The 288,358-nt window shown below is 44.7% G+C and overlaps 5 protein-coding genes across 23 annotated transcripts; 1 reads left to right on the forward strand and 4 right to left on the reverse strand.

Annotated features, from left to right (window-relative positions):
• Window positions 1–81,627: 81,627 nt before the first annotated feature.
• LOC139374702 (GRB2-associated-binding protein 1-like) lies at window positions 81,628–149,804 on the reverse strand. 19 transcript variants are annotated; one of them, XM_071115782.1, is made up of 15 exons: window positions 149,542–149,778; window positions 149,413–149,460; window positions 149,176–149,305; window positions 99,854–99,982; window positions 99,402–99,567; window positions 96,042–96,258; window positions 94,639–94,722; window positions 93,453–94,117; window positions 92,214–92,308; window positions 91,646–91,991; window positions 89,165–89,254; window positions 87,981–88,074; window positions 87,483–87,600; window positions 83,835–83,963; window positions 81,628–83,734 (listed from the first exon to the last, which is right to left on the reverse strand). In XM_071115782.1, exons 3-15 carry the CDS (start codon window positions 149,245–149,247, stop codon window positions 83,576–83,578), a joined length of 2,364 nt encoding a protein of 787 aa, XP_070971883.1. In that variant the 5' UTR covers window positions 149,248–149,305; window positions 149,413–149,460; window positions 149,542–149,778; the 3' UTR covers window positions 81,628–83,575. The 19 variants fall into 19 exon arrangements, with proteins under 19 accessions (XP_070971883.1, XP_070971885.1, XP_070971887.1 ...); XM_071115784.1 differs by having other exon boundaries at window positions 91,646–91,958; window positions 149,413–149,798; XM_071115786.1 differs by lacking the exon at window positions 87,483–87,600 and adding an exon at window positions 84,328–84,403 and having other exon boundaries at window positions 81,628–83,731; window positions 149,413–149,798.
• A 4,603-nt stretch (window positions 149,805–154,407) lies between these two features.
• Window positions 154,408–163,946, reverse strand: LOC139374701 (ubiquitin carboxyl-terminal hydrolase 38-like). The gene is made up of 11 exons (XM_071115778.1): window positions 163,723–163,946; window positions 162,451–163,186; window positions 161,652–161,787; window positions 161,365–161,494; window positions 160,604–160,705; window positions 159,826–159,984; window positions 159,437–159,630; window positions 159,147–159,246; window positions 158,912–159,018; window positions 156,946–158,326; window positions 154,408–155,388 (listed from the first exon to the last, which is right to left on the reverse strand). The coding sequence occupies exons 2-11, from the start codon at window positions 163,130–163,132 to the stop codon at window positions 155,227–155,229; spliced, it is 3,153 nt and encodes a 1,050-aa protein (XP_070971879.1). The 5' UTR covers window positions 163,133–163,186; window positions 163,723–163,946; the 3' UTR covers window positions 154,408–155,226.
• A 266-nt stretch (window positions 163,947–164,212) lies between these two features.
• Window positions 164,213–174,249, forward strand: LOC139374703 (SWI/SNF-related matrix-associated actin-dependent regulator of chromatin subfamily A member 5-like). The gene is made up of 23 exons (XM_071115801.1): window positions 164,213–164,504; window positions 165,355–165,465; window positions 165,550–165,716; window positions 165,856–165,956; window positions 166,431–166,531; window positions 166,748–166,927; window positions 167,317–167,472; window positions 167,629–167,760; window positions 167,970–168,038; window positions 168,354–168,463; window positions 168,571–168,797; window positions 169,025–169,146; window positions 169,360–169,512; window positions 169,759–169,891; window positions 170,012–170,160; window positions 170,359–170,586; window positions 170,875–170,988; window positions 171,280–171,402; window positions 171,585–171,717; window positions 171,903–172,021; window positions 172,792–173,004; window positions 173,173–173,286; window positions 173,521–174,249. Exons 1-23 carry the CDS (start codon window positions 164,430–164,432, stop codon window positions 173,587–173,589), a joined length of 3,099 nt encoding a protein of 1,032 aa, XP_070971902.1. The 5' UTR covers window positions 164,213–164,429; the 3' UTR covers window positions 173,590–174,249.
• Window positions 174,250–174,366: 117 nt separating this feature from the next.
• On the reverse strand, window positions 174,367–226,690 carry LOC139374704 (FRAS1-related extracellular matrix protein 2-like). Its single transcript, XM_071115802.1, has 24 exons — window positions 221,458–226,690; window positions 221,012–221,101; window positions 199,129–199,275; window positions 197,304–197,534; window positions 196,806–196,931; window positions 195,026–195,277; window positions 189,118–189,267; window positions 187,021–187,230; window positions 185,531–185,728; window positions 184,892–185,056; window positions 184,507–184,689; window positions 183,305–183,435; window positions 182,085–182,243; window positions 181,363–181,666; window positions 181,069–181,200; window positions 180,522–180,853; window positions 180,003–180,195; window positions 179,584–179,688; window positions 179,140–179,267; window positions 178,638–178,772; window positions 178,290–178,416; window positions 177,276–177,463; window positions 176,660–176,806; window positions 174,367–176,424 (listed from the first exon to the last, which is right to left on the reverse strand). The coding sequence occupies exons 1-24, from the start codon at window positions 226,493–226,495 to the stop codon at window positions 175,822–175,824; spliced, it is 9,474 nt and encodes a 3,157-aa protein (XP_070971903.1). The 5' UTR covers window positions 226,496–226,690; the 3' UTR covers window positions 174,367–175,821.
• A 16,531-nt stretch (window positions 226,691–243,221) lies between these two features.
• On the reverse strand, window positions 243,222–273,014 carry LOC139374121 (rho GTPase-activating protein gacJ-like). The gene is made up of 10 exons (XM_071115119.1): window positions 272,788–273,014; window positions 271,302–271,553; window positions 270,965–271,084; window positions 270,810–270,863; window positions 270,543–270,622; window positions 270,264–270,357; window positions 269,767–269,838; window positions 261,588–261,806; window positions 259,564–259,655; window positions 243,222–244,821 (listed from the first exon to the last, which is right to left on the reverse strand). The coding sequence occupies exons 1-9, from the start codon at window positions 272,831–272,833 to the stop codon at window positions 259,603–259,605; spliced, it is 990 nt and encodes a 329-aa protein (XP_070971220.1). The 5' UTR covers window positions 272,834–273,014; the 3' UTR covers window positions 243,222–244,821; window positions 259,564–259,602.
• Between the last annotated feature and the right edge of the window lie 15,344 nt (window positions 273,015–288,358).

The raw sequence follows: 288,358 nt of genomic DNA on the forward strand, positions 1-288,358 counted from the left end.
TGGAGCCCCAGATCGAGGGAAATTATCAGTGGTCTTGTATGTCTTCCATTTCCTAATAATTGATCCCACAGTTGATTTCTTCAAACCAAGCTGCTTACCTATTGCAGATTCAGTCTTCCCAGCCTGGTGCAGGTCTACAATTTTGTTTCTGGTGTCCTTTGACAGCTCTTTGGTCTTGGCCATAGTGGAGTTTGGAGTGTGACTGTTTGAGGTTGTGGACAGGTGTCTTTTATACTGATAACAAGTTCAAACAGGTGCCATTAATACAGGTAACGAGTGGAGGACAGAGGAGCCTCTTAAAGTAGAAGTTACAGGTCTGTGAGAGCCAGAAATCTTGCTTGTTTGTAGGTGACCAAATACTTTTTTTCCACCATAATTTGCAAATAAATTCATAAAAAATCCTACAATGTGATTTTCTGGATTTTCTTTCTCATTTTGTCTGTCATAGTTGAAGTGTACCTATGATGAAAATTACAGGCCTCTCATCTTTTTAAGTGGGAGAACTTGCACAATTGGTGGCTGACTAAATACTTTTTTGCCACAGTCTCTCTCTTCTTCTGCATGTTTATGCTGTTACATAGTTAGGATGCAAATTCTGACATTATTAGTGCTGTCTATTCATGTTCTTCAGTCTAGCCAATTCTGGAAATTAAGTTCTTCAGGGAGGGAAGCAGGATACATAGCTACACTATGTCCCAAAACTATTTAATTAGCAGTTTTCGACCTGCCTCAAAACTAGTGTAGAAAATACACAATTTGGTTATACAGTAGACAGTGTTTGCCGTACATACCTACACGTACGCTACGGTCACAAGACACAGGCCTCCTAATTGTCCCTAGAATTTCTAAGCATACAGCTGAGGCAGGACTTTCTCCTATATAGCTACATTTTTATGGAATGGTCTGCCTATCCATGTGAGAGACGCAGACTCGGTCTCAACCTTTAAGTCTTTACTGAAGACTCATCTCTTCAGTGGGTCATATGATTGAGTGTAGTCTGGCCCAGGAGTGTGAAGGGGAACGGAAAGGCCCTGGAGCAACGAACCGCCCTTGCTGTCTCTGCCTGGCCGGTTCCCCTCTTTCCACTGGGATTCTCTGCCTCTAACCCTATTACAGGGGCTGAGTCACTGATGTGATCTTCCTGTCTGGGTTGGCGACCCCCCCTTGGGTTGTGCTGTGGCGGAGATCTTTGTGGGCTATACTCGGCCTTGTCTCAGGATGATAAGTTGGTGGTTGAAGCTATCCCTCTAGTGGTGTGGGGGCTGTGCTTTGGCAAAGTGGGTGGGGTTATATCCTTCCTGTTTGGCCCTGTCCGGGGATATCATCGGATGGGGCCACAGTGTCTCCTGACCCCTCCTGTCTCAGCCTCCAGTATTTATGCTGTAGTAGTTTATGTGTCGGGGGGCTAGGGTCAGTTTGTTATATCTGGAGTACTTCTCCTGTCTTATCCAGTGTCCTGTGTGAATTTAAGTATGTTCTCTCTAATTCTCTCTTTCTTTCTCTCTTTCGGAGGACCTGAGCCCTAGGACCATGCCTCAGGAATACCTGGCATGATGACGCCTTGCTGTCCCCAGTCCACCTGGCCGTGCTGCTGCTCCAGTTTCAACTGTTCTGTCTGCCGCTATGGAATCCTGACCTGTTCACCAGACGTTCTACCTGTCCCAGACCTGCTGTTTTCAAATCTCTAGAGACAGCAGGAGTGGTAGAGATACTCTTAATGATTGGCTATGAAAAGCCAACTGACATTTACTCCTGAGGTGCTGACTTGCTGCACCCTCGACAACTCTGTGATTATTATTATTTGACCATACTGGTCATTTATGAACATTTGAACATCTTGGCCATGTTCTGTTATAATCTCCACCCGGTACAGCCAGAAGAGGACTGGCCACCCCTCATAGCTTGGTTCCTCTCTAGGTTTCTTCCTAGGTTCTGGCCTTTCTAGGGAGTTTTTCCTAGCCATCATGCTTCTACACCTGCATTGCTTCCTGTTTGGGGTTTTAGGCTGGGTTTCTGTACAGCACTTTGAGATATCAGCTGATGTACGAAGAGCTATATAAATACATTTGATTTGATTTGATATAAGCAATTTACCCCGAGTAGAGGGAGTCATCAGGCCTGAGTTCAAAGCAGTCACTGCTATGGCATTATGGGCAATAACATCACCAATCCACATTCAGCCACTAGAACCCCTAGGACTGGAGGCAGTGCTGAAGAACGTTCCCAACAATGGGCTTTAATACATTCAAGTCTATTTTTGGAACACGCATGCCCCCCTAATTGCCCACTGAAGCCCATGAAATTCTTCTATTAAATTTCTCCAGGTACACTTTACAGGATAGGAAGCGTGTGTGTGTGTGTGGGGGGGGGGGGGGGGGGGGGGGGGGGGGGGTGTTTACATGGCGTGACTGTAAGACAGAGAAAGTAGCACTATCCTTCCAACAAACCCAAACGTATGTATTCCCAGTATTCCCATTGAGAGATAAAAAGCAGCCACTTGAATGTCTCATTCCATCCCTCTCAAATCATCCCTCCCTTCCCTCCATAGGCTATCCAACCCCGTGGTGAACTCTGACTGATAAAATATTTAAGATGCACCATGATTAAAGTGCAGCTTCACCTTGACAGAGAAATCCATTGACGGAGACAGAATCAATCACATTGATTCCAATGATAGGGGCTGAAAAGGACAGATGTGTGAGGAAGGGAAGGAGCGAACGACTGAGGGAGGGTGGAGAGGGAGGGTGGAGAGAGCGGAGAAGGGAGGAATGGAAGGAGGGAAGGACTGAGGGTGGGGGGAGAAGGAGAAGGGAGAGAGCGGAGAAGGGAGGAATGGAAGGAGGGAAGGACTGAGGGTGGGGGGATAAGGAGAAGGGAGAGAGCGGAGAAGGGAGGAATGGAAGGAGGGAAGGACTGAGGGTGGGGGGATAAGGAGAAGGGAGAGAGCGGAGAAGGGAGGAATGGAAGGAGGGAAGGACTGAGGGAGGGGGGAGAGGTAGAGGGGAGAGAGCGGAAAAGGGATTAATGGAAGGAGTGAGCGAGAGGCGGAAGATGGAAGAGGGGGAGGAAGGGGAAGTAAAGGAAGAAGGGGGAAGTTTTGGCTCGCGAGTCAAGCTCCTGTGGCTGGATTAAAAATGCATGTGACAACAGTCAACAACACAATTATTTGCATGGCTCAGAGAGTAGGAACCAAAGTACTGATAAACATTGTGGCACATGAGTTTGGGTGTTCCAGTAAGCATCAATTTGTTGCCTTCATTAGCCTACTTTATTGTGAAAAATGTATCAGCAACTCTGCCAAGCCTACAAGCAAGAAACTGACGATAAAACAACGCAACAAATACATTGATCATCTCAACAAGGTTTTACCCGTGGTCATGGAGCTGGTGGGAAGTGCAACTGAAATGTAGCTGAGTTGTCGCTGAAATAAACATCTGCATTTTGAAATTATTTTTTATCGTTATTTTATTAATGAAAGCAGAAAGATGTTGTTGAACAGATACTGTGTAAAACTTTAGCATCGAATACATTGCAAGTAGGGGGGATTTTCACACTTGCAGTAGCCGGGCTATAAAACAAATAGTTGGATAACAGATGGGCTCTCGGAATGCATTAACACGCGTTACTTTGTGTGTCGATATGGTGTGTCGATTCTCTCTCTCTGTGTATGAGTATGTCTGACTATACAGAGAAGAAAGCACATTGAAATATGTTTTAATCCAGTGCTGTCGGAGTGTAACAATAAAAGTCAGGTCCGCTCAGCTCTCTCGAGGGTTTGACTGCTAGCCTTTACTTAGCCCTGAGAGAAGCACCAGAGATACCTGTCATGTTACAATCTAACCCTTTACTTAGCCCTGAGAGAAGCACCAGAATTACCTGTCATGTTACAATCTAACCCTTTACTTAGCCCTGAGAGAAGGACCAGAGATACCTGTCATGTTACAATCTAACCCTTTACTTAGCCCTGAGAGAAGCACCAGAGATACCTGTCATGTTACAATCTAACCCTTTACTTAGCCCTGAGAGGAGCACCAGATATACCTATCATGTTGCAATCTAACCCTTTACTTAGCCCTGAGAGGAGCACCAGAGATACCTATCATGTTGCAATCTAACCCTTTACTTAGGCCTGAGAGGAGCACCAGAGATACCTATCATGTTGCAATCTAACCCTTAAATTAGCCCTGAGAGAAGGACCAGAGATACCTATCATGTTGCAATCTAACCCTTTACGTAGCCCTGAGAGAAGGACCAGAGATACCTATCATGTTGCAATCTAACCCTAACCCTTTTATTATCCCTGAGAGAAGCCTCAGAGATACCTGTCATGTTGCAATCTAACCCTAAACCCTTTAATTACCCCTGAGAGAAGCCTCAGAGATACCTGTCATGTTGCAATCTAACCCTAAACCCTTTAATTACCCCTGAGAGAAGCCTCAGAGATACCTGTCATGTTGCAATCTCTTCTAGGACACCTCTATACCTCATGAAAAGCCAATTCACTCATTGCAGTGTGTATGTCTCTCCCACCCACTACACTAAAGCCTACCTCATCTCACCCAATCTTCCACTCTATTAATCCCTTAGCCTACAATATCTGCGCCACAGCAGAAATCTAATTAACATAATCAAAAACATCCCGTCTTTTTTTTTTGCACGGGCTGCGTCTCAATCCACCCCATCTGCCAATATCGCCCTTCCGCATCTGCGGTGAAAGGTGGCGGAGTTTGTCAGACCATGAGTGAAGAGGGCGTCTCACAAAAAAAAAACATCTTTAGCGTCCAAACTGTTTTTGACGAGACTCCCACGAACACGATGGCGTTCTCCATTTCCCTCTAGGACTCCGACAAGCCGCACAAGACTCGTCCGAAGTCGGTACAGCCTCTTCCTCCAACTTCTGTCTGTAGCGTCCAAACGGTTTGGGCTGCACACTAAACACAATAAATATGTTTCCTGATCTTTTTAATCACTCTCTGATATCGGACAGACACTTCAGAACAAACTTCCTTTAGGTATTTTGTTGGCCTATCTGTTGTTCCATGTAGCGAATCTGTTATTCAGTGGGTTTCTATTGGCTTATAGCAGTAATGCCAAATTCATGTTTCATCCAATATTTTTTGATACCTTAAGGGGTCTTCAAACTCAAAATCAAATAGCTAAATGATCAAATTAAATCAAATTAAATAAAACGTTATTCGTCACATGCGCCGAATACAACCTTACCATGAAATGCTTACTGACAAGCCCTTAAACCAACAATACAGTTCAAGAAGAGTTAAGAAAATATTTATCAAATAAACTAAAGTAAAAAGTAATAAATAGTAACACAATAAAATAACAATAACAAGGCTATATACAGGTTGGTACCGAGTCAATATGTGGGGGTACAGGTTAGTCGAGGTCATTTGAACATGTAGGTAGGGGTAAAGTGATCCTTAGCATGACCATCCTTGGTATGACCCCCCCCCCCACCCAAGTCTGACATCATCACCTAGACAATGCCTAATGCAGTGCCGTCCACAGTAAACCATTCACAGGGGCCAAAAGCAAAGGATAAGAAAAAGACGAGGAACAAAACATACTGTATTTAATTGTTGTTCTAACCGTGTCCATCCGTGACTGATATAGTTGGCTTGAGAACCTGAAGAGAGCTTAATAGTTTTGCTTAATTTAGTTACACATCATTGTCGCGAGTGTTAAAAAAACAAAAACATCTTGGCCGTATGTTAAGATTCCTAGCAGGCAGATTAGCTAACCTTTTACTAGCAGGGCTGAAACGTCCGCGGTCGTTTAATTGCTTTGTTAGAAGAAAATAAATTAAATATCTTTAAAAGGTCAGGACTTGATATTTCCAATTATGAAGCACTTCTAATCAGCTGTGGGAGATAGAACAGCTATGACATTGGCCCGGAGGTGGGTGTGGCCCTTAACGGAGCTGTGTCCTGCCAATGCATCTTAATCAGAGCACACTATCATACACACACATTCCCATACACACAAGGATGCAGAAGCGCGCGCGCGCACACACGCACACGCACACGCACACACACACACACACACACACACACACACACACACACACAGTCTTGTATAACTCATCTTGTGGGGACACACAATTCTGTCACACCCTGATCTGTTTCATCTGTCTTTGTGCTTGTCTCCACCCCCCTCCAGGTGTCGCCCATTATCCCCAGTGTATATATACCTGTGTTCTCTGTTTGTCTGTTGACAGTTCATTTTGTTCGTCAAGCCCACCAGGTGTTCCCCTTGCTCCTGTCTGTTTCTAGTTCCTGTTTTCTAGTTTTCCCGGTTTTGACCATGAGCCTGCCTGCCATTTCTGTATGTTGTCACACCACCTTGGATTACTGACCTCTGCCTGTCGTTTTTGCCTGCCCCCTGTTCTAGTAATAAACTTTTGTTATTTCGGCATTGTCTCCATGTGGGTCTTCCTTGAAACGTGATAAATTCAGTCCCATTCAAAATCCTATTCTCCCTAAACCCTAACCCTAACCTGAAAATCTAATCTTAACCCTAAACCTAGCTCCTAACCCTGACCCTAAACCTAATAGCATTTGACCTTGTGGGGACCAACAACATGTTCCCAGTTGGTCAAATTTCTGTTAATTGACTATTCTTGTTGGGACTTCTGGTCCCCAGTATAGTTAAACACGTCCACCAGGGGTAGTTCTATTCTGCCATGATTTCTTCCTCAAAGTCCTGAACCAGACAACATTGTATCTATCGCTGTCAAGGTGTTCCAGCAGTGATATTACATCATACCAAAATATTCACCTGTCCTTGTAAAGAAACACCTCCTCTCATCATCTCAAGCCTTCAAGGGTGGATGGCTTCCCACAGTGTGACAAACGGACACACACACACAGAGAGAATGTGGGTAGGACATGGCAAATCTGTATGCAATCCAAGTCAATCCAACCTCGTGATCAAAAACAACTTATTCTCTTCCCAGTTCTGCTCTTCATGACTGAATCTCCCTCCATAAGCTAGCAGCATCGGGACACTCTGGTCCCCAGTGTAGAGCTCTTGATCTTGGACAGGGGTCTCTCCTGACTGCCATAGATCCATCCCTCAATAGAAGAGCACAGGCCTGGCTATTAAGAAAGTCTTTCTCTCTCGTATTTCTATTCACCCACTATTACACCTGACTGCCATAGATCCATCCCTCAATAGAAGAGCACAGGCCTGGCTATTAAGATATATATATATACACACACCCACTATTACGCCAGTCAGAGACAAGCCAGGGTGAAAGGCCTGTACAGACTAGAGGTCTTTAAAATATAATAAGATACATTTTATTTGGGGGGGGTAATTCTTCCCTTTATCTCCTCAATTTAGTGAAACATTACCCGCCAAGCCGCTCTTCTTAACACCCGCCGGCTTAACCCGGAAGCCAGCTGCACCAATGTGTCGGAGGAAACACCGTTCAACTGACGACCACAGTCAGCTTGCAGGCATCCGGCCTGCCACAAGGAGTTGCTAGAGAGCGATGAGCCAAGTAACCCCCCCCCCCCCCCCCGGTCAAACGCTCCCCGAACCCGGACGACTCTGGGCCAATTGTGCGCCGCCCTATGGGACTCCCGGTCGCCTGGGATCGAACCCCAGGCTGTAGTGAAGCTGCAACACTGGGATGCAGTGCCTTAGACCGCTTGTTGACTTATGGAAAGGCCTAACCAACATCTAGAGATCTATTTGTTAAACAGAAGATCTACTTGGCTGAAAAACATGAACGTTTTGTCACTCGGGTCCAATCGGTTCTGGCCTATAGCCAGACCCATTAGGGTACGGGTTGGGTCTAGGTCTCGTTGTCATTGGGTCCATTCGGGTTAGGGTCAGATTGTTCTCTGGTCCGTTCAGAATAGATTCATCTTATTAGCGTAAAATAAATATGCTATAGGTAATTCAAAGCCTCTCCCCTTCTCGTCTTAGCTTGCATCATCAAAGCCCCACAGTAATGAGTGGTTGCAAATGAATGATAAGGCGCAAGGGCGGTACCTTTCAGGGGATCTTCAAGTATCCTCGTTTGGCCTCTCGTTGGAAGGAAGACCTTAAGAACTTGTTGAGCTCTAACTCAGAAATAGCACTTTGCTGTTAGCGGTAATATGGAGAAAGTAGCGGACCACACTACATTCTAATCAAGGTAGATCAGCATCCGTTAGTAGCCGCTAGTTCAGACGACAAACTACAACCACACATACACTGACTATGTGTATGTGTATGTACATACTGTAGTTCATTAGGACCAAACATAACCGCTAATTGGCTAGGCTATTTTATTTCCAGCGCGACATTTTTCTGTACACAGTAGAAGTTTGATTTCTCATTAAAAATGAATAAAAAGTCATTCGTAAACCAAACTGCACTCTATGGGCAAAGGATATGGACATTTCCTCATGTCTGGCCATAATAGGAAAGTAACCTTAATTAAAAGAGAGAATGTGCCCTGACAATGTCTTGAAGAAAAAGTAAATTGGATATGATTCTTTAGTTCCAGGCGTGGTGCAATTTATAAATTGCCTCTATTAACTCCATCTGTAATGCTTTTGCTGTTTTAATATAGTTCAGTTAACTCAATACCAGCAGTCTCTGAGTATAGCTATAGCTTTAACTGCAAGGTAACTGTAAAGGAACACTAGAAAGGAACACTAGAAAGGAACACTAGAAAGGAACACTAGAAAGGAACACTAGAAAGGAACACTAGAAAGGAACACTAGAAAGGAACACTGTAAAGGAACACTGTAAAGGAACACTAGAAAGGAACACTAGAAAGGAACACTAGAAAGGAACACTAGAAAGGAACACTAAAAAGGAACACTGTAAAGGAACACTGTAAAGGAACACTGTAAAGGAACACTGTAAAGGAACACTGTAAAGGAACACTAGAAAGGAACACTAGAAAGGAACACTGTAAAGGAACGCTGTAAAGGAACACTAGAAAGGAACACTAGAAAGGAACACTGTAAAGGAACACTGTAAAGGAACACTGTAGAGTATGTCATCGAAGAACATTGGAATAATCATTGGAGAACTGATGTACAACATATTACGGTATTAAAGACACACACGTCAATTGTGAGAACTTCAATGCAAGTCCTGCACTCATGACCTAACATATGCTTGGAAGCACCAGGGCTCAATTAGTACTTAAAATGACTTTTATACAAATGCATCAACCAATACGGCCTTTGCCCTCTAATTGTCTGCTAAGCTACAACGAGGGATAAAAGCCTTCGGAGATAAAAGGGGAAGCCATTAAGCTTTACACCGCTTCCACCAATCATCATTAAGCTTCCAACACTTCCACCAATCACTATCAGTTAAATCTTGCACAGCGACAGACAAGTAAGGCTCCTCATAGGGCAACGAAAGACAAGCTAGGCGAGATAGCGTTAAGGCTAATGATGACGTTCGTCCCGCGTCAGGCCCATCCAGAATGAAGTGAAACACATGGGTTATAAAGAGGCTAAGGAGGCCTAAAGCGGTGTCATGGGAATACTACTGATGAACAGGCTAATTATGCAGGTTAAAAGCCTTCTATCTTAGGACCATGGAGGACGGTGGCCCGGATGTTTCCCACAAATTTATTCAAAGAGATTTTTCCCATCGAGATTCTTCTTATTTCCCAGTGTTGACTTTGTGTTGACGGCTTGGAGGAGACGATGGATGCTTGAAGGGCTTTCTTTCCAAGCGAAAGCGCTTCCTCAGAAATGCTTAGAATCGGCAGAGTGTTTGTTAATGGCCCCAATTCGTCGCTGTGGGGCACTTTATCACTCTGGCAACTGGACTGTATATGCATAGCAGATTTTCATAAAGCAATCTTCTGGGAATAATATAGAAATGAAAATCTCTTTATAGATCAAGAATCTCATGTGACGGTTTAATGACTGTTTTCATAATGTCACACAGAGATAATCGACCTCCCACAATGCAACAGGCCCATTGGAAGAGGGTTCTCTCTCTCTAAGGAACTGTATCATTTCAATCTACCGGCTCCCGAACTCCCATCACCCATATTGGATTAACAACGTTGATTTACGACGCTGTCACATTCCACACAGAGAGATGTGTGTGTGTGTGTGTGTGTGTGTGTGTGTTGCCGTGATTTACAACATGCATCTCAATATATCACGCACATTTGGACCGTTTCTTTAATGACTGTTTATCGTCTTCAATTGCGCTCAATTGCATCGGCTCATCTCAAACTGAATCACAAATGGGGCATTGGGATTTCCCAAACAAGGAAAGCCTGCACAAGAAACATAATTAGTCTAAAACAAAGGATCAATCATCAACTACTGTCTGTGTGGAATTTCTCCTTATGAAAGAGAATGTGTCAAGTTTTCATTTAAGATTAAACAACGAATCAGAGAGCAAATCAGAAAATAATGGCATTGAATCAGATATAACTTTCTGAATATCAAATCAACTCATTGTTGTGTTCTTTAGTAACTGCCTTCATGTTCCCTGCGGTCTAGATTGGAGTTCATTAAAAGCTAGGTGGAGGACAGGTTTTTTTCTCCCATTCAAAGGTAGGCCTTCAAAAGCGGTGTGGTTGGTATCAAAACCATGGGGGTCTTTTTGTCTGAATTAAAATGTTTTTCACACAGAAAGAGCTGACAAGACCTTATCACAGTGGTTAATATGACATCCATTTGTCATCACATACAATGGATTCAAAGACAAGTCCACCCGAACACAAATCTTGAAACCGCAAACTCACAACGAGGACCTTGATCTTGAGATTGTGCCACTATTCCATCACAGACGCACCACGAAACAAGAGCAGCATCGCTGGTTCTATTTGACAGCTGCTACATAGACTGAAGAAACCCAGAGAAAATGCCTGCCAAAGAGTCCATCATCTCAATTATAATGAGGCTGTATACGTTCCATTACCATCACATGCTTAGTGAACCTTACAGGAAGTCATCCAGAGGGGGTCACATCTTATTCCGTCACATCACATTCCAGATACTCCCGCCTTGTTGCTACTTCTCCGTGTTGCAGGTAGCCTAGCGGTTACGAGTGTTGGGCCAGTAACTGAAAGGTTGCTGGATCGAATCCCCGAGCCGACTAACTGAAAAATCTGTTGACGTCCTCTTGAGCAAGGCACTTAACCCTAAATGCTCCTGTAAGTCGCTCTGGATAAGAGCGTCTGCTAAAGGACTACAATGTAAATGTACCCATCGGAGAGGCACTACTGAACTACCTAACAGCTATGGAGTTAATTCCTGCTTACATCAGACACACACACAGTTTGCCTTGTTTCAGCTGAAGGGAGAGGCTCACCCCGATATGTCATCTCTGGTTCTGATGAGGCTTTGATCACTCGGTCTCATACAGCAGCCCAGTCTCTCTCACACAGCAGCCCAGTCTCTCACTCACACACACAACACACCACACACACACACACACACACACACACACACACACACACACACACAATGATCCCTGACAGATAGCAGAGCTCCCTTCACAGCAGGAAGGGTTGGAGTTGGGGTGAGGACAAACCTGGGGCAGAAACCGCTTCTTTAAGGTTGGTTACAGCCGGAGAATTGTTCCACCACAACATCATACCAGTCATCCAACAGTCTCCCATTCAGATCGACACACAGCATGGTCAATGTCCTGCTCAAAGGCATGTTGACCGATCTACCACCAGGACAAAACATGTGAACCTGAACCCTCCATGACCCCTCCCACAGTCTCCCCCAGGAAGAAAAATATAAAAAATACAATTCATTCCATTCCCCCAAGAACCCCCCAATGCACCAACAACCAAGAGAAGGAACTAAAGAGAAAAAAAGAAAACAGCAAACAACATTTTTAAAAATAATACATTTAAAACAAAGGACATCGAGGACAACTAAAATCATAACAGCAATGCCAACTGTATATGTTTGTGTGCATGTCTGGTACTATTACATGTATGTGTGTGTTCTTGTATGTGTCTATTTGAATGAGAGTGTGTGTATATGCATGTGTACAAACACCTGCATGGCATCAGCCTCAGGAAAACCGGCATTAGTTGTGAAAACACTACCACTTAGTGTTATTCAAATGTTCTTTTTATTATGTTTTATTTGGACTTTTTACATTTTTTACATTCTATCTCCCGCCCAGCAACTCCACTCCCACTTCTACGCAACACATATCCTTCAACTATGCTCTGATGTTTAACGTAGAATTTCAATCTATCTAATCGAATAGAATCCACAGATTGTGAGTTGAAGATAAATACTTTTACTAAGAATATTAGTATATTAGTATATTAGTATATTCTTAGTAAAAGATCTGAGATCTGGTCTCTCCAGATCTCCTAATACTATTTCTAGGGTCAATTTTAGATCAATGCTATGCATTTTCAGCCATTCCTGAACCTGAGACCAGAAACAGGCTACCTGAGGGCAGTACCAAAATAAATGGTCTATTGATTCTGTATCCTCACAACAAAATCTGCAGAGCTTCGATGATTTTATGCCCCAAATATTCAACATTTTGTTGGTGGCAAGAATTCTATATAATCATTTTAGAAAAGCATGAAGTCTTGAATCTTGCGTTGTTTTATATATCAACTCGTACACCCTGTACCATGGAAGCGGTACATCAAAAATCTCTTCCCAACTATTTTGCAATCTGTATGGCATAGTTGTCAACATCCTGGTCCTCAAATGAAACTGGGTTTGCCAGTTTTGATCCTTTATATTGGGCAGACAGACCAGTTCCCTACCTCCTCCCGCTGCCACCTGCCTCCTCCAGTATTGATCCTTTATATTGGGCAGACAGACAAGTTCCCTACCTCCTCCCGCTGCCACCTGCCTCCTCCAGTTTTGATCCTTTATATTGGGCAGACAGACCAGTTCCCTACCTCCTCCCGCTGCCACCTGCCTCTTCCAGTTTTGATCCTTTACATTGGGCAGACAGACCAGTTCCCTACCTCCTCCCGCTGCCACCTGCCTCCTCCAGTTTTGATCCTTTATATTGGGCAGACAGACCAGTTCCCTACCTCGTCCCGCTGCCACTCACCTCCTCCATTTTTAGGGCAATGCTGTAATCAGTTGGTTGTACTCTTGGATTGAGCAGACCTTCCCGTACAATTCTGATAACTCCATGAAGGACATAACTCTCCCATTCCAATTTACAATATCACTTAAGAACAAAATACCTTTTTCAAACATCTTTCCCATAAATACAGGTATTTTATCAACCAACACATTTGAGTTCAGCCATAATATTTGTTGTAACATTTGTTCTATCTTTTCAAGGGGGATGAAATTGAAATTGTAGCCAGCTCTGCAATGCTTGTTTGAAAAAGAGAGACCACAACAACTGTTCTTAAACTATGATCAATGTACCTGATGCTAATTGCTGTATTATTCTAGTAATTTTGACTAAAAGAAACATTTGACCTGATAACTATATGAAGTTACAGCAGGGATTTAGTCACAGGCACATTTTACTGGCGAGAATCAGTAATGAGGAAAAATGCCAAAAATATTATTATTAATATTTTATGCACACAGATACTTCAAAGGGAAGCCCAAAATCTCATTACAGTAACTTGCCTCATCGGGTCCTTGACCCGATGTATCCTCTGTAGCTCACTACCCACCACCCACAAGGCTGAAGGGTTGATGCTGTGCATGACTGACACCACCATTCCCCACCATTAGGAGCTAGATTTCCCTTCGCTTTCATAAGATCAAACAGATCTCCACAAGCACCAGCTTCAACAGGCAGAACCACTATGAGGTCACGGTTGCCAACAGAGCCGGCAGAAATCCTCGTTGACTCCTTTCTTGATCTGTGGTGGAGACCCATTCTGAAGATGGGCTACGAAAAAATCGAGTGCTTGACAATTGTAGTGTGGGCTTTCGCTGCGATTACTTCAGGCACCAAATTATGACACAAGTACCGTCATTTTAATTCTATAGGTGACATCTTCTCTGCTAAATGGCAGTGAGAACACAACCAAATGGTCCATAATACTCATAGTACAATCCTTTTAGAGGGACTAGAAAAAGAAACAGTGCACACTGTAACTGATGATACAGATAGACTCATGAGCCTGCGTTTAAATAATTGTTACGGCTCTCGCTTGTGGAATGACCGGACCAAGGTGCAGCGTACATCGCTCTTTTTTACTGATGACACCAAAAAGCAAAATAACAACGACAAAAATGAAAGGGCACAGTTCTGTAAGGCAAAATAAACTATACAGAAAACAAGATCCCACAAAACCCAAAAGGAAAATTACAACCTATATATGATCCCGGATCAGAGACAACGATAGACAGCTGCCTCTGATTGGGAACCATACTCATACTCAACCATACCCAGTCACACCCTGACCTAACCAAACATAGAGAATAATAAGGATCTCTAAGGTCAGGGCGTGACAATAATAACCACTGTACATCTAACTTAATCGGCCTCATTGACTCAAACAATGTCATCTAATTCATGTAATTACTTCCGCACATAAAAGCCAAAAGAGACTCCTGTTAATTGAATAATAACGACTCTTGGGGTTTGTTGTGGCACCGTTAACCTCCGCAACCTGAGTTAATGAGAGCAGTGGGTCATGGGACGGCGGCGTGCGACGCTATCAGCGAGCCAATCTACTACTTCCTGCTTCGATAGCTCCAGTAACTCTGTAAACTCCGACCGACACGCCACCTCTACCAGCAGCGGCCTCAACATCCATTATTGATGCCACACGTGGGGCTACTGACTGTCCAAGAGAATAATTCACAATGTTTCTCAGTGTATCTCAACTTTCATTTCCGTGCCGTGCCGTCTCCGGTGTCAAGGGTTGTTTTTTTTATCACGGTGCACAGGGGCAAATGTGGTCATCAATAATTACGACTGCCACGTAGCACAAAAACACCATCAACAGCAGATTGTAAAGGAAGAGCGTTCAGGCATAGGTAGTGTACACGGGGGCAAGTCAGCCGAAGACAGTTGACGCACACACCACTAAGATGTTGAGTCCCATAGCAGCAGGGTTATTAAGGGGAAAGCATGTTCTCGACAGAGCATCGCTGCAGCAACATACACACTAGAGAGAAGTTGATCAGATGTCTCCAACCGCTGGTTCCTCTCGCGATCCCCAATCCCGTTTTGAGCTCTGTTGTAATTGACTCTCGGCACGTGGTTGTTTTCGACGCAACATCTTAAAAGGTTTGTGTGTCTCTGTGTGTGTGCATGCCTGCCAGTGATATTGTGTGTGGAGTGGGATTCGGGTGTCTCACCACCACATTATCTCACACCTGAAAAGCAAGCAGCATGCGGAAAGGAGGAGGGATAGAAGCGATTCCTCGAGGCAGTGGATCATCTCAGAGGACCCCTGGGCCCAAAGGGAGAATGGGTATATAATCATCCTAATACCTTCTGGCTCTATTCCTGTTATCCGCTTACAGGCATTGTTATGTTACACATAACTGCATTTCACACTTGTTGATAATGTTGTCATTCCAAAGGTGTGTCCAGTATATGGAGGAGTAAAGCCCTATAAAAAGACAGGGAGTAAAGCCCTACATGAAGACAGGGAGCTAACACATGCCTGTCTGTCATTAGTAAAGCCCTATAAGAAGACAGGGAGTAAAGCCCTACATGAAGACAGTGAGCTAACACACGCCTGTCTGTCATTAGTAAAGCCCTATATGAAGACAGGGAGTAAAGCCCTACATGAAGACAGGGAGCTAACACACGCCTGTCTGTCATTAGTAAAGCCCTATATGAAGACAGGGAGTAAAGCCCTACATGAAGACAGGGAGCTAACACACGTCTCTCCGTCATTAGTAAAGCCCTACATCAGGGGTGTCAAAGTCAAATGGACGGAGGGCCAAATAAAAAAATCAGCTACAAGACGAGGGCCGGACTGTTCGAATGTTCATTGAAACATTTTTAAATGACGCATATAGTCTAGTGAACCTAATTGAACCTACTGAAAACCTAACAAATATATTACAATATGATCAGATAAATAAAGCAATATTTTCTTATGGCTCTGTCAGTAATCTTTAATTTTCAACAGACACAAAAGACAAATTTCCTTTATATAAATATCCCCATAACATGAACATTAAATGAAAGAAACCGGTATTCAAGGCACCATCAGTAGACTATATTTTCTATTTTAGCAAAAGTGGGCTAAATTTACTTCAAAGAAAAAACAATAATAGCAATTTTCTATCATCCACTCAACTGAAATATTTTTTAAAATATAATTGGATTGAAATACAAAAAAATAAAGTGCAAAAATCTATTAATCAAAAACAACACTTTGTTTAAGGAGAAGTAACATGCAGTGAAAACAAATATTAAATTTTAACTTTTAAACTTGAACTGAGTAAAAACTCTAAATATGTGATTGCACAGTAATGTTCACTTGTTTGAGGTTGAGGGTGATACTTGGTGGTGTCCCATCTTTTCCACAAGTTCATCAATGTTCGGGGTAAGGCTCTGAGCTGAAGAAATCCTCAGAATTGAGTGGAGGTGTTCAGCAGTAAGTCGACTTCTGTGTGATGTTTTGTTCAGGTTCATCAAAGAAAACAGTTGTTCACACAGGTATGTGCTGCCAAACATAGACAACGTTTGAGCAGCCTGGATGCGCAGCTGGGGCATTGTGCCGGGGAGGAAACGGGCAAACTCCGCAGCACCCACTGCCGCATATTTTTCCCTCAGTGCATCATTGCATTGGAGGTCAATCAACTCCATTTGGAGGTTTGGTGGTGAGCTTTCCACGTCAACAGCAAATGGGTTACCGAGCAGTTCCAACCTGCTTTTTTGTGCTTCAAAGTCAGCAAATCGGCGTCGAAAGTCAGCGGTAAGCATACCTATTTTATCAGCCAACTGTGTGCTCGGGAACGCACTGGTAGAGAGCTTCTCTTTCATGGTCTGGCAGCTGGGAAAGTGGCTCAAATTTTCTTTCCGCATCTGCGTCTCCCACAGAGTCAGTTTGGTTTTAAATGCCTTCACTGTACTGTACATATCAGAGATGACACGATCCCGACCCTGCAGCTGCAAGTTTATTGCATTCAGATGACTCGTAATGTCACACAGAAAAGCCATTTCACACAGAAACATTTCGTCTCGGAGTTGTGTTGTGTCTTTCCCTTTGCTGTCCAAGAATAGACAAATCTCCTCACGAAGCTCGAAACATCTTTGAAGCACCTTTCCCTGGCTTAGCCATCGCACCTCTGTGTGATAAGGCAAATCACCATGCTCCGTTTCTAACTCCGTCAGAAATGCCTTGAACTGGCGGTGATTCAAACCTTTGGCTCTGATAAAGTTAACTGTGCGCGTGATGATGCTCATTACATGCTCCATTTTCAAGGCTTTACCGCACAACGCTTCCTGGTGTATGATACAATGATAAGCTGTCAGCTCACCTGTCGCGTTTTCCTCTTGCATCTTTTCCCGTATCTTCGCCACCAGTCCGCTCCTGTGTCCACACATCGCAGGTGCTCCGTCGGTTGTCAAACCCACGAGTTTTTCCCAAGGCAGCTCCATCTCATTTACACATCTTGACACCTCTTCATACAAATCATGCCCCGTAGTTGTGCCATGCATAGGACGTAAAGCCAAAAACTCCTCTGTCACGCTTAGGCTGGAGTCCACTCCGCGGATGAAAATTGACAACTGGGCAATGTCAGAAATGTCGGTGCTCTCATCCACAGCCAAGGAATATGCAATAAAATCTTTTCCCTTTTTCACAAGCTGCTCTTTTAGATTGATGGACAACTGGTCTACTCTCTCGGCAATGGTGTTTCTGCTCAGACTCACATTTAAAAAGAGTTGCCTTTTTTCTGGGCAAACTTCGTCACAAACTTTAATCATGCAGTTTTTGATGAAATCCCCCTCCGTAAATGGCCGGGCTGATTTAGCGATCTCTTCTGCCAAAATAAAACTGGCCTTGACAGCAGCCTGGCCTTGTGATTTGGCTTTTTTGAACAGAGCCTGTCGAGATTTGAGGCCTCGTTTTAATTCCTCTGCCTTTTGTAGCCTTTGTTCCATGTCCATATTCTTGTTTTTGTCCGCGTGTTTCGTTTCATAATGTCGTCTCAGATTATACTCTTTCAGTACCGCCACACTTTCTCCACACAGAAGACACACAGGTTTTCCAGCTACCTTCGTGAACATATACTCCGACTCCCACCTTGTTTGAAACCCCCGGTTCTCAGTATCCACCTTCCGTTTTGCCATTTTTGATGGGTATCTGAAAGTTAATTTTACTGTGATGCTGACGACTGCTGTGCCAATAAATATTGAAATGAAGCAGCCTACTGCTCGGTGCGTCACCTTTGCATTGTGGGAAATGTAGTATTGGTGCGTGTAAAAGATCTGCGGGCTGCCGGCTTGCTGCGGGCCGGTTCTAATAATAAATCAAGATCATCCCAGGGGCCGTAAAAAACCTTCTTGCGGGCCGGATGTGGCCCGCGGGCCTTGACTCTGACATATGTGCCCTACATGAAGACAGGGAGCTAACACACGTCTCTCCGTCATTAGTAAAGCCCTACATGAAGACAGGGAGCTAACACACGTCTCTCTGTCATTAGTAAAGCCCTTATATGAAGACAGGGAGCTAACACACCTCTCTCTGTCATTAGTAAAGCCCTTATATGAAGACAGGGAGTAAAGCCCTATAAGAAGACAGGGAGTAAAGCCCTACATGAAGACAGGGAGCTAACACACGCCTGTCTGTCATTAGTAAAGCCCTATAAGAAGACAGAGAGTAAAGCCCTATATATAGACAGGGAGCTAACACATGCCTGTCTGTCATTAGTAAAGCCCTACATAAAGACAGGGAGTAAAGCCCTATATGAAGACAGGGAGCTAACACACGCCTGTCTGTCATTAGTAAAGCCCTATATGAAGACAGGGAGCTAACACACGTCTCTCTGTCATTAGTAAAGCCCTACATCAAGACAGGGAGTAAAGCCCTATATGAAGACAGGGAGCTAACACACGCCTGTCTGTCATTAGTAAAGGCCTATATGAAGACAGGGAGCTAACACACGTCTCTCTGTCATTAGTAAAGCCCTATATGAAGACAGGGAGCTAACACACGTCTCTCTGTCATTAGTAAAGCCCTATATGAAGACAGGGAGCTAACACACGTCTCTCTGTCATTAGTAAAGCCCTATATGAAGACAGGGAGTAAAGCCCTATATGAAGACAGGGAGTAAAGCCCTATTTGAAGACAGGGAGCTAACACACGTCTCTCCGTCATTAGTAAAGCCCTATATGAAGACAGGGAGCTAACACACGTCTCTCTGTCATTAGTAAAGCCCTATACCTGTGGGATCTAACTCACTAAGTGAGGAGGATTGAACTCATTTAGAATGGCTGGCTGTACAAAAACACGGTTAAAAAAAATCTGTATATATAATTACCAAGCCCGCGTGCGTGTGCGTGTGTGTGTGTGTGTGTGTGCGTGTGCGTGTGTGTGCGTAGAATCCCTAATCGGTAGACACTGTGGGGGTTCAGGAGCCTGAGTGTAGTCACACTGTTTCCACTGCAGCAAGCTGTTACCGCAGGGCAAACATACACCTACACTAACATCTCACTCTGCTAATTGAAATCAACAGTCATTATAGTAAAGTTAACTGAAGCCAATGCACTGTATGGAGAGAGACCATCGTAGCACAGTAATAACCTTCAAATGTTCCTTACATGGAAAACACAGGCCATTTCCTGTTACTTTAAGTGGCACACTGTATAGATGGAACGGAAGTCATAGTTACCTTTGAATGTACTTGGGACACAGACGACTTACTATGTGATTGGCGTCTATGTGTGGTAGATATTTTCTCTGTTGGAAGTATAGTTACCAGCTAAATGAACAGCAATCATTAACCAACTCAGAGGGCATTTTTGAAAGGCTTCCATGCATGGCCACAAGATCTAGATATAAAAAGGTGTTTCTGATTGAGGTTTGTTGACTGAATTGTACACCCTCCAACAGATATGGCGGCTCCTTCAAGCGACCACAACATTCTCGCTCCAATGTCCAGAATACAAAAAATCCTCAAAGTGGCTGTACTGCCGAGCCACTTTCAGAGGAAACCTTCCTCCCTGATCAACCGTCAGCCACAGCGCACCTCCCTCACGGACGATAGTGTGTGTTCTTCCTCTCACCCTGGCAGTGGTTGACAGCAAATCTCTCCACTGATCCACGTGACACAATCTGTGTTCTCTCCGCTGTTGATCCTTTCCGTGTCCAAAGCCCAGTGTCCTCCCTCTTTATCTGCCACCTGCCCACCTCTCACTATCCCTCCTTTCCTCTCCCTCCTTCACCGTCTCGCTCGGTCTCCCCCCTCCCTCTCTCCCTCCTTTTCTCTCCCTCCTTCACCGTCTCTCTCGGTCTCCCCCCTCCCTCTCTCCCTCCTTTTCTCTCCCTCCTTCACCGTCTCTCTCGGTCTCCCCCCTCCCTCTCTCCCTCCGTTTCTCTCCCTCCTTCACCGTCTCTCTCGGTCTCCCCCCTCCCTCTCTCCCTCCTTTTCTCTCCCTCCTTCACCGTCTCTCTCGGTCTCCCCCCTCCCTCTCTCCCTCCGTTTCTCTCCCTCCTTCACCGTCTCTCTCGGTCTCCCCCCTCCCTCTCTCCCTCCTTTTCTCTCCCTCCTTCACCGTCTCTCTCGGTCTCCCCCCTCCCTCTCTCCCTCCTTCCCTCTCGCAGCTCCATTATTCAACAGGACTTCTATGGAGGACTTTGTTTTGGGAGAAAGCGAAATAGAGAGAGAGAGCGAGACAGCAACAGCCTCGGCTTCTGTATATTCAAATCGTAAAGATACACAGGGTACATCCCAAATAGCACCCTATTCCCTATATAGTACACTACTTTCGACCAGAGCCCTATGGACCCTGGTCAAAAGTAGTGCACTGTGAAGGGAATAGGTTGCTATTTGGGATGCAGAACAGGGTCGTAACACATCATGGAGAAGGGAAGAGGCAGCCTTCATCTCATGATCTGCGTATGTCAGAAACATGGTAACACACACACACACACACACACACACACACACACACACACACACACACACACACATGCCTAAATATGAATGCACACTCACTCACTCTAGAGGAGTTGGCTTTACTTCATCATTTTATGAGTTATGCCTGCATGTGATTTACAGTTTACAGCAAAATAGCACCCGTGTATCATTTAACAGACCTACCATTCATCTCATCCAGTAGCAGATAGATTTCACATCACTGAGATATATCTTTCTAATTCAGGAACAAACGTGCATATGTGTCATTTATACTGTAGTAAACATCATAATGTGATGAATGTGGAATGACATCTTCGTGTTATGTTAACAGGCATATGATTGACAAGCATGCACTCTGTTACAGCACTGCACAGTAAATGCATGCTGTGTTTAAGATGCTTAGAGGAGACTGTAAAGTCGTTGATATGATTCAGTCAAAGTGTGGTTCATTCATTTATTCAACTCATGGCAAAATGAAAACAAGTAGCTATTCTCACTGAGCACCTACCGTGAGTCACATGTTACTGCTGATAGAACACAAAGCAGACGAAGGCTGACCCCATTCTGGGATGATAACATGGATCAGAAATGGTTAACGTATTGGCCGCTTTGCCTAAACACAGTTCGGAGTAGTCATGTGACGTCGTGGCACCTCTACAGGACTCCAATTACCCTAGACCACGCCCCTTCCCTCACTCCTCTGTTTCCCACATAAGTAGTATGCTTCTTCCTACACGGTTCATGGTTAGTGCTCCCGTGTGGCGCAGCGGTCAAAGGCACTGCATCTCAGTTCAAGAGGCGGCACTACAGTCCCTGGTTCCAGGCTGAATCACATCCGGCCGTGATTGAGAGTCCCATAGGGCGGCGCACGATTGGCCCAGCATCGTCTGGGTTTGGCCGGGGTAGGCCGTCATTGTAAATAAGAATTTGTTCTTAACTGACTTGCCTAGTTAAATAAAGGATTCAAAAATGAAGCGGACATTTTCCTTCCTTCATTTGTGCGTGATATGAGAAAGAAGGTGTGTCACGTTGTTGAAAATAAGTAAAGACCATGTCTATGACGCTGCCTTTAACTTCCCTGTTATATCTCTTTCTGTATCCATGTCCTCAGTTTGACAATCCCCCCCTTGGTTATGTTTAGTCCTGGCAGCCTCCTTAGTTTGTAGTTCTTTGCTAAGCCCATTCCCTGTAACAGTCACCCGGCACAACTTTGTGACGTGTGAACCTTTATGTTCCGTGTCCCTGATGAACACCCCATCCAACCCACGTCCAATCGCATCTCCAAGGCTTTACAAGCCACACCCTAACGTTCCATCCTTAAATCATCCTCAACCTTATCATCCATCCTCGGTGTGTTTTCATGGACACACCACCAGGACAGACTCAAGTCAAACCCTGACATCTAGATACAGTCCTTTCCCCACCTCAACTCTGAGCAGTGTTTACAGCACTACTTCAAATGTTATTTGTCACATGCGCCGAATACAGCAGTTGTAGTAGACCTTACAGTCAAATGCTTACTGACAAGCCCTTAACCAACAATGCCGTTTTAAGACAAAATAAGTGTTAAAAAGTATTTTCTAAATAAACTGAAGTAAACAATAAATAAATACAAATCAAAATAAATCAAAATCAAAACACACACACACACACACGCACACACACACACACACACACTCATACAACTCAAGTGAAAATGTTTCGTAATTTGCCGCTTTTGAAAAGTAAAGTGTAGTTCATAAAAAAAACTCTTAAACGGCTGGTTGACCGTAAGGTTATGAGATTACCTTATGAACACCACTCAAACCATTATCCCAGAGACTGTTACCCTGTTTCTTCCCCTGCTTTGTCAGACAAAATCTTTCCCTCTCAAACTGAATCTGCCTCACCAATAGAAAGCCAATGTCTCTACAGTATTTATGTCTATGAAGCTGTTAAATGTAACAGCATCTGCTTCCAAAGCAGTACAGAGACTGACACACAGGCAGGTGGACATTTCATCACACTCAAATTGAACAACGGGAAAAACGTCTAACTGTCAAACAACACACGGAGCGAAGGGAACTAGGAACACAAAGAAGGGGAGTATGCACGGCTCTACCTTTAGGGAAGTTATCTACTGCTTCTACAGCAAACAACACATGGAGCGAAGGGAACTAGGAACACAAAGAAGGAGAGTATGCACGGCTCTACCTTTAGGGAAGTTATCTACTGCTTCTACAGCAAATAACACATGGAGCGAAGGGAACTAGGAACACAAAGAAGGGGAGTATGCACGGCTCTACCTTTAGGGAAGTTATCTACTGCTTCTACAGCAAACAACACATGGAGCGAAGGGAACTAGGAACACAAAGAAGGAGAGTATGCACGGCTCTACCTTTAGGGAAGTTATCTACTGCTTCTACAGCAAACAACACACAGGGCGAAGGGAACTAGGAACACAAAGAAGGAGAGTATGCACGGCTCTACCTTTAGGGAAGTTATCTACTGCTTCTACAGAAAATAACAGACGCTTATCAGACGAACCCGAATGATTTCTTTAGATAATGCAGCAAATTCTGACTCAGCATGAAACCATATAACACTATCTGAAATTGGCTCCCAAGCAAACACTGTAAGATCCTACAGAGATTCCCTCCAGAGTGCTCCAAGTCTACACTCTGCAAGGTGAGGCAGACACACACACACCCTCTCACCCTAAACACCCTCTCCTTACCTCCATCTCTCTCTTCCTCCATCTCTCCATCTCTCTCTTCCTCCATCTCTCCTTCCCTCCCTCCATCTCTCTCTTCCTCCATCTCTCCCTCTTTCTCATCTCTCTCTCCCTCCATCTCTCCTTCCCTCCCTCCATCTCTCCTTCCCTCCCTCCATATCTCTCTCCCTCCATCTCTCTCTCCCTCCATCTCTCCATATCTATCTCCCTCCATCTCTCCATCTCTCTCTCCCTCCATCTCTTCCTACATCTCTCTCTTCCTCCATCTCTCCTTCCCTCCCTCCATCTCTCTCTCTCCCTCCATCTCTCCATCTCTCTCACTCCATCTCTCTCACTCCATCTCTCCATCTCTCTCCCTCCATCTCTCTCTCCCTCCATCTCTCCATATCTATCTCCCTCCATCTCTCCATCTCTCTCTCCCTCCATCTCTTCCTACATCTCTCTCTTCCTCCATCTCTCCTTCCCTCCCTCCATCTCTCTCTCTCTCTCTCTCCATCTCTCTCTCCCTCCATCTCTCTCACTCCATCTCTCCATCTCTCTCCCTCCATCTCTCTCTCCCTCCATCTCTCCATCTCTATCTCCCTCCATCTCTCCATCTCTCTCTCCCTCCATCCCTCTCTCTCTCAATCTCTCTCCCTCCATCCCTCTCTCTCCATCTCTCTCCCTCCATCCCTCTCCCTCCATCTCTCTCCCTCCATCCCTCTCTCTCCATCTCTCTCTCCATCTCTCTCTCTCCATCTCTCTCTCTCCATCTCTCTCCCTCCATCCCTCTCTCCATCTCTCCATCCCTCTCTCCATCCCTCTCTCCATCTCTCCATCCCTCTCTCTCTCTCTCCATCTCTCCATCTCTCTCTCTCTCCATCTCTCTCTCTCTCTCTCTCTTCATATCTCTCTCTCTCTCTCTCCATCTCTCTCTCTCTCTCCATCTCTCTCTCTCTCCATCTCTCTCTCTCTCCATCTCTCTCTCTCTCCATCTCTCTCTCTCTCCATCTCTCTCTCTCTCTCTCTCTTCATATCTCTCTCTCTCTCTCTCCATCTCTCTCTCTCTCTCCATCTCTCTCTCTCTCCATCTCTGCCCCTCTCTGATTGAGCGCTGCTGGATTCATTAGATGTTATCAGGGCTCAGACTGAGTCAATGCTGAAACTGGAGGCAGGAGGTAGGCCTGTGAAGCTGATTGGGCCAGAAAGAGACAGGCTGGAGAGAGACTGGTTTAGCTGCACCCACACCCCCACACACACACACACACACGTTTCGCTTTACCACCACAAGGCCTGGGGCAGAGGGAGAGGATGGAGGGGAGGGCAGGGAGATTGTTCTAGATTGACTTAGATATTGAATGTCTATCCATGGCCTAGGGAGGTCAGGAAATGCCTTCAAAACCATGAACGTCTAGTTTTGCAGTGAGACTGTGAGAGCTTGTTGAGGAGGGACCAGTGGATCATGGGCAAAGGGGACCAGGGGTTATTACAACATCATAACAGGGACGAGAGATAAATGACAGGTGGTGATTCGCTAACCCAGTCAAAAGAGAGACTGGTGTAGCTGCAGGGAGAGGACAGAGGAGAGTAGGGAGAGGAGATGAACCAGTGGATCAAGGGCAAAGGGAATAGTAACCAGGACCAAGGGTAATCACAACAGCATGTCAGGGATTGAACCCTCTCAATAAGAGGTGGTGATGTGCCAACCCATAAGGGTCTAATGTAGAGATGGAAAGTGGTCTGGATGGGCAGATGTAAAGGTGATGCAAGGGTGGAGGTCGTGGTTATGAACCGGGCATTTAACTGTCGCATTGTGCAAATGTATGCTCACACAGACACTGATAGACAAAGACACGCACACACACACACACACACACACACACACACACACACACACACACACACACACACACACACACACACACACACACACACACACACACACACACACACACACACACACACACACACACACACACACACACACACACACACACACACACACACACACACACACACAGATCATGCCCTATTTATGGGCTATAACAGACAGGCAGGGTGCTCCTCAAAGCTCCTTCTAATGCCTTTGAAGAGGATTGATTCCCAGTCAGACATTTTTATTCGTCTTACACAGACGGGGCTTTGCTCCCTGTGCAAATTCATTTAGAATAGAAATATGTACGCCACCTTTGTGGCCTCAACAAGCTATCCTATTCTATGATCCAATAACTCAAAAAGACTGAGCTGAAAATGTTGTAAGGGGGCTATATAACCTGAAATGAATTTAATGAAGACAATGGTTTGGCCCATTTATCATTTAAATTAAAAAAGTGACCATCTGATCCAATGCTCCAGGTTTTATTCTGCAGGTAGGCTTATTGATTCCCTATCGCCTCTGGCACATTACTCTGAATCATTTCACTCCACGATTTATTACATGCGAGGCTGTAGCTCAAATAAATGTTATTTAATCAATAGCAAAATATAGTGGGTCATGAAAATCTTAACGTCCTCACATACATTTTACCCTAAATCATTGTTCCCTGTGTTCATCAATATTTTCTTCCGATAGGGAGACTGCTCTTTCCCAAGTATGTGAATCAAGTGTGTGTGTGCGTGTGTGTTTGCAAGCTTTAGGAAGTGTGTGTCTGCATATACTGTAAGTGTGTACGCCTCTCATACCTTTCACACAGTTGCTGTGTGTCCCAGAGTCTCTGCACACACACGTGGGGTGTGAGTGGCCTGATAAGGCAGTGAGTGATTGAGCGGCAGCCTTGGACCCTGTACCTCCAGAGAGAGAAAGTGACTGAAAGACAGACAGAGATAAGAGATAGAGGCAGAAAGAGAGAGAGAGAGAGGTAGGGCGAGAGAGAGAGAGAGGTAGGGCGAGAGAGAGAGAGAGGTAGGGCGAGAGAGAGAGAGAGAGAGAGAGAGAGAGAGAGAGAGAGAGAGAGAGAGAGAGAGAGAGAGAGAGAGAGAGAGGGGGGAGAGAGGAGAGAGAGAGAGAGAGAGAGAGAGAGAGAAAAGCGTGCCAGAGAGAGCCAGTGCCGGTGGAGCGGTGCCTTCCCCAGGAGACAGCCCATATGATTGATGGCTAACCGTGGCTATTTAAAGAATGGGATTTCTACCTGACAATCAATCACTTAGCTAGCTCACTGTCCGACCACCACCGCAAATGACACTACTGCTACTTAGAGGGATTTTTTTGGGGCGAGGAGAGGGAGGAGGAGGAGGGAGAAGTCACCCTCAGGTAATGGTACAGTACTGGCGGACGAAAGCCAAGCTCCTATAATGACCTTCCCTGTAGATACGCTTGACACACACACACACACACACACACACACACACACACACACACACACACACACACACACACGATATCTACTGCATATATGAGTGTGCACTATATATTCCTGATGGTATGGAGAAGGGTCACAGGGCTGATTTAAACATGACATCCAATAACAACCAGGTAGCCGCAAACCACATTTGCATTATTACCCATCATGCACCAACAGCGGAGAGTCTATAGATGCATTTTGATTGGCTGTTGTCAGTCACTGCCACGGCATAGTCTGTCTGCTGTTCCTTAGAGTCAATAACATCCTCATTCACACACACACACACACACACACACACACACACACACACACACACACACACACACACACACACACACACACAGCACGCTGGCAGCAATCTCGTGTGACATTATCCCCCATGCGCAGGAAGGGGCCAAACTGCATCCATTCTGAACCAGCTGATGATATTATCCTCTTCTTTTTTTCTCTCCTGGACAATAACGGCAGCGGGAGCTAAAGCACTAGGGGCCATTTTGGCATTTGTGCGTATGTGTACGTGCGTCTCGCAGCTAACCAGGTTCCAAAACAGCACAGCTTGTTTTTCCTTCGTCTTAAAAAGGTCTCAATTAGTTTGCCCGAGAATTGCTTTTGAAACAATGTAATCGTATTAAAGCAAATTAGAGACGCGGCCTCGCCAACGCGTGGAGACCCTAAATTACGGATGACATTTTGCATGTAACTGGATTTTGTGTCGTCGGTCTTGTTTGGCGACTTGGGGAGCAGGGAATTAGCCATTAAAAAAAGATGTATCTCTGGGATGTGGTAATTGCTTCTTCTTTTATTAGTGCACACAAAGCCGTGTAGCTATAAACCGCACCTCTCTGACATCATTATGCCCCCCCCCCCCCCCCCCCCCCCCACACACGCACAGAGGGCTGAGGGAGAAGTGGACTATCGAATAGGTGTTGCACTGCGTACCGTTTGCCGAGTCATACCTTGTGGCTGGCAGCTGGGTTGAAAACATACAGTCGCGGTGGGGTTGTTGCATGTCTAGGAAAAAGGCATTTGGACAATTAAAAACGATGCGTGCAGTTTGTAGTCATTGTAACAGTGGGTGTGTGCCAAACGGAACCATATACCCTGTACAGTAGGGGGTAGAGGGATGAAAAATAATGATAATAATTTGTACACTACAAATTGACCACAACTAAACTCAAAAAGAGATTGTTTGAAAATAACAATAATTTCATACCTGCTTTACATTGAAACACTATCACATCTCTTTCCATTCCTGGGAAGACATGGGAACAGATTTCGTAAATTAAACTTATTTTTTGTTGAATTCCTGTTGAATAACGTTTTTTAAAATTTGTTTACGGAAAACTTTTTTTTGGGGGGGGGTCAAAATAAATCAATCATAGAGCTCTGGTAAAAAAGTAGTGCACTATATATGGAATAGGGTGCTTGAGGAGTAATTGAAGCAATAAAATCCAGCTTCACACCAAAGTGAACAAGAACATTGCCTACTCTGGTGAAAGTTTACCTGCAGTTTATGACAGAAAGTCCCACTCATCACTTAGGGTTAGGCACATTTGCATTACAATGAAAAACAATGTCACGGTTTCTCTGTGCGTGTGTGTATGTCTGTACGTACAAAAACGAATAACACTCAAACAGCACTGAAGCCCCTGAGTACAACGTAATACTCCCCTGACTCAGAAATACAGTACATTCACATTCCTGATCAAATACATCAGAGACATTGGGAATGGTCAAGTACCGCTGCTGTAGGTCCCATTGTTTTAATAAAACACACTACTAGATTAAATACCAGATGCTTTACATATAGCCCTTTACACTCCTACCTGTATACGGGTTGAGAATGGCAGATTTGGACACGGATAAGCCCCTAAATTGGAACACAAGCCCCTAAATTGGCTGTATAGCAGCATGCTATACATGACGTCAGAGCTCTGGCTCTGCGCTTCACAGCGCTGGATGGGTTTTGACTGACAGCCGTTCTGGACCTGAGCACCGCGCGCAACAAGAAGTTGCCCTCCATCGCTCCCGCTGATTGGGTAACTTTTTGTTGTCTGAGTGAGGGAAATGCTGTAAATAAAGAGGACTCACTTTTGAAAGACGAGGTGATTAGGATTATAATAAATATACCGCCTTGATGTCAAACACCAGTTGGTCCAAATGTGTACTTCACATTTCCATATCATGAAACTCATGTCTTATACAGTGTCAACGGTTATGATCACTAAGCTTGATGTACAGTTACAAGATGACATGGCGTCATACCCTGGGTTGTTCTGAGCAGAATGAACCCGTTTGTCTGTTGTGAAGAGAATTTGCAACACGCATGACTTCTTTCTCTAAGCAGCAAAATTGCAATCTGTTTATGTGAATTGCCCATGTGAAAGCCTAACTCTGTGAGATCGTATTTTATATGTTGGCAATAGAACACACTTTCAAATGATGCCCACTTGACCCAGATTGAGGTTCCATTTTTGGAATGTGTAAACAACAGTAATTGTGTGATGCCGAGGATACAGGGCTGTGTTCAACACAACTACAAGTCTGCTTGCTCTAGTTCCTCAACAGCAGCTAGGAGGGCTGAAAAAACAAACACCTTATAGGTAAAGACTCTTCTTTGAGTCATAAAAGTGCATTGAAATGATTTAGGAAGTGTGTACACTTTGGAGAGGGGTGTGGGCGCTTGGAGACACCAGTTAGTCCTTTCTCTCAAAGCCTTGTCATTTTGTTTCTTATGTTGCACCTACCCCACATTGTCCAGGAATATTCTTATCATGTTACTGAATGTATCCAGAGTATGTTTCTATTTCGTTATCAACAAATGCGACGAAAAGTACAGTAAATGTAAAATGCTCATCAAATCAACACTGCAATGTTTGGATTCAGTCTCGTGTCGGGAAGAACTGTTGTGTCCTCAACTTTTGGTCTAATCATTTTCCCATGATCTTCAAACTGTCCCTTTTGATTGCTACCATGCTTATGCATTTCATATGTCTTCTATAAGAAACATTTAAATGTAGCCCTATCCATATAGGCCAATTCCCACGAGAGTAAAGGGTTAATGGAATCCACTATCATTAAAGTAAAAAAAAATCAAAAAAAAATCCACTATCATTAAAGAAGAAGAGAATATATGTTTTAAAGAAAGCCAATACCATTTACTCCATTTGAAAAAGCGAGAGTCTTTTTACAGAGCTTGTAGAGAAGCTACAAGAGAGGTGTGGATAATTAGTGGAAGGAAACAGTGGTTGGCCGTCTACAAAGCCCCCCGTGAGCTCTACATTCAGAATGAGTCCCAAATGGCATCCTAAATTCCCTACATGGTGCACTACCAGCTCTGGTCAACAGAAGTGCACTACATGTAGGGAATAGGGTGCCATTTAGGATCCAGCCCTATAGCAACCATTGACAGCCTCTATTTTAGTTTTAACAAAGTGGAGGAGAAAATGAGGAGATTAATAGAAAACATAACAGAGGGATGGAGGATTTTTTTTTTTTTTACTCTCTGGTGAGCTGTGGGGATTGAGTCAGAGTGTGGAGAGAGAGAGAGGGAGATCGAGGGAGAGTGAGAGAGGTAGAACGAGAGTGAGAGAGGGAGAGAGGGCAAGAGAGAGAGCGAGAGAGAGAACGAGAGAGAGCGTGCGGGAGAGATAGCGAGGGCGAGAGAGGACGAGAGAGAGCGAGAGATAGCGACCACGTTATAAGCTCTTGATTAGGCAGCTTGATTGCAGCACAGATGCATCGCTGTGGCAACATCACGCTGAGACAGCCGTTTTACGTCCCAAATTGCAACCTATTCCCTACAATCGGGGGTAGGGGGTGATCTCTCATTGTTTTGAAAAGTGCAAGTCCTTACCATGTTACCTATTTGTATATCTAAGACTTAATATGATACAGTATCTGGACTGTGTTCAATTCCATTTCAATTCAGTCATTTCAGGAAGACTGTATTGAAATGGAATTGGCCCAAACCCTGTCTTTCTTTGCCTGGATAGTACTGTTGAAGATTTTCTGCAACATAACCAAGATGATATTACTTGTCCGTTGTTTCATATTTAAGGTGTTCTCAAAAGCCCAGAGACTGAAGGTCCTTGACTTACATTTTTGATGTGCTTTGATTTAAAAAAAGACGGAGGAATCGAGACCTAGAACCGTCTCTTTGCGTGATCCGGACGATGTAAACACGCTCAGGTAACTGAAAAACAAACAGACAATGTGTTTCACGGTTGAGGACGCCACACAAGTGCATTGTGTGTCCCCGAAGTGGTGCCTTTTTCTCAGAAGAAAAACAACATAATAATATGACAATATAATTGGGTTTTTTATGGACATCCTTTTTTTTTTTATGAATACAAACAAACAAGCCTTTGATCAGAGGGCTTCTGAAGACATTTTTATGAATAAGGGGACATACATGCATAGAAAAGAGTCATATGTTTTACCTTGTATACAAATCCAATTAAATAATTTAAAACCCTGCACATTGTGGAAGTAAATATGTCAAGGTAAGCATCCAGAAAAGATTTGCCCAAATAAAAGCTGATGCCTGTATGCAGATGGTGACTCCACAGGAGTTTATCCTTTAAGACAGGTGCAATGAAATTGAGCTTTGTCAAGAATTAGTCACGATAATATGAGTACAAAATCATGAATAGCTTATTTTCAAGTGTCAAATTATAACTATGCTGTGTGACAAGGTTGCCACTCTCCTCAGCTACCTCTAAATTATCAATGAGACAAAAAAGGACATTCAAGTTTTAATAGAATTCAAGGTGATATGGTTCACAGAAAAAGGTTTCAGCTTAACTGGTAGCTTGTCACGAGTTACTAAGCTAGCACTATTCTATCATGGCTAACCAGTTGTTGATCCAATTCACATCTTAAATGGCAGATTTTCTAAAGATAACGGACGATGAAAAATGGGCTTCTCGAGAAAGTGGCATTTGGCTGCTTGTGTGTCCACTGAGTTTTGCCTCAGAGAGTGGTGACCAGAGATCCGCTCATCTGTGAGGAGGGATATGGAGGCTGTGAGAAGGGGCGGCAGGTAGCCTAGTGGTTAGAGCGTTGGGCCAGTAACCGAAAGGTTGCTAGATCGAATCGCCGAGCCGACAAGGTAAAAATCTGTCGTTCTGCCCCTGAACGAAGCAGTTAACCCACTGTTCCTAGGCTGTCATTGTAAATAAGAATTTTTTCTTAACTGACTGCTTGGTTAAATGAAAAAATAGAAGGCAACCAGCCACGACACGGTGAGGAGGGCTGTGACATGGTAGAACACAGTTGCAGTGCTGTTGGAGTGGAGCATATTCACATTTAAGCGGTTGTACCCTGGTTGGTGACACACCTGTGATAGGGGAGCACTGACAGGTAATCCTAATGTCACTCCCACCTCTATCTCCTCCTTAGGAATGTGAGAGCCCCCCCCCCCCCCTTCCCCTGGGAATCAAAAGGTGTGGATAGAGGAGGTGACGGGAAGAGATGGGTGCAACTGGTTTCTCTCCCTGCCTCTCTCTAACTATCTCTATCAGTCACACCTGCACTGCATCAAACCAGTACCCCAGAGAGAGTGAATGGGTCAGGGCTGTCAAGCTGCAGTGGGGACTGTGGAGGGAGTGCCTGGAATTAGCTTTGGATGTTTCTCAGCTGGGCCGGCTACCCGTCAAACCAATTCATTACCATTCGTAACAAGAGATAACTACACATTTGAATGGGACCCCATAGTGGCTCAACAGCCCTCCAGTTTCCCTCTAACACACCAGCTATGAGGCAACTGGGCTGCATAACTGAAATACACACGGGGCATCTAGTGCCTCTAGTACTGCATCTCAATGAGAGTTGAGCCTAACCCAGTATAATTATCAATGATAATCATCCATCAAAGAGATTAAAAACCCAATTAGTGATTGTGTCATGTGTTTATTGCCTATGTGTTTACGGATGCTTGGTATCATACAGTAATCCCATCACCTTTGCAGTCGGTGGCTTTATACATCAATTAACGTTATTAGCCAGCAAGCACAACTTGGTTCTTCATCACGGAGATGAAAGATTGCACCGTGGTACTTCATCAAAGATGGTTCCACTGAACTGACCAGACCGCTAATAGGAGTTCATGGCTTAAAATATACGTGTGATGGGCAATAAAATGTCAAACTCATGCCGTTTTGAAATATGTAATGTTCTCTGTTCTATATTACCTGAATACTGAGGACCTCAGATTGCCTGTTATTGTCATGAGTCTTGTCCTGGAAGCAGCACTGAGCGATATTCCCTTAGATAGGCCAGCTGCAAAGTCAAAAACTCCTTTTTGGTCTTGATTTAAGGTTAAGGTTAGGCATTATGGCTAGCAGTATGGTTAAGGTTAGGCTTAAGGTTAGATTTCAAATCAGATTGTATGACTTTGTGTCAGATAGTGACCACTCCCAGAACAAGATTCATAACGAAAAACGCTAACCTGCTCTTGGGCATGTAAGACACATTTTACAGTTTTATTTTGGTGTTGTTATTTATTCTGATGATAAAGACGCGCTTATATCCTTGATGTCTTAAATTTGAACATAAATGTAGGTTTGTGGCAAAATAAGCTGCTTGGTATTGAGTTGAGATTTTTCCAATAGTAGTTGACAGTCTGATTTGTACAATCTAATTTGGAACTGTTGACATTATATTAGCATATGGAGATGAAGCATGACCAGGTGTGTGTGTGTGTGTGTGTGTGTGTGTGTGTGTGTGTGTGTGTGTGTGTGTGTTTGGCCATGGGTGTGTGTGTACAGTGGGAACGAGGAAAGTCAAAGTCGAATTTGTCTTTTGTTGGACTGTCAGTCCATTATGGGTCAATTACCTCAACCTTTATCTGGCTCAGAGACAAAAACAGTAATGAAGTTACTGAAGCAGTTGTCATGGAGACGACTCCTTCAATGACGGAAGCTGCCAGCTCCAGTGTCAGGCCCACACAACCTAATTATCAAACATACAGTGAGTGTACAAAACATTAGGAACACCTGCTCTTTCCATGACACAGACTGACCAGGTGAATCCAGGTGAAAGCTATGATCTCTTACTGATGTCACTTGTTAAATCCACTTCAATCAGTGTAGATGAAGTGGAGGAGACAGGTTAAAGAAGGATTTTTAAGCCTTGAGACATGGATTGTGTATGTGTGCCGTTCAGAGGGTGAATGGGCAAGACAAAAGATTTAAGTGCCTTTGAACGGGGTATGGTAGTAGGTGCCAGGCGCACCGGTTTGTGTGTCAAGAACTGTGACGCTGCTCAACAGTTTCCTGTGTATATCAATGATGGTCCACAACCCAAAACACATCCAGCCAGCTTGACTGTGGGAAGCATTGGAGTCAACATGGGCCAGCATTCCTGTGGACCGATTTCTCAGCGCCTTGTAGAGTAAATGCCTCAACGGGAGAGGGGCAGGGGGAGATGGTGCAAATGAACATGAACATTATGGTGTTCATAAAATGTTTTGTACAGTCAGTGTTTTGATACCTCTGATCTAAACCTGAAAAAAAAAACACTATTCAGTTGAAGGAGAAAGAGAGTGAGAGAGCGATAACAGAGTTAGAAAGAGAGAGAGAGAGAGAGAGAAAGAAATGAAACAATTAATTCCGCCTTGTGAGAAAAGTCTGTTTTCAGTCAGTAGAAAAGCAACACTATTCTGTCAGAGACTCGCCTCTCACTCCACCTTCTCTATTCTCCTCGGTCAAACACACACAGAAGCAGTGAGTCTACTTCTACTGGGAACCCTAATACTTCTGAAACCACCTCAGTGGCAGCAAATGAGAGTCCGGCCGGAGCCAATGATTGGCTGTGACAACTGGCACAGCTAGCTAGGAAGCCATAGAGTCACTCTGCTGGGCAGTTTGAGTGTCGGGGGACTTTTTGGGGGCACGGCACCGGGTCATTCAAAGGAAAAATGAATAGCTAGGTGTCTCTTACAAAATAGATTTCTTTTAAAATCTCAATAAGACTATCCTGTATAAATAAAGATTGAATGGAAAAATGTGTCAGGAATTTATTGGGTGGGACACCAGGTTATTGAAGGGCAAATAATGTATGGGGACGTTTTTGGGTGCGACACAAAGTTATTGGAAAGTCAAAAGGATGTCACATTATCGGAAAAGCCGGCAAAGTAATTACAGTACAAGGCCATTCAAACTGGGCTTGATACAAACTCTACTTATTGTCATTCCTTGTGGCATTAACTGTTAGGTAAGGCAGTTAAGTACTTAATTAATTGTGTCCAACACAGAAAGCAATAAGAGAGATAACTACGTTGGAATAATTACTTTTGAATTAAACACTGAGGAAAGGGTTTATCTCTAACTTAACCACCTCAAGCTGTCCTGTACTGACTGAAGAGAGGAGAAGTGGAACACACTGAAATACTCTTCCATGAAGGACTAATGAAGAAACAGTGAGAAAGACCCGGTTTTATCTCACTACACTTACCCTCTCTATACCCAATCTCCCTCCTTCCTTTTCCATTCTCCCTCCTTTGACTCATATACCTGTGCCTTTCCCTTCAATCAATTCCATTCTCTCCCCTTCTCTTTCCCCATGCTGGACCCTGTCAGTGGGGTGTCCCCATACGGGCCAGACTAGCTCTGCCTGACAGCCCGGGGACTTGGTGGCCATGGTGACAAAGTGCAGCTGCCCCGCTCTGTAATCACTCCCCAATCACGGGGGGGCAGAGGGGAGGGAGAGAAAGGAAGGAGAGGAGAGGGAGAGAGGGAGTGATTGAGAGAGATGGGGAAAGAGAGAGAGAGAGAGGAACATGGTGCGTGAAGAGTGGAGCATTGGAGCATCACTTAGCCTTATATTCCTCTCAGACCTGACATCCACACAGAGTGACAGTGGTCCTTTAAAAAGGGGAATAATCACAGAAATCATCAAAACCTGAAAAGCTTCACACACTCAGAATCCCACAGAGTTTGAGTGGTTCAGCCATCAGGGGGCAAAGTACTGTATACGTACGTGTGCGCGCGCATACATACACACACACACAGCCCTCACCTACCCACGCACATATCCTTCAGCTATTATTTGACCATTAAGCAAGAGTAGACATAGCCTAATTAATTAAATATACCAATTTAATAACATTCTCCATTAGTCCTCTTACATGTTTTATCAACTGCTGTACAGTTGCAACAGGGCCACACACACACACACACACACACACACACACACACACACACACACACACACACACACACACACACACACACACACACACACACACACGAGCAGCTTTCCATCCATTAGGCCAATACTGTAACTGTCCTATTGATCTGCTGTACGTGGCTTCATCAGAAGCCTCTCTGTCCACATCAATACCTTTTGTACCTCAGTCTGAGTTTCCTAACACTTTGTCTATACTTCCCCAGAGCTGATATAAAAAGCCCATCCTGCTCATCTCTGCATGCTGGCTTCATCAGGATCAATTAGGAGAGAAATTAGAGGGAAGATCTGTGTCCCAAATGGCACGACAGTATATAGGGCCCATGTGGCTCTGGTCAAAAGAAGAGCACTTTATAGGGATTAGGGGGTAATTTGGGACCCATACACTTCCAGAGAGGCTGGCAGGTCCATTTGGAGGAGTGTATGGTTGGTGGGAATGTTCAAGATGGTTCACTAAGACATGCAGACCCCATTAGCTCTCTCTCCGAACTAGGGTTTTTACTTATTAATGAAGCTGTTGTGGATATTGCAGGTTGTGTACACACACACACACACACACACACACCAAGAGCAGCTGGAAGAAGTATTTTCCCAATTAAAATCCGTTTGCTGAGTAAACACATTCTCCACACAAAAGCCTGAGTCTTCCCATCTCTGCATCGTTTAATATGCAATCTCGCCGCGGCTCTCCGATTCTCTAACTCTGTAATTGTAAACATTATTTCAGAGGGTTCACAAGACGACACCACTGGAACCCCTAGTATTACCCCCTGCATTTCTCCCCTTCAAAACTGAAACATCTCTGCTGCTGTATGGACCTCCTGAGACACCGTACTCATTCAAAACATGGTATGTGACTTTATACAGGGTTGTTTGGTACTGTAATATTCTTTGTTTAGTCTACCTAGAGATCATTTAACACCAATTTTCCATTGGTTGTGAATGACGTGCAGGGGAGTTGGTGTCCTTACAAGGTAAGGCAATACAGGGATTGATTTCACTTGGAAAATCACTACACTTCCAATTCATTAGTACTGTATTATTCTAGTGTTTCTTTGGTGTTAAAGGAGGTTTTTAGGTAAAGGTTCATCCAAGTCCTCTCTGTTTCCAAAGCAATTTCCAACCGTCAAGAGGTACCGAAAAATGCAAAGGAAGGAATTGGGATTTGACTTGGGAGTTAAGCGAGGCAATGAAAGCCTCTCAGATTAGGAGTGCTGATCTAGGATCTGTCCATACAATCTTATTCATTATGAAATAAAAGGCTATATCAGCACTCCCACTTTGAGGTGCTTTGTGGATACGGGCTCTGCTTTCAATTTTGAAACATAAATAGAAAATATCCTCAGCAGTCCTCGAACATCTCTACCTGATTCAGACCCAGACGAAGATTAAACATCCTTCCCTCCATTGAGGTTCCCTCCCTCGTTCAGGGGAGAAGAAAACGAGAGGGAAATGGAGAATTCTCGTATCCACTATTACTGGGAGCGAGGGATGAAGACACAAAGAGAAGGAAAGAAAACTACACAAAGAAGAGTTTCTCCTCCTTTTTGGGGGGGGGTAGTTGGCAGAGTAATTTCTCCTGCTGGCTAAATGATTAGGACACACGAGACAGAGAGGAGATGAGGACAGAACAGAAGACGTAGAAAAACACACTAGTAGTAGTGGTACACAAGAGCTCCAAGGTGACCTGCCTAAATGACTAACACCCTGTAGCGCTCACATCTGTAGTTATGAAGCGCTTTGAGGAGGTTGGTCATGACACACATCAACACCATCTACCCAGACACCCTGGACCCCCTCCAATTCGCATACTGCCCCCAACAGACCCACAGATGACGCAATTTCAAATGCGTTTCACACTGCCCTCTCTCAAGAGGGGAAATAAATGCTTGAGAATGCTGTTCATAGATTACACCAGAGCTCATCACCAAGCCAGGGATCCTGGAACTGAATACCTTCCTTTGCAACTGGGTCCAGCATACAGGGAGGAGGTCAGAGACCTGCCAGTGTGGTGCCAGAACAACAACCTCTCCCTCGACGTCAGCAAGACCAAGGAGCTGAACGTGGACTACAGGAGAAAGGGGGAGAGCACGCCCCCCTCCATGTCGACAGGGCTGTAGTGGAGCGGATTGAGAGCTTCAACTTCCTTGGTGTCCACATCACTAAGAACTTAACATGGTCCACACACACCCTCACAGTCATGAAGGGGGCACGGCAGCGCCTCTTCCCCCTCAGGAGACTGAAAAGATTTGTCATGGTGTCCTCAGATTCTCAAAACGTTCTACAGCTACACCATCGAGAGCATCTTGACTGGCTGCAACATCGCTTGGTATGGCAAATGCACTGCCCCCGACTACAAAGCTCTACAGAAGGTGGTGTGGACAGCCCAGTCCATCACTGGGTCCGAGCTCTCTGCCATCCAGGACCTCTATACCAGGCGGTGTCAGTGGAAGACCCCAAAAATGTCCAAAGACTCTTAGTTAATTAATGGTTACCCAGACTATCTGCACTGACCCTACGCACACTCACCCACCCACCATACACACACGCACACCTACATACACACACTTTTACACTCATCTTTTGCTGCTGCTACTCTGTTATTTATTTTATTCTTATTATTATCTATCTTGATGCCAAGTCACTTTACCCTGCGTTCATGTACATAACATTGTGTGTTTTATTCCTTGTGATACATTTAAAAAATATATTTTATTATTAACTGCATTGTTGGGAAAGGCTCGTAAGCAAGCACTGTAAAGTCTACACCTGTTGTATTCAGTGATTGTGACAAATAAAATTAGATTTTTTTAATTAAACATGATAAATTGTTAGCAAACAGCTCAATTAGCTGGCGCCTCAGTGGACATCGAATTAGGTTTTTATACCATCATGTTTCATTCTCCTGTACCAAGATACTGTCGGCCATTGTTTTTCTACATGTCATGATAGACAACAACACTATTGTATCTAACGTTTTATCAGTGAAAGGGGATGACTCTGGCCTGCAGAGGGGGCCCCTGGGTGCCTTTTGAAACTAAGATGGAGGCCCTGAGTCAACCCACATCATCTTTAAAATGGGGCTCTCCAGTCTGGGAAGAGGAGAAAGGAGGGATTGAGAAAGCACGAGAAAAGAAGATAAAGGACTGGGGAGACGAGGAGAAAAGATGGAGGGAAGAGTAGAAAGGATGTAAAAAAAGAGGAGAAGGGATGGGGGACTGTGGGGAGAAAAGATGGAGGGAAGAGTAGAAAGGATGTAAAAAAAGAGGAGAAGGGATGGGGGACTGTGGGGAGAAAAGTGTGGTGTGTTGTCCTCATATGTCATGTAATTAACCTTTGCTGTCTGACTGTGCGGCGCTTTGTTCGGTTTAAAGCTCTACTGACCTTCAGTTAGCATTCTTAACCCACTTTACAAAACACACACACACACAATGGCGAGCTGCATTGTCGCGTGGAAGACGCGTAGACGCGTTCTGGTGTGTGCGTGAGCAATCAAGGTGTCATATTTACAGTGAGAGGCTCTGTTTTGTCTTGTTTATGAGCATGGGTGTTTGTTTTAAGGCTATACGCACAATGTATTGCCGTACGTCTGTTGAGGAAATACTGCATAGACGAGCCATTCTACTCTGAGCCATGCCCTGCGTTGCGCTGACTGCTCCATGACATTTATAGACCCAATCAGATGGTGTAATATTACGGGGCTGCTTTCACGTCACACACTGTGGGGGTGAGTTATTGCACCCTTGGGAAATACACTCTAATGAATCATTACACAGATAGCGGTAGGAGACGGGAATTGGACTTCTAATTCTGTCTGCAGGATAGCCGCTTTAAATTAACAGAGTATACATCCCAAATGGCACCCTATTCCCTGCAGGAATCTCGGGTCTAAAGTAGTGCACTATAAAGGGAATAGGGTACCACTGGGGATGCAACCCACAGTTTTAGCGTAGCATGCTAAGTAGAATAACAATATTGGCGCATATTGCAAACGAAATGTCTGGGGTATACCTGCCATTGCAAATTACACTTAAATCGATCACACACAGAAGACAATATTGGCACCGTTTAATGCCATTACAGCGGGGACATTTAGAAAAGAGAGATGAATTGTTGGGAGGAGCAGACATTGTTATGCAGTAGCGCGGTGTGACGGCTAATAGGTGCGTTCAGGAAGGAGTTTGTGTTTGCTCAGTATATCAAAAGATCAATAGTTCTGAATCAATGTGTGCAAGATATAGAACGAGTAAAGTACTACTGTACATGCGGTGAATGAAACCACAGTTTAAGTGGTGAAAAAGAAGAGGTGAAATAACGACCAGAGAGCGAGGGGTGTGAAGGCACTGCGTACACTCCGTCCATCCATCCAGTGAGTATTTCATCTACAACTGCAGTGGACCAAAAAAAAGATACGTGGCCATTCAATAGCCATTTAACTTGTTTCCAGTTTATCTCATGGCTGCAAACCAGACGAGGTGAGTCCCCATCGTTTCCGTGATCCCAGACGTACCATAACAGCAGGGGAGAGGAGAGACATTTTGAGCACAAAATCTCTTTAGCCTGTCATTACTACAGGCTACACACACACACACGAAGACGAGTGTTCTGTTTTTCAAGACACTAATTGGGAAACAGTAAAAAGCTAATAGCGATGGAGGTTAAGCATTTTTGCCTATATTGCTGGGTCAAACACACACACACACACCCTTGCTTGAAACCCTGCCAAACTACGCTACATGACCAGAAGTATGTGGACACCTACTCGTCGAATATCACAAAATCATGGGCATTAATATGGAGTTGGTCCCCCCTTTCCTGCTATAACAGCCTCCACTCTTCTGGGAAGGCTTTCCACTAGATCTTGGAACATTGCTGTCAGAACTTGCTTCCACTCAGCCACAAGAACGTTAGCGAGGTTGCGCACCGATGTTGGGCGATTAGGCCTGGCTTGCAGTCGGCATTCCAATTCATCCCAAAGGTGTTTGATGGGGTTTAGGTCAGGGCTCTGTACAGGCCAGTCAAGTTCTTCCACATCAATCTCAACAAACCATTTCTGTAAGGGCCTCGCTTTGTGCACGGGGGAATTGTCATGCTGAAACAGGAAAGGGCCTTCCACAAACTGTTGCCACAAAATTGGAAGCACAGAATCGTCTAGAACTGAGGTGGACAACTCCAGTCCTCGAGGGCCTGATGCTGTCACAGTTTTGCCCCAGTTAACACACCTGACTCCAAAAATCACCTAATCGTGATCTTCAGTTTGGAATGGAGTTTGATTAATCAGCTGTGCTTGCTAGGGATGGAGAAGAAGTGTGACACCAAATCAGACCCCTGAGGTCTGGAGTTTCCCACCCTTGGTCTAGAATGTCGTTGTATGCTGTAGCGTTAAGATTTCCCTTCACTGGAACTAAGGGGCCTAGCCCAAACCATGAAAAACAGCCCCAGACCATTATTCCTCGTCCACCAAACTTTACATTTGGCACTATGCATTCTCCTTGTATCCTCCAAATCCAGATTTGTCCGTCAGACTGCCAGATGGTGAAGCGTGATTCATCACTCCAGAGAAAATGAGTCCAATGGCGGCGAGCTTTACACCACTCCAGCCGACGCTTGGCATTATGCATGGTGATTTTAGACTTGTGTTCAGCTGCTTGGCCATGGAAGCCATTTCATGAAGCTCCCGACAAACAGTTCTTGTGCTGATGCGGCTTCCAGAGGTAGTTTGGAACTCGGCAATGAGTATTGCAACCGAGGACAGACTATTTTTTACGCGCTACGCGCTTCAGCACTCGGTGGTTCCATTTTGTGAGCTTGTGTGGCCTACCACTTCGCAGATGAGCAATTGTTTTTCCTAAATGTTACAACTTCAAAATAACGGCACTTACAGTTGATCGGGGCAGCTCTAGCAGGGCAGAAATTTGACGAACTGACTTGTTGGAAAGGTGAGATCCTATGAAGATGGCATCCTATCACTGAGCTCTTCAGTAAAGCCATTCTACTGCCAATGTTTGTCTGTGGAGAGTTTATACACCTGTCAGCAATGGGCTTGGCTGAAATAGCCAAATCCGCTAATTTGAAGGGGTGTCCACATACTTGTGTGTACAGTGCATTCGTACAGTATTCACACCCTTCACTTTTTCCAATTTTATTTACGTTACAGCCTTGTTCAAAAATGTATTAAAGTTATCTATTTTCCTCATCAATCTACACACAATACCCCATAATGACAAAAGCGAAAACAGGGTCAATTTTTTTTGTGCATATTTATGAATAATCTAAAACTGAAATACCTTATTTACATAAGTATTCAGACCCTTTGCTATGAAACTCAAAATTGAGCTCCTTAAGATGTTTCTACAACCACGTGGTAAATTCAATTGTTTGGCCATGATTTGGAAAAATCACACACCTGTCTATATAAGGTCCCACAGTTGACAATGCATGTCAGAGCAAAACCAAGCCTTGAGGTCAAAGGAATTATCCGTAGAACACAAACGTAGATCTGGGGAAGGGTTCCAAAACATTCTGCAGCATTGAAGGTCCCCAAGAACACAGTGGCCTCCATCATTCTTAAATGGAAGATGTTTGGAACCACCAAGACTCTTCCTAGAGCTGGCCGCCCAGCCAAACTGAGCAATCGGGGGAGAAGGGCCTTGGTCAGGAAGGTTCCACAGAGTACCTCTGTGGAGATGGGAGAACCTTCCAGAAGAACAACCATCTCCGAAGCACCACCAAGCTTGTAGCATCATACTCAAGAAGACTTGTGGCTGTAATTGCTGCCAAAGCTTCAACAAACTACTGAGTAAAAGGTCTGAATACTTATGCAAATGTAAAAATATAAAAATATTTCTATTTTTTACTGTTAATACATTTGCAAAACTTTCTAAAAGTTTAGATTGATTAGGAAAAAAAAGGCTGTAGTGTAACAAAATGTGGAAAAGGTCAAGGGGTCTGAATACTTTCTGAATGCACTGTATAGTGTACAGCATGTATATATGTGTGTACTCATGAGTTTACAAGTACAAAGTGTGTGTAGTTGTGTGTGTGGATTCAAAGTGTGTGTGCTGCGTATACCACAAAGTGTGTGTGGTGTGTATTTTACTACATGCATGTTGAACTACTGACAAAGAAGAAATAACAACAGACTTATCTGCCAGGGAGAGAGGTTTAAACACACACACGCACACGCACACACGCACACGCACACACACACACGCACACACACACGCACACACACACGCACGCACACGCACACATGAAGCAAAGCCTCATAATTCTTCATGACTTCTAAGGTCAACAGATGGAACAATCTCCCCGACCATCCATCTTACTGCAGCAGCCTTCAGAGAGAAATGTTCCATGTACAAACAAGACTGTCCTGAAAGCTCTGCATTTATCCTCATCACGCTAGAGGACACAAATATATCTCTTTCTGGTTTCACCGTAAACCTATTAGCTTAGGTCGAGAAACAAAGGTAGATCTTTTAGTTGGAGGCCAGATTTGAGTGGGCCTGACCTCAAAGTCACTTTCCATACGTTACTGTACAGTACTAGGTCTTTGAAGTGCACACAACTGCAGTGTTTCAAACGGGGCCCTGTAGCTTTCTGACTGTCTGTTAATGGGACTGTCAGACAGGTAAGAGGAGGAGGGACGTGGGCTTTTTAAAGAGCGGCATGTCATCTCTGGGGTCCCACAGACCTGGAACAGTCACATCTCGTCAGGTTAGAGGTGTCGATATCGTCAGAACCCAGCTGAGGTGAAAGAGAGAAGGAGACCAACTGCCATGATGGGGGGGGGGGGGTTTCATCAAGGCATTAACTCTACATGCACGGATGCACACACACATACACAAAGCGCGCGCACACACACACACACACACACACACACACACACACCCCTTACGGTGCCTGGGGGGTGGGGTAGTGCTGCCAGCCTGGCCAATTGCTTTGAATTTAATGTCGGCGTTTGTACTGGGCCTTGTAAGCTTCCCTTTATGCACCGGTAACTTTCATACTGATGTCAGCATCGGCGACGTGTCCAATTGGCTCGGGGAATATACACTTCCCCTAAAGTAAATTGAATACCAATCTGCCAAAATGTGCTATATAATTACTCGTGCCTACACAGAAATAAATCAAATCATTCACCATACTACACCAGAGAGCATGATTTGGCCACAGAGGATCATTGGCTTCTTTTAAAAATGTGCTGTGGATTGTTTTAAGCATGCAATTTGGGCAGCGAGGGCAGAAAATGGCCTACCAAATAGCTGATTGTTGAGTAGGAAAACCATTTAGAAAACAAATTCCTATTGCTGAAAAGAGAAGACAAAGAAAATGCTAATCTGTCTCTAATTATCAAACTTCTCGACTCCCAACTGAGCGAACAGTAGCCTATCTTTTTTATTTTGTTTTATTTGACCTTTATTCACACAGGTCTTTCTCATTGAAATAACATCTCTTTTCCACGAGAGACCTGGCATCTTACTATCTTAACGGCACCAGCAGAACACATCAGCAGTACCACAGGCGAGGGCATCCACATTCACTGTCTTTATGGTTGGATCAGAACCACTGGAAAGGTTCTTCTGGGGGACAGTAACTCCCTCCTCCAGGCTAGATGGACGCCTTATTGCACAGTTTGTGTCTCTCCTTTTCCTAGGCCTAGATTAGATGGTTGAATTCAAGACAAGGACGTTTGCACAGGTCGGTTTGTAAGTGTTGGCAGGGTAGGCTAGTCATTTCTAAAAAAAGACGTCGCTAGTGTCTCCAGTCATATAAAGTGTAGTAGAATTGCATAAAATGAGTTCATAAACCTCCACATTTTTCCCGCACAAATAAGAAACGTCTCAGACTATGTCATGTGTTGTTCAGAATTGTCTATTTTGCGAACAGTGATATTATGAACCTAAATGATGACGATTCAATCAACTCATCACATTAGGTCTTACATTAGCCTGCAAAGGCGAGGACAGATGCTCGCAGTCCTTTATTATAAAGGTGAACTTTATAAAGGCAATTTATGGTGAAAAAATGGTTTCCTCAAACTTGAAACTTATGGATGTGGCCCATAAGGGCTGTGTGAGTTTCAAGTTTGAGGAACACTGGACGTCGGCCTGGTTGTGACTTGATAGTGTGTATTATGCATCTATTCCATGTTGCACTGTGTGCGCAGTTCCACAAGTAAATTAGTCAATTTAGGATGAGGTTGTAGTGGTTGACACTGTATATGCCGTGCCGTTCCACAGACTTTAAACCTAATACTGCGGTGATAATTCATGGCTGGGATCTTCTTCTTTTTTTGCCATTCTCCAAATAGTATTTTGGTGTTTTTAAATTGTGTTGAAGTGTAGTAAATTAACTTCAAATTCCAACAAATGTCCCACTTTGCCATATTTTAGGTTTAGCTGAGAGAGAGAGACAGCGGGGACGGGTAACAACACCCGGTGACTCATCATTGATTCTGATGTCGCCATGGCACCCACACAGTGAGACAGAACAAGCTCCAAAACAAAGAGAGTAAAGAAAGGGGGGACAGTGGAACGTAAAGAAGAAAGAGAGAGAGACACTGTTGTTGCTGCATTGTTACAGTACTTCACCCCCCAGGTCCTTCTCTCTTTCTCTTTCTGTTACCCCCCCCCCCTTCCCTCCCTCTGTTTTCCCCCTCTTCCAAAACACGGCTCCTACACTACGAGCTAAAGCTCATGGGCTCAAGGCATCCCATGCTACAAAATCAGACGCTACATTTCCTGCACTTGAAGAGGGTGCTCCTGGGTATTACTCTGCTGAGCCCATTGTCAGCCTCTAACACACCGTGGGGGGACTTCTGTGCTGATTTGATAAAGAGCGTATGAACACAGAGGAAGAACTGCGCCGTGCACAGCCATAGATGTTTTAATAGAGGCCGACGCTGTAGATCTAAGCATGGCGAAGCGGGCTGCTCACGACTCCAGTAGGATGTCCTTGGATCTCTAATTCATCTGTGTGTCCACAGAAAAGAGAAACAAAAACACAGCTCTCATTCAGAGCTGCTGGTATGTCAGGATCTAACTTACGAATGATTTCACCATTTCAACCTCGTTATTGTGGCGGTATTGCCTCCTCGTGGGAGCAACCACACAAAGGGGACTGCACGTTGTCCTTGAAGACGTGCACAACAAGGGTGGCCTTGCCTTGCTTGAACTCGGCGCCCAATGAGCAGTTTAGGGAGTTAAGTTTCTGGCTCAAGGAAACATCGGTGGTAAGAGGCACCTGAGATATTGATGCCAACAAACCTACGGTTGCCGGCTCACTCTCAGCTAGATTTATGGTAGAGGTGGTAGAGAGGTGAAGAGTGGCCCAGGTGGGAGGCCTGCAGAGCGGGTTACATCTGAGCCCCACTGGCCTCTTCTGGAAGCCCTGGTCCATTAATAATTTGACCGCTGCTACCTTGTACAGTACCTACATTAGAATTGCCTCTGAAGGTACTTAAGTTGTTCTGTGATTAATAGTTTGGTGGCTAAAAATAGTTAGTCCAACCTCTGAGTTTTTGGTCCTATATGCTATTTAATTATGAAATTTAAGAGCAGACTACGGAATTCCCTTGACATGTTTTTGCAGAGAGGGGAGAGAGAGAGAGAGAGAGAGAGAGTTAGAGAGAGAGATGAAGATAAAGAGACACTTCATTGCGCGGGTCACATTTGGGGTGACCCAATCTGCGAGGTACTTACAAGTAAAGACAACCAAAACGAACGGCGTCACACCCGCTGGTTCTCTCTCTTACACAAAGTGAGGGTTTATTAGCCAAGGAGTTCATTACTAGAAAACTCCCACATTGTCTTAGAGCTCTATCTGCCTAATAGTATTGTTGGTCTGTTTCTAGTTCTTTGCACTCTGGGAGAAGTCACGTACCCACCACGTGACTTCTACTGTTGTCTTCTCTCACACAGATCTGCAGAAACCACACAGATCTGCAGAAACCACACAGATCTGCTAAATAGCGTTTCAATCGGTGACGTCACTTGCTCTGAGACCTTGAAGTAGTAGTTCCCCTTGCTCTGCAAGGGCCGTGGCTTTTGTGGAGCGATGGGTAACGATGCTTTGTGGGTCACTGTTGTTGATGTGTGCAGAGGGTCCCTGGTTCGCGCCCGGGTATGGGCGAGGGGACGGTCTAAAATTATACTGTTACACTCACATGGACACAATCGCGCACACATGCGTGCATGCACACTCACTCTCTCTCCTCTCTCCTTCCCTTATCCCACTCCTCCTAAGCATCACCCCTCATCATTCTCTCTCTCCTTCCCTCATCATAAGCATCACCCCTCATCATTCTCTCTCTCCTCTCTCCTTCCCTTATCCCCCTCCTCATAAGCATCGCCCCTCATCATTCTTTTATAAATCCTTTCTGAGGAACCTCCCCATGCAGGACTGGACCGCCCCAATCCTAGTCCCAGTCCTGCCCTGGACAGACCGCCCCAATCCTAGTCCCATTCCTGTCCTGGACAGACCGGCTCAATCTTAGTCCCAGTCCGCTCCTGGACAGAGCCCAGAGGAAAAATAACCATTACACTTGAGGAAAGAGAGAGAGAGGAGAAGCCAAGAAAAAGGGGGAGAGAGAGAGGGAGGGAGGGAGAGAGAGGGTGGAGAATGGGAGAAGAGACTAAAACATGACAATACATTTGTTAATAGAGGCGGGGAGAGAAGGATTGGGAGGAAGAAGATAAAGGGAGGAAGAGAGGCAAAGGAGAGAGAATGACCTGATGCAGGGCTTTACCTGTGCACTGGTTGATTTATGGAAGAGGTGGTGGAGAGGTGAGGAGTGGCCCGGGTGGGAGGCCTGCAGAGCGGGTTACGTCAGAGCCCCACTGGCCTCTTCTGGAAGCCCTGGTCCATTAATAACTGTTTTAAATGGACTGGAATGAAACTACATGCCAAAGTTCAGCCGCTGCTACCCTGTACGGTATACAGTATGCCTCTGAACATCCTCAAATCACTTAAATTGTTCTGTGATTAATAGTTCGGTAGCTAAAAAGTTAGTCCAACCCTTGAGTTTTTGCTCCAATATGCAATTTAAGAGAAGACTACGGAATTCCCTTGACATGTTTTTGCAGTGAGAGAGAGAGAAACAAAGAAAGTGAGACTTCACACTTCATTGCGCAGGTCACATTTGGGGTGACCCAATCTGCGAGGTACTTTGAAATAATTACAAGAGAAGTCACAAACGAAATGAACGCCGTCACACCCGCTGGTTTTCTCTCTTACACAAAGTGAAGGTTTATTAGCCAAGGAGTTCATTACTAGAAAACTCCCACATTGTCTTAGAGCTCTATCTGCCTAATAGTATTGTTGGTTTGTTTCTAGTTCTTTGCACTCTGGGAGAAGTCACGTACCCACCACGTGACTGCTACTGTTGTCTTCTCTCACTGTCTACCACATCACAGACACTACAATGGCTCTCGGTGGTGCCTAAATGATTTCCCCTCACCCTCCTGTCTACCACATCACAGACACTACAATGGCTCTCGGTGGTGCCTAAATGATTTCCCCTCACCCTCCTGTCTACCACATCACAGACACTACAATGGCTCTCGGTGGTGCCTAAATGATTTCCACTCCCCCTCTCTTTCTTTCTATGCAGCGGGAGCTTTTGTCTTTTCCTTCCCCACCATTGCATCACAATAATGTTCTTCAATTATTATTTTATTGCTGAGGGTTGAAGACTTTTCAAAGAACTGTCAGGGGGGGGAGGGGCTGTTGGCAAAGTGAGAAATCAAGAAGAATAAGAACAAATCTAACAATCACAGTTTTTGGACAGACAGACAGAAGTGAAGGAGTGTATGACTGCTGAGAGTGTTGAAGATGTGTGTTGCGTGCCTGGAGAGATGTTGGTGTGCTTTGGTTGTTACACTCTATTTGAACCCACTGTTTGGTACTATTAGAGTTAAGTTTATATTGAAAACAGAGTATTGTTACTAGGTAGGCTTTCTGATGTGTGTCACGTTGATGTGTAACGCAGACTCTGGGAGTTCGAGAAGCAAGCACAGGGGGTGAATTTAATAAAACAATAAACATGGAGCAATATAAAACAAGAGTACCGTCTGGACATGGAAACAAAGCTAATACTGCCTGGGGAATGAACCAAAGGGAAGTGACAGATATAGGGGAGGTAATCATAGAAGTGATGGAGTCCAGGTGAGTCTAATGAGGCGCAGGTGCGCGTAATGACGGTAGCAGGTGTGTGTAATGATAAGTATGATGTGTTCGGTTGGGTTGTCGTCACAGTAAAAGCGTTAACAGTTTAAAGGTAGAATTGGTAGTGAGGCGATGACTAGTGTGGTTTAGGTGTGAGGAAGTAGCACATAGGCTAGTCTTCCTATAGTGCTCTAGTGTCTGAGATATTTCCACTCGTCTTTATCATACACCAACTGAATATTAAACTAGTGTAGCCTTGGAAACAAGAGATTGTAAGAGAAATTATGCCAAATAAACGCACATGCATATCCAAACACACACTTTCTAAATGTATTGTATTTCTCAACACATTGTAACTAGAGTGACAGAGCCTGGCAGAGTTGGATAAAGGAATATGACATGGCCGGTTGGCAAAGCCATGAATTGCTTGATAGTTTCTATGTTACTTTCCAGCGAAATTGACTATTTGACATGAAGCGTCCAGCAAAATGCCAGCGCTCTGACAGCAAATTACTGGGATGCTGCAACATCAGACTCCAATTAATAATTTCAAAAGCTACGCTGCCTGCCGGGTGATGTCTGTCAGTCTAAACGCAGACTAGAGATGATTATTATTACAAATAACCACCTCTTAAGGCGTAGAAATCTCTGTGAAATGGGCCGTCTTAGGGAAAATATTGAAATCGTGGGGATGGAGAGAAAAGAGAGGGAGAGAAAAAAAAGAGGGAGATAGAGATTCGACATTAAATAGTATTTCAGCTGAAAGCAAAAGAAGGTTCCTGTCTTTTTTTCCCTCTCCCAATTTTTCCCATGCAGTTTCTCCTCTCTACGCCATTTGATGTAACTCGAGCCTAAATGAGATAAAACAAGCTGACGTGACATGTTTATTTCAACCTATCGCTCCCATCTCCCAGGCCCTTAGTCTACGCCTATACCCAATCACTAAAACACGACCAAATTGCCTTTGATATGCTTAATTTCTTGGCTTGGGTTCCATTATTCTGAATTTTCCTTTAAAGTCTGAGAAGACGAAGGCCTTTACAATAAGAGGAAAAAGCAAAATGGCTGCCACGTGTTGTGATTATAATATACAAAGTTCTCCTCACTGCATTGAAGCAGAGAAAGTTTTTTTGAACTCGACCATGTAAATGTTGCTTTCTCCACACGTACTTTTTCCATAACCCATTCCCAACCAGGGTTCTAAAGAGGTAGCTAGCATGGTTTATATGAGACATTACTAGCATTCAATTAGCATATCATGTAAATACACAGCAAACAAAGAATTGAGAGGTCAAAGTATTATTCAAATTGACTGTTTCATAGCACGGATGCTAAACATGCAATGATCCCTTTGGGTTTGATAATTACTTAATGAATGATGCAAAAATGAAGGTCTCTCGTCACGAGAAACCCTCCCCCCCAATGCAATTACTTCAAGGTTGCTAATTGCTAATTGATGTCGTAGCTCATTGACTTTTCATTGAAACTCATGACCAAGTAAAACAACGTGTGTGGCGGATTCCTAAATGTCTTTTCCGTTATGGTTAGAAGCCTGTGAGTTATGGAGGCTAGATAATGATTTAGGAGATGCCGGGAGACAAATTGACTGACGAGCAAAATGGGAGCACTGGCCCTCCACTTCAATCCCTCCCCCCTTCCCAGTGTGTGTGTGTCTCTATGTGTGTGTGTCTCTGTGTGTCTCTGCGCGCGTGTCCAACCCTTCAAGGATGTGTTAATCACTTGCGTTTAAAGGCAGTCCAATGAAGAGGGCCTTTCTCACAGGCTAATGCATCTCATTTAACACAATGACATCTTAATGGCCGTTTGATGACAGTGTGGTGCGAGAGAGCAGTCGCCGAGATCAACGGTCGCCATGGGAGCGGCGGCCGTGGCGACGCCATATCTTTTAGAGGACACGATCAAACCCCCTTCAGATCTGTGTCAGACTTGGAAATTGGTCCACCTCACAGGGGTGCTGCCCTAATCCCCCTCCCCTCCTTACTGCACTTTCATCCCAAACTCTCCCCTCCTGAAAAAGTCCTTTGAAGATCCTCAGCGCCCCAAAATCAAAAGGAGACATCCTTCAACTTGAGCACGTGGGGATCATCATTAATGCCCTATCCACACAACCATTACCTTCATTCTCAACCTCTCCTCTAATAAATGCAGCAAATGACCTACAGCCTTTTATTAACACTCCACTGTCTAACATGCAGGTGTTCAAAACGCAACAACCAAAGGGCTTTCTTGGACCGGATAATGAAAAGGCCCAGGTCTGCCAGTGAGATCTCACAGGCGATTGGCCCCCACCGACCAAGTCAAGATGAAAAACAGAAGAGGGCTTAAACTTCACAGGGTATGAGATTGACAAGACTGGTGGGTGGCCCATTACCCCATCCATCTCGCTCTCTTTCTCTATCCTTCTTTCCATCCCTTCCTCTCTCTCTTTTCTCCTCTCTCACCCTCTCTCTCTCTCACCCTCTCTCTCAGACAGTGGAAAGAGGCCTCTTATTTTCACGTGCTGTCAAAGGGGCCACCCAGACTCCCAGTGTTTCAGCAGAGATCTCTCCAGCCCGATTGGGTTTCCTGAGACAAACCGAAACAGAGGCCGGCTACTACAAAACACCATGATGGAAGACTGTGGTGCTGTGTGTCTATGTGTGTTTTACTCTTTTTTTTTCCAAGCCAAGCGTCATTTTAGGACACACTATCTGAAGTGCCTGCAGGCGATTGGCCCCCCGTCCCAGACCTGATGAAAAACATAAGGGCGCTTAAATTTCACAGGGGATGAGATTAAGAAAACCGGTGGGGTGGCCCATTACCCCTTCCATCTCCCTTTCTTTCTCCATCACTCCTTCCTTCCATCCTTTCCTTTCTCCCGCTCGATCCTCTCTCTCTCTCAGACAGAAGAAAGAGGACCCTCATTTCTCATGCTATCAAAGCGGCCTCCTAGAGTGTTACAGCGGAGAGCTCTCCAGTCTGATTGGGTTTCCTGAGACCTGCTTCTACTGATTGGTGTGTGTTGGGGGGGGGGGGGGGGTTTGAAGCCCAACAGTCATTTTGGGACACACTACTTGTGGAACGAAAAGACACACAACTAGTCCCAAAACAAACAACAAAAGACATTCTCTCTTTCTGTCCGTCTCTCCCCCTTTCTGTCCGTCTCTCCCCCTTTCTGTCCGCCTCTCCCCCTTTCTGTCCGCCTCTCCCCCTTTCTGTCCGCCTCTCCCCCTTTCTGTCCGTCTCTCCCCTTTGTCCGTCTCTCTCCCTCTTTCTGTCCGTCTCTCTCCCTCTTTCTGTCCGTCTCTCCCCCTTTCTGTCAGTCTCTCCCCCTTTCTGTCCGTCTCTCCCCCTTTCTGTCCGTCTCTCTCCCCCTTTCTGTCCGTCTCTCTCCCCCTTTCTGTCCGTCTCTCTCCCCCTTTCTGTCCGTCTCTCTCCCCCTTTCTGTCTGTCTCTCTCCCCCTTTCTGTCCGTCTCTCCCCCTTTCTGTCCATCTCTCCCCCTTTCTGTCCGTCTCTCCCCCTTTCTGTCCGTCTCTCCCCCTTTCTGTCCGTCTCTCCCCCTTTCTGTCCGTCTCTCCCCCTTTCTGTCCGTCTCTCCCTCTTTCTGTCCGTCTCTCCGTCTTTCTGTCCGTCTTCCATCTTTCTGTCCGTCTCTCCCCCTTTATGTCCGTCTCTCCCTCACTCCCTCCCTCTATGTGTGTATCTCTCTGTGTGAACTCAGTGTGCTCAACAGGTAAATATTAGAAGGTGTTTGAGGGCTCTGCTGTTGAGTCTGTTGTGTCTGTCTTCTAAGCTCCTCAGCCAAAGGGATGATGCATGACAGGCAGCTCCTCAGCCAAAGGGTCGATGGATGACAGGCAGCTCCTTAGCCAAAGGGTCGATGGATGACAGGCAGCTCCTCAGCCAAAGGGTCGATGGATGACAGGCAGCTCCTCAGCCAAAGGGTCGATGGATGACAGGCAGCTCCTCAGCCAAAGGGTCGATGGATGACAGGCAGCTCCTCAGCCAAAGGGATGATGGATGACAGGCAGCTCTGTGTGTTTTCTTTACAGCTCATGAATAAGATGAAATTAGACCTTCGTTGTAACCCAATGGGTTGTTGTTGTTTCACCAATGTTTTGATCGTCCACTTTTAGGACTATTTATCTTATTGTTGCATAATACATGTCAGATTAGTAAGCATTCAGGAGTTAAGTTAGGCCTGCAGATATTATAAATGTACTCTTAGAAGGTTGAGGTGCTTCCCTGATTCAAATCCAACAGAATCAAATTAAACTTGTTAGAAGATTAGCCAGGGCTACAGGACACGAATGACTTATTAATAAGTACGTGTGATACTTAAACACATCTGAAGAAGCATGAATGCTAAAACCAAAGAGGAGTTGCAAAATAGTTTAGACTTTTACAGCAAAACGGTTCCTTTTATGATTAAAGAAAATGTTGGAATTTTTTATTTTGGTTCATATCCGTTCTGACTTCAAAAACAACATTTGCTTTGGTAACAAACAGTCAAGTTTTCACAGCACTACCAGAGACCCTGGTCCCACACTAAAGACTGAAATAAGAACAAATCATGTTTTTATTACAATCATGCCTTTTAATGTCCTATCAATTGATCATCTGGTCGGGATAAACAAGTGGATCATTTTGCTTTTCATGTATTTCATGTAGTTTAACCCCCAACTAAAGAATTTGAATGTGTATGTTTTGAAAACTGCATGAGTATAGACCTGAACACAAGGCCCCAAAAGTTTTCCACAGGGACACTTGATGGAAGGTCAGTCCCATAAGAAGGTCAGTCCCATATGAAGATCAGTCCCATAAGAAGGTCAGTCCCATAAGAAGGTCAGTCCCATAAGAAGGTCAGTCCCATAAGAAGGTCAGTCCCATATGAAGGTCAGTCCCATATGAAGATCAGTCCCATATGAAAATCAGTCCCATAAGAAGGTCAGTCCCATAAGAAGGTCAGTCCCATAAGAAGGTCAGTCCCATAAGAAGGTCAGTCCCATAAGAAGGGAAGCCCAACTGCTTCTCTAGTCTCCATCAACACAACCATCATGTCACAAAACCTTTCATTACGTGACTTAGGAGTTCAAAAAACGAAGACTCCAATGTATATCAAACTATTTGAAATCTTTGAAATCTATTAAGACCGATCCATTAAGAAGGTCAATCAAGCACAGGTAGCCTACATTACATGAAACAACTGAATAACGCAGGTTTAATGTGTTTACTGCAGACGACACATCCACTACATATGCACTAAACTCACAACTCCTCCTCAGAGAATTAGCGAGTGACACACAGTATGGAGGGGTTGGAAAACACATTCCTAGTACAGGATTTGCTATCAAAACTTAGGAGGATTGAGTAGCTTCCGCTCGGCCCCAAAACTGCTTAGTCGCCGGTATTTGCTGAGTATATGCTAATCAACCGTCTCTCTCTCTCGCCCAGTCAGTTCTCACTAAGCTTTAATCCATGACGGTTCTTTCCAAACATGAGCTAATATTAGTATCATGCCCCGGGCCTATATAGCTGGAGGGTACGCCCTGCTCCCTTTGTAGTGCACACATTTTGACCAGGGCTCCAAAGTAGTGCACTGTATAGGGAGTAGGGTCCCATTTTTACCCTGACAGCGTCGTACATTACAGAGGATATTTCACCTTGCTTTGAACTTCTCTCTCCTGCATGCTGTATTTTCTCTGCTGGACTCTTAGCGGTCTCGTTCTCTTCCTGGTGAAATGCTACAACCACTAGCATTCCCTTAACGATCACTAAGGTCTGAGATGCATGTCTCGCTTTAGGGCATTTAAAAAAAAAATGTTTTACCTTTATTTAACCAGGCAAGTCAGTTAAGAACAAATTCTTATTTTCAATGACGGCCTAGGAACAGTGGGTTAACTGCCTGTTCAGGGGCAGAACGACAGATTTGTACCTTGTCAGCTCGGGGTTTGAACTTACAACCTTCCGGTTACTAGTCCAACGCTCTAACCACTAGGCTACCCTGGACTACGCTTCATTTGATAGTCCCGTGTTTATCAGATATTCACCTAGTAATAACACGGTGAAAGGGTAATTAGGTATTTCGCTGAATTCTTTGCAGGTAATACCAGAGTGCACGTTGTTAGATAAGTACCAACAGGACTGATGATATGCAAAGCTTGGGTTGCAGAAGAAGCTTCTACCAAGCTTTGAACTTGTACTGAGATCCAATGAGCTCTAAACCATCATTACGCCCCATTACTCACACCCTCTAAACAGGAGTTTGAACCTGTCAGGAGTCTGTTGAGACAGAGACAGTCGTGAACCAACAGCCTACAGTGGCCTGTTAGGCCGTGACACGCTGAGACCGGCAGATGTGCTTTAATATTCGCAAACACGCTGCTTTTCCAGGTTGGAAGAGAGACATCCTGAATCAGCCGCCACAGCAGGTTACCGAGAGCAGAGAATAACGTTCAGGGCCACTGCAAGGTAAACACCAGTCATGCCTCCCCTGCTACACTTAATCAACAGCCCCAAGCATCAACACTGGGGGTTGCATCCCAAATAGCACCCTATTCCCTACATAGTGCGCTACTTTTGACCAGGACCCATAGGCTTCCCAAAGGGCTGTGGTCAAACGTAGTGCACTATGTAGGGAATAGGGTACCATTTGGGATGAAGCCTGGCTCTGTCAGCCTCCCCAGCATGAGGCTCCTGACTGCTGCCCGTCTGGTTGGCGCCACCTCGGGGCACTTCTCTCTCGCACTGATGGGATTATTTCTTATTTCATCTTTTAAAAAACGCTGAGGTACTGTACCGTCCCCTTCCATGAGTAAGCACTTGAAAAGCAAATAAGGAAATGGATTTTCTCTGGATAACAGAAGGCTGGGGGAAGGTATTTGTTTTATTTCGAATGTGTTTGTGGAGTGCTGTGTGTGAGAGGTGGGTTTCAAACAGGTCGTTTTACCTTGCTTCTACAATTTCTACAATATGGACACATTCTGACCGTTCTGACTGATCCCAGAAACCGATGGGTTTGGCCAGAGCCTGCCTCCATCACATTATCAACTTTGACACTCTGATTGGTTAGATTTGTTAGAGATGATCCAATCACTGATGAATTTGTCTTGTACAACGCCCCTCATTTTGTGGAACTGCATTCAGGGTGAGTTGTCAGGCAAGAGAATGACAGGGTCTGGTCTCATGTACGTTGTCTAACTCCAATGTCCCCACTTCCTGCTAGGCCCACTCATCCCACCTGTGTGGTGTGTATTGCTGACTACAAAGCCAGTGCCAAAGCCACCCTAAGGGGAGGGAAGGAGCCCAGAGACAGCGGTTAGACGGAGATAAGGCTTCTCCTTCCCAGTGTCCACTAATAGCATTTCTCCCTTCCCTGGCATCCCCCCTCGCCGTGGCTCTAAATCAAAACGCAGTCCTTATTAATGGCTTGTCAGGCGACTTAACATTTATTTCATGTGAATTCATCTGAACGGGATTTTACAAATGGCTCAAGCGCCACGGCGTTGCTCCTGAACCTCCTTGTTGAAACAACGGGCCTTGTCCCCCCCCCCCCCCACCCCCCCGTGAATTTCAATGACGAAACGTCATGGAGTGGCCGTTACCGCTGTAGCCGGCGTTTGTTATTGTGCCCAGGGTAAAAGGAACATGAGGAATGGCTATATTTAGGGTGGTCAGAAATATCCCAGCGTGAGGTCGTTTGTTAAAAACGATAGGCATTGTCAGGGGACATTGAGGCAGATGTCCCGGGTAGACATAGTCAATTAATCTCTTGGCATAATGCGGTGAGGAGAGAAATGCTTTCTGCACACAGACACACACACGTCCAAGCCAAACCAAGCCAATTTGACACTCACAGGTCACCATTAAAGCACACAGACACACACACACACACACACACACACATCCAATCAAAGTAAAAATGCTCAGCCAACGCTCCTACATCCTGTCCATTGCCTTAAATAACTCTTCCTCATCAAGCCATTCAGGGTAACACTTTGAAGATGGAGGAGTGAGAGAGGGGGAAGAGAGCCAGACTGAAGGAGCATGCCAACAGGAGATGCTAACAAGATGCATCTGTAGAAGAGATCTCCCCTAAACCTAAGTGAAGCCGACAGGGTCTCTCTCGGCAGGATTTACGGTCACCCATTATTTCATTTTGTGAATACCAAGTGTTCCCCTGCATTGGCACTTCCAGAAAGAAGGCCTGGTGTGCTGACACAAATTGATTTTGGGAGCCAGGAGACAATCTATTTCCCTCTAAGCTGATAGGGGGGGAGGAGGATGAGGAGGGGGGGGGGGGGAGGAGAGAGAGAGAGAGAGAGAGAGAGAGAGAGAGAGAGAGAGAGAGAGAGAGAGAGAGAGAGAGAGAGAGAGAGAGAGAGAGAGAGAGAGAGAGAGAGAGAGAGAGAGAGAGAGAGAGAGAGAGAGAGAGAGAGAGAGAGAGAGAGAGAGAGAGAGAGAGAGAGAGAGAGAGAGAGAGAGAGAGAGAGCGAGCGAGAGAGAGAGAGAGAGGGAGGGAAAGATAGAGCGGGAGAGCAAGAAAGAGAGATAGCGAGAAAGACAGAGTGAGAGAGAGAGGTGGGATGGAGAGAGTGACGAGGAAGGGCTAGATAGAGGGTTCTAGGAAGGCTGATGGAGGTGGCTTGGCAGCTACTTCCCATCTCCAAAGACTAACACTGTTGCAGATCCCATCTGTGATAACAGAATTTAAATCTGTATGTATATATGTATGTATGTATGTATGCATGTATGTATGTATGTATGTATGTATGTACACTTTGCATTCTCTTTATATAACTGCAGAGCTACCCACACATTGAGGAGATGCGCCAGGCAGCAGAATATGATCAACTTTGCATTAATGCGAATTAATTAGTGATATGTAGTCGGCGCGAGAAGAGCATCCTTCCTTCCTGAGTCCTCGGTACAAAGCTAGTTCTTTTTTTGTTTGTTGGTTAATTAGAATACAGCTCCTGCGGTTTGGATTCCAAATCATCATGGAGGGAACTGCCAAAGTTATCGTACATTCATCCCTTTAATTTAGATAGCAAACACGTTAGCAAACACCCTCATAATTGTAAGACTTCACTTTGATTTGACGCTAAATATCAATTCACTTCTTTAAAATGTATTGCTGTTTTAAAAGGGACGGACAGAAAAGTGATCATCTCTCTCTCTGGTAAATCCACATGACCCAGTAGGTAAAACAAGACAGACAATACATTTGTCCTTCAGTTTGGACAGCCCCGTCTTACTAATGAGGTATTTAGTGCCAGTGCGTTCTCAAAATTAGTCCCACGGGGAGGCCCTTCTGGGTTTGGAGAAGAAGAGTGCCTAGAGACCGAGAGGTGCGGCAATACTTCATATTGACAGGGAGAATTAATAGTGAGAGAATGTCCATGATTTCCATTGAGGTTGTTTTAACAGAGGAACTAATCTCTTCAGCTTCTCTGTCTCCCTCCGTTCTTCCCAAAGGGAAGATAGTGTGCCTGGTCCGTCACCCACGGAGCCTGCGGCAAACTCCAACTTTTACAATGAACGACTTAGGTAATACATGATTTATTGCCTGGACTTGGCTGTGGAAACCTGTCAAAATGACTGGCGGCCACTTTCTAGGCAGAATCATGTGGGTGTTTTTGTTTTCTCTTCTAAAATACGTCTGCCAACACTAATGGAATCTAAAAAGGAAACGCTGGAAAAGGGGATTTGACAGAAACTAAGAAAAATGAGTCTAGAGTTATTTTTTGCCATTCGTCAATGTGTTCCGGACTGCCTCCTTTCCTTGCCTACCGTTTAATGCCAACTTGTCTTCTCGAGCGGATATTTCATACAGAGGCTTGAGCGAGGCTCGCTTCTCCACATAACTCCCCAAAGACTAGCACCCCTGTCATCATCCAAACACACACCTGGTAAATGTAGGATCCATGATAACAGAGCCTTTTTGGATCATCTCATTAAGACTTGTGAATATTCATAAGTGGGGGTGACGGTAATCTCCTGTGAGGACCAATCTGTGATCAACAGCTTCTGTCTGTCAATGTCAATGACAACAGGATGCTCTGGGGACATAGTTAGCATTCCATTGTGAGACATGAGTTGCATTCCAAAGCTCAACAATCAATCCAGACAAAGCCACAGTCCTATTGAGAAGAATTCAAAATTACCTCTTTCAATATGGCAAGTTTTCTTCTTTGCCAGCCTTGCCGAAAAAGAAGTCATCCGGCATCTCCTATTTACCAAGTTTATTCAATTTAAGAAGTTCATGTTAGAACTATGAAAACACTTTGGATAAACAATGTAGTATCCCACAATATTTCCGTCATCTTCCCAAACCAACCTTCCAAGTCAGTGAGCTTCCGTTAACTGCCAAAACAGAATGCTCGAAAAAGATTGAGACTTGTACACTGTAAAAAGTAATTAGTTCGGGCCTCCGAGTGGTGCAGCGGTCTAAGGCACTGTATCGCAGTGCTAAAGGCATCACTACAGACCTGGGTTCGATCCCAGGCTGTATCACAACTGGCTGTGATTGGGAGTCCCATAGGGTGGTGCACAATTAACCCAGCGTCATCCGGGTTAGGGGAGGGTTTGGCCGGGGGGGTCTTTACGTGTCTCATCGTGCTCTAGCGACTCCTTGTGGCGGGCCGGGCGCCTGCAGGCTGGCCTCGGTCGTCAGTTGAACAGTGTTTCCTCCGACACATTGGTGCAGCTGGCTTCCGGTTTAAGCAGGCGGGTGTTAAGAAGTGCAGTTTGGCGGGTCATATCTCGGACGCATGACTCGACCTTTGCCACCCGAGCCCCTTGCAGCGATGAGATGATCGAAACAGGAGGTAAAATAAAAAATACAAAAAAACATTTAGTTCAACTAACAAAAAACTATTTGTGGAAACTTCGTTGCCTAGAACTATTTGAGTTACCCAACTCCAAGTTTTCCAACTCCAAGTATCCCAACTCCAAGTATCCCAACTCCAAGTATTCCAACTCCAAGTATTCCAACTCCAAGTATTCCAACTCCAAGTATTCCAACTCCAAGTATTCCAACTCCAAGTATTCCAACTCCAAGTATTCCAGTGTCCAAGAAATAATATAATAAAGTGACATCGTCACTGTCACGATCGTTATAAGGAGTGGACCAAGATGCAGCGTGGTATGTTTCCATCCTCTATTTTTGGAATAGAAAACTTTAAAGAACAAAAGAACAAAAGGATCAAACGAAACATGAAGCTAATATAATGATCACAGGCAACTAACTATACATAGACAAGATCCCACAAAGCACAATGGGAAAATACCTAAATATGATCCCCAATCAGAGACAACGATAAACAGCAGCCTCTGATTGGGAACCATACTAGGCCAACATAGAAATATAATTCACCTAGATAACCCACCCTTAAATCTCACCCGACCTAACCAACATAGAGAATAAAAGCTCTCTATGGTCAAGGCGTGACAGTCACCCATATGGTTATCTTTTCAAAGTTGTAAATACTTAACTGTTTTGTGTTCTATGAACTTTTCTTACACTAAATTGCATTATGTATTCTGAACCATATCCATTGAAGTTAATTGAACATGAATATTTGATGAAGTGAACATAAAATTGAAGGGTCCCTTCTACTTAAATGTTTTAACCTTTAATACTATACTATACTATTTTGCCATGAAGGACCTCCGTGCCACCTTCCTGTTCAAGTGAGCACAGCACAACAAGGTGAGTCCAAAAATGTATTGTATTCTGCTGCATAAATTATGTAATATGCTTGGGAGATATGTATACTGTAGCTAAGAAAGCGTGTATGTTGTATGTTGTGTAGTAAGCTGTTAGTAGCCAATGTGCCTCACTCTAATAGTTTGGTCTATTTTCACCTCTTATTTTCACCTACTGTTCTGACTTGGTGGTTCACATGTAGCCTATAACCTGTTTTTGAGAAATGTAATCATTGAAAATTGTAAGAGCTTTCATTGTTTGCTTATATGCCCCCTTTATTTATCCAATGGTTCTGAATTGGTGTACAGGGAGAACACTGTAAGAACAGCCCATGTTTTGAATTCTGTCGCTGTACATTTCAAAAGTGCTGAACAAATAGTTATATTGACTACTTCTGTCCTAGCTCGCTCATTGATGTCTTAATCAAAATCACACATTACCCACAATCCTCTAAAAACAGACCCAAATGACACTGTTAAGTATTCAGAACTTGCAAAAACATTAGAATTCTATCTCAGCACTACACAGATAGTGTTTTTTACTCAAATATCAGTGTCTGACTACTACTTTATTTTAAGTAAAGACGTAAAATGTGATAAAATCAAGTAAGAACAACTTATTTAATAAATGTTAGATTGACTTTAAAATATGAAATAATCCTAACTTGTAATAACTCAACTTTAGATTTGCAGAACAAATAAATAAAGTTAACTCAATAACTTAAAACTTGTTAACAGTTCTCAAAAACGTTAAGCGATAAGAGATCTTATTGAGATAGTTAGTACCACTTATATGGTTTGAGTTCACCTGACCGTTGGAGATGTTTGAGTAGCCACTACTCAATTTCTTTAATGAATTAGGCAGTTACTTTTCACAGTGCATTCTACTGTGTTTGAGTTCACCTGACCGTTGGAGATGTTTGAGTAGCCACTACTCAATTTCTTTAATGAATTAGGCAGTTACTTTTCACAGTGCATTCTACTGTGATGAACTCAAAGGACTTTTATGCATGAGCAACGATTACATATAAATAGGCTGTCAGTCACATTAGAATTAAGTCATAAATGTTTATTAATGAGCGCATAAAAGTCTGTCAGGCTTTTATGCATCAGACCTTATTTTCAAGTGATTCTTAACGAAGCAGGCTTTTGCCGCAGTGTTTAATACAGAGTCGTAAAGTTACAAATGGTGGCCAGATCATCACTCTGAACAGAACTAGAACAAAACACTGCTAGAGAAAGAAAAGATAGCTGCCGCACCTTGTTTGTGGTCGAGGCTAATGTTCGACACAAAGGTACACCTTGCATTCTAAACCTGCCTCGGGAAACAGGAGAAAGCATTTAATTTAGCCCAATCCCCTTTACAACATATTCAAACATTTAATTAAGACCACATACTGTGCCTCGGGCTCGCTGAAAGTTCATGACAGCAGACCTAGCTGTCATGTGTCTCTCTGTGTAGCTTCATGTGAATTTTGTATCTGAGGATAAATTCTAGGCTATGTAGGTATGATGTACTAGTAGAGCATCTGTATACTATTCTCCACCAACACTACATCTGTGGCTCTATGACAAGAGAGGGACATAGTGGTTTGGTTTAGTTATGAGGTTAACAACCCTGGGGAGATGGAGGTGATGCTGTGACTAGAATAAGGTCACACAATACAACGGATATGAGATAGTAGGGGAGTGGGGGGGAGTTAAATGAAGAGATGGAGAAAGAGAGAGAGAGGGAGAGAGCCAGAGAGCCAGAGAAAGAGCTAGAGAGGGAGGGAGGGAGGGAGGGAGGGAGGGAGGGAGGGAGGGAGGGAGGGAGGGAGGGAGGGAGGGAGGGAGGGAGGGAGGGAGGGAGGGAGGGATGGAGGGAGGGAGGGAGGGAGGGACAATTTGCCTCAGAAACCAATGAAGTCGGCCAGTAACAGCTTGAAGATTTGGTAAAGAATTAAATAGAAACTTCAGAAGGGGGAATTTGACAACTCAATAGCGTTCCCTCCTTAATGATTTGATGATAAGGCCATCTGTTTTATCTGTAATGAATAAACCAGGACAAGCAGTGCTGTAGCGCTCCATAAAAATGTACATAATGCAACATAGTTTAGAAAGACACTAAAGGATGTAAAAAGAAAGACATTTGTATGTAAAACAACAGAATGCTATCTAACAGCATGAGAGACAGTGTACACACAGTAGCCTTTGGCAACAATGATCACGCCATTAAAATACAGCATGCCATGTTCACGGTCTCTGCCATTGGGTCCAAATGGGATAACACAATTCATCTGACTAAGATAGTGCATACGAGAAAGTAGACGAGTGGTTGGGAGTTAGAGAGAGAGTTAGAGAGAGAGAGTTAGAGAGAGTTAGAGAGAGAGAGTTAGAGAGAGAGAGTTAGAGAGAGAGAGTTAGAGAGAGAGAGAGCGAGAGATGCTTTGCCTCAGAAACCATTGAAGTCCACCAGTAACAGCTTGAAGATTTCTTAAAGTATTAAATAGAAACTTGAGGAAGAGGGAATGTGAAAACTCAATAGTTTTCCCTCCTTAACAATTCCCAATGCAGCCATTTTTATATCAATATCAAATCATTTGAGGGTACAAGTGAGCACCTTACTGTAATAGATTTCCATTGAAACGGGCAAAAATAGCTTTTAGGCAAAAAAAAAAAAAAAGATTTGTCAAGAAAGGATTTTGCTAGGACTGTCTGGGAGTGGTCTGAGTGGGGAGGGGGAGACTGAAAACAAACTATTGGCAGAGAGGTTTGGAACTCTCTTTGTTATTGGTCTAATAACTCATTTACTTCATGGTGATGTCACCATGGAAAGCCGAAACTCTCGCCCATGCAAACCTGCCGATTAGAAGGTCCTGTGTAGATTATATTTTCAACCAGGAAATAACTATCAGAAAATAACACCGATCACATTTTTTCCCACACTTCTACAGTGTTAGTTTCATCAGCTGTTGTACAACATGATACACAACGAAGGGTAAACAGAATGTTGATTGCACCGGGCCTTTAATGATTTGATGATAAGACATCTGTTTTGTCTGTAATGAATCAACCATGGCAAGCACTGCTGTTGCGCTACGATAACATTAACATAATGTAACATTGGGCTTTAGAAAGATAATAGATTATGTAGGAAGAAATCCGTCTCATGTATAAGAAATACAGGAAAACATGTTGTGTACAGATGGTAAAGTAGCCCTTAAAACAACAGCACGTCATGACTCATGAGTGTTCCAGGATCTCTGCAGTTGTTTTCCAAATGGGATAACCCACTTTATCTGGCTGAGAGAGATACAACATGGAAACAAGATATGTCAAGCCACCTGAGCCAGCGCTCAGGAAAACAGTATCCTACCACACGTGACATATTATTAATAACGACATAAGACAACGGGGCATCTCTTCAGTCAGAGCGGTCTCCCTTTAAATCTCACAGTCCCACCTCTATCTCCCATCCAATACGTGAAACTGCTTTGGTTAAAAACGTTCCCCACCCTTTGATAACGAGCTGCCACACCGCAAATTGCGCCACCCGCAATTAAGCTCCGACACGACAAAGACGTTAACATCCAGACTGTGCAGCACGTGTACTTCCTGTCAGTATGATTAAACCTCTGGTTTACCGAACGCTGCGTCTTCCACTGGCTCGCTATCGAGGCCCGTTGATTAACCAGAGGACCTGGGTTTTATTTGGAATGGGCCCACTTGTCTTTCTCTACCCCATGTGCTCAAGAACTATTCACTGCAGGGGCAATTAATTAAACACCAGTCAACTGTGAATAATACATTAACCGTCATGATATCCCTCCTGAATAACCCGTAATTTATGTGGCGGCCGTGGCTTTTTAAAAAAATAAAGAAGCCCGGGCAGGGATGAAAAGAAAGAGCGGATGGAAACTGGAAAGGAGGAGAAGAGGTGGAGAAACAGACGCCAGCATGCAAATGTTCTCATCCATCTTGCCGGGGAACACTGAGTGCGGGTTTATCTGATCCTAGTAAAGCAGTCCATCTCTGTCGACAGACTACACTTAGACAACCTGCTAGCTATAAACCGGGATGCTAATGGCACTGGCTACCAAATGCTAAGGGGAAAACTCACTCATCCGAGTGGGTTAGCATCTTGCGCACTCTTACAACCCACGGCTTAATCCCCATTGCCACTGTCCCACTGTATCATTGAGTCAGTCTGAGTGAGTTAGTGGTGCAAGGGATTATGAGGTAAAGGACCTCGGGTGACCGCTGTACCGGCCAGGGGGCAAAAGGAATCCAGAGACGTTCTTACAACCTGCTTCTGCACTTGCGGTTGCCGTTGGAGGGTACTGGAGAATACAAGCCACTTAAATGTGGGTTCCAGAACCCACCACAACATCAGAACACTGCACTGGTGGCCTGACCACTGTCTAGGTCAGAACACTTTCATTACATGTAGAAACTGAAAATCTGGAAATGACTAGAGCACATCGGAGAGTGGAATGACATGGCAGAATGGAAGTACTGACACTGTTGTTGGGAACACTCCAAACCAGGGAAGATGACCAGGGACTGAGTTGAGGCAGGATTTGGATAGAGCCAGGGACATGTAAGACAATTCATTTTGCATCTTACCAGCAACAAATGAAGCCACTACTGCACAACTGAACTCACCTTGCAACTCTATGTAAAAGGTATAACCGTCTTTATACAAAGGACGATGGTTGCAGCAGTGTAGCTGACTTTTTCAATGTTTTCCGATGCAGGAAATATCACACAAACACTGGCACAGTAATGCACATCTGCATGCTGATAGGTCCGTGCACTTCCACATAGAAATGTACACACGCCCCTCACGTCGGCTTCAAATTCTGCCACAAGATTCACCAACACACTGTCACCATCACACACGCTCAGCAAATTCACGAAATAAACTTCTCCTACCTGGTGTCGAAGGATGTCTCCAGGAAGACAAAAAGCTTGCGTCTGTCCCTCTGCGTGTGTGTCCGGCCTCTCGGTCTTGTCGATGTGTTATTGATGGAGAGGAGGACACGGAGGTAAACAGACAGCCTCACACAGAGCACCTCTAAGCACTGCACTAGTTACTCTACAGATCTATGTTGCTGTGTTTACAGTACAGACAGAGATTCTGAGAACAATGTCAACAGCAGCAGCAAGAGCAGCTGTCCTATAGCCTGGCTGGCTGACTGGACAGAACCACCCGCTTGGAGCGGAGAAACACACTGCCTGGGAAAGGTCAGGGGAGAGACCGGAGGGAGGGGGGAGGGAGGAAGCGAGGGAGAGACAGAGGAGAGAGGAGGGGAAAGGGGGATTGTTAACGATTGGTGCCCTGGCAGTGGCGCGGCGGCGAGGGAGCAAGGGGACTATTGGGGTTGGACCGGCAGGCGTGCAGCTGAACACCAGAGAGGTTCCCAGATGGCTGTGTGGGTTCGCTGCAGCTCTGGCAATGTGGTGACTGCAGCACAAACTAACTTTATTTTCATTGGCTCCTGCTGCCTCTGTCCAGAGTAGAGATAGATGGCCCCTTCTTGAGCAAGGGAGTGTGTGTGTGTGAGAGAGAGAGGAGGGAAGGGGGTGGTTGACATGCTGCTCTTGTAGAGGGCACCACACTAGGGAATGCTTATGTCTGTGTGTGTGTGTGTGTGTGTGTGTGTGTGTGTGTGTGTGTGTGTGTGTGTAATAGTGCACAGCTATGTAAAATTCATAAGCTCTCCTTGGGCAGCGGCAAAGGAATCAGTAAAGATGGAGCACGCACACACACACACACACACACACACAGACACACAGACACACAGACACACAGACACACACACACAGATTATTTTTCAAGTGTTGCTTGTTGAAAATGTCTTTAAACATTTCCTGTCTGTAACCCTTTTAGAGAGGCAGAACTAGAAATGGAATCCATAGACGTGTTATCACATATGGGAGAAGTGATGTTTGCCAACCAGATGGGAATCAGGACGGAATCATTTGGAGTATTCCACTGACCACAGCTTTCTCACTGTGCTCTGCCTGCTCTGCATTCAACCAAGTATTTCTACCCAATCTATTTCTATGCAGATGATGCAACTGTACTTGGAGGGGCAATGTGTCCTGGGAGAGACATCACCATACCCACCTCTCTCTGCGTCATTTCCCAAACAAAGTGCTTAAGAAGCAAACAAATCCCGTCGGACCCCCTCCTACCCCTTCGCTTCCTTTTCCTAATAAATCAGCATCATTGACCACTGGACAGACTCCAGCTTTAAAATGCGTTTTTACCACAGGCAGCTAAGGACGCATAAAATGTATCACTCAAAGTTCCTCAGCCCGGGCGTTTCACAGATACTTTGCCAGGCCAAGTGTTTAACTGCTTTTGTTGTGGGGCGGCCATAACTGGAGAATATGCGCTCAATACCTCATGGATATGATTTATATGTATACTATAAAGTCATATAGATTGCTCTCTTTCTGTTCCAGATGTTGTTGTTTTTTGAGGACCTGCAGTGTCTGGAGAGATGCCTAGACAGAAATACATGGATTCATGTACACACAAGCAGGTGTGTATGCAGATACATACAACGAATGCACGCACACAAATGCACATACACTGACACCAGGTTGCACACACACACAGACATGTGTCCACACACACACACACAGACATGTGTCCACACACACACACACAGACATGTGTCCACACACACACACACACAGACATGTGTCCACACACACACACACACAGACATGTGTCCACACACACACACACACAGACATGTGTCCACACACACACACACAGACATGTGTCCACACACACACACACAGACATGTGTCCACACACACACACAGACATGTGTCCACACACACACACAGACATGTGTCCACACACACACACAGACATGTGTCCACACACACAGACATGTGTCCACACACACACAGACATGTGTCCACACACACACAGACATGTGTCCACACACACACAGACATGTGTCCACACACACACAGACATGTGTCCACACACACACAGACATGTGTCCACACACACACACACACGTGTCCACACACACACACACAGACATGTGTCCACACACACACACACAGACATGTGTCCACACACACACACACACACACACAGACATGTGTCCACACACACACAGACATGTGTCCACACACACACAGACACGTGTCCACACACACACACACACGTGTCCACACACACACACACAGACATGTGTCCACACACACACACACAGACATGTGTCCACACACACACACACACACACACAGACATGTGTCCACACACACACACAGACATGTGTCCACACACACACACAGACATGTGTCCACACACACACACACAGACATGTGTCCACACACACACACAGACATGTGGACACACACACACACAGACATGTGTCCACACACACACACAGACATGTGTCCACACACACACACAGACATGTGTCCACACACACAACCGTGTTGCATTAGAATGTTTTGATTATCATTTTTGATTTATCGAATATTAAAACATACAATCGACCTGCAGTGAAGCCACTCAACATTTACATTACATTCAGTCTTCTAACATACTCCCATCCAGAGCCACACACAGGAGCAACCAGGGTCAACGCCATGCTCAAGGGCACCTCGACAGAACTCCCACTAAGTCAAAACGGGGACCCGAACCAGTGTCCTATCGGTCACCGGCCCAAGCTCCCAACCACCAGGCCACCAACCATCCAAGATCCCCCCCCCCCCCCCCCCCAAAAAACTTCTCCTTACATTCCCCCCCCACCCAAGCCACAGTCCCACAATGCACCAACAAAAAGAACAAAAGAAGAATAGAAATTTAAAAAAGAAATCAACAATGCAAAAAATAAAAAGGACAACGAAAGCAAAACAGCAAGACCAGCTCAATACGCTTGAGTACTATTTACATGTGTGTATGCACGTGTGTGCGTTTGAATGCGAGTGTGTGTATATGCATGTGTAGACGCGTACAAGCACCTGCGCGGCATCGGCCTCAGGCAAACAGGCACTGGATGTAACAACGTTGCCCCTCTCTGTTGCATTAGGAGTTACTCTTGCTTGTCATGTCCTGGCAGTCTAGGAGTGAAGACTGTGAAGTGGATGGCAGCGGTTCAAAAGTGTGTGGAGAATGACTGAGCATGTTTCTCTCCCTCTATCTGCCGCCCTGATTAGATTAAACCATTCCTCAATTGATTGTAACGGGACTGTCAAAAGAAAATATCTTCCATAACTGTCTACCGGGTGAAATATACGTGTAGAACGTGTTAGTGAGATAAAGCAGAAAATCAAATCAGCAAAGTGTCACAAAGTTATCTTGTTGTATTGTACAGTACTCTTAGTCCAAATAGATGATGCAATAATGATATCAGTAGTTCCATCTTTAACCGAAGGACAACGCGGCTTTAAAATATCTCACTTATGTCTCTCTCGCTCTCTCTGAGACAAACAATTATTGCCTCCAGAATTTTTACAACAACAACTCCCAGCACTTCTTCCAAGGCCGGCGAAAAGCCAAGTAAACATGCATCAAAGCTTGAAAAGTACAATTTTAAGAACATGTCTGAGTAGTAGGCTTCTGGTTGCTGCAGCCAAGACTGGTGATTACATTGAGGATTGAGAATTAATAGGAGAGACAGGCAGAGCCTCGGAGAACACACACACACACACACACACACACACAGAGAAACGAATAAGTGATGTCTTAATGTAATGACTGTGTAATGATGATTAGACTGAATTACCACCTTTTACAAAGTCCTTCACTCGTGGTTGGCCATTCTGGGTTGGCTGTCTTGTTCCTCATAACATAAGCCCCTCTGCCAACCCCACACTGCTGAACACAGAACCAGACAGACATCCCATGTCTTGTTTGAGGGGGAGTGGGTGGGTTGTCTGGGTTGCATGAGGGCAGGCTTCTTCATCTTACAGACATCTTAATCTTTTGTTTTACCCTTATTTTACCAGGTAAGTTGACTGAGGACACATTCTCATTTACAGCAACGACCTGGGGAATAGTTACAGGGGAGAGGAGGGAGATTAATGAGACAATTGTACATTTGGGATGATTAGGTGACCGTGAAGGTATGAGGGCCAGATTGGGAATTTAGCCAGGACACCAGGGTTAACACACCTACTCTCTGTGGTCTTTAGTGACCACAGAGAGTCATGACATCCGTTTAACATCGCACCCGAAAGACCGCACCCTACACAGGGCAATGTCCCCAATCACTGCCCTGGGGCTTTGGGATAAAAAAAAATTAGACCAGAGGAAAGAGTGCCTCCTACTGACCCTCCAACACCACTTCCAGCAACATCTGGTCTCCCATCCAGGACCAACCCTGCTTAGCTGCTTAGCTTCAGAAGCAAGCCAGCAGTGGGATATAGGGTGGTATCCTGCTGGCATACCATTCGACTAACAGAGGTGGAAAGCGTGTGCGCACACAGGCGTGTGTGTGTGTGTGTGTGTGTGTGTGTGTGTGTGTGTGTGTGTGTGTGTGTGTGTGAGAAAGTGAGAAGAAGAATGATCAAGAGATAAGACAGGGATTGCAGCATTGAGTCTCTTCACCCCAAGCACAACAAGGATCTATTTTGAAAAGAAACTAACCACAGAGAAAAAGGTCCCTATACCGCTGATGGGCTGTGGCGGCCCAATTATACATGTCATCCATTTACATAAGGCTTCAAGAAGAGCAGAAAACTAATTCAATTATTAATTCATTCCGCTTCCATTTGTTGGTAAATAACCAATGCGGTTGAGGAGAGGAGAGAGGAGCGAACAAATGGTACAGATTAAACGTAGAAAAACCTGGCCTGACAACAGTGACAGAATGAGAATGGGACAGGAAGGAAGTCACACACTGACAAAAATAAAATCGTTCCGCATCAACAGCGTTTTTAGAGAGCCCTCAATGGGGCTTTCACAGCTGATCAGCCTCTCGTTTCGGGAAAGAACGCGCCCCGCTCAAAGTGAACTGCTGATCCACTTTAAAATTTTGACAAGCCCTATTACACAGACGGATGGGTATTTGCTGCGGAGCCCGAGCTGCGATCACCAGCCGCCTGTCTCCTACCGCTGTGCACCGGGCTGCGTTCACCAGCCGTCTGTCTCCTATGTTCACAGACACTCATGGGCTGCTAAAAGCAGCTCCAGTCAACTCCTATCTGATGTGTCTGCTTTATCAACACAAGTTGCTGTGCTGTAAAGTGGCGCCCACACCCCCTCCCGAGCATTAATAATCAATAATGCAGCTGGAGCTGTCATTCACTAGGACAATGCTGCACTACTCAGACAAAATGGCCGCCACTGGGCCACAACATTCTCTCACTGGGGGAAGAAAGATGCACTGATATGGGACTTATCTTTCTGTTTATTCACATGAAGATGATTTGAATAAAGGGAGGGTAATGTATTTGAAAATAACCTGCGCTCAGCAGTACTCAGCCAAGATGGCCACCTTCAGGGCAACATTCTCTCACTGGGGAAGATAAGTGCACTGATATGGGACTTATCTTTCTGTTCATTCACATGAAGATGATTTGAATAAAGGAGTTGGACATTTGGAAAAGGATCTGCACTTAGCTAAAATGGCCGTCACCGGGAGACAACATTTTCTCAGTAGGGAAGATAGATGAACAGAAATGGACTTGCCTTATCTAGCTATGTATTAACATAAACATCATTTGATTTAGGGCCCAGGGGTATTCCCTTGTAAATAGTTTGGTTCTTAGGATGGTAGAGTAGTTAAAGATTTTAGACCCATCCCTCTGCATTAAAAGGAAAAATCCACTGCGTTCTGCATCATCATGATGGTGGTGTAACAGTATAAGTTTAGACGTCCCCTCGCCCATACCCGGGCGTGAACCAGGGACCTTCTGCACACATCAACAGTCACCCTCGAAGCATCGTTACCCATCGCTCCACAAAAGCCGCGGCAACTACTACTTCAAGGTCTCAGAGCAAGTGACGTCACCGATTGAAACGCTATTTAGCGCACACTGCTAACTAAGCTAGCCGTTTCACATCCGTTACACTCACCCCCCTTTTGACCTTCCTCCTTTTTCCGCAGCAACCAGTGATCCGGGTCAACAGCATCAATGTAACAGTATAATTTTAAACCGTCCCCTCGCCCATACCCGGGCGCGAACCAGGGACCCTCTGCACACATCAACAACTGACACCTACGAAGCGTCGTTACCCATCGCTCCACAAAAGCCGCGGCCCTTGCAGAGCAAGGGGAACTACTACTTCAAGGTCTCAGAGCAAGTGACGTCACCGATTGAAACGCTATTTAGCGCACACTGCTAACTAAGCTAGCCGTTTCACATCCGTTACAGTGGCAAGTGACAATTTGCTTCTTGAAAGTTCAATATCTTGAAAACTTGATTTCTGACATGCAAAACACTTTGGCACTGTATCAACAGTGAACTAAGGAAAAATGAAAAAATATATATATATTATATATTTTTGAGTGGACAATTCCTTTAAGCTCAAAACTACTGACCCTCTCAGGTACAATGGACGTTCAGTGACATGTACATTTTCCCTGACCCTGGAGTTGCCATTTCCTGGTAGGAGGCATGTGACAATACACTGTCTGAACGGTCCGAATGTCCAAAATGCTGTGCATGGCTTCTAGCTACAATACAGTGTATTCGGAAAGTATTCAGACCCCTTGGCTTTTTCCACATTTTGTTACATTACAGCCTTGTTCTAAAATTGATTAAATACTTTTTCTCCCTCATCAATCAATCCACACACACACACACACGCACACGCACACGCACGCACACACACATAATGACAAAGCAAAAACAGATTTTAGAAATGTTTGCAAATGTATTAATGTATTAAAAATACAAATAATTTACATAAGTATTCAGACCCTTTGCTATGAGACTATACATAGGCTTAGCTGACACAAGCAAACAAACTAACCCAGAAAACTCTCTCCATATATACAGTACCAGTACCATTTGCTATTTTCAACATTGCAGAATAATAGTGAAGATATCAAAACTATGGAATCATTTAGTAACCAAAAAAGTGTTAAACAAATCAAATATATTATAGATTTTAGATTCGCAAAGTACCCACCCTTTGCCTTGAGGACAGCTTTGCCCACTCTTGGCATTTTCTCAACCAGCTTCACCTGGAATGCTATTCCAACAGTCTTGAAGGAGTTCCCACATATAAGTACTTGTTGGATGCTTTTCCTTCACTCTGCGGTCCAACTCATCCCAAACCATCTCAATTGGGTTGAGGTCAGGTGATTGTGGAGGCTAGGTCATCTGATACAGCACTCCATCATTCTTCTTCTTGGTGAAATAGCCCTTACACAGCCTGGAGATGTGTTGGGTCATTGTCCTGTTGAAAAACAAATGATAGTCCCACTATGCCCATACCAGATGGGATGGCGTATCGCTACAGAATGCTATGATAGCCATGCTGTATAAGTGTGCCTTGAATTCTAAATAAATCACTGACAGTTTCACCAGCAAAGCACCCACACACCATTACACCCCTCCTCCATGTTTCATGGTGGGAACCATACATGCGGAGATCATCCGTTCACCTACTCTGTGTCTCACAAAGACACAGCGGTTGGAACCAAAAATCTCAAATTCGGACTCATCAAACCAAAGGATAGATTTCCACTTGCTCCCAGCAAGTCTCTTCTTATTATTGGTGTCCTTTAGTAGTGGTTTCTTTGCAGCAATTCGACCATGAAGGCCTGATTCACGCAGACTCTTCTGAACAGTTAAAGTTGAGATGTGTCTGTTCCTTGAACTCTGTGAAGCATTTATTTGGCCTGCAATTTCTGAGGCTGGTTACTCTAATGAACTTACCAGCCGCAGCAGAGGTAACTCTGGGTCTTCCTTTCCTGTGGTGGTCCTCATGAGTGCCAGTTTCACCATAGCGCTTGATGGTTTTTGAGACTGCACTTGAAGAAGCTCTAAAAGTTATTGAAATGTTCCGTATTGGCTGACATTCATGTCTTAAAATTAATGATGGACTGTCTTTTTGCTGATTTGAGCTGATCTTGCCATAATATGGACTTGGTATTTTATCAAATAGGGCTATATTCTGTATACCACCCCTACCTTGTCACAACACAACTGATTGGCTCAAATACATTAAGAAGGAAAGAACTTCCACAAATTAACTTAAGAAGGCCCACCTGTTAATTTAAATGCATTCCAGGTGACTACCTCATGAAGCTGGTTGAGAGAATGCCAATATTATGCAATGCTGTCATCAAGGCAAAGGGTGGCTACTGAAAATAAAATATATTTTGATTTGTTCAACACTTTGTTGGTTACTACATGATTCCATGTGTTGTTTCATAGTTTTCATGTCTTTACTATTATGCTACAATGTAGAAAATAGTATAAATAAAGAAAAACCCTTGAATGAGTAGGTGTCCAAACTTTTGACAGGCACTGTGTATATATATATATATATCCACTTCTGAGTACAGTCCTGCTGTAGGCTAGATGACATACTGATTGTAGAGTAGATATGTGAATCAGTTTCTGAGAGGGACTGGATACTTTAGTGCGTGGTCTGGAAACAGAGAAGATATCCCGTCACACAGAGATCATGCAGCTGAGCAATTAGAGACAAATCCATCTGCACACATCACAGATCCCTCACTCTTCACCCGCAATTAACACTCCTCCTCACTGTAGACGAAGGAGAATGAATGAGCACACGTGGCATGTCTATTTCTCTTCTCTGCAATCAATGGAATACTAACAGTTGATCTCATCTGTCAATATGTCACGCTCTTTGATGCCCATTTGTCACTGAATGTTGGTGAAATCAGTCAACAAATAATGTAGCTTTCATCCAGTTCAATTGAACATGAGTGAAGCTGTGCTCGGCTCATGTTTCAGTACCAATTCACTTCTTAACTAATTGGTGCAAACGTGTCTTCTCAACCAATCATTGATCACGTACCGAAAAGTTAGTCCTACTTTACATGAGGAAGTAATGCAATCATCGTAACTGCTGAACGACAACTACTGGCATTCTAGAAGAGAAAGAAGCGGATAGTTTTACAATGATAGAGTCGTTATATACTAATTGCGTTGCGCTTAAGACACAGCAGATACACTTTTTCCTCAAACCAATTTCCTCAAACCACAGCAGTTCCAGCTCAATGACTCAGCATAACCTGGTTCAATGGGCCTAAAAAACAACATATAATAACTGCAGTAAAAATTGCAGAGTGGATAATAACTCAAATCATTGTTCTCATAACTTGAACTATGAATCCTCATTCAATCCCACACTTTAAATACTATTATTACCATTTAGAATATACTAATGTCTTTCCTCTCCAAAGCTCTGATTATATTCCAGTCCCACACAACGCGGTCCTTGATCCTCCCTAAATCTCATTACAACCAGCCTATATGTGAGAGAGTGGAACAGAACAATCCGCATCCCCTGGGCCCTGTTTTTCAAAAGTTATCTATCCGGATTTCACTTATTGGAGAGGATTAAATGCATAGAAATAGAATGAATAGAATGGACTAACAAGAACTAACTTGTTTCCAGGAAGTTGAGGAATTGAGGCGATGATGTGAAGTGTAGTTGACAGGCTAGGAGGGAGAGTTGTGCCTGAGGAGGGTTTTGGCTTGGTGAAGTGAGCCAGGAGGGGGAGGTTGCCTACATAGTGCACTATTTCTGACAAGAGCCCTATTGAAAGAAGTAAGTAGGCGTAGGGTGCCATTTGGGAGACACATGAATGGATCGATTCTGTCTGACTGGAGGCCCACAACATTGATGACGCATCTGGAAGTGTTTGAGATTCACCCCAACACTGTTCGGGTCTTAATGGGATTCAAACATTTTAGATGCAGAGAGGGAGACGGCTGGGTGGGAGTCTGGAGGGAGAGAGGGAGACGGCTGGATGGGAGTCTGGAGGGAGACAGCTGGGTGGGAGTCTGGAGGGAGAGAGGGAGACGGCTGGGTGGGAGTCTGGAGGGAGAGTGGGAGACGGATGGGTGGGAGTCTGGAGGGAGAGAGGGAGACGGCTGGGTGGGAGTCTGGAGGGAGAGAGGGAGACGGCTGGGTGGGAGTCTGGAGGGAGAGAGGGAGATGGCTGGGTGGGAGTCTGGAGGGAGAGAGGGAGACGGCTGGGTGGGAGTCTGGAGGGAGAGAGGGAGACGGCTGGGTGGGAGTCTGGTGGGAGAGAGGGAGACGGCTGGGTGGGAGTCTGGAGGGAGAGAGGGAGACGGCTGGGTGGGAGTCTGGAGGGAGAGTGGAAGACAGCTGGGTGGGAGACTGGAGGGAGAGAGGGAGGCGGCTGGGTGGGAGTCTGGAGGGAGAGAGGGAGACGGCTGGGTGGGAGTCTGGTGGGAGAGAGGGAGACGGCTGGGTGGGAGTCTGGAGGGAGAGAGGGAGACGGCTGGGTGGGAGTCTGGAGGGAGAGTGGAAGACAGCTGGGTGGGAGTCTGGAGGGAGATAGGGAGGCGGCTGGGTGGGAGTCTGGAGGGAGAGTGGAAGACAGCTGGGTGGGAGTCTGGAGGGAGATAGGGAGGCGGCTGGGTGGGAGTCTGGAGGGAGAGTGGGAGACGGCTGGGTGGGAGTCTGGAGGGAGAGAGGGAGACGGCTGAGTGGGAGTCTGTTGGGAGAAAGGGAGACGGCTGGGTGGGAGTCTGGAGGGAGAGTGGGAGACGGCTGAGTGGGAGTCTGGTGGGAGAGAGGGAGACGGCTGGGTGGGAGTCTGGAGGGAGAGTGGGAGACGGCTGGGTGGGAGTCTGGAGGGAGAGAGGGAGACGGCTGGGTGGGAGTCTGGAGAAAGAGAGAGAGGGAGACGGCTGGGTGGGAGTCTGGAGGGAGAGAGGGAAGCAGACAGACAGGCAGAATGAAAGAGCGCTAGAGAGGTAGACAGACAGGCAGGCTGCCAGTGAGACACATGGACACGCACAAGGACATACAGGTGGCCACATAGACACTGATAAGCTAGACAGACAGACTGACAGGATAATACACCCAATACAGATAGACACACTCCCCCAATCAGGCAAACAGCAGGCAAACAGTCAGACTTAGAGAAGAGGCTGGCAGACAGACAGACAGACCCACAGCCAGAGACATGCTGGCAGGGTTGTGCAGCCCAAGCGAGTCTCGGGCTCAGTTATTGACAGCTCCCATCAGTCCAGGCAGAGGTCCAGCAGGACAGTCAGGCAGGCAGGCCCGGAGCTCACAGCTCACCCAGGAGCAGCTCTCACCCTCCCCCAGCCTCCCAGCCAGGCTCATCATTATTCTCTTGGCCCTGTTTGGAACCGAGGGACTGTTCCATTACTCACACACTGTCAAAGATACGGCAGAGAGAGCCTCACATCCCAATCTGCATGGAGAAGCATACACACACACACACAGACAGGAACACACTCCCTCCTCCTCCGTCTTTCTCTCTCCTTCTCCCAAAAATATGCACACAGTCTCTCTCCATCTCTCAAACAGTGTCAAAAACACACACTCACACTCCCTCTACTGCCCGCTCTTTCTCCCAAAAATGCACCCACATCCTGTCTCTATATCTTTCTCAACATGAACACATTGTCAAACACACACACACTAGGGCCGGGACCATACCAGTATGGTGATACTCGTTAGTATGGGGGTAAGGGAACACAACACATGGCGGGTTGAACTTGTTTATAAATCAGCTCTAATGTTGGAAACAAACATCATGATGTCATCCAGAGTCACATGTATTTATTTTCTAAGCTGTAGTACAATATGTTACATACAGCAGGTTTTTAAAGGACCAAAGAGATTGGTCTGCTTCGTGTTTTCATTTTTAGCATGAAAAAAAATATATTTCGATACTGGTATCGTCACAGCCTTAACACACACACACACACACACACACACACAGTGGCTTCTCAACATCCCAGGCTGGTTTGATATCTAACATCTCTACATTAAAATGCTTGTCAGCAACCTAAAACAAAACACCTTTATCCTTCATCTCTATTGACTACAAAGTGTTTGAAGTCAGAATAACACTGATCAAGGAACGCTAAATGGGTTCTACATTCTCCAAATAAATGTATGCCATTATTCTTATCATAACGAGGCATATCAGTACCTCGCACATTCAGCACCACAGAGAATGTGCGGTAAAAAAAAGGTCACAGACACCAGCTCGTATACTGTAATCTATGGAAATGTGTATTATGTTTTAGTACAACTAAAAAAAACACGGTCATGAGCATCGAGTAGCAGAGTGACAGTCAACAGGCGTAGTCACCTATTGGACAAAAGCAGGGAAATTAAAGGGGCCATCTGTGACTCAAACAACAAAGTGGACAGCACGTCACTTTTCGTGGTAAACACCTGAGACAAACATAACATTTGGGTATATGATGTTACAGCAACATGAATGCTTGCATACAGTAGCCCTGGTAGAGACAACCCAGGTAATGTAGCTAACCCAGTAGCAATATCACAGCTTCCCGCTCTTTCCCACTACACCACAGTGTCAAACTCATTCCATGGAGGCCGAGTGTCTGTGGGTGTACGCTTCTCCCTTTGAACTTGATTGATTAATTAAGGTCAGTAATTAGTAAGGAACGCCCCTCACCTGGTTGTCTAGGTCCTCATTGAAAGGAAAACCCTAAAACCAGCAGACACTAGGCCCCCATGGAATGAGTTTGACACCCATGCACTACAGTCAATCACAACTAATTTACTTCAATTAGGGTCTTTACTCAGCAATCAGAGTCTTAATGCAGTACAGCAAAACACAGACATCTGTGACTGTAGCCAAGGAGTAAATCTATCATCAGATGTGGAGTAGTAGTGATTTATAGGATTAAAGATGGCCGCCCAACAGTAGCTATCCTAGCGCCATTTGCTCTAGCACTTCTGTATTTGAGGAATAAATGGGAGACTGGTTTCAACGGCATAAATCTGTATGACGGGGGTTAGAGGAAGGACTCCCAGATTTATGTTGAGGTGTTGCCGAATGTCTTTGGGACTGGGAAAAGGGGAGAATTCTGTCGTGATATACTGTACTAGTGGACTATGTTGTGATATAGTATGTATGCCCTTTGCAAAGTTACTTTGATGTTATATGTGGCTAAAAGTAAAAGTGTGAGATTTAAGAGGGTGTCTTGGGTTATTGTCCACCTACAGGACTTGGGTTGAATAACAATGTGGATTCATTGAAGTGGTGCCAGTTGTTTCATCATAACCACTGGAGTAGAACCTATCAAATTCAACCTTTACCTGATCCTGCAGCTTCCAATGTGCCTAGTCCTCCACTAAAAACACTTCCAGTTGAGATTCTACATTAAGGACACTTTTTAGTCAAGGTTTAATCTGTGTCTAGGATACTGGTCCTGAAGGTGTTTCTACCATTCCCATGTATATCAAGTCCAATAAAAAAATAACTATTTTCTGATGTGTATGTGATAAGTTAAGGCTACATATCATTCATTACTCATCCTCCATAATAACATAGTTGAACATTCAACTCGGGTGAGTGTTGTTGTCAAGAAAGAAACAACGTCCATCAATCTTTCTCAGAATGTACTGCAGCACCCTGTCGCGCACAACGTGATGCCCAATGTGTCCCGTCAACTTCTTCACTGGTTTATCAAGCAACCATGCCCCCTAGTGGTGTAATTGATCAACACCAAGGGCAAGACTGACATTGATAAATTACTAGTTTACGTTTCCTACCCATTGTTTTACAAGGTGGTTCCTCTTTCTAACCATTATTTTTCAACCAGAGGAACAGTGAGACAAAATAGAACAAAACAACTTTAGACATCCAAGAACAATACCATGCTCATAATTTATGGAATACACCCAATTTAAAGATCCCGACAGTAGAAGTAAATAAATTGGGAACTATGGAAAACACAGACATAAAAATAAGAATGTGTTGAGGATGAATCATAATAGAAACCGGAGTACTTCAGGCCATCTCCACCTGCCACATTTCCACTGCTCCTCAACAAGTTCAATTTGAAACGAATTATGATTACGGTCCTCTGCTGATTTCCATTTAAAATGTGTCAAACATGACATGAAAGGCTCATTTATTATGAGTGCGTGCGTAAGAAGTCTCTCTACAAGCTACTGTGGCAAACAGTGACAAGAAAAGTGAAGTAGAGGCTTGAAGGCTGCGTTTACACAGGTAGCTCAATTCTCATCTTTTTTTTTTAACACTAATTGGTCTTTTGACCAATCACATCAGATCTTTTCACATCAGATTGAGCACAACCAAGTGTGTAGCATGCTAAGGTGACAACAATGCCTGCCATGGTTATTTGCCAGTTGCTCCGAATGTTCAAAATCAGTGTTAAAATGCTTTTAAAGCCTCGAAGGATAAGATGATCCAACTTTCAAAACCCGTATTTTTTGGCAAGCCACAGCAATCAAGTAGCTACCTAGGTAAAGAAAATTGGATCAGACGCATAAAGAAATTATAAAAAATAAGAATGTGTTGAAGATTAATCATAGAAGGAACTGGAATTACTTCAGGCCATCTCCACCAGTCACATTTACAATGCTCCTCAAGTACATTTTTTGACTAAATATGATTAGTCCTTTTATAATAATTGGATTCCCATTTAAGTGTCAAAATGACAGGAACATGCTAATGAATTAGTGCACATACGTCTCTGCAAGCTACTGTGTCAAACAGTGACAAGAGGAGTAAAGGCTAGAAGGTTGCGTTTACAGAGGCATCCCAATTCTGAATTTTCAATACTAATTAGACTTTTGACCAATCACATCAGATGTTTTTCAGAGCTGATCTTTTTGGTCAAAAGACCAATTAGTGAAGAAAAAAAAAATCAGAATTGGGTTGGCTGTCTTAACGCAGCCAATGTAGTACAAAAACCCAAAGTGCAATCATTTCTCTCATCTTTCTACTGACACTTACCCACTCAGTCCAAGCACACTTCCCATACATTGACAACTGTCCCCCTTTTCATCCAGATTACATGTTGCTCCAAATCTTCAAGGGAAATTACTGAAATGTGAGAGATTAGATTTGTATGTAAATTACTGCATGCTGAAGATTTTTTTTCCTTGGTGGCTAAATGGAGAGCTATCAAATTAAAATGAAATGAGAGAATAGTGAACAGGTGAGGTAATCATTGATTGGGGAAGTGGTAGGCATTTGGACACTTCCTGAAACAGAATGGCACAATTTAGTACAGCACATCACTTTGTGCGTGCATTTCTCATTCCTCTATAGAAATGTCTGTGGTCCAGAGGAGGCTGGTGTGAGGAGCTACAGGAGGACGGGCTCATTGTAATGGCTGGAATGGAATAGATGGTCAAACACAGTCATTATAATGAGCATGTCCTCCAGCTCCTCCCACCAGCCTCAGTGGGTGGGACTTCCTGGCCTTTGTTCTTTTCTCTGTCATTGTTTTTCTCCCTATAGTACGCCAACATTTTTTTTAACATAGGTGACATACTATAGGGTGTCGGTGACAAACAGACTCAAAAAAGGTTGTTTTATTTAGTTTACTTTCAAATGGAAATGTTTCTCTTTTGATTCATTAAAGAAAAGAAAGCATCAACGTTTTGCAGTTGGTCTCGAGACAAGACAACCCTGCAACGGGATGGTGAGAATTAAGTAGTATGGAAATGACAGTACAGGCACAGTTTTTCAATTCAAATGATACATGCTGGAATAGTTGGTGCAAATATATACAGCAAAGACTAATTTCCTGGTAAAACATGCTTAGGACTTTGAGAGAGAAATGGGCCTGTATTCATGAAGAATCTCAGCGTAAGAATGCTGATCTAGAATCAGTTGTTTGCCTTTTACAATGACTAAGATTACATCGACAGTGGAGACCTGATCCTAAACCAGGGCCGGGTTCCCAAAACTATCTCAAGGCTAAGTTCATCATTAGAACCGTAGGATCCTATGGTTCTAACAATGCATTTAGCCTTAAGATGCTTTCGGGAAAGCGGCTTCTGCACTCCTACTCAAGACACTGAATAGGGTCCCTGGAAAGTTAGTAAAGCCAATAGTCATGACAAAAAAACACTACGATTCTGAAGTATTTTCTTTTTAGGTAAAACATCACAATTTCTCACTATTTACAAAGACATATCAAGTAAAGTAGATCGTAAGGCATACATACATCAGACCCCAGAAGGTGTGCGTGTAAATCCTTTTGAAATAAATTAAAACCTAAGAGAGAATGAAATCGACACACCATCACAATAATAATTGACTGGCGCTCGTTGAGAAGGCATTTTCAACAGCACTTTGCTCTATAGCATCAAATCTGTCCGTTTATAGATTACTTGGACATCTATCGTTGAGATAACTCAAAATAAATTAGAAATGGAAATAGCTGTTATTAGTATTTGAATGAGTACCTGATTTCTCTCTCTCCTATAAACCTACGTCTGACACCTTTGCATAACACACAGAAAGTGTCGGGGAGCTTCCCGTTAAAAGCCGTCACAGTTGATTCTGTCATTTCATATCACATGTCCCGATACCATCTCGGAGAGTGTATAGAATTCCACCCTGCAGAATTACCACACACCGTATATAGTGTTGAATAAAGGACACTTTGTTTATATACATAACACTTTGTACAACTCTTTTTGTTTTGCAAATGTCAAGCCGTTTCCTCTTCCACTAAAAACTAAAACGAGGAAGAGAATCATTTCAGTCGATTAAATGACGTTTCAGTGAATCCAAACCTTTGATTGAGCACTTGGTCAGTTGCGTTTCGGAAAAAAGTTACTTGTTTTCTATTTTCTTGCATTCACAACAAGTTTTTCACTAAGAAAACCTGGTTCTCTCTTACAATGTTTTGGATAATATTAGACCTGTACAAGAGAAAAATGGCCCAATTTCCTACCAGCAAAACTAGGCAACCTTGGCAGTAAAGTATTAAGTAGACACTAAGCATTCTGAAAGAGAGATGACTCATTCTCTCCCAAAACAGACTCCAGACAGTGTCCCACAGTGTTGTGATTTAGTCATAAAGGAAATGTCTTTAAGTTGTCTCCTGGTCATTCTCCAACCAACTAGAGGAAAAATCTAAACTGAAATCCACCATAAGTGGCAGTAAGTGTTCCAGACTCCAAGTCTTTGTGGATGTGGTAATGTCTTTACATAGTCCCCATATCAGGCAGGTGAGGACTGATACATCAATCAAACCTACTTGCATCCAAACTGCATTCAGCTTATTCCTGGCACATACCCCCTGTCTGCCACAGAGGGGCGCTGTGCTGTCGCTGTTCTGTCCTCAGACTGACTGATGGCAGTGTAAACTAAAGACAGTTCAGCGGCCCTGGAGGTCCGCCGGCCCCGGAGGTCCGCCGGCCCCTTCACTTCGACACTAGGAGTCTGGAGGAGATGAAGGCCGGGGCCCGAGCCAGGGCTTGGAGTAATGTCTGCGGCCCAGCAGCGTGGGGTGAGCTGGGGGTCACTTGGGCCCTTTGGTAGAGGTGTCTGTCTCTGTGGACTGGCGTCCATCGTTCCAGGCCTCCCGGGTGCTCTTGAGGGCCTGCGTCCGCTGCTGGTCCACCACCACGTAGTCCACCCGCTCATCTGACACCGCCAGACCAATCCCATTACTCTTCTTCTGGAGAGGAAGAAACACGGGTCAGTTTCAATAGTGTGTGTGTGTTATATATATATATATCTATCTGTCTGTCTGTGTGTGAGAGAGAGATATGTCTCACCTTCCGTGGTGGGGTAGACTTGCCGGGGTCCAGGTCTAGGTCCAGGTACTCCACCTGCTTGTCTCCCTTGGGCTTCACCATTGGGCTGCTCCCCCCGTCCGCCGTCATGGACGCACCCAGCTTCATGTTCTAAACAAGGGAGATACCATGTTACAGTGGAGATAGGGGGATGATGACACTCACAGAGCATGATTAAATGTTAGTGCTACACTCTAGGAGTGGGCAAGAGGAGTGGTAGTACAGCTACAATGGAGACAGTTCTAGAACAGTCTACTACTAAACACTACATTGAGTTATTACGCAAACCTCAAGTCACGTCAGCATGTACACTACCACTGCAGACGGTGTCTGAAATCTTAGTGGGTTTTGGGGGGGAAATTACACCACAACCCACGCCATGCAGTGAGAGCATAGGCTCTATGGGCATCTCCGGTTAGGCTCCAAACTGGCAACCCAGGCAGCTTGTCTAACCACACTTGGCAACCCGTCTCACCTCCTCTACGGTGTCAAGGCCCTCCATCTCCCTCTTAACAGGGGTGATGGGGACAGTGCAGTAGAAGGACTCCTCTCTACAGAGACAGCAGGGAAAGGTCAGAGGTCAAACAACACAGGCTGTACTGAGAGGGGGAGGAGGAAGAGGGGGACTAGGTAAAAATGTAAATGAGTGAAAAAAGCTACAGGAAGTAAACATTAGGTAAAGGCGGAGAAACGATAAGGGAAAACATATCAATAAAAAGGTCATAAAGACCTGGAAAACAAACAATCAAGCAGACATACTATACAGGAAATGACCCATGTTGTTGTTGGTGAAGTTAACCAGTCAATTTAGTATAGTTAAGTTAATTTCCTTTAGGAGAGAACGGAACAACGTTAAACAGTGATTGTGCTGTTAAATTTATTGACACCCACCGGGAAAATATATATTCATATATATATATATATATATACACTTAAAAAAAATATTTAGGCCATTTTTGCTGTATTCAGACAGATTAGAAACAGCGGTGAGACAAATTGGGAGACAAAGTGGGAAAGGTGGAGACCCCTGGTTGTGTTCACGTGCCTACACCACCAGATCATGGAGTCTGAGCCAGGGAAAATAATTTTTATCTGACCAGTCAACAAAAAGGGTCCTTGAGAACTGATGGAAGAAAAACAAGAATAGAAGAAGCAAAAAAGAAAATGTCCACCAGATGGACTGAATACCTGCAGGGGGAAGGAGATGTTCACCAGATGGACTGAATACCTGCAAGGGGAAGGAGATGTTCACCAGATGGACTGAATACCTGCAGGGGGAAGGAGATGTCCACCAGATGGACTGAATACCTGCAGGGGGAAGGAGATGTTCACCAGATGGACTGAATACCTGCAAGGGGGAAGGAGATGTCCACCAGGTGGACTGAATACCTGCAAGGGGAAGGAGATGTCCACCAGATGGACTGAATACCTGCAGGGGGAAGGAGATGTCCACCAGATGGACTGAATACCTGCAGGGGGAAGGAGATGTCCACCAGATGGACTGAATACCTGCAAGGGGGAAGGAGATGTCCACCAGGTGGACTGAATACCTGCAGGGGGAAGGAGATGTCCACCAGATGGACTGAATACCTGCAGGGGGAAGGAGATGTCCACCAGATGGACTGAATACCTGCAGGGGGAAGGAGATGTCCACCAGATGGACTGAATACCTGCAGGGGGAAGGAGATGTCCACCAGATGGACTGAATACCTGCAAGGGGGAAGGAGATGTCCACCAGATGGACTGAATACCTGCAGGGGGAAGGAGATGTCCACCAGATGGACTGAATACCTGCAGGGGGAAGGAGATGTCCACCAGATGGACTGAATACCTGCAGGGGGAAGGAGATGTCCACCAGATGGACTGAATACCTGCAGGGGGAAAAGAGTGAAAGCGCAAACGAAAAAGACATAAAAAGCAGGATGACAAGTGATGAAGAGGGAAAGAAGAGGAAGAAAATAGAAGTGTTGAAGAGGAGTCCTTCTGTGGCAACCATCTCTTTCTCAATAAAATATGAGGTTTGGGAGGCCGAGGAGGATGATAACGGACTATGATTTTTACTAGGTATACTATACTAACATGGAAAATTAGAAACAAGAAACGTGGACTCATCATTTCAATGTCATCACACAAACAAAAAACAGTAGTATGTTTTGAAGTGAAGTCAGACTACACTATATAGACACAAAAGTATGTGGACACCTCTTCAAATTAGTGGATTTGGCTATTTCAGCCACACCCGTTACTGACAGGTGTATAAAATCAAGCATACAGCCACGCTATCGCCATAGACAAACATTGGCAGCAGAATGGCCTGACTGACGAGCTCTGTGACTTTCAACATGATACCATCATAGGATGCAACCTTTCCAACAAGTCAGTTCATAAAATGTCTGCCCCGGTCAACTTTAAGTGCTGTTAATGTGAAGTGGAAACGTCTAGGAGCACCAACGGCTCAGCCGCGAAGTGGTAGGCAACACAAGCTCACAGAACGGGACCGCTGAGTGCTGAAGCATGTAGGACGTAAAAAACGTCTGTCCTCGATTGCCACACTCACTGAGTTCCAAACTGCCTCTGGGAACAAGGTCAGCACAATAACTGTTCACCGGGAGCTTTATGAAATGGGTTTCCATGGCCGTGCAGCCACATGCACAATGCCAAACGTGGGCTGGAGTGGTGTAAAGCTTGCCGCCATTGGACTCTGGAGCAGTGGAAACGCATTCTCTGGAGTGATGAATCACGCTTCACCATCTGGCAGTCCAATGGACAAATCTGGGTTTGGCGGAAGCCAGGAGAACGCTACCTGCCCCAGTACATAGTGCCAACTGTAAAGTTTGGTGGAGGAGGAATAATGGTCTGGGGCTGTTTGTCATGGTTCCCAGCTAGGCCCATTAGTTCCAGTGATGGAAATCTTAATGCTAAAGCATACAATGAAATTCTAGATGATTCTGTACTTTCAACTTTGTGGCAACAGTTTGGGGAAGGCCCTTTCCTGTTTCAGCATGGCAATGCCCCGTGCACAAAGCGAGGTCCATACAGAAATGGTTTGTCGAGATCTGTGTGGAAGACTTTGACTGGCCTGCACAGAGCCCTGACCTCAACCCCATCGAACACCTTTCGGATTAATTGGAATGCCGACTGCAAGCTAGGCATAATCGTCCAATATCAGTGCCCGACCTAACCAATGCTTGTAGCTGAATGGAAGCAGGTCCCCACAGCAATGTTCCAACATCTAGTGGAAAGCCTTCCTAGAAGAGTGGAGGCTGTGACAGCAGCAAAGGGGGACCAACTCCATATTAATGCCCATGATTTTGGAATGAGACGTTGGAAGAGCAGGTGTCCACATACCTTTGGTCATGTAGTGTATTTAAATTCTTCTGCATACTGATGCTCTATGGATATTCAGCCCACTAAGATATGCCATCAGACAAATTACATTGCAAATGGTGCACTTTACCATGAATAAAAAAAATACATAATTTAATTGCAATACATTCATTGGCTACTGACTATGTGGAACATTAGCTTATTAATGTGACAAGTTTTTTTTTTTTGAAAATGTACATAAATCATTGTATGATTTAACATGAATATTTTAGAAGAGAGTAGTTGAGGACGTGTGTTACATACGAGTTCGTCTGCCTTAGAGACCATGGCTACATAATTCTCATCACAGTCCTCGGAGTCGGTGCTGGAGGCGGTGCTATGCACCGAGGGAGGCCTGGGGGGCATGGGGAACCTGGAGGGACTGAGCAGCATCACACACACTGTTTAACACACCGTCGGTACACACACACACAAATTGCAGCAGTGCCTGCAGAGTTCCCTGCAGAGAAAAAATGACTCACTGGATAAATACAAAAAGCTATTTTCTAAGACATGACTACTTTGACATGTTATGAGGTGACTAAAGTCATGCGTGGAGGGTTAGTGTTCTGATAGAATACCAAACCTATAGTCACATGCAGTAGAAAGGAATTCAACTAAGTTGACGCTGACCTAAGGTCAGCTTTACGTTTTACACCCAAATGGTTAGCGGTGAGCGACAATAATCCTAGATGTGTGTCTAAGGGCTACTTTGACCCTGAGCTGCTGTAGAGGTGAAAGGTCAAAGGGTAAAACACTTACTCCCGAGCAAAAGACCTGGTGACAGGCGAGCGGACGGGTGCCGATGACTCCTCCCACTCAGGTAGGGGCTTGATCTCCAAAGGGGCGGGCTTGGCTGTAGAGGGGAGGGGCAAACACCCCCGTCAATCTCTCTCATCACGTACCATCATTGCAACACAATACATTCCATTCCACCATACAAAAGGTGGTGGGGATGTAGGCTTTCATTTGTCCAACAGAGGTCCCTAAATGCCACAATACCTCCTTGCAAGACTATAACTGTAGGCTAGATTCCAATATGAGAAGTTGAGTGTAATACAAAAATGTAATCAATTGGTTATAGGTTTATAGAGCACGTCCACATTGAGTGTCCACAGCCAACTGCTCCCGCATGGTTAACGTAACAGAGCCCAATCTGGCAACCCGGGTGCTATAGAAACACATTCAGCATAGCTCCCTCAGCCTGGCTAGAAAACACCATCTGGTGCTGCAGTCTACGGGACAGCAGCACTAACAGTTCTCAGCCTACAGTACAGCACTAAACACCCTTCATGCAAACCAGAGAGATATATATACACACACATATCTGAACAGAACATAAAGGGAAAATATCATTCATCGTAACTGAGCAATAAACTTTCTTCCGTTACAAATACAATAGAGCACATGATAGAATTACATGTTGAAACAGGAGCATGCCGAACGAACAGTGTTAAAAATACAAGAGGTAGTTGGTTAGAACAGTCCATCACTGGTGTGTTTGTGTGTGTCACTAACCTAAGAATCAATTACTGTACTGGTGTAAATCATTAATGCTATTGATTGCTTTGAATATGTGGGCTTGAGATTTGGTTGTTGGTGCGGTACACTAGTACACTGACAACGTTCTCCTACGTACTGGAGATCTTCCACCCGGAGATATGATCTTTCCACCATTTCCTGAAGAAGCCTAGAGGATAACATCTCTAGGGTGTTGGTGAGGTTCAAAAACGTGTTATGAGAACAAAATGTGGAATCAGAAAGGACAACTGAACAGAAGAGGGTCCCCGCTGGTCCAGGAGTTAGTTGATTGAATGAGACAGGATACCATGGTGATGTCACAGGAGAACATTCAGAAGCATGCGTTGAGTTCAGACACGTTCGGAGAGAATGAGAGATGAGTATTCAGAACCAAGTTTCAGGCGTCGTTGTTTGGTAGTACCTACCCTTGCGTCGTCTTGGGAACTCCCCTACGGTCTGAGAGTCGGTTCGCTCTAAACCAACCCCCTTTGCTCTTATTATTTTAGGACTCTGACCTGATTGGTTAAAAAAAGAAGACTTTTCACATTACCATCATTGATAAAACGATGACATCATTGTAACCCCTATTTTAATAAAATCCTGCCATGCAAAGCCAACAGATCAACAGACTTTGTTGAGAGACAACTCACTATTTCCACCCTGCCATTGCTTCGTCCCTATTGGTGTATATAGTGTAAAGACAGGACCATCACCATGGCAACAGCAGACGCTAACATTTCCCATCATGCACCTCACTCCACGCAACATGGTTGTGACTAGAGGGAGTACAGCTATGACCGGAAGTGACTTTTCATAGCAGGTTAGGAGAACATTTTCCTAACTTTAACCTATGTCTCCTAACCTGCTGGGTCAATTCTCCTAACCAGCTATGAAAAAGTAACTTCCGGTCGTAGCTGTACTCCCTCTAGTCAGAACCCTGTAACATGGCTGTCCTCAGAGACCTGACAGGACAACAACATGCACCAGTATGAGTGTGGAAGATAATTTTGAGTGCAACAACACATCCACAACAGCAGACAATAAAAGCGCACATTTATCTGTACACCAGCAGACCGACGTTATAACCTCACGTATAACCCTCACTATAGCCAGAGAACACAGCGCACTCCAGATAAAACCATGGCAGACATTTAGAACAAAGCCATAAGGAAAGTGAATGATGCTACTTGTTGGCATCGACCACAGATGCTTCAGCCTCACAAGACCTCGCCTACAGAACCAAACCAAGCAAGAGAGGCCCAATCCCAAATGGACCCCTGGACCCTATTGTGGAAATCTGAGAGGAATTGATTTGTTAAAGCAATATGGTCAAACTTCCACCAAGTTCATAGGGTCTAGCGGTCGATTTGATTTGGGATTTGTACCAGAGTCAGCGAGCCAGAGGGAAGGCTCGAGAGATTAACCCTGAAGCCAACAGAACACAACAACCCTACAAGAACACACAGGCTGGACAACAGAGGTCCCAAACTCAGCAGGTGGATAGCAGTGGTGGATAGGTGAGGACAGAGATTGCATTGAGATGGAAGTTCACGGTGATGGCCCATGGTTATGAAAAACTCAAGTAACTGTATGCCGATCCCTTTGTCGCCGTAATAAGGAGCCCCTGACTACAGTAACGTTCCAGTCTAACATGTCCTTGCACCGAACCACTCACATCCAGCACCCCATGATGACACTGGAATGAAAATAACCAAGAGTCAGTGACCTGAAAGTTAAAGCTCTAAGCCGTGAACAGAGAGGGACTGACTTCAGGATTTCTAACATATTCCCCCTTTCTTCTCTACCATTGACAGTGACTGGTAATGACCTCTGCTTTGGGTCTGCCTCCCCCGTGGGATATTCAAATCCTTCCCGCTCTAGATTGAAATGTCCCCTGGTGGGTCAGGAGGGGGTTGTTGCTCCATCAAAGAGGCCCTTTCAGAGGGGGGGGGGGGCACGACAATGGGGATAGAGGTGACCGCTCTGGGCGCTCCATGGTGATGGTGGCCCAGGCCGGTCACCCCCCCAAAGCCCCGGAGAGGGCCCCCTGAACTCAGGGACAAAGGTCCCTTTGAATGGGGTGAGGGGGATAGAAAATGAGGAGAGCAGGCTAAGCTAAAAGAGAAGGCTGAGAGGAGGGTGGATGAGGTGAGAGGGAGAGGGAGAGGATAGGCTAGTGGGCTAAGCTAAAAGAGAAGGCTGAGAGGAGGGTGGATGAGGTGAGAGGGAGAGGATAGGCTAGTGGGCTAAGCTAAAAGAGAAGGCTGAGAGAAGGGTGGATGAGGTGAGAGGGAGAGGATAGGCTAGTGGGCTAAACTAAAAGAGAAGGCTGAGAGGAAGTGAAAGGGAGAGGATAGGCTAGTGGGCTATCCTAGAAAGAGGTCTAGAACACTGCCTACATTGAGGAGAGGAGCAAAGGGTGAGCCTCAACAAGCTGCACTCCTGTCTGATGCCATACAGGAATTGTATAATGACACATTCTGAAGTGTTCTACTTAAGCAATAAGGCACCTCTGGGGCACCTAAGGGCTGTTCTTAAGCACGACGCAATGCAGAGTGCCTGGATACAGTCCTTAGCCGTGGTATACGGTCTGATATACCACGGCTTTTAGCCAATCAGTATTCAGGGCTCGAACCACCCAGTTTATAATTCAAAATAATGCAATGGTAATCTGCCTTTCATAACCATGAGCCAGCACATGTAAATGTGCGTGAGTTAGAGTTGAATGCCAGGATGTGGAGAGACGAGCAGTTGTGAAAACGTTGATGCAACAGCAGATAAAGACAAACGTACCAAGATTCTCTCTCATTCAAAGACACACCCCTTTACACCCCCATTCCCATTCCCCTTCACAGACACACCTCTTCACCCCCCAGCCATCCACCCATCCTCCCTGCCCCCCTCACCTTTGCGGTCCGGTTTGAGGTTGCGGTCCACGGGCGGGGGCTGACAATCGCTGATGAGCATGGGCCTGCGGGGTGGGGTATTGGGGCTTGAGCGAAACCCCATGTGGGCCGGCGGGGGAACCTGCTTGCCCAGGGAGAACTCTAAGGTGCCCGGGCCCGGGGTCATGGGGACATAGTTGGGTTCCATGATGGGTTCACAGCCCGACAGGCTGCCGGAGCGGTGGTGGGACGGGGAGTTGGCGCTCATGGGTACGTAGTTCTGGTCAACTTCCTCCATGGACTGGCTGCCCACTGGCATCATGCCTTTGTTTTTCTGGAGGGGAGGGGGGGCAGAGAGGGAGGCAGGCTACATGAGGGCATAGACAAAAAGAACGTACACACACACACACAGACAAAAGAAAAGTAGTAAGAGCATACAAGCTTCCCTTATCTTAATCTGCACCTTAGTTCACTTCAAAACTCAATAGTCATAATAGTCCAATACTTGGAAGGATCAGTATCAATGTGAGAGGTCCTTTACGTTGATCGTTTTAAACTGATTTCAGGAGCATGTCGTGTAAAGACTGACCAAGTAGCTGTTGAAGCTTTCGTTGAAGTCAAACGAGCAGCTCTTGTCAGAGGGAAACGTCCGAGGGATATCGTAACAGTCCTGGGAGCCCAAATCTGCAACAAACATGACAGAACATTTAAAACCAGTGTAAACACAACATAACCTACAGTATAGTAGTCTAGGTAGGGCTTACAGCAGTATGAATCAAAACGGAGTTAAATACTAAATAAAAAGGGAATACAAATGCACCATTGGAATCACAGTAAGTGTTGAACAGGGAAGTCTGTCACCTCGGCACTAAGGCAGCTGGACTATAGTTGCCGTTCTTACTCTGGTCATCATGTGTAACTTCACACTAATGGATTTCAGACAAACAGGATGATACGACTTGGAAGGCCGCCAGACTCTAAAGCCAAGGCAAGCAAAGCCTACTCTGGTACACAACGGACTAGACAAACGGGGAATCCCGGGACATTTGCAAAATGTCTTTGTGTTAGTTTAACAGACCCGTTTCATGTTAAATGATAGGAACAGACTTGGACCGGATGTAGCTGGGCATAATGTTTTATCTTGAACTTTAACCTCTGATGCTTTTTTGGTTGTGTAAATGATTGTACTTCAACAAGTAAAATATTATCTAAACATTTTATTTTTTTTGGGGGGGGGGGGGGGTTATTACCAGAGACCCCCACCAGAGGGGGTGATGAGGAGGGCCTTAGTGTTGTTTCTCTATTGCTAGTCGAGAAAATGGGTTGGGAGCATCGACTGTACATAGAGGTTGGGACTGAGGCACCAAACTGCTTTCTCCTAAACTCTGAGGTACGTGTTGTCTGTCTGCATGGTAACCGAACACCACTAATACTGCTACACCAGATGTCCTTGGAGGCAAGGCAGCCTTCAGCTGTGAAAAAGTATTTGTAATTAGCCATTCAAAAACACATCTGTCGCGTCAAGATAATTATCCTGGAGGATTAGACACTTGCTTTGCGCTGCAGATGATAGTGTTGGTTGACAACAGCACACACCAGCCATGTGTCGTTATGAATATCCTGCCGATGCTAGCTAGCGTATTTAGCCTTTATAATGATGCACATATATCACTTAGCCTCATGATTAGTGAAAGGATGTGGTACCCTGTCACTTAGCAAAAAGTGAGAGTGAAATGGAATGCTTGTGATCAATTATATATGTTTCTCAACTATTTGACAGGACTAATAAATCAGGAACAATGAATCAAGATCAATCAATGAGCCATACCTTTCCTGAGGCGTGATGAGTCCATGGTGCCGATGGTGTTGCTCCTCAGGGCCTTGTTCCCGGCGCTGGTGGGCACGCAGTAGTTCCCGTCCGTCTCTGACATGGAGCGCGGCACGCAGTACGTGTCCGTGGGCGAGCGCTCCGCGGGGGGCGGCGGGTGCCCCGGGGTCAGGGAGCTGAGGGAAGGCTTGGGGGGCCGGGGCGGAGGCATCCCATCCCCACCCTCAGACCCACCACTCGCTGGACCTCGAGGCACCTGATAGGTACAGTTACTGCCTGGTGTGGGAGGAATATCGTAGCTAACCGACAGGTTCCTCATCTGAGTCTCCATGGAGGGCTTCCGCGAGGGCGTGTTGAAGACATAGAGCTCCGGGGCGTCGCCGTCAACCGGGACGGGGGGCGAGGAGGCGGACTTGGGAAGGAGCACAGTGTCCTGGGAGTAGGAGCGGGGGAGGTGGTAGAGGCTGGAGGAGAGGTCGCCTCCACGGGAAGGCGGAGAGTCATAGATGGAGGAGGCAGAGGAGGGGTGAGGGGGCAGGACAGAGGAGAAGAAGCCGTTGGCGTGCTTAGAGGAGGAGCTAGTGGAGGTTGGCGTGCGGTGGGCGGGGACGTTGTCGTTCAGGTCCGTCTCTGACGAGGTTGACTTGGAACACTCGGCGTGGGCTCTATGGCAACGGCACAGATATATAAACATCAGAAGGCTGAATGGTGTGTGAACAATTCACACACACTTCAACATAGATTAGTGATATGGGTTACAGCAACAGAACCACCAATAACTCCTATTGAGGTCCACTGGATATGTTGTTGAGCAGATCTTATTGAGTTGTAGGTTCAGTATAATGATCCATGTTTCATCCTGTGGATCGTTTCAAAACATGCAGGGTCAAACACTGCACTGTCCTTTGCCAAAGGTCTATTTACATATTAAGCCATTCTGGATCATTCCTCACTTCCCTGTGAGAACAGCCAGGTGCTGCATTTTGGATTCATGATCACTTCTCAAACACATCAATCCCAGAGGTTAAGTGCTGGGTTAGTTTTGTGTGTATTTACAATGTGTGTGTATGTGTGTGTCTACATGTATATGTGCATGTTTATGAACCTGAGTGACTTTGTGCACAAGTGTGTGTGTTTGCATGCATGCGTGTGTCACTCCACACTAGACAGGCTGCTCCAGACTCACTGATTAACCTGGGGAGGCGAAGGAGCCCCTTTGCTCTCACACTCCTCCAGGAGGAGGTACTCCTGGGGGAGAGGAGTCACAGAGCTACACCACCACACACAGAGGAGGAGGAGAACCACATCAACAAGAGAGAAGAGGCACTGAAATATGGACAACATATAGAGACAATACAAGAGACCTACTAAAGCACACAACCTACTAAAGCACACAAGATGGCGGGTGAGGAGCGCGCGAGAGAGGGCGGGTGAGGAGCGCGCGAGAGGGCGGGTGAGGAGCGCGCGAGAGGGCGGGTGAGGAGCGCGCGAGAGGGCGGGGGAGGAGCGCGCGAGAGGGCGGGGGAGGAGCGCGCGAGAGGGCGGGGGAGGAGCGCGCGAGAGGGCGGGGGAGGAGCGCGCGAGAGGGCGGGGGAGGAGCGCGAGAGAGGGCGGGGGAGGAGCGCGAGAGAGGGCGGGGGAGGAGCGCGAGAGAGGGCGGGGAGGAGCGCGAGAGAGGGCGGGGGAGGAGCGCGAGAGAGGGCGGGGGAGGAGCGCGCGAGAGGGCGGGGGAGGAGCGCGCGAGAGGGCGGGGGAGGAGCGCGCGAGAGGGCGGGGGAGGAGCGCGCGAGAGGGCGGGGGAGGAGCGCGCGAGAGGGCGGGGGAGGAGCGCGCGAGAGGGCGGGGGAGGAGCGCGCGAGAGGGCGGGGGAGGAGCGCGCGAGAGGGCGGGGGAGGAGCGCGCGAGAGGGCGGGGGAGGAGCGCGCGAGAGGGCGGGGGAGGAGCGCGCGAGAGGGCGGGGGAGGAGCGCGCGAGAGGGCGGGGGAGGAGCGCGCGAGAGGGCGGGGGAGGAGCGCGCGAGAGGGCGGGGGAGGAGCGCGCGAGAGGGCGGGGGAGGAGCGCGCGAGAGGGCGGGGGAGGAGCGCGCGAGAGGGCGGGGGAGGAGCGCGCGAGAGGGCGGGGGAGGAGCGCGCGAGAGGGCGGGGGAGGAGCGCGAGAGGGCGGGGGAGGAGCGCGAGAGGGCGGGGGAGGAGCGCGAGAGGGCGGGGAGGAGCGCGAGAGGGCGGGGGAGGAGCGCGAGAGGGCGGGGGAGGAGCGCGAGAGGGCGGGGGAGGAGCGCGAGAGGGCGGGGGAGGAGCGCGAGAGGGCGGGGGAGGAGCGCGAGAGAGGGCGGGGGAGGAGCGCGAGAGAGGGCGGGGGAGGAGCGCGAGAGAGGGCGGGGGAGGAGAGCGAGAGAGGGCGGGGGAGGAGCAGTGCAGGGTGAGGCTAAAGACACCATACTTCATATTTTTTTTTAAACGAGAGTGACAAACCTAAAGTACATTCTAACAGGAGACAGATGGAGATGAGATGTGAGGGAAATATCACAACACCTCTCCACTCTGTACTGATGGCAGCGCTGCCGTGTCACATCATGGACCCCACACCCACCTGTTGGGCTCTGGCTTCTTGCTCTCACAGTTGACCAGCCACAGGTAGTCCTGGGGTTCGTCCAGGCTGGACTCCGAGTCCAGGTGGCGCACGCTGACCGGCTGGTAGGGAGGGGGCACGTTGGTCAGCATGGCCGGAGGACCCCCCAGGCCAGGGTGAGGGGGCGTGTCCACCACAGAGCCACCGCTGGCCGCCTGGTGGGCAGCCTTTGCCGCTTCTGTGGGGAAGAAAGAGGGGGAGGGAGGGGAGACCGTCAGAACATCTGTGCATTGTACACCGGAGTTAGGACAATGATGTTGAGAATGCTGCCATGCACAACAGTTATTTCAGAAACGTACATGTTCTGTTGTGATATTATAGGTGTTTGTATGGTTAGATTTCTGACTTGTTTGTGTACAGAAAGCAGTATAACGTTCTATAAAAGCACTACAGAGTAGTGGGAATTGTATACCGAACACATGACTGAGATACCGCAATATACATCAGTACAAAACAGGTGATGAGTCAGACTTAAAGGACACATTGTACGTACACAGGCATGCATAAGCACTCTCTCTCACACACACACGTATGTGAACCACGCAAACACCGACTTTCACTAGACTGATGGAATCTACTGAGGAAAATATAACAAACCCAAATGCTTCCTTTCTTCCTACAGCTGTTGTATCTGCCAATGTTATTCACACCATTAATACTCAGCTGTATTTTTATCCAAATCTATGTTTTGCCTTTTGAATCCCAACCATGGCCAGACAGCATTTCCTCAAGGTCTGTGTGGAGACGACTGTGCTTGGTTGGGCTCTATTCATTACGTATTCTCTGCCTTGTCCTTCTCCATGTAGGTCTGTGTGGAGACGACTGTGCTTGGTTGGGCTCTATTCATAACGTATTCTCTGCCTTGTCTTTCTCCATGTAGGTCTGTGTGGAGACGACTGTGCTTGGTTGGGCTCTATTCATAACGTATTCTCTGCCTTGTCCTTCTCCATGTAGGTCTGTGTGGAGACGACTGTGCTTGGTTGGGCTCTATTCATAACGTATTCTCTGCCTTGTCCTTCTCCATGTAGGTCTGTGTGGAGACAACTGTGCTTGGTTGGGCTCTATTCATAACGTATTCTCTGCCTGCATTACTCCCCACCTACACTTCTCAGTGTACGCACACGTACACCGTCTTTGAGTGGCTCCCGAAGTGCTCAAGCTCAAGGATGCGCACCCTGAGATGACAGCTGCTCTCTGAATCTTTACTCTCTCCCTCTCGTCCCATCCCGCTCTTCCTCTCCTCCACTGTTTTCTCTTGTACACCCTCTCCCTCAATCGCACCCCAATCAGTCACTATTCTCCTGCTTTATCCTGTGCATTCTCCTTCTCCCTCAATCACTCCCTATACATTGCATCCCTTCATCTCTTCTCCCCATTCCCCTCTTCAGTTCTCTCCCTCCCTCTCTCCCCTCCTACTCTCACTACTATACTGCTTTATACACTATCACTCACACCCTCCATCCCCTTGTTTGTCTGTCTTATGTGCTGATTCACCCAGGCAGCAGGAAAATCCCTTTCCTCCTTAATCTCCCCCTCCCACACTGCTGGGCTACAGCCCTGCTGCTCCAGCCCCCTCCACTCGCTGACATTTCCCCAGACACGGTGCACCCTCGCCTGGGCGCGGGAGTGGGCTGAACTGTCCCCTCTTTGTTTGTGCTGTATGATCAGCGAGCGAGACTTCGCGAGGCACAGAGAGCAGTAGCCAAGGCAATATGAGAGCCACACCACTCCACCACAGAAGTCTGCACGGGTATTAAGACAAACTTGCTGCTGGAAACCATAATAAACTCAACATTCCAAAATGGCCCCATAGATACGTGATACGTTGTGGTTGAAGTTACACTAGAACAGGGAGGGTAGGATACAGCCACAACACAGAGGAAGGAGTGAAACTGACCTTGTTGGATACATGGTCTCCCCGTTGTCATAGATGTAGTGGGTACTGCTGATATCATAGTCCAGGACATTTCTCCTCGACTAGGGCCTCTAAAATGGTTCCCTAACATTCTGATTAAACCCACATGCATTACAATAGTGAGTTTAGATTATAGGGTCCATTTCTGCAACTCAACCACGGCCTAAAATTAACACGCACCAGCTGCAAAATGCAGGTCGATTTTGGCATTGGTTTTGTTTCCTAGCTGGTAAATGAATCGCGCAAAGTCAAAGAACTACGAATCATATATAGCCTATACCACCTCTGCTGCAACACTGCCTGGGCTGGAGGCTGTGCGCACCTGAAGAGTGAAAGATTCATTTTTAGAAGCGCTACGCACAGGCATAAACAGTCTAATTTACAGAAAAATGTCAGTCTACTGATGTGAGACTTTGTCCTTGTGTTTCTTGGCCATTTACATTGTTTTGTTCACAAGCTAGGTTGTTTTTCTATGTTTGGGTTTCAACAGCTAGAGAGGACAAGACACTCTTACTAGTCAGACTCAATCTCACAGGCACAAACATGAAGACTGGATTCGCGTTACCACGGTAACCCCCGTTCTTAAAGGGACAGGTGAACATCTGTCTCATCTGTGATATTTTTATTTAAAAAGTAATTACATTTACCACATTACTTCTTACTAGTAATAAATGTATTGTTTTAGAAACATTACAAAGCATGCTCATCCGTTTTGAGTGGCTGGTAGATTTTTCCATATAAAAAAATAGAGGTAATTTTAGGCCCTGAACTCGACAGTACCTCCCATGTCAGCTGAGAGGGAAGTTCAGGTCCGGAGGCACCTGTATGTGACCCCACTGATGACGGTGGGAATGGACGTAGAAAGAGGAACTCTAAATAAACCACAATTCTGGTTTGGTGGGCCCCACTTACTCGCTTTTCCCTGAGTAAACGCGCGCGTGCAAACGAAGTAACAAATGTGAGAGAACAAATGAGAGGGAGAACATAGGACTGACAGAAAGACCGCGAGAGAAAACAAATGAGAGCAAATGAGAAAGGGGGAACAATAAAGGTAGAGAAGGAGAGAAAGTGGCAGTGGGGCTCAGCTTAGGGAGGGGGGGGCACACAATGCTTTGATTATACAGTACAGGGAAACATGTGGTAACGTGAACCCACCTGAAGACACGGCTCATTAGGCCTCATTAAGCCTGTGCTGGAAACAAAGGCTGCTTGGCACACAGTGTCCAAACCTACACTACACCAGGATATGATCATTATGTGTGAATAATACGTGTGGGGAAAGACTACCGTTTCCTCATGCATATCACTGTTATGTTGCATTTCTGCCTTTCTCTCACTATATAGACACATCTCAGAGTTCCTCTCGTGTGTGCGTGCCTGCGCAGGGATGTGTGTAGCATCATTACCGTCGTCCGTGGGGTTGAAGCCGCAGATGTCACAGATGTAGCGGACCCACTTGTTCATGTCGTCCTCCGTGTCGGCCACCAGGTAGAAGACGCGGTCGATGGTCTTGATGTCGAAGATGAAGCTGTGCTCCAGGTCCTTCTTGTTGAACGTGAGCCCTGCGTCCACCTGTGGGGGGCATGTAGCTGTAGCATTACCAACCACATAACAGTAGGGCTTAGCATTAGCACATAGCATAACAAACAATAGGGGTAACAATATCCGTTGTAGCCACAGTAGCAATAAGCCACTTAATGTCATTACTGTTATAACTGCCTTTTAGCAGTATTAGCTAGTGGTACTGTAGCATTACTAGGACCATTAGTTTTCCCTGATCACATGACCTGACAAAAAAACGTTTAAAACGATTAACAACTCCGGGCCCTAATCAGCCATAACATAAGTAGTGTTTCACCTGTTCACACAGGTTGAGGTCGATCACGCGGATGGGCTTCTTGGCGTGATCATTCTTGTAGTACTCCAGCACGTCTGGGTCGCCCGAGAGACGGCCGCTGCGGAGAACAAACCACCGCTTCTTCCATGCCTGCAGAGAGACGGGAGACATTTTAATGTTGATGATCTGTTCACATATCATCCCTTACTTAAGAATTCCACAGTACACCCCTAAAACCTCCCACACTCCCTCTTGAAAAGCTTAACAAACCCCTGAAGACTTCACAACCACCCACATTTTTGGGCATGGCCTTGTCCTAGAGTGGCTCAGGGGACTAGAGAAAAGCGCGAGAGAGAGAAAGGTCACTGTTCGCTCATACGGCTTCATTCCTGGCTGACCAAAGGCTGGACAGGGGCTTTGTTTTTCCACCCTGGCCTCTCTGTGTGCTTCTTTCTAACTCTCCCTCTAGCTATCCCTCCCTCTCTATCGCTCTTTCCTCTGGTCCTGTAAGCCACACAAGGACAGGCCTGTGTTCAAAATTCACCCACTCTCCCCCTCTTCTTATATCCCAATCCATCCCTCTACAACCTCTCCATCTCTCTCCTCTGAGCCCCACTAGGACAGACATGCCAGAACTGTGTGTCTGGAACACCCAGAGCCAACAGTCACCACAGACAGACAGTTTGGTCTGGTTAGGTCTAGTAGCCCGACTGCGGAAGAGCACAACCAACCACTCTAAAAAGGGCCACAGGCAATTAGGATTTTACAATAGGATTCGTCTATGAGACACAGGTTCCGTCTGAAATGGCACCCTATTCCCTATATAGTGCCAAACTTTTAACCAGGGCCTATAGGGAATAGGGTTCCATTTGGTACACAACCACAGAGCTTCCAAGGCAGATAGGGTGTAAACACAGGGCACAAGACCCAGACAATGGGATATAGCATAGAAAAGCTATCTAAATAGAAACCCATTCTATTTCTATGGCAGACTTAAGACTGTGGGATGGATAGGGTTGACAATGTGGAGTGGTTTAGTTTTAGTTGCACAAAGGCACTAAGAATAAACCCCGGGTGTCAGTGACCGTCAGGCACTACCATCTGAAAGTCAGGCAGAGGAGGGAATGAGACAGAACCAAGTGAGATGCCTAAACAGGAGTCTGCTCACTAATGCTTTTATTTTTACAAATGAGGCCCGGCCCATCTAGATGTCTTTTCACCGAAACTGTGTAGCTTAAACTTATAAAGGTGGTTAACTTGTTCAATGAAACCTGCTCCCTGAACTAGGAGAAGCTAAAAAGCACATGAAAACAAACTGTGGCTAATTGCTATGAGCCACCAACTCTGATTCGCTGAGTCACTTATGCTAAGCTTGAGTTTTTTGGAAGGATTCATTCCCGGATTGCAGCTTTAATTGTGCTTAATCACTCCGCTTCAGGTTGAGCAATATCGTGGAGCAAAATAGACTCTGCCTATCAATGGACACTTGATAGAGGTATTGAATATTGAACAGTGAAATTGGATACAAAAGATGACATAACAGAAAACAAATGCTATTCATGGAATTTCAAACAAGGAGGGGAAACCACACCAGTAGAAAAACAACTCCCCTTGGAGATCAGAGCCCTGGCCTCACCCGAGCACAGCCAGCAACGGCCTGTGAGGAATGCAAACTAAAAGCTTTGTTGTTGTTTTTTCGGGTTAAGATTTTAACCGGATTAACAATGCTGTGTGGTTTTTTTCACCCTCCCTTCAATTGTTTTTCCATCCACAGAGTTCCCTTTGTTAGCGGGCCAAGCTCCGGGTAGGGACGAACAGCCAGGAGGAGAGGAGAGAGAACTCCGGGTGGGAAGAGCATCGTCCTGCTGTCCTACTCTGTCAACAGGAGAGTCGACCCTGGAGAAATAAACAGGCCGGCTGAAGGAGGAACTTTACATGGGCGAGCGGGCACGCGCACACACACACGTTTGCAGCCTTGCACGGCAGAAACGCAAACAGAGAAATGCACATTCACACACACACTTCAAAATTCTAATAGACCTACATTCATGGCACAACCCTGCAAAAAACCCTAACACTCCTTACAGTCATGAAGTAAACATGCCGGCGCAGGGTTCAAGAGGTCTGCTTGACCCCGCCCCACTCCCACACAGTATGCTCCGCCCTAAAATATCAACATTTAATAATCACTGTTTATTCAACCATAAAACATGAACAACCAAAAACAGCCTCTAGATAACAATACACAGAGCAATAAACTCCGTCTGTGTACAACTGGTCCTGTCCAGCATGAACAGCAACCTAACCCAAGCAGCACACATTAGCATGTTGTTGTTGCGCTGCTCTGTTGCGTTCAGACAAAAGGAGGGCGACCCCTCTCTCTGGTACATGACAAAGCACTCTGGGCTCAGGTTACCCTGTGGGGACACAGACAGGGCCATGGGGTGAGGTTACACTGGGGGGAGAGAAAGACCGAGAGGTTAGGCCAGGCCTGGGTCGTGTTCATTTTTGCTAAGCGTTTCTTATTGGACAAGCTCAGGTAGTTCCTTCCCGTTTCAGTGCTTTTTCTACCGTTTGGTGCCTAATGAAAACAACCCTGGTTTAAACAGACATGGGAACATTTGACAGATGCTCTTATCCAGAGCAACTTACAGGAGCAATTATGGTTAAGTGCCTTGCTCAAAGGCAGGTCGACAGATTTTTCACCTAGTTGGCTTGGGGATTCGAACCAGAGACCTTTCAGTTACGAGCCCAACGCTCTTAGCCACTAGGCTACCTGCCACTCTGCTGCTGTCCATAGTAACAGCTGGTCTGACTAGTTTCAATGGTGCTGGTTAAGAGCTTGTTGAAGAAGCGTTGTTTGAGTGGTGCTTCATTGCAGCTTGAGTTTTGCAAGCCTACTTGATGGGTGCTTTTCCCATATTAGCATGGTAGCAGACAGTGTGTAGGGGTGGGAGGAAAACGGTCAGGGATGGAGAGCTGTGTGAGAACATGCGCAATGAGAATCACTCTCAAAAGCTCTTTCTCCACTGACCCACGCACCCCATGTGGCCATTCCATTCATCACACCTCGACTCTAGTTAAAACTTAGCTGAATTGGTCCCTGTAGACCCCTGCCAGGTTCCTATCCAGTGAAACTGCACGCAACCAGAAATGCCATTGGTGTCTCCAGCCAGACAGCCAATGGCATCTCGCTGACACATACTTTCTATTGTCAGTGGAAAACAGTCCAAAAAGCTCTTCACAACAACCACACATGACAGTGAGTGATGCACTCAGTAGCTGAATAGCAGCACTGTTAGACAGTAACTCTGTCCACAGACCTAGCCTGGTTCCAGATCAGTTTGTGTCGTCTTGCCAACTCTCATGGCCCTTGTGACAATTACCATAAAAGATGGCAAGACAGCAAACAGATTTGGAACCAGGCCAGCACAGACCTACCTTGTGCTATCGATCCTGAAAAGGCCAGCAGGGGCAATGAGGACTCTAGCAGTGCTGAACCCCTGTTACTGTCCTCTCCTCCATTGTAGTCAATGAGGCACAGAACAGTCGATAATCCAATAGTCCCCAAACTGATCTGAGAGCAGTCGTTACTGATCACAGAACACAGCTAATCCAGGTTGATCTACTTCACAATTCCCAAGACGATAGAGTAGATCTCAACTGACCACAAATCAGTCCTTACATACAACCAACCAAACAATCCAAGTAGTAACCAAGTGTGTGTTGACTCTTCACTGTCCGGGGGAGTGGAGTGGGACGGGGTGTGACAAGACAGAGGAGCCCCTGGTGCAGCAGCTGTCCCCCCCCTCCTCCCTCGACCCAAGCGCCCTCTCCTGCCCTCTGATAGGGTGTGATGCAGGAAGAGACCCCTGTGCCCGCTCCAGCCTCCAGCCAGACAGAGACACCATTGAGGGGATGACCGGGAGGGCTGGATGGGGGAATGCCATCCGAGTGCAGTCACACTGTTGCCATCAGGGCCCCACTGACCCAGAGACAAAGACAGAGAGGAGAGGGGGGAGAAGGGGAGAGAGATGGAGTGTCTGAGAGGGAGATGGATGAACAGTATAGAGAGAAGAGAGAGGTAAAGGAGGAAGACAAGAGTTAGTGAGAATGAAGGAAAGAGGGAGCGAGAAAGCTAATACAATATACTTAAAGCACTTTACCACATTGGGGGTTTCTCCCCCGTGGAAGACTGGTTATGGGGTGTGGTGGGTGAATCAGAGTGACAGGGACAGACGTTAGGGAAGGGGGTAACAGTGGGTGGGGCACGGGGCCCTCAACTGCCACATTCCTGGCTATGGCCTTGGTCCTGCCCTCGGCCCTGGCCTCCTATCCAGAGAACAGTGGCCTTTGTTGGGCTTGACTTTATCAAGCTGCCCCCTGGAATATCTGGAGCTCCAGGGCTTGAACCTTCTGCCTGATAGATAGGGGCCAAAAGGGGCCCAGAGTTTTAGAGATTCCCAACTACTCAATCGTCTGCCCATTCATATGCATTTACATACTGGATGGAGTCTTGACATATCTACTGCTGTACATATGATGTAGTAGATCTTGTGTAAATTCATGCAGTGCTATTTGGTTGTTAATTGGATTCGTGCTGATATTTCATGATTTCCAGTGTAAAAAAAAACAATTGTTTACTATGACATTTTACTGCATTGTTAGGAGCTAATAAACAATTCTCTGCATCTGCTACATCAGCTAAATTGTGTACGTGACCAGTAATCAATTGATTTGATTACTGTACCAACACTGACATACTGGGAAGTTGAAAACAATACCAACCCATCATACAGCATGATGTAGCCTAGCGTCTGGTTTATTATAGTGATCCACACAGATCCAGATTAAAATCAAACACCAACCCATCATACATGTAGCCTAGCGTCTGGTTTATTATAGTGAAACACAGACCCAGATTAAAACCAAACACCAACCCATCATACAGCATGATGTAGCCTAGCGTCTGGTTTATTATAGTGAAACACAGACCCAGATTAAAACCAAACACCAACCCATCATACATCATGATGTAGCCTAGCGTCTGGTTTATTATAGTGATCCACACAGATCCAGATTAAAACCAAACACCAACCCATCATACAGCATGATGTAGCCTAGCGTCTGGTTTATTATAGTGAAACACACGGACCCCGATTAAAACCACTCCTGTGCTTAGTGTTTATAATGGAGAATCGTCTTTGAAAGCTATTTAAAGTAGTCCAGGCGTGGGCTTAATCTCTGTGCAACCGCCCTCGACTGTTCTAACATACTAACATCTATTACATAGTATAACTGTGGCACCTCTCATAATAAACAACCAAATGATGTAATAGTGAAAGTGAACATTCCAGAAGGATAAGCGCACCAGCTGGTTGGGGAGTTCCACCGGGCTCTAATCCTAATCAAAGAATGTTCTGGAAAGGGAAGAGACTAGAAGAATGGGACATTATGCCGCCATTGAGGACAGTGATTAATGACAAGCTCCGGTACTGTAGCTAGAAACGAGGCCAGACAGCTGGAGGAGCTGGCTGGTGTTTAACAACCGTGAGACGGCAGCACCTTGGAGTAGGACTGCTGCCGATCTAGGATCAGTTTCACCTTTTAGATAGATCTTAATGAATATGATTACATAGACAGGCCAGACCTGGATCCTCGATCAGCGTTCCTACTTTGAGATACTATGTGAATATGGGCCCAGCAACATAATATTCAATATATTCTTTATCATTGCTAACTACATGGTAGCTTCTTCCTGCACTTATGAGGGCTAATTCTACTGCAATTAAAACGGTAGCTAATGCACCTGAAGAGCCTTTAAGAGCACAGATGGCTACGCATGGTCCTCCAGGGTAGATAAATGGCACACTTAAGCACATCCATATACTTGACATATCTGATGGCTTGAGAGTTAAAGCTAGAATCCTTAATTGCGCTACAATCATTTTTGGTCTTATAAATTAATGATATATACCCATTAACTTAGTTCAACTGTCATAACCCATCAGCACCCAAAATATCAGCTTGTTTTACTCCAATGTTTGTTAACTAAGTAAATGTAAACAAACAAGCCTCAAAACATGGTTAAAACTATCATTTTGATATCATGGCTGGTCGGTCTATGAATGAGACTGGTTCTATTTCTTTAGGTCCATTCCTTAACAAAACAGAGGCAGGTGGAGGCTTTATTGTTTCAAACAAATAGTTAAACTTTAAGCAAGGCAGGCCTTGGGCTTTTTGGGATGCCTGCCACAGTAGCATTTGGAGCAAAAGAGAGAACCGTCAATTGAACATATAGGACGGTGTTGTTCCTAGGATACCAGCGCCAGCGACTGACTAGCAGGCGAAAGGTGTCGCTGAAGTCATTTGTAAGTGTGAAATGGGCCCTGGCTCGTGTGCCAACAAGGGCTAATGTGGCACAGCGTGTGCCCTGCTGGACCAATGGGCTGGAACAGCGGAGTACAGTCCGTTTGGAGCAACAACAGGAGCCACTAACCACATAGCCACTGCTAACCATAAGCTCTTGGGTTGGTCCTAATAGTGGAAACTGACAGTGTTGGTTGGACATGTCAGGGATTTAGCCATGGTGCTAGTCTTGCGGGGGAAATTAGCCATCTATTATATAGCTGTTACAGCCAACTTTAGCTTGGTTGCTTCTTCATTAAAGGGCCTACCTGCACATTGAACAGATATTCCCGCATTGAGCCAGGTGGGGTGGTGAATGGTTCAGGGGGTGTGTTACTATGTCAGCAGCTCAACAAGGAGTACCACAGATTGGCCTCGTAATCAACTGACTCACCCAGGCATGAGCCAAGAACAGGAGATACACACAAAGAAGACCGAAAACAAACTTGGCACTGGAATCGGATATGCACTACAGTAAACCAGGAAATTAACTTGAAGGGTTTAATCTGTCTTGATAAGTGTAGCGAACCAACGTAACACCACGAGACGAATCATAACCCACTGACTGACTGGGTTGCATAACTGATCACAGAGGTTACTGGGGCTGTTTGTGTAGGAATTTGTGACCAGAGCCCAGCTGTCCCAACTACATATATAAACACACACAGCTGCTACCTTTGAGAGGAAAGACTAAGCCAGGCACGCTGGCTTGTGTTCAGTGTGTGTCAAACATGTCAGGGCAGAGTCCCGGGCCACCACCCCTCGTGCTGCTGGCACTGCCACCAACACAGGGTTACAGTGTCTGTCAGCTGCAGCAGTCTGCCTAATGACAACACAGTCAGACAGTCACCTTCGCTGACAACAACCACCTCTCACCTCCTGCTCCATTATGTTTAACACTGCAGGCCTATGCTGCCTAGTGACATGTGAAAGCATGTGGGTTGGTACAATATACAATAAGTAAGTTTACATTCTTTTAAATGTTTTTGTCATTTAGCAGACACTCATACAGAGCGACTTACTGTACATTCAAGTCTCGTAAAAAGTAGATAAGTGTTTTAAGGAAATACGGTTGCAATTTACAAAGGCAATTGACTGAAAACGTTGCCTCACCTCTCAAAGTACATCAATTAAATGCATCGTAATGGCTGAGACTCAGTTTCTGCAGGGGAGTGATGTCACTCACTATTGACGCTATGGTAAACACTAACCAACTCACTAACCTCAACCACATCAAAATACACTTTCCTCATTTCCCCATCTAGTCATTACCAGATGGATTGGGATTCCCTTCCTTCCCAGTGCTCCAAGGGCTAGAATAGGTCATACTGCATCTTCCTAGACGATACTCCGGGAGGTGGAAACTGCATGAGGTCTAAAGGCACACGCCCTGTGGTTAGCTCTGAGGCTATTATGTCTGAGCGGCCGGGCTAATGGGTTAAGCAAGTGTCGTAGTGGAGAGTCAACCATTACCCCTCTGGTCCAGTGTTCTCTCCCTCTCTATCCGTTTCTCTGGTTCAAAACAAGAGCATTTGTTAGCTTCTCCATCCATTTAAAGTTACCTTTTTACGGTCTCTCTCCTACACTCAAGACAGCAGGTGCCTCATGAAATATCCCTTTCTCTCAGTCCCCCTTTCTTCTTTCGGACATTGTGTGTGCTTAGTAAGGGGTGAGGTGAGGTCAGATTATTCAGGTCAAGACCGGAAAATAATGATACAATTGTAAACCATCTTCTCTCTTAAGAGTTTCAAAGGGAGAGGCTGACAAAATAGTAGCGTATTAAAGTCTGTTGATTTATGAAAGGAAACGTCTGGATGATAGTGTCCTGAACCCTTTGCTCCCATGACTGAGTCAGTATTACTCTGGAACTATCCCTTACTCCGATTAGCATTAGCATAGAACGCCGCTTAAAATCAGACCTGTGGAATGCAATAGATTTATTCTGTTTTTCTATGTTTGGTATTAGCAAAAGCATGGGGCTAACAGCGATTACGCATTTGTAGCATAGCATTGGCACAACTCACTTTGCACATGTTTTAGCATTATAATAGCCTAGCTCCCTCAGTGACTGGTGTGGTTGTTAGCAGTATAAGCCTAGCATAGCTCCCTCAGTGGCTTTGGGTGTGTTAGCATTTAGCGCTGGGCCCAGCAAAAGCAATCTTGGCGGGAGGTGGGATGGAGAAAGAGGGAGAGAGGGCGCCGGGGGAGTGACCTGCAGCTCCAGCTGCACTGACTCATCCCCGGCTGGGAACAGCCTCTCCGTTTGTTCCTCTGAAAACAGCTTCTCTCCAAGCCCAGAGAGAGAGAGAAACAGAGGAGAGAGGGGGAAAGAACCCGAGAGAGACAGGACAGAACCAGAGAGGAGGCAGGAGTGAGCATGGAGGAGGAGAGAGGGAGAGGAAAGGAGTGGAGAGGGGAGAAGAGGTTAGGGTATCGATGATGCCATAACAAATAACAAGATTGCTTGGTGACACTAACAAAAAAAACGGGGTTACATATTTTCAGGCCGGCCAGTGACTGATTTTCTTCCAGACTAGGTCACGTACAACCAAACCCTGTCATATGGACTACATAGCCTAACCTAAGCCATAAAGAAACAATGAGCAGTCAGTCGTCCAAGGGGAAAAGACCAGGCAGAGACCCAACCCAGAGAGGTACAGTTGAAGTCAGAAGTTTACATACACCTTAGCCAAATACATTTAAACTCAGTTTCACAATTCCTGACATTTAATCCTAGTAAAAATTCCCTGTCTTAGGTCAGTTAGGATCACCACTTTATTTTAAGAATGTAAAATGTCAGAATAATAGTAGAGAGAATGATTCATTTCAGCTCGTATTTCTTTCATCACATTCCCAGTTGGTCAGAAGTTTACATACACTCAATTAGAATTTGGTAGCATTGCCTTTAAATTGTTTAACTTGGGTCAAAACGCGTCGGGTAGCCTTCCACAAGCTTCCCACAATAATTTTAGCCCATTCCTCCTGACAGAGCTGGTGTAGGTTTGTAGTCCTCCTTGCTTGCACACGCTTTTTCAGTTCTGCCCACAAATGTTCTATAGTATTGAAGTCAGGGCTTTGTGATGGCCACTCCAATAGCTTGAATTTGTTGTCCTTAAGCCATTTTGCAACAACTTTGGAAGTATGCTTGAGGTCATTGTCCATTTGGAAGACCCATTTGCGACCAAGCTTTAACTTCCTGACTGAGGTCTTGAGATGTTACTTCAATATATCCACATAATTTTCCTGACTCATGATGCCATCTATTTTGTGAAGTGCACCAGTCCCTCCTGCAGCAAAGCACCCCCACAACATGATGCTGCCACTCCCGTTCTTCACGATTGGGATGGTGTTCTTCGGCTTGCAAGCCTCCCCCTTTTTCCTCCAAACATAAATGGTCATTATGGCCAAACAGTTCTATTTTTGTTTCATGAGACCAGAGGGAATTTCTCCAAAAAGTACAATCTTTGTAACCATGTGCAGTTGCAAACGTAGTCTTTTTTCATGGCAGTTTTGGAGCAGAGGCTTCTTCCTTGCTGAGCAGCCTTTCTAGTTGTCGATATAGGACTCATTTTGTTGTGGATAGATACTTTATTACCCGTTTCCTCCAGCATCTTCACAAGGTCCATTGCTGTTGTTCTGGGGTTGATTTGCACTTTTCGCACCAAAATACGTTCATCTCGAACCTCTTTTGAAATGATCTGCTTCTGTTCCACAAGCTGAAGAAAAACCGCAAAAAATTCCGGTGCCGGGTCGACACGACAGTGTTGCCCTGTCAAAATGCTCGCCCGGTTGTCACGGTTTAGGCCTGCCTTGGCCTGTTTTCGCACAAATCCGGCGTTTGGGGCTCGGTTCGTATCGCAATCTCCACCCTCGGGTGCTGCTGGTTCGGCCACTGTATCGGATTTACAGCCCTCACGTGCCACGGAAAGTCATGGACACGCAGAGGTCAGCGCGTTCGAGAAGAATCAAGATTATCATGGGTTCTCTCAGGATCCTGTCGTTGACGAGTGGAACATGAGGATGGCCTTCTTCTTTGGTATCTCCATGGCTTTGTGGTTGGGGGTACCTTCATCCACTATTTACCAGACCATGGTATGAGGCAGTGGGCCAGGAGGGAAGCAGAAAGGTTGATCACACAGAGGGAGGCTGCAGGTCTTCTTATGGAGGAGAACTACTATGACCCAAGCAAGATTGTGCTACCAGGAGCCGGAGAGGAGTAGGATGTACTATAAGAAGCTGTTCACTGAATGTTTATTTTTAACTTTTTTCTTGACAGTAAAATGTAATAAATGTCATCCACACCAAAAAAGAAATAACAAAAAAAATCTGTTAATCTCTAGGAGACAGAACACGTCTCCTTCCTGAGCGGTATGACGGCTACGTGGTCCCATGGTGTTTATACTTGCGCACTATTGTCTGTACAGATGAACGTGGTACCTTCAGGTGTTTGGAAATTGCTTCCAAGGATGAACCAGACGTGGAGGTTTACAAAAAGAATTATAAGAGTTAGCTGATTTATTTTTATTTTCCCATGATGTGAAGCAAAGAGGCATTGAGTATGAAGGTAGGCCTTGAAATACATCCACAGGTACACCTCCAATTGCCTCAATTATGTCATTTAGCCTATCAGGAGCTTCTAAAGCCATGACATCATTTTCTGGAATGTTCCAAGCTGTTTAAAGGCACAGTCAACTTAGTGTATGTAAACTTCTAACCCACTGTAATTGTGATAGTGAATTATAAGTGAAATAATCTAATTACTTGTGTCATGCACAAAGTAGATGTCCTAACTGACTTGCCAAAACTATAGTTTGTTAACAAGACATTTGTGGAGTGGTTAAAAAATGAGTTTTAATGACTCCAATGTAAACTTCTAACTTCGACTACATCTCTAGCCCTGACTAACAGTAGCAGCCTCTGTTCATGTGTTGTGGTGAATAGAGTGGAGTCTTGCGGCAGCCAGGGAGAAAGGAGCAGGGAGCTAGTTGACCAGTCAGGTGCGGTAACCCGAGAACCAAGCGTTCAGCTGCCATCCCCCATTCGACAACAACCTCCACTCAGCTCTGCCTGTAAACCAAACTACCAACTTGTTCCTCTCTCCCTCCTGCTCTCCATCTTGCTCCCTCTACCTTGAACAAACAGGTCTGTTTGTTCTCAAGTCAGGTTCCGCTCGAGCACCAGGATAGAACAAGATGAGGAAAACCCACAGAACACGTCCACAGTGTACGCGCATCATTGGCCCTTCTTATTAAAAACCAAACAGCGATGATACGTTGCAGTCATCTCTCACACGTTGGTGGGTTTGCCTTTGATTACGCTTTGCTTTTCCAGACTGTGAACACATGAAGTGTGTTTTGAACGGTCCCACAAACAAAGACGGTGCAAACGCAGGTCATTTCAACAGAATATCCCTCGTTGAGATCTTGTTTGCCCAGCAAGCATGTGTTCTAATCAAGTGCGTTTCAGAGCATATGTAGCCTAGATTCTATGGGGCATGCTGGGTAGTGGAGCATTTGTTGTTTTTCTTGTAGATCTGCTCATGCAGGCAGGCAGGCCGCAGGGCTGTGTTTGTGCAACAGTGCTGGGAAAAGGGAGAGACAGTGGGAGGAGCCATTCTGGAACCTTTCCTGTTCCATGTTCATGACAGATGCGAGACGCATTCAGTTGCAATACTATTGGCTCTGGCAGTCATCATAATGCTGTCCTCTTTAAAAGCTCAGTGTTGCAACAGGTATACAAGTCAAGCTTTCCAGTAATGACTTGGGAGAAGCCAATAAAGACACAGACCTGCTGGAAATAGTATTAGAAGAACTAGACGGGAAAGCACTAGTGAGAATCAACCCCCACCACCAGATAAGGATAAACTTTTTTCATTTATTTTTATTTATTTATTTTTATTGTGAAATAGCTCTCTGCCTACTCAAAAATGTCCTGAAACCAACCACACATTCTGAATGACGCCGCAGTCCAACGTCAGGGCTTATAAACAAATGCAATCGCGTACACCGTTGTGGTACGCCAAGCCAATCAGCAAGGACCCCAAGGCCGTCCCAAACAATGCCCGTTCTTAAAGTAGAGTATTAGAGAGCGTCAGAGGTTTTGGCGCTCGCGGCCTTGGTGATGAGGTCTGCAGAGAGAGGGAGGTTGGGGGCACAAAAGCCTCTCTATGCTTAGCCCAGCAGCTTGCATAAATCAGTCTTTGTTTTCTGGGCATGTCTAAGATTCTTGCTGCTAAACAGCTATTTTTACATCCTCATAGGCCACAAGAGATAATATGGCGGTCAGCGAAGGCCAGTTGACACTCGAGCAGTGTGTATGCCCTTTGGCTGAGTGTCTGTCCAGGCGTCATCCCCCTCCCCGCTGGAGGGAAAGGGGACTTCCATCTGCAGGCAGGCAGGCCTGAGGTCCAGCTGCCTGGAGACTGGTGGTCAGTGGTCAGTCCCTTCTTCTGTTATTCACTGCCATCAACATGTGACCTGGGATCAGCTTTGCCTGCCAGCAACTGTCACTTTAACCACTAGCAACATAACAGGTCCTGGATCTGCTTTTAAAGGCAAATTATGCACACAAAGACATGAGTATGGCACCTCTAGAGGTTTGGGGAAACAAAACAGAGTGATGATACTGGTGCTGATACATTGAACAGTGTTTTCACACAGTCGTCTACCAGAGAAGGTAACGGTCAGTGTGTCGAAAGGCCATTGACAAACCACCCAACTGCCACAATGTGAGTTTATTCAAGGTTCCTCTGAAGTGAGAAAAGGCCTCCCTTGTTTCTGTTCTAATCAGTGGGAGTCGGTATGTGTCCTAACAATCCTCCCTGGCCAGACAGGAAACCCAGGGAGAGAGAAGAGAGACAGAGGTACAGGGTGCGGGCCAGCCGCCCCTGCAGACAGACACACAGAGCCAGAGAATGAGAGAGAGAAAGAAAGAGGGAAAGAGCCACGCAGGGGCAGGAAATGAGGGCTGGGAGCTGGAGGAGCAATGGCAGTTTTCCCGCGAGTGAGCGGGAGAGAGACCGAACAGAGAGAAAATGGTCTCTGTGATAGTCAGCATCTGGCTCTGTCCAACCTGGCACCGTCGTTAGGGGAATTCAAAACCCATCTAAACCACTGGTACAGTTCATGTCATAAACGGACATAGGAAGCCCAAATAAAATAGTTAAACAGAAAAGGTGGCAAGTGTTTCAGTTCACAGCTATTGTAAAGCCATTGGTTTTCAATCAGTAATAAAATACTGAGCTAACACCTCAAGCATGAGTGGATTTAATAGTACTCCCTCCAACAACTGAATAGAACAAACATCTGGATCTATTTGTTCAGTAAAAGTAGTGTATGGCTGCCTGGTTCTCCTTACGCCAGCCTCTCACGTCGCCCAAAGTCAACGAGACAGCAGGAGCAGAACAGAAGCTCCTGTTACGTTGAGAGAGATCAAGCCAAAAAGGAGACCGCAAAACACCTCGACCCCTCTGTGACCCCGTTCTTCCACCCCAAACGCCTTCCACCACAGATGAGTGAGAGTTTCAGCCCATGCTGCTCCACTAAAACACACACACCACAGGTGAGTTTGTCATCTCACCTGGCCTCTCCCAGCAACCCTCTTGGCAGCTTTAATCCCCTTGCACGCGCACACAATCTCTAAGTATTTGATATTACCTCCCCTGGCTGACACACTGTCCAAACAAACACAGGAGACCGAGCGTTCCCTTCACTGTACCTTACGAGTGCTGCACGCAGGGTTTTGAAGAGTCTCCTTGAGCGTCTGGTTAAATTGTGAGAGTGTTGTTGTCTGCTCTCCTCCTGTTTTTATGGAGATGTGCAGTGTGTTGCGCGGGGCTGCAGTGTGACCTCTCCCTCTGACTTCCTGTGTAGTGTAATCAGGTGGTCCCAGACCTTCTTAACTGCCAGCAGCACACAGCAGAAAGCAGCAGCCACTAGCCACCAACCCACCACTAAATCAGAGGGGGAGGGCCAGACAGGCAGGGGTGGAGTGTGTGTGTTAAAAAAATTAAAACGCACCCCAATACACACATATATTTGGAAAGATAGTGAAACGATTACCCAAGAGCATCTCTGAAAAGCAAACACACACACACACGTTCCCATTCCACTAAAAAAGTTGATCATGTTTTATTTCACTGACATTGATGGATAACGGACTTCAGCAGTCATGAGTCTTCCTCTAATATTGGCACTCTTTTCCAACTCTTTGAGAACGAGGATATGGTCATCGTTTCACACACGCACAACTTATCAGAACCACAACATTTTCAAAATTACCCTCAGCACTAACAGTAACTAAAAGACAAACTAAAAGACAAAAACATTGCTTCCGGCCAGTAACCGAAATATCGGCAGTTAACCCCCAACAACAACTGCTCCCCGGGCGATTCAGAAGGGTTGAGTTAGACGCGTTAGACATTTCGGTTGAACGCATTCAGTTGTGCAACTGACTAGGTATCCACTTCCCTTTTCAGTAAGACACGTTTACATGTCCCTAATAATCCTGTTGTGGACATCAGGCTACCTCATGGGACTTGAATAAATGTAGAAAAATCAACATTCTACTACAGTGACCATGTTATATTTGCAAAGAATATTCGGATTCGCAGTTCAGAATATGTTTGTATGTGACAACTAGAGATAGATTTTGTACCCTGTTATGACTTACACCAAATATGTTGTCTTCTCACACTATTCAAACCCCTCAAATCAATAAACAGCTTATGAAGCTCTGAGCCTATACTATAGATCACATATGGCCAACAAATAATCTTGAACTAAAAACCTGTCGGCATTTTTCTGCAAACTCACACGTTCTCTTTGTTGTGGTACCAAAGTGAGAGGTTATGGTAGGGTAAACAGTATCGCTGTGGTGTGGGAGCCTTGGGAGCTCTGTTCACATTTCCCCCCAAAAAAGGGAACCGGACCTCGTAATTCAAGTGAACCGAACTCAGGCCACCTCTCAAAATGGAGTGCTCACACCGCACAACAAATTAAGCTATCAATGTGCTGGCACATGCAGAGTTGGCAAAAATTGGCTGAAAGTGACCAAGTGTGAATCCTTTCAGTTCTTCCGAACACACTTCATATGAGGTTTGCGCTACCGGTGCTGGCACATACACAGAACAAATAGACAGCTGGAACACCAAAAAAGCTGTTTACATATCCTAATAATTCAAAAGATTGTTTAGGACCTTAACCCAATTAAGACAAGCAGATAAATGTGTTTACGTGACTAATGCCATAATCAGTGTGATATCGAAATATTAATGTGCATGTAAACATGCTCAGTGTCACTTCTTGAGACTTTTACCGATTTCCTGAATCCTGGGCCAGCTAAGAGTCTTACTTCCTGTGCTCGGTTAGATTCCTCCTGGGCCTGGTTGCCACAATTACTGTATAATCGCGTAATGAACAACTGACTGAAGAGGGGACGGCCGGGCATTCATGCGGTTCAGGCCATTTCCACCGAAACATGACCTCTAAACATGATATAACTTTGTTGCTCCTTGCTGAAACAAGCAAGATGTTGCGGCAAACGAGAAGAATTTGGTTTGCCTATGCAACGCCCCCCCCCCCCCAAAAAAAAAACTCTTCCAATTTTTTGTTAGTGAGTGCGGTCAATTCATTAACCTTCACAGGCCTCATCACAACCACAAAAAACATCTCAGCACCACCAGTGACTAAAAGACCTAAACTGAAAGACAAAGACTTTTGCTTCTCAGTAAGACAGCCACATTCCTTGCAGACAAAGAAGCAGGATTTGATTATTTTTCCAGACAGTGTCACATCTTCAGACTTCAACCAATCTCCTGAATCCTGAGCCAGTGAAGTCTTCCTTCCTGTGCAGTTTATGGTCCTGTTCCTGCACGGTCAATAAAAGAGGTTGGAGACGGCACGGTCTGCGTGGTCAGTTTCCTCCCGGGCCTGGTCGCCTAACACTCCCCATTAACAGAGCACAGCGCCCTCTTACACTGAACAAAAATATAAACCCAACATGTAAAGTGCTGGTCCCATGTTTCATGAGCTGAAATAAAAGATCTCCGAAATGTTTAATATGCACAAAGAGATTATTTCTCTAAAATATTTGTTTATATCCCTGTTAGTGAGCATTTCTCATTTGCCAAAATTATCCATCCACATGACAGGTGTGGCATATCAAGAAGCTGATTAAACAGCATAATCATAACACAGGTGCACTTTGTGCTGGGGACAATAAAAGGCCACCAAAATGTGCAGTTGTGTCACAAGACACAATGCCACAGATGTCCCAAGTTTTGAGGGAGCGTGCAATTGGCATGATGACTGCAGGAATGTCCACCAGAGCTTGGTGTTTGGTGGATGTATTATCGTGTCTTTTATTTCAGTCAAGTAACATGAGACCAACACATTACATGTTGTTTATATTTTTGTTCAGCGTATTTGCACATTGTTACAACACTGTATATACCCATAATGACATTTGAAACTTGAGAGTAATGTTTATTGTTAATTTCTTACTGTTTATTACCTATTTCACTTACTTTGGCAAATGTAAACATATGTTTCCCATGACAAAGAGAGAGACCGTGAGACTTATTTATGCTGCAGCTCTTTGCTTTTCACGAGAGTGGTGAGCGTAGCTTCTTGTTGGCCAATCACAAGTCAAAGTGGCAATAGGGTAGTCAGAGCCTCCATGTGGGGCAAAAATTAGGAAATTAAATTAGGAGATATATTGGAATTATAAATTAAAAAGGAGAGAAGGTTAGGCTACAATGACCAAGTACAACAGTAGGCTGCTACGTTTATATTCTAAATGGAGTTGTTTGTAACTGTGTAGGACTCACGCTATACTATTAGTCTACTATAGAACACGTCTGATTGGTTGGTTGCTCGTCTCTCCCTCCTCACTGTTCATGTCACTCGCTCACACACACACACACACACACACACACACACACACACACACACACGGCCCCTGCTAGAGCGTCACCTCGTTACCTCTTTATCAGCTCCGTTGCCAACTGAAAATTGACACTTCCTCATTGCGCTGTTTATTTCTGATTGTTTTCTAAAACAATGAAGATGTCCAGTGAAAGCAGGATGTGCAATTTGTTGACATTACAACACATTAAAGACTTGGATACATATTATCCTGAATGTTAATTATTAAAAACATGTTAAATTCACTGCTCTGTTTTGCTTGTTTACAGCGGGTCATTTCATAGCCAATTGTCAGAGGCACTCTAGTAACGTTACGTCACCAAAACTCTTACTGAGGGGAGTTACTGGGGCGGACTGTGGTCCTCTCAAGTCCACTAGTGTCGACTGACTGGTATGAAATGGCCTAGCATGAACTGAACAAAGAGTTCATATTTAAAACCAAACAGACACTTTGGTGATAATTGATTGAAACAGGGGGCTGGGTAAGAGAGGGGTTGATACGAAGGCTTTGCCTGCCTTTAACAGAATATTCTATGGGCACAAAGTCTACGTGCTCATTTAGAACACATACGGTGGGGGAAGGGGATTTTTGTCCAAATAGAATAAGAGTGGCCCTCTAAAAACAAAAAGGCACACAGCGAGTGACGTTGCCGAGCACCCAGGGAGAGGTCACGCATGACAGTCTAGACTGCAGCTCTGTGCATACTGACTAAGGTGCTTGCTTTTTATACCTTCTCACTTTCTTTCCATCACTGCATAAATTGCTCTGTTTAACTGGCTAATTTGAGGCATTACAATGAAACAGGAAAAATAAATATATTCGGCCAACCCATCGTGATTAACTTGACATAAGGTCAGTTACAAAACTTCAGTTCAAACTAATTTTGCTTCCAATAAAAAAACTACTCTCCCACATCACAAGCAGGAGAAAAGAAAACCGTATTTGAAAACCACAAATGGGGGACTCCCACATCCAGTCTGAGGTCATTAAGTAACGCTGTCTCCAAGAAAACCACCATAGGACCATATATTGATTGCCCCATAGCCCTAACACAACCCCTCTACAGAGAGTCAGTCCCTAGTTCCTATCCCCAGCACCTGAGCTGATATGTGAGCCAGCAGCAGGCTTGATGGAGACACAGGGCTGAGGAGGCCACACACTTCCATTACACAGCCCTTGGCTAATATGAATCATGGAGAATCCCCCTCAATTCCTGTGTGTGTTTAAGCAAAATAGAGAGGGAAAAAGGAGAGAGAAAAATAAAGTCAAACTGGTAAGGAAAGATACGTAGGAGGAGGAGTGGGCTGAGGAGCACCTGTGACCTATTACAGCGACCTTGTAAACAACATGCCAGGTGTAGGCTAACACCAGAGGGGTATACTACCAAGCAAGATCAATGAGTTAGCCAGCAAACTTTGATAAACAACCAGAAATACGTTTATTTTCTCTCTCTGTGGTGAGGGGGGGAGAGAGCTCATCCTGCTGTGGAATAGGACTACAAAACTAAGATCACATCCAACTCCTCTCTCTGTGCTCTATTAATTTCTTCCTACACTAGTCAGTAACACAACAGAGATGTACAAATAGCCAGGAGACAAGATTTGACTCTGGATGGGCTCTTCTGAATAAGGGCCAACATCCAAAAGGAAAAACAGTGGCCAGTCCACCTAATGTCGTCATCATGTACTGTGACCTTTAACACTTTCCTCCCCCTGGAAATACACTGGCAGGGACCTACATCTGCCGTGTAACATAAGGACGGTCCTCTCTCTCCTCCTCTCTGTAAGGGAAAGGCCAGCTGTAAAAATAGCCTACAGTTTATGCAGAGCACTGCTAACATCAACAGAAAAAGGCATGGAATCAGCATAAGTCTTCATACACGAGGCCGCAATAACAACGGAGGAGACGAGACTGGAGATTATGGCGACCCAAACCCCCCGACGCAGAGTTCACAAAACGTTTGCTTTGCTGAGACTAAGACTGACTAATGATGAGTTCTGCATGGTTGCGAGAGCAGAATAAAAATAATAATAAAAACTAAAAAAAAGGAGCTCCACTTCTCTCATCTTGTTTTCATATGACGCTAACAATGAAGTGACCCAACAGCCAAGGTACAGTATTCTACCAAAAAGCCCTACACCCACAAACAGCAAGAGAAACATCCTCACCTTACAATTCTATGTCCTGTTGAGAGGATATATCCTAAGTGAGGATGCATAGAGAGCATCCCATCTACATAGCCTTCCAGTATGGTGCTGTAGCTGTATGCATCAGACCCTGAGCTGCACTGGCTGTCTGTGATCACTGTATTGATCTACCATGATGAACAAAACAAGCCTCCCTCTTTCCGCCGTCCCACAGTCCCGCTCTTTGATGTGCAGCTGTGAAATTCACACCCAGCGAGACGCCGTCACCGTCAGACCTCAAATCCCCCAACCGCCCTCTACACTGACAGTCCAAAGAACACACATCCATGTTGGATAGCCCTGCTATCCAGCCAAACAGTACACACACACACTTCTTCAAAGGCTTTCCTGTAGTCTTGGGACCACAAATGTGCAATACTGGAACAACACCTTCTGCTTCTTCCCAGTTGAGATAACTGAGGTGCTTTAGTTCTTACCGGTCTGTGGGAGTGTTGGTCAGCTGGGAGGTGTTATCCAAAGAGGCACAGTTAGAGGCAGTTCCCCTGTCCACCAGATCCTTCTATCCCAATGTCCCATCTCTGCTGCTGTCCCTCTGTCATACTGTCACCCAACGCCGTACTACTGCTGCTGTGACGGCTAGGTTAGTACTGTGTGACTGACTCTTAAGGCGGAGACAAGGGGAGCTCTCAGTCAGGGGTCAGGCCACAATCATTCATTAGGAAAGGCAGAGAAAGAAAAAGGGGGAGAGAGAGAATGAGAGGGGGGCGAGAGAGAACAAGGGAGGGTGGGAGATCAATAGCACTGAACAGTAACAGTGGTCCCGTGGGAATGGCCTGGTTTTAGAAACCGAGGACCGTTTTCATCTCCCTCTTCAACTGGTTCTGTTTTCTCCACCAGCTGCAACCCGAAACCCCCAGCGACAGACAGGGTTGATGGTTGCCAGAGTGGAGAAATCCTCCCTCCCCACCACATCCCCCAGTACGTACAGCTCCAGTCAGCCCAGGTTAGGCTGCAGAGGCCTAAGGCGGGTAAAGCATTAACTATGAGTGAGTGGGCTTAAACATTAACGTGTTGGTTGATTTCCCATCGTTCATGGCTGAGAGAGCATGGTTAAGTAACAGTTCTCACACAGCGACTGAACACACAAACACAACCACCGACTGAACAGTAGGTACCAATCCATTCCTCGAACGCCAAACCAAATAACCCCCGCCCTCTCAATGTTTACCAGGAAACAGGGTCTTTTAGAAGAGAAAAACACGAGAGCGAGAGAGGAGAGAGACAAACACACAAGGAAAAACCATCCCTTGCTGCTGGAAGTTTCCACTTTGTTGGCATTTTTCTCATCTTTTTATTTTATTTTTTATCTTCCTGGTCATCTGTTCCGGACACACACACACACAGGGCAAAAATACTTCCTGTTTTGCTTCCATTGTCACGCGGCAGGGGGTTCATTGGTCAGGGCTAACTATAGCTATATAACTGTTGGGCTTGGTCCCATGGGAGGAGGGAATCCTTTAGGAGAGGGGCACTGTCCTGAGTGTGAGGGGGAACTGGGGATGTCCTGTCTGTCCATGCATCCATCCAATCAATGTCCCCTTGGGCCCCCACAACTCCACAAATGTGTCATTTGGTTGTCTCAATGCAATACGGAGCGGAAAGGATTCACACACTGATTACACAGGTTAGATAATATACTGTATAGTGCAGGTTACAAACTCAATACCCCTATTGACATGGACATGCAAGTAAACCTAAATGAGATTTAGCTCCCCTGAAAAAGGTCTACTGTTTATCCCAATGCTACCAGACAGAAAGGCTCTTATTGAGAGTGTTATTACCTGGTGTTATTACCACAGGTACTGCCCAGCTTCCTCTCCTCGTCTTCAAATAATACCCGTCGCCTACAACGGCCGTCCTGGAGGAGGCTTCACCTTACATAAGAGTGAGGGCGGATGGCACACTTCCACCGCCCACTTCCTGTCTCCCGCGTTACTGGGTTTTTAGCTGAGGCGTCAAACACTGTCCACACGCAACGGATAAACAAACAAGCTGCGGACAGACGGATCTACAACGTCTGACTTGAAAGAAAGAGGCACCATAGACGCCGAGTGAGGGTAGGTGTTACCCGCCAGACGTGTGGTTCGAACATAATTTCCCCAACAACAAGTAAAAAAACTGCATAGCAACCAGAGGAAAACATGGCTACCACTAGTATGCCAACGAAATCAGGGGGCAATGTTTTACCTGGTGGTGCCGATTCGGAGTGGAGACGGGTATAGGGAAGCGAAGACAGGAGCGTGGTAGCTAGCCATCCAAGCTGCTTGCCAGCCAGCCAGCGTTGAGCCGACCAAGTCTGGTTCCTTTCCTCCCCACCTCCGTCAAGCCTAACACCCTGCTCCAATAACCACTGGCCCACAGGAAGTAGACACAATGGACTGAAAATAACAGAGGCCACCTCCCCTCCACCCACCACCTCCTATTCCCTGCTCAGCTACGACAGGCTGTTTCCACCGAGAGGAGAGGGGCCTACACTAGCAAGGCCAGTGGTACAGCGGCGAGGCAGGACAGAAAACACCCTCACCGTCCGCCCCTCGCCAGGCTGTGGCCAAATGGAGTCAGGACCTTAGTTCTCCTTATGTCTGGCCCAAAAGGCCTGCTGACAACCTGTTGCGTCCGTTCCAACCTGATGTCATACGTCGAAATTGCAAAGTTCATGATCCTACTAACAGATGGTCAAAAGATGATCATATGCCTAATAAGTCAGAGCTTCACCACTACCCATGAAGGACAGGTTAACTTTGACACAACCACAGTATGTTGATGAAGCTGATGGAACCACAGAGAGACAGCACTAATCAGTAGAGCTTCCACACTACAGCAGCAGGCTGTGGGTGGTGGAGAAGCCAGCCAGACAGACACATGACTAGACCTTCTCACTGCCCACTGAGGGTGTGTGTGTGTGTGTGTGTACGTGCATGCCTGTGTCATGTGGGTTTGCGTGCTTGAGTGTGAATGCTAGGGCTGTGACGATTACATGATTTTGGGTAACGATTCATTCTCATGCAAATGACAGTCATGGTAATTTTTTATTTGTAAAAAAATGTGAGCTTCTAATGAATCTTCAAAATTGAGCTATGACATACTTTCTTAAAGATTTCACTCCCGACCATGTGGTTCTGCTCGTAAAATAATTACCAACCTTAACCATTTCCATTTTTCCGTGAAGAGGGTAAAGTTCAAATCCCCCTCTTCCTAAAATGAATATATTGTGACGATGACAAAATATATACAAGTTTACTGTCCATAATTGTCAGTTACACACAGGGTAGCCTAGTGGTTAGAGCGTTGGACTAGTAACCGGAAGGTTGCAAGTTCAAACCCCTGAGCTGACAAGGTACAAAAATGTCATTCTGCCCCTGAACAGGCAGTTAACCCACTGTTCTTAGGCCGTCATTGAAAATAAGAATTTGTTCTTAACTGACTTGCCTAGTTAAATAAAGGTAAAATAAAATAAAAATTCATACGATTACTGTGGCAGCCATAGTGAATGAATGTGTGCATAAGAGTGTATGCATCTAACGAGGAATCCCTGGCCGGTATAAACACACTCTCCCTCTCTCTCCTGGGTCCCATCCTGAGTGTCTGAAGACAGTGACCAGCAGACGACACAGACCGTCTCTAATCCAATCAGAGAGCAGAGATAACCCAGACTAAATCACATTTACTGCCCTGGGCTGCGTTGATTCAACCATAATCCAATTCCTCTGCTCTATGACATAGGAGGGAAAGGAAATGTGCCTGAAGTCGCACTGACTATATTTAAAGATAAAGGAAATGGAACGAACTCAACGGACAGTCGCAGGCATGTGGTTTGTGGATGTGCTTGATGTCGCAAGGGACATCACGTTAGTGTTTCCTCACCAAACCATTAGAGTACACCGTGTACAAAACATTAACACCTTCCTAATAGTGAGTTGCACCATTTTTGCCCTCAGAACAGCCTCAATTCATCGCAGCTTAGACTACAAGGTGTCGAAAGCGTTCCACGGGGATGCTGGCCCATGTTGACTCCAGTGCTTCCCACAGTTGTGTCAAGATGGCTGGAGGTCCTTTGTGTGGTGGACCATTCTTGACAAACTATTGAGAGTGGAAAAACCTAGCAGCGTTGCAGTTCTTGGCACATATTGTGCCTGGCACCTACTACTATACCCCGTTGAAAGGCACTTACATGTTTTTTGTCTTGCCCTTTCACCCTCTGAATGGCACACACACAATCCATGTCTCAATTGTCTCAAGGCTTAAAAATCCTTAATTAACCCGTCTCCTCCCCTTCATCTACACTGAATGAAGTGGATTTAACAAGTGACATCAATAAGGGATCATAGCTTTCACCTGGATTGACCTGGTCAGTCTATGTCATGGAAAGAGCAGGTGTTTTGTACACTCAGTGTAAAATGAGTATTTACAAATGATTTGGTTAAAAAATATATATATAGCGACCAACACGACTGCAATTACTTGACCTTCTATAATCAAACACTCCTTATGGGGGCTAAAAGCTTGCAAATGTGAACACTTCAACAAGTGAGTGAGAAGCAGTTAATTTTAAATCAGGTTATACCACACCTGTCTCCTCCTACAAGTGCAGGTACATCCCTTTGAGGATCATAATCCTGCACTTTCTATAGTGACTCCAGTCACATGACGTTCCTGTGTGTTTCTCCTCTAAGAAGCATTAAAAGGTGTTGGGCCTGTTGAGGCACGTTGTTCAGACAGCAAGGAGAGAGACACCTCCCCCTCTCCTCCAGTCCCAAGGAACCCTGCTCACTGGCCCAGATTATCACACCGATACCGTGCTTCACTTTCGATTGTCTGTGAGCGCGTGCATAGTGTGTCTGTGATTGGAGCCGCGAGGCAGCAGAGGAGAAATATGAACCATTTCCCAAGTCAGGCCTAACGCAAGCAGCCCCAAAACAATGTCAGCAATTTCTCAAATAGTTCTCTAGATGTTTTTTGGCCCTTTTTTTTTCTAATTTTTTTGTTTTTTACAGAGGACAGGGGTTGACTCAGGCCCAGGAGGCTTGTACACATGGGGGTGTGACTAAGTACTATGACGTGTGCAACGAGTTAGGTTATCAATTGTGAGAAAGGACCCATAAATAAGCATTTCACTGTTAGTCTACGCCTACACAAGCATGTGACAAATCAAATTCTCTCTCTGTCTGTGGTGTAAGTGTTCCTGACTGGGATGCGCGTGAGTGTTCCTGACTGGGATGCGCGTTCCTGACTGGGATGCGCCCGTCTGTCAGTGTGCGTGTGTATGCGTTCCTGAGAATTGTGTCATGATGCGTCTCTCCTGTTAAACTCTGCACACCACAGCTGAGAACCTGCAGGGGGTTTCAGTTCCTTAATGGGGTAAACACCACTGTGTTCATGGAAAGAACAGCAACCACCCCACTTCCTACTCCTGAAGCAGTTCTCTGAAACTATGAGCAGTGGGCTATTGACATGCTACTCTGTTAACACCAGTGGTGCAGCATTCAGGAGTGCAACCGTTCATAACACTGCAGAGGTGAGAAACTATGGGCACAACTGAAATGCATGAGGTCAGCACTGTTTTACATGGAACGATAACTTTTCCAAGCATAATGTATCTGACAGTGGTGGAGCGCAACAGTTCACTGTAGATTCAAGACACAACTAGGACTCTAGGGGTATCCGAAGAACCTCATGGAGCAGACAGTGACTAACAGAGCAAAGACACCTTGATGGACAATGAGAAGACAGGAGTAGAGAACTGTGCGGCTGTCTATGTGGTTTACAGTAGTCAAGACAGACAGCATAACAGTTTGCTTACACTGCTGCTGGAGACAAGACTCTCCGGACTAACCAATCCAAATGGGATTTTGTATTTTTTCTGTCTGCGTCTCCTCTCCAGTGATCCGTCAAGAAAACCCCACTACCACCGCCCACCCCTCCATGACCACAGCAACCCTCCCTCCTCCTATCTAACTCCACCAAACCACTACTAAAATGTCTCCACCCCGCTACACAACAGAGCCAGCCAGTCTCTCGTTCTCTTAACGGCATAAGCCATAGCAGCAGCACCACCAAATAAAGCAGCGGCCCAGCCCCAGGCCTTCACTCCCTCCATAACATTACTCTGACAGTTTTGGCCCACAGGACAGAGGGTTTCCGTGAACCCAGTGGACATAAACTTTAATAATCTAAAATAATGAAAGCCAATGGCCCGTAGGCTGGGAGTCTGCTGTGTATGTGTTCCCATAGATAGAACAAGACTAGTCTAAATGACAGCATACTGTGTTACAGCAGCAATTTCCCCCAAGCCACTGGAATGTCTTACTACGCACTATATTACGCTCTGCCACATAACAATGGGCTGGTTTTTGCGTTCTAAATGACCGTGTTAACATTAGTATTGTGACAGAAATGTGTTGTTTACATTTGTTTGCATCTGGGAGGAATTGTAGGGAAGTGAGAGTGGAGGCAAATAAACACACTCGTGTGCACGCGCACACACACAAAGAGCCAATAAGCCTGGTGGCCTAGTCTTCTCAATTAGTGCCTTCAGAAAGTATTCTTACCCCTTGACTTATTCCACATTTTGTAGTGTTACAGCCTGAATTCAAAATTAATTTGAAAAAATCCACTCATCTACACACAATACCACATAATGACAAAAGTGAAAAATATATTTTCTTACATTTTTGCAAATATTGAAAATGAAGTACTTAATTTACATAAGTATTCACACCCCTGAGCAAATATTTTGTATAAGCACCTTTGGCAGTGATTACAGCTTTCCACACCTGGATTGTACAACATTTTACCCATTATTATTTTCAAAACTCTTCAAGCTGTGTCAAATTGGTTGTTGATCATTGCTAGACAACCATTTTTAGGTCTTGCCATAGATTTTAAAGTAGATTTAAGTCAAAACTAACTTGGCCTCTCAGGAACATTCACTGTCTTCTTGGTAAGCAATTACAGTGTAGACTTGGTCTTGCATTTTAGGTTATTGTCCAGCTGAATGGGAGATTAATTCACCAGTGTCTAGTAGAAAGTAGACAACCAGGTTTTCCTCTAGGATTTTGCCTGTGCTTAGCCCCATTACGTTGTTATTTTTTTTATCCTGAAAAATTCCTGTCATTAAAAATTACACGAATACCCGTAATATGATGCAACCAACACTATGCTTGAAATATGGAGTGTGGTACTCAATGTTGTATTTGCCCCAAACATAACACTTTATTCAGGACAAAAAGTTATTGCAGTATTAATTTAGTGAGTGCCTTGTTGAACACAGAAAGCATGTTTTGGAATATTTTTATTCTGTACAGGCTTCCTTTTCACTCTCAATTAGGTTAGCATTGTGGAGTAACTACAATCCTCAGTTTTTCCTCCTATCACAACCATTAAACTCTGTTTTAAAAAGTCCCCATCAGCCTCATTGTGAAATCCCTGAGCGGTTTCCTTCCTCTCCGGCAACTAAGAAGAAGGATGCCTGTATCTTTAGGGAGGTCAGAGACCTGGCAGCGTGGTGCCAGGACAACAACCTCTCCCTCAACGTGAGCAAGACAAAGGATATGATCGTGGACTACAGGAAAAGGAGGACCGAACCCATTCACATTGACGGGGCGGTAGCGGGTTCATGAGTTTCAAGTTCCTTAGTGTCCACATCACAAAAACTATCATGGTCCAAACTAGGGTTGCACATTTTGGGGAATATTCGAAAGTTGGAATCTTTCCATAGGAATTTACATAAATATATGCAAATTAATATTAATACCATTTAAATGTAGATGTTTTTTGCATTGGATATATTTACCATATCATATGGTAAAGACAGAAACAAACGTTTTACCTTATAAGTAGACATAATTGCAAATTATTAAATCCTTCCAATAGAAGAAATTTTTTTGTTAAAAATTGAACTATAATTAAATGCGTTGACTCTTCACATGGGATGATTTCACTGAACAAAAAGGGAATATTGAATGATCCCAAAGATCCATTGCATCTCCCAAAAACATTTAACATAAATCTGTAAAATGATAGTCTAGAAACTAAAGCTTTGCTCGTCTTTCTCTCAGGCTTCCATGTCTTCTCCCTGGATTACATCAATGTCCAGCTCTTGAACATCAGACTGAGGCCTCGTCTTCAATGTCACTTTCCAACCTTGTTGATGATGGCTCGTCAGGCTCAAAAAGTCTCAAATTTGCCCGGATGGCAACCAATTTCAACCCTTGTATTGGTCAGCCTGTTGCGTGCTTTGGTGTGTGTGTTCCCAAATAAGGACCAGTTGCGCTCTGAGGTGGCTGATGTTGGTGGGATTTGGAGAATGGAGGCAACAGGGGAAATAGCCACAGATCCATAAAGTCCCTTCCACCAGGTGGCTGATGAGATATGTTGGCACGACTGCCATATTTCGTCTCCATCCCAAAGCCCTTGCTTGAAAGTGTACTTCGACAGACTGCCAAGAACCTTGTCCTCATCCAGGCCAAGGTGGAGAGACATGGTAGTAATGACACCATAGGCCTTGTTGATCTCTGCACCAGACAGGATGCTCTTGCCAGCATACTTGAGGTCCAACATGTACGCTGCAGCGTGTATGGGCTTCAGGCAGAAGTCTTCACGCTTTTTTTATGTATTTCAGAACTGCAGTTACCTCTGCTTGGAGCAACAGTGAAGTGGGCAGGGCAATACAGATGTATTCTCTTATATCTGCAAGCAGTCTGAACATCAGACAGGATGGCATTGTCTCTCTCAATCCGTGCAATGGCAGCTGCTATAGGTTTCAGGAGTTTCAGGCTGCTTACCACTTTCTCCCAAAATACATCATACAGGAGGATCCTGATGGGGCTGTCCATATCAACAGACTGATACGGCCATTTCTCAAACATGATGACAATATCACCCCAACGAGTGTTGCTGGGCAGCTTCAATGTGGTGCTCTTATTCTTCTCACTTTGCTTGGTGAGGTAGATTGCTGCTATAACTTGATGACCCTTCACATACCTAACCATTTCCTTGGCTCTCTTGTAGAGTGTGTCCATTGTTTTCAGTGCCATGATGTCCTTGAGGAGCAGATTCAATGCATGAGCAGCACAGCCAATGGGTGTGATGTGAGGGTAGGACTCCTCCACTTTAGACCAAGCCGCCTTCATGTTTTCAGCACTGTCTGTCACCAGTGTAAATACCTTCTGTTTTTCCAAGGTCGTTGATGACTGCCTTCAGCTCATCTGCAATGTAGAGACCGGTGTGTCTGTTGTCCCTTGTGTCTGTGCTCTTGTAGAGTACAGGTTGAGGGGTGGACATGACGTAGTTAATTATTCCTTGCCCACGAACATTCGACCACCCATCAGAGATGATTGCAATATGGTCTGCTTTCTCTATGATTTGCTTGACCTTCACCTGAACTCTGCATCCAGCAAATGAGTAGATAAAGCATGTCTGGTTGGAGGGGTGTATGCTGGGCAAAGAACATTCAGAAATCTCTTCCAATACACATTGCCTGTGAGCATCAGAGGTAAACCAGTTGATTTACACAGCTCGAGCAAGACATTCATCAGCATTTCTCTGACTATGTTCCTCCATTGTGTCAAAAACATGTCTGATTCCAGGAGGACCATGAGCTGTTGCCATCGATAAGGTGTCTGATTCACCATTTTCACCTCGAATATAAGTAGATGGACTTTTGTCAGGGGTTGCATTTCGTGAGCGGTGAGGAAACTTTATGCACTTGGCCAGATGATTCTGCGTCTTTGTTGCATTCTTCACATATGATTTGGCACAGTATTTGCAAATGTACACAGCTTTTCCTTCTACATTAGCTGCAATGAAATGTCAGATAGTGCCCGTGGCATTTTCCTGTAAAGATTAGGAAAAAAATGAGTAAAAAAATAAATGCAATTCCACATACAGATAAATAGTTAAGCAGTTAGATTAAACTCCTCCTTTGTAAGATAAATGTTTTAAAATGTAACATGTATGGAGACAGGTGAATTAACACTCCTCAGTTAGCAGGCTCAAGCAACCTAAAACCCACATGGTAGCAAAAACTAACTAGAAGAAATGGTTAACAAGTATGAAATGATCTAAAACACTGCTGTAGGCTACTATTACCTAGTTAAAAAAAAAAAACATGTAATAGAAAATATATTCACCCCACCCAGTATCGTAATCAAAACTTACCCGAAAGCATGTAGTGTGGGCTCAATAGCATCTCATTAGTGTGCAAGATCTTGAGAATCAGCTGAACATGTGATGGAAGAATGCACTTTGCATGCAGAGGGTTGCAATTCAATTGGGGATAGTTTAACCAAAATATGCCTTGTGTATCCCACAAAAAAAGGTTCACTTTTAAGCTAACTTTTTAAAATTAATTTAAGCAAAATTTCAGGGCTTAACTTCCAATGGAACATTTTCTGGCAAGTTTCCGACACTTTTCAACCCTAGTCCAAACACACCAAGACAGTCGAGAAGAGGGTACAACACCTTTTCCCCCTCAGGAGACTGAAAAGATTTGGTATGGGTCACCAGATCCTCAAAAAGTTCAACAGCTGCACCATCAAGTGCATCCTGACCAGTTGCATCACCGCCTGGTATGGCAACTGCTCAGCATTAGACCATAAGGCGCTACAGAGGGTAGTGCATATGGTCCAGTAGATCATTGTGGCCAAGCTTCCTGCTATTCAGGACCAACAGTTGAAGTCGGAAATTTACATACACCTTAGCCAAATATATTTAAACTCAGTTACACAATTCCTGACATTTAATCCTAGTAAAAAATCCCTGTTTTAGGTCAGTTAGGATCACCACTTTATTTTAAATTGAAAAGTCAGAATAATAGAGAGAGAATGATTTATTTCAGCTTTTATTTCTTTCATCACATTCCCAGTGGGTCAGAAGTTTACATATACTAATTGAGTGTTTGGTAGCATTGCCTTTAAATTGTTTAACTTGGGTCAAACGTGTCGGGTAGCCTTCCACAAGCTTCCCACAATACGTTAGGTGAATTTTCTTTCGATTTTCCCATGATGTCAAGCAAAGATGGCACTGAGTTTGAAGGTAGGCCTTGAAATACATCCACAGGTAAACATCCAATTGTCTCAAATGATGTCATTTAGCCTATCTTCTAAAGCCATGACATAATTTCTGGAATTTTCCAAGCCGTTTAATGACACAGTCAACTTACTGTATGTAAACTTCTGACCCACTGGAATTGTGATGCAGTGAATGAATCTGTCTGTAAACAATTGTTGGAAACATTACTTGTGTCATGCACAAAGTAGATGTCCTAACTGACTTGCCGAAACAAACTATAGTTTGTTAACAAGAAATTTGTGGAGTGGTTGAAAAATGACTCCAACCGAAGTGTATGTAAACTTCTGACTTCAACTGTATATACTAGGCGGTGTCAGAGGAAGGTCCCAAAAAAATTCAAAGGCTCCAGTCACCCAAGTCATAGACTGTTCTCTCTGCAAGTGGTAACGGATCACCAAGTCTAGGTACAAAAGGCTCCTTCACTTCTCTAGGGTAGGGAGCAGCATTTGGAATTTTGGATGAAAAGCGTGCCCAAATTAAACTGCCTTCTACTCAGGCCCAGAAGATAGTATATGCATATAATTAGTCGATTTGGATAGAAAACTCTGAAGTTTCCAAAACTGTTAACCTCTCTGCGCACCGAACCCGTTAGCGGGATTAAATTCGACAACATACGGTGATCGCTACATAAATAGTCATATTAAACATTCATGAAAATACAAGTGTCTCACATGTTTCGAAAGCCTAGAATCTTGCTAATTTAATGGCATTGTCAGATGTAAAAAAGGATTTACTGCGAAATAATACGATGCTATTATCTGAGGATAGAGCCCAATAAAAACAATTTAAAAACGATTTCAACCAGCACAGGCGTAACAAAATCACAAACTGCAATAAAATAAATAGTTTACCTTTGACAATCTTCCTCTGTTTGCAATCCCAATGCTCATTGATACACAATGAATGGTCTTTTGTTTGATCAAATCCATTTTTATAGCTGAACACGAAACATTTTGTGAACCGCTTGTGTCATGAATTCCGTCTCATTCAATTTGACGACGACACAGTCGATGTAAATACACACACTAAACGTGACTTTTCCGGTCATGTTTAGTTTCATTGCAATCAACTGGTTTGTTTGTAACACAACCAAACGTGATGGGTCATTTCGCGGGACGTATTGACTGAAAGAAACCGATTTGAAGACAAGTAATGACATCATTGTGCACCAATGATATGACCTCTGTTTCGTTGATTGACTGTATTTTAACCCAATGACCACTGATTGTCTTGAAATCTAGCTGGGTAGATAGCCAATGAGCTGAGGTAAACGGCAATATTTAATGGTTGTGTTGGAAGACCAACCCATGTAGTAAACTCCGGCGTAAAGAGTTACGCACAGCACTTTGGTAAAGCGCATCTTCAGCTGTTTATATATCAATCAGTATGGCGACTAAGTCAGGGAAAGCTAAATCTATATACAGATGTACACACAATTTTAGAAGAAATTGATCGGGAAAGTGAGACAGATTGTTGGAGGACGATTCATTTAGCTAACATAGCTAAATATTTTTTGAACAGAGAGGACATCGTTTTGGACTGGTAAGTTATTGTCATGCTAATGCCGTTGTTTGAAATTAATAACATAAAATATTATTTGTGATTTTTTAACATTTTAGTAGCAATATATAAAAATGTAATGAAATGTGTAAAGTACACGTTGGTTATACATTGTGGGTGGGGGTTTGTTTGTATGTATGTGTATGACCCATAGCCTATGTTTGTGTGTGTATATATACACATACATGTTGTGAATTAGAGGGAGCATGGCCGAGATGCGTGTGTCTGCCGCTCCACCCCACCCCCACATGAAATAGCCTATTTGAGGCTGTTGAGTGGCGGGCAGGCCCACAACAATGGCCAAAGTGAAATGGAGACAGTAGATACAGCTGGTCTGTTATAATATAATAAAGACAATAGATCTAGCTGGTCTGTCAAAATATAATAAAGACAATAGATCTAGCTGGTCTGTCATAATATAATAGAGACAGTATATCTAGCTGAAATGTCAATATAAAATAGACAGTAGATCTAGCTGGTCTGTCATAATATAAATGAGACAGAAGATCTAGCAGGTCTATAATAATATTTTCAACCTTACTCCGAATGGGAGCCACCAGTGCCAAGGTGTCCATCCCCCACTGAAGCTGGTTCATCCAGCCGGACACCTGTTGTCCATGCCCCAGTAGCGCTAAGACTGCAAAAAATGTCCCCATTCCAACTGCAATAAAGGACTACAACAAGAACATGGGAGGTGTGGACCTGTCAGATGCGCTGATAGGCTATTACAATGTTCTCCATAAGACAATGAAATGGTACAAGACCTTCTATCATTTCATTGCCATTGCTGTGGTGAATGCATTCATCCTACACAAGGAAATGGCTAAGAGCTGTGGAAAGCCCCCCATCTCACAGCTAGCCTTCAGAAAGCTGCTCATGGAGGAGCTTATGGCTACAGCACCATGTTCTGGCCCCTCTACCTCTGTCCCTTCTGCTCCTGCCACAAGTGGTGTTCATCTGCCCAAATGTATTTCTGCAGGCATGGATGTGCCTCAGGGCCAAAAGGGCACAGCATGGAGGCGTTGCTGTGTTCTTTGAAAAATGAAGTCCCCCATCATATGCATCACATGCTTGGTGACCCTCTGCTTTACAGCAGAAAGAGACTGCTATGGCACCTGGCATCAGCAGCACAATATTGTGTAGAGGACTGAGGGTCTTCCAAATATTGAAAGTGTTATTTTGTAAATGTATATATCTTTTTCTTTTTTTGGGGGGGGTGTTAGAATACCATTTTGGTATTTTGTATATAGTTATTCCATTCAAAATGTATAACTTCACCAATTTGGCCACTTGGGTACATTTGGGCTACTTGTTTGGGACACCTGGGTGACTTCATGATAAATGTCATGTAGCACAGTCATTTTGGAAGTTATCATTCTGAAACTTTGCACAAGTACTGTTGCCCTCTTATGTTTTTCCCATCATCCTATCTGAATGTTTGTTTTGTCTTGTTCATTTTAAAGATACAACAATAAAAAATAAAAAAAAACACATGATTTTCATTGTATCATCTAAACCAGATCTATTGTGTTATATTCTCCTACATTCAATTCACATTAACACAAACTTCAGAGTGTTTTCTTTCAAATGAAACCAAGAATATGCATATCCTTGGTTCTGGGCCTGAGCTACAGACAGTTAGATTTTGGTATGTCTTCAGGCGGAAATTGAAAAATCGTTTGACATGTTTCTATTAACTTTACGGATACAATTTTGATTGTCTGCCTGTTGTGACTGCGTTTGAGCCTGTAGATTACTGAAGAAAACGCGAACAAAACTGAGGTTGAATAAATGAATGTCTTCTGAGTGCACCTATATGAAAATCAAAGGTAAGTGATTTATTCATTCCCCCCCCCCCCCCCCCCCCCCCAGAGCAATTCATCAAATGGCCACTGGGGCTATTTACATTGACACCCCCCCTCTGTTTTTACACTGCTGTTACGCGCTGTTTATTATCTATGCATTGTCACTTTACCCCTACCTACATGTACAAATGACCTAACCTGTACCCCCCGCACATTGACTCGGTACCACCTATATTTGGCGTCGGTATTGTTATTTTATTGTGTTACTTTAGTTTATTTAGTAAATATTTTCTTACCTATTTATTGAACTGCATTGTTGGTTAAGGGCTTGTAAGTAAGCATTTCACACTACACCTGTTGCATCCAACACAGTCAAATCAAATGTTATTTGTCACCTGAGGGACCTTACAGATAATTGTATATGGGGAGTACAGAGGTGAGGTAGTCATTCAAAAATCACGTTAAACACTAGTATTGCACACAGTGAGTCCATGCAACGTGTGGTAAGTACACGATGGCCGCCATGTTCATGCACTTTCGCTATTGGCTGGTGAAGCTGTATAGATGTTGGTTTGTGGTAGAGGGATGGAGCAACAGAAACCAAAGTTCAATAGCTATTATCACCAGTGCTTGACTTGGACTGAAATAGGTTCAAGTACTCGTTTTGGGGGCCAGTACTGTTTATATTTATGTGCAGGAGCTCCACAATACTTTTGAGCTAATATTCTATAAGAGGAGCAGGAGCTCAAGCAGTAGAAAATCTGATGTGCCAGTACTCAGCTCCGGTGAGCTCCTGCCAAAGTTAAGCACTGATTAGCCCAATGGAGAACACGACACCCACTGGCTTCTATCTAACTGACAACTGAACAGAGGTGGAGTCCATGTGTTCTCTTGATGCGTGTTTGTAGGGAAAGCACAGAAATAGAGTCATCTATTGTATATGTATGGGAGAATACTTCAACTACGTGAAAGGAGTCCATTTGTGGTGTAGGCCTACGGCCTTGTTGCTATACAGCAGCCTATTCAATTCTTGCAGGAAAGTATTCAGTTAGGGGGATTGTTTTTAGTGGAACTGGCAACCGATTAGCTGTGAGAACTGATGGGGGACAGGACATAAGGGCTCGGACTAGGTCATCTGACTATAGCAGTACAGGGCACAACAATGTGGAAGGCTCAGATATAAATATATTACGTGGAACAAACATGCGCTCTCTGTAGGTTCTACTCGTGACATTTCTAGCTGTGCTGGCATGGTGGAGGTAGGTGGCAGAGACATCCCTCCCCTTCTACATCTCCTCTTTGCCTGATATTCAAGTTGGTTCTCATCAATAACATCTGAACAAAGGTTGAGGATCAAAACATGTACAGCAGCCCCCCCCCCCCCCCCCAAGTCACATGTGTTTGTCAAAACTGCATCGTTAGGAATTCAACACATTCCATTAGCAGGGCTGGGCCATTCACATGATCAGTGTTTCTTGGCTGCAGAGAGCGAGTAGCCAGGCTGAGGGGAAGACCAGCGGCCCAGACAATTCCCCTCTTAGTTCTGCCGTGGTTTGTCTCGGCCTGCGAGTGCGTGTCTGGTCTGTACACACAAGAGGATGACTGAGCGCATAACTCGACAAGCCAAACGGCTATCAGAGTAGTGGTCCAAACCACACACTGGCATAGTGGAGCTGAACACGCAAAACAGACCAAGACAATGCTGTGTTATGTTATATGTTAAGGAAGTATGACAATGAATGCATGGCCAATGCCAGACCTTTGACTTTTTTTTTTTAACTAGGCAAGTCAGTTAAGAGCAAATTCTTATTTACAATGACGGCCAGCCCCGGCCAAACCCAGACGACGCTGGGCCAATTGTGCGCCGCCCTATGGGACTCCCAATCATGGCTGAATGTGATGCAGCCTGGATTCGAACCAGGGACTGTAGTGATGCCTCTTGCACTGAGATGCAGTGTCTTAGACCGCTGCGCCACTCGGGAGCCACACATAACCACATGCATGGGCTTAACACTGATCAACATAATGGCCTGTTGATCGATACTGCTCTTTCATCTAGAATGTATCTGGCTGAGGCGTATCTACTGTAAACAACAAATCCCTTCCAGACAACCAGCATGTCAGAATACATTGTGGAATGTTGTCATTACTTTACAAATAAACTATGAGGAAGGATCTTTTCTTTTTGGGAGGATCGTTGTTCAGCTCAAAACCACATCACTTTCACTGACCCAACACTTAGAGGCTCTTGTCACAGGCTGTATGGTTTCTGAATAGGGGAAGCTGAGTTGATGTATGTTGAAGTAGCAGGTAAGAGCTAAGCTCCAACGGCGCTTGAGTTGTGTGAACACCTGCAGCTCGTCAGTCCACCTGGGAACCATAAAGTCAGGGTCTATAGTTGGAAATCCCCAAAATGTCCAGATAAGCAGCACTAAACTCAATAGAATTCCCTCAACAATAAATACAACAAAAATGCTTACATTCTGCATAGTAGTACTGACCTGGAACTCAATGCCTGATCGACCAGTACAGTCGCCTAGCCAAACGCCATTGGTATACCAGAGCGAGAGACGAAGTCGGCCCTACAAAATGTTGACGGGTCGAGCACTCAAGCTATTCCACAGGGTTCCGAGATGTACCCGAGAGATATACGGAAATAACGTTGGGAGAGTTCACAGGAATACTGAGAGAGAAGGTGGGAGTTCACCGTCTCTCAGCCACCAATCAGAGGGAGTGTAAACTAGCCCGCTCTCTCAACAGGGTCTTCACAGGGAGTGGGGGGGGAGGTGTCTCATCCCCTTCCTCTGGCTGGTAGCCAGGCCGGAGATATCGAGCAGCACCAGAGCAGAGCTCTATAATGCAATCAGGCTGCCCGCAGGACACTCATTGGGGACAGGCTAAGAAAGGACTGGCCTGCCCCTCTCGCCATCTCCCTCTTGACTAGCCACATCTCATATCTCTGGTATAAACGCATTTCGATAATGATTTTAAAAAAAGAGAAAGAACAAGACGAAAAGAGAAAAATAGAGAGAAAGAGAGCGATAGAGGTAGGGAGGAGTGTGTGGTCTGTCCGTATGGGCCGGCCGACTCACAGTAACCCGAGAAATTACACGGGGCGGCGGTGGGCATTTCACAGCTTGTCTCCAGGGTGCCCCCTCCCCCCCATCACACAAACACACATAGGAATCCTCAAAAGGGGAGATTGGTCCACACAAAGAGGGGCTGGGCCACATCAGCAGTGGGTCTAGAGGCTGTACGAAGGCCCTGCAGAAGCACAGGTGTCCATGTGGCAGAGACGACAGGTGAGCCGCCACAAGGGGGGGGGGGGGGCTGCATACGCACACGTTTGACAATCCATGCCAAACCGTAAAATGAGTGACATACTGAAACATGCGCATAATATTAGTTATGTAATGAGGTAAAGCCACTTACACACGGCCCCTTGTGGTCGACTTTCAACAGTAGACCACTCACGTGGATTGATAAGAGTCAAACAGTCCAGATCTCTAGATCAAACAGTAAAGTCACTAAACACTGAAATGTGAAGGGCACACCTTTTTCTCTCAACGACCATGAATTACAGCGGCTGTAAAATGTATGAGGTCTGGATATCAAAATGTAGCATTACAGGCTTTATGGCCCAGTTATGCTCATCTAGTTCATGTCTGCGTCCCAAAAATGGGACGTGGCCAAGGCATGCAGAAGGAGGGGGGGAAGATGATTTAATGGTAGTTTCTAATGAAGTATGTCTTTTCCATGAGAGAGGATCTGGGAAGAGGCTCAACTATAAGCTGACTAAGAGGACTAAGACAGACAGGCAGAGTTAACCTCTACTGGGTTAAACAGCCCACAGCAGCAGCTCACACCCTGATCCACAGTTTGTGGGTGTGTGATTAGGTTAGAGCCAGAGAAAGGACAGAGCGACCCAGAGAGGAGTTGTCAGAGTGACCGAGCGACCCAGAGAGGAGTTGTCAAAGAGTAGAGGTAGCGCACCCCGCTAACTAGCTAGCCATTTCACATCGGTTACACCAGCCTCATCTTGGGAGTTGATAGGCTTGAAGTCATAAACAGCACAATGCTTGAAGCACAGCGATGAGCTGCTGGCAAAACGCACAAAAGTGCTGTTTGAAGGAATGCTTACGAATGCTAGCTAGCAACTTACCTTGGCAATTTACCTTGGTAACAGGCAGGCTCCTCGTGGAGTGCAATGTAAAGCAGGTAGTTAGAGTGTTGGACTAGTTAACCGTAAGGTTGCAAGATTGAATCCCTGAGCTGACAAGGTAAAAAAAATCTGTCGTTCTGCCCCTGAACAAGGCAGTTAACCCACCGTTCCTAGGCCGTCATTATAAATAAGAATGTGTTCTTAACTGACTTGCCTTGTTAAATAAAGATTAAATAAAAAGGTGTAACCAATTGTAAAATAATAATAATAATTTCAAATGTAAATCGGCGTCCAAAAATAACGATTTCCGATTGTTATGAAAACTTGAAATCGGCCCTAATTAAAATCAGCCATTCCGATTAATCCGTCGATCTCTATCAGAGAGTGACCGAGCGACCCAGAGAGGAGTTGTCAGAGAGTGACCGAGAGGGAGTGACCGAGAGGAGAAAAAAAAAAAAAAAAAAAAAAGAGGTAGCACGAAAGTGAAACAGAACGAAAAGCACTAGACACCAGCGTGGTAGACCACTATTCTCTCTTCCTTCCAGACATCTGGTAGCCATCAGCACCGCACACAGGAAGCGGCCGCCATGCCGTGCTGGGGCGCCAGGGAGCTGCGCCTTTTTCCTCCGTCAGACTCAGCGCTGCGCTCAGCAGAAACAACAAATCAGGCAGAAGCACAGAAGAGGCTCACATTCCTACTGCCACAGCCTGCCAAGAGGAGCCCTGAGCAGGGAGAGGGACAGAGAGTAGGCTGACTGAGGCTTGGCTAATGGTGTGGGTTTGAGGCTAGCTCGGTGCATCTTTTAGTTTCCTTCCTTTCTCTCCCTCCCACTCTCTCTGCCTACTGATGGCCTATGAGGAGGTGGAGTGGATTATTGATTGACATTCTGGAATATCCCAAAATGCACACACCAAACACATGCACACACACCTTGCTCACTTAGCCTCGGAACTGGTTCTGAACTCCTTCCAGGACGATTTCACATGTGCTTATACACAGGCTCCATACACTCTCAGCTTTAGAGACTTGTTCCCATGACTGCACAAACAATCCAGTGGTCTGGACCATAGAAACAGGATCACTAGAAAAAGCATCCCCATTCAAGTCAATGTTCTGTGATGGGTGGATGGCCTACAGGTCATATTTGTATTTCTATGGTCTGGTCCCGTGAGCTGCTGGAAGGGGAAGCCAGCTCTGCCCGAAAGGCCAAAGCAAAGGGACCATCTTTGGACATCTGTGTGCTCCTGGGTCCCTGCAGCAGCCCCCTCTCTCTGGAGCAGCAGTAGGACTCAAAGTTGGGGCTGGAAATAACCTCTCTCTCTGTCATAAGGTCTATTTTTACTAGCCCGATGACTCCAACTGAATTCTAGCGCTGCTCTGTTTGCTACATAATTCAGTCTGAGACCGCAAGAAACTACTTCAACGATGGCAACGTCAAGATAAGGGGTGTTGTACAGAACAAAGTAATCAGCGATTGGATCATCTCTAACCAATCAGAGTATCAAAGCCAATGACAAATGTTATAAAAAAAATTTTTAAAAAGGCACTTTACCCACGAGTGTCCCAGCCCAACCTGGCGGTTTCTGAGACCAATCAGAACGGTTAGAATGTTTGCGTCGGGGAGGTAGTAGGTACTCATAAATTGCAGAGAAGAAACTAGCATCCGTGGTCGTGGCGTAGCGTTTGGGTAGCCAGGTAATATCTTTACAGCCAGACGTCACTGGACGGGCTTAACATGGAACAATAAATAACGATTTCTAAAGTTGAACTCTGAACACGTTCATGTTATATCGTACTGCAAGTTGCATTTATGTAGCCTGCATTGTATAAATCTGTCTTCATTGTCTGCCCTGGATACAGGCATTTCAACCTATCCAGCCAAGAGTCTGGAGAAGTGTCTTATCTGTGCTTCATAAGAACTGGGTCTGGATAGTGTTAAGAGTTGGCGTATTCAACCATAACGCAATGTGACTGTGGAGCTCTACAACAACCACAGGAGAGTTTCCACACAAAAAAAAAAACAGAAAGTGTGTATACACACACCGAGTGTGCAAAACATTAAGGACACCTGCTGTTTCCATGACAGACTGACCAGGTAAAATCCAGGTAAAAGCTTGTTAAATCCACTTCAATCAGTGTAGATTAAGGGGAGGAGACAGGTTGAAGAATTCTCAAGCCTTGAGATAATTGAGACATGGATTGTGTATGTGTGCCAATCAGAGGGTGAATGGGCAAGACAAACAATTTAATTGCCTTTCAATTGGGGTATGGTAGTAGGTGCCAGGTGTACTGGTTTGTGTCAAGAACTGCAAAGCTGTAGGGTCTCTCAAACAACAGTTTCCTGTGTGTATCAAGAATGGTCCAACATCAAAGGACATCCAGCCAACTTGACAACTGTGGGAAGCATTGGAGTCAACATGGGCCAGCATCCCTGTGGAACGCTCGACACCTTTTAGTCCATGCCCTGACGACTTGAGGATGTTGAGGGGAGTGCAACTCAATATTAGGAAGGTTGAGATTGAGTATTTTATCTATGACAGTATAAACAGCAAGAGCCAGCTAATAAAGGAACACATCTGTTTACAGACTGCATCAAGCGAGGCCAGCAGCCCAGCCACCAAGCAACATGAAAGCAAACAGTGTTGTTTAAAGGGGGGGGGGGGGGGTTAACTTCCAACTAGTTGCTATTTTCCCCAGGAGGAGCAGTAAGGAGAGAGGGAGAGAAAAATAGGGGGGTGGGTGGTGGTGGCGTTATTAGCAGTGTTTGTCAGCGGAGCACGTTGGGGGTTATAACAGGCGGACTTTGGAAAGACGACATGGGCCTAGAACGCCACATGACCACCACCGCAGTTGACGAGAATAGCCACAGAAACAGAGAACTGGTCACCAGGACTGTCCACACAGTGGTAGTGAGTGACGCAAGGAAATTGTTACATATGGGGAAGGATGGGGTCTGTGCTGGTGGGCTTTCCCACTCCACAACACTAATAGGACAAGTCAGACCACGAGGAAATACAAATAAATGTTTAAATAGTTATAACTTAAAAGTTAAAAGGATCTTATGCCTGTTATATCATCACTGCAGTCCACACTGTCAGACAGTGTGCCTCATCTGACCGGCTACACGTGCCTGCTGTAGCACTAAGCCCGTGGGTTTTTGGCCGTGGGTCAACTCCAGACCTATTCTTGGTCCCTGAGTCCCAGACAGACTATCAGGCAGAAAGTGTGCATAGATTAACTGTCTAGTGTCTGTTATAAAAGACCTATGGCTTTCATCACTGGATTGCTAACTACACCAATAAAACCAAATCAGGCGAACCGTTGCCGCACATACACACCTGAGTGAAAAACAAGCCGCTGAAATACACCACAGCTCATGTTAAATCAGGCTTCCTCGATGTTGAAAAACACTGCCCGAGGTTTTCACCCATGTGTGTGTGTGTCCCTGTAAAATAACCTAAACTTTATTCATAGGGCTTAGCTTTAATTGGCTGCTGTGTTATTGTGGTTATGAGCATTGTTTATCTTGTCGTGATTGGGTTTCAAGCGGCCCCCGCTGCGTAAACAAGCAAATGAAAACTTAAGACAACCGAAAAGCGCCTTGGGTCGTCTGGCGATACTGGTGGAGCTCTGGGTACATAAACACTAGTCAGGTGGTCGTTTTCTTTTTGGGAGAATCATTCAAATACAAACAATGAATGGGTCTGAGACAGTTAATCTGTTTGGAAAATATTTCAGTCTTTCGAAACGACTGAAAGGAGGGATAAACAGGGTGTATGTGGTATATAACAGCATTGTAATTGCTGTGTCAACAAGATATCACCCCGCATTAATGTTGTATGCCTTTCTTTTTTCTTTACATTTCTAATGGACATTTAAATAATTGATGGCCGATGCAATCCATTATTTTCTGGGCATGACTGCTCCCACACAACAGCAGCAGTCTGTTCCGTTGTCGTGGTAGCCAGGAGGACATACTCGGCATCCCAAATGGGAACCAAATGGGAACCTGTTCCCTATACAGTACACTACTTATTGGTCAAAAGCAGTGCAATACATATTGAATAGTGCTGTTTGGGACACACTGGCTCTCCAAACCTGTTCCTGGAGAGCTACCGTACTGTTGGTTTTCACTCCAACCCTAATCTACCGCTCCTGATTCTAATAAATATCTGGTTGATAAACTCAATCAGGTTAGTTACAACTGGGGTTGGAGTGAAAACCTACAGGAGGGTAGCTGTCCAGGAACAGGGTTGGAGTTTAAACCTACAGGAAGGTATCTCTCCAGGAACAGGGTTGGAGAGCCCTGGTCTTCAACAATAATGTATGCTGGCTAGGAATAGCCTCTTACGCTAACGCCACACAAGCGCTTCTCTGTTCCACTTGCTGAGCAAATGAATCCTGTACTCAGAAAAGCTATTCCTTTGTTTCGTTTGACCACTCCACTGATTCCCATCTGTCTATCCGTCCGCTCTGTTTGTTCAGAAGTTGCAGAATTTCCTCCTTGGTTGGTCGCAAATCAAAAATGTTAAATTAGGCTTGAGCACGAGTAATGGCTTATAGGTCGCTGCAGCGAGCTACATACAGTAAGTGGTTCAGGTCAGGAGACAGACTCCCTCAAGCTGCTAACTGGTGAAGAGACATTTACAGAAGTGGAAGGATATTTTCTGAGCCGGCTAGAGGATGTCCTCAGTAAGTTTACTGCCAACACCCTATGGGTTCGTCCCAAAGGCACCATATTCCCTATTTAGTGCACTACTTTCAATCAGGGCTCATTTGGGACAGAGAGAGAGAGAGACACTCAAAACAGGGACCTTTAGGGTTCAACATTTTCCCCCTCAGCTCGTTGTGTCAGCCTGTCTCTGGAGTATTGTTGTTCAAACACTGAGGCCCTGTGAGGGAAAGGATGGGAAAAGCACAGCATGAATAACCCCTCTGAATGCTTTGGATGGGACCAACCAATTGAGCTTCCTATGAGGAGAGGAGAGGAGCGATCCATGTCGCCATATGGGGAGGGGACACCGAGAGCGATTCCCCCTGCTGCCTCAACTGTCTCCGCACATTAAGTGGAGCTGACGAAGTAACAACCAACTTTTATCCCCTTTAATTTCCTTGGGTAGTTTAGAAAACACAGCGCAGATGTCTCAAGACACACAACCTGCAGGGCTCTCTCTTTGATGAAAGCTTTACAAGTGGGACCTCCATAAATTCCCAGATTGCGAGAGAGGCGAGAAACGAAAGAGGAAGTCTAAAAATGAAAGATGGAAAGTGCAATGTCAATGAAATAAAAACCTAACAGAGTTGCATGTTCAGAACAAACGTTTACATTTCTGCGGCTGGGAAAAAAAAAAAAAATCAGACTGGAGTGGTTGTGGTAGGTTTCCTCATACCATCTGACCAAGACAAGAAAGGAGAACGCAACGGTTCTAAAGGTGACCTTACATTAATACATCCTATAGGCCAGGGGTATTCAACGCCTACTCTACGAGGTCTGGAGCCTGCTGGTTCTCTCTTCTACCTGATAATGAATTACACCCACCTGGTGTCCCAGGTCGAAATCAGCACCTGATTAGAGGGAAACAATGACAAAAGCAGCGGAACTGGCTTTGAGGTCCAGAGTTGAATTTGATGGCTATAGTATATCAAATTGAAAAAAATACCCATCCTGTGTATGGATAAACCTGTGACAGACTAAACACCCACAACACTGTGGTCCATGAAGTTTATATGCCAGTGTATGGCCCCTAGATGGGACAGAGACCCCTTTCTCTGGGGCCCTGCACTGTCATGGTTACGCTCCTACTATATATGCTGTCTGTGTGCCTACATGTCTCCACAAAATAGAAAAAAGGCCTTAGTGTGCACTTTGAGCTGCCCAGTGCTCTGCCTGCCGGTAAACAGGGCGGTGCTGCAGACACAGGCAGGCCGCTGAACAGTTTAACCCTTGATCTCGTCCAATCAGGGGCTGAGCTGGCCAGCTGGGGACAAACTTTGCCCAGAGTGGTTAACCTCCCGGCAGCCGGCAGGGCTACGTGTCTGGCCTGGAGCTACTGTGGAGAGTAGAGGCTGAATGCTCAGACAGTCTATGGATGACCCGTCTCCCTGACAAAAGCAGCAGAACCACCTCTCTGACCCCCCCTCTCAGTCAACGCCTCCACACACACACACAACCGAAATACCCATCCCTGTATCTGTCACCTTTACATTCAGAACCCTTGCCAGAGGTAGACCTACACTACCGTTCAAAAGTTCGGGGTCAATTAGAAACCTCCTTGTTTTTTTTGTTTTTTTTGTTAATTTTACCCCTTTTTCTCCCCAATTTTGTAGTATCCAATTGTTGTAGTAGCTACTATCTTGTCTCATCGCTACAACTCCCGTACGGGCTCGGGAGAGACGAAGGTTGAAAGTCATGCGTCCTCCGATACACAACCAACCAAGCTGCTGCTTCTTTAACACAGCGCACATCCAACCCGGAAGCCAGCCGCACCAATGCGCCGGAGGAAACACCGTGCACCTGGCCACCTTGGCTAGCGTACACTGCGCCCAGCCCGCCACAGGAGTCGCTGGTGCGCGATGAGACAAGGACACCCCTACCGACCAAGCCCTCCCTAACCCGGGCGACGCTAGGCCAATTGTGCGTCGCCCCACGGACCTCCCGGTCGCGGCCGGTTACGACAGAGCCTGGGCGCGAACCCAGGACAAGGAAGTTTCAGGGCCTCCCGGGTGGCGCAGTGGTTAAGGGCGCTGCACTGCGCCACCCGGGAGGCCCTGAAACTTCCTTGTTTTTGAAAGAAAAGCACTTTTTTTGTCCAATAAAATAACATCAAATTGATCAGAAATACAGTGTAGACATTATTAATGTTGTAAATGACTATTGTAGCTGGAAACAGCTGATTTTTTTAATGGAATATCTACATAGGTGTACCGATGCCCATTATCAGCAACCATCACTCCTGTGCTCCAATTGCATGGTGTGTTTGATAAAACTTGGATTAGCTCGTACAATGCTGTGTACTACTCCCGTCACAGAACAGCGCAAACTGTCTCTGGAATAGAAAAAAGGAGTGGGAGGCTCCGGTGCACAACTGAGCAAGAGGACAAGTACATTAGTGTCTAGTTTGTGAAAGACGCCTAGAAGGCCAGCATCCCCGAGTCGCCTCTTCACTGTTGACGTTGAGACCTGGTGTTTTGCTGGTACTATTTAATGAAGCTGCCAGTTGAGGACTTGTGAGGCGTCTGTTTCTCAGACTAGACACTAATGTACTTGTCCACTTGCTAAGTTGTGCACCAGGGCCTCCCACTCTTTCTATTTTGGTTAGAGACGGTTTGCGCTGTTCTGTGAAGGGAGTAGTACACAGCTTTGTACGAGATCTTCAGTTTCTTGGCCATTTCTCGCATGGAATAACCTTCATTTCGCAGAACAAGAATAGACTGATGAGTTTCAGAAGAAAGTTTTTTTGTTTCTGGCCATTTTGAGCCTGTAATCAAACCCACAAAGGCTGATACTCCACTAGTCTAACGGCCAGTTTTACTGCTTCTTTGATCAGAACAACAGTTTTCAACAGTGCTAACATAATTTCAAAAGGGTTTTCTAATAATCAATTAGCCTTTTAAAATGATAAACTTGGATTAGCTAACATAACGTGCCATTGGAACACAGGAGTGACAGTTGCTAATAATGGGCCTCTGTATGCCTATGTAGATATTCCATTAAAACAATTTTTTAAAGCAGCCATTTCCAGCTACAACAGTCATGTAAAATTTTAACAATGTCTACACTGTATTTCTGATCAATTTGATGTTATTTTAAAATGGACGAAAAAACTTTAAAAAGTCCTTTACTTTCAAAAAAAGGAAGTTTCTAAGTGACCCCAAACTTTTGAACGGTAGTGTATATTAGAAGGTTGGCCTATAATCTGGATGGGCACCTGAAACCGGGTCATGGTGTCGTGGTTACGGCGTAATCCTGAGGACCCGTAGGCTGTATTAAGCATACTGGGTTCGGTTATTCAGAGTCCCAGGCTGTCCTGAGAGGGCTCAGGTGAGGTCGCCTCCACCCACAACCGCTGCTGTCGTTAGCCACTGCCACACACACACCGGCAAGTCTCACACACTCAGCGAGTGGATCGCACACACCTGGCCCAGTGTAACTCAGTGGGGGCTCCAGCTAACAGCTTCAACCAGAAACAACAATTCGCCAGTGATCAGTGTTCCTTCTCATACTGCATGCAGGGCTTCATCTACACCACACAGATCCTATTAACACTGGAGGGTCAAAATACAACCATTCGTATTGTCGAACACCATTAAGGACACACACACAGTTCCAAAACTTACACACACAAAAGGTCACAAAAGCGATGTTTAAACAGACGCCGCCAGGCTTTGTCAGAAGTGTGAATCAGATGAATTGGGTCAAAGAGTTGGTCAGAGACAGCAGTAGAACAGGCTGTTCCTACAGGGCCACAAAGAGGCAGCAGCAGAACAGGCTGTTATAGGGGCACAATGAAGCCATTTAGGCCAGAATGGACATGTACCAAATCATACAAATAGATTAACACATTCTTAGGGCCGAATGAATGTAGGGTGAGATAAATACACACTAGTCTATAGACCTGAGGGTAGTGAAGTAGTAGGCTACAGTGCAATCAGGTCACAATCAGTTTTCTCAGGGGCCTGGTGAAATGCAACACACTGCATTTACCCATTGGATTATGCCCTTAACAAAATGTCCACTTTTTAAGGGAGTAGACCGTTCTCAGTGCTCCATTCACATAAGGATAAGTGTTCCCAGTCTGTCACTTCAGAGTGAGATGCTGTAAGTAAGATGGACTTGATGAATGAACACCTCGGGGTGTTGCAGTCCACCAAGTTAGCAGTTACACAACCTCAGTGTGTACAGCAGCTGGGCTGGCTCCCTACACTACCCTTCAGTTAAAATGTCACACACACACACACACACACACACACACACACACACACACACACACACACACACACACACACACACACACACACACACACACACACACACAGTCTTGGTCACATGTGATCAGAGTCTCCTGTCTCATCTGTTCCTGCTGTGGGAGGGCATTGTTACTTACTGTATCACCATGGTTACTGTGTCACCACCACTAACCACTCTATAGTAACTGTCAGTGACTGACTGTCATACTTCACAATGACAGAGGGAGTGTTGAGCTCCAGGTGCCGATTGATCATGACTAGGGGCTGGACTTCTTATCCTGACCATGTGACCTGAACAGGAAACGCTCTGGGACCTCAATACAGGTTCTAACTTTGGGGCGGCAGGTAGCCTAGTGGTTAGAGCGTCCGAAAGGTTTCTGGGTCGAATCCCCATTCTGGCCTTGAACAAGGCAGTTAACACACTGCTCCACTGTAGGCTGTCATTGTAAATAAGAATTTGTTCTTAACTGACTTGTCTAGTTAAATAATGGTTAAATAAAATAAAAAAACAGGCTCTAAGTAGGGCTGCAGTCAGGAAAAACTCCTGTTCTAGGCATGTAGTTACAAGGAGAACAATGAACTGAGTTCTGTGCAGATTCAGATTGATCATAACATCAGTGGAGGGAGGACAGAAGGAATGGTATTTGGCAGGCAATGCCTTGGTTCAGCATGGCCAACCAGAGACATTGGGAGAATCTCAACTGCATACTCCTCACATCCTCCTCTTGCCCCGCCTCCTTCTCAAAACCCGTTGGCTGAGAAAGCCAGAGGTCCTTCGCCTCCAGTGGGTTTTGAGGACGCGAGGGGTATACAATCGAGATTCTCTCGGAGAGATCGGTTGAGGAGAACTGTGGTTGCTGCGAAAACATGTACAGCGCAGGGCTGTCCAGTTCCTAATGCAAACATCAAGAGAGATATCCAATAAGCCACAAATACAACACTTAACAGCCTTTTGGACACAGCAAGACTTTTATAAAATGGCCATTTGTGTCTCAGAGTTGTGGCGTGCAGTCTCTTTAATACACCATCTTTGTAGATTAGGAGCAAATACAACTGATAGAGGGCCCACGAATACAATGGCGATAGATGTTCTTTGGATAGATAACAGATCCAATATCATGGGAACTAATATACAGCCAACTGATTCGCCCACTGATTCACACAGTAAAGAAAGGGGACATATACAGGGTGGCAATTTCATTATGGGTGTGAGAATGTTAACACTTTTCCGGTAAAAAAACAAAACAAAGGTCATGTAAGACTATCAACAATGACATCCAGCTTCCAAAGAAGTGTGTGATTCATAGAGAGACAACCATTACTTTGCATAACTGTTCTAGCTCTGCAACTGTGATTGAAATGTATTTTCATATCATTTCAATACTGTACTGATTTATATGGGCATACCTCCCTGTCTCGTAAGTAGGCCGAGTCTCGAGTCTACATGGGACACTCTTCACGCCACTTTGATACAAAGTGATTGTCGTTGCAGGTTAGCAGAGCATTTTTGGTAACCTTAACCAGTCTCCTAACCTGCTGCGTAAGTTCTCCTAACCTGCTACAAAAAAAGTAACTTCGGTATCGAGGTGGCGTGAGTCTACATAGACTAGACTATGAAGACTGAACATTCTTATTTCCTGTGACAACCAGAAACTGCTTTCAAAAACATTACTTTTAAGAACACAAGTCAATTGGAATTCTTTCACGACATTGTGAGAGTTGTCAACGTGATCTGTTTGTTAGATCCGTGCATTAGTCAAACCTACACTTAGGATTTTGACATTAAAGCATGTGCTCATAAACTATTATGCTATGACTAGACAGATGAGCATTTCAGTTGCCTTGCCGTGGAATGCGAATGTTGCACAGTATGGGACCATTTTCATGAATGCTTTGAAATAGGCCCACTGTTGGAATTTGCATCAAATCACTGAAAAGCTCAACAGCATGCAGGCTGTCATCATAACAAGATGTAGCCTAGGAGGCCATTGTCATTTGACAATACTACAATCGGATTTTAAATCCACTTCTTGCTATTCATGAATTTTCGATAGTTTTGTTGTAGCAAACAAAGATTCGAGATGCTGCATAAACTTTGTGCAGCTGGGGGAGGTGATTAGCGAGGCAACGTACGCAAATCGAAATAATCGAAAGTGTTACATTTGCATAGCTACACTGTATCCGCTCTGTGGTAAGGATCCAAAGCAAGATATGAATATGATCAAGCTCAGACTTACGTAACGTCTCAACTTTTTTTCTGGAGGAGATTTTCTTAACCAGCCCGAGCACACCACATCTCCCCCGCTCATCTTTCCTCCTTTCTTCCTCGCCGTCTGGATGTTTGGGCCGAGATTGTTTTGAGTGAACCTGCAAATATTGACAGGGAGCGGTCAATGGAAGAAAATAATATGAAAAAAATGACGTCGCATTGGTTGAGATGTTATGAGTTGGGTAAGCGATAAATACCGTCACACCTCCTAGTCTGCGCTGCGAGTCACCAACAGCGACTTTAAGACAGTCCTCTGAAATGTATCAACCACTTTTGTCAAGAAGTGTGTTAAATAGCCAAATTAAATCCCAAAGTGTCGTGCGTCCGTGGTTACCTTCTTCTGGATATGTTTCGTACTCCAAGCAGAATAGTTGCATGCAAGTGAAACTCGCCGAGTTTGGCTTTCAGTGAACGCGCTTTTATGCAATTCCTTCCAAAGTAGATCAAATATTTTTAAGCACACTAGGATACTTATTTCCCTCTCCTTTCCGAAGCATAATTGTTTCACGGAAAGTACAATGCCTTTTCACCCAAAAACGTAGCGTTTCACCGACCTTCCTCCCAGTTTCACTCCCTGTGGTTGCTAATTATGATTGACAGATCGGCAGGCTCTGTGTTTTCCCTGAACTCAGCCTGACAGCCTCCTTTGGAACACGCAGGCAGAGGGAGAGGCGGCGTGCAGGAAAAATTAACCAACACACCATGGGACATGTAGTTCTCAATTGTTTGGCGTTTCTCGCCCTAAAACAAATAACCGCATTTTGATAAATTATTTTTTTGCATATGGTTAGTATAGATTTACACCCATCTCACTGAATACCGGGGGAAAATATGGCTTTCTTATGACTGAACGGAATAACAAAGAACCTGCATTCCAGTGTTCAATGTAGGACCTCTCCTACCATGTGCACGTGGAAACTACACTTACCACAATGCGCGCCATTTGTGCGCTCGAAGTCATGCAACCTCGAAGACAGTGAAGAAATGACCGTACAATTAGAAAGTTGGCGATTGCCATTACGTTATCTATGTGTGTAAGTGTGAGCACCAAAACCAGAAACAACAAAACTCGAGTAGGAATATTATAATTTCAGCAACAATAAATAAAACATATCTCTTCATCATATGTTTTACATTTATTTAACTAGGCAAGTCAGTTAAGAAAACATTTTTATTTACAATGTTGGCCAACGCTGGGCCAATTCTGCGGGTGCCCTATGGGACTCCGAATCACTGCCGGTTGTGATACTGAGACACAGTGCCTTAGACCCCTGCACCACGCAGGAGCCCAAATGAATGAAATGTCTTTGTTCCTTCATTGCAAGAGTAGGCTATCCATCCCTTGAAGACTAGTAGTGTTGTTCTTGTAGACCCAGAGCCTGACCATTGTCAATTTGACAGAGATGAGTTCCCATGAGGGTTAAAGTATCTGTGGAATCCTGGAATGTTATTGTAATGGTAAAAAGCTTTTAGTTTTTTGGCTATTAACCTGTATTTGTAAGTGCATCTATAATGTTTGACTGCCAATTTCTAATGGGTTTGAGCATAGTATACATGAAGGTCAATATTGTGATTAACAAATTGTCAACTGATGTACCAAAACAAATATTAACTTTTCATATAACTTACTAATACAAATTAATAACTATTATTGTGCACAACAGCCATCACAGGGCGGCAGGGATCCAAGTGGTTAGAGCATTGGACTAGTAACCGGCAGGTTGCTGGATCGAATCCCCGAGCTGACAAGGTAGAAATCTGTTGTTCCACCCCTGAACAAGGCAGTTAACCCACTGTTCCTAGGCTGTTGTTGTAATTGATAATTTGTTCTTAATTGACTTTCCTAGTTAAAAAAAAACATTTCAATGTATGACTCAAGCAACACAATAACATTCAAACAATGTATTAATCATATGCAGATTCACAACTAAGTACAGTCATAACCCACCCAGTTGTGAGTGAGACTTTACATTCTAATATTAATCAATTTAAACATTCACATAGCCATTAAAGATATTTGTCACAGCATAGCTCCATACAGCAGGCAAGCCCAACCATTTGTCAGTCTACCATCCATAATACTATTGATCCTACTTGTCAATGTCTTCCAAAATACTATTCAGCCTGGGAGATCATTTTTCCTTTTTACTGTGTGCTCCTCAAGATGGGTCTATGACACCATAGAGCTGAAAGAAAGATATTGCTGTGGTAAAAGTTGCTATAGTCACTGGCATTTTGCTGAGCCATGCTAGTCACTGGGGAACTTAACAGGAGCATAAATCCCAACTTCATGGTCCCCAATAGAATGAAATGGAAAAAGAGAGAGGAAGGGAGGGAGACAGAGAAGGCATTATGTTTATTAAATTACATTTTAAATGAGTGGTTCCAGAGTTCATGCTTTTGCAAGGGACTTAAACTTTTATGAGAAAGGCATTAAAACAAATTGCATTTGACGTGTCGTGGGTGGAGACCAACCACAGAAAAATAAAAACATTCAAAACAGGGATCAAACAATATGCATTTGTGATTTGTGTGGGGATGTTAGCTGCTCATCAATTCATCCCACGTTGGTTTTTGCCTTCATTGTTATCACATTGAAATCTCTGCAATAATAGGGGTTATAGCATCCATTTTAAAGCCCACCGCCACAATAATAGTATTTCATAACTTCAATTGAATTGTAATGTACTTCATATGTTCCCAGAGGGAAGTTGTTTTGCCACCATGGCAGTAAATACAATAGACTGAAAAAGTTGCTCCTAAAAAGTGCAGCCAGGCAAATCTACATACAATACTGAAAAATGTATAAATGCAACAATTTTACTGAGTTAGTTATAAGGAATATATAAGGAAATCAGTCAATTTAAATACATTAATTAGGCCCTAATCAAGCCATGGGTGGGCATAGGCCCACCCACTTGGGAGCCAGGCCCAGTCAACAAGAATTAGTTTCCCCCCACAAATGGGCTTTATTAAAGACAGAAAAACTCCTCAGCTGTCCGGGTCGCTGGTCTCAGACGATCCTGCAGGTGAAGAAGCTGGATGTGGAGGTCCTGGACTGGCGTGGTTACACTTGTTCCGCAGTAGTGAGGCCGGTTGGACGCACTGCCAAATTGCCTAAAATTACATTGAAGGCAGCTTATGGTAAGGAAATTAACATTCAATTATATGGCAACAGCTCTGGTAGAGATTCCTTCAGTCAGCATGCCAATTGCACACTCCCTCAAAACTTGGGACATTTATGGCATTGCAAAACTGCGCATTTTAGAGTGACTTTTATTTGCCCCCAGCACAAGATGCACCTGTGTAATGATCATGCTGTTTAATCAGCTTCTTGATATGCCACACCTGTCAGGTGGATGGATGATCTTGGCAAAGGAGAAATGCTCACTAACACAGGGATGTAAACAAATTTGTGCACAAAATTTGAGAGAAATAAGCTTTTTGTGAGTATGGAACATTTCTGGGATCTTTTATTTCAGCTCATGAAACATGTGACCAACACTACATGTTGCATTTATATTTTTGTTCAGTATATTTGGGCATTCTGAACCTGCTGATGAAGCTGCTCTGGTGCCATTAAAAAAAGGCCACACTTGATATCATACAACACTGAGTTGTGTAACTTACAGGGAATGCCATTGCGCAATAAAACTTTTGATGTGTCCTTACAAAACTGTACAAGTGAAACGCAAATGGATCGGTCAATTAATAATTGAGTGCCATTGATTTTTTCCCCAAATGCTTTTTGAGGCGATTACAGTGCTACTACTACAGTGTGTTGTAAACCTAATGGCAGGGATACCGAATAGCACAGAAATGACCCATGTGAAAACCACAAGCTTGCATTGCTACATTACACATATTGGCTATGCCATTAGCAACAGCAAGTGTGCTGATAGGGTCAACCGTTGCATACCATTTCCTATTCATGTAGTGCCACTATTGCAAGTCTGGCACTACTGTTTTAAGACCCATTACATAAAGATGCTTCTCAATCTCCTTTTGGAGAGGGTAAGGGTTCTATAACATGTCGGGCCCCGTCTAAGAGGTTTTGGGTCAGTTTCCACTGGGTAAAGAAACCTATCCTGGCTGGTAACTTGAATGATGAGGCTTTCCCATGGGAGGTCTGTCTGACATCACCGTGAACTCTCCCTTCTGTTACTCCTATAATCTCTCTACTGGGTCATGTTCATTAGGGTACACCGTAACAAAACATTTCAAAATGTGGTGCAACGTAAAACAAAAAATGAGCTTTTTTTTGTTTAGACATTTTCAGATAGTACCTCCCCGTTTCAGGATGTTTTCCTCCGTTTGGTGCCTAATGAACACGACCCGTGGTATTATACAAGATTGTCAAGGAGGACGGATTTATTTCCTTCTTCCTGGACACTCCTTCAGTCTTACTCAAACATATTCACCTATGGGCTTAGAAGAGCACCGGTAATTGACCTTATGCCGGGACTGTGCATGAGAAACATTGAGACGCCACAGCAGTGATAAACACACCACACCTGAAGCAGGCGGTCTTGGCTACAGCTTCAAAGCCACTCTGCTCCATCTTTGATCTAGGGAAAGGGGATACCTAGGTAGCTGCACAACTGAATGCATTCAACTGAAACGTGTCTTCCGCATTTAACCCAACCCCTCTAGGTTCTCTGAAGAAATCACATCCACACTGGCAGAGGAAATGTTACCGCAACTTAGCATGCCGTTCATCTGTATCACAGCAACATACTTCATTAAATGGGAACACCGCCCAAAGGTAAATGTCTGGACATTCAATCATTAACAGTGCCTCAAAACCAGTCTTAACATTCACTCAAACATCAAGTGTCCAATTGGAAACCTAAGAACCATAGCCAGTACATGCAATGTTCAGTATGACTACAGCGGAGGAATGCCATGAAAAGATAAACAATACAAGTAGCAACCCTAACCTACAATATTTTAATGTTGAATAAGACAAAAGGTAGGAGGCATTGATTGTGTGTGGGCAGACTGGGCACTGACAACACATGAAGCTGAACACAGCCATGCATTCATACGGCCGATAGCTAGCTACTGCAGTGTGTTCAGAGAAGCCAATAATACAAGAGCATCTAAATGACACTTGTGGGAGAATGTGAAACGTGAAGGTGTAAAACTCACCAGGGGGGCTTGTGGGTAACGCTAGATGGACAGAGCAGGCAGACACAAACAAGACCCTTTCATCTTTAATATTGGGGAAAATCATGTATTGTACATAACTTTAAAACACTGTACAGCAAGGCTGAGGTTTGTGTCTTTCCAGTCAAATTCTTTTTGTAAATTCAGGTTTAATAATATCTAACAAAAGGCACAAAATCTGCAACAAAAGAAAAGTATCCCTGAATGAATAACTTAATTATAAGAGTCTATGTTAGGAACCACAACCCCACCTTAAGAAAGTTGTCAAACGTTCAGCATGCAATTAACACACACATTTTGTATTAAAAGATGAATCGCATCTAAAACTTTTTGTATACAGTATTCATGGCATTAGTTGATCATATTCCATGTTTATTGAATACTTTCACACCCATATCTGTACATTTTATTGCATATGAAAATGTCTTATGACAAGTACACATCAATGAATCTCCTTATCAAAAATCAAACCCACCGCTTGAAAAAGAGAAATGCATGCAAACCAGAGAAGGTTATGAGGTCCAGCTTGTCCCGAGGCAGAAAGTTGTGAGTTATGGACGATAATAAAACGACAGAGCCAGACATGAGAGGTAAGACCCTCACTGTGAGGTTGAGTCCAGTATTGTGTGTTGGATTTAAGTCCATGTGGGCGTGTACATTATGCGCTGTATTCAAGTGCTCCCTCCAAGATATTCAGCGCTCTCTCTCTTTACGTTCATATGTGCTTCACCTTCCACTGGATGAGTAGCCAACCAGACTTCTCTGTGCATGTCTCTCATATATAGAGTCCAGTGGTCTTTCAGTGCTATATTTACTTGTCTCTCACTCACTCTTCCCAGTCCCTCCTCCATCAGAAGACTAGTCTATTGACAGTGTTGAACCCCCCACCTCCTCCTCCCCCCGAGGGACCACAGCTGCCCGGGGGTTCGTTGTCATCTGGTCCATTGGGCCTGAACGAGCAGGAGGCAGAGGCCGCCTGGAGAGCTCGGGTCCGTGCGTTCAACTCCTGTTCCTATTGGACAAAAGAGTTCGGGACCATTAAACACTGTTCAGAGGGTCGTTCATTAGGGACCAAATGGAAAAAAATACAAACAGGCAGGGACTACCTGGAGTTTAATTTTCCAATGCAGAACGGTTTGCAGAACCGGTCCTAATGAACATGACCCAGGAGTTTGGTTATTCTGTCTGAGCAAGAAAATGCAGCTCTGCTGTCCTCTTGTGGTTACTGCAAATGTGTGGTTGAAGTCTTGTTTTTTTGAGAGATTAACGACTCATGAAATTTCACTTGACTAATTGCATCTTGAAAGCACAAGGGAAATGTGTAACATGTGTATGGTTTGCTTTCTGAATACTTGCAACATGTTTTGATCAAAGCTTGTTCAGAACTACTTTAATCCCATCAATGGATACATGGAAAACAGGGTCCTGTTAAATTTTGAACATGGGCACAAATTGAAAGGACAAATTCCAAAAACAAGTCCAAAAGAGAAGAGCAAAGAATGACATTACCAGAAATACCCTGAAGAATATGGAAACGTGTCTGACATTCCGATGCCATCCCCACAAAAAAACACCTATTTTCCCCACAATCACTGATAACCAGGGGCGAAACTTTGGTTTTAGAAGTGGCGGGGGCATCAAAAAAATAAAAGAAATATTATCCAGTCAGGTAAACACACCAAACAGGACCGCATGGTCCTAAAGCACACTGTTGCCTTGTTTTGTATCACATTCCAATGATAAAACTGGGGGGGGACAAAAATGCAATTTCAGAGTGTGCGTGGGGGGAGGCATGCCCCCCCCCCCCCCCCCCCATCCCCAGTGAAAGTTGCACCCCTGCTGAGTACTACTTTGTTGAGGGAAAATGTAGTTATACGATTATGATATGTTGTCTCACCTAGCTATCTTAAGATGAATGCATTAATTGTAAGTTGCTCAGGAGAAGAGCTAAATGACTAAAATGTAAATACGCATGCACCTCAGCGTCCCATGCTAATCAAGCAATTAGAGGAAGGTTATTGGAGGCTTGCGTGATCATAAGTGAACACAGTCCACTTCCCTGGGCCAATACATTAGCATAGCCTGATGCATCATTTAGGTCAGGATCACACTAAACGATTATGCTAATGGCTGCGTCACCCCTCCTTGGCCTGTATTTAGTGACAGAAATGACAGGCGCCGACACAGGAGGGCTTTTTATGTAGAGATAATTGGTTGGAGTGAATCGGATTTTCACCCTTCTGCTACTCTGTTATCTAAAACTGGTCATTGAGAGAGAGATGAAAGTAGATTATTATAATATGAGTTGTTGCCCTCGTGGTTAAGAGGGTGGGGGTCAAAGGTGAGGCTTGTCCTACTTGTAAAGCCAATGGAAGAGGCTGCTTACACGTCACCAATTTAAGAGTATTCGATGAAACAAAAAATGGCTCTGATAACTAAAGAGACGATTTCCTTAAGGTTTCAAACCAAAAATGAACATACTGTAAATGAAATTGAGTAGAGCCCTTGGATAAACACGAGCAAACAGAAAACGCCTCATTCACTATACTGTAACACCCCCTTCTCTCACCTGTAAAAAGAGCTTGTTGTCCTTGGTGACGGCGTCCATCAGTTCTTTCTGCAGCGGAGGTTCAGAGCCCAGTCTCATGCCATTGGCTGTCACTCCCCCGGTACTGTTTTGCCCCCCCGTAACGTCCTGTTTCCGGTAGATTAGCACGTAGGCCGTGTCCTTGGGGAAACGGTTGGTGACGTTCTGAACCGACCCCAACGAAGTGAACGTTACCCTGCTGTCGTTGAACAGCAGCCAATCCCCGGCCGCCTGGCCTCCGCACATCTCTTCCACTTCCTGTTTGGGATGAGTCGCCCCAGAGCAAGTGAGTGCGATGGGCTCAGTCTGCCCGTTGCCAGGATCCTCCCCCAGGGCGAGGGGATTGGCTAGGTGGTGTTGGGCTCCGTCGGCCCCATTGAGGTTGCGGCCGTAGGAGTAGTAATGGCCACTCTCCGACGACATCCCAGAATGCATCACTACAGAGCTGAGGATGTAGGGAACGAACCGGGCCGCCGGCCACACCCCTACCTCACTTTCTCCTCCTGCCATCCCGTTGTCGCCCTCTAGCCCAGTCTCCTCCTCCTCCTCCTCTCTCTGCGACGGCTTCAGTTTCTTGGCCAGGTTTTCGCTGCTCTCGGGTGAGTCCACTTGGAGTGGAGAGGATGGTGGCAAGGAAGAGAACGAAGAGTGTTTGGGTGGAGGGGCGTGCACGGGCAGTCTCATGAGCGGCGGGATGGTGACGTTGTCCAGAATCTTGCGGCGCACGTGGCACTTGGCGTCGTAGGAGAACCTCAGCAGCGTGAGGATGAGGTACTCGGGCGCCGCCACCACCCTCATCCCCCGCTCTGCCCGCTGCAGCGAGCCACACTTCTGGCAGAAGTAGGCGTTCTCCTTGTCCAGGATCTCTGGCGCCAGGAAGTAGTCCACCAGGTCAGGAACAGACAGCGGTGGCTCGCTGGACCCGGGAACAAAATGGACGCCAGTGGTGGAGGCCGTGACGGGTTTGGGAGAAGGGCCTATTTCGGGAGCCTCGCTGCCCCCGTTGACAGCCCCCTGGCAGGGGCCCCGGGGTTCCTCTGAGGGGCCCTCGGTCTGAAGAGGACTGGAGGTGGTGGAGGGACAGAAGGCCAGGGATAGGTCAGTGAAAGGTTCTTCTTTCTCCGAGACGCTGTTGCATGTCATACAGCGGATACCCGTGCTCAGCCTGCCTCCAAACATCCTCTCAATGAGCGTCCTCTCGTCATTAACCTCAGACTTCCCCTCCACAGGGGCCACGGGTGACACTCCGGCATCCTCCGCAGAGGTTTCACCTCCGGTGACGTTGCTCGGTCCGTTGCCAGGGGAGACAACATTTGGCTTGGCTGACATGAGAACCTGGATGGTTTTCTCCTCTTCGTGTAATCTTGGCAACAGAACACAAGGAGACAAGAGAAAGTTCAACCAAAAATACAACATGCAAATGAATGTAACAGCATAATAAACGGAGCTGTCCTTTTCAATAACACCCATTCGAGTGAACATGAAATCTTAAAATCCTTCTCTCAAAACACTAGATTTATACATACATTCTTTCCATCTATACCTGGAGTCATACAGGTTTTAGGAGCTGTAGGGTGCTCCAGCAGTCTACTAGATGGTGTACTACCTGTCCAGGAGGAAGGAGCTGTAGGGTGCTCCAGCAGTCTACTAGATGGTGTACTACCTGTCCAGGAGGAAGGAGCTGTAGGGTGCTCCAGCAGTCTACTAGATGGTGTACTACCTGTCCAGGAGGAAGGAGCTGTAGGGTGCTCCAGCAGTCTACTAGATGGTGTACTACCTGTCCAGGAGGAAGGAGCTGTAGGGTGCTCTAGCAGTCTACTAGATGGTGTACTACCTGTCCAGGAGGAAGGAGCTGTAGGGTGCTCTAGCAGTCTACTAGATGGTGTACTACCTGTCCAGGAGGAAGGAGCTGTAGGGTGCTCCAGCAGTCTACTAGATGGTGTACTACCTGTCCAGGAGGAAGCGGAGGTACTCAGAACAGTCCTGCTGGGATCCTGCATTGAACCAGGGGGGCCGAGACGCCTCAAAGAAGACTCTGGGGGCGTACGCTGCCCTCTGCAGGAGAGACACACAAACTGAATGACCACTCACCGAATACACACACCAAGTGAAACGTCAGGGATGGATCCATAGTCATTTCCATTGAAAAACCCGATGGCCACTAACAGCAGCGGGAGACAAACCTGGGTGTGTGAGAGGAAGGTGAAGAGGAGCTGCAGTTTCTTCATCAGTGTGTTGGCAGTGGCATCATTCAGACGTAACGATAAGACAAGCCTCCTGAAACTGGGACAGGACCATAGAAAGGTTTGTGCAGAACATTTCATAAGAACTTCCTACATAAATATTGCAGCATTATATAATTATATTGTGAGAGGATTCAAGTCAGAATGTATATAGACAGCTTTGTTAACCATGCGGTCAACTCAATATAAATGCAACGTGTAGTTGTGTGTGTACTAAATCCACTACTCACTCTGTGGCTGAGAAGAGTGTCTGTATGATACTGTTCATGTAGCAGGTGTTTCCCAGGTTGATGAGGCCAGTCTTGCCCGTCTCAGACTTGCCCGGCAGCCTCAGCAGGCCTGAGGCAAACGAGTTGGACTGGGACGTCCAGGCACTTTGGTTCAGAACCAGCTTGATCTTCTCCTCACCGGGCCCAGGTAGCTCCTAGAGGGGAGGGAGACAGCTTTCAGACACTACATACACCACATTTACTACACGAGCTGCATAGTATTGTACACTGTCCGAATTTTGAAGGTCCATCCTTCAATAATGACATTATTCACGACGCCACAAACACTCAGTTGGTCACATAAATAACGTAAACAACTCGTGTGGTCACTCATTGTCAAGGTGTCTTACTTTGATGGCCTCCAGGATGTCGTCGTAGAGGTCAGGGAAGCCAGAGTACTGGTACATCATACAGTGGACGAGCTCTGTGAAGTGCAGCAGGAAAGCCTTACTGGTGGGCAGGCCGTCCTGCTTCAGACTCTGAACCAGGTTCACTATGTGTGGCACGACCTGGGGAAAACACATTGAATGAACGTATTGTAGACAAACATTTACAGTAAAGTCGTTTAGCAGTCGTACAGTTAGCGCATTCATCCTAAGATAGCTAGGTGAGACAACCAACATATCACAGTCGTGGTACGTCAACTTATCCTCATCAGCAAAGTCAGTGCTGGTACACATGATGTTCTTGGTCATGTGCACATCACATCTGTTCTAATCTGTTACAAGGTGGAAAGGTGCAGTGTAGGAAACTAGGCACTACATATAGCAGTAGAATAGCACTAAACACACTGATGTAGTGACTGGTAAAAACATCAACCTTCACATGCTACATTAAACCTCCCTTTTTGTCATTGGGGGGAGGGGGGGTCACACTGACTTAAATGTAATCAACCTTTAAAAATGAATTGACAATCATGGCAGATGAAACCACCACCAGTCAACTAAAGGACCATCTTGGTGCTTTAAACACTTTACACCTCATTAGTGGAAGAGCCCTGCTGAGAGGAGAGTGCATCTGGGAAATGGAGTTTAATGGAGCCTGAAGGTATTTCAGTTAAATAGGGGGAATGAGGGAGGGAAAGACATGCGGTGTGCAATAGAACGAGTTGTATTGTGTGTTTCTTACCAAGTGGAAGGCCTCAGGAGAGTGTTGGAAACTCAGCAGCATATGGGAAAGAACCACTAGGGCCCCCTGTCGCACGATGGGGTACCACAGACGGTTGAACACCTACACACAAAGATAAAACATATAGCATATGTATTGTACACACACTGACACAGAAACACACAATTCAGAAGTGATACAGCTGGACACCATAATGACCAAACTACAGGAACACATTTTCGTTCATGTGATCATCTATTCATCAATTCTAACTGAAGTTAATATGTAGTTATAGATGCCATCACCACAGAGTTTCTAAACCCAGAGGCGCAACATCGCAAGACTTCCGGGAACGCTTGCGAAACAGATCAGGCCGGGGTTTGTGAGTCAATGAGAGAAGTGAAAAATTGTTCCTTAGTTGTAACTTGTCTCAAAATCTAAAGTCACAGCCTAGATTCCAACCAGTTGTTGAACATGTTATTACTCCAACCTTGTGAAAGTGACAAACTGACACGTTTGCATTTTTGTCAAATACTACTTTATATCGAAGGAGTGCCTAGACGACTGTTCGACACGATGACATGTTTCTGAGCATGGGCTTAGCTAGCCAACGTCGCCAAGACATCACCTACAGCGTCATCAGGGATTTCTATTGGAGAAGCAGTTTCTGCCCATCTTCATATAGAGTACTGTATTTGCTATTACCATGTGTAACTACCATCTTAGCTCATTGGTGCATTGACACACCCTGCTGAGGTAATAGTGGTCAGTACACAACCCACCAGTTCAATCTTAAGCAGGGTGACATCTATGAGGATGGTGAACTTCTGCACCGCAGCCAGCCCCTTCAGCAGGGCAATGACCCACATCTCCACATGGTGGGCTAGAGGCCAAGACAACCAGTCAATCATCCTGAGGAAGGAAAGAGAGAGATGGAGAGAACGGTAAATAAGGGCAGAAAAGCGCTATTAAAATCACTACATCCCATCTAGTATACACACTGCAAATACAACGGATTAATTTATTCAGTTTAGCGAATGAAAAAACACAGTAAAAGGCACCCAGTGACCTGCAGAGTGCTTGAGTCATGCTGGTGTCTTTGACGTTCTGGTCGGTGGTAAGGCTCTTGATGAGAACTGTGATCATCTGGAGAGGTATGTGCTGGACCAGGCTGGCTAGGGCAATGGAGGGGTCGAAGGAGGGGTCTGTGCAGAACACATAAAAAGTTGAGTATAATTGACTGATGTTTTTTGAGGGGGGGGGTCACAGCTTATGAAATATGCCCCAATTGTATTAAAATGTCTTGTTTCCAACCTCTACCCTAACCAAGTGACCCAATTCAAGTCTGATATTGAGCAGTGCATGAACTCTCCACCACCCTGGATCATTAAAATGACAAAGAAGTTACTGTTCCAAGTCTCAAGCATGTGCTAACAAGCCTGACATTCCTAGTTTTTCCACAGGTGGGCGAAGGTGGAGGTAAATTAGTGGCTGCATTAGAAAATACTATAGTGTACTTTACTTTACTTCTGATATTGTATTTTAAACTGCTCATTTTGTACAAATTATTTATAAAACTTTATTTAATTAACTAGGCAAGTCAGTTAAGAGCAAATTCTTATTTACAATGACGGCCTACCTGGGAACAGTGGGTTAACTGCCTTGTTCAGGGGCAGAACGACAGATTTCTACCTTGTCAGTTCAGGGATTCGATGTAGCAACCTTTCGGTTACTGGCCCAAAGCTCTAACCACTAGGCTACCTGCCGCCCCAACTTGTATGGGACATTGATGCATAGACACATACAGTGAAAGTTGTGCGTTTGTGCTCATCTGTGACTGTGTGTGGTGCTCCCTCCCTCAGTCTCACCAGTGGAGGAGATTATAGAGAACACCTCCTGCAGAGATGGCAGCAGTGTGACCGGCTCCGCCTTCCAGATGTTCTGCAGCAACATGCTGACCTTGGTCACCTGGTCCACGTACTCCCTCAGCTCCCGCTCCTGGCTGGCAGGACAGTGGAAGTACCCAATGGTCCTCACCAACTGCTGGCAGAACAAAATGGCCGTCTTCTCCCGGGGGATGCACTGTATGAAGTCTGAGAGCATGGTGGCGAGACGGGCGCACAGGGCTGGCTCAGGCCGTTCACACACCATCCTTAGGATTTCTGTCTGGATGATAGAGAAGATATCCAGCACCGAGGGGCAGCTGATCAGCAGCCGCAGGCAGCCATGGATGTAGTCAACCACGGCCGGGTCCTTGCGGTCCAGGGGGCCGTAGCCCTGCTGTAACAGGCCCAGGACAAAGTCTTTGCTGAAGAAGAGCTCAAAATCAGCACGGTGGTAGCGGGCATAGGCCTCCAGCACCTGGAAGCCCACCTGTTTCTGGAAGGCGTCTTCACCCAAGAAGATGAGGCGAGTGGTGAGGGTGTACAGGGCCTGACATTGCTCCGCCGTGACCTCTTTCTCTGCGGCTTCGACTACTTTCTTCACGATGGCCTTCTTCACTGGGACTGAGTGAGAGGAGCTAACCAGCGCCTCTAGAATCTTATCCATGATGGCAGGCGATCTATATAGCTGTGAGGGGAAAGATCAGGGAGCAGTCCACACCTAAAGACGAGAGCGAGCAGGACATCAACCACCATTAGTGACCAGTTACTTATTCTGGCTAGCTTTCCATTTCTTCATGGCATGTCCACCACAGCTAGCTAGCTAGACGTATGATTCGGTCAACAACTTGTAAATAACAAACTGTAATCGTTTTTACCATTGCTGCAAAGTTGTACAAGCATAGCAATATCCCACGGCTATGAAGCTAGCCACAGGTAAACAAAAACAACACAGCATCATGCTTTGCCTTATCATCACAAAGCTAGCTAACTTAGCTAGCTAAACAAGTTAACACATTGAGCTAGTTACAGTACCCACAATCGGCATGTTATCGAATTCAAATTAACTGAGATTAAAGGCATTGATGCACAAATAAAACAGGTGTGGATAACAAACTGTTTTTCGTAATTTAGCTAGTTAACGTTCTTTAACAAACTAGCTAGCATGACGTTAGCTGTGTATGGTATTGCAACAGAGCAGGCCGGAGATGTCACTAACTTAGCTAGCAGAAATGTATCTTCCCAAACATCACGTACCAATATAATTCATAACACCAGCATCCGATGAAAATATAATAAAATGCCAGTTGACATTAGTCGCCGGTTAACAGCTCATTCATCTCTTATTTTGACATTATAAAATAATATTTTTAAAGCTAATTTAAAAGCCCTGCAGAAACGTCATTCCGATGGACCACGAATTTTTCTAGGAGTCTTCTGCTGCTGACGATCTCATTGCCTGTTTAATAAAGAACGAAAATGGCGACTATAAAATCAAATATATAAACTTTTTGTGAATTACAGGTTTGTTTAAATACAAATATAAACATACTGACAATGGTTTGTAATGACTTAAAACTAAATGTATTATTCCACGGACTTCTTTTACGCACTAACTGAGCTCATAGCCATTGGATAGGCATAGTATTTAGACTGGTAGATGTAGCAGATGGGTTATAACTTGTAAATGTGTGCAGATTTTGCATTTCGGGGGTAAAACACGCAGCCACGCTACGAAAGTCTCGCGAGACAAAGCGGAACCTTTGAGAACGCGGGTAGCGGGGAAAGGAAGCTAGCGAATGAATCACTTGTAGCCAGCCAGTCTCTTTCATAATAAACAGTAGGACTATAGCAGCGTATTTTCTGAAATAAAGTTTTTGAAAACCATATCTGCCATTTATAGGCGGACGAAGTAATCGAATAAACAGACGATCGATTTAAATCGAGGAAGAAATTCGGTAGCAATGTCCGAGACTGGAAACGGCGTGGAGCTGCGGGAAGAGCGAGCAGTTGAACTTGAAGAAACCGGAGGAGTGGAGGTGAGCCTGAACAAAATAATAATAATACAAATTCTGAGCCCATCATTAGAAAAAATGGCTCAACAACTTTTAGATTATGCTAAAATCAACCATATGTCCTTTGTCACTTCCAACGCGAGCCATCTCAAACTTTGTCTTTGCTAGCTCGAGTTGTTTAGCTAGCTAGCATTAGCGTCGTTAGCTAACGTTAATCAACAGCTCCGACCCATCTTCCCGGAGAGTGTGTCTCGCAGTACTGTATAGTAGAGAGCTATCAGCTAGCCTGTTTAATAAACACTCATCTAACTATGCTAGCTAACGTTACACCTAATACACTTGATTTGAATACGCATCAAGGGTTTCAATAAAATTGTAGCAGTTGTTTACATCTGTTTGACGCTGCATTCGATCCTCTGTATACTTGTGCAGCTTATCTCACATTAAGACAACTGGGAAGTCCCAGTCAAATCGTGACGTCAGTGATCTTCAGGTTGGGAAGTCGGAGCTCTAGAGCAGTTTTTCCCGAACCTGGTCCTCGTGTACCCCCAACAGATTCGTTGTTGTAGCCCCTTGACAAACACACCTCATCCAACTCATTTAGGGCTTGTTGACAAGTTGAACCAGGTATGCTTGTCCAGGGTTACAATAAAAAGTTGTACTGTTGGGGGTACTCGAGGACCAGGGTTGGGAAAAACTGCCCTAGAAAGATGCCCAAGTTTCCAACTTGGAATTCAAAATATTTTTCCCAGTCGGAAATGTTTTTTTTCTTCTTTTTTTTGAGTTCCCCAATCTTGAAGGCACTTGGGTCGGAAGTCTGAGATTTCTGAGTTCCCAGTTGTTTTGAAAGTGGCGTTGCATTCCTCTTTTCCAGGAAAAGGATGATGCGTCAGAGGCCAGCAAGGAGGAGTCTTCTGAAGCCGGACAGGATGCCCAAGATGAGGACCCCTCTTCATCTACAGCGCCAGCCTATGAGGAGAAAGTGGTAATGGCACACTGCTAGATGTTCAGTTACAGTTTTAATATGTAATTTGTTGCTCACAAAGTTTCATTGCTTTTCTGTGTGTAGGCATCAGACCGGACCAACAGATTTGAGTACCTACTGAAGCAGACAGAGGTGTTTGCCCATTTCATTCAACCTGCGGCCCAGAAGACCCCCACCTCCCCGCTCAAGATGAAGCCAGGACGTCCTCGTGTCAAGAAGGACGAGAAACAGAATCTCCTCTCGGTCGGAGAGTGAGTATACAACACAACACGCAGAACAACTTGACCTGATGATTCGTCAGTCTTCCGTGGGAGTACATTGGGTGTACGTGTGGGGCATTTGATATGCTGTCTCTGATGAATTGCGGGTACCCCTTTCTCTCTTTGACAGTAACCGTCATCGTCGCACAGAGCAGGAAGAGGATGAAGAACTGCTGAGCGAAAGCAGCAAGACCACCAACGTCTGCACCCGCTTCGACGAATCTCCCTCCTGTAAGCAGTCACATGGTTTTACTCATTAGAGCTACAATATATCACTTCTTGGGCGACCCGACCAAATTCTCATAGAAATGTGTGTTATAGATCTGTCCTTCTCATTGAAAGCAAGTCTAAGATGCGGTATATCTGTTCTAGGTTCTCATTTTCTATGCTATCCGTGGTTAAGTTTAGCATCTTTTACTTTCGGTTTTGTACACCAGCTGAAAATACAAAATGTTTTAGTTATGGAAAATACATTTCACAATGGTTTAGATGGTACAAAGATTCTCTACACTAAACTTGCTTGTTTTGTCACTGACTGAAATTAGGTGAACTATTAGAATTTTAGCAAACAGGAAATGGCTTCTGCGTAGTGCATCTTTAATGTAGCAAAGTTCTGACCGGGACTACTATAGTCCATATCTGAATGGGAAGTATGTCAAACTTGTGCAGTACTGAGTATGTTGTGCTGTATCTATCTCCCAACAGTTGTAAAAGGGGGTACAATGAGAGACTACCAGGTCCGTGGTCTGAACTGGCTCATCTCTCTGTACGAGAACGGAATCAATGGGATTCTTGCTGATGAAATGGTAGGTTCTTGTTTCAAACTAAAGTGAAAAATATTTTGGTATTCCGGAAGTTCTACATGCATATCTCTTGGTGTGTGTGTGTGTGTGTGACTCATGAAGATTACTCCTGGACTACAGCAGTAACAGCATCCAAATACCCATTCATGCTAAAAATCGGTATTCAAATTATTGTGTTTTATTTTTATATATACTCTCACCTTGCCTGTTGTCCTTCAGGGTTTGGGTAAGACCCTGCAGACCATCTCTCTGCTGGGGTACATGAAGCACTACAGGAGCATCCCCGGGCCCCACATGGTGCTGGTGCCCAAGTCCACCCTGTACAATTGGATGAACGAGTTCAAACGTTGGGTCCCCTCCCTCAAAGCAGTCTGCCTCATCGGAGACCGAGAGCAGAGGGTGAGCTATGAGCAGCAGCAGACCACATGAATTCTCTGATGTAAAATGAACAGGGCATGTTGATTGCGGTAGATCAGCTGGAAAGCATTGGGTGGTGACTGTGGGACAGTGTTGAGGCTTGTGTGTTTTCCAATGTTCCATATGGGAAGAAATGTTGTCATGGAAATAGTCAGTTCATCTCTATCTCCTTCTGCAACTGAAAGCGTAACACATAGATTTCCTGCAACATAAGACGACTAATGGATATTCTGCATAATGCAATCCAATGCAAGTTAGTCATTTTTCAATAACTTGTACTACAGCACTACAGAAGTTAGACTGGTGATGTTGCTGAGGCTTTGGTCTTGTGCCCCACCGATAACCCTTTATCCCCCCCCCCCCCCCCCCAGAATGCCCTGATCAGAGATGTGCTGCTGCCAGGTGAGTGGGATGTGTGTGTCACCTCTTACGAGATGCTCATCATAGAGAAGGCCGTGTTCAAGAAGTTTAACTGGAGGTACCTGGTCATCGACGAGGCCCACAGGATCAAGAACGAGAAGTCAAAGGTTCGGGAGCTTCTAAAGTTGACACACTGTATACATATTTGATTACATGTAAATATGTGATTTCAAATGTGTATATACACTAACGAAACGTCAATGGGCTCAACTCACAAAAGACTCTTAGATGGTTTGTCTGACCCGTGTATGTTTGTGCTGTAGCTGTCAGAGATAGTGCGTGAATTCAAGACCACCAACCGTCTGCTGCTAACCGGCACCCCGCTGCAGAACAACCTCCACGAGCTCTGGGCCCTGCTCAACTTCCTGCTGCCAGACGTCTTCAACTCCTCAGAGGTAAGAGGCAGATAAAACAGGATGAACTTTAATGTACCCGGGGGGAACAAATTGTTGAACACACAGGCAATTTCCCTCCATTAATACTACAGTTTAGGAATTTAGGCTTAATAACACTTAGTGAAAATAACAATATTCTCTATTTTTCACTTATTTAAAGGGCCCCGAAAAAATATGGATTGATTTAACTTTTTGTTTTTCTCTCGAAGGACTTTGACTCATGGTTTGACACCAACAACTGCCTGGGGGATCAGAAGTTGGTGGAACGTCTTCACACTGTAAGTATCTGAAACACTTCCTTACATTTCACTGTACTGTATGAATGTGTACTGTGTATATATGAATAGTGAGTAAATAGTATTTTTGTCTCTTGGTGCCTTGACAATGTATTACTTTCGATTTTAATGTAGTAACATCTTATGTTGTTCTTGTCTAGAACTGTTTTTTTGTGGTTCCAGGAAGTGTATCTGCTGCATGTTCAACAGCTAATGGGAATCCTAATGAACATGTATTCATGTAGGTTTTTATCAAATAGTGTTATGGGGCCTTCCCTTACCTTTCATTGGTTGTTCTCTCTCTGTACGTGTGTGTAGGTACTGCGTCCTTTCCTTCTGCGTCGTATCAAAAATGAGGTGGAGAAGTCTCTGCTGCCTAAGAAAGAGATCAAGATGTACGTGGGGCTGAGTAAGATGCAGAGAGAATGGTAAGTAGCCCACATACAGTCAACGTATGCCCTTTCCCTGCCAAACAAATTCTTCAACCCCGTGCACTATAATGTGTATTTGAAAACAGTGTCCCGTCTCTCCTCAGGTACACCAAGATCCTGATGAAGGACATAGACATCCTGAACTCTGCAGGGAAGATGGACAAAATGCGCCTGCTCAACGTCTTGATGCAGCTGAGGAAGTGCTGCAACCACCCGTACCTGTTTGACGGGGCCGAGCCCGGCCCGCCTTACACCACCGACTTGCACCTGGCCGTCAACAGCGGCAAGATGGCCGTCCTTGACAAGCTGCTGCCCAAGATGAAGGCTCAGGGTGGGTGGACGAAAGGCTCCCCTCTAAGACCGGTTACAAAATTGGTGTTTTTATGGCCTGTTTGATGGCCCTGTGGCCCTTTCAACTTTAAAGTTGATATGGAGACGGTGTTGTGTAAAGGCTATTTCAGACCTTTTGTGATTCAAACTACTATGTTAAAGTTGCAGCAGTGTAGGCATGGTGGATGATTGATTGGCGGCCATTTTGAACTCCCCTTCCTCTCCCAGGCTCCCGTGTGCTGATCTTCAGCCAGATGACCAGGATGCTGGACATCTTGGAGGACTACTGCATGTGGCGCAACTTCGGCTACTGTCGCCTGGACGGACAGACGCCCCACGAGGAGAGACAGGTACGACTATGACTCCCACTCCTGGATCTCATTAACGGCACTGGCTTATTACCCTGGTCCCAGATCTGTTTGTGCTGCCTTGGTATGACATTGACCATAGTAGTTGGCAGGGCAGAACACGCAGATCTGGGACCAGGCTAATAAATGGCTTGTAAATTCAAACAATTTAACTTGTCGCAGTTTGAACACACTTCATTTCCCATGTTTCTCTAGATCTCCATCAACGCGTACAATGAGGAGAACAGCCCTAAGTTCATCTTCATGTTGAGCACCAGGGCCGGAGGGCTGGGTATTAACCTGGCCACAGCTGACGTGGTCATCCTCTACGACTCAGACTGGAACCCTCAGGTCGACCTACAGGCCATGGTCAGTACCTCTCATTCACCCACGTTCGTGGACTAATTAATCAGTCTTTTATATGACATTTTACTATTACTTTAATTGGAATTTGCCCTACAGATTTAACATGTTCAATTCCCCCTAGTTTGAATCATATCACAACAAGTGAGCTTACATTCAATAGAATCTCTCAGTAACTTAATTGATCAAGATGCTTCTACCTGGTAACTGTTAGACACTTACTTGATTGGTTCATTTAACTTTTCTTCTCAGGACCGAGCTCACAGGATTGGTCAAAAGAAGCAGGTGCGCGTGTTCCGTTTCATCACGGAAAACACAGTAGAGGAGAGGATCGTGGAGCGAGCCGAGATGAAGCTCCAACTGGACTCCATCGTCATCCAGCAAGGTACTGCACCGGTGGCCATTTTGGATCTCCTCTTCCCAGTTTCAAACCTACACTATTGAAGTCAATGCCTTGGTAATGCAACTGGCTGACTTGTCTGTGTTTACTGTGTCTGTTCTACAGGAAGGCTAGTGGATCCCAATGCCAACAAGCTGGGGAAGGACGAGATGCTGTCTATCATCCGGCACGGCGCCACGCACGTCTTCGCCTCCAAGGAGAGCGACATCACCGACGATGACATCGACGAGATCCTGGAGCGAGGCGAGAAGAAGGTCAAAACACAGACGGACAAGGGCCTAGCGCTAGCATTGGGCCTAGCATTAGCGTTTATCTGCACTCAGATAATTTATATAATATGTGATAGCATTAGCATTGCTATATGTGGGTTGATATGGCAGTATCTAGAGGCCAAACGCATTAGCAATGTGTAGCTAGATGCTAACGCTTTGCTGTGTGTTTGTATCTGACAGACCATGGAGTTGAAGGAGAAGATGAACACCATGGGCGAGAGCTCCCTGAGGAACTTCACCATGGAGTCCGACAACAGTGTGTACACCTTCGAAGGAGAGGACTACAGGGAGAAGAAGAAGGTGGTCACCAACTGGATCGAGCCACCCAAGAGAGAGAGGAAGGCCAACTACGCAGTGGATGCCTACTTCAGAGAGGCCCTGCGTGTCAGCGAGCCCAAAGCACCCAAGGTAAGCCTCGCTACCGCCGGCCTCTGGCTATGTATACGCACGCCACTGGGAATAGCTGTGTGGAATGAATCAGACCATCTTTCTCCATGACTAAAACTCCTGTTCTCCTCTTCCAGACCATCTTTCTCCATGACTAAAACTGCTGTTCTCCTCTTCCAGACCATCTTTCTCCATGACTAAAACTGCTGTTCTCCTCTTCCAGACCATCTTTCTCCCCGACTAAAACTGCTGTTCTCCTCTTCCAGACCATCTTTCTCCCCGACTAAAACTGCTGTTCTCCTCTTCCAGGCTCCTCGTCCACCTAAGCAGCCCAATGTGCAGGACTTCCAGTTCTTCCCCCCAAGGCTGTTTGAACTGCTGGAGAAAGAAATCCTATTCTACAGGAAGACTATCGGCTACAAGGTATACAACATGTACTGTGATGTATACAAGTGTCAGTGATGGCAGGTGCCACTTAAAATCGAATGACGGGCTCAAACTAATGGCTGGAATGGTGTATATGTGTTTGAGCCATCCTCCCCTCAGCCTCCTCTCTGGTCAATTATGATGCCATCAGTGTGATAATGTTCCATCAGACGGCGGACATTTTGGATCTCCTCTGTGCAGTTTCAAACCAACACAGTCGGTTTGGTTTAGAATGGGATGTATCTGTTGAGAGTTTAAGTGTATATGTGTTATCCATTATCTCTCCAGGTTCCTCGTAACCCAGAACTGCCCAACTCGTCCCAGCACCAGAAGGAGGAGCAGGCCAAGATTGACGAGGCCGAAGGCCTATCAGAGGAGGAGCTGGAGGAGAAGGAGAACCTCCTCTCGCAGGTAATTGGCTGAAACAAGACCTCCAACTTAAACACTAGACATTCATCATAGTGCCATGTCATATTTATAGAACTACATGTAGTTCAGTTGAGATACTCTTTAATGGCTTCAACTACAAACTAGAGACAAATGTTAGCATTTGTGGCTTGTGTCGTTACAAACTGTCATCGATCTCTCCACAGGGCTTCACCATCTGGAACAAGCGTGACTTTAACCAGTTCATCAAAGCCAATGAGAAGTGGGGGAGAGACGACATCGAGAACATCGCCAGAGAGGTGGAGGGCAAAACCCCAGAGGAAGTCATGGAATATTCCGGTAAGAAAAGAACAAAAGAAAAAAAATCCTTATTTTTCTTTTCAAATTGCGGAAATGTATCTGAATCTACTTCTTATATAGCTAGTGGACATTACTCCCAAGTGTATGACCGAGATCTAGAGTATTATGATCTAAACGTGTGTGTGTGTGTGTGTGTGTGTGTGTGTGTGTGTGTACACACACAGCTGTGTTCTGGGAGCGTTGCAACGAGCTGCAGGACATTGAGAAGATCATGGCTCAGATCGAGAGGGGAGAGGCCCGCATCCAGAGGAGGATCAGCATCAAGAAAGCACTGGACACAAAGGTAAGCCATTTCAGTGAGGTCATCATTAACAAGAACAACATTGGGGAGCCAAGACATTTTTTATTTTGATCAGATGATCGATACAGTTGTGAAAACCTCTGGCCACTCCCAACCCTTATGAAGGTATGTGTCTGGGCCCTCCCAACCCTTATGAAGGTATGTGTCTGGGCCCTCCCAACCCTTATGAAGGTATGTGTCTGGGCCCTCCCAACCCTTATGAAGGTATGTGTCTGGGCCCTCCCAACCCTTATGAAGGTATGTGTCTGGGCCCTCCCAACCCTTATGAAGGTATGTGTCTGGGCCCTCCCAACCCTTATGAAGGTATGTGTCTGGGCCCTCCCAACCCTTATGAAGGTATGTGTCTGGGCCCTCCCAACCCGTATGAAGGTATGTGTCTTGGCCCTCCCAACCCTTATGAAGGTATGTGTCGGGGTACTCCCAACCCGTATGAAGGTATGTATCTTGGCACTCCCAACCCTTATGAAAGTATGTGTCGGGGTACTCCCAACCCTTATGAAGGTATGTGTCTTGGCACTCCCAACCCTTATGAAAGTATGTGTCGGGGTACTCCCAACCCGTATGAAGGTATGTGTCTTGGCACTCCCAACCCTTATGAAAGTATGTGTCGGGGTACTCCCAACCCTTATGAAGGTATGTGTCTTGGCACTCCCAACCCTTATGAAGGTATGTGTCTGGAGCTGGTGTCTGATCATGTCTACCAGAGGCTTACCATACACCCTGAAGGACATCTTTTCTCTCCCTCGTTGTAGATTGGTCGCTACAAGGCGCCGTTCCACCAGTTGAGGATCTCGTACGGCACCAACAAGGGGAAGAACTACACGGAGGAGGAGGACCGCTTCCTCATTTGCATGCTGCACAAGTTGGGCTTCGAAAAGGAGTCGGTCTACGACGAGCTGCGCCAGTGCATCCGCAACTCGCCCCAGTTTCGCTTCGACTGGTTCCTCAAGTCCAGGACCGCCATGGTGAGTGGAGTGGCCCCGGGCCGACAGTGGAATTAAGTACAACTTTGTTGTAGAATTAATAGAGTACAACCTGTAGATAGAAATGTGTCTTTACTTCTTCAGTGATTTGAATGATAACCATTCATTCAAAACATTACACATGTTGTGGTTGTATACTTGTGTGTGTAGGAGCTCCAGAGGCGATGCAACACCCTGATCACCCTGATTGAACGAGAGAACATGGAGCTGGAGGAGAGGGAGAAGGCAGAGAAGAAGAAGAAAGGACCACGGAGTCAGTCTTCTGTAAGATCACAACGCTCCACTTCCTGTCCATCACTGAATTCTCTGGTCATGCAGTCCTCTATCACTGTGCAGGAAGACACACACGACACTAACAATATCACACAATGTTCTTTTCCACTATATAGTCTTGTCTAAACCAATATATCATTGTAAGCAGACGTTATTGTATTATTTTTATGATCATTTGAGCTGACACTCCGTTTCTGTCTTCCTCTTCATCCCACACTTCCTCAGGCTCAGAAGCGTAAGGGAGACGGGACCCCAGACCCGCGAGGAGGCCGCAGGAAAAAACTAAAGCTGTGAGGCGGTGGTGGTCAGAATGAGGGCAGCGGCAGGCAGCAGTATAGTAGTCGTAGCGTCTGTTATGTTTTGTACGGGTTACCGTGGTGATACATGATGATGATGATTTACTGTATAAAACCCAAAAGGACTGAACTTTTCTTCACTATAGCGTGTTGTTCTATCTAGAAGATTCCAGGAGGGAACCTAGGTTCTTAGTGTCGATTTAAGGCAGCCCCGCGCACCTCTCTGATTCAGAGGGGTTGGGTTAAATGCGGAAGACACATTTCAGTTATACAACTGACTAGGTATCCCCCTTTCCCTATTGTATTCCTTCTATTCACAGGCCTGCTAGTAGGGACTAACTGACATACTGAGGCTGCGCTGATTTAGTTGAATTTTCTTTTTGTTGTTTTAGTTTTCTACACTTTTTTTACTAGTTCGTGAGGTGACGAGAGATTAATTTATGCCTGTTGGTTATGTTATCACATTCCATTGATTGTACCGATACCTGTATGTACCCGATACCTGTATCTACCGGTATCTACCGATACCTGTATGTACCGATACCTGTATGTACCGATACCTGTATCTATCCCCCCTCCCACTCTGTTATGTTACCGACCTACATTGTAGAAAATGTATTTTTGGAACGTGTCACTAATAAATTTCCCCTTTTTTAAATAAGTCTATTCTTATGCAAAAAAATATATACTTCTGTTGAATATTTGTGCAAAGCTTTTCACACAAAGAGCAGTGGACGTTCACAAGCAGTCTGAGTGAAGACTAGGACCAAAATCATTCAGAAAAGTACATTTGTATTTGGCAGTTAAAGTTGGAGGACATCAAACAATTGATTGAAATTATCACAAAATTGATAAGTCACCAATTTGATCTAAATTGGTCGGAGACACATTTCTATACCGTAACTAGTTGGCAACTATTGACTTATACTGTCACTTGCATAAGATCAAGATAGTCACATTCTTCAGTTGAGAAACAGCATCAAATGTGGGGTTAACATATTCTTCAAGTTGCACCAGGGTTTAGTAATTAATACCTTTTCTTGTTTGCATTGTCCTGTGTTGACTTTGAACATCCTATACATGCAGGTATGTACACAGACTTATAAGAGTTAATAATATACACACGTGATTTTTTTAATTTTTTAAACCTCACCTGAAACAAATGTATAAAAACATTCTGAATGAATAGTTTAAGCACTTGAATGACTAAAATGGACAACGTCACAATCCCATTGAATAGCACCATGTCTGTGCTCTGCTGCAGTGGGCTCACCTGCTGACTACAGAGGGCTTTGTAAAGCATAGCAGTGCATCAATCAATATTAGAAAATACACACATTTACCACGTTTGATACAGCCAGCCTCGACCGGACTGACAACCCAACATTCAACCCACTTGGCTCTCTAACTCGCACTCAAAAAATCAAATATTAGTGGACACGGATTGAACGACCGACAACAAAAATAACATGATAGGCTAGTTCTCTTAAGAAAAACAGGACAGAATAGTCTCAAAGCTGCTCTGCACTATCAAGGGTGACGTTTAGTTGCTTTTACCTTCTGTAGATGCAATTACTGTTTTTAAGATTTAATTGGGATGTTCAGCTATGGCAGTTAGCATAGTTGGAAGGGGTATTCTCCACAACATCAGCCCTCGGGGACTCCTAATATTTTACACATGAACTAAAGCACATCTGAATGGAGTTCTGACAATTGGGTTGTTGAGGGGGACTAAAACCCATGTTGTACCACAGGAAAAGGGGTGAAAACACTTCATTGAGGGTTCATGGATCCTCACATGACTTTCTCTCCAGGCTTGGCCAGCCATGCATGCATTCATACTCTGGTTATAGGCCCACAACACACATCAACTGACGTCAACTGTCCCAAGAATTGGCTGTGCTGTCTTCAGTGCTAGCAGAAGGCAGGGTTAGCCCTGTTTTAGGGCTCTATTCAATCCGTATTGCTGAAGTTCAAGTGTTACAGCGCGATTGAAATTGAAAGCCAGTGTTCCCGAGTTAGCGGAGACCGTATTCACGGTAAACTTGAATGTCGGCTCAATCGGAAATGACCTTTGCATTTCTATAACGCTTCAGCGGTAAGGATTGGATAGAGCCTTTAGACGGCACCGCAGTGGTAGAGGGTGGAACCGTTGACAACTGTCAATGTCTTATCAGAAGGCCACGGGGACGGGATGGTGTTGGTAGGAGGGCTGTCTCTAGTCATGAGCCTAGACCTCAGAGCTGTCCAAGCTGCTGCTCCCAGTACCCATCATGCCCTCTCTGCTGTTGCCACTCCCCCCGCTGTAGGCCGAGCACGACGAGGTGGAGTAGGGAGGGAACTGGCTCTTCTTCTGGTTCTTCCTCTTGCGCCGCACCAGCAGAATAACCACCATGGCCACCAGGCAGGTGAGAAGGATCAACCCGGCCAGGCCTACCAGCATGGGCAGGGTGGAGGTGTCCACAGGCTCCCTGCCGGAGCTCTCCAGGAGGGGGCGCTCCAGGAAGGGTGAGCTGCGGTCCGACCCAGCCCGGTCACGTCCACCCCATGGCTGGCGCTGGCTCACCACCAGGCGGTCCGTGCGGTCCAGAGCGATGTGCTGGATGTTGGTTCCCCGATTGTTGTCGGTGCCGATGTCCTGGGCCAGGTCCGGAGCGGGGGCGGCACGACGGTAGCGACCCCGGGACGAGATGTGCAGGTCGGGCTGAGGGTCGGCCACGGAGGACAGGCTGTGGTGGTACTCCAGGCTGCGCTTGCCGATGCCACGGTTGGCGTTGTCTCGGGAGCGGACGGTGTAGATGGTGTGGATGAACCACTCCCGACCTGCAGCCACCTGGAACATCCAGACACAGTGGAGCTTGAGGTTAGTGATAAAGACCTTGGCCTATACCTTTCAGTGTGTGATTTCAAACAAAATGTGTGTGTTTTTGTGTGCAAGTAATCAAACTCAGATTTCAGAAACCAGATTTAATTCAACCATACAGAGACTATTTTCCCATTGTTATCCAGTTTACAGACCATATTAGGTACGATTAGGGGGGGGGGGGGGCGTGCGCATTTCAGCTGACCTGGAAGAGAGGCGAGGAGGACAGGGCGAATCCGTCTGAACCAGGCTGCCTGACCAGAGGCAGGCCTCCAGGAGTGTCCAGGGCCAGAGTGGCACCAAACAACACATCTCCAAACGCTGTGGCCTGGGTCTCTGGCTGAGCCTTGTCCTGAGGAGGAAAACACACACACAGGTTAGACCACTGAAATCATTACAGATAGAACTTAGAAATATTGTATAGGATGTCTATGGATTAGAGGTAGGTAGCTTAGCAGTTAGCATTGGGCCAGTAATCAAAAGGTAACTGGTTCGAATACGGTGGCCGACTAGGTGAAAAATCTGTCGACGTGCCCTTGAGCAAGGCACTTAACCATAATAGCTCCTGTAAGTCCCTCTGGATAAGATCGTCTGCTAAATGACTGAAACGTCAACAGCCTAACACCAGCATGACTCACCTGTACTGAGATGTCAAGAACACAAATGGTTGTAGATGGTTGAAGCAAGAAATTACTTGTGAATGAATGAATGAATAAATATAGCAAAACTGACCAAACTGCATTCAAAGTGACCATAACAAAACTCCAGAGGAATCTCTCCCTGACTGGAGGCATCATGTGTTAAGTGATTGCCGTACGCACCAGGATCTTGAATCTGTAGAGCAGTGAAGGTGCGTCGGCCAGGCAGCCATACTCCTTGTTGGTGGGGTTGTACTTGGGGACGTAACCGTCAGCTCCTGTACACAGGAACACCTTCTCTATACTGCAGGAGAAGGAGTCACCCAGGTTCTGGACTGGGTCCACCATCACACGGCCGTAGATAGAGGAGCCTGGAGAGGGGGATGGAGGGAGAGATTAGAGGGTGGTGTCAATTGCTCTGTGACACTTCAACAAGCACTGAAAGCTTCATTAAATGGTTATTAGACTGTTAAATATGATCTTTACATTCAAACTCAGAAAGCAGTTAGACAGAAAGCTGTGTGAGTTCTATAAGCAGCTAATAATGTACACTGAGTGGACAAAACATTAGGAACACCTTTCTAATATTGAGTTGCACCTCATTTTGCTCTCAGAACAAACTCAATTTGTTGGGTTATGGACTCTACAAGGTGTCCAAAGGGTTCCACAGGGAAGCTGGCCCATGTTCACTCCAATGCTTCACACAGTTGTGTCAAGTTGGCTGGATGTCCTTTTGGTGGTGGACCATTCTTGATGCACAAACTATTGAGCGTGAAAAATCCCAGCAGTGTTGCAGTTGTTGACACACAAACCGGTGCGCCTGGCACCTAATACCATCTCCCATTCAAAGGCACTTCAATCTTGTGTCTTGCCCATTCACCCTCTGAATGGCACACATCCACAATCCATGTATCAATTATCTCAATGCTTAAAAATCCTTCTTTAACCGGTCTCCTCTCCTTCATCTACACTGATTGAAGTGGATTTAACAAGTGACATCAACAAGGGATCATAGCTTTCACCTGATCAGTCTAAGTCAGTCTATGTCATTAAAGAGCATGTATGTTGACTAGTGGTGTATCTATCTATATGTTGACTAGTGGTGTATCTATCTATATGTTGACTAGTGGTGTATCTATCTATATGTTGACTAGTGGTTCCTAGAGTGTCCACTAGGGGTCAGTAGTAGTCCAGTACCCTCTGAGAAGGCTGTGTCGGTGCTCTCTCCGAAGCCCATGGATCCGTCTGACAGCCACAGCTCCCTCTTGGACAGCAGGAACATCTGGGTGTTCAGACTGAACTCAGCCGCCACCGGGTCACTCACCTGGGGTGGTCAGAGGGCAAAGGTCAAACACAGGAGAGTTGATAAGATTTATACGATTGGTTCAATGCATTTAATCAACAAGTATCTGCTACTACTTGTTTTTAGCCTCATACAACACCAAGACAAATCAGCATTGGTGAATGACAAAGTTTCCTCTTGATTCTAGCGTCTTGGGTATGCTAGTCTGCCAGAGACTGTGGGTATGCAGTGGTGGTGGTGACCTGCTGGAAGCGGATGTCCATGTGGAAGGTGAGGGGTTCTCGTGGGTGACACACAGGGGGAATGCTGAACTCCCCATTGGGAGAGGCACTGCAGGGGATCATCTTCACTGTGTACGTGCCAGAGTAGTCCCGCACCTACAGACAACAACATTACAACATCATTAAAACAACTTTAAAACACACCAATCATTTAAGGTAGTTACTGCTGGTCTTGTATCCATACTGTACGTGCTGCTAAAGCTAACCCTAGTCTTCTGTCATTACCATCTACCAGTTGGCTTCAGCACAAACACTAAGAATACAAAGTTAAAGGTAGACTCAGCGATATGACGTAGGTCCACAAAGTAAACAGCATAGTGGGTCCATTTCCTCAACAACTAAGAGCGCTGTGCTGTTTTGGTCCTGCACCTACCACGCTCTGACAGCGTGAAGCGAACCGGTGCACATACTCATATTGCTGAGTCTACCTCTAAGACAGACAATGATCAAGATGGCAGCTCACAGCGAAGTCAGAGACGAAGCTCCACTGCTGCATGGGCTGGTTGTAGGTGGGCTCAGTCCTGATCAGGGCCAGGGTGAAGGTCAGGCCAGAGAGGTCAGCACACATCACCATGGACGACAGAGTGGTTCCTGGAAACACACAGTCAATCCTCTCTTTAGTCTCACACGCACACTTCTGTTGAGCGTTTCTTTGCTTGATGTGTCTGACAAAGGGCATACATGAACACAACATCTTAAGACTGGCGTTGTACTGAACGCACCTCCTTGTAAGGTATACACATTTTACATTGTTGACGGTAGTTTTATTCTTACTGAAAAGGGTAAAGGGTAATGTCATGTTGACATTTGGCAGAACAACCCCTTAGACGGTTCCATTCTAATAGCGGTACAGGATCTGGGTAATAGTGCAACACAATAGGAGAGATAGCGCGTGCGTGTGCAATACCTGGGTGGGACATGACAAACTGTCCCCTGAAGCGGGCCTCAGTCTTGAAGTTGACCACCAGACGTCCCTCCTCGTTGATCCTCATGCTGGTGGGGTACATGGATCCTATAGGGACACAGTTACATCAAACCAGGGTTATTGTCCACCTCTGTCATTTACTGGTGAAATAATGCATAAGACATTATTTACATTTTAGTCATTTAGCAGACACTCTTATCCAGAGTGACTTACAGGAGCAATTAGGGGTAAGTGCCTTGCTCAAGGGCAGATCGACAGATTTTACACCTCGTCAGCTCGGAGATTCTAATCAAATGTGCCTGCAGACTATTAATTATACAGGTATTAACAGAGTAATACTGCAAGCCATCCACCTCACTGTAGTACTTAAAATAGCCAACAGTGGGCCGAATTGGCTGTACCTTGTAGTTCAGCCTCCGGCGGGCTGCCGATTCCGTCCTGCCACAAGATGGCGGTGTCGTACACAAAGGTGAGCTTGAGCTCTGACTGCAGGTCAAAGTGCTGCCATCCTCCCACGGCGACGGGGGAGTGGAAGACATAGGACACATAGAGAGGCACGCGCAGAGTCACATAGGACTGGACCAGGTTCAGCACCTAGAGGAAGAGATACATAGTCAGGGTCACCTTCAACTGTACCTGGATCAGCATATACCACAGTACAAAACAGAAGGATAGGAACACTTCAGAGCATTCAAGCATGAAAGGTAACATAGAGGGACTTTAACACCAAGGGAATTTAACACAGAGGGAATTTAACACAGAGGGAATTTCAAAATGTCTACTTTCAACTTGACAGATTACTGAAAAAACAACGAGAGCAGACTGAGTAATCGAGAGCTGCACACAGAGAACAGCCAGCGTGTCAGTTTGTGTGTGTTTGCATCAGTGCATATGTGTATATGTCTCTCTCTCTCCAGTACCTGTCCATCCGTCCCGATAGAACCTCCACAGGTGGTGAGCAGCTCGGACATGTCGTAGTAACTATTAAACTCCCACAGACAAGCCTCCAGATTCAGGTTCCTGTAGAATCTCAGGCTGTTGGTGGAGCGCATGTCGGCACTGTACTGGTAGGGAGATGTCTCGCCGATGATCTCAGGGTTCTTGGTGGCGTCGGTGATGAAGCCGTGGCCCGTCTGGATCTCGTTGAAGTCCAGTAGGTTAGAGCAGCGGTGGTTGCCCACGCGCGTGCCGTCCGGAGACAGGGTCAGCTCGAAGTTGGACAGGGGCCGCGTAGAGATGACCGGTAACATGCCTGAGGAGAAGAGGGGTGAGAGAGAGACGGTTTCAATACATCATCAATCCATTGCGTTATTAATAAATATTTTAATGACCTGGTAACTTTTTACCCTTGTCAACTGATCTTGAATCAGTTCTTTCTACCTCAGTCCAATTGTCATCGATCGTTAGCTAAACAATCAAACTGACTCTAGACCAGTAAGTAAGGACATGACAGAGCCTGTTACTCACCGTCCATGTGCGGCATGTTGACAGTGAGTTTGATGAGGTTTGGGAAGTCAGGGTCGTCAGGGCCGGTATAGCGGATCTTAGCAGAGAAGGGCTCAGCTCCCACCGTGCCAGAGATACGTGGTTGACACAGACCTACACAGACATATTATTGTCGGATAGACAATCATCCTTGAACTCTCCATCACAAGGCCTACGTAACTCTGTCCTAATAAGGACATATAACAGATGTCATGAAGGTTGATGTCACTGAACTCTGAAGTCACCCCCCCCCCCCCCCCCCCAGTCTTCACTCACCCTCCTCCCTGCTGACCACCATGATGGGACTGGACAGCTCCAGACCAGCATCCCCGTTCGTATTGAACGCCCGGGCAGCACACTGGACTCTCGACCCAGCCTGGAAGTAGATGGAGTCCAGGGTGATGGACTTAGTGTTGGTGAAGAAGGTGTTGGTGTCCACCTCTCTCAGGGGCGAGGTGACCCCGTCTGACCCGCTGGGGGCGCTGACCAGCCAGCGGTACTGGGTCAGGGTGTCGTTGATGCTCTCCGCCGTGCAGATGGAGCCCGTCTTGTCAAAGTCGTGGTATTTGGGGTTGCAGGCCTGCAGGTGAGGGAGGGGCCACAGATACGTGAGATTATGGCATATGTAATAGGATGATACACAGTCGTCTTGTAAACCGTGCTTTACGAGGCTATATGCAATGGTATATCGGTAATATGTATTTGAGAATACACGTGTACATTTGTTATGCCGGTGAAAGGGTCTCATGTTTAGGATTTAGTCAGAACTGGAGAAAGCATTTTGATTTTCCACTTAAACAACAGGTATTGAAACTATGAAACACAAAGACCTTCAGTTTGAAGCCTCGGCTTTCTGGACTGGATGAAAGTATTCCGACCTTGTCGCTAGCTTAGCTTTACATGTTTAAACACCTGGATATAAGGTCTGTGTGTGTCTGTGTGTCTAGGGGGTTGCATTCTGCGTGTGTGTGTGTCTAGGCCCAGTGGCCACCACTCACCGTCACACAGACGATGGGGTAGCCAGTAGAGGGGTGAGGGTTGTCCCTGGCGCGGGCCGTGTCATCGTACATTAGCAGGGACACCACAGTAGGCACAGCCGGGAAGGTGACGTCTGCCACGCTGTCCATCTCCTCAATGTACACAATTGCCTTACTCATCTGATGAACGGGAGAGAGAGATTCAAAACACCATTCCGTGGGTATAGTACACTTTATGGTGTTCTACATTGTAAACTTGGACGTTTGAGAAGGTGGAGTCCACCTTAGAACAGCATATTTGTAATACCAAAGGAGAAAAGTGAGTTAAAGTGAGCGTACACTTCTAGCATTATTTGTGTCAGGTTAGTGGTATGGTACAGTACATGTCTGGGATGCCACATAGCTGTGTTTGTAGGTCACACTGCTCTGTGGGTTGACTTGAGGGACATTCTCATAGCATGGACTCAACCAGGAAGTATTTTTATAATAGCTGGTGATTTGGGTGCCGGGGCTGCTGACAGTGGCAGCTGCTGCCTGGCTATTTGTGTGTTCAAGTGTGTATGTGCATGCCCTGAGACCTGCTGAGGGTATTTATATGGTGTGTGTGTGTCTCGGTGGGTGATCTAGGTGGGTGTCAGCAGCATACCACCCTGCATCTCACTGCTGGCTTGCCTCTGAAGCTAAGCAGTTAAGCAGGGTTAGTCCTGGATGGGAGACCAGATGCTGCTGGAAGTGGTGTTGGAGGGCCAGTAGGAGGCACTTTTTCCTCTGGTCTAAAATAAAGAAGATTCCAATGCCCCAGGGCAGTGATTGGGGACATTGCCCTGTGTAGGGTGCCATCTTTCGGATGGGACGTTAAACAGTGTCCTGACTCTCTGTGGTCACTAAAGATCCCATGGCACTTATTCTAAGAGTAGGGGTGTTAACCCTGGTGTCCTGGCTAAATTCCAAATCTGGCCCTCATACCATCATGGTCACCTAATCATCCCCAGCTTCCAATTGGCACATTCATCTCACCTGTAACTATTCCCCAGGTCGTTGCTGTAAATGAGAATGTGTTCTCAGTCAACTGACCTGGTAAAATAAGGGTTAAATAAATGCATAAAGTGTGTGTGTGTGTGTGCGTGTGTGCGTGTGTGCGTGTGTGCTTGTGTGCGTATGTGCGTGTGTGCGTGTGTGCGTCGTGCGAGGGTGCGTGTGTGCGTGCGTGCGTGCGTGTGATCCCATGCCCTCAGTCTTACCTGCATCTCTGCGACCATGTACTCATCAGGTTTCATGTGGACGACGAAGGCTTCTCTCATCTCTCTCTGGCCGTCATACAGGATCTGCACCTCCACAAAGTGTTCTGTCTCACCCTCCTTGAACTCCACATCTTGAGAGACACACACAAGGTTAAACAAGAGCTTAATAAGGATCTCTGTTAAAAATGTATCACATCGTTTTAGGTGTGAATGGGTTATACACGACAGTGCCCAACACAGTATGACAACAATGGCTGTATATTCTCCGGTAACAGAATAATGCTGAGAATTTAAAATGTATGTCAAACAAGAAAAATATCATTGCAAACTTAAACAAACCATACAACTCTCTGACAAAACTACTTTTAACAACTGACACTGAAAATTTTACATAACAACTCATTTACTTGAAGAACAGTGCAGATGCAAAGTTTGGTAACAGAATGACGGTATGTGCTGTTTCTTCAACTAAATGTGTTTTTGTAAAATGTTCAGTGGACATTGTTAAAAGTCGTCCTTGTGCATAGAGTCGTATGGTTTATTTAACTTTGCAATCATTGTTTTTTCTTTGACATCTATTTTAAAGTGTCAAATCTCATATGGTTCTGTTCTAACGCCCATATTAACATCCCACTTAGAATGAAGCAATATTTTGGACAATCTAAGAAGGATGCTAGAGTGGATAATGGAACATAGACTACAGTTCCTGTATGTGTACTCACCCTCCGACAGCAGGTTGTAGTCCTCTCCGGACGTTAGGGTTAGTTATGTCTGTGTTACATGGTTAAACTATATGATAACTTAATGGTAGGACTCACCCTCCGACAGCGGGTTGTAGTCCTCTCTGGACGTTAGGGTTAGTTATGTCTGTGTTACATGATTGAATTATATGATAACTTAATGGTAGGACTCACCCTCCGACAGCAGGTTGTAGTCCTCTCTGGACGTTAGGGTTAGTTATGTCTGTGTTACATGATTAAACTATATGATAACTCAATGGTAGGACTCACCCTCCGACAGCAGGTTGTAGTCCTCTCCGGATGTTAGGGTTAGTTATGTCTGTGTTACATGATTAAACTATATGATAACTTAATGGTAGGACTCACCCTCCGACAGCAGGTTGTAGTCCTCTCTGGACGTTAGGGTTAGTTATGTCTGTGTTACATTATTAAACTATATGATAACTTAATGGTAGGACTCACCCTCCGACAGCGGGTTGTAGTCCTCTCCGGAGGTGGCCGACCCATCCTTGGTGTGGACCCTGACCAGGGAGACCTTGGAGGTGTCTCCTAGCCTCAGGATAGGGATATTCACCACGGCTGTCTCCCCCTGGATCTGGGGCTCCCGTACACTGTACTTTATCTCACTGAAACGGATGACGGGCTCTGAGGAGAGAGAATCCGGTTAGACTCCTGATACAAAACAGAACAAACTACTGACTCTAACTCTCTAGAGACTGAATCAAATCATTCATAAAACAGAGTGTTTTGGCATTTAATTTGTAATACTTTGTTAGATAGATCAATACAATGTAGCCCGATGTTCGGTGTGGTAGATATCTCTCCGTGTTCCTTGGGTAAAGCTTACTGTCTTTCTCGTCAGTAATGGTGACCACCGCCTCGCTCTGTTCCCCTGTGGAGGCTCCGAAGGGTGACTTGCTCTTGGGCGTTCCCAGGACCAGACGGAACTCCTCGTCCTCCTCGTACAGGTTATCATCCACCAGGTTCACCACACACTCCTTCTCACTCTCCCCTGTGGGACAGACGGACAGGGGGAACACAACGTTAACACATAGAAATATGAGGATATGGGGGGTTGGCATATAAAAAGACATTGAGAGAGAGAAGGGGTAGAGCTAGGGAAGGAGGGAGAGAGATAGAGGGAGTGAGAGGGAGGGAGGAAGAGGGAGAGAGAGAGATAGGGAGTGAGAGGGAGGGAGGGAGGAAGAGGGAGAGAGAGAGTAAGAGAAGGGGTAGAGCTAGGGAAGGAGAGAGAGGGAGTGAGAGGGAGGGAGGGAGGAAGAGGGAGATAGAGAGATAGGGAGTGGGAGGGAGGGAGGAAGAGGGAGAGAGAGAGTAAGAGAAGGGGGAGAGAGAGAGAGGGGTGAAGAGGGAGGAAATGAGAAGGAGAGCGAAAGAGAGAGGAGAAGAGGGAGGAAGGGAGAGACAGAGAAAGGGAGGGAGATGGAGAGAGAGAGAAACAGAGAGAGAGAGAGACTGGGGTTACCTGGGAAGAAGGTGATGAGTGACCCGTCCGTGTTGGGCCTCTCATCATAATCCATCATGACCTGAGCAGAGCCCTGGCGGGTGTAGCAGCGCACCGTAGACCTGTGACTGATGTCTCCACTACGATACACTACGGCCTTCATCTCCCCGTCCGCCTCATCCACCTTATAGGCAGCATTCTTGAACTGAACCTTAGGCACTGGAATGATAAGTAGATTTGAATTAGGCCCTGAAGAGAACAGAATACTACTACTGCTCAATATTCTTTTCATGGCTTCTGCATAGGAAGTTAGTTTAATTTTTTGTTTAATTTCTCATTGCTCACCGACTAAATGTGCCTTAGACAATCATCTCAAAGCTACTTTTATATGGATAACAAAACACAAACAATTCATACAAAGAGAAAAGCTAAAACAGTGGTTATGTTAGCGCTAAAACAGTGGTTATGTTAGTGCTAAAACAGTGGTTAATGCTAAAACAGTGGTTATGTTAGAGCTAAAAAAGTGGTTATGCTAGTGCTAAAACAGTGGTTATGCTAGTGCTAAAACAGTGGTTATGTTAGAGCTAAAACAGTGGTTATGTTAGCGCTAAAACAGTGGTTATGTTAGCGCTAAAACAGTGGTTATGTTAGCGCTAAAACAGTGGTTATGTTAGCGCTAAAACAGTGGTTATGTTAGTGCTAAAACAGTGGTTATGTTAGTGCTAAAACAGTGGTTATGTTAGTGCTAAAACAGTGGTTATGTTAGTGCTAAAACAGTGGTTATGTTAGTTCTAAAACAGTGGTTATGTTAGAGCTAAAACAGTGGTTATGCTAGTGCTAAAACAGTGGTTATGTTAGCGCTAAAACAGTGGTTATGTTAGCGCTAAAACAGTGGTTATGTTAGCGCTAAAACAGTGGTTATGTGAGTGCTAAAACAGTGGTTATGTTAGCGCTAAAACAGTGGTTATGTTAGCGCTAAAACAGTGGTTATGTTAGAGCTAAAACAGTGGTTAATGCTAAAACAGTGGTTATGTTACAGCTAAAACAGTGGTTATGTTACAGCTAAAACAGTGGTTATGTTAGCGCTAAAACAGTGGTTATGTTAGTGCTAAAACAGTGGTTATGTTAGAGCTAAAACAGTGGTTAACACTAAAACAGTGGTTATGTTAGAGCTAAAACAGTGGTTAACACTAAAACAGTGGTTATGTTAGAGCTAAAACAGTGGTTATGTTAGCGCTAAAACAGTGGTTATGTTAGTGCTAAAACAGTGGTTATGTTAGTGCTAAAACAGTGGTTATATTAGAGCTAAAACAGTGGTTATGTTAGTGCTAAAACAGTGGCTATGTTAGAGCTAAAACAGTGCTTATGTTAACACTAAAACAATGTGTGAAAAAGTGTGTGTGTCTGTATAATTCATGGTCAGTGACAGTATCATTAACCGGGATGGTGGCCTTGCTGGGGGCAATATATCTACATGTGTGGGGATGTGTTACAGAGTGTGTATAACTCACGGTCAGTAACAGTATCATTAATAGTGATGATGGTCTTGCTGGGCTCTCCCAGCACAGCGTTCATGGGCATCCTCAGCACCAGGTCAAAGGTTTCCGGCCCCTCCAGCTCCGGCTGACCCAGGTCATCCAGGATGGTCACTCTGAATGTCTGCATGGTCACCCCGGGGGCAAAGTCCAGGTTACGGCTGATGCCCACGTAGTCCAGGCCGGCTGGCAGGGGGACACGGGGAACATAGAAATAGTACATTACACATGTATCTTTATGGAGAGAGAGCCAGTAAGGGCATTGGAATACTACTATAACAGAGAAAGAGATGACAACGGAATGTTTGAGAAATATTAGGAACGATTGGGAATTCTGTGTAATTACACTGATAGAGAGATTGTGAATAATGTGAAAACAGAGATTGAGGGGCTCCAGGGGAATTGTAAATACTTTGACACATACAGTGGCTTGCGAAAGAATTTACCCCCCTTGCCATTTTTCCTATTTTGTTGCCTTACAACCTAGAATTAAAATAGATTTTTTTGGGGGGGTTGTATCATTTGATTTACACAACATGCCTACCACTTTGAAGATACAAAATATGTTTTATTATGAAACAAACAAGAAATAAGACAAAAAAACTGAAAACTTGAGTGTGCATAACTATTCACCCCCCCAAAGTTAATACTTTGTAGAGCCACCTTTTGCAGCAATTACAGCTGCAAGTCTCTTGGGGTATGTCTCGATAAGCTTGGCACATCTAGCCACTGGGATTTTGCCCATTCTTCAAGGCAAAACTGCTCCAGCTCCTTCAAGTTACATGGGTTCCGCAATCTTTAAGTCATACCACAGATTCTCAATTGGATTGAGGTCTGGGCTTTGACTAGGCCATTCTAAGACATTTCAATGTTTCCCCTTAAACCACTCAAGTGTTGCTTTAGCAGTATGCTTATGGTCATCGTCCTGCTGGAAGGTGAACCTCCGTCCCAGTCTCAAATCTCTGGAAGACTGAAACAGGTTTCCCTCAAGAATTTCCCTGTATTTAGCGCCATCCATCATTCCTTCAATTTTGACCAGTTTCCCAGTCCCTGTCGATGAAAAACATTCCCAAAGCATGATGCTGCCACCACCATGCTTCACTGTGGGGATGGTGTTCTCTGGGTTATGAGAGGTGTTGGGTTTGCGCTAGACATAGCGTTTTCCTTGATGGCCAAAACGTGAAATTTTATTCTCATCTGACCAGAGTACCTTCTTCCATATGTTTGGGGAGTCTCCCACATACCTTTTGGCGAACACCAAACGTGTTTGCTTATTTATTTCTTTAAGCAATGGCTTTTTTCTGGCCACTCTTCCGTAAAGCCCAGCTCTGTGGAGTGTACGGCTTGAAGTGGACAGATACTCCAATCTCCGCTGTGGAGCTTTGCAGCTCCTTCAGGGTTATCTTTGGTCTCTTTGTTGCCTCTCTGATTAATGCACACCTTGCCTGGTCCGTGAGTTTTGGTGGACGGCCTTCTCTTGGCAGGTTTGTTGTTGTGCCATATTCTTTCCATTTTTGAATAATGGATTTAATGGTGCTCCGTGGATGTTCAAAGTTTCTGATATTTTTTTATAACCCAACCCTGATCTGTACTTCTCCACAACTTTATCCCTGACCTGTTTGGTTAGCTCCTTGGTCTTAATGGTGATGCTTGCTTGGTGGTGCTACAGACTCTGGGGCCTGCAACACCACTAAGAACAGGTGTATATATACTGAGATCATGTGACACTTAGATTGTACACAGGTGGCCTTTATTTAACTAATTATGTGACTTCTGAAGGTAATTGGTTGCACCAGATCTTCTTCAGGGGCTTCGTAGCAAAGGGGGTGAATATACAGTATATATTCTTTTTTTGCGTTTTTTGAAACAAGTTATTTTTTTCATTTCATTTCACCAATTTGGACTATTTTGTGTATGTCCATTACATTACATTTAAATTACAGGTTGTAATGCAACAAAATAGGAAAAACGCTAGGGGGGGATGAATACTTTTGCAAGGCACTGTATTCTGGAAACGCTACACCACAAAGAGAATAGGAATAATAGATCTAACATTCACGTTCTTCTTCTGACCTTCAGCAGAGACGGGGTCACTCTTCCTGGAGCGGACAGTCACTGTGGCCGTCTTGGAGAGGTCAGTGCCAGTCCTCCAGACCCTGACCTCCACATAGCCTGAACTCTCATCCACAATGTAATCTAGTTCTCCGAAATACAGAGAGGGCTCTGTGGGTTAAAGGGAGAAAGAGAGAGATGGGGGAGGGAGGAGAGAGAGAGAGAGGTCAGGTCAGTATATTATCATCAACATCTTACAGATATGAACATAAAGTTACAAAAATGTGGTTTTGATTAAGGATGTCTTTGGGGAAGAATCTCTCATGGGATAATCCACATTTCTGGTCTGAACTCGGCTTGTCAGATACAGTTGGTATGGCTGACGGGGTCATCCCCCTCTTTCCAGGAAGAGACCTGTCACCCCACTCATCCCTTCATCATCCTCCCCTCATCGAGGCCAGACAGTGTCGTCTGAACTCAGTGCCAGAGGTCTACAGTGCACACCTGAAAAGCCAGGTAGAAATGGGGGATAAGTGAAAGGGGGATGAGTTGGGGGGAGAAGAGGGATGGGATGTCCACCTTGTCTGATGACAGTAGCACTGATAAGAGGGAGGAGACGGGGAGGCAGCACAGACAGGAGGATCTCTCTACCTCTCCCTCTCTGAGTAATAGACTAGAGGGAAGGAATGCATATCTTTGGAACACACAGCGGATTAATCTCTCTACACCCCTCTATAACAGCCAGACTGATCATCACTGACAAGCTACTGCTGTCTACTGTACACCCCTCTATAACAGCCAGAATCATCATCACTGACAAGCTACTGCTGTCTACTGTACACCCCTCTATAACAGCCAGACTCATCATCACTGACAAGCTACCGCTGTCTACTGTCCACCCCTCTATAACAGCCAGAATCATCATCACTGACAAGCTACTGCTGTCTACTGTACACCCCTCTATAACAGCCAGACTCATCATCACTGACAAGCTACCACTGTCTACTGTACACCCCTCTATAACAGCCAGAATCATCATCACTGACAAGCTACTGCTGTCTACTGTACACCCCTCTATAACAGCCAGACTCATCATCACTGACAAGCTACCACTGTCTACTGTACACCCCTCAATAACAGCCAGACTGATCATCACTGACAAGCTACTGCTGTCTACTGTACACCCCTCTATAACAGCCAGAATCATCATCACTGACAAGCTACTGCTGTCTACTGTACACCCCTCTATAACAGCCAGACTCATCATCACTGACAAGCTACCGCTGTCTACTGTACACCCCTCTATAACAGCCAGACTCATCATCACTGACAAGCTACTGTTGTCTACTGTCCACCCCTCTATAACAGCCAGACTCATCATCACTGACAAGCTACTGCTGTCTACTGTCCACCCCTCTATAACAGCCAGACTCATCATCACTGACAAGCTACTGCTGTCTACTGTACATCCACTAATGAGGTTGATCTATAATTGAGCTTTCTGCCATTTCTATAAGGGGCAGATACAATATTGTGACACTCGTGATTATTTAGTCTATAGCTGGATAAAATAGTAAAAGTAAGACATGGAGAATAGGAAGTATGTACACATTTAACTGACTGTTAGGTGAAGAGGATTTTAAGAGGTGGTCGAGATGTACTGCCGCATTCAGAAAACCACCGCTGACCCGCTGAAACTTGGCTTACTCTCAATGCCTCTCAATCACCAGAGATACTGTTTAGTACCAGGGGCGGCTGGTTAGGGGGAAGGAGACATGGCAATCCCTAAAGGATCACTGAGAAGGAAGAGCCAGACTAATAACAATGAAGCCTAATGCTGGCCGGGGTCCCAATCACAGGTTTACTCAGCCAGGAAGATGAGTTTACACACACACACACACACACACGCACACGCACACACACATACACACATACACACACACACACACACACACGCACGCACGCACGCACACACACACACACACACACACACACACACACACACACACACAGTGTTGTCACTTTAGATTTCAGGACCCACCAAGAAGTTTGTGGCACAATGGAGGAATGGATCTTTACATTGAGAAGACATCTCCTCTTGTCGCCTGGAGATCATGTCTGGGAATGCACGCTGATTACTTAGACATAACGTTTCCATTGTACTCCAAATTACAGGGGAGGAAGTGGGGAGTGTAGCCCTGACTGTGAGTGTGTCTGTCATTAGAACAAACCAGTTAGTGAAATGAATGAGCTCTGAAGGGTGGGAGAGAGGAAGGAGAGGAGGAGGAGGAGGAGGAGAGAAGTGCAGAGGAGAGGAAGAGGAATGGCTCAGAGAGACAACTAAAGAGAGATAAATGACTCATTCAGTCAGAGTGGATGGGGAGGACTGGAGTGGCCTCAGATTCAGAAAGTAAATCACTTGAACACTAAGGGGCAGTTTCCCAGACATAGCTTAAAGGCTGATTTTTGTGATTTTCCTGTGTTTTATATATATTTCCACACTTTGCATTTGGAATAATACTGTGAAATAGCTGTTCGTGTAAGAGCTGTTTGAAAATTTCAGCCTGTTTTGGCCTTCCATGGTGACATCACCATGTGGTAATAAGAAAGAGATTTCTAAACCTCTCTAGCAGTAATGGCTCATTTTCAGTTTTCCCCTTCCCACTCAGACCACTCCCAGACATCCCTAGAAAAGTTCTTGCTTGAGAAATTACCCTTTGCTAAGAAGCTATTTCTGTGTATTTTTGTCCATTTTAATTTAAAACAATCACGGTGAGGTAATTCATTCTTTCCCAGTAATGATTTGATATTGAGATAAAAACGTCTGCATTGGACCTTTAAGACTGGTCCTGGATTAACAATCATTATCAATGGAAAATCTCCATTGAACGTGCACTGCACTGCAGCGCCAGCTGTGCCATCAGAGTCCCTGGGTTCGCGCCCAGGCTCTGTCGTAACCGGCAGCGGCCGGGAGGTCCGTGGGGCGACGCACAATTGGCCTAGCGTCGCCCGGGTTAGGGAGGGCTTGGTCGGTAGGGGTGTCCTTGTCTCATCGCGCACCAGCGACTCCTGTGGCGGGCTGGGCGGCGTGTACGCTAGCCAAGGTGGCCGGGTGCACGGTGTTTCCTCCGGCGCATTGGTGCGGCTGGCTTCCGGGTTGGATGTGCGCTGTGTTAAGAAGCAGTGCGGCTTGGTTGGGTTGTGTATCGGAGGACGCATGACTTTCAACCTTCGTCTCTCCCGAGCCCGTACGGGAGTTGTAGCGATGAGACAAGATAGTAGCTACTACAACAATTGGATACCACGAAATTGGGGAGAAAAAGGGGTAAAATAAAAAAATAAAAAAATAAAAAATAAAAAAACACATCTCCTCTTTCTCATCTAAAGCCTACAGGTGATATTTAACCTACATGCAAACGAAAAGAGGGAACATTCATGTCGATATGATATCCTAATATGTTGTTTTTTTTACTTCCAGAGCGTTCTTGAAGTTGTAAACAAACCATCTCCCCCATCTCAGATAACAGCTACACAAATAAAACAAAAATGGAGGCTGAAAACCACCAAACAGGAGCCGGAGGAAAAACATGCCTGTCATTTGACATTCCTCTCCCACAAATCCCTGTTTTCCCCCTGTTTCCCCACCTGCCTCTTGGCCCCTGCAACACAAAGGGAAGCCCTCTGTTTTCCCCCAGCTCCACTGAACAGTGGAGTTGGAGGAGTGTCTCAGAACAAAACCCGTTCAGAGAGCTGTTTTATGTGTCATGACAGAGGGTTGTCCAGTGTAGTTAAGACTGGAGTTTCTATTCTATTCTATTTTCTCTCTTCCCAGTTCTACCACCTGTTACTAGAAGTATAGGATAGAACAGATGGAGTGTGTAGTCAGGGGTAGAGCGAGAGGAGGGAGGAGGGGAAAGACCCGGCAAAGAGAGGGGAGTCAAGACAAACATGTGGGGAGAGGTGCTTTTGTCTTGGGTTGAGTGTGTTTGTGTGCCACTGTCTGTCTGTGTGTGGCTTTGGGGAATGGTACCATCCATGAGTGGACCTGTAGTGGAATAGATTACAGGTTACAGTAAAGAAGGGCATCACCCGGGCTGGAGGATCCCCAGCACCCGGCCTCTGAGTTATGGTGTTGATGATGGCTGGAGGATCCTCAGCACCCGGCCTCTGAGTTATGGTGTTGATGGTGGCTGGAGGATCCTCGGCACCCGGCCTCTGAGTTATGGTGTTGATGATGGCTGGAGGATCCCCAGCACCCGGCCTCTGAGTTATGGTGTTGATGATGGCTGGAGGATCCTCATCACCAGGCCTCTGAGTTATGGTGTGGATGGTGGCTGGAGGATCCTCAGCACCCGGCCTCTGAGTTATGGTGTTGATGATGGCTGGAGGATCCTCAGCACCCGGCCTCTGAGTTATGCTGTTGATGATGGCTGGAGGATCCTCAGCACCCGGCCTCTGAGTTATGGTGTTGATGGTGGCTGGAGGATCCTCAGCACCTGGCCTCTGAGTTATGGTGTTGATGGTGGCTGGAGAATCCTCAGCACCTGGCCTCTGAGTTATGGTGTTGATGATGGCTGGAGGATCCTCAGCACCCGGCCTCTGAGTTATGGTGTTGATGGTAACACTCTCACCAAAGAGGCTTCACTAGGCTTTGTACAGTCCTACAGTCTACATGCTCTCACAAGCCCTACTGTAGTTCCTATGTGGCTCAGTTGTTTTTTGTTGTTGATAAACCAACTTCTAACCACATCTTTCCTGCCTCTCCTCTCTCCTTTCATCTACTGTTTGGCACCAGCTCTCTCTCTCTTTCAGTCTCCTGTCTTTCCTCTTTACCTTAGTGCTTTTGGCATGGCTGCATCAATTGTTCCTTTATTCTACCTCACTAACAGGAGAACAAAGAGTGAGGCAAAGTAATGCTATTGATACGCGTTTATCATCAGTGAAAAGTAATGACCCTGTTATCAGTTCAATAGTGTTGTATCTAGTTGCACGACTCGGTGTTTTCAGCGACTGTGTTGAATATTAGACAACTGCTGGGAGATCAAATGATCATAAATCAATGTGGATGAAAGGGTTTGGTTGCAAAGGCATTGCAGGTGCACACTGACACACAACACACAGCACAGACAGAGACTGACACACAAAAACCCAGAGACAAAGACACACACACCTGTACACTTGTAAATTGTAACTGGGCACATCAAAGTGTCTCGGGCAACAGTTAAGCTCCCATAACAAACATAGAGGAAGTCATATCATTAGGAGTGGCCCATAGGAAGTCCCAGGAAGTCATATCATTAGGAGTGGCCCATAGGAGGCCCCAGGAAGTCATATGATTAGGAGTGGCCCATAGGAAGACCCAGGAAGTCATATGATTAAGAGTGGCCCATAGGAAGTCCCAAGAAATCATGGAGAAAAGCTGAAAGGAGCCCCTTTGAAACACTTAATTTGTTTATCTTTTAAAACAGGGTTCATAAAGGGTTATTCTGCTGGCCCCATAGGATAAACCTTTTTTGGTTCTAGGTAGAACCCGCTGTGGAAGGGTTCTACATGGAACCCAAAAGAGTTCTACCCGGAACCAAACTTTTTTTATTGAAGGGTTATCCCCATAGCCCTTTTAGGTTCTAGATCACACTTTTTTTTAAAGAGTGTACTCCTGGTCACTGAACCCAAGAGACTGGAGGGTCGAATAGGAAGTAATTCTGATACTGGTAGAGTTTCCTTTATAGTCAATATAGTAAAGGGTCAGGAATCATTGAGTCTGTTGCCATTGACGAGTAGCACTCAAGTTGACTTGAACCTGTGTGTTGAACTATTTGAACTAGGGTTTCAAGTTTCAAGTAGGGTTTCATGACAATTGAGTGACCTCTGTATTCAACAGGTGACTATAGATGCCACCACCCACCATACGCCCAACAAACCCACTCACCGTCGTCGCTGTCGGCCAGGATGGTGACCTTCGCACTGGGGAAGGTGGCTCCCACCTGGCCCCCCATGGGCATGCTGAGGGTTACGTTGAAGCTCTCTTCCTCCTCGTAGAGCGAATCGTCGATGATGATGATGCGGCAGGGCTTCTCCCTCTGGTCCTTGTCGAAGCGGAGCACGCTGGTGTGATCCTCGGGACGCGTGATGTAGTCGCTGTAGGAGAGGACCGTGCTGGGGATGGTGCCCGTCGCACTGGCTGTTGGGAAAAGGAGTTCAGGGGTCAATGGTTAAAGGTCAATAGAAGAATGACAGGCAGTTGTGGGGGAAGGAGAGTAGTTTTATGTTACAATATATCTACAGTGCATTTGGAAAGTATTCAGACCCCTTGACTTTTTACACATTTTGTTATGTTACAGCCTTATTCTAAAATGGATTAAATCATTTTTTCCCCTCATCAATCTACACACAATACCCCATAATGACAAAGCAAAAACTGAAATATTACATTTACATAAGTTTTCTTACCCTTTACTCAGTACTTTGTTGAAGCACCTTTACAGCATTGAGTCTTCTTGGGTATGATGCTACAAGTTTGGCACACCTATATTAAGGGAGTTTGTCCCATTCTTCTCTGCAGATCCTCTCAAGCTCTGTCTGGTTGGATGGGGAGCGTCGCTGCACAGCTATTTTCAGATCTCTCCAGAGATGTTCGATCGGGTTCAAGTTCGGGCTCTGGCTGGGCCATTCAAGGACATTCAGAGACTTTGCCCAAAGCCACTCCTGCGTTGTCTTGGCTGTGTGCTTAGGTCGTTGTCTTGTTGGAAGGGGAACCTTCGCCCCAGTCTGAGGTCCTGAGTGCTCTGTACTTTGCTCCGTTCATCTTTCTCTCGATCCTGACTAATCTCCCAGTCCCTGCCGCTGAAAAACATCCCCACAGCATGATGCTGCCACCACCATGCTTCACCATAGGGATGGTGCCAGGTCTCTTCCAGAGGGGACACTTGGCATTCAGGCCAAAGAGTTCACTCTTGGTTTCATCAGACCAGAGAATATTTTTTCTCATGGTCTGAGAGTTCTTTAGGCGCCTTGTGGCAAACTCCAAGAGGGCTGTCATGTATGTGCCTTTTACTGAGGAGTGGCTTCCGTCTGGCCACTCTACCATAAAGGCCTGATTGGTGGAGTGCTGCAGAGATGGTTGTCCTTCTGGAACTCTGTCAGAGTGACCATTGGGTTCTGACCAAGGCCCTTCTCCCCAGATTGCTCAGTCTTGGTGGTTACAAACTTCTTCCATTTAAGAATGATGGAGGCCACTGTGTTCTTGGGTTCCCTTCCACAGCTCTGTGCTTTGACACAATCCTGTCTCGGAGCTCTACGGACAATTCCTTCAACCTCATGGCTTGGGTTTTGATTTGAGATGCACTGTCTTCTGTGGGAACTTATATTGACAGGTGTGCGCCTTTCCAAATCAATGGAAACAGGATGCACTTGAGCTCAATTTCGAGTCTCATAGCAAAGGGTCTGAATACTTATGTAAATAAGGTATTTCTGTTTCTTATTTTTTACAATTCTAAAAATATGTTTTTGCTTTGTCATTACGGGGTATTGGGTGTTGGATTGACGAGATTATTAATATTTTTGATCCATTTTAGAATAAGGTTGTAACTTAACAAAATGTGGAAAAAGGGAAGGGGTCTGAATGCACTGTATATCTATGTGTATTTTATTCATGCATTTAATCTTTGTAAAAACCCATGTATTTGAATGATATATTTGACTGTATTCACCTTGCTGGGTGTAGCAGACGACCATGAGTTCCTGGCTGAGGTCTCCAGAGCGGCGAACAGGCACCAGCAGCTCCCCAATGTCCTCCTCTATCTTATACTCTGCCTGGGGGATGAACACCGTGGACTCTGCAGAGGAAAGAGGGAGAAACCATAGAATTCAGAATTAGAATAGTCATTTAATAGGATCTCTATGTGAGAAACACAGAGGATAGGCCATAGAGAACAAGAGAATAAGAGTTTACAAGCCCAGGTGAGTCTGTACTTATTTGATGCATGCATATTTGCTGCTGCCATCAAATTGCCCAACAATGGAACAATAAACATGATCTGATTCAGGGATCTTAAATGAAGGATACAATTATATTTTTTTATATGTCAATCCATGTAAATGAATGTAGCCTTTCCAATTGACTTAAAGCCTGTCTACTATTCATAAAGGATTTCATGTCGGAGGGCAAGTCAAACAGACAATCTGCAGATAAGGCCGTTCATTCTTACCATCACCAGGGTCCACTATCTCCACAGTGGCTGTATCGGGGTACTCCAGCACGGCCATGACAGGCTCCGACAGCTGGATCTCAAAGGTCTCGCTGGTCTCAAACTCCTGGTCTGTGAAGATCTTCACCCTCCAGGTGGCCACTGTCTGGCCTGGGTTGAACTGGACCTGCTTCTGGGCCTTGCCCCGGAAGTCCTTGTCCTTCTCCGCAGTGCCATCCTTGGTGGTGATGCCTGAATAGAACCATATCGAACTGAACTAAATAGAACCTAATTTAATTACATTTAATTGTAATTTAGCTGAGGTAAGCTGAGCTGAACTGAATTGAGTTGAATTGAACCTAATTGAACTGAATAGCTTTATAAGAATGGTGCGTAGCACTGTGTAGTTTGTAGGGCCTCAGAGGACGTGAGATGACTGTAGGTTGACTGTGATTTACAGACTGTAGTTGCCTGGTTAGCTCTCATTGTCTGTCTTTGTTCATATTTGCCCACTACTGTGTCGTCAAAGACAACTGTAAATATAGAAGCCTATGTATAAAAGCTTGTGTGTTGGATGTAGCCAAACAGACAAGCATGTTGACATTACCTGGTGACCTCTATGAGGAAGGGCTACCTCAATCAAACTAGGTTTTTCACCAGCGAGACAGGAAATGGGTCATCAGTCAAACAGGAACACACACAGGGCAGCTTTATAACCAGGGGGTCTGTTTTATTCTTAGGCTTCTTCTAATGGCAGGGTAATAACAGACAAATTACACTCCATGAAGACCCTTAAAGGGCCAATCAGTCTTTTAACACAATGACAGTTTAATAGGTCCTGCTTTCTGAATAGTCTCTCCACTGACATTTGCATTTTTTCGAAGTACCCCTAGTCAGAGTTGATGGTGGTGGGTGATTTAAATATTTACACCCCATTAGGGATAAAATAGTGGCAATTTAAAACTACCTTTTCTGAATGGCAAGCAGAGAAAACAATGGGAGAAATGTACTAACTCAGATATATCACTTGGGGGATGAACCAACAAAGTGCAAACCAGTTCCAACAGGATCTACCATGGTACACTCTTAGAAAAAGGGTTCCAAAAGGGTTCTTCAGCTGTCCCTATAAGAGAACCAAAAGGGTTCTTTCTACCTGGCACCAAAAGGGTTTTCTACCTGCAATAAAAAGGGTTGGGACAGCCGAATAACCCTTTATGGTTCTAGATAGCACCTTTTTTCAAAGAGTGTATGCCCTTGGCATCGGCTAATGGGGATCCTAATAAATCCAAAATCAAACCAAAATACTATAGATCTGATGTAAATCCTGTTCAAGACATTCAGTACCATAGACATAGAACCTCCATGTCAGCCATATTGAGTGTACCCATTAGTATTCTGTAAAATGACTGAGGAGCCTTGTACCCATTGTATTCATTCTATTTCTATGTTAGAGGTAAACACTGCTAATGGGTCCCCATTCTAGTCATTCTATATCTATGTTCCCTTACATAAAAACCACATGGTTTCACATGTGGAAAATCACAATTTCACGTAAAATTTCACACGTGAAATCATGTGAAAACATTTTTTTTGGAACACTTCACATGTCCCATTCTAGTCATTGTATTTCTAGGTCAAGAAGTAAATACTGCTATAGGGTCAATTTTTGTCATTTTATATCTATGTTTAGAGTTAAATACTCCTATAGGACCCATTCTAGTAATTCTATATCTATGTCTAGAGGTGAATATTGCTATGGGTCCCATTTTAGTCATTGTATTTATCTGTTTAGGTAAAGGCTGCTGTAGTTCTGTGGTAAATACTGTGTAAGACTTCCAATACTCACTGACGAAGGATGTCTCTCCCAGGTATCCCCTGCGTCTGAGCGTCACCTCCAGGAATTTGGCGTCCTCATCCACCAGATAGTACTCCTTCTCCAGGCTGATCCACGACCAGTTGAGCCGGAATGGCTGCGGCTTCAGCTTGTTTCCACCTGGAAGACAAAACTTTGACATCAGTTTTTGTAAACTCATTGAGCCCTATGACAAAAGACACAGATATTTTAAATTGTGAAGGGTAACTTGATAACTTAATGTCAGGGCTTACCCTCAAATCCTCCATCACAGGAGTCTTGAGTGATGCCTTGTTTCTAATTTCCTCTCTCACTCCATTGTTCTCCCCCCCCCCCCCCCACTCTCAGTCAATGCCTGGCTAGGGTTTCTCACCTCCTCACCCAGATATGTGTGTCCGTTTCCTGGCTCCTTTGGCAGGGTTGCCTGCCCCTGGCTAGACTCTTACCTTCTTACCAGTCTCGGGGAATGGGCCAAAACAGGACAGAGAGAGAGAGACCAGTTTTTAATGGATCACTTGCTGACAGTGATTCAGATAGATACTGTAAGTGACAGTCTGTTCAAGGGAATCCCTGTCTCTTTGTCTGTCTGTCTGTCTCTTTCTCTCTCTATTTCTCTCTCTCTCTCTCTCTCTCTCTCTCTCTCTCTCACTCTCTGTCACCTCTGACCCAAACCAGACAGTATTAGCAGAGGGGTTAAAGGTGAGGTGCAGAGAGAGGCTCCATTACTTCTGGTGACTCACTGACATGGCAGCCCCAGCCATATCCTTTCAGCATCAGCCCTATCCCTTTAAGCACCAGTGGTATCCCTTTCAGCATCAGCCCTATCCTTTTAAGCACCAGCGGTATCCCTTTAAGCACCAGCCCTATCCCTTTAAGCACCAGCGGTATCCCTTTAAGCACCAGCCCTATCCCTTTAAGCACCAGCGGTATCCCTTTAAGCACCAGCCCTATCCCTTTAAGCACCAGCGGTATCCCTTTAAGCATCAGCGGTATCCCTTTAAGCACCAGCGGTATCCCTTTAAGCACCAGCGGTATCCCTTTAAGAACCAGCCCTATCCCTTTAAGCATCAGCCCTATCCCTTTAAGCACCAGCGGTATCCCTTTAAGCACCAGCCCTATCTCTTTAAGCACCGGCGGTATCCCTTTAAGCACCAGCGGTATCCCTTTAAGCACCAGCCCTATCTCTTTAAGCACCGGCGGTATCCCTTTCAGCATCAGCCCTATCCCTTTAAGCACCAGCGGTATCCCTTTAAGCACCAGCGGTATCCCTTTAAGCACCAGCGGTATCCCTTTAAGCACCAGCCCTATCCCTTTAAGCATCAGCCCTATCCCTTTAAGCACCAGCGGTATCCCTTTAAGCACCAGCCCTATCCCTTTAAGCATCAGCCCTATCCCTTTAAGCATCAGTCCTATCCCTTTAAGCACCAGCGGTATCCCTTTAAGCACCAGCCCTATCCCTTTAAGCATCAGCCCTATCCCTTTAAGCACCAGCGGTATCCCTTTAAGCACCAGCCCTATCCCTTTAAGCATCAGCCCTATCCCTTTAAGCATCAGCCCTATCCCTTTAAGCACCAGCGGTATCCCTTTAAGCATCAGCCCTATCCCTTTAAGCACCAGCGGTATCCCTTTAAGCACCAGCCCTATCCCTTTAAGCACCAGCGGTATCCCTTTAAGCACCAGCGGTATCCCTTTAAGCACCAGCCCTATCCCTTTAAGCATCAGCCCTATCCCTTTAAGCACCAGCGGTATCCCTTTAAGCACCAGCGGTATCCCTTTAAGCACCAGCGGTATCCCTTTAAGCACCAGCGGTATCCCTTTAAGCATCAGCCCTATCCCTTTAAGCACCAGCGGTATCCCTTTAAGCACCAGCGGTATCCCTTTAAGCACCAGCGGTATCCCTTTAAGCACCAGCGGTATCCCTTTAAGCACCAGCGGTATCCCTTTAAGCACCAGCCCTATCCCTTTAAGCACCAGCCCTATCCCTTTAAGCACCAGCGGTATCCCTTTAAGCACCAGCGGTATCCCTTTAAGCACCAGCGGTATCCCTTTAAGCATCAGCCCTATCCCTTTAAGCACCAGCTGTATCCCATTAAGCATCAGCTCTATCCCTTTAAGCACCAGCCCTATCCCTTTAAGCACCAGCCCTATCCCTTTAAGCATCAGCCCTATCCCTTTAAGCACCAGCCCTATCCCTTTAAGCATCAGCCCTATCCCTTTAAGCACCAGCCCTATCCCTTTAAGCACCAGCCCTATCCCTTTAAGCATCAGCCCTATACCTTTAAGCACCAGCCCTATCCCTTTAAGCACCAGCGGTATCCCTTTAAGCACCAGCAGCACCTCTGAGGGACAAGGGTAACTTCATGTCTATAGGCTTAAAATAGACCTTTTACCCCTTGGTGTTAAACCTTAGTATTGTGAAAGTAGCTCACATTTGTTGTGGTGAAAAATAGAAAGATTAATTAATTAGTTCTTACAATGTTTGAGTCTGTGCACTATGCACACGGAAACCTCTGATTTGAGATTTGCACCTGGACAGGATCCTCTGTAAAACCTCAGATTTCAAGCGATTAAGACTTCATATCTAGGTCATTTTTCTCAGCTTGAAGTGTATCTACCTCATTAGGCCCCATGAAGAGAACAGGTGCCATAAAACACACATATGAACCAGACCTGGGTTCAAATACTATTCTAAATCATTTCATCATTTCAAATATGTTGCCTGGTCTCTAAGCTTACCTGACGCAATGGGACCAATATAATAGTCCCAAAAGTACACCCCCCCCCCCCTTTTTTTTATAAGGTATTAAATAAGATATCAAACAGTATTTGGACCCAGGTCTGAATCTCATAGTCACCTGGCACTGATCACCATTGACTATAAATTGCTTCCTCTGCCCTTAATCCATACTATCTTTCTTTATCCTTCAAAAGAAAGTATTCCACTCGCCGCTTGACATGGGCCACTCTGGACAGACGGAGTTACTTACTTAGCCGGTAACTTTCTTAATGCTTAAATCCTAATCCCAGGCTTCTTTTTAATAACTGTGGCCAAACGTCCAAACACCTTGGCTTATCCCCTCTCTGACAGGCCCTAGGAGGACCCTTCACCTTGTGTCTGATTGGCCAGAGCTTAGTGGGTTCAGAGAGCCTCGGAGGTTAGAGAGGTGTTGGTCGGTTTTGCACCGCTGGTCACAGTGGCAGAAAGGCCTTATTAGCCTATTGTTAACCTGACCCCTGAGTCTAACTCTGAGCAGCCATGGAGGAAGTAGGTCAATGTCAAGATAAGACCCTTTCATATTAACCCTTCACTTCCTTTAGTGTAGGGCCACGGTGGTTGTGGTCATCAGAATATCACTCTATGGTTGTAGCGCCAGAGTTGAGGATTTGGTAGGTAGACTGAGAAAAGGCCGTGTGATATTAACCATTGATATCCCTCTAGCAGAGGAGTGCTAGTGTTAGCCTAGTAGCATAGTGGTTGCCAACATACGGTGGTGGATTTGGTTAGGTCCGTGTCAAGAAGTAAATACCCTTGATATTATTAACCCTGTTGTGTCCTTGGGGTTTTTGAAAGATGCTCTAAATTCAATGTATTATTATGTGTTATTCATATCATTATTATGGCACTCTTGTAGCATGATGGTTGCAGCATCAGAGTCGAGGATTTGGTAGATCAATGCGGAGAAAAGACCCTTCGGATATGAACCCCTACATAACAGAACACTAAGGAAAGGAAGCAGAACCAATCCTCTGAGGGGTGACAGAGAACCTGTGAGAGGAGGCTAACTAAAGAAATAAACTCTCACTAGGCTTTATGGAGGACAAGAGCATGGAGCATCTGGTTCATTCATACAATGAGCCTGCATTGGGGCTGGTTTTGCCTGGCTGAGGGAGAAAGGAGCTGTGGGCGTTCTGCTATGTTACTGGGGAGAATGAAAACACTGGAGGGAGGAGATGGGGCCACTTCCTCAAACCCACATGTCAACATGGCGCGCCGGGCCATAACCGAGACACAACAGGGCCAGGGACAAACCACACTCCGCCAAGCCTGGATGTCAATGACGGTGGATTGAATTGAACTGATACCAACTAGTGGATTTTTCAGGGGGATTGATTAAATTGGATTGTTTCACGTAAATCACACACACACACACACACACACACACACACACACACACACACACACACACACACACACACACACACACACACACACACATACACACACACACATACACACACACACACACACACACCAGAACCCGCCACCCTCCCACCCCAGCCATCCCCCAAATGTATAGTATAGTAGCCATGGAGTCCCAGTTTGACATAGGAGCTCCTAGCACCTAACGGTGTCTATCCTTGACCATGCTCATGTTTCTGACAGCTCCGGCTAAAAATACAGGAAGCATTCATCATGTTTGTCTTTGCCTGCCCCAAATTCCACCACGCTTGATGAGTGCGCATGTGGCCAATTGATAGACAAGATGAGCCAGCTAACTTCAAAATAAGATTTGAGTGTTTGATTAAGTGTATTTTCATTTAGCCTGAGTGGAAATATCAAACACCCCTTGAGCATCTTTGCAATGTAAAATGGAAGTGCAGTGACTGTTGACGTTCGTCCGTCACTTGTACCTATAACGTACAGTGCACATAAACTAAATGCTACATGGCACATTAGTCACACCTCAGTCCATCACATTAAGTATAATAATCACTTATCAAGGGAGAAACTTGATTTATAAAACCTGTATACCTTTCTGCTCATATCTCCTCAAACCCACAGAATCTGAAGGAGTGTTTCTGTTCAGAAAGGCACGTGTTCCTAGGCAGGCTGCCCAGTTTACACAGAGCTGATATTGAGCTTAGTGAGCCTGTATTGTGTGTCAGATAGGATTATCGTATGAACATAGTCAACAACAAAAAGACTATCGCTCTGGCATCCAGACTGGCAGCCTATCTGACCGCTTCTGGTTTCAGCTCTGACACTGTTACCCTCAATACATGTAATAATGCTATTTTATCTTGCGTATTGCATAGAAATACAATTTCTAACATGGTGTAGTTTGTCTGGTGAAATACTGTAGATGATGAGACTATGTAAGTAAAATAATATTGAAAACAAAAGAGTCAATTGACCTGTAAGAATTAGAAGCAGACTATTCTGCACTGGGGAAATTAATTAATATGAGCGCTAATGACAATATTTAATTGAATTGATCAGCTGCTGTTATTTCTCAATTGTCACTCAATTAACAGGGTGAAATAAGGTCTTGGAGTTCATTTGAGTTTAAATCCTCAGAATAACCTAAATCAACAGGCCGATAAAATAGGACAGATGAGATTTAAGGACATCTACCATTTACCACCTGGCCTGACGCCTGTTAAAAGAACAGAGTTGGATTTCCGACCGGGGGGGGCGGATGGGAGTCAATTGGAAAAAAAGAGCTGAGGAAAAGTCTTCCCTAACCATGTCTCCATTTCCCAGACCTGATAGAGATACGTTGTGACACCATGACATCGCTGTGACGCTATACATACATCATGTTATACATAGATGCACAGCCAGTGGAGGGGACCTCAAAGCCCTGGCTGTGTGATATCTGAGCCTTTGAAAACTCTATGACAACTATGACAAAGGCAATGTCGTCATCATCCATATATTTTGTGTGTCATCGAAGAGAGTTGGCTGGCAGGCAGGCCTCAAAAACAAATCAGGACCTGCTACAATGATGATACAAGCACACAAACATACCCAAAAATGTCAAGGTGATATCATTACAATCTGAGCTGTCTGTGTATAATCAATTACACTAATTCCATCCCCCAGGTGGACATGATCAGAGCCATAGACATGACCGTGAGATAGGGGGCTTCAGATCCGTCCGGTGTGACATTTCAGTCAGCCATAGTCTCTCTCTCTCTCCCTCTCCCTCTCCCTCTCTCTCTCTCTCTCTCTCTCTCTCTCTCTCTCTCTCTCTCTCTCTCTCTCTCTCTCTCTCTCTGTCTCTGTGTGTCTCTCTCTCTCTCTCTCTGTCTCTCTGTCTCTGTGTCTGTCTCTCTGTCTCTGTGTCTCTCTCTCTCTCTCTCCCTCTCTCCCTCTCTCTCTCTCTCTCTCTCTCTCTCTCTCTCTCTCTCTCTCTGTCTCTCTGTCTCTGTGTCTCTGTGTCTCTGTGTCTCAGAGAACTCCTGACAGAACTTCAGATTCTGGAAAAAGAAGCTGAGTGACAGCTGCGCCCTCCCACCACATCTCTCTGTCCCTATGTTGGCTTTGTCCCTCCAGGGTGAACAAGGGACAGCAGGTCACTGTCTGGGTGGCCCACAGCCCACTGCTCTGGCATGTCTCTCTGCCTCCCTCCCTGCCTGCCTGCTTTCCTTTCTCAAACTCAGAGGAGGGAATCCTCGTCTGGCTCCTTTTGTGAATCCTGTCAGATACCGTGTCCAGACCTGGCATGGAATCCAACCACACCAGACACGGATCCAGTGGTGTGTTGTCAAGCACACTACACACTTTCTGCTTTCCATTAGAGAAGGTCACATCAATACCACTGATTCAGATAAACCCAAAGTGAAACTGAGTGGTAGCCTTTCAGTGTTTGTATAAAACTCCATCTCAAATGATATATAGACTGATTAGTGCTCAGCGCTGCTGCCTATTTAAATGAACTGAGGCGTCTTGCAGAAGTGGAGAGGGACGCCTTCCTTGGTATTTATGAAAGCAATAACGTGGATAGGGTATGTAAGGCTAAGTAATGGCCACATTCCCTCTGAACCAGGTGTCTCTGCTGGTTCTGATGTCTCTAACTGATTTACAAACTCATTTATTACAATCTTTACAACTAACATATCAACCACACTCCCAGCTCACATTTCTTTTGCGTTTCAAACTGACAATAATAATAGTTCTCACCATCAGATGAAATGTTTTATAGAAGACGGCATTTTGAAACGCTCCTGTTTCAGGCTCTTAATACATTTGTCCTTAGAGTGGTTTATTAATGCTAGGCTAATCGTTTGAGTAAGCAGTAAGCACGGCCAGTATATCACAGCCACTGCTAAGTGTTGGCCCCTGGACATTTTTCATGTTCTTAGACCTGAGTGAGAAGACTGGATGTTTTCCAGGTATGGAGCTCCCTACGGTGCATCCATCTTTGTATAACTAACTCACACGGTAGCTAGCTAGCTTGCCCCCCTATGCTCCAACAACATGTAACTTTAGTGGCTAACAGGTCAAATTAATTTACCACTGTCATTTTAATGACCTGTCAGGGGATTTGCCAAGATTCTCAAGATGGTCTCCTGTGAGCCTCGATGACTAAGGATATAATGGAGACATCAGTTAGGTTCATTCCGATTCCAAACATGTTTGATTGTATCTCCTGACTGTACATCAGAGGAGGCTGGTGGGGGGAGCTATAGGAGGACGGACTCATTGTAATGGCTAAAGTGGCATAAATGGAACGATGTCAAACGTGGTTTCCATATGTTTGATGTGTTTGATACCGTTCCATTATTCCATTCCAGCCAGTACAATGAGCCTGTCCGCCATTGCTAACTACCAGCACCTTAGCTAACTAGGTCCCATTGTTGCAAAGAGTTATGGGATATTAGATACCCTTGTTTTAACCTTTGTCATCTTCAACCTCGACCATGGTCAGCAATCCATCCATAAAGCAACCAGCGGCCCTACAGAACCCCCCCCCCCCCCCCCCAGTGTCCTTTCATTCCACCTTCTTCATCAGGTCATCAGGTCCTATTTACATTGCTACAGTACTCATAGCCATACATAGATATACTTAGGATGGTGGGTGGGACTCAAGAGGAGGGGGGGATATCATTGGTCAGAATGAGGTTTTGACAGCCAAGAGAATGATGCAAGGGTGAGCAACAGAAAGCGGCACCCATGTAAGTATATCCCTGCTGAGTGACAGGAATGAGGACCATGATTATTACATTTCCTCATTCCTCTTTTTATTTATACTGGGTCACATTGCACTCTGCCCTCTGCGACATGGCCCGGTATAAACTTGCAGAAATGTACATTTTAGTAATTTAGCAGACTCCCTTATCCAGAGTGATTTGCAATCAACTAAAGTAGGCAAAACAACCACATATATACAGAAATAATAATAATGTTTTATTGTCACATACAGTACACTGGATAGGTGCAGTGAAATGTGTTGTTTTCACAGGAGGCTGGTGAGGGGAGGACGGCTCATATTGGGGAGGACAGCTCATATTAATGGCTGGAATGGGATCAAACACATGGAAACCATTTGTCTGATGAGTTAGATACCACTCCATTTGTTCCGTTACAGCCATTACTATGAGCCTGTCCTCCCCAATTAAGGTGCCACCAACCTCCTGTGGTTGTTTTACAGGGTCAGGGTAGTACGGCGTCCCTGGAGCAAATAAGGGTTAAGTTCCTTGCACAAGGGCACATCGCTAGATTTTTCACCTTGTCAGCTCAGGAATTCAAACCAGCGACCTTAGGGTTACTAGCCCAACACTCTAACCGCTCGGCTACCTATGGCCCTTATTATTACAGTCCCTACAGCCAAAACCATCAACAATATCTGTGTGAATATAGATTTCACATGTGGTCCATTCATTTAGTCATTATATTGAGGTGTACGATCAGAATTTCTATACAATTTATTCAATTACAACAGCTTTCTCTTTTTTTAAGGTTGGCGCTACAGTACAGAAAGTATATTCTCAAATGCCAGTGTGCTCAACTTAGTTTCCTCTGGGGCATTCCGAAGATCCCATGGTTGGGATTTTGGATTGGAGGAGCCAGGCATATTAATAGATCCTATTGGCCACTGCCGTGCACTGTAAAATAACACTGACTTCAGAACAGTGACCTGATCTGGGTCGGAAAGGCAGTATGCCGCACATCACAAGGTGACAGAGAGACTGGGTCACCCCCCAATGGTGCCACTGGCGCTTATTGCATCATTTTGGAGAAAACTAACTTAACTGTCCCATGGCAACTGGCCAAAATGAATAATTTAATCATATATATATATATACACACACAACACTGAGTGTACAAAACATTAAGAACACCTGCTCTTTCCATGACACAGACTGACCAGGTAAATCCAGGTGAAAGCTTTGATCCCTTATTGATGTCACTTGTTAAATCCACTTCAATCAGTGTAGATGAAGGGGAGGAGACGGGTTAATTAAGGATTTTTAAGACTAGAGACAATTGAGACATGGATTGTGTATGTGTATCATTCAGAGGGTGAATGGGCAAGAAAACATATTTAAGTGCCTTTGAATGGGGTATGGTACTAGGTGCCAGGCGTACTGGTGTGTCAAGAACGGCACGCTGCTGGGTTTTTCACACTCAACAGTTTCCCGTCTGTATCAAGAATGGTCCACCACCGGGAGGACATCCAGCCAACTGTGTGAAGCATTAGAGTCAGCATGGGCCAATATCCTTGTGGAACGCTGTTCTGAGGGCAAGAGGGGTGCAACTCAATATTAGAAACGTGTTCCTAATGTTTTGCACACTCAGTCTATATGCCATTTAGCATACACTTATCCAAAGCTACTTACACTCATGCTTGCATACATTTAACGTATGGGTGATCCCGGGAATCGAACCCATTATCCTGGCATTGCAAGAGCCATGCTCTAATAACGGAGCTAAATGAAACGACTAAGTGGTGTCAAGATTCTTAGTGAGTCCTCACAGAACGTACAGACAGGGAAGGAGTGATAGAAGAGAGAGAGGAAAGGGAAGGTGCATCTGCTAAATGACTAAAATGTAAATATAAATGAAAGAGAGGATAGATACGGACATACAGATGTGGGATCTTAATTTGATCCCCCTGTTGCAGGATAACTTTTCTGCGATGTAGGACATTTAAAACATGTAGTGTACTTGAGGTTTGAAAAATGCTCCTGAAATTTGTAATTTACACTCTGAAATGTCAGACTTAATTTTTCCTTATGAAAAATGTATCGACCCCTACAAAAATGTCTATTAATTATGAAAATAATTCACATTTCCCGTTGCTGAAAGATTATTTTCCTGCTGTGGCAAAATGGCTCAAATTAAGACCCTACATCTGTGCAGAACAAGTGTGCAAGTGACACATCTTTAAACAGACAGCGAGAAAGTAGAATATAATGTAAAGTATAGAATATAAAGACAATTTTAAAAGAAAGTATGGGGAGCAGCAGACAGCTTTGCCATATAGAAGCAGACATGAATAACCTCTAGGGGCCAGACATCATAACACCAACACTCTCCCAACACCAATAAATCTACCTGCCCCGTGTCAGGAGGCAAGGAGAGGAAGAAGCCTCCGCCTCACAGTCACAGTATACATGTAGGTAGACCTTCGACTGGCACCAGGGGACAGTAAATCGTTGGCCGGCTGTTGACATGGCTGACAGGTTAGATCCGAACACACACTTAGGAAGTCATGGTGCCTGCTGTGTAAAATGGCCGCGACCCATAATTCCCCTCCTCTGAAAAAGTGCCATTCTACCCCTCTGGAACAGAACAGGGGGCTGTAATGCAGTCAAACGTTCCTATCTGAGTATTGGCTTTGATCTCTGGGGGTTGTGAGTGGGGTCTGTGGGGGACTATGAAAGGGGATACTGCCTGTCCTGGAACTCTCCCAGTCCCATACACCTGTCTACTAGGGTTCCAACTTCACTTCCAGGTATGTCTGTGTGTGTGGCAGGAGACGGGAGTCTTGAAGGCAGGAAGCACATTCCTTGTTCCCAGGAATGATCGCATAACACTATTACCTCTGCCACTGGTCTACTGTCATTTCCCATGCAGCAGGAGCCTGGAGTGAAAGGGGAAGCTACCAGATTATAAAACCGAGAATGATTCAACTCTATTCAACACAGGGAGGCTATTTTCAAGATACAACCAATTAGCATGACTATATATGTACATTTTTATCATCGCTATTACTATGAAAACTAAAACGGCACAACCTCCTCTTGCATAACGTATTAACCTTGGCAGAGTTTGCCTGGAAGCTAATATTCACTATCTACTCACTAGCCTATCACTCTTTAAAAAATCTGATGTAGACTTCCCATATCTATCTAACTACCTGGATGAGTTTAAAACTCTGATGCAAGACTCTGTTCAGAAGGAGTGCAAATTGTTATCGTATTGTTACGCTGATTGGATCGCATTGTTACGCTGATTATTGTATTGTTATGCTGATTGGATAGTATTGTTACGTCGATTGGATCATATTGTTACGCTGATTGTAGTGTATTGTTACGCTGATTGAATCGTATTGTTACGCTGATTATTGTATTGTTATGCTGATTGGATTGTATTGGTACCCTGATTGGATCGTATTGTTCCGCTGATTGGATCGTATTGTTACGCTGATTGTATTGTATTGTTACGTTGATTGGATCACATTGTTACGCTGATTGCATTGTATTGTTACGCTGATTGGATCGCAGTGTTACGCTGATTGGATCGTATTGTTACGCTGATTGGATCGTATTGGTACGCTGATTGGATCGCAGCGTTACGCTGATTGGATCACAGCGTTACGCTGATTGGATCGTATTGTTACGCTGATTGGATCGCATTGTTACGCTGATTGGATGGTATTGCTACGCTGATTGCATTGTATTGTTACGCTGATTAGATCGTATTGTTACGCTGATTGGATCGTATTGTTACGCTGATTGGATGGTATTGTTACGCTGATTGCATTGTATTGTTAAGCTGATTGGATCGCAGTGTTACGCTGATTGGATCGTATTGTTACGCTGATTGGATCATATTGTTACGCTGATTGCATTGTATTGTTACGCTGACTGGATCGCATTGTTACGCTGATAGGATCTTATTGTTACGCTGATTGGATCGTATTGTTACGCTGATTGGATGGTATTGTTACGCTGATTGTATTGTATTGTATTATTGTGCTGATGCTGATTGTATTGTAGTGTTGTGCTGATTGTATTGTATTGTTGTGCTGGTTGTATTGTTGTGCTGAAGCTCCCGCGCTCAGGTCTGTTCAACGCTGGTCCGACCAATCTGATTCCACGCTTCAAGACTGCTTCGATCACGTGGATTGGGATATGTTCCGCATTGCGTCCAACAACAACATTGACGAATCCGCTGATTCGGTGAGCGAGTTCATTAGCAAGTGCATCGGTGATGTCGTACCCACAGCAACCATTAAAACATTCCCAAACCAGAAACTGTGGATTGATGGCAGCATTCGCGCAAAACTAAAAGCGCGAACCACTACTTTTAACCAGGTCAAGGTGACCGGAAACATGACCGAATACAAACAGTGTAGCTGTTCCCTCCGCAAGGCAGTCAAACAAGCTAAGTGTCAGTATAGAGACAAAGTAGAGTCGCAATTCAACAGCTCAGACACAAGAGGTATGTGGCAGGGTCTACAGTCAATCACGGATTCCAAAAAGAAAACCAGCCCTGTTGCGGACCAGGATGTCTTGCTCCCAGACTGACTAAATAACTTCTTTGCTCGCTTTGAGGACAATACAGTGCCACTGACACTGCCCGCTACCAAAATCTGCAGACTCTCCTTCACTGCAATCGATGTGAGTAAAACATTTAAACGTGTTAACCCTCGCAAGGCTGCAGGCCACCATTGTTCCTGTTCCCAAGAAAGCTAAGGTAACTGAGCTAAACGACTACCGCCCCGTAGCACTCACTTCTGTCATCATGAAGTGCTTTGAGAGACTAGTCAAGGACCATATACCTCTAGCCTACCTGACACCCTAGACCCACTCCAATTTGCTTACTGCCCCAATAGGTCCACAGACGACGCATTCGCAACCACACTGCACACTGCCCTAACCCATCTGGACAAGAGGAAGACCTATGTGAGAATGCTGTTCATCGACTACAGCTCAGCATTCAACACCATAGTACCTTCCAAACTCGTCATCAACCTCGACCCCGCCTTGTGCAACTGGGTACTGGAGTTCCTGACGGGCCGCCCCCAGGTGGTTCACCCATGACTGCATGGCCATGCACGCCTCCAACTCAATCATCAAGTTTGCGGACGACACTACAGTGGTAGGCTTGATTACCAACAACGACCTCACACTCAACATCAACAAAACAAAGGAGATGATCGTGGACTTCAGGAAACAGCAGAGGGAGCACCCCCCTATCCACATCGACGGGACAGTAGTGGAGAGGGTAGAAAGTTTTAAGTTCTTCGGCGTACACATCACGGACAAACTGAATTGTATTGTTGTGCTGATTGTATTGTATTGTTGTGCTGATTGTATTGTATTGATGTGCTGATGATTTATTGTATGTTTTTAATGTTGTAATGTTGTATTGATGCTGCTGCCTTCTTGACCAGGTCTCAATGGGCTTTTCCTGGTTCAACAGGTAAAAAGACAAAGGAGGAAGAAAAAACCTTCAGAGGTCTGGACGAGTCTGGACGAGTCTGACATTGTTCTGTTAAAGGGGTTACTACTAGCCTCTGGCAGGGTAGGCCCTGGCCTGATGGACCACTCGTCTGTAGACAGTCCTGGATGACAGAAGAGGAGTAACCCCAACTGACACACTGAACTTAGTCATTATTGGGATAGAGCTCAGAGGCTAATAATCGTTGTGCCTTTAGACTAGTTTCTTTTGAAGGGAAAAAATACATCTAGCCTTTTATGATAGAATGACACTGCCTTTCATCCAAGCACCTTGTCATAACCCTATTATCACACAGGGGTAGCCAACAATAACAAAAACAGTGTTGAGGAAACATTCAAAGGTGGCCATTTTGAGCGAGGCAGAATCCAGGTCAGGGCTTTGCTGTGTCTTTCAGCAGGATTAGGTGAAGGGACGGAGGGTTGACACTAGATCAATAATCAGTTATCTGTGTAGTGATGGTAATAATACCCCGTCCTCCTAACCCTAACCGTTCTAACCTGTTCTAACAACTTGAGTCCATCACTCAACGAAGAGGACATCTCTACATGGCCATATGCCTGGAGATGAGGGAGTAGGTCTATACCTCAGCTCACTTTATCCATCAGAGTACCTTATAATCGCCCCTCAGAACAGAACCAGTGGGCTGGTTGGGTCCTTATGGGCCTCAAGGGGTAAGGTATTCCCTCATCAAATAATACATTAAGACTTGAATGAAGGGAACCTGTCTGAGTTTGTCACTTATGATTCAGTCAGTCTGCTTATTGTTGTACAACATTGACATCAGTTTCTAAACAACCCTTTCCAAAATGCATTTACATTTTTTAATTGCTACCCCTCAGGGCTGACTGATGATTTACACATTCCACCATCCATCGGATCTCCCCGAAGGGTGAAAAGTTAAACAGGCACTCCGCAGGGCCTCCCTCTGGGGTCCTGACTGAAAAAGGACAGCATATGCTACCAGGACTTGGAATGTGGCCACTGTCCATTTCAAGAGACAAGACTTCCCACAGTGTGGCAACTGCTGACCCCTTTCTTGAACAATGCAGAGACACTGGGAAGTCACCCCCCCTCCACACACACACAGCCGTGCTATGGGTAGAGCCGCCGCTGCCTCTGTGTCTCTCAACACCTGCTGGGACTTGGGAATACTTCCTCCCCCTTCCTCCCTCTTTCATCCCCTTTTCCTCACCCTTTCCTCACCCCATCACCACCCTCTCCACCATGGAGACTGTAAGTCTCTAAAGGTAAGGAGATTGAGTGTGTACCTATCCATCACATGCAAGACTGTGTAAGTTGCATGTGTGTGTAGCTTCCCACTTTTTGGAAGTCAACCACTTGATTTCGTCCCTATGTTATAACGGCATTGAACATGTCACCCTCCCTAGGAGAGGGGGTGACCTCAACAGTTTATTGTTAAAACGAGAGGCTGCCTGGATCTTTAATTTAAAGACCCTTGCTCCCTTCGGTCTCAACGTAGACTTTGATCTTAAGCCATTCCTGTGATTCTTGTGATTGTGCTATTCATTGTAAATGTTTGTAGCCACATTGTATCTATGATCGTATGCTATCCATTTATGTTTTTTACATGTTATTTTTACATCTGAGAATTAACCAATGATATCAGGCCACACCCGGCCATGATTACAGACACCTGTGCGTGTCCTTTGACACTATATAAACTAGTTACCCGCAGTGTTTGTCATTATACCCTGATGAAGACAGCTTCTCTGTCGAAACGTTGGATATTAGGTTATTAAATTATTGCATCTGAGTTCCTAGTGTGCTTTTCTTTTGCATGTGTAGCTTGACAAGACTTCTAATCTTTGACACATATACTGGTACAGAAAAGACAGGTACAGTACAGTGCCTTGCGAAAGTATTCGGCCCCCTTGAACTTTGCGACCTTTTGCCACATTTCAGGCTTCAAACATAAAGATATAAAACTGTATTTTTTTGTGAAGAATCAACAACAAGTGGGACACAATCATGAAGTGGAACGACATTTATTGGATATTTCAAACTTTTTTAACAAATCAAAAACTGAAAAATTGGGCGTGCAAAATTATTCAGCCCCTTTACTTTCAGTGCAGCAAACTCTCTCGAGAAGTTCAGTGAGGATCTCTGAATGATCCAATGTTGACCTAAATGACTAATGATGATAAATACAATCCACCTGTGTGTAATCAAGTCTCCGTATAAATGCACCTGCACTGTGATAGTCTCAGAGGTCCGTTAAAAGCGCAGAGAGCATCATGAAGAACAAGGAACACACCAGGCAGGTCCGAGATACTGTTGTGAAGAAGTTTAAAGCCGGATTTGGATACAAAAAGATTTCCCAAGCTTTAAACATCCCAAGGAGCACTGTGCAAGCGATAATATTGAAATGGAAGGAGTATCAGACCACTGCAAATCTACCAAGACCTGGCCGTCCCTCTAAACTTTCAGCTCATACAAGGAGAAGACTGATCAGAGATGCAGCCAAGAGGCCCATGATCACTCTGGATGAACTGCAGAGATCTACAGCTGAGGTGGGAGACTCTGTCCATAGGACAGCAGTCAGTCGTATATTGCACAAATCTGGCCTTTATGGAAGAGTGGCAAGAAGAAAGCCATTTCTTAAAGATATCCATAAAAAGTGTTGTTTAAAGTTTGCCACAAGCCACCTGGGAGACACACCAAACATGTGGAAGAAAGTGCTCTGGTCAGATGAAATCAAAATTGAACTTTTTGGCAAAAATGCAAAACGTTATGTTTGGCGTAAAAGCAACACAGCTCATCACCCTGAACACACCATCCCCACTGTCAAACATGGTGGTGGCAGCATCATGGTTTGGGCCTGCTTTTCTTCAGCGGGGACAGGGAAGATGGTTAAAATTGATGGGAAGATGGATGGAGCCAAATACAGGACCATTCTGGAAGAAAACCTGATGGAGTCTGCGAAAGACCTGAGACTGGGACGGAGATTTGTCTTCCAACAAGACAATGATCCAAAACATAAAGCAAAATCTACAATGGAATGGTTCAAAAATAAACATATCCAGGTGTTAGAATGGCCAAGTCAAAGTCCAGACCTGAATCCAATCGAGAATCTGTGGAAAGAACTGAAAACTGCTGTTCACAAATGCTCTCCATCCAACCTCACTGAGCTCGAGCTGTTTTGCAAGGAGGAATGGGAAAAAATGTCAGTCTCTCGATGTGCAAAACTGATAGAGACATACCCCAAGCGACTTACAGCTGTAATCGCAGCAAAAGGTGGCGCTACAAAGTATTAACTTAAGGGGGCTGAATAATTTTGCACGCCCAATTTTTCAGTTTTTGATTTGTTAAAAAAGTTTGAAATATCCAATAAATGCCGTTCCACTTCATGATTGTGTCCCACTTGTTGTTGATTCTTCACAAAAAAATACAGTTTTATATCTTTATGTTTGAAGCCTGAAATGTGGCAAAAGGTCGCAAAGTTCAAGGGGGCCGAATACTTTCGCAAGGCACTGTATGTATTGAAAAGGGAGGATGCATACCGGACCGCTACACATAGGTATTGGCTGACTGCCTGGGGAGGCTGAGGTCCTGTGTTGCTAGGCAGGTTTGTGATGATATGTGTTTAACAAGCCTGTCCCTTAGAAAGCTATGGGATGCCTCCAAAATAGCATCCAATTCTCTGTATAGTGCACTACTTTTCAGAATTTCATAATAAACATTATAAAAAATACAAATAATACGGTGTTTCTATGTCAAATAGTTTTGTTATTGTGACAGAACAGAGGGCTGACACTAGATCAATTGTCAGATGCAAACTCCAAATGTAATATATTTCAACTCTATATCTGACATGGTACAGGTGTCTTCTTTTTTTAAGCCCATAACCATGTGTGTGAGGTGTATACTTTTGTTTCAAAGTAGATTTGTTTAAGACTACTAAGAATCACTCTGTATGACCCTAAAAGGTTAGACAGCTGCAGCTTTAGCCCACTGCAGTAAAAGTTTAAAGACAGCTGCAACTATCAATGTATCTGCAGGACTATTTCCTCAATGGAAACATGTTCATCTGAATGATGAAAGGATTCAACTCAGTAATGACACTTCCGTATTCATTTTGGTGTGCAGCTAGAAAGTGTAAAAGGTGTGGTACCACATAGAGTAAAAGGCACATTTCACACAGTATCTGACTCAGCTGAACCCCCTCTCTCTTCTGGTCTCTCCCTCCAAAACACCCAGGACCAGAGCCACCTGCCTGGACCCAGTACAGCCTGCCTGGACCCAGTTCAGCCTGCCTGGACCCAGTACAGCCTGCCTGGACCCAGTTGAGCCTGCCTGGACCCAGTACAGCTTGCCTGGACCCAGTTGAGCCTGCCTGGACCCAGTACAGCCTGCCTGGATCCAGTTGAGCCTGCCTGGACCCAGTACAGCCTGCCTGGACCCAGTTGAGCCTGCCTAGAACTAGTACAGCCTGTCTGGACCCAGTTGAGCCTGCCTGGAGCCAGTACAGCCTGCCTGGACCCAGTTCAGCCTGCCTGGCTCTCCTTGTCAGAACCCCAATCAAGAGATGTGCCCACTTGCCCCAGGAAGGCCTGGTCAGCTGTAGTGTAGCCAGGGTGACACAGTTCAGCAAATCAAATCAAATTGTATTAGTTACATGCGCCGAATACAACAGGTGTTGTGCTTACTTACGAGCCCCTAACCAACAGTGCAGTTTTAAAAAATACAGATAACAATAAGAGATACAAGTAATTAAAGAGCAGCAGTAAAACATAGCAATATATACAAGGGGGTGCCGGTACAGAGTCAATGTCCGGGGGCACCGGTTAGTTGAGGTAATATGTACATGGTGGTAGAGTTATTAAAGTGACTATGCATAGATGACAACAGAGAGTGGCAGTGGTATGGAGAGCGAGGTCAATGCAAATAGTCTGGGTAGCCATTTAATTAGATGTTCAGGAGTCTCATGGTTTGGGGGTAGATGCTGTTCAGAAGCCTCTTGGACCGAGACTTGGCGCTCTGCTACCGCTTGCCGTGCGGTAGCAGAGAGAACAGTCCATGACTAGGGTGGCTGGAGTCTTTGACAATTTTTAGGGCCTTCCTCTGACACCGCCTGGTATAGAGGTCTTGGATGGCAGGAATCTTGGACCAAGTGATGTACTGAGCCGTTCGCTCTACCCTCTGTAGTGCCTTGCGGTCGAAGGCCGAGCAGTTGACATACCAGGCAGTGATGCAACCAGTCAGTAGAGGATCTTATTACCCATGCCAAATCTTTTCAGTCTCCTGAGGGGGAATATGTTTTGTCGTGCCCGCTTCACGACTGTCTTGGTGTGCTTGGACCATGTTAGTTTGTTGGTGATGTGGACACCAAGGAACCTGAAGCTCTCAACCTGCTCCACTGCAGCCCAGTCGATGAGAATGGGGGCGTGCCCAGTCCTCTTTTTCCTGTAGTCCACAATCATCTCCTTTGTCTTGAGGTATGCTAACGCTCTGAGATATGCTAACGCTTCATCACCACTTCACACATAAAGGTTATGCTAACAGTATGCTACGCTATATCACTACATTCCCCTCAAGGTGAGGGACGAGGGGAGAGCTTCATTCAAATGAATTCAGTCAGGGTCTCAACATACTACTGAGAGTAAGAATAGTAGAATACACAAGGTGCAATTTCGACATTTGGTTGTGCATTAGCAGTTTTTTTGTCATTATGTCGGTCACTGACAGTCACTCATTTAGCCCATGGCAGCTAACAATTTTTAGCTTGGTAAGTTAGTCCATTCAGCTATTTAAATTTGTTGTAATCATGGCCGACTAATGGCAAATGTGTAGAATTGCAGGAAATTAACTTTAAAATTATAATAAGTCTCTACACTCTCGCATAGGGCCCCCAAAAGGCTAGGGCCGGCCAACACCCACTCCTGACCAACTCCCAGGGGAAATACCCTGACCCCTCGCTCTTTCTCTTCTTACCCATAACGCATTATTTATGACATGTTGTTTCAGTACAGCAATACAACTCTACAGGGAGACAATGTAGCCATTTTGACTATTTTCTATGTGAATGTTGCACACTTAGGGTGTAAATAGTATTCATTTTAAGGTATTGTTCATGGTCCCTTCTGCTGCAGACATTTATTCTATAGAATCTAGAACGTCCAGCGGTGTTTCTCACACACATTAAGAAAACACTAAACACTATTCGCTGACCAACAGAATGCTGTGTCAACTTGTTCCTACATGCCAGTAATAGACTCAGGCAATTGTTGCCTTTTCATGCCTTTATTTGATGTTACTCGGTGTGTGTGTGTGTGTTGTGTGTCCTACCAGCCCTGACTCAGTGCTCTGCACATGTTAAACGTAGTCAGACAGAAACAAAGTCACATTAGACAGATGGCAGAGAGGTATAGAGCCAACCCTGCACCTGGTTCAGATGTGCTGGCTGGAATCTCAAACAGAACAGTGGGACAGACTACACTACAAACACAGGGGATTGTGGAGCTAATTGAAGCCCTTGTGTCCCCTTCCTGTTGTAGCCAGACCCTCAATTACAGACAGCCCTGAGAAAGAAAGGCCTACTATCCATTAAGGCTATACTGTCTGAGAGCGACAGCCATTTATGGCCATCTGGAATTCAGCATGTTCTGCTTTAGCAGAGTAAGAGGACTTTGGGAAGACACATGCATTAAATAATATAAATAATTAAGAAAATAAGTCTTAGTATTTCTGCATGTGTGGATCGGGACAGTACGTGAAAATAATTCCTTGTTGTGCAATATCTTCAGAAACTAGTTAACAACCTTTCTCCCACTCTGTTCTCACAGCCAATTCTCTGTCCTAACAGGAGAGTTCATTACCGGGCGTGAACGCTAACATGAAGATGAAAGGGTTAACTTAGGGGTTAAACTTGGTGAAAACAACAAGAGGAATTGACCAAAATGCCATGACACCTAAACCCTCTGTGGCCATCAACCATCGTGATGATGATGATGATGATAATATTGTGCTAGCTAGCTAGTCCTCAATCCAGCATAAATATAGCCCAAACCTTTCTTACAGTGTGTCATGGAGGGATGCATTTCAAAACCTCAGAATGTGTTAAGCATTTACAGCTGATGTTAAAATAGCAACGCATGCCCCCATCCCCACCTGCTATATTTTGATCCTTTGCTTTGCATTCGCTATATATATCCGTGATGCAGATAAACTACGTCCACAATGGTACTTTGGACAAAGTGAACCATAACAAAGCGCAAACTAATATCCAACAACTGATTCGTTTCAAAACTCCACAGTCTGTGTGTGATACAACAAATTTGTAGAATATGTAGAATGTACTTTGAAACCAAAAACATATTTTATGATAAACATGCTTTACTCCAATAGTTGAAATCTACTGACAATACCATAGAAAAGCTACGTTATATAAACACTAACATCATAATCATGCATATTAATGACTGTATACTGAAAACACCAATAGGATTGTCACGATAGAGATGCAACCTGTGTGGATAGTTATGGAATCCAATAAGGTATGACATCGGACCAAACGTTCATTTCTAGGGGAATATAAATACACACAGCTACTGAAATCCAAAGCCTTCCAAGCAAAGGATCCCTAGAGAAGGTAAGGAATGGATCTGGCATATCAGATGGTAATGACTAGTCTATTTTCAATTTTCTGATGACTAGTCAAACAGAAAATAGAATCCAAAAAAATAGAAGCACTTTAAACAATTCCATGAGAATTTTGGATTGTGAAGCAAAACTTGCTAACTTCACTATGAAATAGTTACGTTTCTGTTCCACTAACCTAGAGAAGCAATGAAGCAGGTTAACAGTCACCTTGATCAATACAAAACTGCTATTCAAAATTAGTAGTTTCCTCTACACACAGGGTCAAAGGCTCATGCTATTCTCACTTATCTAGGATCGATTTCCATAAAAACGGACATATGGTTTGATGAATACTTGGAATGCCTTGGAGGCATTGAAGGTGGCAAATTTGGTTTCATGCTATCACTTCAAAGACTGAAGAAAACCCAGGACAAAAACCACAAAGGAAAACCCCCATTGTTCATGATACAATAAAGTTCAGAGCTTTTTTAATTGCCGGGCGTTCCATCCCTTTCACTCCTAACACACCCAGGGACACTGTTCGGCCCATGTCCCCACTGACCTCGTCCACCCCTTCTTTAAACCTTCTTTAAACCTGCCACCCTCAGCAGTGGGGCGAGGAGAGAGAAGGGGCTCTGTGCTAGCTGTCAGTCATGGCGAACTGCGTTTAAGTCTTTGTGATGCAAACACTTTGGAGATTGACAGAGAGCAGGAAGATTCAATCTCAAAGAGATTCAATCTTAAAAGAAGGATGAAGCCGAAAAGAATGCCTACAGGCCATGTGATATAAGTCTGCAGTAATGGGACCCAACAACGTCAATGAGCATGAGGTTCAAATATTAAAAAAGAGGGTCTTACCTTTATCCTCAACTGTGAAGTAGAAGATATCACTTGTGGCATTGCTACCATCAAGCAGCACGTAGCAAATCTTCATTTCGTCGATATCAGCTGATGACATGAAAGGGTGAATTGGAAATGTAAGGAGGAGAATCTCTACATTATTTAGAACATCTGAGATGATTTCTCCACTTTCTACTGAAGGTTACTTACAGCCCTCAGGCATCATTTTAGATTATGTCAAAGTCAAAGGCATTAAAATACTGATTCTGGCAGGAGTGTGAATACTGGTCTTACTGATATTGTAAACATAATTTTCCCAAAGTACATAACTTCAATCAATTAGATAGAATAAAATGGGGAAAAAAAGGTAAATATGTCAGATTTTAATTTTATGAATGTTCGTTCACTTTTTCCTCAATTGTTTTTTAAATTGTTATATATGTAATATTAAATGCTAGTCTTACCTTGTGTGAAGGCCTTGATGCTGTCATTGCCCAGGGCAGTGTTCATGATGAAGCCATGCTGTGGGGCCTCGGCCACGGAGTACTTGAGGACTTTGTGAGGACTGTCTCGATCCTCAGACTTCAGGGCCTTGCTGGTGATTAGGAAGCCAAGGTGGCCGCTATGCAGAACCCTTAGGGACGGGGCAGCCTTGTTGACCACGATCTGGGGGACCCCATTGTCAATAGTGCTGATGTGAATGGTCATCATCTGAGGCTTACGTGTCTCGTACACGGTATCAGGGAATACGTAGAAGTCGTTGTGTGTGCCGTCGGTGACGGTGAACGAGAAGCTATCCTCGTTGGACTCGGTGCCATCGTGCTTGTAGGTGATGAGGTTCTCGTTCAGGTCCTGCTTGGTGAAGGTGTTGATTGGCTGGGTGCCGTTGAACAGCAACTGGCCATGAACCGGCACCTGGGTGACCACAAAGCGCAGCAGGTTATCTGGGGTGTCACGGTCCTCCACGGTCAACTCAAATGGGGTGATGAGCTTGTTTTCGCCCTCTCCCAACAGCAGCTTATGGACGCTCAGGACAGGTTTTTTGTTGTCCACGTCCGTGATGGATACTCTGAAGGTGCGGAAGACCGGGTTGTAGCCGTCCGTCACCTCGAACTCAAAGCTATCCATCTTCATCTCATCATCTGAGGTGTGGATGTAGTAAATCTTGTTGCCGGCCAGCTGCAGCTGGGTGAAGGTGGAGATGGGCACACCTGGGAGGTCAGTGCATTCAAGGTGGCCTCTGCTAGGGGCACGTGTGATGCTAAAGCTGAGGAACTCATCTGGGCTGTTGATGTCAGTGGTGCTGAGCAGGTCAGTGGTCAGAGTCACTTTGCCCCCTTCTTTTAGGGTCACGCCTTTGTTGATGACATCGGGGAAAACCATGTCGATGCTTCCGATGTTGATGTAGAAGTATCGGTCGATAAGGGGGTTAATGCCATCGGTAACGTCAAACTTAAGCAGGTCGCGTACACCCTCCTGGCCCGTATGCACATACTGGATCAGGTTTTTGTCGACTTCGTCTTGGGTGAAGTTCATGTCGAGGGTGATGTTGCCCACAACGTGTCCGAACTTGGTGATACGCTGGAGATAGCCTTGGCTTGGGCCGTAGCGCACAACGTAGATGAGCTCTTTGTCTTCCGAGTCCAGATCAGTAGCCTTCATGACCCTGTTGTTGATTATTTTAGTTTCTCCGATCTCAACCTCCAGTCCATCATTGATGGCCATTCTTGGTGTCTCGTCATCGACAGGAATCACCATGATGAGAATCTTCTTCTCCACTGTGTGTTTCCCGTCTGTGAGCCTAACTTCGAAACTGTCTTCTTTGGTCTCTGAGTCGTCGTGTTCGTAGATGATGTTGGAGGCCTCATTGATCTGTTCCAAGGAGAACCTGACAACAGGGACTGTGCCCGTTGTAAGCTGCTGAACTATCTTGCCATGCTTGGGGTTCTTTATGATCTCAAACTCCAGTTCATCCCCTGGAATGTCTGCATCGGCCGCATTCAGGATGGGTGTGTCGATGACCAGACTCATGCCCTCCATCACGACAAACTCACGGATAAAGATCTCTGGTTTCTCATCATTGGCAGGGATGATGACGATGGGGAAAAAGTGGCGATCAGAGAAGTTGATGCCGTCGGAGCAACGGAAGGTGAACCTGTCTTCCACAGGCTCCACACCTTTGTGGATGCTCTGGACATAGTAGATATGACCGAGGAAGACATCTTTGAAGCTGAAGGCGGTGATGGCGGTGCCTGCTCTGGACTTCTCAGAACCTGGAGCTGGGGAGATATTCTCCACGTACCCGGATGTTGATTGAACAATAACGGTGCACAGGATGTCATTGTTGTCTGTGTCCATATCCTCAGTCATAACGTGATCCAGAGTAATGACGTTCTTCTCCCCTTCTATCACCACAAACTGCTCCCCGACGCTGACGATGGGTGGGATGCTGTCGACGGGCAGGATGGTGACGAGCACCCGGACTCCTTGGACCTTGTTGCCCCCGACGACCCATTCATCGGACATGTCGGAGATGGTGAGGTTGAAGGAGTCATGCTCTTTGAAGGAGCCAATCTCACCACTAGTGTGGGCATACATCACCACGCCGTTGATGATGTCCTGTTGGGTGAACCTCTCGGCCCGGGCACCGCTCACCAGGATCTCACCGAGCCTGGGGGGCTCCTCAACGATGAAGGTCAGCATGAGGTCGTCAGTGTCTTCGTCACGGCCCTGGATGACATTGCTGGTGATTTCAGTTGCCCCATTCTCCAGGACATCGATGGATGCCCCTAGAAGGCCAGCAGGGAGCATGATGGTGGGGGTCTTGTCATCAACTGGGTTAATGGAGATCTTGATGATGATAGGTACCTCATGGAAGCCGTCGCTGACGTCACACTTGATAACGTCACTGAGGTTTTCCTCCCCGCCATGGATGTAGGCAATATGGCCATTTTCGATGTCCTCCAGGACAAATGTCTCACTGTTCGACATATCGATCCCTAAATACTGCAACTGCCCATAGCGAGGAATCTGGGTCACAGTGAATAGAATATTTTCATATTCTGTGTCCTGGTCGGTGGCATCGAGCTCCTTCTTAGTGATGATGTACGTGCTTCTCTCCTGGCAAGTGAAACCAGTGTTGGTGATAAAGGGAGGTTTGTTGTCAACGGGCTGTAAGAAAATAGTGAATAGTCCATCTACTGTATTCCCAGCAGTATCCTCCACAATGAATGTGAACTGAAGGACTTTTGGAGTGATGCCCAGTTCCTGGTCTGGGGGCTTGTAGGCCACTTTGTGGTGGTTGACCTGCGCCTGCGTGAACTCACTGATCACAGAGTCGGGACTGTCAGTCAGAACAATGTCACCCAGGGGGGCCGGGTTGTTCTCGTCTGTGTCAGTGGGGGACTTGGTGACGGTATATTTCAGATCCCTGTCATCCGAGTCCAAATCTGTGTAACGCAAAAACGTCTTCTTGAAGTGAGTCAGCTCATACTCTTGCACTGTCATGTGAAGCGTGGTCCCTGGGTAGAGCTCTGGTGGGAGGTCATCCACCGGGTGGATTTTAATGGTGAAGGTATGCTCACCGGACTGGTTTGGTGGGTTATTGTCATCTTGGACGCGGAACACAAACTGATCCATCACAGTGGTGGTGCTGTGAGGCCCAATGTGGCGGTAGAAGAGCTTCCCATCTAGAATGTCCTGCTGGAAACATTCGGTCACCACCTGTTCAAACATCTCATCTGTCTCACTGAACTTCCAGAGAGAGGGGTTAGAGGGAGGCTCCACTTGTCTGAGGATAAGCTCCCCTACAGTGGAGTATGGGGCCTCAAGGATGAATTTAATGGTAGAATCCTCTGAGTCTATGTCTGTGGCGCTCAGAATGAAGGGGGAAATCTGCATGATTTCATTCTTGAAAAGCACCAGGCCGGTGTTTGCATTGATAATAGGGGGTTCATCGTCAGTGGGGGCTATAGTGATAGGGAACAAAAACTCGACCTCATTGCTGCCATCAGTCATTCTAAAAATGATGTTGTCGCTGTAGGTGTCGCTGCCGTCGTGCTGGTAAACCACGATGCCGGCATCTAAATCGGCCGGTGTGAAGAATTTCCTGCGCGCGCCGAGCACCGTCAGCTCGCCGTGCTTCAAGCCGTCCACCACTGTGATTTTCACATTGTCCAGGTTATCTTCATCACTGATCTCTAAGTTGTGAGAGCTGGAGAGAGTTCTGGACTGGCCCTCAAACAAAAGCTGCCCTATGTTCTTGGTTGCTACGGGAGCAAGAGTATTCATAGGCTTCACCACAATCATAAAGGCAAACGTATCAGAGACGGCGCCCTCTGTATCTACAATTTCAAACTCGAGCTGGAAAATCCTCTCTACTTCTGAATCCTCGGACGGAGGCTTATAGGCTATCTTCAAATCTTTAATGTCTCTCTGGTAGAACGAGGTGATGGGGAGGTTCTGATCATCTGTACTGATGATGTAGCCTTGCTGATGGTCCAGGGGGGACGTAATGTTAAATATTAAGTCATCTGGATCAGATTCAACATCCTCGGCAGCCAACATATCACTGGTGATAGCTGTCATCACAAACTGATCAATCTCCATCATCATCATAGCAACAAAACTAGGCTTAGGAGGGGTGTTCTCTGTACCCTCTCTAATTCTAACCATGATCTGGAAATGCTCCTGCATAATGGTGTTTCCCTCATTATCCTGCAGCTCTACCAACATGGGGATATAGTCTCTGTTAGGAGAGTTGGTGGTGGATGTGTGCTTGTAGCGAATGCCTTGCTTAAGAAACTCATCACAGTCCATCATCTGGCCATTAGTGGAATTATTTAAAAGGGTGCCATACCTGGGGAGACCGCCGGCGCCGACCAGCGTGGCGACCTTGCACTGAGTGACACCATCCTCAAAGGAAAAGTCCAGGCCCTTTTTGTCAATGGGGTTGCTGTTGCCGTTGAGCTTGTCCACAGCCAGGGGCATGTTCCTGGTGAGGACCTCCAGCTGCTGGAAGACCACCTCCACCTCCAGCATGAAGGGGATGACCACCGTGTCCGTCTGGGAGTCGTAGCGTAGCTGCAGCTTCACCCTGTCTTTACTGGGGCTCCGGGAACCAAAATGAGTGTATTTCACCTCATCACTGCCAAACGCACAGGGGAACTTCTTAGGGCTAAGCATTCCGGGTTTTTGGGCCAGTGGGTCATTCTCCAGGACCGTGATGGAGCAGCGGTCTCCGGGCTGCACCTCAGTCACCAGGTCATTGACAGCGTCCAGGTACACAGACTTCCCGAAGGGAACACGGAGGCCATTGTTGGCCACAACGATGCTGTCAGCATGATGTCCTTGTCGTTGTCGGTAAAGGAAAGCCGAATCGAATTGGTGGGGCTCCGCGTCCACAGAGGAAAAGCAAAAGACAAGAGTGAAAAGCACAAAGAGGCATCTCAACAAACGTGCCTGCCCTTTACAAAGTCCTGTCCTTTGCAGACAACCAGCCATGTCCACTGCCAGTTGCCCTGCCACTTTGTATAACTCAGCAGAAATAAATGTCCTTCAAATCAAATCTCTCCTGAGAAGAAAAAAGATGAGAAAAAGTAAACCCCACTCTGGCAGTTGAAAAGTTGAAGCTTGGGTCTCTGGTTCTCTCTCTCTCTGCTCCCTCTTTCTCTCTCTCTGTCCACTCACAGGAAAAGTGTAGTTGATCTTATGGTGCAGGTAATACTGAAGCAGGAGACAGTGACAGCGTCTCCAGACTCCTCCCTCTGACAACACGGAGAGAATGCCTCCCGCCCCCAACAGCTAATTTAAGAAAACACATTGGACAGCCCCTCCAGTACCCTTGCCTATCCCCCCACCCTTCCCCTTGCCTATCCCCCCCTCTCCCCCTTGCCTATCCCCTCCGTCCCCACTCTCTTCCCCCTGCCTATCCCCTCCCTCCCGCTCTCTTCCCCCCTGCCTATCCCCTCCCAGCCTTCCCTCCTCCTCTATACCCCCCCAGCAATCCCTGTCTTAGCCCCCCATCCTCCTCTGCCCCCCAACAAACTACCTAAACAACTCCCCCTCTCCAAAATAAACCTAAATCATCAGTTGAAGACCTCCAAAAATGCTGTGTCCATGTTTTCAAGACAACACATGCAGAATTGGCTCTAATGTGTGTCAGGACCCAAAGTGGGCCCTGGGCATGTATGTGAGAGAAGGGTTATGAAAATAATCACACACTATTCCTTCTTAATTTGGGTTGATGGAGGACGATTTTGGTCACGGGAGGAATATCAATTTCTCATTTGGGTCTCGAGCTGAAAAAGTTTAAGAACCCCTGGTCTAAACATATTGATAATAGACCTTACATAAAGACACAGATTGATTAATGCATATTTATTTTGAATGAGTCTCAGATTAAGGAGGATGTGAGGATTTTGTGGAGTAGTACGTTAAATGTTTCAGATTCAAACACCAGTGCTGATTTAGAGGTTCGCTTTCGTTGTGCATTAAACATGATCGAACATTGAGCAGGAGTTTGAAGTGCAAGGCAATGACACTGTGGAACACTGACGATAGTGCCCTCTATTGGGTCACCTGGTGCAGGTTACACGAACTACGGTTAATGAACTACATTCCAACCAAAATAGAAAACCCTAAAAAATCCCATTTAGTCAGTTAACATGATCAGTTAAATATGAAATGCAAAAAACTAAGTAATAAGAGTTTTAAAATATCACATACATAAAGTTTTCCTCAGGGTATTTTCATGGTCAGATATTATGAGGTATAGTTAGGCAGGTAACCTGCCCCATTAGTTTGGGAAACACTTTGAAGTCAACTCGGTGCTCTGATAGGCTATATCATCAGCGATCGCCATGGTAATTTCACATTGTGCTTCACATGAACAGTGGGGTCTTTCAGAAGGGCCAGGTCCAATGCTAATGAACCATGACATCTCTCTTATTATACGGAGGCCTGACAGACAGGCTACCAGAGAATACCCAAAGCCAAGGTCAGTAATGTAATGTCCTCTTCCTCCCCTCCACTCTATTCCTGTGTTCAGGGGCCCTGGTATATCATCATACCACAACCCCTCACACCTTGGGGTTAACAAGCTTCTATTCTATTTTTCGCTGCATGGGATGATATTTGATAAGGTTTAGAATATCATCATACAAAGCTGTTGATGTTTAATGTAGCAGAAAACACTAGATAACATATGCACAAGGAAAACCTATGCACAAAGAAAACCTTGAAGTGTTGTTCCCAAGACATCCTATACAGTGCATTCGGAAAGACTTTCCACGTTAAATTGTTTTACCCCTCATCAATCTACACACAACACCCCATAATGACAAAGCAAAAACAGTTTTTTTGATTTTTTTGTGTGCAAATGTATATATATAAAAAAAACCTGAAATATCACATTTACATAAGTATTCAGACCCTTTATTCAGTACTTTGTTGAAGCACCTTTGGCAGCGATTACAGCATCGAGTCTTCTTGGGTATGACGCTACAAATCAAATCAATCAAATAAAATGTTATTAGTCACATGCGCCGAATACAACAGGTGTAGGTAGACCTTACAGTGAAATGCTTACTTATGAGCCCCTAACCAACAATGCAGTTTTAAAAAATACAGATAATAAATAAAAGTAACAAGTAATTAGAGAGCAGCGGTAAAATAACAATAGTGTGAATATATACAGGGGGTACGGGTACAGAGTCAATGTGGAGACTATATACAGGGGGGTACGGGTACAGAGTCAATGTGCGGGGGCACCGGTTAGTTGAGGTAATATGTACATGTAGGTAGAGTTATTAAAGTGACTATGCATAGATGACAACAGAGAGTAGCAGCGGTGTAAAAGAGGGGGAAAGGGGGGACCTAGGCACACCTGTATTTGGGGAGTTTCTCCATTCTACTCTGCAGATCCTCTCAAGCTCTGTCAAGTTGGATGGGGAGCTTCGCTGCACAGCTATTTTCAGGTTTCCCCAGAGATGTTCGATTGGGTTCAAGTTCGGGCTCTGGCTGGGCCATTCAAGGAGACTTGTCCCGAAGCCATTCCTGCGTTGTCTTGGCTGTGTGCTTAGGGTCGTGTTACTGTTGGAAGGTGAACCTTAACCCTAGTCTGAGGTCATGAGCACTCTGTAGCAGGTTTTGTTTTTATCAAGGACCTCTCTGTACTTTGCTCCGTTCATCTTTCCCTCAATCCTGACTAGTCTCCCAGTAGCTCCCACTGATAAACATCCCTACAGCATGATGCTGCCACCACCATGCTTCACCGTAGGGATGGTGCCAGGTTTCCTCCAGACTTGGAGTGGCTTCCATCTGGCCACTCTACCATAAAGGCCTGATTGATACAGTGCTGCAGAGATGGTTGTCCTTCTGGAAGGTTCTCCCATCTCCACAGAGGAACTCTGGAGCGACCAGCGGGTTCTTGGTCACCTGCCTGACCAAGGCCTTCTCCCCCGATTGCTCAGTTTGGCCCGGTGGCCAGCTCTAGGAAGAGTATTGGTGGTTCCAAACTTCTTCCGTATAAGAATGATGGCCACTGTGTTCTTGGGGACCTTCAATGCTGCAGACATGTTTTGGTACCCTTCCCCAAGACACGTGCCGCGACACAATCCTGTCTCGGCGCTCTACGGACAATTCCTTCGAACTCATGGCTTGGTTTTTGCTCTGAGATGCACTGTCAACTGTGGTACCTTATATAAACAGGTGTGTGCCTTTCCAAATCATGTCCAATCAATTGAATTTAGGTGGACTCCAATCAAGTTTTAGAAACATCTCAGGGATGATCAATGGAAACAGGAAGCACCTGAGCTCAATTTCGAGTCTCATAGCAAAGGGTCTGAATTGTTTTATTTTTTTAATAGATTTGCTAAAAAAAAATCTAAATACCTGTTTTCGCTTCGTCAGTCTGAGCTATTGTGTGTAGATTGATGAGGAAAAACATTTATTTAATCCATTTTAGAATAAGTTTGTAATGTAACAAAATATTGAGTAAAGGAAGGAGTCGGAATACTTTCTGAATGCACTGAATGTAGTCCTCCATATGACCCCTGTGTAATATAAAATGAACTAAGGGAGAGGATTTTATTGGTAACTTGAGCCATGTTTTAACATGATCCTTCATCCCTGGGAAATAGGCATGGACAACAGTAGAGATTGGAGGATCAGTTTACAAAACGGATGTTCAGCCTCTTAGTCCACTCAAACAGTACACATTGACCTAACTCAACATCAACGCTCGCTTGAACAAAATACATTTTCAAATGCAACTGTCAACAGCAAAACAAAATGGCACCAGGTATACAGGCCTACATGGAAAATATTGAACGCCTCAATAAGTTAAACAATGTGACATGTGTGACCTGGTCATGTGGCGGTTTATGATCTGTTCACGGGGTTGGTGCCCTTTAGGGTCAAGTCTCTGGGACACCCCGGCACCGAACTCCTCTCGGTCATACACTGAGAACCACCCAGCACCTGGCATCAGCTGGCCTAGCAGGACAGGTGGGGTGACAGTGACCCTGGGACACTGGCCTCATCCCCTAACAAACCCCTTCCTTTAATGACACTAGACTAGAAACAGCTTATGTTACAATCAGAGAGATACTGTTAGCAAGAAGCCATTTCAATCAATCAGTCAATCAATCTATAAATTACAATAACCAGTCCTAGAACCCAAAGTTCAAGCAGAAGCAGAACCAAAGTGTCCAGGAAAAACTCCCAAGTATGAAGAACCCTAGAGAGGAACCAGGCTTTCCATATGTGTATGAGTAAATATCATATTTATGATTCTTGTCATAATTGTTTATAGCTAGGCTATATTACTGATGATTGGAAGTGACCTGCAGAATTCGATAGACCACGTCTCTGCTGTAGTTAAAAAAGCACTGGATGACCTTTCCTATAAATGATTAGTAGAACGTCCAAATATATCCTTTGCGGTGGGCTGTCACCGGCATCAGATTTAAAGCCATGCAATGATGGAAACCCCCCTCCGAGGCCCGTCCTCCCTGGATATGGAGAGATGGAGAGGAGTTGATCTCATCTCATGACGCGACACATGATCTAGGCATCTACGCCAGCAGCCAGATCTTCAGCATTCTCACGTCAATGTCTTAGATTTTTTATGATTATTATATATTTCATCTAAACTACGATTGGACGACAGTAAGCACCAGGGTTCGCTGGGTTCTCATGATGGTGGGTCACGAAGACACAGCATGACACAGAGAGACGTGTTGTGGTCCGATTGGGGATCCAGGGAGAATGTGAGAATGCACCCTCGGTATGGCGCGGCGCAAGGTCACGTTAAGATAAATATACTTAGTGACCTTTTATAGAGTAACGTGTATGATAGCCATTAAGCTATAATCATGATGACGTTGGTCCACACAGTTTCAATATTAAAAAATGCAAGTCTTCTATACTTCTTTCTCTTTTATCATGATTACCAAGTATAGTCAAGGAGAATAAGTAATTATTATTGCAGAAACCCAAACTTACTGTTCTAGAAATGTAAGTGTAGCAATCATTTCTCATTCATTCAATCAACCACAGCTGGTACAAATGACATACAGTTTCAAGTGATTAATATGGCTGTTCTGTCACTGAATCCCTTTCTGGTGAAATGGGCTCAATCTATAAATCTATTTAATACGGATAGGATGCACTGGACATTAATCTTCTGTACATTTTTTATAATGTATTTTTTACCTTTATTTAACTAGGCAAGTCAGTTGAGAACAAATTCTTATTTATAATGACGGCCTACCCTGGCCGAACCCTCCACTAACCCACAAGACGCTGGGTCAATTGTTCGCCGCCCTATGGGACTCCCGATCATGGCCGGTTGTGCTACAGCCCGGGATCAAGCCCGGGTCTGTGGTGACGCCTGTAGCATTGCGATACAGTGCCTTAGAACTCTGCGCCACTCGGTCCCCCCCGGGATGAGATTTTAATAAGGGGGCCCATTGAACAACGCATGGGTGGGTGAACTCTGGGTGAGCTGCTGAACTTATACCTTAAATAACGCAGATAAAAATAAAAGGCTGTACTGTTTCTGGAGATGCCGCTTTTCGGACAACACTGCATGGCACTTAGCAACCTCCTCCAGTGACAAACGCCCCTTAACGTGTGCCGAATACCCAGCATGGCATGCATTCTGCATCTGGTCCTTTCATTACATCTCCTAAATAAGTCCTGCATTACCTCCGCTCGTCTGGACAGTTATAGGAATGGAACGGCGGGTGTGTCCGAATGGTGTAACTATAGAAACAAACAAACCAAGCTTTTTATATAACTGTATAACCCCAATGGTTATTTACTTTATTTCTACGGTTTAAGAAAGTATTTCAGTTTCGCACCAAGCAGGATATGGTTTCCTCTCTAGTTGTCATCCAACCCAGGCAGTACTGTAGTTCATTATGGACCATTAGATTGTTCCAGGGGTTAAATGCTAAGTAGAAATGTTTGCAGTGACTGCCAAAAGAGTTGCGCTGAGTGTATGTGCTGCCTGTGGATGCTGCCTAGGATTAGCCTAGCATTAGCACAAGCCTAGCATTAGCCTAGAGATAGCATTAGTCATAGCTGTTGAGTCACAGTACAGTAACAGTATATAACACATGGCATAGTGCTGACTGACTCATTAGCTTGACTGTACTGTATCAATGGCCTAGTTGTGTGAGGTTTACCTTCTCTGTTCCCTTGGGGCCATGCTCTTAATGATGGCCTTTGGTAAACAGAGAGAGGTTGGGCAGGGGCCAGGGCATTCAGCTCCTGCTGCTGCCAGGTCTCACTTCACCATCCTGGGGACAGGCACACGATGACAGACCCCTAATGACCCATGATGGATGGAGAACAAAGCCGAAGTGTATTCTCAAATCCCCCTCTTTCCTCCCGAGAAGAGATTGGGAATTCCTACTGTCTATGTCATGCTTGACTTTTACAGCAGTTGTTTGTTCCACTAAGGTGAAGTCAAATTGAGGTCCAGGCAGAACCTTATATGACTCATGCTTTCCGGTAATTTTCCCCATCTTCCAAATTTTCCCATTACATCCATCGAGAGTTAAGGACTATAAGGTTCTATCTGCATTTTTGTCAAAATTGAATTATTGCCATAGCCTTGTTCTGTCCAATGTTCTCTATATAGTTATATATAGTACCCATATAGTACTCTAAATACCCCAATTCATGTTGTTAAGATCCAAAGAATACAAGATACAAATCACTGACACCATTCAAGCAATGAGGGTTCGGAACTTTAAAGACAATTATCTCAGAATCATCTTTTTGCAGATATGAACTTAAAGGGGATTTTTTTTACTTTAAACTCGGACAAAACAGAGATGCTAGTTCTAGGTCCCAAGAAACACAGAGATCTTCTGTTGGATCTGACAATTAATCTTGACGCTTGTACAGTCGTCTCAAATAAAACTGTAAAGGACCTCGGCGTTACTCTTGAAACCTGATCTCTGTTTTGATGAACATATCAAGAATATTTCAAGGATGGCTTTAAAAAAAAATCATTGTAACACTGAAAGAAATCAGAAACTTTCTGTCCAAAGATTATGCAGAAACATGTATCCATGCTTTTATCACTTCTAGATTAGACTACGGCAATGCTCTACTTTCCAGCTACCCGGATAAAGCACTAAATTAACTTATTAGTTATTGCTAAACACGGCTGATAGAATCTTGATTGGAACCTAAACATATGAACATATTACTCTACTGCTAGCCTCTCTACTCTGGCTTCCTGTTAAGGCTAGGGCTGATTTCAAGGTTTTACTGCTAACCTCCAAAGCATTACATGGGCCTGCTCCTACCTATTTTTCTGATTTGGTCCTGCCGTACATACCTACATGTATATGCTACGGTCACAAGACGCAGGCCTCCTTACTGTCCCTTGAATTTCTAAGAAAACAGCTGGAGGCAGGGCTTTATAGAGCTCCATTTTTATGGAATGATCTGCCTATCCATGTAAAAGATGCAGACTAAGTCTCAACCTTTAAGTCTTTATTGAAGACTCATCTCTTCAGTAGGTCCTATGATTGAGTGTAGTCTGGCTCAGGAGTGTGAAGGTGAACAGAAAGGCACTGGAGCGACAAACCGCCCTTGCTGTCTCTACCTGGCCGGTTCCCCTCTCTCCACTGGGATTCTCTGCCTCTAACCCTATTATGGAGGCTGAGTCACTGGCTTACTGGTGCTCTTCCATGCCATCCCTAGGAGGGGTGGGTCACTTGAGTGAGTTGAGTCACCGACGTGATCTTTCTGTCCGGATTGGCGCCCCCCTCGGGTTCGTGCCGTGGGCGAGATCTTCGTGGGCTATACTCGGCCTTGTCTCAGGGTAGTAAGTTGGTGGTTGAAGATATCTCTCTATTGGTATGGGGGCTGTGCTTTGGCAAAGTGGGTGGGGTTATATCCTGCCTAGTTGGCCCTTTCGGGGGTATCGTCGGACGGGGCCACAGTGTCTCCCGACCCCACCTGTGTCAGCCTCCAGTATTTATGCTGCAATAGTTTGTGTCGAGGGCTAGGGTCAGTCTGTTATATCTAGAGTACTTCTCCTGTCTTATCCGGTGTCTTGTGTGAATTTAAGTATGCTCCCTTTAATTCTCTTTCTCTCTTTTTCTATCTTTCTCCTTCTCTCTCTCTTTCTCTCTGAGGACCTGAGCCCAAGGAACATGCCTCAAGACTACCTGGCCTGATGACTCCTTGCTGTCCCCAGTCCACCTGGTCGTGCTGCTGCTCCAGTTTCAACTGTTCTGCCTGCGGCTATGGAACCTGTTCACCGGACGTGCTACCTTGTCCCAGACCTGCTGTTTTGGACTCTCTCTCTACCGCACCTGCTGTCTCAAACTCTGAATGATCGGCTATGAAAAGCTAACTGACATTTACTCCTGAGGTGCTGACCTGTTGCACCCTCTACAACCACTGTGATTATTATTATATGACTCTGCTGGTCATCTATGAACATTTGAACATCTTGGCCGTGTTCTGTTATAATTTCCAACCAGCATAGCCAGAAGAGGACAGGCCACCCCTTAGAGCCTGGTTCCTCTCTAGGTTTCTTCCTAGGTTCAGACCTTTCTAGGGACATTTTCATAGCCACCGTGCTTCTACATCTGCATTGCTTGCTGTTTGGGGTTTTAGGCTGGGTTTCTGTACAGCACTTTGTGACATCGGCTGATGTAAAAAGGGCTTTATAAATATATTTGATTGATTGATAATCCCAAGCGCTCACATAATTTTGTAATTTTGTCTCAAGGTTTAAAAATCCTTCTTTAACCGGTCTCCTCCCCTTCATCTGGATTTAACAAGTGACATCAATAAAGGACATAGCTTTCACCTGGTCATGGAAAGAGCAGGTGTTCTTAATATTTTGTATACTCAGTGTATGAATACTCACCTGTGTGCCCAGGGCAGCAAGTAACCACAAATCTGAATGACCCAAGTATGACTTTCTCCACTTTGTAATCAAATGAATGCATCGACAAAGTTTATTATTAGGGAAAATTGACATTCAGAGTAACCTGGCAAAATAATATAAATAAAAATCATTTAATTATATAATCTACATTCTTGTGGAAAAGAAGGTGCTATCTGGAACCTAAAAGGGTTCTCCGGCTGTCCCCATAGGATAACCCTTTGAAGAACCATTTTAGGTTCCATGTAGACCCTTTCCACAGAGGGTTCTAGATGACACCCAAAAGGTTTCTACCTGGATCCAAAAGGCTTCTCCTATGGGGACAGCCGACTAACCCTTTTGGAACCCTTTTTTGTGTAGGCTACCATATAGTGTAGGCTACCACATAAACATTTGTTTTACTTTAGCGTTATATATGTCTGTAAATTCCTAACCATGTCCATGACACCACTTACTTCTGCATACTGCTGTGTACTGTAGCACCACCACCTCGTCGTGTAGGTTGTCTGGTCATATCTGTCACACTGTGTTCACGCCGTGTTTAAAAACATTCTTTGCATTCTCAACAAGTCCATAAAGTTTATAGCTCTTGAACATCTCAAAACCTCTACATCATGGTGTTGATGAATGGCTAGTTACAGCTGCACGGGACAGTTGTGGACAATGCATTCTGGCTGTTCGTGACAGAGGCTGCCTTTACACAGGCAGCCCAATTCTGATTTTTGTTTCACTGAGTGGTCTTCTGACCAATCAGATTAGTTCTGAAAAAGATCTGTTGTGAAAAAATCTGATGTGATTTGTCAATGACCAATTAGTGGAAAATGATCAGAATTTGTCCGCCTGTGTAAACGCAGCCCTAATCACCCACAGTTTTGTACTCAAGTGAGCAAGCTTAGACAGGACTGTTAATAAGTGTGAAGCAGATGCTGAGGATCGGACAGTGAGGAGACAGACAGGATGTTCTGGTGCTCACCACTCAGAGGCTTTTATTTACAATATTAACAGGTGCAGGACAAATTGGCCAATATACGTTGTACAGAAAATAACAAGCAGGACGTTGACAAAGACTTGAAAAAATCAAAGATATTCTCAGTAAAAACTATTCAGGCAACAACTATTTCCCGATAACAAAACTCAGGTATGGCTTTACTCTAGCCAACCTGCTACCTGCCCAGCCTGCTCTCTCCCGGGCAAAGGCAAATTAAGCACCTAAGTACTCTTTCCAGGAACTCCTTTCCACTAGGAATGTTCCAACATGATAGCCCACAATACCTTTCTATCACAAATGCATCATTTCACATGGACATCCCAACATATCATAAACAACGGTTTTCCATCATTTCACATGGACACATTGGGGGTTCTACTAAGCTAACACATGAAATTGTTTTAAGATGGTCATACCAAGGATCGTTTGGATATTTGATTTTGAACTTTAGGTCCCTTGTAGCTATAAAAAACAAACATTATTTGATAAAAATATTGAATTTAAGCTTTACTACTTGTTGGCGATACATTGCAGTGACAATTAATAAAGAGTCTTTCTCAAACCAATCATTTGTTTCTGTGTCATTGTCTAGAAGTCACAGACAATAAGTTAATGGCAAATACTCAGCACCTTCATACTTCACACTAAATTCAGTCACCTCATACTTGGATCTTGTCACAGAAAATCCTACTTCAGTGAACCTATGGGCCCTGGCACTTCTAGTGGAAAACCTGGAACTGTAGGCTACATGAGGGTCAAACCCTGCATCTTGGGGGAAGAGGGAAGGGGACAGTACAGTTGCAGTGGGGTGGAATGTTTTCTTAGTTGTGGATGGAGTGTCCTATATAGCAGAGCTGGGTCTGCAGCTGCTGTCCAGGCAAGAGCCATGCACCCTGCCGGGACGCTGTCTGCCACAGTTACAGTATATTACATGGGAATGTTACATTGCACTGTACTGTGTCGTTGAATGACCAGACTAGCCCACTTGTCCATGCTGTCCCCATTATGTCAGGTATAAAGTTACTGTAATGGCTTACACTCGTGGGAATTGGCCTATATGGATCGGGCGAAATGAAAATGTTTCTTACAGAAGAAATATGGAAAGCGTATGCATAACCATAGTAGCAATTCAAAATGAACAGTTTGGAGATTGAGAACATTATCAGACTAAAATGCGAGGACAAAACAGTCAATGTGACACAAGACTGAATCCAAACATTACAGTGTTGATTTTATGTGCATTTTACATTTACTGCACCTTTCCCCGCATTTGTTGATAAGGAAATCAGAAAAAAGCTGTGGATACATTCAGTAACACGATGAGAATATTCATGGGACATTTGGGGTAGGTACAACATAAGACAAAAAAAAGGAGGAAAAAAAAGTGTTTGAGTGAGAGGACTAACTGGTTTCTTTCCCCAGGTGGCCACACACCTCTCCAAAGTAATCAATGCACTTTTATGACTAAAAGAGTCTTTACCTATAAGGTGCATTTTTTCAGCTTCTCCTAGCTGCTGTTGAGGAACTAGAGCAAGCAGACTTGTAGTTGTGTTGAACACAGCCCTGTATTCCCAGCATCACACAATTACTGTTGTTTACACATTCCAAAAAAGGTCCATTATGAATCAAAATCTGGTCAGACGGGCATCATTTGAAAGCGTGCACTACTGCCAACATGGCCAGCTAAGTTACAAAATGCAGCGGCTGTCTTTTTTGTTGTTGAGTGCTCCAACTCCTTTTTTATCTTGAATGAGTCCTCTAGGAAGTTTTTCTTGGTAAGCCATTCTTACGATCTTACAGTGGAAACAAGGAAATTCAGAGAAGCAGATTGTAATTTTGGTGTGCATAGAATAGTCACGAGTGCATTCGGATGCTTGTTCCACGCCAAGTTTCTTCACAATATGACAAACAGGCTCATTATATTTTTTTATTATTATGCAAAATTATCAACATCTTACAACTACATCAAACATGTCGAACAAAAATAAAACAAAGGTATAAACAAGAAAATACTAAATACATACAAAAAAATATTAAAAAAGTAAAATGTTAAAGTACAATTGTATTCACTGAAAAAAAATGGCATTATAATGATTCAGTAAGATGTTATTCTTTGTTATTCACTATGGATAATGTCTGAACAAGAATAAAAAAAAATCACTATCATTTCAATGGTCTTGTTATCATTGCAATAGTAACATATTATACAGTGCCTTGCGAAAGTATTCGGCCCCCTTGAACTTTGCAACCTTTTGCCACATTTCAGGCTTCAAACATAAAGATATAAAACTGTATTTTTTTGTGAAGAATCAACAACAAGTGGGACACAATCATGAAGTGGAACGACATTTATTGGATATTTCAAACTTTTTTAACAAATCAAAAACTGAAAAATTGGGCGTGCAAAATTATTCAGCCCCTTTACTTTCAGTGCAGCAAACTCTCTCCAGAAGTTGAGTGAGGATCTCTGAATGATCCAATGTTGACCTAAATGACTAATGATGATAAGTACAATCCACCTGTGTGTAATCAAGTCTCCGTATAAATGCACCTGCACTGTGATAGTCTCAGAGGTCCGTTAAAAGCGCAGAGAGCATCATGAAGAACAAGGAACACACCAGGCAGGTTCGAGATACTGTTGTGAAGAAGTTTAAAGCCGGATTTGGATACAAAAATATTTCCCAAGCTTTAAACATCCCAAGGAGCACTGTGCAAGCGATAATATTGAAATGGAAGGAGTATCAGACCACTGCAAATCTACCAAGACCTGGCCGTCCCTCTAAACTTTCAGCTCATACAAGGAGAAGACTGATCAGAGATGCAGCCAAGAGGCCCATGATCACTCTGGATGAACTGCAGAGATCTACAGCTGAGGTGGGAGACTCTGTCCATAGGACAACAATCAGTCGTATATTGCACAAATCTGGCCTTTATGGAAGAGTGGCAAGAAGAAAGCCATTTCTTAAAGATATCCATAAAAAGTGTCGTTTAAAGTTTGCCACAAGCCACCTGGGAGACACACCAAACATGTGGAAGAAGGTGCTCTGGTCAGATGAAACCAAAATTGACCTTTTTGGCAACAATGCAAAACGTTATGTTTGGCGTAAAAGCAACACAGCGCATCACCCTGAACACACCATCCCAACTGTCAAACATGGTGGTGGCAGCATCATGGTTTGGGCCTGCTTTTCTTCAGCAGGGACAGGGAAGATGGTTAAAATTGATGGGAAGATGGATGGGGCCAAATACAGGACCATTCTGGAAGAAAACCTGATGGAGTCTGCAAAAGACCTGAGACTGGGACGGAGATTTGTCTTCCAACAAGACAATGATCCAAAACATAAAGCAAAATCTACAATGGAATGGTTCAAAAATAAACATATCCAGGTGTTAGAATGGCCAAGTCAAAGTCCAGACCTGAATCCAATCGAGAATCTGTGGAAAGAACTGAAAACTGCTGTTCACAAATGCTCTCCATCCAACCTCACTGAGCTCGAGCTGTTTTGCAAGGAGGAATGGGAAAAAATGTCAGTCTCTCGATGTGCAAAACTGATAGAGACATACCCCAAGCGACTTACAGCTGTAATCGCAGCAAAAGGTGGCGCTACAAAGTATTAACTTAAGGGGGCTGAATAATTTTGCACGCCCAATTTTTCAGTTTTTGATTTGTTAAAAAAGTTTGAAATATCCAATAAATGTCGTTCCACTTCATGATTGTGTCCCACTTGTTGTTGATTCTTCACAAAAAAATACAGTTTTATATCTTTATGTTTGAAGCCTGAAACGTGGCAAAAGGTCGCAAAGTTCAAGGGGGCCGAATACTTTCGCAAGGCACTGTATCCTCCTTGTTAAAACATAGGTAGTGTTCAAAACGGTAAATACACGGTAAATACGTATTCATCAAGGTTTCTATCTATCACAGATTAACACTCGTTGAACAAGTGAGTAAGATTTTCACCTTTTTCGCGGAAAACGCAGATATCATCAATAGATGTAGAAACGAGCTCGTTCTGTTCAGAACAACCCAGGGTATGACGCCATGTCATCTTGTAACTGTACATCAAGCTTAGTGATCATAAACGTTGACACTGTATAAGACATGAGTTTTACGATATGGAAATGTGAAGTACACGTTTGGACTAACTGCTGTATGACATCAAACCGGTATATTTATTATAATCCTAATCACCTCGTCTTTCAAAATACACAGAGTCCTCTTTATTTACAGCATCTCCCTCACTCAGACAACAAAAAGATGTTGCACAATTTTTTTTTTGCGCGTGGTGTTCAAATTCACAACCGCTGTCAGTCAAAACCAATACTGAACTGTGAAGTGGAGACCTTGATCTCTGACGTCATGTATATCATGTTACTGTACAGCGACTGCGTCCAATTTAAACGCTTATCAGTGTCCAAATCTGCTATTTTGAACCCGTAACGTGGACACTCCTTCAAATTAGTGGATTTGGCTATTTCAGACACCCGTTGATGACAGGTGTATAAAATCGAGCACACAGTCATGCAATATTCATAAACAAACACTGGCATTAGAATGGCCTTATTGAATAGCTCAATGACTTTCAATGTGACACCATCATAGGATACCACCTTTCCAGTCAGTTCGTCAAATTTCAGCCCTGCTAGAGATGCCCCTGTCAACGGTAAGTGCTGTCATTGTGAAGTGGAAACTTCTAGGAGCAACAACGACTCAACCGCGAAGTGGTAGGCCACACAAACTCACAGAACGGGACTGCCGAGTGCAGAAGCGTGTAAAAATCATCAGTCCTCGGTTGCAACACTCAGTACTGAGTTCCAAACTGACTCTGGAAGCAACGTCAGCACAATAACTGTTTGTCTGGAGCTTCATGAAATGGATTTCCATAGGAGAGCATCCGCACACAAGCCTAAGATCACCATGTGCAATGCCAAACGTTGGCTGGAGAGGTGTAAAGCTCGCTGCCATTGGACTCTGGAGCAGTGGAAACGCTTTCTCTGGAGTGATGAATCACGCTTCACCATCTGGCAGTCTGACGGATGAATTGGGGTTTGGCGGATGCCAGGAGAATGCTACCTGCCCCAATGCATAGTGCCAACTGTAAAGTTTTGTGGATGAGGAATAATGGTATTGGGCTGTTTTTCATGGTTTGGGCTAGACCCCTTAGTTCCAGTGAAGGGAAACCTTAACACTACAGAATACAATGACATTCTAGACCATTTTGTGCTTCCAACTTTGTGACAACAGTTTGGGGAAACCCCTTTCCTGTTTCAGCATGACAATGCCCACTTTCGCAAACAGAGGTCCATACATAAATGGTTAGTCGAGATTGGTGTGAAAGAAATTGACTGGCCTGTACAGACCCCTGACCTCAATCCCATCAACCACCTTTGGAACGCCGACTGTGAGCCAGGCCTAATCGCCCAACATCAATGGCCGACCTCACTAATGCTTGTGGCTGAATGGAAGCAAGTCCCCGCAGTAATGTTCCAACATCTAGTGGAAAGCCTTCCAAGAAGAGTGGAGGCTGTTATAGCAGCAAAGGAGGGACCAACTCCATATTAATGCCCATGATTTTGGAATGAGATGTTTGAACGAGCAGGTGTCCACATACTTTTGGTCATGTAGTGCATGTTTAGAAGGTCCCATTTACCAGATTCTGAACAGGGAGAAGTTCTGGTGGCCACCTTCTTGCCCTGATCACCTCTGATAAGCCCCCCTCCACATCCTCAGAATAGCACCCAGAAAGAGGGTCCACCATAACCCCTTTCTCTTTGCTTTCACCCTTTGACACAAGCATCCGAATCATCCGGCCCTCCTGTAAAAATAAACAGCGTATAAATAGGGGATACCAAGAAGGATCCGAATACATTTGGATCCGGTTCAGTTCAGGGAGAGGATGGGAGGAGGGTAGTATTCTGCCTCCTTTAGCTGGTTGGCGCGAGGCCCCAATGACTGTGGTCAGGTTTGAAGGGTATGAGCCTGCATTCCAGTGCCTCTCCTGCCGTCACAAACTCACCACAAGGCCCAATGCAGCATTTCAGCTCTTAATGGTAGATTAAGATGTAAAAAAAAACACCAGATTGGTCCGTTGGCTGTAGGGACTGGTGTTATCACCTGGCGTTATCACTAGGCAGAACAGGACAGAAGCCCTGGAGACAAGCTTCATATAGCACCTGGAACAGGCCCAAAAACTAGGCACTAGATGGGTGGTCCTATAACTACATTACAGAAGACTTTAAAAAGTATGTATGATCACAATAGTCATAAGTAAGCATTAATGCACAAGACTGTGCATTGTCAGGGAATAACTACACCTCCAGTGGTGTGAGAAGGCACACGGGCCGAAGGAGTTCACCCTGGAGGAGTTTAGATGGAGTGCTAGATAGTCTACGAACACAATGTCCTGGTCCATCCATGTTCCACGGCTATATTCAAGGTGATGATGAGCTAGCTATTGAACACCAGTCTAGCTAAAAGAGCCCTGCTAGAGACTTGAGGGAGTGCTGCACTGCAGTCCCAGGAATGTGTGGCACAGTGTCAGGGAATTCCTGTCTTTTAACGCTGTCACTTTGAAGCGAACGCATTCGCACCTGTAGCCAATGTTTACGCTTACCATAACATGACCGGCTGGACCGGAGGCGGGATGCTGGACAGTTGGCCGGTCAGCAAGAAGAATGACATGTTTGAGACTAGGGACACCTTGTTACAATGACAGCTATTTTAAAAAGGTTTCTTGAAATGTTTTTTTTTCCCCTTGAAAAATCTGAGAGAAGGAAGTGCTGTCTCCACACTTTTAGAAAAACCACAACTAGCTGCAGATGTTTTTGATAGATTTATTCAAATGTACAAACAAGAGAAACAGGTGTTCTAGACAGAGCATTATTTATGGAAACGTCTTCTGGACTCCTTAGCTTTTTACATTTGATTTGTGTCAAGATTTCCGACTTGATGCATGAAAAAAGGAAGTAGAATTTCACACACTACATTGGGATGTTTGTGAATGAGTGTGTAGAAAGAGGAGAAACTATCCTGTAAAGGAAACAGTTTGGAGTTCTCTCCTGTATCCCACCTCTCCCAGCTGTTTCTTTCCAATCCGTCATAGCTAGGCTATATCACAGTATCACTTTCATTTCCCCTGGATCACGAACCAACACTGCTATCTTCTTGGCTTGGACTGTCTCTAGCCCTGGCCTCCCTTTCCTCTCCTTTTGGTTGTTGTGTTTTACTACGTGTAAATTATAGCATATCTGCTGCTATTAGCATCATCCAGAGCAATCCACCCATAAGCCTTTTAGGATGTCGTCTTGGATGGAGATGCAGTGGATTGGCTTGATAGCCTGGTTTCTAATTCATGAGGGTATTAAACAGGTGGCCTCGCAATAGCAGGGTCCAGTTCACTGTATGTTGGGGACCAGGGCTGCATTTAGCAGGGCTCAACATTGTGAAACGTTCAGAAATATATTTTGCAGAATAGACATGCCTCTGTGAGATGCGGAATCAGGAATCACGTCAGCTCTAATCAGGACATTTCTATCTGAAGGGTTTCCACAACGTTTGGCTCCTGAACGAGGCCCAGATGACACGAGGGGAAGTTGAAGAACATGAATAAAACACAAGCTTCATGCTGAGTAGGATTTAGATCGCCCAATAACAGACATATTGTGACACATTCACTACATTTATCTAGCTACTTACATCAAAAACAGCCAAAAAGGATGTAATCAAATCCATGCAAATAAAATGTACAGAACATGACGATGGAAGTATTGCCGTTTTTTCAAAAAGACAAATGAATTGACAATATAGCTTGAGGGGGAATGTGAAAAATCTGCAGAAAGATTTGAAACTGATTTCCCAAAAAATGTATCTTGGAAACAGAGATGTTAACAATTTTAAGTTCATACATGACCTCATATTTCATATGACTTCATATGAGTTTATGTAAATAAATAAGGCAGCTTTCTAGAATGCCCTTCAAGCCAATCAGAAATCAGTATTTAACAATGCCATGGTATAAATCTTAAGTAAATCAGAATAACAACATGAACACATTCTGACACTGCTACTCTCCCCTAAAGACATACATTCCTATCTATACTATATACACACACACAAGAGACATGGACCCTGTGACGCAGGGCATATGTTTAGAATTTAAATGAATGAATCAAAATTAGGCGTATTAACTCCGAAGGCTGCGATAACAAAAATACAGTATAATAAAAGTCAATAATAAAAGTGAAATTTAACTTAGCATTTCCATTCCTGAGATATAAAAGACAACAATAGTTAAACTGTTTATAGACAGAGAAAACATCAACTTAATCAACTAGCCTATATAATATGAATTGAAAGAAATACTTTGTTTTCAGGCGTCTCCGATGACTTGACCTTTGACGTCACGTTTTATCTTCCGCCTAAAGAACACAAAGAAAAACAACGTGGAAGTCAGCATGAAGTCAGTGGGTCACTCACGATTCAAATGATTCATTTTGTTGTGCAGAACAGTTATTCATCTGTAAAGCACTTAGCTTCAACCTTTGCTAATCCTGCTTTGTAATCGATGGAGCGTCACGATGGGGGAGATCAAACTGGGCCACCTTTCAGGGCTTTTTAACTTTCTCCTCAGTTTCCTCCATCTATATTTCTACCTGGCAGTTTCCTCCATCTATATTTCTACCTGGCTGGATTGTCCTGGACAGTTGTGTCCTTAGTCATTCTGCGACACCACTGTCCTGGCTCTCGTCACCTGTAATCCCCTGCCGTGCCTTCTGCTTTGACCATGTTTACGTGGCCTTTGACCTTTGACACCTGTGCTGAAACATCTGTTTGAGGGACAGGATACCGGACATGGGAAAAAAAAAAAAACTCTATTGAATTGATTTATGATGACCCTTTTATGGATTCTTCGAACCGGTGTATGCCCCCTAGGTGTGAAGACCGTGGAGTTGAGGTGGTTCAACTCCTTAAAAAGCCATTGATGACTTAGACTAGATTAACTTTTAGATTGACAGAAAGCTGAGTGTACAGATTTCATACATAAAACTCCTACATACCCAAATACGAATTGAAGGCAGCTCACAGGTGTTCATTGGATATGGATGGTGTGCAGTCTATAGTACATGACCAAATCAATGAAAACCGACCATGCTGTAGGAGTGTCTCATCCTCACAGCTCCTATATCCTGCCGTTGCACTTTCAAATGTGACCCCCCGGTAATCTCAAATGCATGCAATAAAAAGGAGACCAGGTAACAGAGAACAGCTTAATGTGATTACTAAGAGGCTGATTGCATATTGCAGAGCTTATGTGATTACTAAGGGTCTGATTGCATATTGCAGGACAGGTGAGCTCTCGCACAGCTCTGTAAAGTGGCTGGGCTAAACTGAGCTAAAGTTGAGCCATATAGGAACAGATAGGGATCTGTGTGGAGAGAACTCCCAGTTAGGCAGTTACTATAGTGAAGGAGAAACCTAGTCACTGAAAGGCTTGACATTCCACTGGGGATTTAGTGACTCTGGGGAAAATGCTACTAAGGCTAACCTGAGTCCAGCGAGAGACTACCACCTCCTCAATCTGGTCTCTGAACAATAGCTCAAATGTTGGGTTACAAAAGTAGTGATTACAATTGATTAGATTGCTCACATTGTAGTAAGGCCTAGGAGTCAAGTGTTTGAACTGTAGCTGTTAACGGATAGTAATAGACCAAAACCTCAACCGGTTTTCAGTCTCATTACCTACAACCTGCATAAACCTGTTTACTACCTTCACCTTTACCCCCCTCTAAAAACAGGTGGAAACTAAGTGAAATCCGAAATCCTTTCTGTCCTAAACGGACTATATACCTGTTTTATTATTGCTTTATGACATCACAGAGGGAAAGTTTCAAACATGACAATTTATCACCGCTCTTTCCATCTCCTCTGGGCTTTTACAGCGTGCAGTAAAGCAGATCTGGCCTTTTGGAAACGTCCACTCGTCATCACAACGGTCTCCTCTAAACTACCTGTTCTATGCAGTCAATATTCCTACACTGCATGGTAGAATACAATAGAACTGTAATTGTCCATTTTGTCAGAAGACGTTTCCATAAAGACGTTTTTGGAAACACTTTGAATGAAAGGGCAATGCATGTGTCTAAGCTAATTACCTACCTATTAGTATGGGCATGTAAAAACAGCAAAATAACCGATGAGAGAAAATAACTAGGGACGCAAAACCTGTTTGATCTGACAGATTAACAACTGAAAGGTTAAGTGCTGAAAAGTTTAATAGCTAATCGTAATATCTTTTAGGTCAAAGCAATTCAGCGCTTCACTACATATTTAGTATGCAGTTGTTAATATCAATGGGAAAGCTTGCTGAGGAAGAACACAACCGCAAGTTCATTTAATTCTACAATGTTTCTTCTAATAGGTTTATGTGCAATATAACAACAAAAGCCAAATTCATCAGTCATGAATATGCACAGCCCTGCGTCAACTTGCATTACTATTTCTCAACTAGTAACATTTCACTATCAAACATCTCCATTTTAAAACCATAAACACACATCAAAATGTAGCAATAGTGTAACATACCTAAAGCGTTCATTTAAAGTAAACTGTTCTTACACCTGGAGAGTGGGGAGAAAAGTCCCCCAACTGAGATGACAAACACACTGAAAGACACAGGCATATTAAGCCGTGGTGTGACTCGTCAGTTTGGGCCTGAGGAAGGAATGTTGGAGGTTGGAGCTGATGCTTGAGGCGATACCAGCAGGTGAATGTCCATCTTTCACCAAGTCTCTGATCACAGTAGGCCCAGAGGCCCGGAGAGTAGGTTCGACCCAGGAGGAGTGGACAGGAATGCTAAAACAACCAATTTTGTTGGATGGGGACACCGGCTGAAAATACAACAAGCAGGGGATGGTGACAGGTCTATCGCTTACATACTATTGAAGTCACAGACGGTATTGCATTATGGGGATGGACATTAAGCTGTTATGGCTGCTGCTCCTTCCAAACAGTGTGCCTCCAGGACAGAATCTGACCACATGGGGACTGTCAATGAGATCAGAACGATGACTGGTTTGGTACTATGACTTCAGTCCATCCAGAGATAGTAAGATAGTTGGAAATACCATATTCTCTCTTGACTGATGTAGAGATTTGGTTATGGCTCATGAGAATAGAAATACCATGTCAGGAACTAAGACTAAATCCATCCACAGTACTTATTGCTTTGTACATAGAAAGGTGACAGTATGGGCATCACCAGGGCCCAGTTATCTATCTGGATTTCACCTATCGGATAGGATTAACTGCATAGAAATAGAATGAATAGAACAGAGTAATTATTGACTTGAATTGGGAACACCCGTTCTATTAATTTAAATCGTATCCAATTGCCAAAATCCGGCTAGATAACTTTTGAAAAACTGAGCCCAGGGGCTCTAGAGGAGCTGAAAGGATCGGCCACTTCCCTAATCCGGCATTTAGCAGGCGGACTCAATTCCCCGGAGATTATCTGGATAATCCTGCCCCAGGGGAATTCTGTTCAGTAAACAAAGCCCGACATTAGTTCTGCTGACTACTAGAGACGTTCGACTAACTGCACCTCCCAACAAATGATTTTCTGAACTCTTAGTAGGTACTCAAAGCTGACTGTTTGTAAAACAACTGGAAGTGACAGATGGTGTTGGTCAGAGGAACTGTAAGGGTTTTGTTCAATGACTGGATTATTGTCCTTCATTGTTAGTCTAGGATACCGGATTTCTACTACAGAGTATAGGTACAGATGTAGGATCTTAATTTGATCACCCTGTTGCAGGAGAACTTTCCTGCAATGCAGGACATTTAAAACTCGTGGACTATTTGAGGTTCAAAAAGGCTAAGTAATTCCACAATGAAATTTCAGACTTGATTTTCCCTTACGAAATATGTAATTACCCTTACAAAAATGTAGATGAATTATAATCCACATTTCCTGTTGCAAACTGTCTCAAATTAAGATCCGACATCTGCAATAGACTGCCCTTTGGCCTGGTCTCCTTTGTAAAGCTCAGTGGAACATCCAGATGCAATAATAGAATAGAGTAGTAGCCTCTATCTCTAGGAATAGTGTCTGGGCAAAGTGGGCATCACATCATAGCATGCTACCAGATCACACACACAATGCAATGAAGATAGGTGCTATTTGGAAAACCCTGTGTCGAACACTATTTAGAGAGCTATGGAACCTGGGTGACCTCTGACAAGCTATGCTACCAAGGTGTAAATACCATTTCCATGTAGCATATCAAACTTATAGCCATATTATTTTATTGCCATTGCCATTCTATCGTCTGCGTTCCTTTGTTGACAGACCGGTATTATTATTATTATTATTCAGCTCCTAAAGCGAAGTCAATAATGGTGTGTGTCTTACAGCACTTGGCAACCAGCCGTCTGCTAGCATGGCGGGAATACAAGAGAGAGAAGGGAAAATGTGACCGCTACGGTGGAACTCTTGGGAAGAGTCTAAAATAAACACTCAAAAAAGGTCAGAGGTCACCGTCCTCTGACATCCATCCATAATGGGTTAGGTAGAGGGTATGGTGAACAGTGAAATTGTAAAAGTGAGTTCTTAAGAATTATTTTCCTTTACCTGGCTGTGTGTGTGTGTGTGTGTGTGTGTGTGTGTGTGTGTGTGTGTGTGTGTGTGTGTGTGTGTGTGTGTGTGTGTGTGTGTGTGTGTGTGTGTGTGTGTGTGTGTGTGTGTGTGTGGCATCTGTATGTTTATAGGTGCAATATGCAGAAATCGCTCTGCCATTTCCTGGTTGCTAAAATTCTAATAGTTTGCCTAATTTTAGTTTATGTGACCAAACAGGCAATGTATAGTGTAGAGAATCATTATACCATCTAAATCGCTGTGAAATATCTTATGAAAATACAAAAAATATGTTGCTGTTTGAAGCCGGTGTATGAAACAGAAAGTAAAATTCGCAACTACGAAAGGTAAGAACGGGAGTATAGAAATAATGCACCTAGAACATATCTACCACTTCTTAGAGTTGAGAATGACACATTTCTATGTGAATTTTGTCGTGTCCCCCAAACAGTTACATATTGCAGCTTTAAGTGTGTGCAGGTCTAGATGTTCCTTGAGGACAATTCCCTCTAGCTCAACCTCTGCATGGACATGTCTCAGTGACCACTAAAGAATGTGGGTGTGTCTCCTAGGACACAGGGAGTACATCACTCTCCTTGTGGTCAACGTATACCCTTTAATTAGGTTGCGCTGACCTCTGACCTTTTCACTTAGCTCCCACCGCAAAGGGTCACTGAAGGTTAAGGAACCCAAGCAGGAAGTTGGACCGACCCCACCTAGCTGTTTTGTGATGTGGAGACAAGTTCAGGAAGTGAACACGTGAGATGTGTGTGGTATTATACAAACTAGATCTGACTGATCTCTGGACCAGATAGCAGTGGTAAATGCACTGCCGATATGACTAATGGGTTGGGGCATGGTTTTAGGTCACATAAAGGAGAGATACTTCCTTTCATAAAGAGAGGCACAGTATAGTGTGTAAAAATATCACAGACCAGGGCTAGCAATAGATACTCAAATCAATGTCTCAATTATACTCCCTTGTATTCTACAGAAAGCTAATGAACAAGGCTAATCAGCTTACTACGCAACAAGAGTTTGATAGCAACGGAAGGCTATATTTTAGGCGACTATATGAGTTTGGTGTGATATGTGATATGATAAAACAGCTAAACTATAATTCAAACACAGCGAGAGAGAGAGAGAGAGAGAGAGAGAGAGAGAGAGAGAGAGAGAGAGAGAGAGAGAGAGAGAGAGAGAGAGAGAGACAGTGGTTGGAGAAGGAGGTTGGAGTTCCTTATTGGTTATAGATAGCTCTCAAGCATCTGTTTGACTTGACCCCATTTGTCAAGGTTAACATTGGTGGAGATCCATAATAGTCAATGAGCCAAACTGTATCTAAACTAGCTAAGGGGTTATCTGAATTTTGTCTTTGATTGACTTGTATACTTAGAGTTGTTACAGCAAACAACTACCACTAAATCAACTGGCTGAACTAGCAAATGTCTATTTCACTCAGTTATTGGCTTTTTCACAAGATTAATTTGACACCCAGGTTGCTCTGACCTCTGCCACAGAAAGGGATAGTGTTTCAATAGCGAGCAGCTAGCTAGCTACATTAGCTACATTCCACCCACACTAGCAGCTGTGTACTGTACTGTGAGGCAGGGCTGCCTCCTAACGTTTAAATATAGTAATGGTTAAATATACTAATGGTTTCACTAAGTGTTGGTAAAAAAAAAAATGTTTTACTGGAAAAGGGCAAAGGGCTACGACCAGGTTATGACAGATGCAAAGCTAACAGGAAGCCTTGGGTGAGCCAAATGTTTATAATAGATTAAATAGCACCTGTACGTGGCCCTCTTGTAAATTTACCCTCTTGCATTCTAAACACATTTAGATCGTCCGAAACACGCCTGACCACTAAAGCCAAAGGAAAAGACAGCTGAGTTGTAGGAAGTGTTTCTGTTTCTGCCTACCAACCAAAAGTGAATATACTCCCATGTGGAATATTTATTTATTTATTTAACCTTTATTAAACTAGGCAAGTCAGTTAAGAACAAATTCTTATTTACAATGATGGCCTACCAGAAGGCACAAGTCCTCCTGTGGGGACAAGGGCTGGGATAAAAATAAAAAATAAATATAGGACAAAACACACATCAGGACAAGAGAGAAAACACAGCACTACATAAAGAGAAACCTAAGACAACAACACAGCATGGTAGCAACACAACATGGAAGCAGCACAAATCATGGTACAAACATTATTGGCACAGACAACAGCACAAAGGCTAAGAAGGTAGAGACAACAATACATCACACAAAGCAGCCACAACTGTCAGTAAGAGTGTCAAAGATTGAATAAACAGTGCATTCGAAAAGCATTCAGACCCCTTAACTTGTTCCACATTTGTTACTTTACAGCCTTATTCTAAAATGGATTACATTTTTTCCCCTCATCAATCTACACACAATATCCCATAATGACAAAGCGAAAACAGGTTTTAGAAATGTATTAGGAAAATAATTTATTTACATAAGTATTCAGACCCTTTTCTATGAGACTTAAAACTTTGCTCAGGTGCATCCTGTTTCCATTGATCATCCTTGAGATGTTTCTACAACTTAATTTGAGTCTACCTATAGTAAACTCAATTGATTGGACATGATTTGGATACCTGTCTATATAAGGTCCCACAGTTGACAGTGCACGTCAGAGCAAAAACAAAGCCATGAGGTAGAAGGAATTGTCCGTAGAGCTCTGAGACAGGATTGTGTCGAGGCAGAGATCTGGGGAAGGGTACCAACAAGACTCTTCCTAGAGCTGGCCACCTGGCCAAACAGAGCAATCGGGTGAGAAGGGCCTTGGTTAGGGAGGTGACCAAGAACCCTATGTTAACTCTGAACTCCAGAGTTCCTCTATGGAGATGGGAGAAACTTCCAGAAGGACAACCATCTCTGCAGCACTTCACCAATCAGGCCTTTATGGTAGAGTGGTCAGAAGGAAGCCACTCCTCAGTAAAAGGCACATACATGACGGGCCACTTGGAGTTTGCCAAAAGGCACCTAAAGGACTCTCAGACCATGAGAAACAAGATTCTATGATTTGATGAAACCAAGATTGAACTCTTTGGCCTGAATGCCAAGCGTCACGTCTGGAAGAAACCTAGCACCATCCCTACGGTGAAGCATGGTGGTGGCAGCATCATGCTGTAGAGATGTTTATCAGCAGCATGACTGTGAGACTAGTCATGATCGAGGGAAAGATGAACGAAGCAAATAACAGAGAGATCCTTGATGAAAACCTGCACCAGAGCGCTCAGGACCTCAGACTGGGGCGAAGGTTCACCGTCCAACAAGACAACGACCCTTGGCACACTGCCAAGACAACGCAAGAATGGCTTCAGGACATGTCTCTGAAGATCGTTGAGTGGCCCAGCCAAAGCCCAAACTTCAAACTGATCAAACATCTCTGGAGAGACGTGAAAATAGCTGTTCAGCGACGCTCCCCATTCAACCTGACAGAGCTTGAGAGGATCTGCAAAGAATGGGAGAAACTCCCCAAATACAGATGTGCGATGCTTGTTGCGTCATAACCAAGAAGACATGAGGCTGTAATCGCTGCCAAAGGTGCTTCAACAAAGTACAGAGTAAAGGGTCTGAATACTTGTGTAAATGTTATATTTCAGTTATTAGAATTTTTTTAATTCAAGGGGTGTACTTAAAACCTGTTTTTGCTTTGTCATTATGGGGTATTGTGTGTAGATTGATGAGGACAAAAAAAACTATTTAATCCATTTTAGAATAAGGCTGGAACGTAACAAAATGTGGAAAAAGTCAAGGGGTCTGAATACTTTCCGAATGCACTGTACATGTAGATGTACAGTACTAGTCAACATTTGACACACCTACACCAACTTTTTCTTTATTTTAACTATTTTCTACATTGTAGAATAATAGTGAAGACATCAAAACTATGAAATAACACATATGGAATCGTGTAGTAACCAAACAAGTGTTCAAAAATTCGAATTATTGGCATTCTCTCAACCAGCTTCACCTGGAATGCTTTTCCAAACGTCTTGAAAGAATTCCCACATATGCTTGCCTAGCTGTTGGCTGCTTTTCCTTCACTCTGCAGTCCAACTCATCCCAAACCATCTCAATTGGGGTGAGGTCGGGTGATTGTGGAGGCCAGGTCATCTGCTGCAGCACTCCTTCACTCTCCTTATTGGTCAAATAAGACACTATCAATTATCATTTGTTTTTCAACAGGACAATGACCCAACACACCTCCAGCCTGGAGGTGATATGGTCTAATGTTGCTCGTTTTTCTTGGCGTTTTTCTTGGCCCAAGCAAATCTCTTCTTCTTATTGGTGTCCTTTAGAAGTGGTTTCTTTGCAGAAATTCGACCGTGAAGGCCTGACTCAAGGAGCCTCCTCTGAACAGTTGATGTTGAGATGTGTATCTTACTTGAACTCTGTGGAGCATTTATTTGGGCTGCAATTTCTGAGGCTGGTAACTAATGAACTTATCCTCTGCAGCATAGGTAACTCTGGGTCTTCCTTTCCTGTGGTGGTCCTCATGAGAGCCAGTTTCATCATAGCGCTTGATGGTTTTTGTGACTGCACTTGAAGAAACTTTCAAAGTTCTTGAAATGTTCTGGATTGACTGACCTTCATGTCTTAAAGTAATGGACTGTCGTTTCTCTTTGCTTATTTGAGCGGTTCTTGCCATAATATGGACTTGTTTTTTTTTTTTACCAAATAGGGCTATATCTGTATACCACCCCTACCTTGTCACAACACAACTGATTGGCTCAAACTCCACAAATTAACAAGGCGCACCTGTTAATTGAAATGCATTCCAGGTGACTACCTCATGAAGCTGGTTGAGAGAATGCCAAGAGTGTGCAAAGCTGTCATCAAGGCAAAGGGTGGCTACTTTGAAGAATCTCAAATGTAAAATACATTTTGATTTGTTTAACACTTTTTTGGTTACTACATGATTCCATATGTATTATTTAATAGTTTTAATAGTAAAAATAAAGAAAAATCCTTGAATGAGTAGGTGTGTCTGGTCCTGTATATGTCAATAGATCCACTGCTAGACCTATCCCACTACAATCCGGCCTGGATCAGCACTACAAATAGAGGCAAACAAACAAGGTGTGAGGACTTACAGAGAAATCAACCATCTGTGATGGATGCAGCACAGTAACGTCAAACAGTGGAGGCTGCTGAGGGGAGGACGGCACAAAAATAATGAATGTAATGGAGTCAATGGAATGGTATCGAACACGTGGTTTCCATGTGGTTTATACCATTCCAATGACTCCATTCCAGCCATTACTATGAGCCTCCAGTGACTTCAATGTAGGAGGGGACCCAGGCCAGTGTGTGTGTGTGTGTGTGTGTGTGTGTGTGTGTGTGTGTGTGTGTGTGTGTGTGTGTGTGTGTGGAGCCCAGCCAGCATAGGGCGTGTCTGAAGGCCTTTAACTCATTATCTGAGCATCAAAGGGAAGCTTTACTCTGCATCTCTCAACACACTGGCTGAGTAGAAACAGAGACAGGGAGGCAATTCAAGACCTTCTGTGTTGCGCTGGTTTAAATAAGTAGGGCACAAGGGATTAAAGAAGGGGTGTACGAAATGTTGAGGGTAATGGCTTTACAAAATGAGATGTGGGGTGTCATTTGACAGTGTTGTGTGATAAACAATGACTATGAAGATGCTCATTATGTGGTCTTTCAGTCAGTAATGGAATTTAGGGATTACAAGTTGACATCAGGTCAGGAATTCATGTCAAACCAGATGCATGCATTTCATGATCAAAGAAATGTGTTTTGAACAACAGTGGCTAACAGTAACATCCAGAGGCTGTATATAACAGTATCACATTAAAAAACTAGACGCCAGAGACACCATTTTGTCATAGGGCTTTTGGGATCCTCAGACAGTTACAGTAAGTACCATCAACACTGAAACCTGACTCCACGCTCTCCACCTTCAAACTTCGGTAACAGGCAGCAGTCAGCCACCAACACAAACATGTGTGTTTTAATCTGATTCAAACCCAATAAGTGTTTCATCTCATGGCTATATACTGTATTAACTAGGTAATTGTCAGAATAGAGGACTACTTGTGCTATGTGAGCCACACAATACGACCTAATACTAATCTAATATAACATTATAAATATCAGTCTGTAGATACATGCAGCTGTTGTCATATTACACAACCTGAGCTGGTCTATTGTTGAATGATTCTCAGTGTGGAGCCCTGCACAATGTCTAACTCAGTTGGTGAGCCAGGGCAGAGAGTGCACTGCTTATGTAATGGTTTGGGGAATCAAGCTTGTCTGATGAGTAGCTGCCTGAGGCCTGAAGACTTGTGTTAGCTCCCCAAGCGAATGCTTAGGCTTTTAGCTTAGTGGGCTAACATTGTTGTGTTTCTCAGGACACAAGAGGCAGATTTGGGATCAGCTGACACCAGCTGTTTCTGTCCTGTGTGTGTGTGTGTGTGTGTGTGTGTGTGTGTGTGTGTGTGTGTGTGTGTGTGTGTGTGTGTGTGTGTGTGTGTGTGTGTAAGGGGCCTTTCCAGCCTGCCTTTCCACTAGTCCCTCCCTGTGATAAAACATCAAGCCAGTCAGGTGACATGACAGAGCCCTGTCATCTCCATCACCTCATCAAAACCCACACATGCAGGAAACACCACCCAGCAGCACCCAGCCACTGTTATTACTGAGCCCAGGCCCCCTCTCACACTGCCATAGAGCCATTGGGACGTCCAAAACGGTGGTCTCAAACCCCAAAATGGAGGTCTGGTTTCTTTTTTATTACTGGGGACAGCATTGCCACTACATAAACAAGAAAAATATTTATTTTGGAGAAGATGAATGACAAATATATCTAAGCAAAGTTAGTAGATCTGTTCATAAACACATGAGGTATAATCTGACCCTTGACCTCTGAGTCTCTACACAGCCTTGCCCTGTCTTTGAACCTGTGTGTCCAATCACATCGAACGAAATCCCCTCTCGAACAATAAAATAGCCCACACTAATTACTAGCTAGGCTTGTCCACATTTTCTCGTCTCGCTCTCTGGACCAACGGTCTATTCCAGTCAAATTTATGATAACCCCCGTGAGCTGACAGCATGAAAGCAAACCCGATTGGAAAATAACACAGCCGGCCTAACCAGCTAATTATGCTGTTTCATGAGCTGTCAGGTCATGTCCATTATCTCCCCTGGATGGGGGAGACAAGAGACCTTTCAAGTGCAGGCTTTCCAGCTTGCTCATCACTACCTAAACCAGGTGGAAGGAAGAAAGGACTGGTTGTTTCTTGCTTTTCTCTTTCTTTCCTTTTTATGTCTCCTTCAAGGTTGATTCAGTCTGTTTTCTATGCATGTAAAGCACAAAATAGACCGCTTTTGTTATTGTTTATGAGCAAGGCCCAGCTTGACTTCCAAGAAGGGCATTTTCTCCTCATGCTAAATGTGAAATCCACCGCTGAAGCAGCTGTATCATCCAGTCTTTTCCACTGTATTGAGAATATAGAGTTAATAACTAGAAAAAAAGGTGCTATCTAGAACCTAAAAGGGTTCTTCGGCTGTCCCCATATAGGACAGGGGTGTCAAACTCATTCCATGGAGGGCCTAGTGTCTGCTGGTTTTTGGTTTTTCCTTTCAATTAAGACCTAGACAACCAGGTTGACATTAATTCATCAATTCAGTACAAAGGAGGAGCGAAAATCCTCGGCCCTCCGTGGAATGAGTTTGACACGTGCCATAGGAGAACCCTTTGAAGAACCCTTTTGTGTTCCATGTAGAATGTTCCCACAAAGGGTTTTTACATGGAACTCAAAAGGGTTCTACCTGTAACCAAAAAGTGTTCAACCTGGAACAAAAAAGGGTTTTCCTATGGGGACAGCCAAATAACACATTTGGAACCCTTTATCCTATGAGTGTAACTACCAAGCCTATCAGTGGGCATACTTGCTTTCCATTGCCGAAATATAAATAATGCCGCTGTAGTTGCCGTGATCCAATACCACTCCCCCAGTGTGAAACTCTAAACCATATCAATGACCTGCTGCTAGAAAGTATCCCTGGTAGACTCAGCTCCCACTGTTTGTGTAAGTCAAAGGCATAGGAGAAATTACGTACCAGAATCTCCAGGAACTAAAATGTTAAACGGTGTGTATATGTGATAATACACGACTGTGACATAGGTAAATAGAAACTAGCATAAAACATGTTATTTTAACAGCTGTATTTTGCTACATTACACATGTAGGATTATTAACGTCGTCATATATTATCTACGGTTAGTTATTCTCCATCTACATGGTCAACTCTGTCTCCAACGATTCTGTTAAATATATATGTAAATAAATCACATGCAATGGATCCTGGGACAGTGAGGTGCATGGGGCCTTGTGTACTGTAAAATACTCTGAACCAAGGAAGTAATTTCTTCAGAGAGTGGCTCTGTCTGGACCAATTATCCAATCCTCTAATGAACTAATTATGGCAGCCTGAAGGCAATGATTGTAATTACATACACAGCATAGCCACCTTACTTGAAGCTAGCAAGACTTTCTCTCACGTTTTCCCCTACCTTAAAGACGGAGATTGGAGACATGTCAGTCATCTTTAAGAATGACTATGGCTACACTGTGCATATTAGTGTACATGCATAGTGTACACAGGCATACCTGCATTATTAAAACATAAAAATCTATTCTCCCCTTACTGACCCTCATTCTAAATCTCCTGCTCAAACCATCCTGGAGGGTGGAGAGCGAGAGAAAGAAAAAAGAAAGAAAGAGAGAGGGAGGGAGGGAGAAAAAGGGGGAACCCTGACTATTCTTCCCACCGGGATGGAGCAACGGGCTGCCTTACAAATCCCCACGCTTCTTATCCAGCCTTTCCTAAATACCCAAAAAGGACAGGTTTGTCAGTGGTGCTAGGCAGTAGCCGTCTCTTCTAATTGCACTCTCCTACATGACCAAATTAATTCTGCTGTAAATGTAGTTTTATGAGACCTAATTCATTCTGCTGTAAATGTAGTTTTATGAGACCTAATTCATTCTGCTGTAAATGTAGTTTTATGAGACCTAATTCATTCTGCTGTAAATGTAGTTTTATGAGACCTAATTCATTCTGCTGTAAATGTAGTTTTATGAGACCCAATTCATTCTGCTGTAAATGTAGTTTTATGAGACCTAATTCATTCTGCTGTAAATGTAGTTTTATGAGACCTAATTCATTCTGCTGTAAATGTAGTTTTATGAGACCTAATTCATTCTGCTGTAAATTTAGTTTTATGAGACCTAATTCATTCTGCTGTAAATGTAGTTTTATGAGACCTAATTCATTCTGCTGTAAATGCAGTTTTATGAGACCTAATTTATTCTGCTGTAAATGTAGTTTTATGAGACCTCTAGACATCTTTCTACATTATGTGATTCTACTATACTGTATGAGGAAATGTCAATACTACACATCATCTTAAGGGTCACCCAAAAAAGCAGGCCAAGCAAAACTACTGACTGAGCGATAGAGAAAGAGGGGAGGAAGAGAGAGGTGAGAAAAAGTGAAGGACTGACAACCCCTGATGGACGTGAGATAACAGGGATTTCTGGGGGTTTGCTTTTTTGTGAAATGGGACGCAACCTGTGACTGTTAACACGTTGCGTCTCGGCGGCGGGCTTAAGATCTGGGCATATCATCGGCTGTTAAGAGTGGAATGGATTCCTCAGGTCTTCAGGGTCCAGGCCCTGGGCTGCAGCACTGTAGTGGCGGCAGGCTTCAGAGAGAAGAGAGACACAGGTGCAGGGGGCTATAGTTATAACTTCCTGTCTGACTGACTGACTGACTGGCTAACTGACTGTCTGAGAGGACCCAAGCTGCTGGGGTCTGTCTGACGAATATAGCTGGAGTGCCTGATCGAAATGAGATAAGAGGCAGAGTTATGAGCAGAACAACTGTATGAGAGAGTATGAGTGGAAATCGGAAATGCATTGTTTAGCGGCAAGTGGGCAAGGTGATCTTGAAGAGGGTTGGGAGCTGTTTGGTAGTTTGTGAATGATATTTGATGTGCAAGTTGTGGTCGTTTCCTTCTAACTGTATGACTTGTTCTTGTAGAGGCTAAACGACCTCTGTCCAATAAATAGGTTATAAAATACGCCTTCATGTGTCCCTCTCACTCAACCTGGAGCCTATATAAATCCTCCCTACACAAGAAATTCAACTTTGATATATGCTGCAATATCTTATGACCGTCAATGGAGAGTTGAGTCCAGATGCATCAACAACCACAAACATCCCTTCAAGGAATATAAGGAATATATATATATATATGTACCGGTAGATTGGTGGTTATGACGTCCTATTTATACTGCAATGTTAATTCAGGGAGACCGGTTCAGTAACATATCTGGCACTTCCAGCAGAAGTCGTTTGCGGCCTGCTGACCTGGCTGGTAGGGGGGGGGGGGGCTGATCCGTTTACTAACACCTGAGCTGGGGAAGTAGTTCAGCAGCTGCAGGGGGAGGTTGGGGGTCCGATGGGGGCTTACCGTGGTTGTGAAGGGGCTGCAGATAAAGAAGGATCTCTTTTAGGCCGGGTTGTCCAGAGGAACCTCAGAGAAGCTGCTGGTTATGGCCCGTCCTGAGAAAGTGTGTGAGAGAGAGAGAAAGTGTGTGTGAGAGAAACAAAATAATGAGGAGACAGGGCATAGATGAAGTGATGGCCGTGGGGAGTTTTAACCCTAGATCTATGGCTACATTTCACCTGCTAATGGGTACTGAAGGATGCTTGAGTAATGGCAGCAGACCTACAGTCAGGATCCCTGCCAAAGTAGAACATTCAATACTGATGCGATGGTAGAACATGTGTTCTGAATCATATACTGTAGAACCATCTGACAGTAGTGGGACTAAACAATGGAATCCTACAGCCATCCTTACGAGTGACCCTACAGCCATCCTTACGAGTGACCCTACAGCCATCCTTACGAGTGACCCTACAGCCATCCTTACGAGTGACCCTACAGCCACGGTTTACAAAATGTTTCATGCATTTTTGGACCGCTGAACGGCTGAAAGGACAACTGGTGTTCTCTCTTCGTTTGAGCTCTGCGACATGTCTTAGTAAAGGGGAAGGGTCAAACACACACATCTGCTGCTAACCACTGCCTTTCACTTGCCATGGCTTGACCATATAGTGATGCTTTCCATCGGTTTTGACCAGACATTCAAAACTGACTCAAGCACCACCACTATTAGAGCCCAACTGAATGTTGCTTTAGAAAACGACAGCTTGAACTAACTGTCGTGTTGAGTTGTTGGTTCAGTCTTCACCACCCAATTATAGAGGAATCCTTCACGCTGAGATATGGACATAGTCTGGGAGTTGTGGTGCTATCACCATGCTGTGTTAATTACATTCTCCCCAGGAGAGGAATGTTCAAGGCATAGTAGAACACTTCTGTTCAACATTGTATCCCTGAGTCAATTACAGAGAAAGAGGAAGTGGATAAACCAATCTGTCTCGTTGTGTTTTCAAATGACGCAAAGAAGCGAAAAGAGAGATGTGATTTGTTTTTGGCCACTTTTTTTAAACGGCGAGGAACAATATTCAATTAACGGCATCAATAGCCATAGATACCATGACGTTAGAAGAAGATCTCCTGACCCCTCCTGTCTCAGCCTCCAGTATTTATGCTGCAGTAGTTTATGTGTCGGGGGGCTAGGGTCAGTTTGTTATATCTGGAGTACTTCTCCTGTCCTATTCGGTGTCCTGTGTGAATCTAAGTGTGCGTTCTCTAATTCTCTCCTTCTCTCTTTCTCTCTCTCGGAGGACCTGAGCCCTAGGACCATGCCCCAGGACTACCTGACATGATGACTCCTTGCTGTCCCCAGTCCACCTGGCTGTGCTGCTGCTCCAGTTTCAACTGTTCTGCCTTATTATTATTCGACCATGCTGGTCATTTATGAACATTTAAACATCTTGGCCATGTTCTGTTATAATCTCCACCCGGCACAGCCAGAAGAGGACTGGCCATCCCACATATGCTCTCTCTAATTCTCTCTTTCTTTCTCTCTCTCGGAGGACCTGAGCCCTAGGACCATGCCCCAGGAATACCTGACATGATGACTCCTTGCTGTCCCCAGTCCACCTGACTGTGCTGCTGCTCCAGTTTCAACTATTCTGCCTTATTATTATTCGACCATGCTGGTCATCTATGAACATTTGAACATCTTGACCATGTTTTGTTATAATCTCCACCCGGCACAGCCAGAAGAGGACTGGCCACCCCACATAGCCTGGTTCCTCTCTAGGTTTCTTCCTAGGTTTTGGCCTTTCTAGGGAGTTTTTCCTAGCCACCGTGCTTCTACACCTGCATTGCTTGCTGTTTGGGGTTTTAGGCTGGGTTTCTGTACAGCACTTTGAGATATCAGCTGATGTACGAAGGGCTATATAAATAAATTTGATTTGATTTGATGTATACAAATGTTCAACGGAAATGTGTCTTCTTTACCCCAACCCGTCAGAAAGACACACACACAGAGGTTGTAGCAGATATTGAACTATACCAACCTCTTGGAGTTGTTGAAGCGATCCTGGCGGTGATGCTGGTGTTGTTGTTGTTGCTCTCGTTGGCCTCCACTGACTCCACTGAGGTCTTATTGGAGACAGTGTTCTCATCATCAGTCTCCCCCACTGGGGCCTCAGGGGCCACATCTCCAGGGGCCCCATCATCAGGTTTGTCCACAGGGCTGGCAGGCGGTGGGGAGTCAGAGATTTTCTCACTATCTGCTGCAGAGTGAGTACAGAGTTTAATCATGTCAGTGTCTTAACATATTATAGTCAAATTATACACACAATATCTCTGAAGAGCTTGCCACAGCACATTTCAACACACCCATTATTGCATAAACCTGTATTTAACACATGTTCACCCAAATTCCGACTAAGAAAGGCATATTTACCTTGCTCTGCAAGACTGTGCTTTGTCATTACCCCTAAGCATTACTATAATGATAGCATTTCCTATCTGAGTCTCCTGGCCGGCAGTGTTTCTCTTTCTGTTCCTACAAGAATGTTTCTGCCCACTTTGACTGTTGGGGGGTTTCTCCTCTACTGAACCAGCTGATCCAGGCCCAGGCCTCTGGTTGGTCGCCTAATGAGGTCCTGATTACTGACCAGGCCTTGCTGGGAGAGCAACACCACACAGCTGGTTAAGAGCTGTGGGAAAGTATGGCCGCCTCGTTATTATCTTACCCAAGGTGAGGGGGGGGGGGGGGGGGGAACAAGGGTGCTACGAGGCTGGGGAGGGGGGGAGGGTAACACCACTGCTGTTCTGGACATATCTGCAGCATTATTCAGATCTGTAAACCGCTATTTTTTAAGCACCATTGCTACCTCTTGTGAGGACAGACGCTGGGAGACCAGAAGCAAGTACAGGGAGTGAATATTTAATAGATAACAGACATGAAACAAAACACGGACAGCGTCTGGACAAGGGTAACATAACATTATTGCTGACACAGGGATCAAACGGGGCTATGGAACCCTGACCTGTTCACCGGACGTTCTACCTGTCCCAGACCTGCTGTTTTCAACTCTCTAGAGACAGCAGGAGTGATAGAGATACTCTGAATGATCGGCTATGAAAAGCCAACTGACATTTACTCCTGAGGTGCTGACCTGTTGCACCCTCGACAACCACTGTGATTATTATTATTTTACCCTGCTGGTCATCGATGAACATTTGAACATCTTGGCCATGTTCTGTTATAATCTCCACCCGGCACAGCCAGAAGAGGACTGGCCACCCCTCATAGCCTGGTTCCTCTCTAGGTTTCTTCCTAGGTTCTGGCCTTTCTAGGGAGTTTTTCCTAACCACCGTGCTTCTACACCTGCATTGCTTGCTGTTTGGCGTTTTAGGCTGGGTTTCTGTACAGCACTTTGTGACATCAGCTGATGTAAGAAGGGCCTTATAAATACATTTGATTGAAATTTGATTGAATAGATAGATATAGAGGAGGCAATCAATAAAGTGATGGAGTCCAGGTGAGTCCAATGAAGCGCTGATGCCCGTAACTATGGTGACAGGTGTGCGTAATGATGGGCAGCTTGGCACCCTCGAGCGCCAGAAAGGGGGCGCGGGCGTGACACCTCTGGCTACTGTGTGTGTGTACATGTTTTCCTACCATATCAGGACCACAATGTCCTTTTCATGTCCTGAATTTGTTAAAATCCTATTTTTGGCTTAAGAGTTAGGTTTTGGGATTGGGGTTAAGGTTAGGTTTAGGAAAAAAATATTTTGAACGGGAATACATTTTTAACCCCCAAAATGTCCTGAAAAGGCACTCAGTGGCTGGTTGCTAAAACGAATCCCCGTCAATAGGTCAGTTTCTTCCAGGCCCCCGACTCACTCAAAACCAACACGCTAATTTACTGTCCGAGGGAATGTGGGAATGGAGAGTGAGATCTGTAAGTAGCCTTGATGAGAGCTAAAGCAGTCTCTGGGTCCAGACTCCATAATTGAGAAAATAAAGTGTCAAGGTCGGTCGCCGGAGCAGTTGGTAGAGATTAAGGTCGTTTCAAGTCATCCCTCACAGCTGGAGCCAAAGCTAAGAATGAGAGAGTGACAGGCAGAGGTACAAGTTGAGAGTGGCTGACTAATTAGAGGCCAAGGCATTGCTCTGCATGCTAGCAAGGATTAATGATAATGTTCGGGTTTTTCATAGTTTGTCAAATATGGTTACAAATATATACAGTACCAGTCAAAAGTTTGGACACACCTACTCAATCAAGTATTTTTCTTTATTTTTTTACTATTTTCTACATTGTAGAATAATAGTGGAGACATCGAAACTATGAAATAACACATATGGAATCATGTAGTAACCAAAAAATGTGTTATATGTATTTTGATTTGTTTATTATTTATATATTTGAGATTCTTCAAAGTAGCCCTTTGCCTTGATGACAGCTTTCCACACTCTTGGCATTCTCTCAACCAGCTTCATGAGGTAGTCACCTGGAATGCATTTCAATTAACAGGTGTACCTTCTTAAAAGTTTATTTGTGGAATTTATTTCCTTCTTAATGCATTTGAGCCAATCAGTTTTGTTGTGACAAGGTAAGGGTGGTATACAGAAGATAGCCCTATTTGGTTAAAGACCAAGTCCATGTTATGACAAGAACAGCTCAAACAAGTAAAGAGAAACGACAGTCCATCATTACTTTAAGACATGAAGGTCAGTCAATGCGGAAAATGTCAAGAAGTTTGAAAGTTTCTTCAAGTGCAGTCGCAAAAACCATCAAGCGCTGTGATGAAACGGGTTCTCATGAGGACCGCCACAGGAAAGGAAGACCCAGAGTTACCTCTGCTGTTGAGGGTAAGTTCATTAGAGTTACCAGCCTCAGAAATTTCATCCCAAATAAATGCCTCAGAGTTCAAATAACAGACACATCTCAAAATCAACTGTTCAGAGGAGAAAAAAACACTACTAAAAGGACACCAATAAGAAGAAGAGACTTGCATGGGCCAAGAAACACAAGCAATGGGCATTACACCGGTGGAAATCTGTCCTTTGGTCTGATGAATCCACGTGCAATTTTTGGTTCTAACCGCTGTGTCTTTGTGAGATGCAGAGTAGGTGAACGGATGATCTCTGCATGTGTAGTTTCCACCATGAAGCATGGAAGAGGAGGTGTGATGGTGTGGGGGTGCCTTGCTGGTGACACTGCCGGTAATTTATGTAGAATTCAAGGCACACTTGACCAACAAGGCTACCACAGCGTTCTGCAGCAATATGCCAATCCCATCTGGTTTGTGCTTAGTGGGACTATCCTTTGTTTTTCAACAGGACAATGACCCAACACACCTCCAGGCTGTGTAAGGGCTATTTGACTAAAAAGGAGAACGACGGAGTGCTGCATCAGATGACCTGGCCTCAACCCAATTGAGATGGTTTGGGATGAGTTGGACCGCAGAGTGAAGGAAAAGCAGCCAACAAGTGCTCAGCATATGTGGGAACTCCTTCAAGACTGTTGGAAAAGCATTCCAGGTTGGTTGAGAGAATGCCAAGAGTGTGCAAAGCTGTCATCAAGGCAAAAAGTGGCTACTTTGAAGAATCGAAAATATATTTTGATTTGTTTAACACTGGTTTGGTTACTACATGATTCCCTATGTGCTATTTCATAGTGTTGATGTCTTCACTATTATTCAACAATGAAGAAAATAGTAAAAAGAAAAGAAAAACCCTTGAATTAGTAGGTGTTCTAAAACCTTTGACCAGTAGTGTGTGTGTGTGTGTGTGTGTGTGTGTGTGTGTGTGTGTGTGTGTGTGCGTGTGTGTGTGTGTGCGTGTGTACTTCCACAAGCAGAGAACTCTTGAAAACGAGAATAGCAAAGTTTCCCCTTTTTCTGAGGTTCAAGAGGTTCTTACAACATCATACCGAGGAGGTAGTAACACAATCTAACCCTTACATCATGGCACCGAAAAACAATCGTACAAAGTGGAAGTCGACCAAATCGATCAGCTGACGGACATGTAGGACATTTTGGTCAAGCCAAACCATAAAAAGGAACACAAATACATAAAACCGACAACAACCTAAATATTTCCAAAGGGCTTTCTCTCCACACCTCTAGTAAAGGAGACGGAATGCACTGCAAGGATCTTGACACCCGTAAAGACCACAGAGAGGTTAAGAAATAGAGACCATGTCTAATTGTGTACCTGTGGGCCTTTGTGTTTGTGTGTGCATGCGTAATTCATTCTAAAAGGAGTTCAACTGTTCTCATTGCTCTGCTTCATACACATCAGATCCTTTCCATGGCGTCCATCTCAAACCCAGTCCTACTGACAGTTGTCTATCCTTTTTTAACAGACTGACTTTACAGGCATGGGGCAGCAGTATGCTTTTACAACAGTGGAATTCACACCTCTCCAAATCATGGTTTCATTTGTTTGACTTGTATCTCTTTTAGAAAGAGCACAGAAAAAAAGTCAAGTTGAAAGGTTACGGCCGAGAGAACTGCAAAAGAAGCAGACGTCTGTCGCTATGATGCCAGTGCAACGTCTTGAGTTGATGATTTTTTTAAAAGGAGAGGAAAAAATGACTTGAGAGGTAGGGACTTTTAAAAGAGCCAATCACAACTGACCCATTCCCCAAAGTGTGACCGAGGGAAAAGAGAGAAAGACAGGCTCAGACATGCCTACAACAGTCACAAAGCCTGGGAAGACCTGTGAGAGAAATAAGAATTCAACCACTTTCACCCTAAATGAAAAGTTACGTCAAAAGGAAGGGCTATCACAGATTGAGAATACATTAAAACAGCTAATGCTGCATGGTGTTCTCTTCTCTTACTATAACGGTTGATGTTTCCATTATTTCACTGTGTGTGTTTTATTACACAGGGGTCCGATGCCTGACATGCAGGATTCTTTAGCAGGGTTCTACAGTGCGACCATTTTTCTTGCATATGTGGCAAAATATTTTGCTGTGCGACCTGGAATTGTTATTTAGGAACACCAGTGGACATATTTAAAAAAAATTTAAAAAAATTTAAAAGTATGATTCAAGCTTTAATACTTCTCATTGTGCTCCTAAAACCTGTCACTATTTTGAAATGTCCTCTGTTTAAAGCACTGAGAACAATAGACCACAGTATAAAAGGTCATGTCTTATAACCCAAGAACACATTAAAGGTAGCCTATACCATAGAAGCTGTAGTTACACATCCATCAGAGACCAATGAACAAGTCGCTCTGTGCTTTGACTCTCCTGTTCATTCTCTAGGGTTTTGTTTCCATCCAGTGGCGGACGTTGGTACGGCACCTCACCACATAGATGACATTACACAGAGTAGGTTGGGTGCTGTCATTCAATGGAGCAAGACGGGACATTCCATTTTCTAGTGTCTCTTGTAATACATTCAACAGATTGAGAGCACTGAAAAGCGAATCGTTTGACGTTTTGTAAAAGTCCCAAATGCGTAAAACCTTCCTATCTGGCAGGCAAGCTCAGTCAAATGCTTAACGCTTAACGTTTTGGCAAGAAGACTAATACTGTTTGAACCCAGGTCTGCTGCATAGAGGTCAGTCTAACCCTTATCTGGAGGCTATCACACTGAGATGAGACTGAAGTCACACACAGACATACACGTGTCATACAGTCTATTCTCGCATATCAACCTCCATGAGTCACACCAGGCAGAGTTAGCCTGGGGCGTGAGAAAACATTTTACAAATCAAACGTGTTATGGATGGTGACCATGGTGTCACAAAGGAGTGGGCAATGAGAGCTGACCCACTAGGCAGTTCAACGTCTAGTTTTGATTTACAGTACGTTTGGTTGAGTTGTTAATTAACGTGAATTCAAGGTGACAAAAAATGGCACAATCTCATTGGATTTAGGTTCTAAAGTAAGGAGGAAAAAAACGATGAAAATCCCTGAGGTTGATGACTTCTTTCAAATCCAATCAGTTTTCCGAGTTGATTCAACCAGTTTCTGCCCAGTGGGGAAGTTCTTATCTATCTAAACAATGCATAGTCATGACCGAAAGTATTGGCACCCTTGATAAAGATGAGAAAAAAGACTGTGTAAATAACACAAATACTGAGATATATTGTACGCTCAACATTTTTGGGGGAAATTATATTATATTAATACAATTGCTCACAGAAAAAATATTTTGTTTACCAAGAAATGTCAAAAAAAAGATGGGTATCAAGATGATTGAAAGTCCGGAGATGGGATGACTACCACAAATGTTTTATTTTGTGGCCAATTAACCATTTCTTTGTGGATTTTGATGTGTTCTTGGGGTCATTTTCTTGCTGGAAGATCCACTTGTGGCCAAGTTTTAGCCTCCTGGCAGAAGCAACCAGGTTTTTGGCAAAGATGTACTGTAACTTTGGGCTCCTGAGTGGCGCAGCGGTCTAAGGCACTGCCTCTCAGTAATAGAGGCGTCCCTACAGACACCCTGGTTTGAATCCAGGCTGTATCACAACCAGCCGTGATTGGGAGTCCCATAGGGCGGCCAGTGTAGGCCGTCATTGTATATAAGAATTTATTCTTAACTGACTTGCCTAGTTAAATAAAGGCTAAATAAAAATACAAAATTCATTTTAAAAACTTGGTGAAGTTCATGATGCCGTTGACCTTAGTTAGCAAGGGCCCAGGACCAACAGCCCCCACAACATCAAAGATCCACCACCATATCTTATCTTATGAGGATTTTTCTTTTAAACACCAAACCACGGTGTGTGTGACCAAATAGCTCTATTGTTCTTTTGTCTAATCTGATCATAGCACCTGGTTCCAATCCAAGTGCCAATGCTGTTTAGCAAACATCAGGTATTTACATTTGTTGCTCAATAAAGGCTCCTATTGGCATGGAGGTGGCGTCTATTTGTAGATTTGGCGTCTTGGTGACCCCAGGATGCGACCAAGTTCTGTAATTCTCTAACGATGACCCTTGGTCTTTTCTTTGTCTAACCATCTTCCTAACTGTGATTGGGGACAAGTTACACTCGGGTCTTCTACCAGACTGTTCCAGTGGTTTTAAACTTTGTAAATGTTGCCCAGTAGTTTCCTTTTCCCCATTGTGATGGATGACAAATGGATTTTTACATGTGCGTTACCTCATTTTTACCCCAGTGAAACAGGAAGTCATGAAAGGCCACAATACCGTTCTTGAAATGATGCACTTTGTGTCACCATGAATAAGTGGCCAGGGACACTTTGCTTCAGAGGGAGTTGTGATATGCAAAAAAAAAAATAATTCCAGTACACATATCTACAAATATCTTCAAAACGTGACTGCTAACATGCAAAACATTTTGGGACTGTATCAACAGTGGACTAATGAAAACAACACTAAAATATAGTTTGAGTAGAGTTCCCCTATAGGCTGAGATGAATGCAAAAAAAAGTATACTATGTTAATGCTGATTCAATTTTGTTTGATTGTATTTATAAGAATCGTTAGGAGTGCTCATCATTTTGATATCTTTTTTAGATTAGTTGTATTACTTGTTAAACAACATGTTTTTCTCTGAGCAGTTGTATTATAATGTTCCCATACATTGGCCAGGTCACAGTTGTAAATGAGAACTTGTTTTCAACTGGCCTACCTGGTTAAATAAAATAAATAAAAAATAAACCTCAGTATTTGCATGATTTATTTTACACAGTCTTTTTTGATCATCTTTATCAAGGGTGCCAATCATTTCGGCCGTGACTGTAAATGTAAGCTCTTAGGGACTCTAAACCTCACACAGTGCTCAATTCACTGTTTTGAATCAAACTTGAATAAAAACAGTGATATGAGCAAGAGCCTGCGAGAGCAGTGTGAGGGTTTCTCTTTTCTTTGAAGTTCTCACTTCAAGACATCATGAAGTTTTAAAATTAAGTTGAAAAATGTATTATTTCAGCTGTGACTCTGGCCATTTTAAAACGTAGATAGCTATGAATATATTATAGCTATTAGCACACATTGACTTCCTTCTCTCTTCTCTTTAACGGCTGTTGCAAAAGAGGAAATCCATTCTGAACACAAAAGCCATTCCAGTAACCAAACAATACATCACACCTGACAGATCACTCTGCAATAACTCAACAACTCATAAAACTACAAATATAGAATTCTCAATAGAGAATTGTTCCTCTTTTGGGGGCACATTGTCATAGGCCCAGCAAAGCGACCCTACGAGAGGACAGTACATGCACTGGTCCATTGCTTCATCAAGCTCACCTCTTTCTCCCTCACTTCCCTTAACCAGGACATCGGTGCTGTTGAGATCCACGGCGGTAAAGGTGTCCATCCCTGGAGAGGTGATCAAAGACAACATGCAATTTGTTCTTAACTGACTTGCCTAGTTAAATAAAGGTTAAATAAAAAATGGTTACTACCAATCTAACAAGTTATTGACCACAAGTTAATGTACATTAGCTAGATGTTCATTATTATTTTTGGGGTAGTTCAGTTTCTCTCTGCATTGTTATGAATGGCCCATAAGTAAGCATTTCACTGTTAGCATGGGATGAATCAAATCTAAATCAAGATTTACAGAAGTGTTTTGGTTATGTCTTGTGTACAGGCTTCTACAAAGTCCAAGTTTCCCTATTAATGTGTAGTAAATGATCATTAAGGAAGAGAGTGTAAATGAATGTAGTGTATTCTCATCCATACAGATGTATAATAATGCATGTTTTATTCTATACATATTCTATGTAATTCTATGTTGTCACCCTTCTGTGTTGAGGAGTTGTCAAACACGGCGTCGGGATCCGCAGTACTCAGAGGCAGATCCTCATGCCTGCCTCGGAGATCTACGGAGTACCTCTGGAAACACAACAGGGTACAACACACACACACACACCTCAACGGGCTAGAAAACAGACAGGCATCTACAGACATCATTGAATGCCAGCGTTTGGTGTTTGTACAAAGTCAAGTTGAAGATTTGTTATAGAATGTTAGAATTGATCAGAGAATTTAACTGGACAAACAGCATATACCTTACTCACCCTTGATGTCTTCTTAGTGAAGAAGCATGTTGCTCCAAGCACACAGGCAGTGATGATGATCACAATAAAGATGATCAATCCTATCAAGAAACAGAAAACAATCAGTTGTTGAGCAACAAGATAAAAGGCCATGCAAGTCATTCTGGACCTAAATGTTGATGTATTTATAATGTGGGTTAGTCTGACAAATGATAACCAATTCAGATTTGGTGTCAGAACACACACCGTTGGGCAGGTTTGAGACATTTTTAAATGCAATCATGTTACCAATGTGGGGCGATTTTCTCGCAGAGGGTTTTGGTTGAGCAGTTCCCGTCAAACCTTTTGAATAAAGAGAAGATAAAAGTTGTGTGCTGATGGATTCACTTCACAGTGGATTCACTTCACAGTGGATTCACTTCACTCTGGTGACATCAACTCACCTCTATTCTCGGTGGTGCTAGCAACAGAAGTGCTAGCAGTTGTGCTGCTGGCCTCTGCTGGGGGCTTTGATGTAGAGACGTCCATTGGTGAGGGCCAGTATGTCGGTCCTGGAGAGGCATCTTGAGAAAAATTACTGTTACTTTACCTCCACCAAAGCAGGTAGGAAATTAGCATCGATCAGAGATGGAGCCAAGACTTAGACCCCTTGAGCCCGAGACTGTATCGACTGGTCTTGAGGGGTCTCAAGACCCAAGACAACGAGGTCAAGACTCCATCTCCAGTATCGACCACGGACCATAAACTAACCATACAGTGAAAGCAGCAACTCCAACCTACCTGAACTGGTCTTCAGTGGTGTGGTTACCGTGTGGTTAGGCCTCCCGGTGGAATTGGTTATAGGGACGTTATCAAAAATGAGATCAGTAAGGTTTGGGTTTATGGCGGATAATGTTAAATGATTGTTGTCTACAACCGTGGTGTGTCCTAGAGTGGCTGTGTTGTTGGCTGGGTTGGAGGCTGAGGTGGGCTGGGTTACAGTGGGATTGACTGGCTGTGTCTGGGCTGTGGTGGTAGAAGCCAGGACGAGACCTGGAAAAAGACATGGGTATGGTTTAGAATCAGTGTTGGGGAGTAGTGAACTACATGTAGTTCAACTGGTCCTATTAATGACATTATTAATGACATTTTGCTGTAGCTTGGTGGTACTGTAGTTGAACTAAATTCACATCTTGGTAGTGTTTTCAGTAGTTTATTACTTTGTTGCCACGTTGTGGTGTAGCTAACTAGCTGGAACTCCACACTACTTGTTTTTTGCAATAAGAAAATAAAGTATGAGTGAAGTAGGAAATAATCTCCTTTCTTTTTTTTTGGTATCAGAGTTTGGGAATCCCCGGTCTATGATATTTCAGATTTAGAAATGATAATTTTCACAAAGTAGCTTCAATGTAATGTACTTCTTTAAAAAAAAAAGTTAAAACGAAGTTGTAGTCACATTATGCATATTGAGCAACAACTGTCCCGTAGACGGGACACCGATCCACAAGAAGTTTAAGTAAACTATAGTTCCCTTAAGGTAGGGCTCTACAGCACCACCTTCTACGCGCATATGTGCCTAATTATTTTGCTTTGAGACCTGGAATAGAAAAATCAAGGATGTAATATCTCAAATATCTTTCATTGTGCTCCTAAATGTATTTGTGTGCACCTGCATTTTACAACTTAGGTGCACACATGCTCCTCGCAGAGCCCTGTAAGGGTAGCTTTAGTGTAGCTCATCTTCTTCCAATGTAAAGTAATTGGGAGTTTGGTAAACTATGATTTCAGAGTAGCTTCCCCAACACTGTCTATAATATAGAGAGAAGAAACCATTGCATAGATAGAGCATTGATTACATCAGCAGCTTTTTTGGGCAGATAAACTGAATTGACAAAACCAGTTGAGAAAACAATCTCATATTTGTAGAATAACCTGTGCAAAATAATCAAAGACTTGATCTTAACTACACAAAAACAAGCAAAGTACATCAAAGTAATGTTATACTAGATAACATTCAAGTAACCTTGAGAGTGTTTGGCCAGCCCCCAAAAATAAAATATATTTTTGTTATTACTTTAAAGATAAAAAATTTTAAAAAAGCTTTTGGACAGTAAACGAAAGGTCGCTGGTTCGAATCACCGAGCCGACTAGGTTGACGTGCTCTTGCACAAGGGCACATCAACACATCTCCTGTAAGTCGCCCTGGATAAGAGCGCCTGCTAAATGACTCAAATGTAAACATACTGTAAATGTCACAAAAACAGAGAAAGGCAGAGAGGCAGCTTACCCAAAAGGACAGTCAGACAGGGAAAAGTCAACTGCATTTTGTCCATTTTGAGTAACCCTTGTGTATAGTTCTCTTTCCTTGTTACTCTAGTAGCCTGCTGTAGACTGTGTCACTAACAGAGTGAGGAAATGCAGTGCAGTCTAGTGCATCCCTCTCAGGATGCTGGGCCATGAAGCCACAGAGAACATTCACCGCCACAGGATGTATAATAGAGAAATAGCGTTGCTCGAAAAAGTACTGGGGGAAATGACAAACTTTTATACAAACCCCCCCCCTCCTCGGGTCCAGAATTCAGACATTCTCTCAAAAGCAGAGGAGTAATGCTTTTCTATGATCTAGGATTCTGCCCATACCCAAACCCAGACATTTATTGTTTGATTCCATCATTAAAAGTGGATGCTGAATTTGATTCCTGATGCTCGTGTGTTTTAAGGTACCCTTACAACACCCTTATCTTACCTCATCTTATGACTGCATTGGGTCACGTCTGTCTTTATCAGGTTGCCACAGATACTTGTTGTTGATCTGAGTCATCATGCTGCATTTATGTCTTCCTTGTAACCTCTCAGTTCTTTCCTTTGAAGGCAACAGACAGCAGGCACATACAGCGACGATGGGGCTCATGCAATCTTTTTAAGGACAAATAACTAAATATCTACTTACAGCAGTAGTCAGTAGACTCACAGAAAAAAAAGGTGCTGTCTGGAACCTAAAAGGGTTATTTACAGTGCCTTGCGAAAGTATTCGGCCCCCTTGAACTTTGCAACCTTTTGCCACATTTCAGGCTTCAAACATAAAGATATAAAACTGTATTTTTTTGTGAAGAATCAACAACAAGTGGGACACAATCATGAAGTGGAACGACATTTATTGGATATTTCAAACTTTTTTAACAAATCAAAAACTGAAAAATTGGGCGTGCAAAATTATTCAGCCCCCTTAAGTTAATACTTTGTAGCGCCACCTTTTGCTGCGATTACAGCTGTAAGTCGCTTGGGGTATGTCTCTATCAGTTTTGCACATCGAGAGACTGACATTTTTTCCCATTCCTCCTTGCAAAACAGCTCGAGCTCAGTGAGGTTGGATGGAGAGCATTTGTGAACAGCAGTTTTCAGTTCTTTCCACAGATTCTCGATTGGATTCAGGTCTGGACTTTGACTTGGCCATTCTAACACCTGGATATGTTTATTTTTGAACCATTCCATTGTAGATTTTGCTTTATGTTTTGGATCATTGTCTTGTTGGAGGACAAATTTCCGTCCCAGTCTCAGGTCTTTTGCAGACTCCATCAGGTTTTCTTCCAGAATGGTCCTGTATTTGGCTCCATCCATCTTCCCATTAATTTTAACCATCTTCCCTGTCCCTGCTGAAGAAAAGCAGGCCCAAACCATGATGCTGCCACCACCATGTTTGACAGTATGGATGGTGTGTTCAGCTGTGGTGCTTTTACGCCAAACATAACATTTTGCATTGTTGCCAAAAAGTTCAATTTTGGTTTCATCTGACCAGAGCACCTTCTTCCACATGTTTGGTGTGTCTCCCAGGTGGCTTGTGGCAAACTTTAAACTACACTTTTTATGGATATCTTTAAGAAATGGCTTTCTTCTTGCCACTCTTCCATAAAGGCCAGATTTGTGCAATATACGACTGATTGTTGTCCTATGGACAGAGTCTCCCACCTCAGCTGTAGATCTCTGCAGTTCATCCAGAGTGATCATGGGCCTCTTGGCTGCATCTCTGATCAGTCTTCTCCTTGTATGAGCTGAACGTTTAGAGGGACGGCCAGGTCTTGGTAGATTTGCAGTGGTCTGATACTCCTTCCATTTCAATATTATCGCTTGCACAGTGCTCCTTGGGATGTTTAAAGCTTGGGAAATCTTTTCGTATCCAAATCCGGCTTTAAACTTCTTCACAACAGTATCTCGGACCTGCCTGGTGTGTTCCTTGTTCTTCATGATGCTCTCTGCGCTTTTAACGGACCTCTGAGACTATCACAGTGCAGGTGCATTTATACGGAGACTTGATTACACACAGGTGGATTGTATTTATCATCATTAGTCATTTAGGTCAACATTGGATCATTCAGAGATCCTCACTGAACTTCTGGAGAGAGTTTGCTGCACTGAAAGTAAAGGGGCTGAATAATTTTGCACGCCCAATTTTTCAGTTTTTGATTTGTTAAAAAAGTTTGAAATATCCAATAAATGTCGTTCCACTTCATGATTGTGTCCCACTTGTTGTTGATTCTTCACAAAAAAATACAGTTTTATATCTTTATGTTTGAAGCCTGAAATGTGTCAAAAGGTCGCAAAGTTCAAGGGGTCCGAATACTTTCGCAAGGCACTGTAGCTTTCCCCATAGGATAACCCATGAATTAACCCTTTTTTTGTTCCAGGTAGAACCCATTTGGTTCCAGGTAGAACCCTTTTTTCTAAGAGTGTAGTGATAGTGGATTTAAAGGCCTCTCGCACCCTCCTCATCCTCTCCAGTTGCCACACTTTGATACCAGTTGTTGGTATGCCGTCAAAGAAAACACTGCAGAATCCGGGACATGTTGCTTACAAGCTAGAAGGTTGAATACAATTTTAACTTACACTATAGGTTGTCTATCTGTGCGGTTGGTCCTTCAACTACTCGAAATTTGAGGCAAAATATCCACAGGATATAATCGTTAACCCGACTTTTTAAAGCACCAGTACTGACATTTCTATCACCTAGCACATGAGCAAAACCGCATGCAAGGCGTGAATGTCAGATACAATCAAATCAAATATTATTTGTCACATGCGCTGATGCACAAATAATATTTTGATTTGCACCCCCCACAACCACAGGGCTCTTCAGAGGGTGGTGCGGTCTACCCAAAACTAGGGGCAAAGTACCTGCCCTCCAGGACACATACAGCACCCGATGTCACAGGAAGGCCAAAAAGATCATCAAGGACAACAACCACCCGAGCCATTGCCTGTTCACCCCGCTATCATCCAGAAGGCGAGGTCAGTACAGGTGCATCAAAGCTGGGGCCGAGAGACTGAAAAACAGCTTCTATCTCAAGGCCATCAGACTGGCCACCATATGTATATACTGTATTCTATTCTTCTTAGTCTATGCCGCTCTGACATTGCTCGTCCAAATATTTATATATTCTTAATTCCATTCCTTTACTTTAGATTTTAGATTTGTGTGTATTGTTGTGAAATTGTTAGATATTACTTGTTAGATATTACTGCACTGTTGGAGCTAGAAACACAAGCATTTCGCTACACCCGCAATAACATCTGCTAAACAGGTTTATGTAATTTGATTTGATTGGAGATCAGAATGACAGTTTTATTTTTATCCACAAGGGGTCAGCATTGTATCATAAGCAAATAAAACCATCACCACAGCTCTCTCCTCTAAATCCAAAACGCTTTGTCAATGGAGCTTTTGAGAGTGTCTTGGCAACACCTGACCCAACAGTGAGACAGACGCTGCTGGTACCTTTGGGCGGAAAGTTGGACTCTGACTCAGTCCTCAAGAAACATTCCATGTCAAATGATTTACACTTTCCCCATTAAAACAAGCCAACGTTCTGAGAAACCCTTTTAATCTCAAATAATGTGCTAGTAATTCATGAAGCTAAACGTACAGTCAGTACAGGCCAGTGTTGATGTCTACGGAGCCAAAGTAGACAGAGTTGAGGCCTAAAGTAAAATAATATCTAAACCAATTGGTTCATAAGATCTCAACATTGGACGGGAGTGCGAGTGTGGTGCTATGTGGTTAGGTCGAGGTGAGGTCTTGGGTTGTGGGTTGTTCCTGGGGTTTAGACTTGAGTGGAAGTTGAGGTTCTGTTTGGCCTGGTTGCTATAACATGGAGCAATACTAGTTAACCTTTTAGGGCTCATTAAGCTTAGTTTTCATGTTCTTTTGTCATGCACAAATATTTTAAAGATAAACAAAAATGTATGTTTTCATAGGCTTTGATATGATATGGCTTTGATTTGATAGGCCAACTACAGCGACACAGGGCAGAATAAAAAAATTGTAAAACGTGTCTGGATGTAATAGGTTGCTGTGCCTGTGTATAGAAACGCTATGATGGGTGGAGGTATACAGTGTGTAGTGCGAAGGAGTGTGTGTGTGTGTGTGTGTGTGTGTGTGTGTGGCAGATTGACGTTTATTGGGATGAACACAGAACTTAGCGATATTCGCTAGATAGGCCAGCTGCAAAGTCAAAATTGAAAAAAAAAATTGAAAACAAAAATATGCCTTTTGGTCTTCATTTAAGGTTAAGGATAGGCATTAAGGTTAGCAGTGTGGTTAAGGTTAGGGTTAAGGTTAGGTTTAAAATCAGACGTTATGACTTTGTGGCTGCGCCAGATAGTGACCACTCTACAGAGCTGCCTCCAGAACAACATTCATGAGTATTCAGACCCCTTGACTTTTTCCACCTTACAGCCTTATTCTAAAATGGATTAAATAGATTTCCCCCCTCATCAATCTACACACAATACCCCATAACGACAAAGCAAAAACAGGTTTTTAGAAATGTTAGCAAATGTATTACAAATTTTAAAAACGGAAATTTTACATTTACATAAGTATTCAGACCCTTTACTCAGTACTTGTTGAAGCACCTTTGGCAGCGATTACAGCCTCAAATCTTATTGAGTATGATGTTACAAGCTCGGCACACCTGGATTTGGGGAGTTTCTCTCATTCTTCTCTGCAGATCCTCTCAAGCTCTGCCAGGTTGGATGGGGAGCGTCGCAGCACAGCTATTTTCAGGTCTCTTCCTAGGGATGTTTGATTGGGTTGAAGTCCAGGCTCTGGCTGGGCCACTCAAAGACATTCAACACCCTTGTGTTGTCTTGGCTGTGTGCTTAGGGTCGTTGTCCTGTTGGAAGGTGAACCTTTACCCAGTCTGAGATCCTGAGAGTTCTGCAGCAGGTTTTCTTCAAGGATCTCTCTGTACTTTCCTCCGTTCATCTTTCCCTCAATCCTGACTAGTCTCCCAGTCCATTCCGCTGAAAAACATCCCCACAGCATGATGCTGCCACCACCATGCTTTACCGTAGGGATGATGCCAGGTTTCCTTCAGACGTGACGCTTGGCATTCAGGCAAAATAGTTCAATCTTGATTTCATCAGACCATAGAATCTTGTTTCTCATGGTCTGAGAGTCCTTTAGGTGCCTTTTGGCAAACTCAAAGATAATGTCATGTGCATTTTACTGAGGAGTAAAAGTCCTTCTGGCCACTCTACAATCCTGTCTTGGAGCTCTATGGACAATTCCTTCGACCTCATGGTTTGGTTTTTGCTCTGACTGTCAACTGTGGGATCTTATATGGACAGGTGTGTGCCTTTCTAAATCATGTCCAATCAATTGAATTTACCACAGGTGGACTCCAATGAAGTCGTAGAAACATCTCAAGAATGATCAATGGAAACAGGATGCACCTGAGCTCAATTACGAGTCTCATAGCACAGGGTCTGAATACTTATGTATTATACTATTTTTTTACTTGTAATACATTTGGAAAAATTCAAAAAACCTCATTTTGTTTTGTCATTAAGGGGTATTGTGTGTAGATTGATGAGGGAAATGTTTTATTCAATCAATTTTAGAATCAGGCTGTAACGTAACAAAATGTGGAAAAAGGGAAGGGGTCTGAATACTTTCCCAATGCACTGTAGTCTCCCTGTCTGTGTCGGCCCCTGGGCCCTGGCCCTGTAAGAGCAGGGCAGAGTGCCGGGCTGGCTGGCCGGTGACAGGCCCTTGGCTCCCAGCCTCTCTCATACAGGGATCCCTCGGGGCAGCCTGCTCAGCGAGCCACCAGCCCTTTCATACATTCCCCCACACCGCCCCCAGCTCCAGGCCTTTACCCACCCGCTGCCAACCAACGCAGAGCCACACAACCGTGTGTGCCACCCAGCGCTCCCCAGGCAGACCCAGACACCTGAGCTGGCACAGCAGAGAAGGAGAGGAGGGAGGGATGGATGGAGGGATGGATGGAGGGAGGGAGAGCCCAGCCAGACTTCTGGCCGACTGGCTAGAAGCGATCCCTGCACCCCGCTGCAGCTGTTCCGTCCCGCTCCACAACGCTCCCACTGTTCCACTTCCAATACAGAACTAATTAAAACTGCGCCCATCTCCATCCCTGCCAGAACGCCCCCCCCTCCTCCACACACACACACACACACGCACGCACGCACGCACGCACACACACACACACACACACACACACTCCTCCCCCCTCTACCCCCAACTCCTCCCCCCTCCTAAACCCACCCCAACAGCTGCCTCCACTGCACAGTTGAATTGAGTTATTGACCAGCCTTTTTGTACTGCTTTCACGCTTTCCTCCATTGATTAAATCGTCATGTAATTGATTCCTTCTCTGTGGGCTTCTCTCTGCTCTGCTCCCCCTCCCTACCTCATGTTCCCTCTATGCCTTTACAGAGCTGCTTGAGAAATTAAGCACAGGGTAGTGGTGCACCCTGCTGCCAGCAAGGCATATAAATACCAATTGCACCATAATAGTAGGTGATCTTGGCCTAATTAAAACATCTCAGTTATAATCTCAGAGGTCAGGAAATACCATATAAGGTCAGGCCACCAACTGACACGGTATTATCAGGTGTTCATTACACATCCCTGGTGTTATTGTTTTCCCACGTTGCCAACCTCCAGGTTTGGTGCTCGGAAACCTTTCTCTTACCACAAAATTACACAATAGTGATAGCTTCCTTCTGTAATTTCAAGGCAAATTTGTTGTTCCAGAGGACCAGAAATAGGTTCTAGCTTCTCTCTCTCGCATCAATCCACCCCGTAATTGCCATGCAAAAAAATGATGAAGAGTGTTGGCTTCCAAGAGCAGCAACCCTCCTAGTCTCGGCCACTTCCTTTACCTTGTCCTCACCAAGCATTCCGATATAGATTAGCTGGAAATCTTTCCTGCTCTGCCAGGATAATCCCTTGACCGTGTCTTAGGAATGATTTAGGCACACTGTATTCCGGCCAGAGCAGGACATGGCTGGACCTTAGTTTTCATTGCACCCCCCATGATTTGGGTGTTTTACATTGTTAAGGGAGGGGGGGTCTTTTGTCGTTGAAGAGGGGGGAAAGAAAGTGGGCAATATATACTACTTATACTGTGGAAACAGAGTTCAAAGTCATCATGTGGACGCGAGGAGATGAATTAGAGTCACTGTTAAAGGGCAGAGTCGGAGCCCTTGGAGGACAGTGTGTGTGTTCGTGTGTGTGTTCGTGTGTGTGTGTGGTTTGAAACCAGGGGGTCCTGGGAGTGAAGTTATTAAGTGGTTTGAAGTCTGAGGGGTATTTCCACATTTTTCAGCCACACCGACCAACGTTACCCACCACAAAGCTGGGTTACATTCATCAGTCAGGATTGTTAGTAATATGAATTAGGATTTCAGCAAAAGAGCGCTGCACGCCTTAGTGTGGGAGATGAAACATCTGTACATGGACGTGTTCTATTGGACACAGTGTTACATACACTCTTAGACAGTAAGGTTCCAAAAGGGTTATTCAGCTGTCCCATAGGAGAAGCCTTTTTGGTGACAGGTAGAAATACCCTTTTGGATTCCAAAAAGGGTTCTTCAAAAGGTTCTCCAATGGGGACGGCCGAAAACCCTTTTAGGTGTATAGACAGTGTGTATAGACAGTGATACATAACATGGAAAATCCAATATAGATGTGAGCTAGAGGATATAGGCATGATGTCCACAGTCGTTTCTGACAGCCCTCTGTCAGGTTCTATATACTGATCTGAGACTCTACATGGCATTCGGAAAGTATTCTTGACTTTTCCCACATTTTGTTAAATTAGACTTATTTTAAAATGCATTTTTCCTCATCAATCTACAAGCAATAGCCCATAATGACAAAACGAAAACAGACCCTTTGCTATGAGACTCGAAATTGTTTCCATTGATCATCCTTGAGATGTTCCTACCACCTGATTGCAGTCCACCTGTGGTAAATATTTTTTTTAACCTTTATTTAACTAGGCAAGTCAGTTAAGAACAAATTCTTATTTTCAATGACAGCCTAGGAACAGTGGGTTAACTGCCCGTTTAGGGGCAGAACGACAGATTTGTACCTTGTCAGCTCAGGGGTTTGAACCAACACTCTAACCACTAGGCTACCCTGCCACCCCAATTAATTGGACATGATTTGGAAAGGCACACACTTGTCTATATTAGGTCCCACAGTTGACATTGCATGTCAGAGAAAAAACCAAGCCATGAGGTTGAAGGAATTGTCCGTAGAGATCCGAGACAGGATTTTGTCGAGGCACAGATCTGGGAAAGGGTACCAAAACATTTCTGCAGTATTGAAGGTCCCCAAGAACACAGTGGCATCCATCATTCTTAAATGGAAGAAGTTTGGAACCACCAAGATTCTTCCTAGAGCTGGCCGCCCAGCCAAACTGAGCAATTGGAGGAGAAGGGCCTTGGTCAGGGAGATGACCAAGAACCCGATGGTCACTCTGACAGAGCTCTAGAGTTTCTCTGTGGAGATGGGAGAACCTTCCAGAAGAACAACCATCTCTGCAGCACCACCAATCGGGCCTTTATGGTAGTGGCAACAAGGAAGCCACTCCTCAGTAAGACACATGACAGCCCACTTGGAGTTTGCCAAAAGCCACCTAAAGGACTCTCAGACGATGAGAAACAAGATTATCTTTGGCCTGAATGCTAAGCGTCACGTCTGGAGGAAACCTGGCACCATCCCTACGGTGAAGCATGGTGGCAGCAGCATCATGCTGTGGGGATGTTTTTCAGCAGCAGGGACTGGGAGACTAGTCAGGATCAAGGGAAAAGATGAACTGAACAAAGTACAGAGAGATCCTTGATGAAAACCTGCTCCAGAGCACTCAGGACCTCAGACTGGGGCAAAGGTTCACCTTTCAACAGGACAACAACCCTAAGCTCACAGCCAAGACAACGCAGGAGTGGCTTTGGGACAAGTCTCTGAATGTCCTTGAGTGGCCCAGCCAGAGCCAGAACTTGAACCCGATCGAACATCAAAATCAAAATAGATGTGCAGCGGCTTGAGAGGATCTGCAGGGAAGAATGGGAGAAACTCCCCAAATACAGATGTGCCTAGCTTGTAGCGTCATACTCAAGACTCGAGGCCGTAATCGCTGCCAAAAGTGCTTCAACAAAGTACTGAGGAAAGGGTCTGAATACTTATGTAAATGTGATATTTCAGTTTTTTATTGTTAATACATTTGCAAAAATGTCTAAAAACCTGTTTCTGCTTTGTCATTATGGGGTATTGTATGTAGATTGATGAGGGGGAAAAACGATTTTAATCCATTTAGAATAAGGCTGTAACGTTTTATTTTGATTTTTTACCTTTATTTTACCAGGTAGGCTAGTTTAGGCTAGGTAGGCTAGTTTAGAACCAGTTCTCATTTGCAACTGAGACCTGGCCAAGATAAAGCAAAGCAGTGCGACACATACAACAACACAGTTATTCCAGTTACACATGGAATAAACAAACATACAATCAATAATACAGTAGGAAAATCTATATACAGCATGTGCAAATGAGGTAGGATAAGAGAGGTAAGGCAATAAAGGCCATGGTGGCGAAGTAATTACAATATAGAAATTAAACACTGGAATGGTAGGATGTGCAGAGGATGAATGTGTAAGTTGAGATACTGGGGTGCAAAGGAGCAAGATAAATAAATAAAATAAAGTATGGCGATGAGGTAGATTGGATGGGCTATTTACAGATGAGCTATGTACAGGTGCAGTAATCTGTGAGCTGCTCTGACAGCTGGTGCTTAAAGCTAGTGAGAGAGGTAAGAGTCTCCAGTTTCAGAGATTTTTGCAGTTCGTTCTAGTCATTGGCAGCAGAGAAATGGAAGGAGAGGCGGCCAATGGAAGGAGAGGCGGCCAAAGGAAGAATTGGCTTTGGGGGTGACCAGTGAGATATATCTGCTGGTGCGCGTGCTATGGGTGGGTGATGCTATGGTGACCAGTGAGCTGAGATAAGACGGGGCTTTACCTAGCAGAGACTTGTAGATGACCTGGAGCCAGTGGGTTTGGCAACGAGTATGAAGCAAGGGCAAGCCAACGAGAGCATACCAGTCGCAGTGATGGGTAGAATATGGGGCTTTGGTGACAAAACGGATGACACTGTGATAGACTGCATCCAATTTGTTGAGTAGAGTGTTGGAGGCTATTTTGTAAATGACATCGCCGATGTTGAGGATCGGTAGGATGGTCAGTTTTACGAGGGTATGTTTGGCAGCATGAGTGAAGGATGCTTTGTTGCGAAATAGGAAGCCAATTCTAGATTTAATTTTGGATTGGAGATGTTTAATGTGAGTCTGGAAGGAGAGTTTACAGTCTAACCAGACACCTAGGTATTTGTTGTTGTCCACATATTCTAAGTCAGAACCGTCCAGAGTAGTGATGCACGGGCGGGCAGGTGCGGGCAGGTGAAACTTGTCTGGAGGTTAGTTAACACAGTGTCCAACGAAGGGCCAGAGGTATACAGAATGATGTCATCTGCGTAGAGGTGGATCAAAGAATCACCAGCAGCGAGAGCGACATCATTGATATATACAGAGAAGAGAGTCGGCCTGAGAATTGAACACTGTGGCACCCCCATAGAGACTGCCAGAGGTCCGGACAACAGGCCCTCCGATTTGACACACTGAACTCGATCTGAGAAGTAGTTGGTGAACCAAGAGAAGCAATCATTTTGTAACGGTTTTCTTGGTGAGAAGGAGAGTCGGACCAAAATGCAGCGTGTAGATTTCGATCCATGTTTTAATAAACAAACGTAAAACACGAATCAATACAAACACTACAAAATAAAGGACGTAATGAACGTAACGAAAACCTAAACAGCCCTATCTGGTGACAACACATAGACAGGAACAATCACCCACAAACACACAGTGAAACCCAGGCTACCTAAATATGGTTCCCAATCAGAGACAATGACGAACACCTGCCTCTGATTGAGAACCATATCAGGCCGAACATAGAACTGGACAAACTAGACATGTAACATAGAATGCCCACTCAGATCACACCCTGACCAACCAAAACATAGAAATATACAAAGTAAACTATGGTCAGGGTGTGACACATTTGAGAAACCAAGGCTGTTGAGTCTGCCAATAAGATTGTTGTGATTGACAGAGTAGAAAGCCTTAGCCAGGTCAATGAATACGGCTGCACAGTAATGTATCTTATCGATGGCGGTTATGATATCGTTTAGGACCTTGAGCGTGGCTGAGGTGCACCCATGACCAGCTCTGAAACCAGATTGCAAAGCGGAGAAGGTATGGTGAGATTTGAAATGGTCGGTAATCTGTTTGTTAACTAACGTAACAAAATGTTGACAAAGTCAAGGGGTCTGAATACTTTCCGAACCTGTGAAATAGTGTCATCACACTAGACTGTGTAATAGCACGATATATCACGCCTGCTCTACCGCAGATCGCGCGCGCGCGTGCGTGTGTGTGTGTGTGTGTGTGTGTGTGTGTGTGTGTGTGTGTGTGTGTGTGTGTGTGTGTGTGTGTGGCGAGCTAAAATCAGGAGCAAATGGTTCTCCAACAAGATTTCTCATTTTATGACATGATCTCAAGCTGTGCCGGAGCTCCCTGGAGTGGGCCAGGTCAGCATGTATCATTTTAATTATTCATTCATGGAAACACACTGTGACTGTGTTGTATTACTCAGAGTGACTGTCTGGGTGACGAAGCAGTGGCAGTCCCAGGCTGAGTCCGCAAATGGCACCACGTTGCGCATCTAGTGCACTACTTTTGATAGGGCTTTGGACAAAAATAGTACACTATATGGAGAATAGGGTGCCATTTGAGACGTGAACCAAGTCCCACACCGGGTACATAATACAGCATTAGACATGGAAAATCCCTTCCGGATGGGCCAGGCCGAGGGGAGAAAAGACGGGCTTATTTCACCTAAAGTGAATAGGACAGTATGGGTAAGACAGGGGTTTTAGTGGTTTTGCAGTTCAGTGCCTGTGTTTGAAAGCATGCTCTTTCAGCAACGTGGGTGGCAAGGTTTCTTCTTACTACCATCTCTCCCCAGTATTGTAGTTGGCTCTTTGCACTTGTCAGAGCCATTGCTCACTTTCTCGGAAAATGTTCATATTGTTTTATAATGAAAGCCGAGAGGGACGTTGTTGAATTCCCCCTCACACACAGCACAGCCTGCAGGACCGGAGAGCTTGTTGTCATCGCAGATGTCCAAATTCAATTAGCATATTTCTTGTTTTCCTATTTTTTTCCCGAGGAGGGCATTCTCTCTACGCAGACGGTCCCAGTGCTGTGTTCCCGTAGCTACTCCTCCATGTGAAAACACAGTGTGTCACGTAAACACAGGATGGAGAACAACAAGCACAAGCAAAGAGAAACTTTCCACTCCTTCCTGATCCTCCACTCTCTCTCTCCCCCCCCCTTCCTCTCCTCCCACTCCTTGTTGTCCTTTATTTGTAGTCTAACACTTGGCATTAAATCTTATTATTTTTTGGTAAATAAACCTGTTTCTAGTAGGAATTACACACAACTTAGTGTGAGGTCCTTTTCATAAAGGGGGTCTGGAACCTTTCATCTTAAAAGGTTTTCTATTTGTGCTGCTTTGAAAGAGAGAAATCAGGTTTTCTCGCGCTTCTGGGGGTGAGTTTGGGATTCTGTCTGGGCATTGTGGTGAGAGTTATTCCAAGAGGCTGCATTTCTTCCTGATTTCCCCCCTTTGTTCTCAGCTATGCTGTAAGTAGTTCCAGGTCCCCCCCCACACACACATACCCTCATCTGTGTGTGCATCTGTGTGCATGTGAGGGCAACGCGACATGACACCTGCTGTTGGGATGAATGGGGTCAGCGGCAGGGCCCATCCAGCAGCTGCCTCTTCCCACTGCAGCCACACACACTCACAGTGCCAGATAGAGCCCTGTTAGTACAGCCACAACCAGAACCACTGGGACTGGAGCCCATATAGTGCACAACACAGCACCCCCCACCATCACCCACTGTCACAGCAACCTCAGGGAGAGCAGACAGTGCAGGAATGGGACATATCATTATGCTGTCACTACAGAAAGGGTTGGGGATTAGAGAGGTGCTGAGAAACAAGACATCTGTTTTTTTGGTCTGACCTGTCTGTGCTCACTTGCTGTGTGTGTGTGTGTGTGTGTGTGTGTGTGTGTGTAGAGCAGTGGTGGAAAAAGTACTACATTGTCATACTTGAGTAAAAGTAAATATTACTTAATAGAAAATGACTCAAATAAAAGTGAAAGTCACCCAGTAAAATACTACTTGAGTAAAAGTCTTAAAGTATTTGGTTTTAAAAGTACTTAAGTATCAAAAGTCAATGTAGATGCCAAAAAATACTTAAATATCAAAAGTAAAAGTACAAATAATTTTAAATTCCTTAATTACTTATTAAGCAAACCATACGGCACAATTTTCTTGTTTTTTTATTTACGTATAGCCATGGTCACACTCAGACATCATCTATAAACAAAGCATTTGTGTTTAGTGAGTCCGCCAGATCAGAGGCAGTAGAGGGATCAGAGAAAATGTATAGAGTAAAAAGTACATCATTCTCGTTAGGAATGTAGTGAAGTAAAAGTTGTCAAAAATATAAATATTAAAGTTAAGCACAGATACCACAAAAAACTAGTTAAGTAGTACTTTAAAGTATTAGTTATGAAGTACTTTACACCTCTGATGTAGAGTGTGTGGCAGCTTGTTTTACCCTGATTTCCTGCCATGACAGGTCATGAAATGGGCATGACCATGTTAGTACTGTAAGTCAGAAACATTATTGTGGCCCAATATGGATTTAAAGGCAATTTTCTCTGCGGAATCCAAAATCATGAAACGTCTACAATCCCCATTGACTTCCATTCCCATGTGAAGGGCAAGTGAAGCCACAATACATTACAGAGCCCACACAACAATAATCATAACAACAAACTTTATTGGTTGGTTCCCATTCAACAAGTATACCGTTATTCCAGACATTTTACATCATCAAACAGACGATCTCTCAAAGTGCCTTAATTAATTAACACGACTCAACAAATACATGCATTTCAACAGCTTTCGGTTATGTAGCCCATCTATGGAGAAGTCAGGGAGATACTACTATCTATGATCCCATCTATGGAGAAGTCAGGGAGATGCTGTGATCTATGATCCCATCTATGGAGAAGTCAGGGAGATGCTGTGATCTATGATCCCATCTATGGAGAAGTCAGGGAGATGCTGTGATCTATGATCCCATCTATGGAGAAGTCAGGGAGATGCTGTGATCCCATCTATGGAGAAGTCAGGGAGATGCTGTGATCCCATCTATGGAGAAGTCAGGGAGATGCTGTGATCCCATCTATGGAGAAGTCAGGGAGATGCTGTGATCCCATCTATGGAGAAGTCAGGGAGATGCTGCTATCTATGATCACATCTATGGAGAAGTCAGGGTGATACTACTATCTATGATCCATCTATGGAGAAGTCAGGGAGATGCTGCTATCTATGATCCCATCTATGGAGAAGTCAGGGAGATGCTGTGATCTATGATCCCATCTATGGAGAAGTCAGGGAGATGCTGTGATCTATGATCCCATCTATGGAGAAGTCAGGGAGATGCTCTGATCTATGATCCCATCTATGGAGAAGTCAGGGAGATGCTGTGATCCCATCTATGGAGAAGTCAGGGAGATGCTGTGATCCCATCTATGGAGAAGTCAGGGAGATGCTGTGATCCCATCTATGGAGAAGTCAGGGAGATGCTGTGATCCCATCTATGGAGAAGTCAGGGAGATGCTGCTATGTATGATCACATCTATGGAGAAGTCAGGGAGATGCTGCTATGTATGATCACATCTATGGAGAAGTCAGGGAGATGCTGCTATCTATGATCCATCTATGGAGAAGTCAGGGTGATACTGCTATCTATTTTTTTATTTTCTATTTACCTTTATTTAACTAGGCAAGTCAGTTAAGAACATGTTCTTATTTTCAATGACAGCCTAGGAACAGTGGGTTAACTGCCTTGTTCAGGGGCAGAACAACAGATGTTTACCTTGTCGGTTCAGGGATTCGATCTTCTAACCTTTCGTTTCCTAATCCAACACTCTAACCACTAGGCTACCTGCCGCCCCAACTATGATCCATCTATGGAAAAGTCAGGGTGATACTACTATCTATGATCCATCTATGGAGAAGTCAGGGTGATACTACTATCTATGATCCCATATATGGAGAAGTCAGGGTGATACTACTATCTATGATCCATCTATGGAGAAGTCAGGGTGATACTACTATCTATGATCCATCTATGGAAAAGTCAGGGTGATACTACTATCTATGATCCATCTATGGAGAAGTCAGGGTGATACTGCTATCTATGATCCATCTATGGAGAAGTCAGGGTGATACTGCTATCTATTTTTTTATTTTCTATTTACCTTTATTTAACTAGGCAAGTCAGTTAAGAACATGTTCTTATTTTCAATGACAGCCTAGGAACAGTGGGTTAACTGCCTTGTTCAGGGGCAGAAC

The sequence above is a fragment of the Oncorhynchus clarkii genome, chromosome 19 (genome assembly GCF_045791955.1).
Source record: "Oncorhynchus clarkii lewisi isolate Uvic-CL-2024 chromosome 19, UVic_Ocla_1.0, whole genome shotgun sequence".
Taxonomy (NCBI): Eukaryota; Metazoa; Chordata; class Actinopteri; order Salmoniformes; family Salmonidae; genus Oncorhynchus; species Oncorhynchus clarkii.

Bases quoted from the DNA above. Each gene is read 5' to 3' on its own strand.
- LOC139374702 (XM_071115780.1), bottom strand. From the start codon at position 149,247: ATGAGCGGGGGAGATGTGGTGTGCTCGGGCTGGTTAAGAAAATCTCCT. The intron at 99,983-149,175 runs GTAAGTCTGAGC...GTCTCTCTGCAG, and splicing joins AAAAAAAGTTGAGACGTTAC to GCATGGAAGAAGCGGTGGTT. The intron at 88,075-89,164 runs GTAGGTACTACC...TCCCCTCTACAG, and splicing joins GTTCCCAAGACGACGCAAGG to CCAAGCCCGCCCCTTTGGAG.
- LOC139374701 (XM_071115778.1), bottom strand. From the start codon at position 163,132: ATGGATAAGATTCTAGAGGCGCTGGTTAGCTCCTCTCACTCAGTCCCA. The intron at 159,985-160,603 runs GTAAGAAACACA...TGTTTTCCCCAG, and splicing joins CTCCTGAGGCCTTCCACTTG to GTCGTGCCACACATAGTGAA. The intron at 158,327-158,911 runs GTAGTACACCAT...TCTGTTGCCAAG, and splicing joins CTCCGCTTCCTCCTGGACAG to ATTACACGAAGAGGAGAAAA.
- LOC139374703 (XM_071115801.1), top strand. From the start codon at position 164,430: ATGTCCGAGACTGGAAACGGCGTGGAGCTGCGGGAAGAGCGAGCAGTT. The intron at 168,039-168,353 runs GTAAGTATCTGA...ACGTGTGTGTAG, and splicing joins TGGTGGAACGTCTTCACACT to GTACTGCGTCCTTTCCTTCT. The intron at 170,989-171,279 runs GTATACAACATG...TTATCTCTCCAG, and splicing joins GGAAGACTATCGGCTACAAG to GTTCCTCGTAACCCAGAACT.
- LOC139374704 (XM_071115802.1), bottom strand. From the start codon at position 226,495: ATGGCTGGTTGTCTGCAAAGGACAGGACTTTGTAAAGGGCAGGCACGT. The intron at 185,057-185,530 runs GTAACCCCAGTC...TCTGTCCCACAG, and splicing joins ACTCATCACCTTCTTCCCAG to GGGAGAGTGAGAAGGAGTGT. The intron at 178,417-178,637 runs GTCACCACCACC...TGACCACCCCAG, and splicing joins TGGACATCCGCTTCCAGCAG to GTGAGTGACCCGGTGGCGGC.
- LOC139374121 (XM_071115119.1), bottom strand. From the start codon at position 272,833: ATGGACAAAATGCAGTTGACTTTTCCCTGTCTGACTGTCCTTTTGG. The intron at 270,358-270,542 runs GTGAGTAAGGTA...TTGTGTTTCCAG, and splicing joins TCACTAAGAAGACATCAAGG to AGGTACTCCGTAGATCTCCG. The intron at 259,656-261,587 runs GTTGGTATAGTT...ACACTTTCTCAG, and splicing joins CGCTTCAACAACTCCAAGAG to GACGGGCCATAACCAGCAGC.